We start from the raw sequence: 230299 nt of genomic DNA, 5'->3' as shown, positions 1-230299 counted from the left end.
CAAAACATCCCCCCTCCCTCCCTCTCCCCCTCCCCCCCTCCCCATGGACCGCCTTCCAGTGCAAACAGTGGAGCTTCTGGGTTTTCCTTTTGTTAAGGAAGGTGGTATTTCTTTACAGGGCAAGCATCAGGTGGAAAGGGCAAAGTGCTAACTTGAATACAACAGAGGGGGAGTAACTACCCAGGCAAATGTGGGCGAGCGCCTGGGAGGTGAGGAACTCCTTTCCTAGAGATCTTTAAAATACAAGTTGCTATCTCCATCAGTACTCAAGAGCTTTTAGAGTCAATATGCTCCCAGAAGGAGACACTAGACTTGAGTCGGTCCCACTGGCTTCAAGCCCCAAGGTGCCAAGCAGCCTATAATAGAAACAGCTGGCTTACTCATGCTGCTTTTCTGGCATAATGACTCACTGCAACCACACCTCACCCCAAACAAGAAGTGGCCAGGTCTGGCCACCACCAGATGTGCCTTGGGTGACTTAACACTTCCATTAGTGGTGAATGATCCCATTTTCAATCAACAATACATTGGCCTTTGTTTTTATCTTTAGCTAATGTCATGTCAGCCCTTTATTCAGCACTACTTCTTACTACTTAACAAAAATCCCCAAAATTATCCTTACATTAGTACTAACATCAACCAGACTCTCCTCTGTTTTTGTGTCACTGTCTATTCCATTAGCTCTGACATCACACTAAAATAAAGCAGGACTGCATGTTCCAAAACAGAAAGTGAAACAGAACAGACCTTTGAAGGTTTAGGGTTAAGAGTGTTAGAAGCCTGGTACCTGAGCTCTGAAACTTTTCAATGTGGTATGGGCTAAAACGAACTTAGCAAACTCATGAGGCTTACAGTAGGGGAGGAGCAGGAAAATATTTGTTTTAAAAAGGATGGAATACCAATCCTTAATGGACTCACCCTCTCATCAGTTTTTCATGTTCTTTGTTCTTATCTCCCTGGTACTACATAAAAAAACAACAAGCAGCAACTCAGATGATGTTTTCTGAAATGTTTTAGAAGATGGCCCAAGCCAGGATAAAAAAGTTACATCATAAAATTTTACTTGGGAAATTAAAATTAAAATTTGAAGAAAAATAGAAAATCAGATTTCAAATAGGGGCATTTAGCTGGACAAGCTTACCAAGGGCAGGAACCATCTTTCTTATTTGTGTATGCACATCCCTGGTATAGTGCCTGATACATAGCAGGGGCTTAATAAGTGCTAATTTTCAAGTTTATTCCCACTTGTTGAAGCAGGAGCAAACCCCAGTCCTGATCTTAGAATGGACTAAGCACACCAAATTTACAAAACACAGGCAGATTAGAAAACACAATTTATCTAACCTTGCCAACAAGCTTTATGAACCACCTAAAGAGGAGGAAGAGGGAAAGAGGAGGAGGAGAGAAAGAGGAGGAGGAAGGAGAGAAGTAGGAGGGAAAAGCCAGTAAAGAACTAGAAGAAAACATGGTTAAAAAAAGATTTATGACCTTGGAATGGAACCACCTTACAACAAGCAAATTACAAAAGACAAATTTGGCTACATAAAAATGTAAACTTCTGCTTAACTACTATATTTAAAGTAAAAACAAAGTATAAACTGTGACATCTGATAGAAAATTTCCTTAAACTTTCAAAAAAAGTTTAACAAGAAAAAGACCACAACCCAAAAGCAAACAAAAGCAATATACAGGTCAGTAAATACATGAAAAGGTCAGCCTTACTCATAATAAAGTGACACAAATCAAAACCATGAAATACTATTTTTCATCAATCATCTTGACAAAAACTAAATGATTAGGTAATATCTGGTGTCAATAAAGGTGTAGGCAGATAGAAGGCAATTTGGAAACTTCTAACAAGATTTCATATACTCAGTAACTAAACCAGAAACTCCAGTGCTAGTAATGAATTTGTTCTATGAATAGAATATATTAGGATGTTCACTGAAGCATTATTTGGAATATAAATAATCTGAAAACCTGAAAGTTCAACAATTAAGTATGGTTAAATAAATTGTAGGTCCACCCATAGAAGTAATTGCTATTAAGTTTTGTTTTTTAAATCTGTACTTACCAAAATAAAATAAAAAAATGTCTAAGATAGAGCTGAAAAAGACAAGATACAGCCCAAGCTGGTTTTGCTCAGTGGATAGAGTGTCGGCCTGCAGACTGACGGGTCCCAGGTTCAATTCTGGTCAAGGGCACATGCCTGGGTTGCAGGCCTGATCCCCAGTGTGTGTGTGTGTGGGGGGGGGGGGGGTGTGCAGGAGGCAGCCGATCAATGATTCTCTCATCACTGATGTTTCTCTCTCTCCCTCTCCCTTCCACTCTGAAGTCAATTTAAAAAAAAATAAAGACAAGATGCAGCATAGGATAAAATCCATGTGTATTTTTTTTAATGAAAAGAAAAATAAATACACATATGCAAAGAAAAGTTCTGAGAAGCTACTCAAAAAACCAGTTATGGTGATTACCTTTGAAGAGTTCAAATGGGAGGCAGAGAGACATGGGAAGGGAATTTTCTTGTTTTAACTATTTAAATTTTTACTATATGAAGTTTTCCCCCATACATATGTATAACTGGCAACCTGAATTCAACTAAAGAGCAGCTCAACTAAGGCACACTGATAATAAAGACACAAACTTCGAGGTAGTTTTGGGGTTTTTTTCAAACATTTACTGAACACAAACACCGATTTCTTTTTACACAGCAATTTTGTTAGTTTCAAATTAGCTGAACTATTAGGACTATAAATTGCCATGAAATTAAAAATGATTCTACATGTCAAACTCAAATAGAAAATGTCATGCAATATATAAATCACTACTAGACCTCTTGTGCAGTCAGCAAGTTTACTAAGTTTATTAAAGTCACGTAAATGGTTTGACAAAAGTGCACAATAGAATAACATCACTGGTTTTTTTATAAATCACAGTGAATTACTAGAATACAACCATTTAGTTCCTATACATTGAGGATTGCAGGATGGGATGAATATTATAAAAATGGGAACTTTCAACACATAAAGCCAGTCAGATTTTACTCCCCAACTATGTACCTCTGAAAAAATTGGTTAGCAAAGCTGAGGTTTTTTTCCCTCATGTTTTCTCCTCTACCAATTACTATGCAACAATAAAAAAGCCATGCACAAATTTCACAACACCTGATTAAAAACATACAAAACCTTGTTCACTTCATCACTTGGCAAAGCTTTTATCTTCGTTCCTTCATTGTTCTGATTGGGCCGTTCATCACGTGACTCACCCCTAAATGAAAAGCTGTTAATAGTTTAGCAATACTCACCCCTGCACACACATCAAGATACACTCCCCATAACCACCAAGTCAATGCGTCCCTTCCCTACACATTAATACAAATGAACACACCACAAACCTAGGACTAGAGACCACATTTACTTTAGTTTTAAAAAGTAATATATCTATCACCACTATCAGTGTAGTATTTATTTCAGATCCCATATTTGGGGGTGGGGATGCTATATAACCCAGCCCATCTGGAGATGTGGGCAAATCTGCCAGACATGTATGAGAAAGCCCTGCAATGTGCCATACATAGTTAGGAGCTTTCTCCTTTCCAGAGGATGTCCAGAGCAGAGCTGTGCATTTTCACAGTAGGATACACAGCTTAAAATCTTATGAACTAGTAACTTGTCAGAGAGCAAAAGACAGAGTTTGAATTTCTTTAACCCATTTTTATGTTACAGTATAGTTAGTGAGGAAAAACAGAATAGTCATCTGTACAGTGGTACATCTGACTAGCCTGAAAAGGAACATTTACGACTTTTACAGAAAATCTACCATAAAAACAAGTCGTTATACTTTTATCCATCTACTCACTAGTTTAATCACCGGCTGCTTCTAAAACCAGCAAACTGTAACCCAAGGTCAAGCAACTCATTCCTCACCCAAATGCTCTACCTGAATAATCCAAATGGTCTTATTCATCGAGGAGCTGCCTCAACTGCAGTGACAGTGTTGTTCCCTTGGGATTTCAATTTTCAAAAACACTTGCCAAATGCAGTTATTTAGGGATCCACTGCCCCCAAATCATCTTTTACTTCACACAGTGCTATCACACCTAAGTTTCTCATGATTACCACTTACTAATCAACAGTATCACGAAATAAAACCCTTCCCAGAAATAAGCAAGACCAAAGCTTGCTTTTGAATTTGTTTGAAGTTCTCACAGCAAAGAACCTTACAGTAGTGGGGCTATGCAAACAAAGTAAACTGAAAAAAAAAACGATGCTGTATCAGAATTCTGTCAAAAATGTCCCCCGTCTTTATCAATTGAGGGGATGAATTTGCTGCCCGTCTCTTGAGTTAGTTACCTAACCTCAAAAACTCAATTTTACCAACTCTACTAAAAGCACAAAACCTCGCAAGTTTCACATGGTTTGCCCAGGCACTCATCCACCTGGGCCTTTAGGTCAACCAAATTTATATGACAGTTATAAGCAAGACAAAGAAGTTTTGATTGAATTTGTAATGCTACCAAGGAAGACTTACAATCCAAAGCTTAATCCTACCAAGAAGAAACATAAAATGTCAATAGTGGCTGGAAAATGGAGACAGTCTAGAGTTCTCAGAGAGCTGAGATACAGAACTATCACCTTTCTTACCTATTTATTTTCCTTAAAAAAAAAAAATCAAAAACAAACTTAAGTTTGGGAAGGGTTTGGCTAAACATATTTTAAATTCTACCAAAAACAAATAAAAAACAGGCATGGAGATCACGTTTCAAGAATGGTTTTATACAGGTGTTTCACAAAACATATCTGATTTTACAAGACAGAATCAGGTCCTTAGCAATGTAGTACACATGTACTACTATACTATAGTAAAAAAAAAAAATCTCAGTTACCATCAGCAGAGTCCATAGTTTATTCCACTGTCTTCAAATTTTCTCCAACTTTGTCAGCATTTCAATCAGCAGTTTTACTTTCTCCAGCATTCAGTCCTCCCTTCTCAAAAACAGCATCATTAAGTTTTGATGTCTAAATATGTACACATAATCATTATCTTCATTTTACAAATAAGCAATATCTAAAAGAGTGCTGGTCCTGGGTAGCCAAAGGGATGAAATGATTTTTAAAACATGCAACATTATCTGACATTTGAATTTCTGGTGTTTAAAATCACATACATTAATAATGAAACCAAATGAATACCATGTATCACAGCCATGCCTCAGACTGTCAATAAGCAGGCCTTGAAGTCTGAAAAACGCAGGGTCTGATCTGAGCTGTAGAGAGGTGTGATTCACTCACCTTGAGGATGGGCATTTTCTCTTTCAGTCCATTAAAGTTGCCAAGAGCAAGGTACAGTATTTCCTTGACTCACACCAAGGGGATCAAGGCCAATAATTTTCAAATTAGGGTTCATTCAAATACCTCCCTTTAAACCAATCTTCCTTGTAAAAACTCAGGTTAGAAAAACAGAAATATATTACCATGACAGAATTAACCATCAAAACATTCTTAACTGAAGCAAGAAGACACACGAAGTACTAGTATAACTACAGTAGCTGTAAAAGTATCTTGCATTCTTGGGGGGAAAAGCTCTTGAAGTTCCCCCTTTCCATTCTCTCCCACCCTTCAAAGTATTTCATTTTGTGGGGTATCTCTATTTTATTTAAGGCCCTAGGTGCTGATTTTGGCTTGGTCATTATGTTTTTTACTGATCCAACTGCAACCTTTCTTATACTTCACAAAGCAATTTCCATACATAAAATGTTAATTGAAACCTTACAGGTTTTATGTCTGATGTTGCTACATCATTATAATGCTTTTCATGAAAGAAACAAAAAAGCTGTAGGTCTTCACTTACAGTACCATGCACTATGAATAGCTAAGGCATTCATTTGGCACTAGAGAGAAAAATACAGATATAGCTAATTTTACTTTATCATTTTTAACATCAATAAAAATAGGTGTGTATGCTTTGCTTGAATTTCTGTGATGCTTAAAAGATAATCACAGAACAATCTTTTAGTCTTACACTTAAAATGTTGCCATTAAAGCAAAACAAAACAAAAAAACATAAAAACCTCTGTACAACCTGTCGGAATAAGTGACATTTTGTGGTTGAAAAATGTGCAGTTCTCAAACAGAACTATCTTTCAAAGTGGCATTGCAAATTCTTTTCATCATCAAAAATATTTACTCTCCTATACCACACTAGTGATTTTTTTCTACTTCTTATCACAGACTAAAGTGGAAAACAAAATTTAAAATATCCTGGTTCCTTTCATCTGTCATACACACCTTAATAGGGAGGCACAGATAATGCCTGCTAGAAAAGTAGTTTCCAAATTTAAAAACTACCACACAGGAGGAAAGAAAGAAAAAAAAATAGAATGTGTAACTATATGTGACGATTTGTTTCATAAGAAAACACAGCATTCATAATTTTTACATGTTTGTGAGCCGAGTCAAATGCAGACTGCTGCAATTTAGATAAACTACAATAAAACAGAGACTTCAAAGAATTTTAGAATTTGAAGCCTAAAGGCAAATAGTCCATCAATATTTTCTGAAAAGTCACTTTAAGATTATTACTACTTGGTATATACCACCCAGCATAATGCAATAATTTCAATTGATTTAACTTTATAAATTTGTAACTATTATTAAGTAAGCATATTTTTCAGATTGATCTGCAGTTATATTTTTTTAAATCCTCCTGATGTTATAATGTGCTGTATCACTCCACATAATTAATGAAAGAGTGAAAACTACCTACAGCAGTTTAGCATGTGCAAAACACCTGGGTATCCCATTACTTTTAAGGTTCACTTTTAGTTGTTTTTCTTCATGAAATCCTTAAAACTGCTACAAGAATAACATGCTGACAAAGGCTTAACAGAAATACTTTTGTAGGCAATTTTTTTCAAACATTATCAACTTCAAATTAGAAATGTTCTCTGTTACATAAACAAAACATTTTATATTCATTCCTTAAAAAAAAAAAAAAAAGAAAAAGAAAAGTAGTTAAGTGACCAATATTCAAACACCTTATATTAGTTACACCTAAACAATGTGGCTTTGTTTAAAGTGTATTTGAAATCAACTACCATATGAGGCAAGAAGACCAAATACAGAACTAAGAAAGGATGGGTAGGGAGAAAGGGTAATGGAAAGAAAAGTAGAATTTATGAACACATAATTCTATTGTCTGTGATTAAAGTTCTTTACTTTTTAGCACCACATTAAACAATTTTACATATCCAGTCACTTAATGATATCCAACAAATTCTTCAAGAGTTCTGGGGATCTGGTCTTGGTAGTTAATGTCATTAGCCCGAACTGCTCGGGCAGCCAGGCACTTGAGACTCATCTTCATTTGAGTTTTAAGTAGTATTTCAGATACCCCAGTTGTACTTTTGTCTAGTGGAGTCTTATTCTGTTTATTTGTCATGTCAGTGTGAGCGCCAGCTTCAACTAGGCTAATGATGATAGAGTGCAAGGTCAAAAAATCACTGATGGGCCTGTTGTATTGAACGATAATATGAAGGGCACTGTTCCCTTCGTTGTCCACAGCATTCACCTCAGCACCACAATCTAGCAGAAGCTTGGTGACAAGTGCATTTGGAAAGCTGCAAACGTCGTTGGTGTGGAAATCATCAACTGGGGTATTCGAATTGACAGCTAGATGCAGCAAGGTGAAACCTTCCCGAGTTCTGGGATCAAGGTGAATCAGGTTGTAGATCTGCTTGTTAATTTTGCACTGATCTTCTTCACTGCACTGTGTTTTGGTGGAGATGCACACTAAATACAGAAAGGTGTAGAGATTACATTCATAATTGTCCATAGCACTGTGGACATCAGCATCTGAAATATTTCTTACTCTGTTCATACTTTGTTCTATTTCCAAAACACTGCATCTCAAAACGCATTCTATATCTGGTGCTTTCACAGTTTCATTCAAATGTATCATCTGTGAGAAAACTTGAGCAAATCGAAGAAGATCCTTGTGGGTATTCCTGTTACCTTTCTGTCTGAGGTGCAGGGCATGAAGCCACAACTTGATACACTGTTCGAATTCCATATTATCTGCATAGACAGCTCCCCTATAAATGATGGGATGGGAAACATCAATATTGTCAGCACCTAAAATCCGTTCCCGAACTATAAGGCCTTCCATATGAAGAGCATCTCTGTCTTGTCGAATGGATTCCAGTTCCTGAGGATTTCTACATTCAGTTCTGTTCCCATAAGCATGGATTGGTGGGAGAACCTCTTTCTCAAGAATGTTATCACCATCTTGAAATCTTTCCAACATGGCTAAATATAAATAGTGGTATGTCTTCATGATGTCATAGTTCTCACGGTCATTTGCAAAGGAGGCACCCAAGAGTTCCAAAGCTTCAATCCGACTTCTTCGGTCACAATCAGCGTGAGAGAGCAACAGTTCGACGACATCAGCTTTACAGCTTTCGGCAGCCACTTTTAATGGTGTCATCCCATGGCCATTCACTACTATAGCAGCACGCCATTTTATCAGCTCTTTCACAATATCTATGTGCCCAGCTTCAGCTGCAAAGTGCAATGCTGTGGCTCCACAATGTGCTTTAGCATTGGGATCAGCACGTTGTTCTAAAAGGTATCTGACCACATCAGTGTGTCCCTTATATGCTGCAATCATTAGGCAGGTGTTGTCATACTTGTTGGCAATACTGATGTTGGCATTATTTTCAACCAAGTATTTCACAATGTCCAGTCTGCCATCAAAGCAAGCTGCCCGCAGAGGGGTCGAGTTAGTTACTGTAGTATGGTTCACGTTGGCTCCATGACTGACTAGAAGTTTAACAACTTCAAAATGTCCTGCTCCTGCTGCACACCATAGTGCAGTGGCACCATCAATGACATACCTATTATTAATGAAAAGAACAACAGTCAGAAAATGGAGGCCACATAAATTTAAAGATAAATTTAAAGAATGGATTCATTTCTACTGACCAAAACTTCAATCTACAGAATATTTAAAAAAACATTATTTTTGGTGAAAATAAAACCAGGTAATTTAAGTAAAGCACTATGCATAGAATCTGTAACTAGTATGACCTCAATAAACATGAGTTATTAGTTTACTACTAAAGCATATACACTTTTCAAAACATCACCAACTTTCTACTAGCTAAAGTAAATAAATTTCAGATAGAGGAAATGAATGGAGATATGTAACTTCTTTACTACCACACTGATACACTAGCTCATATATACATATATATATATAGATATATATATATTTAATTAGGGCAAAAGGTTAAGCCATCTCTATGGTTAAGCCGTGCTCTTTTTCCCCCTCTGGAGCTCTAGGCTGCTTAAAAGCCCTCTTGAACCGCGCCTTCCAAACCCAGTGGCCTCAGCTACATGCTGGGGTAAATCCTGATAACACTAGCTCTTATATAAAACTAGAAGCCCGTTGCACAAAGTTTCGTGCAAAAGACCTTCCTTCACCTGGCTGCTGGCACCAGTTTTCTGCCAGCACCAGTTTTCCTCTGGCCACCCGCTGATCGGAGCGCCGTTTCCTCTGGCCTCCAGCGCGATCAGCCACCCCGAGTTCCTCCAGTGCCATTTCCTCTGGCCACCCGCCCATCGGAGCGCCTCCCGGATCGGCCACCCTGAGTTCCTCCAGTGCCATTTCCTCTGGCCACCCGCCCATCGGAGCGCCTCCCGGATCGGCCCCCTGAGTTCCTCCAGCGCTGCTGGTGGAGAAACTCTGGGTGGCCAATCGCGCTGGCGGGAGGCACTCCAATCGGCGGGTGGCCAGAGGAAAACTGGTGCTGGCGGAAAACTGGTGTGGGCAGCCACACAATCAGCCACCCCGAGTCCCGCCCCCAGCCACCCAACGGCCCAATCGTGGGCATAGCGGAGTGATGGTAATTTCCATATTACCATTTTATTAGGTATGATTAGCTTGCTCAGTGGTTGAGTGTTGACCTATGACCTAGGAGGTCATGGTTTGATTCTCAGTCACACCATAAGCCCGGGTTGCAGGCTCGATCCCCAGGCCATGTGCATGTTCCTCCTTCCCAGTAACCCCCAGGTACCAGCTTCTCTCAGTAAGTCAGTAAGAAAGCAACCCAATCTCAAAGGTTTCACTGTGTTAGAAACTGCTTTAGAGAGAAAAGTATTTAAGCAGATAACTTTGCCCTAAGATTATCTAAGCTAACCAAATATTATACATACCTACTCTAATATAGAAAAGAGAATGAAACAATTACTGCTCCCACAACAAAATGGATGGATCACATAAACATGATGCTGAGCATAAGCAGTCAATAGAACATAGTACATACTATATTATTACATTTACATATCTATCTGTAGTGTCATTAGTCAGGATACTGGTTACCTTTAGGAAGAGGAAGTGAATGACAGGAAGCACAAAGGGGACTTTGTAAATATGTACTTTTATGTATCTGTCTCTCTTATGTTATACTCCAATTTAAAAGTTTAAAAAATATATACTAGTATGTATACCCTGGCCGATGTGGCTTAGTTGGTTGCGTGTCCACCCGTGCATCGAAATGTTGACGGTTTGATTCCCAATCAGGGCACATGCCTGAGTTGCCAGCTCAATCCCCAGTAAAAGTCATACAGGAGGCAGCTGATTTTACGCTCTACCTTCCTCTCTCTCTAAAAATCAATAACAACTATTAAAAAATTGTGTGTGTGTGTGTGTGTGTGCACGCACACGCACATATTGTGCCTCTATGTGTGTTCCTCAACTAAGCCACTGGGGGAAAAAACACTAATAGCAGGAAACGACTATCAGTAGTACTATTCGAAAACCAAGTAGGCATCTTCCCTGACCTTCAGTTTATGATTGCACGGTGTGGCTTCACAGTCACCACTTAATTACTGAGTGTTTAATATGTGCCAGATTCATTACTTATATAAAACTGGAGGGGGTTGTCCCTCAGTCAAGCCTGTACCCTATCCAATCTGGGACACACTATAAGCCCGGGTTGCAGGCTCGATCCCCAGTGTGGGGTACACAAGAAGCAGCCAATCAATGATTCTCTCTCATCACTGATGTTTCTATCTCTTCTCCCTCTCCCTTCCTCTCTGAAATCAATAAAAATATATTTAATAAATAAATAAATAAAATTAGCTTGCTAGGAAGCCAATCTTTCCCACTTTTTCATTTCAATTTTTCCCCAACTTTTCATCATATTACTATCAACCCTAAAAGTAGATATTTGCTGGAGATAGTTAAATCTACTATGCTACAATCACTAAATATACCTATTTGAAAGTTAAAGAAAAAGGTCAATCAAAAGCAATATTCTCTAGAGCAATTAATTACCAAACACCTAACTGCTGAGTTTCTCACCATACAACCTTATAACTCAGCTCAACCTATACTTCCCATGAAGTAAAAGAGTACAATCCTCCTGGTATAAATGTCATAGATTAACCCCAATTAACAATACCCAAAAAAACAACACTATCTATTATTTCTGCTGAATATAAAAAACCCACTGATAATTCAAAAGCAATCACTTTTCAAATAATGACACAAAATGTTTATAAGCAAAGCCTTCTCGCCCTAGCTGGTTTGGCTCAGTGGATAGAGCGTCGGCCTGGGGACTGAAGGGTCCCAGGTTCGATTCCAGTCAAGGCACATGCTCGGGTTGTGGGCTCGATCCCCAGAGTGGGGCGTGCAGGAGGCAGCCGATCAATGATTCTCTTTCATCATTGATGTTTTTCTCTCTCTCTCTCTCCCTTTTTCTTCCTCTCTAAAATCAATAAAAATATATTTTTAAAAAAAAAGTAAAGCCTATGAGGAAGGATGTAGGACTGACTGGGAAGAGGCTTAAAGCTACTGAAAATATCCTATATCATGATCTAGATAGTAGCTACATGGGTAGATAGGAAAAAAACTCACCTAACTGCACACTTAAGATCTGTGCATTTTAAATATTGAGATAAATCTCAAAAAAATTTAGAAGCCCTCTCAAACTTTTTATTTTTTAAGTGCCACATAATTTTTTAAACTAAAGAATGAATAACAAAATAAGACATTACATACATATGTTTTAGTGGTTTCCAACTGTACTTCTGCAAACAATTAAAATTCATTTATTACATTTTTATTGTCATTGTTAACACAAACTTCAAAAAGTTTGTCTTTCACTGTCAAAAAAAAAAAAAAATACCAGACACCAGAAAATATCTAGTAATAAATCTAATGAAAAAAATGTGTAAGACCTTTACATGAAAACTACAAAACATTCAGGATAAATTAAAGACCTAAATAAATGGAGAAATAGTCCATGTTCATGGTTTAGAAGACTCAAAAGTGCTAAGATATCAATTCTCCCTCAAAATGACCTATAGATCTGATGCAATCAAAATCTTAGCAGATGCATCCACATGTGTAGAAATTGAGAAGCCATTTTAAAGCTTAAAAAGAGAAAAAAATGATTAAAATATTTTCTGCCCTCAAATTTCAAGAATTATGTAAGAGAAAAAATTAAATTATAAGTATATACTTCACTTGGTTTTTGCAATATTTTAATACTTTTCCTGGTATAGCCTAATAATTTCCATTTTTCTATATTTTTTGTAGCACGCTACCTCAAAAAAATTTCCATGACCTATTTTCACTGAGGCAATTACAATTCCTTAAATAGTTTATCACCAAAACAAATTCACTGCAATCTATAATAATAAAAGCGCAATATGCAAATTGACCGAACGGCTATCCTGAAGGCCATCAGGACGAAGCCGGGGCTACAGCCCTGGAATCAAGGCAGACAATGCGGTTGCAAGGGATTGAGTGAGGGATCGAGACAGCCTCCACGGCTGTGAAGGCCTACTCTTACATGAATTTTGTGCATTGGGCCTCTGGTATATTATAAAATGACTAGTCCTCCAGAAACATTAGCCATAGTAAAATTTTAATTTCTACATATAAACAAAAATATTAAAGATATTAAAAAGAATTATAATCCTAACATCTATGACATTCCTTTTTCCATCAAATTCAGCTAAAATTATAAGCATACACTGCCTCAAACAAAATACTAAACACATTTATAACAGAAAATAATAAAATTAATGCAATACTTACTTAGTGCCTATAGGCGAAGCACTCTATAAAACCATGACCTTTCTAAACTCAGTCCAAAACTGCAACGCAACTTTCTATTATTTCATATTAAAAATCAAGAAACTATAATCTAATATTCACTTTTTTACACAAAATGTATACATCAGATGATGGAAACACTTCACAATAAAAAATAACATTTCTGTTCACAAAATTAAGCTTAACTATTTTCTGGTTCAATTTGAAATAAAAAAATGTCTGGTTCAAGCATTTGAAATGGAAATAAAAACTCATTAAATGTAAATAATCAGCACTTTATTCTAACCAAAGTCCTTAAAATCATTTATTAGATCAAACACAGCTCCTGGAAATATATACTGGCAATGACTTCTTAATGAAGTCAAATGATGTGACTCTCATGCCTTTCCTCTAACTGGACATTCATTAAAAATATTAGTAGTAGCACTGTCTTGTTTTGTTGTTTTTTTCTGTTTGTTTGTGTTTTGTTTTTTTTGCATTCATCTCATTTAGTTTCTTCTCCTAGGATATCTTATTCCTCACTCCTTTGCTATATTTTTTTTTAATCCTCACCTGAGGATATTTTTCCATTGATTTTTAGAGAGTGAAAGGGAAAGGGAGAGACTAAGAGAAACATCAATGTCAGAGAAACACATCAATTGGTTGCCTCCCGCATGCTTTCCGACCCCCCCCCCCCCCGCCCGCCCCTTCACCACCACCACCACCACCACCAGGGCCAGGAGCTTGCAACCAAGGTATGTGTCCTTGACCGGAATCGAACTTGGGACCCTTTGGTCCACAGGCTGATAGATGCTCTATCCACTGAGCCAAACTGGCTAGGGTAGTAGCACTGTCTTTAAAAGTAAAAGCACTCAACAAAAAGCCTCAGAATTCCCAGAGGTCCTGCTCTCCTTCCCATCTATGTCAGCAAACCTCTCCTAGTTATAGGGTTCCTATAAATTCTAGCACAGAGCAGTCAGGCCCTGAGCACTCAAGTCAACACAATATTGTGTGATCACATGACACCTAGCCTTTGTTCTGTTTCCATTTCGGTAACATTCTTAACATCTTCCCATTCTCCAACTAAAGGTTCTTTCATTCCCACTCATAACTTTTCTTCTTATCCAGTCATCTGTGTCCATTTTATCCTTCACATAGTAAGACATAAGTAAAACTATTTCAAATGTTACTCCCAAATATATGAATAACGACTCAAGTATCATCATGGAACTTAATCTGGGAGGGTAATCCCTTCCCTGTTGAAGTTCTATGATGAATCTACTTTTGTTTCCTAAGGTATTATAGAAGTTTTTAGGCAAAACATAGACCTTTTCTTTACATTTTTAATGTTTTTATTCTCTCTCTCTCCTCTCTCTCTCTTTCTCTCTCTCTCTCTCTCTCTCTCTCTCTCTCTCACACACACACACACACACACACACACAACATACCATGTCAAGCCCATAATTATACTGATACTGTTGCTTAGGATAAAGCTAAGAAGTGAGACTGTGTTTTGTTTTGTTTTTAATATTAGGCAAATAACAGAAGAGGTGGTAAACAATTTGGCAAAAAAATTATGAAGACGATACATAAGTAACTAAAAGTTGGGAAAGACTATTTGTTCCCCCTGGCCATGGGTCTCAAATGTCAATGGACTATAAAGATGGGGGTTTGGCTTAATCCATTCACCTTTTTCACTCAAACCCCAAAACACAACCATCTCCCCCCGCCCCTCCCTCCCGCCACACACACACACACACACACACACACAGCTGTAAGTCTGTTACTTGTCTCTGAGTCTGTTTCTGTTTTGTTTGCTAGTTTATTTTGTTCATTAGATTCCACACATAAGTGAAATCATATGGTACTTGTCTTTTTCTAAATGGCTTATTTCACTTAGCACAGTGGTCGGCAAACTGCGGCTCGTGAGCCACATGCGGCTCGCGAGCCTCGGTTTGCCGCTCTGTTGACTAATGAGTTTGCCGACCACTGCAAAAGGCATTACCCTTTCCCAGAAGTTTTGACTTCAGGTTAAAGACATTAGTACATTATTAAACTGTTTTTTAAGTGTTTTTCCCTAGCAGTGGTCGGCAAATCTTTAGTCAACAGAGCGGCAAACCACGGCTTGTGAACCGCATGTGGCTCACGAGCCACAATTTGCCGACCACTGACTTAGCATAATACTCCTCAGGTCCATCCATGTTGTCACAAAGGGTAAGATTTCCTTTTTCACGGCCGAGTAGTATTTCGTTGTATAAATGTACCACAGGTGAAAAAGGTGAAGGGATTAAGAAAAAACACTTCATAGACACAGGCAACGGTATGGTAATTACCACAGGGAAAGGGGATAGGGGAAGACAGAAGAGGCTAAAGAGAAGATAAATGGAGATGGAAGGAGACTTGATTTGAGGTGGTGACCACTCAACAATAACAGATGATGTATTATAGAATTGTACACCTGAAACCTATACAATTTTATTAACCAACTAGAGGCCCAGTGCACGAAATTCATGCACGGGGAGTGGGGTGGGGGGGTCCTCAGCCCGACCTGCACCCTTTCCATCCAGGAGCCCTCAGGGGATGTCCTACTGACAACTTAGGCCCATTCCCCATGGTTCTCTGCTCTCTGCGGGGTCTGCCTGCTCCACACCACAGCAATGGACAAGCAGGCCCTGCTGGGTGCTGCCTGCGGGCCGCGCTTGCCTACTGGGCTCACGTTGCTAGGGCAAAGCCATCAGCGTCCCGCCTCGGCCGCTATGGGCGCGGCCATCTTTGTCACAGAATGACGGTTAATTTGCATATCACTCTTTTATTAGATAGGCTGTCACACCAATAAATTCAATTAAAAAAATAAAATAGGGCCCTGGCCAGTTTGGCTCGATGGACAGAGCGTCGTCGGCCTGCAGACTGAGGGGTGCCAGGTTCGATTCCAGTCAAGGGCACATGCCCGGGTTGCGGGCTCAATCCCCAGTGGGGTGCATGCAGGAGGCAGCCAATCAATGATTCTCTCATCACTGATGTTTCTATCTCCCTCTTCCTTCCTCTCTGAGATCAATAAAAATATATTTAAAAATAAAAAAAAAATTGCCCTAGCTGGTTTGGCTCAATGGATACAGCTTCAGCCTTCGGACTGAAGGGTCCCGGGTTCGATTCCAGCCAAGGGCACATGCCCAGGTTGTGGGCTCAATCCCCAGTAGGGAGCGTGCAGGAGGCAGCCAATCAATGAATCTCTCTCATCATTGATGTTTCTATCTCTCTCCCTCTCCCTTCCTCTCTAAAATCAATAAAATATTTTTAAATAAATAGGCAAAAATAAATAAAAATGGGAGTCTAACTAAGTACCTCAAAAGCCAGCCCCTAAGGGATGAGTGAGCTTCATACTGTGAACACCTCAGGCTAACATTTTCACAATGTCTGGAATGAGCGCAAAGTGAAATCATCACATTTACTATAACACTCTATCTAGTTCTGAAATGCTACAATGACTGGGATAAACTGCACAATAATCTCAGAGTCCTGTGAGTGGGCAGAAAAGTGGCCATAAACTTCAATTCTCCTTTGTTAATTAGTCAAAAGTAGGAACTTTACATTTTTTCTGAATCTTCCACAGAATGTGGCACAGGGCTAGGCCCATCATAGGCATTTAATAAATAAAATAAATACTAAACTATTTTATCATAGCCATCAATAAATTCATAACTGTAATAATCCATAAACAAAAAAGCTTCAAGAAGGCTCAGAGGAAATCATGAATGATAGAAATGTTTGTGACTTGAGTCTCACCAGTCTGACTCTTGATACTTTACACAAGGATCATCAAAATCTGGCCTCCACCCCTCTTGTCTCCCACAATCTCAGTCTTAATTTCCCTGGCTTGAATCCCTTCCTGCAACTGCACTAAAACACTTGTCACTGCAACTACATTATGCTGCTGACCCTCTTCTTCACTTCCTACAATCCTTTTAAGACTCAGCTCAAGCATCGCCTGGCTATGAAGCCTTCCCTGGTTCCCCCAAAGCTGAGCACTTCCTCTTCCTGTGCTCCTCAGTAGTCCAAAAGATTTCTAAATGGCACAGCATCTGCAATTACTCATTGATATATCTATCTCTCCCCCGCCTAACTAGACTGTCTTCCTACACAGTGGGAACAGTGTGTTAATCATCTCTGCCTACCCAATTAATACCACAGAGCCTGGCACACAGTAGGTGTTCAGTAAATGTTTGCTCACTGAACCCCTTAATTTCACAGGCCAGTGCAGATTACTGGGCAAGGTAAGCCACAAAACAGGCTGGATTTCTAATCATTTCAAGGTCTTTTAATTGCCATCTCAAAATAATTTTCTCTTTGATGGTTAAGAAAGACAGTGGTAAAAGCAAAGCTTTTCCAAATGCTTTAGAAAACTATGTTTTCTCCCCACTATTCTTCCCTCATCCAAATAGGCCTTAACAAGTTCATTAGCAGCACTGTTCCCAAGGACTGTTTTGCAGAGATTCTTATCTCAGTGGATGCATGTGCCTATACAACTGGAATGGTGCAGGAAGTTCAGGGGTCTATCTGCTTCACTCCTCTGGATACAGGCAAGGCTTTGGGAATACAGGGAGCTACAGAAGCCAGTACGGGAAAGCAAACATGAATCAGGGTGCCATCTTTGGTTAACATGAAAAAAATCATTTCCTTAATGTCTAGAGAGGTAGTAGCAAAGATTAACCACCACCCATGGGCTATCATTTCATTAAAATGTAATACTCTAAAATATCTTCTTCTCATCTAAAACAGAAGGAAAGGCCTTTATTATTCAAACCTAAAAAAGAATCAATCAAAATTCAACAATGCCCTAGTTATCTTCAAGAAGTGATTTTTTTAATCATGTTTTAACCAAGCAGTTTTCTATCACCAAAACTAGAAATACGTTATCTTTATGCTTGGACTACACCTACCTCAAAAGAAAATATTAAAACAGCTTAAGTTCTGGCACAAGTCAACAAAAACAAATGCAATCAATGAAGCAAAATCCTTACGCAGTTGTAATCTGTAAAACACTTTATAATCATCCAGCACAGAAAAGAGAATAATGTCAAACCTTACAATTCTGTGTTCAACATTAGCATACCCCCCAAAATGTACAATTAAACCCAAAGGGCAAGTTTTAACTTTGACAATATGAATTTTTGAACTCCCCACCATGAAAAACAGTAAATTATAAAGCTTCCCCACAATATCACCAGATAACATGTAATCTAACCATGGTTCAGTGCCATTTTTACGGCCAATATATCTAGCCCCTGCAATGTGGAATGTCAGTCCTGTCTGGGGATGTCTGACTGCGTGACCAATCCCTCAGGAAGCGGTGCTGCTGCTGGCCCTAGGGGCTTGTTTTGACACTAAGGCCCCAGCAAAGCCACTGAGGGCTTCACAGGCCCACTAACTTGAAGGGGTAAAAACTGGTTGGACAAATAACTCATGAGAGGTCTTCAATGTTAACTGCTGACCTCGTTAATTTCTGATGTCGGTGACAACCTCTGTACTGATCAAGGCAAAACCTGAAAAGGCAGCCACCTCCTTCATACTGCTTGCTCACAGACTATCTAGAGAAGAATAAACTATCAGACATCAAAACAGAGGGTGTGGCTATTTACCTACAGAGGAAATAAGATGTTGGGGCCGATGAGGGTGAGCAGCAAAACATGGGATGGAGTATTAGCCCCGGAAGATGAAGTGGGCATGAATGGGGCAGGAAGAGGTACAAAAAGGGACAAGGGATACCTCCATGAAAGAGTGGGGGAGGGGAGGGACCAAGAATCGGTCGGTCCGCGCGCCTAGGAGGGGAGGCCGGAGCTGGGAAGTACCTACCCGTCGAAGCGGACGGTGCCAGTCTGCTGAGTCTGCACCCGGTAATGTTCTAACAGCAAGCGCACCACCTTGGCGTGGCCATTGCGGGCTGCGATGATAAGGGGCGTAGAGCGCTGCCCTCCTTGCTGGCTGACATAGCCCAGCAGATAGCGGATGTCGCTTTCAGACCGGTTGAGAAGCAAGGCGGCTAGGGTCAGCACCTTGCCCTCGCTGGCCGCCTTGTATACATAGCCAGCCAGGCCCTCCATGGCCGCCGCCAACTCCAACACCCGTTTGGTCGCCACCGCTGCTGTTGCCTTGCGCCCCCGGAGGCCGCGTTCGCCAGCGCTACAAACCTGGGCCCTCACAGCCCATTCAACAGGGCGCCGCCGCCGCCGCCGCGCCCAGGCAGCAGCGCGGCCCGGGGAGGGCGGAGAGGCAGAGGTGGCGGGCGGCCGCGGGGGGCACGTCCGCGACCCGGCCCCGGCAGGGAGGAGGGCGGTCAGGGCCGCCCCCAAGGCTCCTGGCGCGGGCCCTGGGCCGAGGTGATCTCCATAGCGGCCGTCGCCCCAGGCCTCAGACTGGACCCCTCCTTCCTGCGGCCTGCGACAAGCGCGTGTCCGAACTACGGGTCGCCGGGGAGGTCCCAAGAGGACCGCGCGCGCCCGGTTAGGCGAAGGATGGGCGCGTCTCACTGGACCCGGTCCGCCGGGCCTAAGGCCTGAAACTGCCTCCGCCTCTGTTCTCCGGCCTCCCCAGCTGGAGGGAGCGCGCGGGCCCTCGCCCACCGCAGCTCAGAAGTGCCAGAAGCTGTCGGTGGCTTCGGAGCTCCGCGCCTGGGGGCCCCCGGAGCGATGCGGAACGCGCCCGCGGCAGCAGCCCCGACCCGCGGGCGGAGAGAAAGGCGAGCCTCTGCAGACTGGGCCGGGAGGGGGGAGGGTGCGAGCGCGAGGGACGGTTAAGTGCGGTGTCTCTTCCAAAGCGGGCCGGCCGGGAAACCAGGCCTTGGTGAAGAAAGGTTCTGCTGCGCGAAATTCGCCCATCCCCATCCGGGCCTCCATGTCCTCATTGTCCTTGATGCCTGGCGCCTGCCTCTCGCCCCCACATTGGCCTGGGGGGTCCCTAGCCAGAGACGAGGAACGGAGGGAGGGCACTGAACCGTTACTACCGGTGGACCGGGGGGGCCCGCCCCATTTTTACCATAGACACCCCCAGATGTCCCCCATACTCTGCCCCTGATTGCAGGCTCAGAGAGGGGGTTCGGGCACCAGGCAGGGTCCATATTTGGAAAAGGGCGGCTTCTTTGAGCCCCCGAAATGTGGGACGACTTTGAGGGCCGCCGCACCGGGCTCTGAGAGGTTCTGGAAGCCCTCCCCGTCCTCCCTGGAGAGGGGCATTGGGTGTGCAGAAAGGTCGGGAGCTGCTCCCAGTGGCCTGGCGCGTCCTGGGAAGGAAGGCGACCGCTGTGTTCAGACAGAACAGAGCTCTGGTCCTGAGCCTGAAGTCCCTTTTGCACATATGTCACAAGATTTAGGATTTTAAAAGATCATTTATCCAACAACTGCTAGGGATCTATGTGCCAGGCTCTGCTTAGCACTAGAGATTCCGTGGTGGACCAGATAGATACAGTGCCCTCCCTTCAGGGCTGTGTGGTGGGAAAACAGACAATAAGCAAGTACACAAATGACAGACAAGACTGATTGAGCATCATTACCATTTGCTATGAAGCCAATGGAATGAAGGGATGTGGCGGGGCTAATTTCGTGTAGGTGGTGAGTCAGGACCTCCGTGACAGGTAACTAGAACAGAGGGAATTCCAGGCAGAGGGAATAGCCAGTGCAAAAGCCCTGAGGCCCAACAACAGTCTTGATGAGCTTAGAAACAAAGGTCAGTGCAACTGCAGCAGAGGGGGCCATAGGCGATAAAGTCAGCAGAGTCCATCTTGTTAGGGCCTAGTAACCTATAGTAAAGTATTTAACTTCTACTCTTAAAAGTGTGATGGGGACCCGGCCGGCGTGGCTCAGTGGTTAAGTGTGGACTTATGAACCAGGAGGTCACAGTTTGATTCCCAGTCGGGGCACATGCCGGGTTGTGAGCTCAATCCCCAGTGTGGGGTGAGCAGGAGGCAACTGATCAATGATTCTCTCTCATCATTGATTTTCTATCTCTCTCTCCCTTTCCCTTCTTCTCTGAAATCAATAAAAATATATTTTTTAAAGTGTGATGGGGACATTTGAAGAGTTTTAAACAGGAGAGTGCCAAAATCAACCAAAGGACTTGTATGCATGCATATAAGCACAACAAATGGACACAAGACACTGGGAGGGGGGAGGGGGAGTGGTGAGGGTATACGACAGGGGTAGGGGAGGCTGGGGAAGGTCAATGGGGAAACAAAAGGAGATATATGTACTACTACATGTAATACTTTAAACAATAAAAAAAATTTTAAATTTTTAAAAAATGCAATTTATCCTATATAATAAAGAGATAATATGCAAATTGACCCTCAGCCCTCACAAGATGGCTGCCTACAACCAGGCCGGCAGGGGGGTTAATGAGGGACAATCAAACGACTGAACAAGCAGGCTGCATGGGGCGACCAGGCCAGCAGGGAGGTTAGTGAGGGACGACCAAACGACTGAACAAGCAGACTGTGTGGGGTGACCAGGCTTGCAGGGCAGTTGGGGGCGACCAGGCCTGCAGGAGGGACAGTTGGGGGCGACTAGGCCAGCAGGGGGGGCAGTAAGAGGCGACTAGGCTGGCGGGGTGGGAGGCAGTTTGGGGTGACCAGGCTGGCAGGGGAGGCAGTAAGGGGTGACCAGGCTGGCGGGGCGGGGGAGGCAGTTAGGAGCAACCAGGCCAGCAGGGGGAGTGCAGCTGGGGGTGACCAGGCCAGCAGAGGGGGTAGTTGGGGGAGATTAGGCTGGCAGGGGGGCAGTGAGGAGCGACTAGGCTGGCGAGGGGGGTAGTTGGGGGCGACCAGGCTGGCAGGGGGGACAGTTGGGAGCAACCAGGGAGGCAGTTGGGGGCCACCAGGCCAGCAGGGGGGGCAGTTAGGAGCGACCAGGCCAGCAGCAGGGGGCAGTTAGGGGCAGGCAGGTGAGCAATTAGGAGCCAGCAGTCCAGGATTGTGAGAGGGATGTCCCAGATTGGAGAGAATGCAGGCTGGGCTGAGGGGACCTCCCCCCACAGCACGAATTTCGTGCACTGGGTCTCTAACATTTTTATAAAGATCACTGTGGCTGCTGTGTGGAGAGTCAACTCTGGGAGGCAAGGGTAGAAGCAGGAAGTCCATTGAGGAGAAAAGGTCTTGAACTAAGATGGTTAGGAGTGGTCGTGGTGATGCTCCTGGGGCAGTCACAAAAAGTACATGTTCGCCCTAACCGGTTTGGCTCAGTGGATAAAGCGTTGGCCTGCGACTGAAGGGTCCCAGGTTCGATTCCGGTCAAGGGCATGTACCTTGGTTGCGGGCACATCCCCAGTGGGGGGTGTGCAGGAGGCAGCTGGTCGAAGATTCTAATTCTCTATCCCTCTCCCTTCCTCTCTGTGAAAAATCAACAAAATATATTTTTTTAAAAAAAGTACATGTTCAATATAGAAGTTACTTCCTTCCCCCCCCCCGCCCCCAACACCCTCACCTCCTTCATCCCCAAGCCAAGGACATTATCTACCACAGAGAAAGAACAAATGTATTTATTTGGTCCCAAGGGACAGGGCTAGGCTCAACAAGTTTACATACATTATTTTATTTGAACCCCACCAGTCCAGTCCTAGTTGGTAAAAGCCTCACCTCAGTTGCAGAGCTATTGGTGGGAGTTTGGGCCACTTCTCAAATTCTTTCCTCCGTTCTGCAACGTGACTTTACCTATTTGCCATTCCCGACACAAACATTGTCCCCTCACCCCTTACCATATTAAACAAAAATAATGTTGGAAATGAGGGCAGAATATGAGATGGGAGTCTCTGAAATGCTGGTGGAAAAGAGGTGGGAGGCCGAGACCGGTTTGGCTCAGTGGATAGAGCGTCAGCCTGTGGACTGAAGGGTCCTGGGTTCGATTCCGGTCGAGGGCATGTGCCTTGGTTGTGGGCACATCCCCAGTGGGGGGTGTGCAGGAGACAGCTGATCGATGTTTCTCTCTCATTGATGTTTCTAGCTCTCTCTCCCTCTCCCTTCCTCTCTGTAAAAAATCAATAAAATATATTTAAAAAAAAAAAAAAAAGAGGTGGGAGGTGGGTGGTTCCATTCTGGGGCTTCAGGATTAGAAGATCCAGTTCTGGACAGGCTGACCCAGGCTTTTTGGCCTCTGGAGACTTGGCAGCGACACATTCAGATGAGTGATCCGAGAGCTGTCTTCCTTGGCTCTGAGAGCAACCAGGCCTCCTCTTCCCTCACTTACCTCTCCCTCTCCCTCAGCCTTCATTAACCTCTTCCTCTACTTCCTCACTCCGTCTCTCTTTCTCCACCCCCACCCACCCCGCTCCTACACACACACACACACACACACACACACACACACACACACAGCCTTTTGCCCTGCATCATCAGTCTTTTTTCACCTGACTCTTTGAAGAAGGTGATCCAAACATGGGCACCTTTTTCCCTTCAGTTTTATTTTCTGAAGAATACCCGGTTCATCCAGCTCTTCAATGCTGAATAAGAGACTTCCTTCTTCCTCCTCTCACCCTTGTAAGATAAATTAGAGTTCGTCCTGGTGCTGACACCTCAATTCAGGGTGTAGCTGGGTAGGTGCTAGGAGGGGTAACTAGACCCAGAGTCATGCTAGAGAAGGGCTCAGAGCTTGCACTGCATGGCCTCCTCCACCAGGTAGGAATACACTTCTGCTCCACAGTCCAAGGCCAGGAGCCTTGAGTTGCTCTTCTATGGTTATCACAGTTGTCTAGTACAGTATAGGGTTCTGGGATCCTTTGGTTGTTCAGTAGCATTGGCTGACTGGAGAGTACTTGGCTGCCTGTATTTACCTGGGCTTGGCAGGCAACATATCTGTGGTCAGATTGTGCAAATCTGAAGAGAATGTGTAAACAGGATAAGGCTGCTTTCCAAAGGCCAAAGCCCAGAAATAGTTCCTTGTGCTTCTGACCTAGTCCCCTCCCCCTTGACAGAAAGCTCCTGAGCAAATGAGCAATAGTGAACTATAACTGCTGGAGGTTGATTGGCAGATGGCAAAAACTGCAGCCTTCCACCTGCACCAAAGACAGAACCAACCTCCAGTGCTTTGCTTCCTGGGAATTGGGAGGTCCAGCAGAATTAGTTGGACCCTCCATGGAATATTCCTTTTTCCAAGCCAGGTAGACCCAGCCTTACAGCTCTGAGTCAATGGAGTTTCCCAGATGTAATGCAAAGTGCATGCAACATATCATATTTGAGCACCAGAAAGATACTTGTTTTAGTCCTATAACCCTCCCACATATTTTAATGGAAGAGAATGACCCCTGGTGTTGAACATTTGGGGGTTGAACTCCCTTTTCTATGGGCTATCTGTGGCCTTGAGCAAGTTTCTTCCTCTGTACAATGGAATTAATAACTACATTTCTTGCAGGGCTGATATAATGGCAACATGCAAGCTCCTCCACCCAGCCTGCTCCTGGGAAGGAGGCATCCTTCTGTTGCAACATTAACCTGCAGGGACGTGTCTGCCTCTGAGAATGGAGATTAAATCTACAGTATGCAATGGGCTCAGGAGGCTAACCAACAAGAACTCAGAAATTACAACAGAGCTACAGAAGGAAGATGTCAGAAAGCAATGAGTGTTGTGGAGAGCGGCCACAGCGTTTGGACAGGTTCAAGCCTCGGACTAATGAGAGGGCACAGTCCTCTCATGGCAAAGCTACGTGCAAGTCCTAGCTTGGAGGGCAAAGCCCTCCCAGCACAATTATAGCCAAAGGCTATAGTTGTAAGCTTGAACCTGTGGTCTGAACCTGTGGTCCCACATGGCTGAGTGATGTTGGCTTGATAGAGTTCAGGTGCATGTAATCGAGTAGATTCAAAACCCACGAGAATGTTGTAAACATCTTGACCACGCCCTTACTTTGCCTCATGGAATCTGGCTATAAAATAAAGACACGGCTTGTAGTCTGGGGCGCTGTCGCTAGCTCTCCATCAGAGAGGACAAAGTCCCACCCAGACCCAGCTTTTTTCTCTTGTCTGTCTTTTCTCAATCCTTCACCACCCCCTCTCAGGCTCACAGAACCTTGCTGAATGGGCTCAGCACATATGGCACCCAACGTGGGGCTGAGTATGCCATGGCCGTGCCAGCTCGGCACAGAGTGTAACAACCAAGACACCACTGATGACCAGTCTCTACTAGCCCAGTTTCAGAGGACTGGTGGCCCACTGGCCTTATTTCCTTCCCCTTCCTCCCAATCCTCACCTCTCCCTGAAAAGCAGATCTAATGATTGTCAAAAACAAAACCTAAGGTGTAGGAGGGGGGCAGAAAGTCAGTGTTGTCTAATTTCTTCTCAACCCACTCCTCCCTGAATCTTGGTACAGTCAAGTACCCTGGGATGATAACAGAATAACAATAGCTGGCTCTTACTGAGTGCTTACTGTATGCCAGGCATGGTAGTAAACACCATACACAGATTAGCATGTGAAATTTGCACAAGCCTCTGAACAACATACCAGCATTAGCAATCCCCATTCTTCAGATGAGAAAACTGAGTGTAGATGTTGTATGGTTTGCTCATGGCCTGGGAACTAGAGTATGGAAGAGCACCAGGATTTGGATCAGGCTGTCTGACCCCCACCAGGTCACTCTTTATCCCCTTTTAAACAAAAAACTTAACTTCCACACCTAAAACCCTCTTTATTTTATTTTATTTTTATTTTGAGATTTTTCACTTGAAGGTAAATCTTAATGTCATTGAAGTCACAAAAAATACCCTAATTTAAATACAACTTCTATTTATCTAAAATAGTGATTAGCAATCTTATTTACTTATTAACTCACAAGGAAACACCTTCAAAACTGCATTTTGTTAAAGTTTCTGTACTAAAATGTAGAAAAAGTGAACTACACAAATATTGAAAAGTTAAAAATTCCTCAATTTTTTTATTCCTGGTATCACTACCACAATTTACAGGGCAGTATACCTGATGTAATGAAAAGGAAAAGAAAGGCTACCACAGAAAAAAGACCTCAGGGATGTACATCTAATTGACACGACATTGCATTAATCAATAGCTGCACATTCCGCAAACTGTGGCTCTGGCAGTCCTGAACAAGAAGGGTTTCCTGTTTAAGCTGCAGTCACTTTTCTGGCTGTGGATCATCGTTCCTCCTCTGGCAGATTCTTACAGTTCCTCTAGAGCAGTGATCGGCAAACTCATTAGTCAACAGAACCAAATATCAACAGTACAACGATTGAAATTTCTTTTGAGAGCCAAATTTTTTAAACTTAAACTTCTTCTAACACCACTTCTTCAAAATAGACTCGCCCAGGCCGTGGTATTGTGTGGAAGAGCCACACTCAAGGGGCCAAAGAGCTGCATGTGGCTTTCGAGCCACAGTTTGCTGACCACGGCTCTAGTGCATTTGAGACGACTGTCTCAAAGTAACCTGCAGCTTTCCTGACGGCTCCTCGCTCGCTCTCTTGCTAAGAACTGTGGCCCCTTTTCTGCTGAGTTTTTAGAACCTTCTGCTACCATATCTACCACTTGCACCACCAGATCCATAACCACCACCACAGGGGCTGCCAGAGCTTCTTCCACCAAAACTGTTCCCCTTCATGTTGTCCACTGTAATTTCCAAAATCATTTAGCTACCACCACCACCACCGTAGTTACCGCCAAGATCTCCCCCTTCATTGTAACCATCATATGTATCCTCCACCACTGCCACCATATCCACTGCCTTGGTTTCCATATCCTGGTCTACCACCACCACCATAGCCTCCTCTACTGCTACAACCAGGACCACCACCATGGTTGCCACCATCACCTCCAAATCCATTATATCCACCGTCACCTCCTCCATAACCACCTCTGCTGCCACCTCCATAGCCTCTTCCACCAAAGTTTCCTCCATGACCTATGAAGTCGCCAGACCCACCTCCACGGCCTCTTTGCGATCCATCCAGCAGACTCCATTTCTTGTTTAGAAAGAGCCTTGTTCACTTCACAGTTATGTCCATTAATAGTGTGGTGTTTCTGAACAATTTTATCAATTGTATCATGATAACAAAAGTTACAAAAGCAAATCCTCTTTTTTTGCCCACTCTGCCAGTCTTCCATAACTTCTGTGTTTTCAATCTTGCCATACTTTTCAAAGTAGTCTCTCAAATTTTATTCTTCTGTATGTAATGTTAACGTAAAAACCATTCAAAACTGTAAAGAATTTTGTGAGCTTATTTGAGCCAATCTGTCGACAATTGCAGGGAAGCAGAATCTCAATGATTTGGGATAATGCTCCGGAGAATGGCCAGTTCATACCTTGTTTTTATAAATTACCATCAAAAGGAAAATACGTAAGTGGGTTACATGAAATTCACTGGTAATAGATTAGGGAGGTGGGAGAAAGCAAAGCGGGGAAACCTCTGGGATAGGATAAAAGTGAAATGGTGGACATAAGCTTCTTTTACATAGATGAATACAGGAGAGTTAACATAGTTAACAGCTGATGATTAGCATGATAACAGTAACAAGGAGGGAATGCAGTGGTGCCATTTGTTGTGACCTGAGGGGTCCGGAAAAAGGGAAGTTACAAGTTACCCAGACATTTCACAGGTTTGTTATCTTAGCTGCAAAAAGACAATAGGCTCAGTAAAGATGAAGTTGATCTTTGTCAGAGAAAATACTGGCCTGGGACATGACTACCCACTATAACCTGCTTGTACTTAAATATTTCATCTCCAGACCGTCCTTTGTGGTTATTTTAGGTCTTTGAGTTTGCACAACTGCCATGCGGGCCTTCCCTGAACTAGTCGGGTTAGCATGTGGCCCCTTTCGTCCACACTTCTTTAGTGCCAACAACAAAAACGTTCTTCACTGTTAGATGGGCACCAGGCTGGACAGAATCTTCTCTAGAAACAGCTCTCTTGGTTCCACTACTCGCCCATCAACCTTGTGTGGCTGGGCACACATTGCTGCATCCACCTCTTCAACACAGGAGTAAGTCACAAAACCGAAGCCCCGGAATGTTTTGTTTGGGGGTGTCTCAACACCACACAACCTGTGAGTGTGCCCCATTTCTCAAAATGTTCTCTGAAACTGTCCTCCGTAGTTTCAAAGCTCAGAGCACCAATAAACAGTTTCCTCAACTGCTCTGGTTCTTTATAATCATGGCCCTCCCTCCCTTACCCCCTCCCCTCCACCCCTCTCCCAGTGGCCTCTGCCACAGCTGGAATCAGGCTGGGGCCTACAAGCCTTTTTAAAAGAAAGGGTTTATTGGGCCATAAAAAGGACCATTTCCTGGGGCATGAAGCCTGAACCACCCACAGCAGCGCTAGGTGGAAAAGGCAACATGCCCGCTGTCCTGGAGCTGGCCATGCTTGTTTGGGGGAAGAATGATGTTGTTTGAAAGAATTTCCATTGGCTACAGGTGAGGCGAGCTAGTTCCAGGATCGATGAAGAGTCCTAAGGAAGAAGGATTTGCTTCTTAGTATTGGTCATGGGCAATAGTCTAGAAAATGCAGGTGTAAGTAAGTGAAGGCTCCTGAGGTTCAGTGGCACCTGGCCATTGTCTTGTGGGTAATGGAAGTTAATCCAACGTTCCAACAAATACTCAGAAGTGTGGGCAGTCTTTTGTCAGCCGGTTCCCAACCATTAACTGGCTGACTGCCCTCTTTCTCTCCCTCTCCAGCCTCCTGTCGTGTAATGTAGAACATCTCAGAATTTTTTTCTTATCACCCAACCTGCTTTCTGTAGTTGGGTTCTTGTCTGGAGGTCCCCTGCTTTCTATGGTCCTGGTCACTTCACCTAGACCACGGTGCCAATGAGCTCATCTGACCAGCCATCCTGTGCTAATGGGGAAGGGCTAGAGGAAACCCTTCCCCACCCCTCCCCCTCACACACCCCAGACATTCCTCACTCCTATGCAGGAATGCAGGTCCAAATCCAAAGCAAATGCCACCTCATCCTAGAGGCCTTCCTTGATTCTGCCCTGAGCTCTACACCACTTTACACTTCTCGTGGGACCCTCACCTCCTTCAGGTAATAACTCGGGTCTATACAGCACTTTAAAGTCTACAAAGCACTTTCTGACGCCTATTCCAGCCTCCTCCTCCTCCTCCTCCTCCTTCTCCTCTCCCTCCTTGGCTTCTTAACCACCTTCTACACCTGGGAAGACAGAGCGTGGTGGGTCAGCACCTGAGCTCTGGGATCCCTCTGCCAGCATCTGCTCCACCGCTTGCTTGCTAGCTGCACAACTCAGGACAGTTGTTTATTTAAGTTCTCCACCTCTATCTCCTCATCTGTGAAGTGGGGATAATAATAGTGCCTCTCCTACCTGGTTGTTGTGAGGGTTGAATGAGACACACACACACACACACACACACACACACACACACACACAGCAAGCAACTCAGTAAGTGTTGGTTATTGTTATTATCTCACTAGGTCATACGCCAAACCCTACGGGAATAAAGAAAGCAAATCAGTTCTGTCATCCGATGTAAAAATGAGTTTAAACCCGATAATCTCTACGCTCTCTTCCAGCACCATTAAGTGATGATTCTACCATGAGTCACAGTTATCTATGGACACATCTTAGCTCTTCTAGGCTGTAGCAATCTCCTCAAGGCCCAACCCTCAACAGGGGGACAGGGGACTGTCCTGCCAGGTCCATGTTAACATGTAATCATCGCCCAGGCCTCATCCAGGCATCAGGATGAACAAACGAGAAATTCCTGTATAGCATTTAGCACAGTGCAAAGTAAGCTCCTAATAAAATAGTTAATGTTGTTGTCCCATCTTACAGTGAGGCTCTCTAACATGATTGTTATAAACAGAGACTCTGGAGCCATACTGCCTGGGTTCATCTTAGTGCTGACCCTGTGAGCAAGTGAATTATCCACTCTGGGCCTCAGTTTCCTCATCTGTAAGATGGACATGATGCTAACAGCACATGCTTAATGAGGATGCTGTGTGATTCAAATGACTTAATCTGAGAAAGACACTTAGAACTGTGCTTGTCAAACGCTTGGCGTACACAAGTGCTTTTGGTCATCATTTACAGGTGAGGAGACCCAAGCAGTAGTGGAGTTGGGATGCAAATCTAACTACCATAGGTGCCTGGACTATCCCAGAGCCTCAGTCCTAATATTAGGCTACGTTCCTGCCCCAGGTGGTCCATGTGCATTTGAACAGGAGCCTTCTCTAATGGTGGAGACCCCAGGAGTGGAGGAGCGTGAGTTAGCACCAGAGATCCCTGGAGTGAGCAAGACCACAGGATGCCGTCAAATCATACCAAAGAAGTGACCTTTTCCTCACCTGTGTCTGGCCCCATGGCTTTAGCATTTCATGAGGGCCACAGCCCAGAAGCCCATAAACTTGGCACCACCCACACCTGCCCTCTAACCTGGAATCTGCAGCGAAACCCTCATTATGGACATTGATGTAACATCAAAGCTGGGCCTCAGCTTTCCAACACAGGCCCTGGCCTTGAGGCGTTTTCCATTTCTGAGGCGTGATTCAGCCCAGGAGACAAGACCCGACTGGCACAGCACATATCAGAGGAGGGCGGGCTGGGTGGTGAATGGAGGGGAAGAAAAACAGATGGGTTAGTGCTGAGTGGGTCTCACAGCTGCTGAGCTGCGGGGGAGAGGGGAGCAGGAGCAAGCAGACGGAGCATGCCCGCTGCAGGAGCTGCACGGAACACAGCTGCCCACAGCTGCCCACTGACCAATTGATCTTCCTTGCAGTCAAATTTCTTGATTTACACATGAATCCAACTATGCTTCTAAAGCCCCAGGGAAAGAACACTAGTAACAGTTCACATTTGTGCAGCACAATATGATTTTAAAAGCCCTTTCACGCCAATAGCCTTAATCTCGAGTTGCTTTTTTAAATAATTTGATTCTCTTGTTACAAAGTAGCCTGTGGTTATTGGGGAATACTGGGAAATTTTTTCAATGTAAATTAAAAATTTTCAAATATACCACCAGCAATAACGTTTTCAGTAAATTTCCAACTAGTCTTTTTTCTAAGTCCACATACATATATAGTTCATTAAACAAAAGTGGAGGCTTACGACATCAAGAGTTTTATCTTTTCTTGATCACTTGACATAAAATCATGAGCATTTTCCAATGTTATCAGTCATTCTACTGTAATAATTCAAAAAGTCAGCTTTTTTGCCCAACCGGCGTGGCTTGGTGGTTGAGCATGGACCTGTCAACTAGGAGGTCTGGATTTGATTCCCAGTCAGGGCACATGCCCCCTTTGTGGGCCTGGTCACCAGTAAAGGGTGTGCAAGAGGTAGCCAATCAATGATTCTCTCTCATCATTGATGTTTCTATCTCTCCCTCTCCCTTCCTCTCAGAAATCAGTAAACATATTTTTCTTAAAGTCTGCTTTTATTAGCATAGGTTGCCACAATTTCTGTAGCCATGCCCTGATTGTTGGACATTCAAGAGGTTGCAAACATGTTACTATTACAAATAACACTGCCACGGACATCTTTTTACTTATATTTTTGTCTCTATATCTAATTATGGTCTAATGATAAATTTCTGGTCATTGAATTACTAGCTTGAAGGATTTGAATTTTTTTGAGTACAGATAGCTGAATTACTCTCCAAAAAATATATTCATTAACACTTCCCCCACACACACACCCCAGAATGTACCTCTTACTCTGTTTTGAACCTGTGAGCCAGTGAGTTAGGTAACAGGTGTCTCACGTTGCAGAGGAGGAAAGTGGGAACGAAGAGTTTAACTAGCTGGGTTCACACAACTGAGACTCAAGCTCTAGCCTCCTGGACCTGCTGCCAGGGCCCGACCCACTCTGCTTCCCAGACAAGGAGCGCTCTGAAAAGGTTTTCCTGAGAAATGGAGCTGTGTAAAGTTCTCTTTTTGTATCCATACTTGTTGGTGACGCCCTAGCTGGTTTGGCTCAGTGGAGAGAGCCAGCCCAGGTTCAATTCCAGTCAAGGGCACATGCCCAGGTTGCAGGCTCGATCCCCAGTAGAGGGTGTGCAGGACACAGTAGAACAATGATTCTCTCTCATCACTAATGTTCCTGTCTCTCTCCCCCTCTCCCTTCCTCTCTGAAATCAATAAACATCTATTAAAAAAATACTTGTTGACAATATTTTTTTAAATCTTCAGCTTGTTGACCTTATTTGTGCCATGGTCCCCTTTGGCAGCCTGAGTAAGCAGCCTACCAACCCTCTCTCAGAATAAGGTATTTATATGTACGTAATAAAATACATAGAATTATAAAAGAAGCCAGTCATATTAAAATATAAAAACAAAATGATGATATGGTAAAACATCTGCTCCTTTATTAATGCATTAGTAACAAAATCTAGCACTACATGTTGACGGGGCAGGGTCCTGAACACCCCTGGACATTCTTGCTGAGTGTGCCAGACTACAAGGCTTATCCATCACGTGACACTGAGCAGTTTCGGTATCTCGTCACTTAGGCAACCAGGCCAGCCTATTTGCTGCTTGCTTCATTTACTGCTTAAAAAGCACTGGGCCCTTGGCCCTAAATTCCTCTCTTGTAACATAATCCACTGCATGTGCTCCTACCACCTGGCCCTTTGAGTTGGCCTGTGGGAATTAGAGATCAGGGAAACAGCACAGATACACTGACACTGGCTACCACTTTTGCTGTAATGAAGTCTTTCATCTAAGATCCAGAAGTTTCATGCCTTCTGTCAGCAGCCATGAAACTGTGGCAAGCTGTCTGTCTGGTTAGCTTGCAAGTAGGGCAAAATCTCAGAGCCTTCACAGCCCTACCGCCACAGTCATTTCGAAGTGGTGGTGGGCAGAAATGCCATTTTGAGAATATGCAACAGCTCTAATGCAGACTGAAAAGACCTGTATTTTTACGGGTGAAAAAGCCACTGGGGTTTGTTCATAGTTGAAGGAAATGCTAAGTTTCAGTTAAAGGGTTATGAAAGTGTCAGTTGCTTTTTCATTCAAGTCCACAGATTTTGTGAGAACTCTTGTCTACTGCCAACTCCCCAAAAGAACACCAGAAAAACCTGTTGATCAAGCAAAGTCAGTCCAAGTCTGTTACATGTGTACTGCAGTGAGGGAGAACACCAACCCAACCGAGACTTGCTACTATGTCAGAAGGGAGATTTCAAGAAGGGCTATTTATAGGACTTTGGGATCTGAGCTCAAGTGGTTTAAGGTGGTTTTTCAAAGCAAAAAAAAAAAAAAAAACACACACACACACAAAAAAAAACAAATGGGATTGGACACAGTTTGTGACATTTAAGACAGTTTAGGATTTGTAGACACACAGAAGTGAGGGTCTTGAAGAAAATCTTGATAAATAAACTTTGTCACATAAATGAGCTCATTGCCTATGTGAGCAGTCTGTGGTTCTGATAGGGGAGCAGTCTGTCCTGTCCCCGATGACCAAACTCGGAAAAATTAATTTCTTGAAGCACACAATTAATCTATTTCTCTTCCTGGGCAAGAATTTCCAGGAAGAGTGTGTCATGTTGATATGGGTGGTCTCGGTTCTTACTCAACAAGACCAGCTTAGCCAGAATCTCCTTTTCCACAAAAGTGGAGGCCTGCCTGTTTCGGCCCCTTTTTGCTGTCTGTCCTTTCCATACTGTGAGTTTACCGTGGGCAGGGCCTCAACCTTATACTCCTAGGTGTGAGGTTTGTTTTCTATATATTTGTAGTCAAAATGTGTAATATACACTACTTATAATGTTTGATTTTATTTCCTGGTTTTGAAAAAATTAATATTGTGTCATAAACATTTTCCCATCATATTATACAATCTTTATAAAAGCCATTTCAGCCCTAGCTGGTTTGGCTCCGTGGATAGAACATAAGGAAGGGAGAGGGAGAGAGGGAAACATCGATGTGAGAGCAGAACATGGATCAACTGCTTCCTGCACACCCCCTAACGGGATTAAAACCTGAAACCTGGGCATGTGCCCTGACCAGGAATCAAACCAGCAACCTTTCCATGCACTAGACAATGCCCAACCAACTGAGCCACACCAGCCAAAGCTGTACCTTTTTAATTGTGTGAATGTCCTACCTATCCAAAAATACAGTTTAAAATAATCTTTCTTTAGTCCTGGCTATGTGGCTCAGCAGTTAGTGTTGGCCCTCACACTGAAGGATTTCAGGTTCTATTCTTGGTCAAGGGCATGTACCTGGGTTGCAGGTTCATCCCCAGCCCTGGTTAGGGCATATGCAAAGGCAACCAATGAATGTATCTCTCTCACATCGATGTTTCTCTCTCTCTCTCTCTCTCTCTCTCTCTCTCTCTCTCTCTCTCTCTCTCTCTCTCCTCTCTCTGTCTCTCCATTTCTCTTTCTCCTTTCCACTCTCTCTAAAAATCAATGGGGAAAATATCCTCAGGTGAGGATTAACAAATAAAAAATCTTTCTTTGAATATTAAAAAGTAAATTAAGTGGTAGTATACAAATTTATGACTGCCTAGAGAAGAATGAGGGGTCACAGAGGGCAGAGAGATGGGTGTTGCTGGAATTTACTCTTATCAGCTGAGAATGATGAGGGAGACCAGGGAGTTCAGGGTGTATTCCCAGGAGTGACTTGGACAGTGGACAATGACATTGAAACTGGGTAAAGAAGGAAGGCGGAAGGGAGGGAGGGAAGGACAGAGAAAAGGTGGTAAGATCAATCAATTGTAGGTCCCACTGGAACCAGTCATTGGACTTGTGGTGCTGGGGGGACGAGCTGGGCAACTAGAAGGAGTGATTAGAGTCTAGGATGCTTGAAATTGAGATTATGGAAGCGGATGGACTACATCATTTGTGGGCTCAGTTCAAAATTAAAATGCAGGGCCCCTTGTTCAAAAAGCTTTTTCCTTTCTTCCAATGATTCCTCTTGTCTTGTTGTGGTCTTTCTGTTTGCTACTCAATGTCTAAATAAAGTAAAATTAAAGTTTTTAAATTATTAGCATGAATTTTTGAAATTTTATTCATTTCTTGATTTGAGAGACAGAGGAAGAGCAAGAGCCGGAGCAAGAGAGAGAGAGAGAGAAACATCAATTTGTTTGTTCCCGTTATTTATGCATTCATTGGCTGACTCTTGTATGTGTACTGACCAGGATCCAACCACAACCTTGGTACATCCGGGCAATAATCCAACCAACTGAGCTACTGGGGCAGGGCTAGCATGAATTTCATCATTCATCGTTATATTGTGCAGTCCCAGTTTTAAATGCAGATATCACGGTATTTAACGCGCATGTGGATTTACATTTATTGTGTATTATGGCTTGTCCCCAGAGGGTGCTTTGAGCTGTCCAGAAAAGACAAACACAGGAAAGACTGAGGACGTTTAGAAGGAGAAATAGAAGTTCCGCCGCACCCCTGCCCCAAGCTTGCAGCAGGACTATGCTCCCCTGGGCACGTGGACACTCTCAGGGTGAGTGGTGCCCCTTCCCAGGGGTCCCTCCACACGGGGTGCGGGTGCACGCGAGCGCCCTGGCGGGGTGCGATCTAGAGAAGTCAAGCCAGGTGTCCCTCCTGCCCAAAGGTCGCTGCCCAAACCAGGACAGACAGGCAACCCCCGCTGGTATTGCCAGCTTGTCCACTCCGCACCTGGATCTGGGTAGTCAAGAGTCACCACCGCAGCCCTCTCCTTGACCGCGCCCGCCCCCTGCCGGCGACTGAAGGTAGTAGCAGTGGAGGGGGGAGGGCAGGGCCTTAGGAGCCATCCCTGGAAGGCGGGACAGCGCATGAGCCGACACGCGTGCTCCAGTGTCCCATGAGACTTCACCTCTAAAACTCAAATTCAAGGATGAAAAATTTAAATGTCAAGGCAATGACAGCAGAGCACGGGGCCCTGTGAGACTGCACTGGCCACACATCCCTGAAGCCAGCCCATAAGTAGGTATCGTATCCCAATTATTGGTGATAACATCTAGGGAGCAATGCTGTCCAATAGAAGTAAAATATGGGCCATGCATGTGAGCCACGCGTATCCTTTTAAATTTTCTAGTAAAAAAAAAAAAAAAGAGTGAAAAGAAGCAGATGAAGTTAGGTTTAACTTATACTAAAACACTATCATTATAGCATGTCATCAATATTAACAATTATTAAGACATTTTTACCCTTTTTTTTTCATACTAAGACTTCAAAATCCAGTGTGTAGTTTACACTTACAGCACATCCATTCCAATTCCTTCGCCACATGTGGCTAGTGGCTAATGTAGTGGACAGGGCAGGTCTGGAGGAGGAAAAAGGAAGTGTGTGGCTGCAGCCCTGTGTGTGCTGTTGCCACTCAGTGATGAACACTGGCGGCTAAAACAGAAATATGACCCACATTTGTCAATCACATTACGTTAACAAGCAACTTGGCATCAGAATTTCTGTGAGTGGTTTTGATGACTAGTGTGTGGCTATTTTAACATAAATGTTATTAGATTTAAAATATTCCTTTATATAACAGTGTCATCCAGACATTCATTAAACACGGGTTCTAATGCTAATGCTGAAAAACATAGCCCCAAATCCATGAACATAGAAGGCAAAGTTTGATGTGTCCCTTGCCATGAGGGAGGCCAAGTAACCAACTTCATGCTCCATGTTGTTAATTTAAGGAATGAAGACCTTGGTAGATATTGGAAAATTCTGAGAAATAAAAATCAACATTCAAGCAGATACACTTTTGTTTAATCTATATGTTTTTATTGTGAACAGTATTACAGATGTCCCCTCATTCCCCCCCCCCCCGTGCCCCTCTCCACCTAGCCCCTACCCCCCCCCCCCCCCCCGCAGGCCTTCACCACACTATTGTCTGTGTCCATGAGCTATGCATATAAATATAAAACACTTGCAAGTTTATAAAATCGTTACATAACCAGGCAGAAAGGAAAAAACCCGGCCACATGGATTCAAGATCCACACCAGAGTAATGTGCACTGAGCTGGCCTGGTTAAGCAGGTAAACTCTCTAAGAACACAAAGCCCTGTTTTATGTGTTCCTATGGGAGACAGTGAATGCTTCTAGGATGCTGCCACAAGGTACATTTCCTTTGTCATCAGCCTTTTCCTTCCAGGAGTCACTTTACTGCTGGACTAGCCTGCCATGTAGTGGTGAAAGAGGGAAACTACAGGCTACTTTAAAAATACTTCATGCCTGGTGTTTGATACATCAAAAGAAAAAATGTGACATAAAATAAATTCCTGTAAACCCACCATCCAACTTAAGAACGATAACGTTACCTATTAATGCATCCACCTGTATACCTCTTTTCCTATCTTATTCTGCCGTCTCACCAGAGGTAACATTAACTTGAATTTTATGTTGAGCCATTTCTTGATTTTCGAAAATACATAGTTTTATCGCGTGTTTATGCTCCCCTAAACAAAATATTTAGCGTACTTATTTGATTGAGCTTTATAAAAGTGATATCATAATTTTCTGTAGTTTCCCACAGCTTTCCTTTTCTATATGTTACTAGAGGCCTGGTGCACGAAATTCGTGCATGGGTAGGATCCCTAGGCCTGGCCAGCAATCAGAGCCGATCAGGGCCTTCCGGCTCCCAGCCGAAGCCTTCCTTCTGGCTGCTGGCCGGGGCCTTCCTGCGTTCTGCGCCACCCCCTGGTGGTCAGCGCACGTCATAGCAAGCAATCGAACTCCCAGTCTCCCGGTTGAGCTCCCAAGGGGACACTTTGCATATTAGCCTTTTATATGTATAGATATTTGACCAGATAAAAGTATGTGTGTCCCTGTAGTGCATTCACTGCCTGAACAGCTATTTATTTATCCATTCTCCTATCAATGGACATTTAGGAGCTTCCAATTTTTTGTTATTGTAATGGTACTGCAATGAATATTCTTATGCATGTGCAAGAAGTTCTCTGTAGCATATCTAGTTTAATTCTACAAAATATTGCCAAAGTGTCTTTCATACTTGTACCAATTTACAGTCCACATGTGGTATATAAAAGGTTCCACTGATCCTCAGCCCCACCAGCACTTGGTGTTACTAATTTAATTTTTTATTTTATTTTTGCCAATGGAGTTGGTGGAAAATGGTATCTTATTGTGCCATTGATATATATTTACCCGGTTGTCAATGAGGTTGAGTGTGTTTTTATTTTTAGTTGGCAAATTGTTTCCTTTTTTTGTGCCTATTAATGTCTTTTGACCATTATTCTACTAGTTTGTCTTCTTAAGATTAACATCTTGATCTTAATTTTTTGTCAGTTATATATGTCACATATACTTTCACCTAGTTTTCATTTTTAGCAACCTTGCTGGACTCTCTTATGAATTCTAGTAATTTGTCGATTTTTGGGGGGCTTTTAAATGTATACAATTATATTAGCTGCAAATAATGACAGTGTTGTTTCCCGCTTTCTCCTTATGTCTGTCTTATCTTTGCCTCATTGAACAGAAGAGGTGATAACAAACACCTTTGTCTTGTTTTGTGCTTAAAGGAACAATGTTTTCAATGATTGCCATTAAGAGTGATTGCTACTAGAGGCTTTTTAAAAAATTCTTTTAACATTAGCAAGTTTTATTTTATTCCTGCTTTTGTCATTAATGGATATTGCTTTTACTGAAGGACTTCACTACATCTATTGAGATAATCATATACCTTCTCCTTTAACCCATTAATGGGATGAATTAAAGCTACAGGTACTCACCCTAGCTGGTTTGGCTCAGTGGATAGAGCATCAGCCTGGGGACTGAAGGGTTCCAGGTTCAATTCGGTCATAGAGCACATGCCGGGTTGTGGGCTGGATCCCCAGTGGGGGGCATGCAAGAGGCAGCCGATCAATGATTCTCTCTCATTATTGATGTTTCTCTCTCTCTCCCTCTCCCTTCCTCTCTCTGAAATCAATAATAAAATATATGTTTAAAAAAATAATAAAATAAAATAAATAAAGCGACAGGTCCTTAATGTTAAATCATTCTAATATTATTGGGATAAATCCAGCTTAGTCATGATGAATTGTCTTTATTATACACTGTTGAATTTGATTTGCTAGTATGTTGTTTATAATATCTCCATCTATGTTCATGAAGGATTCTGTTCTTCTCTTTCTCATACAGTCCTTGATTGATTCTATTTCAAGGTTATACTAACCTCATATAATGAGTTGGGGAGTATTACTTTTGTTGATAGTCTTTGTAAGAATTTGTATAAAATCAGAATAATTTGTTCTATGAAAATCTGCTAGGAATTGCCTTAACCAGCTACACTTGATTTTAAAAAACAAAACACTGATTCCATTTCTTTACCACTATTGTAAAAATCAGGCTTTCTTGATACAGCTTTGATAAGTTATAGTTTTCTAGAAGTGTTTCCCTTCTAATAAGTTTTTTAATTAATTGGTATAATGTTATTCTAGATATACTCATGTTACCTTTTTAATCTCTTCTGTATTTGCAGCTTGCTTCTGTTATTTCTGTTATTATTTGGGCATGCTGCTACCCGCCCCACCCCACCTCCCTTTAAAATGAATCTTGCCACCTGGCCTGGTAACTCAATTGGATGGAGCATCGTCCCAATATGCCAAGATTGCAGGCTTGATCCCTGGTGAGGGCATACAAGAAGCAACCAATGAGGGCATAAATAAGTGATCAGTGGAACAACAAATCTCTCTCTCTTCTCTCAAATCAATCAATAAATTAAAATCTTTCAAAAAATGAATCTTGCCGGTGGGTGACTCAGTTGGTTGGAGCGTTGTTCTGTACACCAAAAGTTTGCTAGTTCAATTCCAAGTCAGGGCACATACCTAGGTTGTGGGTTCAATCCCTGGTCTGGGATGCAACCAATCGATGTTTCTCTCTCACATCAATGTTTCTCTCTCTCTCTCTCTCCCACTCTCTAAAAGAAATTTTTAAAAATCATGTCCTTGGATAAGGATTTTTTAAAAAGAATCTTGCCAAAGGTTTGTCTATTTTATCTGGCTTTGGTTTGTTGGTCACCTCTGTTGCATGTTTGTTTTTCATTAATTTTGGCTCATCTTTATCTTTTTCCATATACATATTTTATTTGGGTTTATTCCATTATTTTCTTTTCCTCTTAGAGTGAAATATAGCCTATTCATTTCAGTCTTTTTTCTTTGTAATGTAAGCATCTAAAGATAAAAATTGCCTTATAATTATCATTTTTTCTACATCCACCAGTCTTGATACGTAGAATTTTTAATTTTTTTTTTTAAATATATTTTATTGATCCCCCACAGAGAGGAAGAGAGAGGGATAGAGAGCCAGAAACATCGATCAGCTGCCTCCTGCACACCCCCCACCGGGGATGCGCCCACAACCAAGGCACATGCCCCCGACCGGAATCGAACCTGGGACCCCTGAGTCTGCAGGCCGACGCTCTATCCACTGAGCCAAACTGGCCTCGGCGATACGTAGAATTTTTAAAAGAAATATTTTTATTAATTTTTAAAGAGAGAGAAACATCTTTGAGAGAGAACCCCCACTGGGGATTGAGCCCTCAATCCAGGCATATGCCCTGGCTGGGAAGCTGGCGACCTTTGGGTGTTCAGAAGGACACTCACCACCTGAGCCACATCAGCCAAGGCTGGCGTTTTATCACATAGCCTAGAGTTTTGTCTACGAAACTTCTGATTTCTTTTATGGTTTCTTACTTGACTCATAAATTATTTAGAAGTGTACTTTCTAATTTCAAAATCTCAGGGTGTGTGTCATTTATCTTTCTGTTACAGACTTCTAACTGAATTGCATAAGTTAGATCTATGATCATAGACCATAAAATGTGGCATATGTGAATCAGATTCTTTGAAATTAGTTAAAACTGGTTTTATAGCCTTTTATATGATCAATTTGGGGGAATGTTCCACATGCACTTGAAAATAATGTATATTACTTGATTGTTTGATGTAATTTATAAATGTCCACTAAATCAAGCTGGTTAATTGTGCTAATCAAATCTTTCTTGAGTCATCAATAATTTAGAGCAGTGTATTGAAATCTCCCACTATGTTAGTAGGCTAATTAATTTTTTCCATAGTTCTATCATTTTTATTCTATGTATTTAGAAGCTATTTTAGTAGGTACCCACAACTTTAGAATTATTATATCTTTATGATCATGATAGAAGGTCCTAATAATACTTATTTCCTTATAGTATTTTTTCTAATATCACTAGACAAAACATAATTATACCAACTTTCATTTAATTAGTATTTGCCTGGTATATCTTTTTTATCATTTTACTTTTATCCTGTGTCCCTCTGTTTTAGGTATATCGAGATTTTTTTAAATCGAGGTCTGAGAACCTGTCCTTTAATTGATTGTTTAGCCCATTTATACTTATTATGGTTACTGATAATATTTAGATTCCTACCATGTTACCTTTTACTTTCTATTTGTGCCTTTGCTTCTGCTGGGTGCCAGGATGCCTACTGACCTAGGGCTACGTTAGCCTCTATCATCAGAGTCTCACTGGGAAAGTGGAAGCCAAATCCTCTGTGTTACAAGTATATTCACCTGTGTGGACGTAAAGAGAACAGTCAGCTGCCCCTGGGTGCAGCTCACCTGTGCCCCAGAAGGTTGCTTCTTGCCTTTCCAGAGACTCAGGACAGGCAATCAGGAGACAGATTTTAAAAGGGAATGTTTAATATGAGGAATTATTAAGCTATGATAAAAGAATAGAACGATAGGGCTAGAAGACAGGCTTTGAAGGGGGGCTCCCACCCCTAAGCTGGGGTTCAGACGGCACTGGAGAAGATGTGGTTGCATCCCACTGGATGGCAGAGAAATTTTCAAGGTGGCTAGGGGGTAGAGCATAGTGGAACCCCATGATGCAGAGGATTCTGGGAAATGTAGTTTCCACTTCTCCTCTAAATGTAGTTTCCACTTCTCCTGTAGTTTCCTAAGGGTTCCAAAGGCAGAGGAACCCTTAGAAAGGGAGGGGTGCAGTGACAATACATAGTCCCTCAGAAACCTGAGCTAAGATGGAGTCTTCAGTCTGACCCCCACGTTGTCATTGGTCCAAGGGCAGGCTTCCCTGTAGCAGCTGAAATGAGCATTGGCCTCGTGACCACCCAACCTTTCCTTTGCTTCCAACCAGGGCTCCCCACTCCAGTCTCAAGTCTATGATTTATTTTTTTGTTTGTTTGATTTTAATGGTTTGGAGATTTCCCCTACTTCCTGCAACCCAACAATACATTAAAAATATTTTTCCCCAGGATCCTGTTGTTTTATGTAGAGAATCTAGTCCATCACACTGTCAAAAGCAGAAGATCCAGGCTACTTTGAAAAAGAATGATTCCCAATCTGAACACTCCTCAAAACTCAATGGAATAATTGTAATGTCACTGCTTGCAACAGAGAAAAAAAAAAAAAAAAACCTAAGAAATAAGTGATTCAAACTTGTGGCTGTATCACAGAGGTATGTGAGGATCTGATGAAAGCCATGCATTCCAGAAAAATAATATCCTAAAAACGTGCTGCATACAAGTTCAGGTGGTTCAAAGGTCCCTGTGATGCCTGTTTGTGGACCCTGTCCATGGAGAGTAAGAACCTGGTCCAGCGCTCTGCCTGTGTGGCTCAGTGGTTGAGCGTCGACCTATGAACCAGGAAGTCAGGGTTCAATTCTTGGTCAGGGCACATGCCTGGGTTGCGTGCTCGATCGCCAGTGTGGGGTGTGCAGGAGGCAGCCAATCAATGATTCTCTCTCATCATTGATGTTTCTATGTCTCTCTCTCCCTCTCCCTTCCTCTCTGAAATCAATAAAAATATTTTTTTTACAAAAAGAGCCTGGTCCAAGAGAAATAAGGTCACATATAAAATCTCAGCCCAGCATTCATAAAGAGGCCAAAGCCATCAGAACTTTTCTCCCAATGCTTTTCTTTTTTTAAAAATATATTTTATTGATTTTTCACAGAGAGGAAGAGAGAGGGATAGAGAGTCAGAAACATCGATGATAGAGAAACATCGATCAGCCGCCTCTTGCACAACCCCCACTGGGGATGTGCCCGCAACCAAGGTACATGCCCTTGACCAGAATCGAACCTGGGACCCTTCAGTCCGCAGGCCAACGCTCTATCCACTGAGCCAAACCGGTTTCGGCCCAATGCTTTTCTAAACATAAATAAAAGCCTTTCTAATTAAATGTTCACCATTTACCACTTCCAGCATTTTAGTTTTGTATTATATTAAAAAATTTAAAAACATAGTAGTTTTTTGGTTTTTCGAGTTGCATAAAAAAATTTGCAGTGGAATAGGCCCCTTGTGTAATTAATATCTATAATACCTTCATGCCTGTTTCATAAAGACCAAGCAAAATTTTACTAATAAGTTATTATAAAGGTTTATATTTATAATAACTTTCCTCGTATAAGATTTTCATGACTTCATTTATGTCAAGACCTTCATCAGGAACACAGTCGGAACTCAAACAATGTTCTTATAGGAAAACAGAGTTTTATGCAATGGTCAATTTTTTCAACTGTTTTCAGGAATGCCCTGAGTGAAAAACTAGATTGTCTTATGCATGTTAATCTAGGCCCCTCAGCTGCCCTGCATGTTCCCCAGGGAAGGACTGGCATAGCAGGAAGAACTCCGAGTCCATCCTGGCCTCTGCCGGGTAGCCTTGGGCAGGTTAGTTTACATCTCCAAGTTTCCGTTTAATCATCTATCAAGGACCAATGACAATATCCACGTAACGGTGGGGCAAGGACAATAAGGCTGCAAGAAATACTGGTTTCGTGGTGCAGCCCAACAAATGCTTACTGACTGATTGGGTAACTGAGAAGTGGCTCTGGTTTATTGTCTAGCTAGGAAAAGGGATCCAGCTTGGTCTGCTGGGCCCATTTATAATTATGACTTGCCCATTGTTTGATGGAGGATCCTATAGCCAAACAAATAAATAGTTAATTTAAAGTCAAGCAACAAGGGCTCTTTACTTTGGCTGGAAATTTAATTCCCAGACAATCATACATTATGTAAAGGCTGCCTTGACCTGCGCCCAGTACAGGAAGATCACGGAAGCACAGGGGAAGATCAGAGATGGGGGGGAGGTGAATGCCATGGTTTAGAGTAGGGGTCCTCAAACTTTTTAAACAGGGGGCCAGTTCACTGTCCCTCAGACCGTTGGAGGGCCGAACTATAGTTTAAAAAAAACTATGAATGAATTCCTATGCACACTGCACATATCTTATTTTGAAGTAAAAAAACAAAACGGCAAAAACACCTGCATGTGGCCCGCGGGCCATAGTTTGAGGACGCCTGGTTTAGAGCTTCCCTCTCACATTGCACGGATAAGGAACCTCCCTAGGGGTTAACTCAGCATCAGGGTGATATTGATGTGGTTATATCTGCTGTCGTCCAGAAGTTTTTAAGATGAAAGAGCAGTTGAAATGGTCCAGCTACTTTGGAAGACAGTCTGCAGTTCTTATAAAGTTATATGTATACTTACCAGGACCTAGCAATCCCATTTACTTAAGAGGTACTAGTATTTACTGAACAGAAATGAAACATCTGTCCACACAAAGATTTGTACATGAACATTCCTAGAACTTCATCACAATCACTCAAACTGGAAACAACTCAAATGTCCTCCCACTGGTGCAGGATGTGGTCCTTCCAGACAACAGAATTCTACTCAGCAATGAAGACTGGACTCTTGATACATGCAACAACACAAGTGATTGCAAAAGCATGGTCTTAAGTGAAGAAACCCAGAAAGAAAAAGCTAGATGATTCCACTTATATGAAATGTAAGAAAAGACAAAACTACAACGACATAAAGAAGACCAGTGGTTGACAGGGACGGGGGGTGATAGAAGTGACTACAAAGGGACCCGGGGAAATTTTTTTTTAATATATTTTTATTGATTTCAGAGAGGAAGGGAGAGGGAGAGAGAGATAGAAACATCAATGATGAGAGAGAATCATCAATTGGCTGCCTCCTGCATGTCCCCCCACTGGAGATCGAGCCGCAACCGGGGGATGTGCCCTTGACTGGAATCGAACCTGGGACCCTTCAATCCGCAGGCTGACGCTCTATCCACTGAGCCAAGCCAGCTAAGCCAGATGGTGGTTTTAGAGACTTCTCATGGGATGGGAAAGAGAGGGACTCACACCCCACCAGGTTGGGGATAGTTTTCATGGTGTTTTTTGAGAAAGGCCTGGCCCCCCTGCCAGCCTGGACTCCCTTCTACTCAAGCGCCAGCTGCCGGCTCCAGACAGGACACAGATTTGTTGGTATTTAAGGGATTGGAGGATTAAATGGGCCAGAGAGGCCCCTCCACACAGCCTCATCCTCTAATGCTGGGAGCCAGCCCTGGGTGTTATTAAATCTGTGGTTACATCACAGGCGCCTCAAGCCCCTTCCTTTGGAGCCCAGCAGGCTTTCAAAGCCAACAGGAAGTGAGGAGATTGGGGTCAGCGCAGGGAGCCTCAGTCCTTCTCTGGTGTATACATAGATCAGTCTGCAGATGGAAGATCAGATTCACCAAAATTAAACCTGGGATACAGTATGAGCATTGTCATTGGCTGACCTTGGGTACAGTACTTCAGCTCAGGACATTGATCTTCTCTGCTTCAAAACAGGGACATTGCCCGGCCGGTGTGGCTCAGTGGTTGAGAGTCGACCTATGAACCAGGAGGTCACTGGTTCAATTCCTGGTCACGACATAGGCCCAGGTTTCAGGCTCAGTCCCTGGTGGGGGGTGTGCTGGAGGCAGCCAATCAGTGATTCTCTTTCATCATTGATGTTTCTATCTCTCCCTCTCCCTTCCTCTCTGAAGTCAATAAAAATACAAATTTTTAAAATCCAATACAAGATCCCAAGAGAAGACAGGGAAGAAAATAAAATGCAAATAGGCATAGCTCAAACCCCTTACATCATGGAGGGAACATCAGGTCCCGGAGACTATCTATATATATAAAAAGCCAGTGTCCATGACAACTGTGATGACCAAATAACCGGTCACCCTGGCCCACGAGCAGGGCTGGGCAGGACTGGGGACTGGCAAGCGGGCTGAACGGCTGACCTCTTGGTCCCTGCCCCCAGCCTGCAGGCTCCGATGGATCTGCGATTGTGAACGGGGGAATTGGGTTGGGTGGTGGGAGGAACGGGCTGGCTGTCAGGCCATTGGGATCACCAGCTCATCCCCGGCTGCTCAGGGGCTCAGGCCTGCGGGAAAGCAGGCACTGGCAACTTCATCTCCATATGCGTGCACCAGGCCGGCCGCTGATGGAACACTGCTGCCTGCTCCGGGCGGCCGCCGCTGCTGCTGCTGCTGGGGCTTGAGACACTGACAGAAGCTGTGGGGCGCGCCTACAACCTACCTGCCCCGGCATGAGTGGCCTGAGCGGGCAGCACGTTCCACCAGCAGCCAGCCCAGCGGATGTGCATGGAGGTGAAGTTGCTGGCGCCTGCTTTCCCACAGGCCTGAAGCGCTCCCCGCCCCCCACCCCAGCAGCCAGGGATGAGCTGGTGATCCCAACGGCCTGACAGCCGGGCAGCAGAGGCAGCCTTTGGCCTGGGGACTGGCAAATGGGCAGAAGATGGCCCTGATCACAGGAGGCTAGGCCCTAGGGACCCTACCCACACAATTTTGTGTGCTGGGCCTCTAGTTATAAGTAACAAATCACCAGGGCCAAACTCTGTGCTAAGGGTTTCATGTGTATCATTACCCCATTTAATCACCACAACCCTAAAGCAGTGGATGCCACAGGCTTCTCCTTGCTGAGTAACTGAGGCTGAGAGGGATTGAGCAATTTGCCTAAGTGTCCCAGCTAGTTAGGAACAACACCAGGATTGAAACTCAGGCACTCTGCCTCCGAGTGTTGTCAAGCTTTGCCATTTGTCTCTCTTCTCACAGGGACGCTGTCTCCCCAGGCAGCCTCTTGGGTTCTGATTGAGGCACAAGTCATTCCTCCCAGCTCCCAGGTCTGGCCTACGCTTTAGGTCCACAGGTGCAACAGCCTTCTTGACCCGCCTCCAGATTCATGCGGGCAAAGATGCATTCTCATGTACCCCAAACCTGCTTTCCACCTTCCCAACCCTGACATTCAAGTCACAGCTAAGGTACTCCCCACACAACTCATGTCAACGCTCACCTTCCCGCTGTCACTAGGACAACTGCACCCCTCAAGCTCCACCTCCCAGGCTCCCGTCTGCCTCCTCTGACCGTCCCCACGCAGCGGCAGCGGCGGGAAGGGTCTAAATGCCCTGTGACGGTGCCACGCCTCTGCCCCTGAACTCCTTCCCACTGCTCCCGGGCTAAAGGCAGGGTCCCCTCCCTCGGTCTGGTCTGTTCCTCTTCCGCCAGCATCTGCCGCTCTCCCTGCACTTGTTTCTGTTCCTCCAAACACCAGCGTTAGCCTTTCCGCGGGTCCCTACCCAACTCCAGGCCAATATGCCGGCCTCCGCCCGCCCAGGCAAAGCTTCCCGCCCCCGCAAGACAGGCGACCCCCGCAAATCCCAGCCGCGAAGGGCCCCCGCCCCCGCCCCTCAAGGGAGACGCCAGGATCGCGGCGTCCCGTCCGCCCGGTTGGAGGTCGCCCCGCCTTCCCAGCTCCCTGGGTCCCTCCCGGCCCCGCCCGCCCGCCCTCTAACCCCCGCTGCCAGCCCCGCCCCTGGGTGCCCGGCTCCCGCCCGCGCCTGGGGGCCCCGTGCTCTCCCGCCGGCCCGCCCCGGCCCGCCCCCGCGCGGCATGCCCTGCCGCCGCCTGCGGAGCCTTCTCTCCCGCTCTGACCGGGACGCAGAGCCGAGGGGGCGGCGGCGGCGGCAGGGCAGCCATGGAGGCGACGGCGCGGAGGCGGCAGCACCCGGGAGCGGCGGGCGTGCAGCCGGGCGCCTCCTTCCTGCAGGCCAGGTGGGCGTCCCCGCCACGGGACGGGCGCGGGCGGCCGGGGAGGAGCGGAGCCCGGGGTGGGTCGGAGGCTGCCTGCGGGTCGGGCTCCCGCGCCTGAGCCCCGCCTCCCGTTCCGTTCTCTGCCTGGGGGCGCCCCGAGCCGCGCCCCCGGGCGGCGCTGGAATCGCAGCTCAGCTGGGAAGACCTCTCCAGGCGCCTGAGAACCCCGGGAGGGGGCGGCGGGCCCAGAGGACACCCCCGCGCACTCGGGCCTCCTACGCACCTGCAAGCCCGGGGGCCACCCCCAGTTCTCGGGGTCCTTCCAGCCCTGACTAGGACTTGGATTCTGGTGTGGTCGGGAGGCTCACGCCTTGCCCCGGGGAACCCTAGTGTGAGAATGGAAATGAACCGCAGAGCAGTGTGGACGGTCCTCTCCAGAGAAAGAATGAGGAAGGGCTGTCCTCACGTGGTCGCCGGCCCTCCCGCCGCCCCGGGGAAGACGTTACGGGTTGATGTGTTCGGGACCAGGCAGGGCCGAGGGAGAGGCACGGAAGCCGCCTTCTAACCTTTCCCTCCATTCTGCTAGAAACAGTGTGTTCAGCGGGCATTCATTCAGCATCGCTAGTGTGCCCAGCGCTGTGCCAGGCACTCCGGGGGTGGGCAAGGTGAAGCCGGGAGGGGCTCACAGTACGGAAGGATCCGGGAGGCCTTCGTGGAGGAAGTGGCACTTGAGCTGAGTCTCAAAGGACTAAGTGGGTGACAGGGAAGAAAGACTGCTTCCGAGAGGGCGTGAGTTTGGGGAAAGGCAAAGAGTGTGATGGTCCTGGCGCTTTCCAGAGGTTCAGTGTCAGGAGGATACAGACTGGTTGTGAGGGACCTTTAATGGCAGCAGGGCTGGGACTAGAGGGAAACATTTAAGGAGACGCTCTCTGGACAGGGTACAACCCTGAGAGTGAGTGCCTACTTAGCTGGGCCCTAGCCCAGCCAGCGTGGTTGAGTGTCAACCTATGAACCAGGTCAGGGTTCCATTCCCGGTCAGGGCGCATGCCCAGGTTGCAGGCTCCATCACCAGTGTGGGGCGTGCAGGAGGCAGCCAGCGACCAATGCTTCTTTCTCACCATTGATGTTTCAGTCTCTCTCTCCCTCTCCCTTCCTCTCTGAAGTCAATAAAAATATATGTTATTAAAACAGAAAGGAGTTGGGCCCTGTGTGCCTCACCGTAGTTCCTGCTCTGACTGGCAGGTTAAGGATGCAGCCTTTATTCTGTAGGTACGGGCGAGCCATGGAAGGCACTTAGGCACTAGTGTGTGCTCAGAGTAGATTCTAGGAGGTTTGTGCTATGATTTGGGATGAGGGGAGAAGTCTGAGAGGCTTGGCTGAGGGTAGCTCTTTCTCCTGCCACTGAGGGACGTCTCTGATCAGGATCCCTTTCAAGGTGGGAGTCTGTCTGACTGCCCTGAACTGTGCAAGCGCAGTCTGTGGGCATCAGATATGGTCCCCACTTCATCTCATGTGCGGGATCCCATGTGCAGTATCTTAAGTCTTTTTGTATTTTGCATATGGGGAAACTAAGGCCCAGAGAGTTTACATCATTTGCTGGTAAGAACCAGGGCCTAGCCCTAGCCAGTTTGCCTCAGTGGATAGAGTGTTGGCCTGCGGACCAAAGGGTCCTGGGTTTGATTCCGGTCAAGGGCACGTACCTTGGTTGCAGGCTCCTCCCTGGCCCAGGCCCTGGTCAGGGCATGTACAGAAGGCAACCAATCGATGTGTTTCTCTCACATCAGTATTTCTGTCTGTCTTCCCCTCTTCTGCTCCCCCTGAAAATCAATGGAAAAATATCCTCGGGTGAAGATTAACAACAACAGCAAAAAAGAACCAGGGCCTAAACCCAGGGCTTCTGACTTCTGGTTTCTGCTCTATTTCTCCACGTTGGTTGCTAACAAGTGACGTCCCTCCTTACTCCTGCATGAGCTTCCCATCAGCTAGGATGCTCCCTAGGACTGGGAGAGGGGGTTGCTCTCTCTCAGGGTGTCTCTGTCACCCTCACTGGGTGCCTCTGGGCCCATTCTGACTATCATTGCTGCTCTTGATAGTAGGTGGAATCACCCTGTCTAATTCCTAGGATGCTTGGATTTCCTCAGCTGCATCCTTACATGCTTCTAATGACAAGGTGCTCATTACCTCGCAAGGCATTCCTGCTCTGTTGACAGTGTTTTTGTATTGTAATAAAAGCAATATATGCCCATGATTAAATAAAATAGCACAGAGGGCTTAGTGTGAAAAGCAACAGTCTCCTGTTCTACCTCTTTCTGGCACCAGAAACAACCATGTTAGCTTCTTTTAGCTGTTTCTATCTGTTAAATTAATATTTCTAAACTAGAGGCCCGATGCACGAAATTCGTGCAAGGGGCTCGGCCCTCATGGCTGCCTTGGTCCCTTGCAGCCCCAGCTTCATCTGGAAGGTCGTCCGGAAGGTCGTTTGGCCGTCCGGTCTAATGAGCATATTACGCCTTTATTATTATAGATAATAATAGGGAACGATGTAGCAGTTTCTGTGGACCAGACCCTGCTCTACGTTTTTGCACATATTAATCCAACCATAACTCTTGACACAGGATCTACTATTATCCCCTATGTTACAGATGAGAACATTGAGGTCCAGGAGGTAAGTAACTTGCTCAAGACCTGGTTAGTGGCAGACCTGGGATGTGAACTTAGGTGGTCTCCAAAGTCCACACTCTTTTTGGTTTTTGTTTGTCTGTTAATCCTCTCTCAAAGATATTTTTCCATTGATTTTAGAGTAGAAGGGAGGGAGGGGGGAGAAAGAAAGAAACACTGATGTGACAGAGACATCGACTGGTTGCCTCCTGCGCACCCCAACTGTGACAGGGTGGGAATCGAACCTGCAACCCTTCAGTGTGTGGGCCGACACTTTAACCACTGAGCAACACTGGACAGGGCCAGAGTCCACACTCTTAAAAGCTATGTTCAGCTTCTATGTATCGGTTTATCAATTTTACCCTCTAAGCTAATGTTTACCAACTGACTTTTCCCTCCTATGATTTGGCTCACTTATACCTCCTCATCTTCAACAGGTGGTGTTTTTGTCACTATTTTTAGTTTTTCTCTTTGTTACCTTTGTAGCCTTAGGGAATTGCATATACCTTTATTTCTTTTTTGGTCAACTGTAGGCCGTATCCCTTGATTACTTTTTAAAAGAAGACTATTAATCCCCTGCTTACTCTAGCCTTCAGCTGTCTTGACCCTTTCCTCCAACTCCTGTCATATATAGGTTTACTCTATGTTGTCAAAGTTGGCAACATTTACCTGCTATTTTTTAACCATATTGCCTTCGGTATTTTATCTGTGGGTTGATTCTAAACTTTGAAAATCAATATGCACTATTTTCATTAGTTAAGCCATGTAAATAGTGTTCTCCACAAAACCAAGTAATAGTTAGCAGTTACATGTGCTTTCTTCTATTGCTTTTGTTTTTCCTGGAGTTTCTAATTGCCTTTGTTTTTCCCCTCTTATTATTTCCCTTTATTTCCTCATTTTTTGTTCAAACTTTGCATCCTGTCAGGGATTTCACCATTCTTTATATAGAACCAAAATCAGTCTGTCGACAGTCCCTATGCATGGTCCCTGCTTGACTCCACCATGGCCAAGACCCCCTCCTTTTCTGCTAGGCAGTCTTGCAGATGCTGCTGACTGCTTTGACTATGTCAGCTGTAAGGTATGCACGCCCCAGTGCTATGGTATCAGTGTCCCCACATGGTAGCCTCGTAAAGCTGTGGAGGAGAGAAAAGGCCAGCCTTGCTTCAGGTTACCTGCCACTGTGCTTTCACCATTGCTCTCAGCAGTAGTTCCTGGTGATCGAGAACTAGAGCTGATGTAGGCTGGGGTGGGGGGCAGTGTGTGAAGTCTGTGGAGTCAGCAACTTGGGAAAAGCTTAAGGTTGTTCATCCCCAGGACAGGGGATGGGGGAGAGGATGACTTCACCCTCCATGATCTGCCTTCCATGGTCAGTGATCCAACAACAACAAAAAACAGTTAGATGCTGGACAGTGATTCCCAAGCTGGGTGTCTGCCCTGCTAAGCCGGGTTGGACTAATGGCAGGGATCCCCATTGACTGAGGCACTTCCTGAGGAGGAGGAGGAGGAGGAAATAATTACTGAGCCTCTAATATGGTTACACCTATGTGCTTTCCCAGGCTTTCAAAAAGCCTTTATTCCCTGTACCAAACATCCTTCTCCTTGCCCAGCTTGGAAGTTTCTGGAACAGAACACTGAGGACTCTTATCCTCCTTCTCCATACAAGTTCTTCGGGCCTGGTGGTTATCACTGTCTGCTTTTTGAGGCCTTGCGCTGATGGTCACTAAGGGGCAGGGGCAGGGTGGGGCCTCAGTCACTGGGCTCACAACGCTGAGCAGTCCTTGCAGTTAGTTTCTGAGCATCTACCCAATCTGAAGGCCCAGCCAGTCCCTCCCTTCTCTTCTCCACCATAAGCCAGGCATCTCAACTCCATGCAGTGCTCACGTCCACCTCCAGACCTTGGATCCTGCTCTCCTGCCGCTTTCCTGCCTGGTTAAATCCACCCACCCATGCTTTGAGGCTCCCTTCCTTCTGTACTCTGTGCACTGCTCCAGGCTGCTCTGACCCCTCTCTAAGTTCATCTCCTAGTATGCTGCAGAGCTTATTCTAATGAACAAAAACAGAATAGCACGCGATTAAGAGCGCAGGTCTTAAATCCATGCAGACCCAGTTTTGAATTCTGTGCTATTCAGGACTCTTGGGTTGCAAGTGACAGAAAGCCAGTGTGAACGGTAGCATCATAGCAAAAGGAATGTATTGGCTCATGTGGTCAAATCACTGGCCCTCGGAATGCCTGAAACTGGGACTGTGAACACTCTCAGGACTTCTTCTCCCCTTTTTCCTGGTAAAAAGGTGGACCTTGGCTAAGCAGGAGTGACCTTGGCTAAGCACTTAATGCCTGCAAGCGGCGGTCTCCTTATCTGTAAAACAGGAGAGTAAACACCCTGCTTCCTGGAACTGCTGTGAGGATGAGATGAGACGGTGCAGGTGAAGCTCTTGGCATAGCACACAGTCAGACTCTGTCAGCGGTGGGGCACTGCGTAGGAGGCGCAGAAAGACCGAGCTAACCTGGGATAAAGGCCCACTCCACCTGTGTTGCCTGCGACCAGAGGATGATAAGATTCCCCCCAGCAGCTTGCCTTCCCGGTCTCACGGTTACTTTACCAGTGGGGCCTTTCTTGGAAGTGACTGAAAAGGATCCTGGAAAGGCATGGGAGCAATAGCAACCTTGACAGGAAAACCTTTCTGGTGCCTTTAAGCGAATGCTTGCCACTGAAAAGAAGGAGTAACTGGTCACTGAGATGGTTTCAAATCAGCCAGTAATCACTGAGCCTAAACCAGGCACTGAGCTGAGAACTCTGGAGAAGGCAAATCCAGGTCACATCGTTTTTGTTCTTGGCACAAATGGGACAATAAAACTCACACCTCAGTCATCTTAGGAAGTAGTGAGCTGCCTGTCACTGGAGGTGTGCAAGTAGTAGCAGGGATGCTGTGAAGAGGATTTGGACTCTGATGGGGAGGTGGGTGAATTGAGAGAAACGTAAAGGTCACTCCTCTTCTTGAGGGTCTAGATAAGAGAGGCAAACTCCGGCCCTGTGATGTCATGGCCAGGCTGCAAGTCAGAGACGAAGCAGTCCCTGTAGTGGAGCTTTGGGGAAAGCTTCATCAGGGAAGCCTTTCTGGAGGAGGTGGCCCTGGAAGTTCAGCTCGTCCGTGAAGAGCCGAGGCTAACTGCCTTTCAGGAGGGACAGGCATCCAAAGATGTATTAGCAGATGGTGCTCCGCTTCTCACCATGGCTCTCACATCAACTTGTCCGCTGGCATCCTTCTCAGGTTTCCCTGTGGACTGGTGAGAAGGGGCATCCCAGCAGTCCCATCATACTTTCTCGTGGTTAGGAACCAAGGGGAGGGAGACCCTGCTCATCCTACTCTACAATCTCTGAGGCAGATTTCACTAGAGGGCTCTGATTGGTCCAACTCAAGTCACATGCCCATCCCACAGACCAATCACTATAGACACTAATGGGCTGGAGGTAAAAAATAAAAGCTCTAAAGGCTAATCATTTAGGTTCACATATTTAGCAATGTTAACTGGGCAAGTTACATAATACCTTGGGCCTCCATTTTTTCACTCTAAAATAGGGGTAATAGACCAATCTCAAAAGATTTCTGTGAAGATTGAAACAGGTAAATGAGGTAATACATGTAAACAGCTATAATGTAAATAGTGCCCAGAATATAGAATAAGTGTTCAGTAAAGGTTAGCCACTATCATCCATCGTTATGTTTCATGTTTTTCAGCTGCATGTGCATTCTTTCCCCTTTTTGATTTCCTCATCATTTTATAGGTGAGAAAACCCGACAGTTATTACGCCTGTTTGGCAGCTTTCTTCCCGAGTCACAGAGAAGCTGAAGTCAGGGCAGCTGGAGTTCATTTTTAGGACACCTTCCCCTTGGCCACAGGCCCAGGCCCAGACCCCAGTATTTCCTGCAAAATTCTTTTCCTAGAACTTAATTATGTGTGTTTCCTCCTGCCCCCAAATTCCTTTCTGTGGCTCACTGTGTGTGTGTGGGGGGGGGGGGGGGGGGGGTTTGGGGATGGAGTTGAGGAGGTTCCCGTGGGAGGGAGAAGCACTGACCCTTCTGGTCTGGTTCCTTCCCAGGCACAGCTCCATCAAGGCTGAGGAGGCCGCCGGCACGGCTCCCTTTCACCTTGACCTCTGGTTCTACTTCACCCTGCAGAACTGGGTTCTGGACTTTGGCCGCCCCATCGCCATGGTGAGTGTGAAGCTGTGGACAGAGCCCCAGCCAGCAGTGAGGAAACGGTGTGACTTGAATTAGCTCGGTGACCTTTGACAAGACATTTCCCCTACTGGTAAACTGTGAGGATAGGCCTGGATGACTTCATGTCCTTTGACCCTGTCACTGCGGCCAGTGAGGCAACTACCAGCAAGTAGGGGAGGGGGTCTGGGGCCTGAACAGTCATACTGTGCCCGACTCCCATATTGGAAATGGTGGCTCTGAAGTCAGACGGTGCCACCCACCGTGTCTCACCTCCAGATCAAGCTAGAGGAGTGTGGGAAAGAAAGCAGAGCCTCCCCACTGGCTCCCGTAGCCTTGGAATAGTATTATTTTTCTGGAGGTGAAGAGTATAGGCTGATTTTGCATGTTACATATGACTCTGACCTTCAGGTAATTTGTGCCATCGGGTGAAACTGTCCCCTCCCCTCCAAGGCCACTTCATGCATCAGCGTGCGGTGGTGGCCTCACAGAGGAGGTTAATACTGGAAGAGCACCAAAGCCCTCCCTGGTGATGGATGGATGGATGGATGGATGGATGGATGGATGGATGGATGGATGGATGGACGGACGGACGGACGGACGGACGGACAGACAGCCAGCCAGACAGATAGATAGATAGATAGATAACAATGTGAAAAATATTGAAGGAGGTACCACCATGTACCAAATTGTTCATTTTCATGTGGGGGTGATAAAAATAACAATATCCACTGCTGAAACTTTGTTTTTTTCACTGCTGAAACCTTTTATTTGCTAGTGATAGTGCGAATTATCAAAGCCTTCTTGGAAAGCAGTTTGTCAGGGTGATAAATAGTACCTAGAATAGTGCCTGGCATGATAAGTGCTCAATATACTTAATGAATATGAATAAGAGTAAGGTAGACATAGCAGCTAACATACATTAAGTTCTTACCCTGTTCTAAGCTCTTTCCGTGGTTAAACTTACTTAGTTCTCACATCAACACTATCATTAATCTCACCTTTACACAGGAGAAGATTTGAGGATAGAGAGGGTAACTGGCTCAAGCTCACCCAACCAGCAAGTGGAGGAGCCAGCATGTGCACCCCTTCCCATCATATATATCTCCAGAACCTGCTGTGTTCATCCCTCCTTTTTAAAAAAGAAATTTTATTATTATTATTATTATTATTGATTTCAGAGCAGAACGGAGATGGAGAGAGAGAGAGATAGAAACATCAATGATGAGAGAGAATCACTGATTGGCTGCCTCCTGCTGGGGATCGAGCCTGCAACCTGGGCCTGACCAGAATTGAACCTGTGACCTCCTGGTTCATAGGTCGATGCTCTACCACTGAGCCAAGGCAGCCAGGCTGTTCATCCCTTCTGACCTAGTAAAATCCTTCCAAGAATCTGCCCTGAAGACATAATCAGCCAGAGGCAACAGCCTTTATGCCCAAAGATGTTTGTTGCAGCTTTGCTTACAATAGCCCAAACTTGCACGTGTTTTCAGTGTGCAGCAGCAGGGACTGAGTCGATCAACTTAGCTGTATCCAGTGCAGAATCACCTGGCCATTAAGCAAGAACTATGGATCCCATAGAGCAACCTGGAATGTTTAAGGAGAAAAGAGGTGCCTAAGTGACAGACATACTGACTGGTTACAAGTCAGCAACAACCCTAACGGTCTTGTATTCATGACTCCAAGACGAAAGGGGTGAAGCACAGCTTTCCTGGTGGTGTGTCAGGGAAGAGCTACGGTGGATGCTGGTTCTCCTTTCTGAAAATATGTCGTTATTGTTTTTAATGTAGGAGAAAGGAAAGGGACTGAGCCAAGAGTCAGGATGCCTGGCCAGGTTTTGGGTGACATGGGCAAGTCACTGTCATTGGGGCTTCAGTTCCCTCATCGGTAAGAAGACTTGCGAACTAGCTGCTCTGAGCCCCCTTCCAACATGAAGGTTCCACATATTGGAGGACACAGGAGCTGCCCATCAGACTGGTGCCTGCTCCTGGCTCTCCTCACGCAGCAGGACTCAGTCTCATCCTGCCCAGAGTCGCTATGGCCACTCTAACCCCAAGTGGGCTTGTGGGGAGACGATGCATTTGAAAAGTTCGTGTATACACTGGGGCTTTTCAAATATATGCATGTTAATAACTACCAAATAAAACCTTTGACCAGTTATAAGAGTAATATGTAGTAGCTATAACAAGTCAGTTCATACCCAGGTGTATAGAGAAGTGAGAGTCCCATCCCTGACAGTTTGGGGCACATCCTTCCACTCCTTTCTCTACTGGTACAGCATACATACACATCTTTTTTCTTTTCCTAACCAAAGTGAGATTTTACTTTATATCTTATTCTACAACGTGCTTGTTTTATTTTTTTTTAAATATATATTTCCTTTATTGATTTCAGAGAGGAAGGGAGGAGAGAGAGATAGAAACATCAATGATGAGAGAGAATCATTGATTGGCTGCCTCCTGCACACCCCCTACTGGGGATCAAGCCCAAAACCCAGGCATGTGCCCTTGGCTGGAATCGAACCTGGGACCCTTCAGTCCGAAGACTGACGCTCTATCCACTGAGCCAAGCTGGCTAGGGCAACAACGTGCTTGTTTTACTTTATCATGGAGAACTTTCAGTGTCGGTACAAATAAGATATCATTTCTGTTAATGGCTACTGAACCTTCTATTGTAAATATGTACTATAGTATATCCAACTAGTCATATTTGGTTGAAGAGTTGGCCTATTTCTGGCATTTTGCTATCATAAAGAATAATTCAGCCACCATGTATATCTTGCTATAGATATAGAGGTATACACATATGACTAAGAACAAGAAAGAGAGAGAGTGAGATTTCTGTATCCCAGGAGTTTCTACAGATTAGTTTGATCCAATGTGGCATTTTTGAATTAAAAGAGATAAAAATTTTAATGAAACATTTTGGTCATTGCACCTGTTCTCAATCAACAGATACTGGAAGTTTAGTTTGGTGGTGGTGGTGGTTTGTGTGCACGTGTAATGTTTTGACCGCGAATAAGGGTTTTCACACTGACCCCCACGAGGCCAGGACTCCCTGGGGTAGACCAGTAGGAAGAACTGCCCCTGGCCTGCCTCCTCTCTCAGGGAAGGTGGAAAGGAAGAACTGAGGCTACTTTGAAGAACTCATTTTCTCCTTTGTTTCCTAATGTATACCCTTCACCTGATTTGGAAGCAGTCCATCTGCTCAGTACAGAGGGCATTTTCCACCCCGGGCCTCCTGACCAGAAGAGCTTGTATTCATCATAGGACTTAGTGTGCCGGGTCCCTACGAGTCCATGTGGACCCCCTGGGCCACATTTCTTGTGTTACAGATGGGGAAACCCTAGAGAGGGGAAGGACTTGCCCAGGGTCACCAGGAAAGTTGGTGGCACCACTGAGTCCCACAGGAACCTCCATCTACCAGGCCAGTACCCAGGAACATTTATTTGGTGCCCACTGGGAGAGGGACACAGGACAAGGCCAGGCCTGGATTTGCATCTACCGTGTGCCTGGGGACAAGTCTACCTTCTCTGGGACTGTTTCTCTGTCTGGAAACACCTTTGCCTCGGGGCTGCCCAGAGGATCCCAAGAAACCCCGGAAAGAATTAAGAGTGTGTGAGGAGGTGGGGCTGACCTCTGAGCCTCGTGGGGCCGTGCCTGGTGAACACTCCTCCCCTTGCTCCCCAGCTGGTGTTCCCTCTCGAATGGTTCCCGCTCAACAAGCCCAGCGTGGGGGACTACTTCCACATGGCCTACAACATCATCACGCCCTTTCTCCTGCTCAAGGTACAGTCCCAGCCTCCTTGCCCTCCCCCCACCACCCCCCAACCCCCCATCATTGCCGCCTCCAGCCGGCAGGGAGTGCCAGCCCTGAGGGTGCCCTGAATCAGGCTTCCCCTGCCTGATCCAGAGCGAGGGGCCCAGGGGAGGCAGGGCTGCCCCTGGCTGGGAGGGATGAAGAAGGCCTCCTCCAGGAGAGTGTCTGATTTGGGCCTCAGCCTGCTGTGCGGGGTGACGTGGGAGAGGCATTTAGGCAGAAGGACCTGAAGACAAGGCCATGCTTGGGAAACCAGCGTACATTTTGGGAGGCTGAGGCAGGAGTGGCTGGGTTGCCCCGGAAGAGGTGAGAGACCATTTGGGAAGGCAAGTCAGGGCCAGGTGACAGGACTCGCAGCAACGGAGGGAGAACCGGATCCTCTGGCTTGGAGGTCCCTGACTTTGAGATGCCACTGGGAGCAGAGCTAGCCAGGGCTGCCGGCTTCGCATTTTGCCACCCAAGGGGTCTTAACCTTTTGCACTCGGATGTCGAGTGTGACTCGACACGGTTAGCATCAGTAGCAGGAATCGAGAAAAAAGCAAGCGAGTGCAAAGGGTTAAACTATGTCACCATCTACTGTCCCCATCATTTTGTTTTTAGAAAGATATTTCAAATCTCCAAAAGTTATAAATCTATAATCACAAAATTCAGAGGAGTCCTCAGTTAAATAATTTAATTTCTGAAGCACCTGCTCCATCCCAGTCATTTTTTTGTGTTTGCCATGGATCAGTCGCTCAGAAATCTGAGGGTCTCTTCAATAGACCCGCCCAGCCTGGGCGGTAGGAGGCCTGAACCCGGTGCCCCAGCGCCTGTGGTGAAGGCCTGGCCGTCACAGCCAGTCGGTGGCTGGTGTGTAACCTTGGACAATGAGCTGGCCCCTCTGTTTCCTCTCTGGCGAAAGGGGGTGCTGTCCCCTTGGCCCTGCTGGGTTCCAGGGATGGTGCGGGAGTCTGGAGGCTGGGCTGGCCCACGAAAGGGACCCACCAATTGGTGAGAGGCGCTCCCGCTGGCGGCATCCATCCCACCCCAGATGCGAGGGAGGAGGGGTGCACACAGGGTGTCTCCTGTTGGGATGGAGGCCGGGTCCTACTGCTGGGCCTCCCTCTGCCCTCAGCTCATCGAGCGCTCGCCTCGCACCTTGCCTCGCTCCATAATCTACATCAGCATCATCACCTTCATCATGGGCGCCAGCATCCACCTGGTGGGCGACTCGGTGAACCACCGCCTGCTCTTCAGTGGCTACCAGCACCACCTGTCGGTCCGCGAGAACCCCATCATCAAGAACCTGAAGCCGGAGACGCTGGTGAGGCCGCCTCCCCCACCGCGTGTGACCCCTGCGTGTGTGACCCCTGCGCTAGGTCTGCCCTGGAGGCCAAAGGGATGCCACGCCCATCTCTGTGCAGGGCCTTTGCTGAAGGCGATCTGGTGTCCTTAGGGAGTGCACACTGACCTCCACGGGGCCCCCTCCTACGGGAGGGCCGGGAGTGAGGACAGTCGGGGGGAGGCCTGGGCGTGGGGGAGGGGTGGGAACCAGGGGGCTGTGTGGCCAGCGCCCACCCGAAGCACCTCCCTCTAACCCTGTCCCCCTGCGCCCTCAGATCGACTCCTTCGAGCTGCTTTACTACTATGATGAGTACCTGGGCCACTGCATGTGGTGAGTGATGGGGCCAGTCTGTCTCCGCAGGGCCCTGCCCCCCACTCCGTCCCCTCCCCCCATCCCCCCACCCCCAGCTCTGCCACCAGCCCTGGGGACACTGGGCAAGACTCTGGGCCTGGGGCTTCCAGGTGTCCAGCGCAGCGGCTGGAATGTGTTCTCTTCCCCGGGAGGGGCGGGTTGCCGTGAGCTCCGCAGAGACGCGGACCCTGGCTTCCCTCCGCCTCCTCTGGGCCGGGCGGTGCCCGCGGCGGCCACTAGAGGGCAGCGAGCGGCCGTCTCGCCCTCGCCCGGCCGGAGAGCCTGAAACCCCTGGAGAAAGAGGTCATCCTGCTGATAAACACACACACACACCCCCGCCCCCCACCATGTCAGGCCGCAGTCTTGGGGGATGGAGGAGGAGAGAGGCACAGAGGCCTGAAATAGGAGAGGACATGGGAGTGTAGGGGCACCTGTTGGGGGGCATGAGGAGGGTGGGGAAGGAGGCAAGATGGGATGTGAGAAGAGGGGGCATGTGGGCAAAGCAGCCTGTGTGCGGGGAGGAGGGCGGGGGTCCTTTCCGGGGAGATGTGTGCGTGGAAGCGGGTGAGGCTGTGGGCTGGGTGTGAGTGAAGGGGCTCACAGAGCTCCTTGGAGGCCCCCAGCAGGTGCTGTTCTTTTTGTTTACCTGGACCTCAGGCCTCTCCCTGCGACACACCTGTGTCCAGGCCAGTGAGAGGCTGGGCTACTGTGGGCTCTGCCTGAGGCGGAGGCACCCCTCACCCAGAGTGAAGGAGGCGGCCAGAGCCGTGTGGAAGGAGCAGCCCCATCCCGGCAGCCTGTGGCCTCTGGTTTGCATGTGGGCCTCATGGCCACTTCCTTCCTACCCCAGCTGGACCCCAGCACTGGAAAGGCTGCAGGGACTATGAGCGTGCTCCCCAAAGCAGCGTTTTGTAAATCATGCCCTGGCACTCCATGGGACCGGGGTCCTCAAACTTTAAACAGGGGGCCAGTTCACTGTCCCTCAGACCGTTGGAGGGCCGGACTATAGTTTAAAAAAAAAACTATGAACAAATTCCTATGCACACTGCGCATACCTTATTTTGAAGTAAAAAAACAAAACGGCAAAAACACCCGCATGTGGCCTGCGGGCCGTAGTTTGAGGACGCCTGCCATGGGATGTTGCAAGAAACCAGCACAGGGATCCATGGGGAGGGAGGCGTCTGGGAGGGGCGGCTGGGCAGGCCCCTGAGGCATTGGCTTCCCTGTTGCAGGTACATCCCCTTCTTCCTCATCCTCTTCATGTACTTCAGCGGCTGTTTCACTCCCACCAAAGCCGAGAGCTCAATGCCAGGGGCGGCCCTCCTCCTGGTGGTGCCCAGTGGCCTGTACTACTGGTGAGTGGACATGGGACCTGGGTTGGGGGGTGCAGGACGCACTCAGTGAGCCAGGCGGTAAAAATGTGCTCTGGACCACAGAGCTGCTGTGTGAGCCCAGGTGCGACCTCCCCATTGGAGCCCCGCTTCCTCTTCTAGGGGGGACTGTGACCGTGGCATGTGGGGGCCTGTCTGTTCCCAGGAAGCCAGGCCTGAGTTTGCCCTTTCCATCCGCATGTCCCTCTACCCTGTGCCCCGCCGCCCAGAACCCCAGTGCGACTTTGGGGCAATAAGCTCCATCTCTAACACCAAGCCCTGTAGAGCCCCGTGGGTCTCGGTTTCCTTCCCTGTGAAATGGGGGAAACGCCTGCTTGTCTCCCTCTCAGGATGGTGAGGATGCAGGGGAGAGGAAAGGGCTTTACTGACTGGAAGGTGGTGACAGAATTCCATGGCCTCAGGAGCTCCCCACCTGTCTTCCCTCCAGCTCTGCCTTCCCATTACAGAGGAGCAAGCTCTACCCCTCCTGTCACTTCTGGCCTGAAGGCAGGCTCCGGTGGTGGGCAGCTGGCAGGGGGGCGGGGGGGGGGGCGGGCTGTGGGTGTCACAGGAAGGACTGGCCCTTCTCTAATGGAAAGCCTTCATCAAATGGAAAGGACCTCCTCCCCTGGGCCAGCTGCAGCCCCCCTCCAGGGTCTGTCCCCTGACTGGCTGAGAGGGTCCGCCAGGGTGAGCCTGTATGCCCCCTGAAGAGGGATTAAAAGAAATGGGTGTCAACTACAGCAAGAGGGAAGAGGTCCGACATGGGAAAGAGCTTCCTGCCCAATGCGTAGCCACAGCGTGTTAGTGCTGTGATGGCCACCGTAGTACCAGCCTCCAAGCGCAGTACACAGCTCTTGTTAGCAACCTTGAGAGATAGGGCCGCTTATGCCCCCTGTATGAATGAGTAAGAAACCAGGCTTCCAGATGTCATGTAAATCCCCCAAGGTCACAGCTGCAGAGCTATGGTTCCTGAATGGGTCAGCATTGGGGTTCTCTCTAGAGGCAGGGAATTGGACCAGATAACCTCTCCGAAGCCCTCCAACAAGTGTCCCTGAGTTCCTGGCCATGTGCTAGGTGCTGCCTTCGGAGCTGCAAGGAACCCTGGGAGATCTGAGACTGTGTCCCAGCCTTCAAGGAGGCAGTAACGACAACCCCCATAAATTGCAGTTGCATTCCCAAGTTCAAATGCCTATAGGAACCAACTTAGTGTATCAAGCAGACATCAAGTGAGGCAACAGGGAATGGTGGGGACTGTGGCAAACTGTAGAATAATGCTCTAATGGGGGCCGCTGCTTTCCCCCCTAATCCGTTATTGTAATGTGAGAATGCAAGTCTAATGCGACCAGACAAACCAGAAATTCACATTTTCAGGCACTCTGATATTTAAATATTGGCAACACACTCAGCATTTTAAAAAATAGTAACTATTCAAGCCAAATGGTTTCCTGAGCGCCCTTATTAGATGAGCTGCTCTGACTGGGAGCAGCTTGGTGCCCGGGTGGCGGGAAGGGTGCCACGCAGGGCTGTCCTAGCACCCGCCTCACCTCACTGGCCTCTTCAGGTACCTGGTCACCGAGGGCCAGATCTTCATCCTCTTCATCTTCACCTTCTTCGCCATGCTGGCCCTCGTCCTGCACCAGAAGCGCAAGCGCCTCTTCCTGGACAGCAACGGCCTCTTCCTCTTCCACTCCTTCGCCCTCACTCTCCTGCTGGTGGCGCTCTGGGTCGCCTGGCTGTGGAACGACCCTGTGCTCAGGAAGAAGTACCCAGGCGTCATCTACGTCCCTGAGCCCTGGGCCTTCTACACCCTCCACGTCAGCAGCCGACACTGAGTCCCTGGCATCCGCCCTGGTGCTCTCTCGGGCAGGAGACGGGCCATAGAGGGTGTCTGAGCACAGGGTGTGTGTGTACGTGTGCGTGTGTGTGCGTGCCCATGGGTATGTGTGTGTGCGTGTATGTCCGCCCACGTGTGTAACCGCACCTGAGAACATGAGTCCACATTGTGCGCACGGATGGGTGTGTTTGTGTGTGCCTGTGCTCGTGCGTGGAGTACATCACCAGGAAACCCCATTGTTCTGGTCAAGTTTCTGTTTGGTTTGGATCTTTTCAAGATGAGATTTTGTTTTAGGCCAAGGTGTGGGCACTGCCTTCCCTCTCGCTCTCACTGCTCAGGGCTGACCGCTTCTTCCTCGGACGTTCTCTGAGACCCGTACAGGAGAGGCCTGGGGAGGGCATTTGGCGTGTCACCCACCGTCTGGCCCACTCCTCAGGCCCACCCTGACCCCGGCAGCCAGATTACATAGGTTACGAGGACTTTCTGTGCATTGCTGAGTAAGCACGCCCCTTCTCTGGGCTTCATTGGCACTAGATGGGCCAAGGGTTCCAAAGTGGGTCGGGGGCTAGGTGCAGTCTCCTCTCGGGCAGCCTGGGGATAGAGTAGTTCTATCCTGTCACTGTCCTCGAACCCTAAAAGGGATATGTGCACCCCGGGCCCTCATCCCACCTCAGGTTGCCTGGGGTGCTGAGCCACCCAACCCTGAGGGTCCGCAGGCCAGCCTACTCCCCTAACCACCAGCCAGATTGCTGGTCTGGCAGTGATCGCCCAGCCAGCTGTGCCTCCCTCCTTTGCCTCCAGGAGAATTGTGGCCCCACAGCAGCAGCCTGACTGCGGGCTCTGAGCTGCAGCTGAGGCCGAGCTCGCACACTGGCCACACTGGCGCTGTTCTCTGAACTCCTGCAGGGGGTGGGGGCGGGGTTGAGCTTTCTCCAGGCAGCCTTGTCTGGGTCTGAATCTCAGCCTTCTGCCTGGGCCCTTCTCCCAGAAAAGGGAGGCCTCGTTCCCAGCAGGTGCCCCGCTTCTCCCAGGCACTGCCAACGTCACACAGCGGCAGGCCTCACAGCCTCATCTCCAGCCAGCACTGGCCCACATGTACCTGTGGGTCTCGAGGGGGCCTGCCTTGCTTTCCCCAGACCTGCCTCCTCTCCTGTGTTCTCAGGGAGCCCCGTGCCTCACATTCTCCTTTCATGTTGGGGTCCCTCTGAAGCCCCCTCAGAGGTCCCCCGGCCTCTGGTCAGTCCCTGTCTGCCGGCAGCATCAGGTGGTGAGAGGTGTGAATAAAGGCAGTGTGGAAGCCAAGCCTGGCTGGGGCTGCTGCTTTGTGAACTGGGGAAGCAGGAGGGAGGGAGGTCCCCAGGGCAAGGGAGAGAGTGGCTGTCTGGGGCCCAGGCACGAGCACTGGGCAGACCCCAAGGGCCCACTGAGCCCCATCTGGCCAGGAGCATGTGCTGCCATTGCCCCCCTCTCCCCCCCTCCCCCGTGCCACTTTGTAGGATCCCTGGGTTGGGGAGAGGGGGCGGTGAGAAGGGCCGAGGTCCATCCCAGCCCTCTTCAGAGGAGCATGGGGGTACGGGGGCCAGGATAGGGCATCTCCAGACCTGCCCTCAGAGATGGCACGAGGAGCCTCCCAGCTGTGCTGCCAGCCTGGTTCAGAGGCCGGAGCAGAGAGGGTCCCCTTCGGGGCAAGGGAGGGAGCTGGTCTGTTCTTCTGTTGGAGGTCAGTACTCAGCCTTGGGCCAATCACTTGATCTCTCCGGGCCTCAGCTCTTGATCTTCAAAGGTCTTGCCTCTTCCCCCAGGCGGTCATCTGGAACTTCTGGGCTACTATTACCATTCAACAGGAGGGGGCTGGGCAGGAGACTGCATCATTAAGCCCTGGTGCCCCCACCTGCCCAGCAGCCTCTTTGGATTCCTTCCCTATCTCCAGGACATGGCCCCTCCAAACCCTCGGGCCTAGTCACAGAGCGACTTAATAGACATCTGATCAGGCACAGGCCTGGTTGTGTGGGGCCTGACCCGAATACAATTTGAAGGGCCCTTAGTAAGAAAACAGTAAAAAAATTAGGGATGAAAGTGAATACAGTTGGCCCTTGAGCAGCATGGGGGTTAGGGATACTGACCCCCTACAGAGTCAAAATTCTGCATATAACTTTTGACTCCCCAAAAACTTAGCTACAGGTCCTTTATATTCTTGGATTTCATATCCATGGATCCAAACAGTGTTTTTCCTTTTTTGTTTGTAATATTTTGGCAAACTTTCTCTCCCCCCCCCCCCCCCCCCCCCCCAGAGAGAGAGAGAGGAAGGGAGGAAAAGAGAAACATCGATCAATTGCCTCCTGGGATCAAACCCTGAACCTGGTTATGTGACCAGGAATCCAACCCACCGCCTTTTTGGTGTGTGGGGCGATGCTTCCACCAACTGAGCTACCCAGCCAGGGCCCAAATACTTTCAATCTGTGACTAAAAACCCACAGATGTGGGAGGCTGACTATTGTAATAGCCTATGGTTGACCAGAAACCCAAATGACAACATAGTTGCTTAATACATATTTTTTATTAATAAAGTAAAGCTAGAGAAAAGAAAATGTTATTAAGAAAAGCAAAAGGCCCAACCAGAGTTGCTCAGTGGTTGAGCATCAACCTATGAACCAGGAGGTCATGGTTCAATTCCCAGCCAGGGCACATGCCAGATTTCGGGCTCGATCCCCAATGGGGGGTGTGCAGGAGGCAGCCAATCAATGATTCTCATCGTTGATGTTTCTGTCTCTCCCTCTCCTTACTCTCTGAAATCAATAAAAACATTTTTTTAAAAAGAAAAGAAAAATGAAGGGGAATACATTTACTGAAAAAAATCCACATAGGAAGTAGACCTATGCAGTTCAAGCCCATGTTCAAGAGTCAACATATTTAGAATGAAAAAGAAATCCCAGCAAATTATTAGAGGCTTAGAGATTTAATGTCCCTTTAAAAAATATATATACATACATGTATGTATACACATACACACACACACACACACACACACACACACACACACACACACACTAGAGGCCCAGTGCATGAAAATTCATAATTCATGCACCGGAGGGGGGGGTCCCTCAGCCCAGCCTGCCCCCTCTCACAGCCCGGGAGCCCTCAGGGCAGGAGGCAACCTGGTGATCAGGGGAAGGCGATGCCCCATCACACCTCTGCAGTTGCCACTGCCGGCAGCACAAGCCTCGGCCAGCCCCAGTTACCTGAGCCTCGGGCGGCCCTGGGCAGCTGGGAAGCCGCCATCTGAGGCTTGCCTGCACCTCAGGCGGCCCTGGGCGGCTGGGGGGCTGAGAGGACCGGGGGACTTGGGAGGCAGGCACACAGAGTGGCCGGGCCTGCCTGAGGGCGGGATTGGCCTTGCCGTGTGCCTGCCACCCCAGCAGGGCTAAGGGGACTGGGTGCCACCATCTTGTGGCTGTGGGCGCCGCCATCTTTGAGGGCAGGGCAGTCAATTAGCATATTCCCTCCTTATTGGCAGTGGGCGCTGCCATCTTTGCTATGGCATGAGGGTTAATTAGTATATTCCCTCTTTATTAGATAGGATTGATTTCAGAGAGGGAGAGAGAACCATTGATTGGTTGCCTCCTGCACACCTCCTACTAGGGATTGAGCCCACAATCCGCATGTGCCCTTGACCAGAATCAAACCTGGGACCCTTCAGTCCACAAGCCAATGCTCTATCTACTGAGCCAAACCAGCTAGGCGCAGTGGTCAGCAAACTCATTAGTCAACAGAGCCAAATATCAACAGTACAGCGATTGAAATTTCTTTTGAGAGCCAAATTTTTTAAACTTAAACTTCTTCTAACGCCACTTCTTCAAAATAGACTTGCCCAGGCCGTGGTATTTTGTGGAAGAGCCACATTCAAGGGGCCAAAGAGCCGCATGTGGCTCGTGAGCCAGTTTGCCGACCACTGAGCTAGGGCTTAATGTTTCTTTTGACAGAGCTCTCTGGGCACCGTCACTGGAAATGTTTCCCTAGAAATACTTAAAAAAATTTTTTTTCTTCTTGATTTCAGAGAGGAAATGGAGATAGAGATAGAAACATCAATGATAAAAGAGAATCATTGATTGGCTGCCTCCTGTACACTCCTACTGGGGATGGAGCCTGCAACTCAGGCTTGTGTCCTGACCCGGAATTGAACTGTGACCTCCTGGCTCATAGGTCGACGCTCAACCACTGAGCCACTCCTGCTGGGCTAGAAATACTTCTTAGTTGCCACCTGGCTTCACTCCACTGGAAAGCTAGGCCAGTGGTTCTCAAAGTGTGGTCCCAACTGGCAGCATCAGGATAGCTGCAAATTCTCGCCCCACTCCACCTGCTGAATCAGAAACCTGGTGATGGGGCCCTTCAGGTGAACATCTCAGCCCCCCACGTCCCGAGGGGTATGGAGGGGGTTCTGTTTTTTCCTGTTGAGTTGAAGTGTAGCATACACACAACAGGACAGCAGGCAGCCAGATGAACTTTTGCATAGTGAACCCTCATGTAGCCACCACCCTCGTGCAGGTGTTTCCATCATATGAGAGACACATAAAAGCCTAAGGAAGGAGGTGACAAGGGTATGCCAGTGGGGACACAGCCCTAAACCCCGGCACATACTGACTTACACGAAGGAAATGCCTATCTCCTCCCACGTGCCCCTTCCCAAATGCAGGGCGATTCTGAGCATGCGCTTGGCCTGCCCCCCCCCCCCCCCAGACTTCCCCACAAGGCTCAGCCCTACCCCCTGCCCTTCCCAGACCCCACCTGGCTTTCCTTCCCCTCTCCCCCCACACAGCTGTTAGTGAGAAGTTCCCCTTCTCCTGCACCCTACTAGCTCCTCTTCTCAGCCCCAACAGGAAGGAGTCAGAATCCCCCAGCTGACACTGGGTCTAGAAACAGGTGTGAAGAGGTGACTCAACCCACAGTTTGGGGGGAAAGAGAACCTTCCACATGGAGGTGGTCGGGCAAGGAGGGCCCCACGTGTCCATGTGCTTGTGCACATTAGCCAGATTCCCTCTTCCTCTGGGCAGCGCAGCCTCGCTGGGGCCCACTCACCCCCTGGGCCAGGACCCCTTGTACAGGCACAACCCATGTGGCCGAACCCTGGAGCTGGAGCCCACAGACAGGGCAGCCACCAGCTGTGGACAAGGAGCTGGGAGGCGAGAACCCAGCTGTGCCCAGCTCAGCAGCTCTAGGGACCGCCCCACACTGCCCTCACTTCCTCAGTGTGAGTGTGTGTGTGTGTGTGTGTGTGTGTGTGTGTGTGTGTGTGTGTGTGTGCGCGCGCGCGCGCAGTGGGGGTGGGGAGCAGCACAAACCACTGAGGAAATGGGGAGTCAGCAGCTTCTGCCGGAAGGAGTGGGGGCTGCGGAGGGGAGAGAAGGGAAAGGAAGAAAAGGAGGAGCTTCCTGGCCGGGGAAGTCACCTAAGAGGCCTCCCTCTGAGCCCCTGGGGAGCCCGCTGTGGGGCCCGGACCCCAGAGCTGGGGAACTGGCCGGAGGAGATCGGGCTGTGCGCTCGCCATCTGAATGCACACAGTCCCATGTGAGGCCCCTCGGGGAAACAGGCGCAGAGCAGTGCGGGGACAGGCCAGGCGCACGCCGCCAAGGGCACGCGGGTAAGGAACCGGATCCGACCCGAGGCACCGAGGCCCGCGTCCCTGCTCCGAGGCCTGGCCAGTGGCAGCGGCCATCGCTGGGCTGAGCCATCAGGTAGGGCCTCCTCCCCGCCTGCGAGCGGGTAGGTGGTGCCTCTTAAATAAGACAGTGTGCTAAGCACCCGGCACCTGCCAGCCCCCTGCTTAGTCCCAGGAGAGAAAGAAAAGACACCCCCCACCCAGGGCAGGGCCCAGGACACCCCATCCGGGCCCCGCTTTCGGTGTGTCACTGACCCCTTCTCCGTGTCCAGGGAGGGCCCCCAGGAAGGAACGTCTGTCCAGAGCTTCAGCTTCCTGGGGCAGGACCGAGCCCCGGGGAGCCCTCCTGCAGCCCTGTTCTCTCAGAACCCACCTGCTGCTCTGCCCAGGCCTTGCTGGGCATCAGCTGTGCGGGGAAGCGGGAATCCGACCCCTGGCGCTGGGCCTGGTCTCCATGGCAGCGGCGGGTTTATTACAGGGGCCTCCGCCCAGCTTGGCGGACTTAGGACTTGAAGCCGGGAGGAAGGAAACCAAGAAGGCAGTCCTGGGAGCAGGGAGCTCAGGGGTGCCAGGAGTGCAGCGGAGGCCCCGAGATGGTAAGCGAGGGTCTGTGTCACCTGCCGGGCTTGGGGCGGGGGTTTAGCGGGGGTGGGGAGGGGAGGGCGGGGAGAGAGTTCACGGAGCCCCTTCTGACTGTTTCCTCTGTCTGCTGCAGGCCAAGTTTCTTTCCCAGGACCAAATTAATGGTAGGTTGGGTTTGCTCTTTAATTAGCAACTCACAGCGAAATATGGGTCTCATTAAGCAATTTGCTCTGCTCAGTTTTTGTTGGTGGGAAAAAGGTGCCAGGGGTGGGGGGCGGGGTGGGGATGTGGGCCCACCCACAGGCAAGAGGCCAGGAGGCCGCTGCTGGGTGGGGGTGGGGTGGGCTCGCAGGTAGAAAGGTTGGTGCTATGTCTGTCAGTGTGAGTTACAAGGCGGGGAGGGGAGGAGAGGGGCTGGAGAGAGAAACACAGCTAAGTGGCTGGGGCCGAGGGGGGGGGCCGGACAAGAGGAGGGCTTTGTACTTGGCCGAGGCAGAGCAAAGAGACCAGGTCTGCACCCCCACACAGCACCCTTCTCTCTGGGCCTCAGTCTCCCCACCTATAAGGTGGGAGGTCAGCCTAGGTGGTCTCTGAGGTCCCCTCCACCCTGACATCAAGCCTAGTTTGGGTGTGTGGAGCACTTTATTCCTGAGTCCCCGAGCAGGCTTCAGTCTCCACAAGGCCAAGGGAAGGAGTTGGGTTACACAGAGCGCAGGGCCCACACCTAGACCAGGGAGGCCCAGCATAGCTGAGGTTGGGTCCTGTGGGCCCTGGGTAGGGATTCCAGAGCTCTGAGTACCCACCCAGAGCTTGGTCTAGAAGGAAGAGTGGGTGGGTAAATGGGTTTCAGGCTCCAGGTGGGCACCTCCCCATAGACCTCCTCACAGTCTCACCCCAAGAGGAGGGCCAGATCAAGGAGTTCTAAAACACAAGTCCCAGGGCAGGGCCTCTCATGCCCAGGTCTCAAGGCAAGACTGAGTGGAGTCTCGCTCAGCCTATGTCCCCCACCCACCTCTGGTTCTGAGGCTCACGGACCCTCCCTCGGGGGCCTCCGAAGTTCCAGAAGGAGAGGCAAACTTCCCTTTGTATCCCAGTGTCTGACACCAAGAAAGTGGCCACTAATGGTAAATGAATGAATGACAGACTGGACAGAGGCAGCCTGCTGCAGTGGGAAGACCAGGAACCTTGCAGGCCTGGGCTCCTACCATCTCTGAGCCTCAGTTTTCTCACCTGTGAAGTGGGGATAATGACACCACACCAGGCTGCTGTGAGCGACAGAGAGGATAGTGTCAGGCATGCGCCTGACACTGGGCCTGGTGCAGCCTGGGTGGGGCCAGCTTGCGGTAGCCAGCATGAGCTTTAGAAATTGTGTGAGCTTATTGTTAAAATCAGCCATTATTAAATAATGTAAGATCAAACAATGTTCCAACCCCTGCATTTGTGACAACAAAACAAAGCCTTAAAAGATGGCCCTATTGCAGTCAGTAGTGCTGAAGATTTGAAAGAGGTTTGAGTTTAATGAGTGTCATGTGTACAGGGTAGGAACTAGTGCAATAGTAGATCACTCATCAGACTGAATAATAACACATTCATTGGGAAGAGTTGCATCACTGGCATGCACCTCACTTGTCACGTCACAGTCCCTACCCCCACCCCTACCCCATCCCCCAGGCAGAGGCTCCACCGATGGCAGTCCCACCCCCAGTTCTGGAGTCAGAATCCCTGTGGGAGGGCCCAGGGTGTTCCTCCAGAGCTGGGAGCCGGGGCAGAGAGGCAGGTGGGGCCCTGCTCTGCTGGGCTGTGAGACTGGGCTCCCGAGGCCTCAGCTCCTGGGGCCATTTCGTCTCCATTAAGGGAGAAAGGGTTGGAAGAGAGCTGCCAGCCGGTTCTAGTCAGAGCTGAGAAAACATCCTGGGCCCCTCCCCCAAGTCTCTAAGAGCAGACCCAGGGCTGGGGTCAGAGGGCAGCTTGAGAGTTCAGCCTGGAGGCGGGGTCTGGAGCAGTGGACTCAGAAGTGCCCATCATTGTAATAATTGTCACCCCAGCTGAGAGGCACTGTCTGCCAGGACTTCCCAGGGGGGTTTCTGGTCATCTCAGTAACCCAGAGGCATCATCATTCCCCTTTCCCACATAAGTTGTCTTTGCAAAGGTCCCCTGGGTGTCTGGATGCCCTGCTGTGGGCTCCTTCTCTCCCTGGACTGGCCCTGGAGGGCGGGACAGCTTCCCAGTGGTTTGAGTCAGTTGTGGGAGGGAGAAAAGGGGGAGCAGAGGAAGGGGAAGGAAGGGAGAGGAAGGGGGTAGGAAAGGAGAGAAAGGGAGCAGGAGGAAGGGTAGAGGGAGGGGACAGAATTGCCAGATAAAATACAGGACACTCAGCTAAATGTGAATGTCAGAGAAACAACAAATACTTTTTATTTCATTATTTATTTATTTATTTATTTAAAAGACATTCTTATATATATATTTTAATTTATTTTAGAGAGGAAAGAAGGATAGAGAGATAGAAATATATATGAAAAAGAACATCAATCAGCTGTCTCCTGCAGGCCCCCTACTGAGGATCGAGCCCACAACCCAGGCATGTGCCCTGACCAGAAATGGAACCAGTGACCTCTTGGTTTATAGGTTGATGCTCAACCACTGAGCAACACCAGCTAGGCAACAAATATTTTTTAGTATAAGTGTATCCCGTGCAAAAATTTGAGACGTATTTATACTAAAAACTAGTGGCCCAGTGCACATTGAAAGGAAATTAATTAGAAAAAACACTTTAATATCACTATTTGCCCTTTCTCTCTAATGGAAGTCTCACCCAAATTCACAATCAACTATGACAGATCAAAACACATGTGTGTGATAGGCGCCAGCGAAAGCTTTATAGATATAAACTTGCTTAATTAGACCTGCTTTCTGATTTAGCTAAACTTTTTCCAGCCCAGTGAAGCACCCCAACTTCTCTATCAGGTAATTGTCAGCAACACAGCAGTAAATATCAACACGAAGCAGATTATTATTGTAGATCACGCAGGGAGAACAAAGGGTGAAATATTTAACTGTTTGTGGGTGCCAGGTCGTGGTGCCATTTCCCTGTAAATGGCCAGTGTGTGTCATGGCAGCTCCTGCATTGAGCGTCTGTCCCCTGGTGGTCAGTGTGTGTCACAGCAACCAGTTGGATGGTCGGACACTTAGCACATTAGCCTTTTATATATTTACCGTATTTTCCGGCATATAAGACGACTGGGTGTATAAGATTTTCCTGGGTTAAAAACTTGTCTTATACGCCAGAAAATACGGTACACACACACACACACACACACACACACACACTTACCATATTTTCTGGCATATAAGACTACTGGGCGTATAAGATTTTCCTGGGTTAAAAACTTGTCTTATACGCCGGAAAATACGGTATACACACACACACACACACACACACACACACACACACACACACACACATATATACACCGTATTTTCCAGCGTATAAGACAACTTTTTAACCCAGGGAAATCTTATACACTCAGTCGTCTTATATGCCGGAAAATACGGTACTAGTATATGTGTTCATTATTTATTGGAAGTTCAATTGAACTTGGCAGTCCTGTATTTTTATTTGTGATGGGAAGGGGGACAGAGGGGGTGGGCACAAGGAGGGAGAGGGGAAAGGAAAGGGAGGAGGGTGTGTGCGTTGCGGGGGAGGGAGGGTGAAGGAATGCTCCTGATTCTCCCTCCTGGCTGTGCACAGAGTACAAGGAATGCTTCTCCCTGTATGACAAGCAGCAGCGGGGGAAGATAAAAGCCACGGACCTCATAGTGGTGATGAGGTGCCTGGGGGCCAGCCCGACACCAGGGGAGGTGCAGCGGCACCTGCAGACTCACAAGATAGGTGAGTGGGCTGGGCCCGGCTGGGGAAGAAGTGGGCTGGCCTGGTGGGTGGGCCTTGAGCCCTGCAGCTGTGGTCCTTGGGAAGAGCCCACAGTGGGTACAGATGGTGGATGTGAGAACAGGTCAGAGGTTAGGCATGCTGGTGGTAGTCAGAGGTCTCCAGCCGGGAGCTGTGGAGGCATTTGGCCAGGTTCCTTGAGTCCTCACAGCAGTGGTGACACCTCATTTCACAGAGCGCCCTGGGACCAAGGTTCCAAACTCTGCAGTCAAGAAAGTGTGGCAGTGATCCCCAAATGGCTTCGTCAGAACAGTTTCCCTTTCTGAGTACGTGTCACGTGCTTAGCGCAAACCACCCAGAGGAGAAGGCGCTGTTTTACAGGTAAAGACCAGGGTTCGGAGCCATGGGGGCACTTGCCCGAGTGCTCAGGCCAATGGCAGAATCAGAGTGGGAGCCAATTCTTCTGATTTCCGACTGACCTTCTTTTATATATATATTTTATTGATTTTTTACAGAGAGGAAGGGAGAGGGATAGAGAGTTAGAAATATTGATGAGAGAGAAACATCGATCAGCTGCCTCCTGCACTCCTCCTACTGGGGATGTGCCTGCAACCAAGGCACATGCCCCTGACCGGAATCGAACCTGGGACCCTTCAGTCCAAAGGCCGACGCTCTCCCCACTGAGCTACACCAGTTAGGTCCCGACTGACCTTCTAAAAACTATACAACACTGGGAGGAGAAAAGGTGGAAGAAAACCCAGCCAAGTGGTTCTCTAGGCGCTGGGATTATGGATGATTTTCATCCGCTTTATTGTTGTTTCCTGTATTTTTGACAAGGGGAGCATATAGGACTTTTTTAACCAGAAACTAGCAAGTTGGGTGTTCGTTTTTTTTAAGAAACAAGAGGGTGTCAGAGGCTGGGGTGGCTGCTTGCCTCGGTAGCTGGACACTCAGGAAGGAGAGACTGGCCCAGAGACAGGGAGTGGCCTGGAAAGACCACTCGATCCGGAGCCACCTGAACCTCGGTTTCCTCATCTCTCAGGGGGGTCCCCACCATCTGCTGGGGTTACCCCCAGGTCCCATCAGAGCGTGGCTACAGCCGCGCTGGGCGGCCAGGCTGGGCCCGGGGCGGCCTCTGGAGGCCGAGAGCCCAGGGACAGGCGCTCAGTGACGGCGGTCTGTTTCCCCCGCCAAGGGGTGGCCGTTTCCTTCGGTTGCTGTCTCCAAACAGGAAGTTGTGGCCAGGGGAAGTTCCAATTTCCTGCAGTTGTACCCCGGCCGGGCCAGGGCCGAGGCCCCCACACATGCTCGGAGGAGGGGCCCGGGCTGGGGAACTGGGGTGGTTGCAGTGAGGGGAAAGGCAAGCAGCCAGCCCAGGTGGGACTGGGCCTGAGGCCCCGGTGGGGTCACCGTCCATCTTTGTGGGTGTGCCGGGGTGGCTGCTGAAGGGGGTGGACGAAGATGGATGCCCTCCAGTTCAGGGCACCGGGGCAGCACCGGAAGGGAGCAGAGGAGGTGCGCTCCATCCTGGTCCTGCCACTGCTCTGGGAGGCACTGCCCACTCACTGTCTTCTTGGCAAAATGGGGAGATGACACCCACTGGCCCTGAGCAATGTTGGGAGGGATCACGGAGGCATATCCGAGGTGGGACCTCAGGAGAGGGGCGCATCCTCCTCACCGCCACCACTGCCACCATCAGGGCCCTTCCTGAGTCCCGTGGCCCTGGAGCCGGCCATGAGGGCTTGGGCAGGAGGCAGGTGGGGAGCCTTTACCTCCCTGCTCACTCTGCTGTGTTTGGGGGATTCCTAGACAGAAATGGAGAGCTGGATTTCTCCACTTTCCTGACCATTATGCACATGCAAATAAAACAAGAGGACCCGAAGAAAGAAATTCTCTTGGCCATGTTGATGGCGGACAAGGAGAAGAAAGGCTACATCATGGCGTCGGAGCTGCGGTCAAAACTCATGAAACTGGGGGAGAAGCTCACCCACAAGGAAGGTAACGGCCTGTTCCCTCTTTCCCTACAGCAGGAGAGGACTGGGGAGTTGGGGGGAGGACACCAAAGCCCAATCCATGGCCCCAGGATGGTGCGGACACTGCGTTTCATGCATGCCCCAGGAGGCTGTGACTAGATGGCAAGAAGGGTGAGCTCTGGACTGGAGTCCAAGGAAGAGCTAGGGGACCTGGGGGTAGCGGGAGCAATCTAACAGGGCGAAGAGGTGGCCTGGGAAACGGAGGTGAGAGCTACTTGGGCCTCACCCTGAATTTAAGCTTTCACTGTGGGTCTTTATTTAGAGCTCTGACACCCTGGGAACACTAGTGACCCTCATGACAAAGACACAGGTGAACTGAGTGGCTTGCGGTAGCAGAGCTGGGAGTTGCACGTAGGTCACAGACACTCCTCCTCCCTCTCCTACTGCCCCCTCCCCACCCTCCCCCACCTCCCCACCCTCTGCCCATCTCCCCACCCTCTGCCCGTCTCAGGCTCTTCTTTCGCACAGCTGTTTTCTGAAGTTGCTGCTCTTGCCAGGTGTCCAAACTGAGGTGCTACTTTAAAAAATTTATATAGCCAAAACCGGTTTGGCTCAGTGGATAGAGCGTCGGCCTGCGGACTGAAAGGTCCCAGGTTCGATTCTGGTCAAGGGCATGTACCTTGGTTGTGGGCACATCCCCAGTAGGGGGTGTGCAAGAGGCAGCTGATCCATGATTCTCTCTCATCGATGTTTCTAACTCTCTATCCCTCTCTCTTCCTCTCTGTAAAAAATCAATAAAATATTTTTTAAAAAAGAAAAAAATATATATATATACTTTTTTATTTTATTTTATTTTAATTTCAGAGAGAGGAAGGGAGAGGGAGAGGGAGAGAAAGACAGAAACATCAATGATGGCCCTAAATGGTTTGGCTCAGTGGATTAGAGTGTCTGCGGACTGAAAGGTCCTAGGTTCGATTCCTCTCTCTCTCTCCCTCTACCTTCCTCTCTGAAATCAATAAAAATATTTTTAAAAAAAGAATGAAAGAAAGGAAGAAAGATAGATCAATGATGAGAGCGAATCATTGATTGGCTGCCTCCTGCATGCCCCACACAAGGGGTCAAGCCTGCAACCTAGGCATGTGCCCTGACCAGGAATCGAACTGTGACCTCCTGGTTCATAGGTTGATGCTCAACCACTGAGCCACGCTGGCTGGGCCTGAGATGCTGCTTTGTTCCCTCTCCTCATGACTCTACCAGCTCTAACAGCTCTTCCCAAGGGGTGTCCATGGTGGCCTTTGCTGGGACTGCTGGCCACAGGACCCATAAGAGACCTTTGCCTTGGACCTCCCAGCAGCCCAGCGTGCCTTCCTGCCTCAGAGCAGGGCAAGGGGCCCGGGTCTTCTGGGAAAGCCCTTCGCATGTGGTTAAGGGCGACCCCAGTGCTGGGCCATTTGCCAGTGCTCTTCCTGTCTGCCCGCTAGCCCCTGGGTCCGGCCACAGCTGCCATTTAGAGTCACCACCAGAGTCCACACCACCAGCCCCAGAGGCTGGGATTCCTACTCATGCTGCTGGGACACAGGGGGTGGAGGAAATAGGCCTCAATAATGTGGGGCCTTAGGTGAAATCACAACAAACCAGAAGGGGTTGCAAGGTTGTGGTTGGAATTAGATTTGAATCCTGGCTCCTCCTCATCCTGGAGGACCTCAGATGCGTTTCTTTCCTTAAAAAAAAACAAAAAACGTTTTATTGATTTCAGAGAGGAAGGGAGAGGGAGAGAGAGAGAAATATCAATGATGAAAGAGAATAATTGATCGCTGCCTCCGGCATGTCCCCCCACTGGGGATCGAGCCTGCAATCCAGGCATATCCCCTGACCAGGACTCAAACCATGACCTCCTAGTTCATAGGTCAAACATCAACCTCTGAGCCACACCGGCCGGGCCTCCGACAGGTTTCTTAACCTCACTCACCCTCCTCAGTTTCATTGTTGGGAAATGAGGTTACAATAGACAACCCCTCAGGTCCCCCAAGTGCTAACATTCTATAACGCGGACCGCTTCGATTTCACCTGCAGTCACAAAGGCTCAGCACTCGGCATTTAAACACAGTGCTGCAGGAGGCAGACTCCTTCAGCTGGCGCTGTCCGACCCGTCTTTCACCGTGGCCGTTCTAACGCCTAACGCGAGCAGGGGGAACAGGGGCCCGCCCTCCCTCCCAGGCTCGCAGGACTCCGCTCGGCCTTTGATGTGCCAGGTGGAGTGCTAGCAGAGAGGGCCAGCTGGGCTTCATTCTTATGGTTCACGATCCCTGTCTCAAGTAATACCCTGGGTCCCAAACTCGTCCACGTTTCTCATTCGTTTAACCAGTCAAGAAACATTTCAAAAAAAATGGCAGTGTGTTCCCGACAAGCTGAGAGACCGATTTCCCTTCCTTCGGCTCAGGGAGACAGGAAAAATGATACTAGAAGTAGGAACCTTGAACTCTGGGTGACTGAAAGGAAACCCATTTTACCAAGAAGCATCCTTGGAGCAGCTGAAGGCTGGCAGGGAGGGCTCCTTTGTAAGGCCTGGGATGGGCCGGCATCCTGGTTCTTTCTGGGTTCACCGTGAATGGCATACCACCCAGCAGGCAGACCCAGCACCTGGCTATCGGCTGTGGGCCCTTCTCTGGACCGGAGGAGGCTCAGTGGTTGGCTCTGAGCTGGTGTTGGACCTGTCCGCTGGGATGGTTGGAACCATGAAGATAACTTAGTGTTCTTCACATTCTAAAAATACTCGGCACCACGGGCGGCTCCGGCGCGGAGCACAGTAATTACATTTTGGAGGAGGCTGCTAAGCAGAGAATCACAGGGTGTTTTCTAACTGTCCAGCATTACTGTCGGGATGTCTAGGGCTGAGGAAGCTGACACAGGGGAGGGGACAGTTTTTGCAAGAGGGTCAGGATTTTTCAAAGAGCCAACGGTAGATTGGCTCTGAGAGGCCTCTGTGGAGACATATAAGCTGAAATGGCCCTTCTTCTTCTTTTTTAAATATGGAACGCTGCACGAATTTGCGTGTCATCCTTGCGCAGGGGCCATGCTAATCTTCTCTGCATCGTTCCAATTTTAGTACATGTGCTGCCGAAGCGAGTACCGAAATGGTCCTTCTTGCTGAGATCTGGGACAAACTAGTATTTTGTGCAAGGAATCCAGAACGAGAAGAAACAAGTAAACGAAGCGATATTTTTGGAGCAGCGTCATGGAGAGCAATGGCAGTTTTGTACCCTTTCAGCTTTAGACACGGTTGAATTTATTTTCTCTCAAAGTATCCCTATCCCCAACACACAAACTTTTAAAAAAAGAGGTGATGGTGGCAGACACCACTTGTCACCAGGTCCTCTCTTGGGGTGGGGCATGCCAACCTGGCAGGGAAGGCAGGCAGGCCAGGGCAGGCCAAAGCCCGGGCCACGGTGGCCCAGGATGGAGCTGCCGAGGGGGCCTGATCAGCTGGGAAGCTGGAGGGTGAGCTGTGGGAGGTAAAACCCATGCCAAAGATTCCTGGAACTATAGGTACCAGAAATATAGGGCATTTTCTTTCCAAACTAACAAAAAACACAAGGTGGCTTGGCTTCAGTGAAACCCGATGAACTCAGAGTTGTATCAGTGGTCTCCAAGTTGGGGGGTGGGCTTGTCCTGGTCTGTTCGCTGTCTGATTTCCTGGTCTCTGTGAATAGTCAACTGGACACTCAGGGAACACCTCTGGGGAGCCCCAGCCCCCAACAACTCGATGTCCTGTAACATAGCAGTAAAGCTGAACTGAAAAATTAATGTGATTTATTGCAGTGGATGATCTTTTCAGAGAAGCAAATATTGAAGCAAATGGCAAAGTGAAGTATGATGAATTTATCCAGAAGATCGCCATTCCTGTGCCCGACTACTGAATGGAGAGAATGCAAGAGAGCCTCCCCTGGGCCTGAAAATCAGACGGATTAATTTTTAACAAGAAAAGTGTTCCTTTCACTCTAGGGAGACAGCACAGCGGCATGACGCTCCCTGACTGTAGCAGAGGATAACGTAGCAATGAAAATAAATGATTTCGGCCATGGTATTAGCATGTCCTTAATAAAAGATTTTTATTAATTTCAGTAACTGCCATTAGTCTATAGTCCAGAAAGAGCCTCTGGTTTGGAGATGGGCCTGGGTTCCAGTCCTGACTCTGCCATTTCCCAGCTGTCTGACTTTGGGCCAATCATTTCACCGCTCAGAGCCTCAGGATCTTCACTAACGTTAAGATTCCTTTTTTTCCTTTTAATATATTTTTATTGATTTCAGAGAGGAAGGGAGAGGGAGGGAGAGATAGAAACATCAATGACGAGAGAGAATCATTGATCGGCTGCCTCCTGCACATCCCCTACTGGGGATCAATCCCACAACCCGGGCATGTGCCCTGACCAGGAATTGAACCATGACCTCCTGATTCATAGGTCGATGCTCAACCACTGAGTCATGCCAGCCAAGCAGATTCCTCATTTTTACCTCATGGAGCCTGCTAAGGATGGTCTGAGTCCATGACTTGAAAACGTCTTTGCAAACTGAAGAGCTCTGTGCAATCCTGAGTTTCCACGGTAGTGCTTCTTCGAAGAAGGGCAACCGACCAAAAGGCTGCATTCTCTATTTGGGTGCTGGAACCATCTTCCACATTTCTAAGACAAAGCCAGTGCTGGCTGAGAAATAGCAACAAGCAGAGCTAAAACAAACAAACAAAAACTATGGCAACATTTCTTGCAGCACCACAGGGCCACTTACAAATTCTCATTCCCATCTCAACACACAGTGACACCATTCAGATTCATTCATAAACACAGAATCCAGGGTGAGAAAGGGTAAAGCAAGGCAGCCTCAGCTAAACAGTGGGCAGAGGGATCTGACTTTACAGCCCGCACCAGAGGAAACCAATGTGACCCAGGCCTCGCAGAACTGGGAAAGCCCTTTCTTTTTTTTCTTTTAAATATATGTGCTAAAGATGTTGCTTTTTTAAAAATGTATTTTTATTTATTTCACAGAGGAAGGGAGAGGGAGAGAGAGAAACATCAATGATGAGACTCATTGATCGGCTGCCTCCTGCGTGCCCCCTACTGGGGATCGAGCCCACAACCTGGGCATGTGCCCTTGACCGGAATCGAACCCGGGACCCTTCACTCCACGGGCTGACGCTCTATCCACTGAGCCAAAACAGCTATGGTGGAAAGCCCTTTCTGATGCTCCTGTCAGAATGTCCAGCTCCCCCAGCCTGTGATCAGAGAGGTTCACAAGAATGGGATGGGTCTGCTCAAGTGGGTCAAATTGATCATGGCTTCAAGCCATTTCCCATGACTAATGGAAAGTAATAAGGGGATGTAACAGGCCATGGCCATGATACAGCAAGAGTCCTGGCAAACAGTAGTAGGGGTACTGGCCCTGCCGGGTCAAGTAGCCGAGTTTTGTAGCCAGGAGGTGCCGGCTGGTGCCGTGTGTTCATCAAATTTGTGGATCCATTGGTAGTGTCAGCCCTGCCCTAAAAAGGGTTGGAGTCACACACTGGCATGTTGGGGGGTGGAGGGGCAGAGTTCTAAGTACAGAGATGTTCGTCCTTATATGTATCAAAATTGGGCTCTCTGGGCTGTGGCTTTGTCTAATGGTGCTTAGTGGCAAAAGCAAAAGAAAACCAAACCGAGGGAGATGTCTTTTGGGAGGCTATTCAAGACACAAACACAAGGGCCAGCCACCGGGGAAACGGCAGGGGACCAGTTTTAGTGCAATGATCTCACAACAGTGACTGCCAAAGAGAGTAGAAATTCCTAGAAGCTGTAGAGGGTTCTGTGGAGGGCGGCAATAAGTGGCCCAGACAACCAAGTAGGTGACGTTGTGCTTGTCTAGCTGGGGAGCGTAGGCTCACACTGTGCAGGAGCAGAACCAGGTTTTGTGGGGTCTCAGGTTGTATGATTTGGCAGCCTTCTTTAAGAATATAAAAATAGAAAGAGACTTGGTAGCCCTGCTCCCAGGGCCCAGTGAGGGCCAGGTGCAGAAACTTCATTACCATCGTGGTAAATCCCCGAGGGCTGGTTAGGTGTTGCTAACCAGCAACGTAGAGAACTGCTTTATTTTACTTTCAGCCACGGATCAAGGGTCTTAGCCCACATCTCCTTTGAACTCATCACGGACGTTAGGAAGCAAATCCTGCACAGCCTATCTGGGATACCAAGGATTAGACAGTAGACACCTTAGATTTAGATGGGACCAGGCAAGAAAGTTCTGTGTTATAATAAATGAGGGTACTTCACCTTAAAGCCTTTTTGTCTGGTCAACGGAATGGCCCCAGTATGTTGGTGTTTTTTTTAATTTAAAGAGAAACATCTATCAGTTACCTCCCCTACACGCTCTTGATCAGGGATCCAACCCTCAACGTAGGTATGTGCCCTGACCAGAATTCGAACCCACCACCTTTTGATGTACGGGATGACACTTTCATCAACTGAGCAACCCAGCCAGGGCCCAAGTATGGCTTTAAAGTAACTTTTAATCTGATTTGCCTAACAGGAATCTCTGAAGTATAGCTTCCCCAAAACACACTAAGTGGTGTGAAATGCTCATTAGAACCTGGGCTCATCTCCACTGACCCAGTGCCCCTAATTAAGGGTCTTCAGTGGCTGGGGTCCTAAAGTCCTGTGAGGCCTCTGATCTAAACCTCCATCCCAGAAACGGATTTTACACCACCCCATGTCCAGGCTTTATGCTCATTCCTGGAATTTCAGTTGGTTTACCTAGCACCTAGTATTGTCTACAAAAAAAGGCAACAGTGCTTTTAGCTCTCAAATTGCAGATTATTAAACAGGTTTAAAACGAAACAGATGCTGCGGTTCATTACAAAGCCAACCATATTTCAGTAAGGGGAATGATGACTGTACATTCATTACTTACCTCAAAGCATGTTGCAAAAGAATTACTCGTCATGCTTTGAAATCTCTGGATGAAAGGTGCTTTGGAAGCACAAAGCATATGGCCTTTCTCTTAGACTGTCCCCTTGCACACCCAGCAGTGTATTTTACAGAAGACAAATTAACTGAAGGCTTTTCTTTTATTACATCTAAAGAGCTCTACATAAACAGGTAACATTCAATAGGTAAACAATTTTTTTCCAATGCATGTAATAAATATCTTCACTTGGTACTTTTATACAAACTGACATTGGTTTACTATACATTTTTAAAAGCCATTTTACTGGTTTGGCATGCGGTATGGAAATTCTAAGAGAGAAAGTCTTAAGGCAATGAATCACAGATTTAAGTTTATGGAATTTATGATAACTTTTATATGTTTATATACATTTCCCCTTTGTTAATTAAACAATTAACAGCAGCACACTCTGAGACCACCAGCTATTCTCCCTCCCTCTTGCTGAAATCTAAGCTTTGTGGTTTTGTGTTGGTTTATTTTTAATTATAAAACAAAATTCAACATATATTGATAAAACAAAACTCTTACTAAAATAATTTCAAATGTGCTCTAAAGTCCTGAAGATCTTGAAGTGTTTTATGTACTAAAAACGAATTGTTTAAAAATAATGTTCAATAATTAGAAATTAAAATTGGGATATATTTTCATTCAGCTTCAAACATTTGACTCAAAGGAAAATTTGCCAAGGTATCCCATTTTTCAGAAGCTTAAGTGAATCTTTCCTAAGTTGCTAATGATACAGAATTGTGATAATGTCTAAATTAATATAGAAAAAACTTAATGTTCAAAATAAATTAGTCAACCAAGTGTGGCATGGTTAAACTTCAGATTGCTTTAAAAAGGTGTCCAATAATGCCCACAAAATAACTAAAAAGCCACTTCAACCCTGTTAGTCAAACAGCTATTTTACCAAATATGTGTGATACACACACATACAATACTATACAGAAACACAAACATATGCACACCTATTATGAAAGACCAAGGCAAGGGAGATGGTGACAACTTGCCTAAAGATTTTGAGAATCACTAATTCTCCGTGCATGGAGGAGTGAGTGGGCTAAGGAATAAAGAGATGAAATGACTATATACTTTAAAAAAACAAACTTAGAAGATGCAGTGCATGGCTCTACTAATAATTACTACAGATCATGAAAGTCTAATAATATTGGCCATGAGACCAACAGAGTAATAGCTACTACTAATACCAACATTTTGAAAAGTCAGCAACTGAAGGGAACAAACTCCTTAGAGTACAATAAACTAAAATAAAGAGACAATGAATGGTTTCTCCTGTGGAGACATGACCAAAGCCACTAACTAGACAGACATTTACTTCTCCTTATCACCCATTCTTCCCGTGGGTTGGTTAAATGCAGGACACTAAGGGGAAATCAACCCTCTCTAAAACTGGCTGAAGAAAGTCAAGGGACAGGTTTCCAACTGGATCATTCAAAGAGTTTGTAATTCAGCATCAGACACAAAGTAACTGATCAGAATTTTGAGACCACTAACACCAATGACAGAAAAAAAACAAAAACGTAGAAAACTATTCATTTTACCTTATGTAGTTGAATTATTAGAAATGTTTCCTATTGCAATGTGAAAAAGCAACTCCCCATAATTTAAGTAATTTGTATCCCAATCTGAATTTAGACAAATTATACTATTAGATATTAGCCTAAGTTAATATGGTAATAAGAGTTCTTAAGTATTTACTCACCATCAGATTCATTTTAAAACTTAACTACTTCCTGCTTTAACCAACAATAAATCTTTTTTTTTTTTTATTGCAAATTGTTTAGTGACTAACTCAGCCATGTATGTGTGGAATACACATGCCTTGGGGAAGACTATATTTGTCACTCACACACACTTGTCTATAAATACATATATACACACACACATATACATATCAACATCAACTTGTTTTTCAAAATTCAAGTCAACAATTTAGTGGCAGAGAGATGCTGTAAGAAACATATTATTTTTAGATGCCACATAGTCATGTGAGCCGTAATTTTATCATACAACCAAAGATAACAGCCATCTTGAAGTCTACCTGGATTACAGGAGGCCGTTTTGCAAGGTTTAAAACAACAATGTCACACACAAAGGTGGCCGGTCCTTCATCAGCTCTGAGAACAGTAACAGTTGTGATACAAAACCCAGTTTGGAAAACTGGTCATCATGATGCCCCTTCTTGATCTGTTCTATTTAACCTGCTAAACCTCTCAATCAGCTAAAAAATCTTCCCCAGACTCGCAGTCATCACCTGGAAAACGGCATCACCTCCTCTGAGGAGGATGGTGGAACACAAGTAGAACTTCTCCTTCCCTCCAGCTCTCACTCATCTCCTGAAAACAGCTTTCGCTATTTACATGTTGCATTATTAATAAGAATAGATCAGACTGATCCATGAATTCTAAAAACAAAAACACATACCTGACTTTCCTATGTCATGTTTGTCTTTTAAAAGGTGGAAAATAAAACAAGATAGCTAAGCAAATAAGCACACTCAGAGCCAAAGAATAAAATGACTAAGAATCAAGCCCATTTTGAATTTCAGCTGTTGATCAGATAGCAGGTTTCTACAGACTGACACGTATGGTGCATTGTATTGTCTGAAGAGAATATACTTTTAGGATAATTGACTTTCTTCTTTTTCTGGGGGGAGGTGATGCAACCTTCTCTCTCTCTGTCAGCTGCACAAGACACACAACAGGGCTTTCTAAGCTATTTTTACTTCCTACTTTGGTATGCAGATCTTACGAGAAGTCTTGTTACCCTGTGGCTAAAAAAGTAGGCGTTCACAGACTTTGTTTAAGTGCATAATACTGGCAATCCAAATTTAGAGTAAAGAGCTAGACTAAAGCGTATTATTCACAGGTCTGCTAAGCCTACCCCTTACCCAGACAGCTTTACTCCAATCTCTAAAAACATATTCTCAGGGGTATCTAGCAAATAAGGGGGAATCTGTGATGGAGAACATGCAATTGGAATAGTCAATAAAGATGCTCCTACGTGAGTTCAAGAACTTCAAAGCACTTTGAAAGAAGCAGGCAACTGATTATCAACTGAATGCAAACTCGGGAAGAGCAGGAACGGTAATGACAGAAAAACGCAGACACACACACACTGGAAACACACATTCATGAGCTATGTCCTGAAAATACACAGGGAATGCAGTGGGACAGATGAGATTTATAAGTTAAGGCTGGATAAAATGTGCACACACAAACAAAACTCAAGTCTGTCATTTTTAGAAAATGGAAATTAAAACTATGCCCCCAGCTCCCTCCCCACAACAAAGAAAAGCCCACAATTTAAAACTTCATACATGCAATTCCGTTTGTTATTGCAAATAAAATAATGCCATTGAAGTAAAATAACACCAAAACCATAGGACAAATGATGAAAAAAAAAAAATCTTCAGAATCCAGAAAATTGAACTGAAGGTGTTTTGTGGGTACTTGTTATTTTTTTCTTTTTTTCCTTTTCTTTCCTTTTTTTGGTTTATTTTTACAAGTGTTATATCAGACAGGCAGTCTTAGATTTATATATACAAAAGTAAAACTGAAAATATAGTTTTGTTCTCTGTACATTTCTTTTAATTTTTTTCCCTAAAAAAAGGAAAAAAACACACGCTTGTGTACTTTTCTAAACAGAATAAGGTAAAACATAGCACAAAGTTCTCTTCTTTCTGCCAAGTTCACTTAATCTGGGGTGGGGATGAGAGCAGCAGGGGCAAGGAACTCAGTCCAATGAAATAATGTCTGGTATGATGCCAAAGATGGACGCCGTGTCCGTGCTGCTCCTGTTTGTGACCGTGTGGCTATGGCTCTCCCTCAGGCTGTTGGAGGACACGAGGCTGCTGTTACTGCCACTACTGCTTCCATTGGTGGTTGGCAGAGAAGTACTGCCTCCTGCACTCAAATGATCAAGAAACATCTGGGAGGAGGTATATGGAAAAAACCGAGAAGAATGTAAGAGGTCTTGATCATCCGAAACTGCTGCTGCTGCAGCGGCCAGGAGGGAGGTGTTATAATGCTAGGGAGGGGAAAAAAAGACAAAAAAAATGTTAATTATACTTATAAATTCATAAGCTTTCTCTCAGCAGAACAAAGTCCTAACTTTAATATATTCTGAGTATCTATTTTTTTTGAAATATTAAAACATTTTGCAAAATCACACTGGGGCAGTGGGGGCTTGCCCAGGGTGGGAATGGCTGGGGGAGGGAGGGTGTCAATTGGGGAAAAAGGAGACATATGTAAAACTGTAGACAAAAACAAAAACCATTTTGTAAAATCAAATGGCCTTATGAAATGATCAGATCATTGACCCTGAGACATTTTTGTATCTGAAACAGAAAAACAATTGTTTTTGTTTTAATTTGTATTGAAAGCAATTTTCAAAATTATATTTCCAAACTGGCACACGCTCAGAAGTAGCAGAAAAGAAGAGAGTCTACCCTATTTTTCTTATGGAGATATTTGGCCAGTAAAGCCCAGGCTGGGTGGCTTAATCGGCTGGAGCGTGGTCCTGTACACCAAAAGGTTACCGGTTCAAATCTAGGTCAGGACTCATACCTTGGTTGTGGGTCTGGTGCCTGCTCTAGGCATGTAGGAGTCAAACAATCAATGTTTCTCTGTCACATCGTTGTTTCGCTCTCTCTCTCTCAAATCAATAAACATGTCCTCAGGTGAGGATTAAAAAAAAAAAAAAGTATTAATCAATACGAATCACTCCCGTTTGATTCTGTCCTTTCTACATACTCAGGCACAGCTGACAATGGGTTCTGATTTAAATTCTTAATTAAAACCTTAACAATACAGTAATAGGTATGACTACCCTGAATTTTCTAAGAAAATTTATTTTCTTCCTCTTGGCTACATATTATACTTTTCAATGTTAAAATATAGCATTTTTTTTCATATTACATACCTGATTGTCTGATAAGAAAGGAAATAAATCTAATCCTGTGAGAGAAAAAAAAAATTATTTTAATTTTTTTGGGAAAAAAAGTCTCCCAAATGCCCCAAAATAAACACAAGTTTTAAATGCTAATTCTAATTTATTTAGAATTTAATTTAAACATGAAGAGTTGAGCTAAATGTTTTACATCCCTCCCTTCTCTAGATTACTGAGCCTGAAGTCCAATTTAGGAATGATGTGCCCTCCCAGTGACTCCACTTGTGGGACTTGGACCACTGCTGCCCGGTCAGACCTCGTACTGAACTGACATAGCACTTTCCACCAAATGCTCTCAGACTCCTCTTCGGTAACTTTTCAAGCTCCTCTAATTGACTCCTCACAAGCACCTCATAAGATATGTAATTATTGTTGCCCTCATGTTTGTGAATGATAAAGTTTGAAGTTAAAAAAGTTAAGCAAGTTGTAGCACACATTTTCTTTCTCTTTCTTAAGTTTGCTCAGTTGCTACTATCGAGAGGGAAACTCCGAGGGCGGACCGATTATCGAGGTGGTAGCTATTACAGAGGATCAGCTCTGATCCCTGGCTGCCACCCCTTGCAATTTGCATTCTTGTCTCTATTGCCCAGTGTGTAATGCAAAGAAGAGCAAGTAAACCACTGTGAGTAAAATGCCTTGTATGACATCTAACTTGGGGAAAAGTGCAAGCAAAGATAGATACAAATATGACTACACTAGAATGGATTATAACATGAAGACCTGCAGTGGGCTAAGTGAAAAATAGGGCTGCAATGTCCAAGAGAATAGCAGCTAATAACATGATATGGCTATTTAAATTTACTAATATTAAGTAAAATAAAAAATTCAGTTCTTTAGTCACACTAGCATTCCAAATGCTCAACAACCATGTGGCTAGTAGCTACTATGTTAGCTGGCAGATTACAACATTTCCCTCATTGCAGGAAGTTCTATTGGATGGAGCTGAAATAGGTGGTTTTTTTTCCATTACAGTTACTAAGAAGCCAATCAACTACCTCAGCTCCCAAGAATCCTTGCCAGTGGCCTGAGATTTCTGCTGGGGAGGTGTGGAGGGAAACTTCCACTTTGCATTTTGTGGTAAATTTTCTACAATGAGCCTATATGTCTTTTTGTAATAAAAAAGAAAAATGTTCTTAGATTATATGGATAATATACAAGTTATTAAATTATGAAGATATGTGAGAATAATAATAATTCTTTTTGGTAATGTAAGGATCATTAACTCAAAATACATTATACAAACAGTATAATGACATTTCAAAATACTTTAAAAAAGAAGAATCCACTCTGATTCTTCTCAGGGATAGAGCATCGGCCCAAGGACTGAATGGCCCTGGGTTCGATTCCAGTCAAGGTCATGTACCTCGGTTAAAGGCTAGATTCCTGGCTCTGGTCGGGGTGTGTGCAGGAGGCAACCAATTGATGTCTCTCTCTCACATCGATGTGTCTCTCCTCCTCCCTTCCACTCTCTTAAAAATCAATGGAAAAATAGCCTCAGGTGAGGATTAATAAAAAAAATAAAGAATCAGTTTCACTGGAACAAAAATTAAAAGCTTGTAATATTTCAATTCTGCATTATCTAAAAGATAATACAAAATAGTTACCCACAATGCCTCTTGCATCATAACTGGATTCAGGGAACAAAAAGTAATATTCTAAGTATCAAAATTCAAATCAGCATATAAGAAATCACCCCAAAACAACTTGTAGACTATTTTGAAGTTCACAAAACATAGAGATCATTGCATTAGTGTTATCACTGGTAGCAAAACACTGGCTATTGATGAAAGTACAAATAAGAAACTGGATTTGTATTTATTTATGACCAGTTCCATAGGCCCAATCCCATTTTCCCAATCTTTCAATTCTTCCTCAGATTCACCCAGAAGAAGACTATATAAATCAAAGTCATCCATAGTGCTATGTGACAATACAGAACAATCGGTGACTCACCTTGTAAGTCATAAGGCATGGGTGTCATGTGGAAAGAGTGCCTGTAGTCTTGGATAAGAGGAGTGTTAATATAGCTTGTGTCTACAGCAGGGAGGCTTGGGGTTCGGGACACTGGAGATGCTTGATGTGGAAGACTTAATATGCTAGAAGAAAAAAAGGTTTACACAATTTTCATGAGTCATATCAACTTTTAAGTTTAACAGACAAAGGGGTTGCATCTCATGAGTCCTAACTTTTGTGCTAAAAATAAAAAGAAAAGGGAGATACAATTTAGACTATTATAATCACAGTTGTTCCTTGATATCCACAAGGGATTGGTTCCAGGAACCCTCACAGATTGGATGCACAAGTTGTTTAGTTGGTCCTCCCTATCAGCATGTTCTACATCCGTGAATTTCAACCAACTGTAGACTGTGGATGCGGAACTTGCTGATACAGAGGGCTGACTTTATTAGGAAATGATCTGTATACTTAATAGCTGCAGAGGCTATTGGGAGAAATGGATGGATGCAATGGTATCTAATATTCATAAATCATATGCTGTCTTAGGATCACCGTCATCTATACTTTCAGAATGCAGGGGGAAGGCATGGCTGAGCTACGTCAATGGGATATGAGTGAAGTGTATCTATATAGTGGACGAGATTCTGAAACGTTTTAAAAATAAGCACTGGAATGTCAGCTAGTAAAAAGCTTAAGTAAATCCTTGCAAAGAAAACACATATAGACAAGAATGGGGGAATGTAGCAATCTGAGCAGTGAAGTGAACAGCTGGCCCCAAGATTTGTAAGCTTTATGAGAACAAAAACTAGGTACTGTTTATCTTGGTATATCCATTGCCTGGCACTGTTTGCATAAAAGGCCTGCTGAATGAACAATGACAGCAAGACAAGGAGAAGAGATGCTCCATAATGAACAGGTATGGAGTTTTTAAAGGGAGAATGGTATAACTGGGGGTGGGGAGGGGGGGGTGGGGGGGGAACATAACACAAAAAGTGGGATTTTGGAATAGAGTGAAATGTTTAAGTAGTTGAGTAGTCAAATAATTTTTCTTTACCAAAAATTAGGCAAGAAGCAAAAAGGAGGAGGAAAGGAAAAAGAAAGAATTGAAATGATTTTAAAAATAAAATAAAATAATTCTAATAGTCCTAAGTGCAAAGACAAGGATCATATGGTATTCCAACCATTAGGAGGCTAATAGGTATGTATATAAATTATAGAAAATAAAAGAAAAAAGGCATAAAGAGGCTATCGTTTGCTTTTAAAACTTCATGTAAAGTACACGGGGTGTGGAGATGCAATTTCCATGGTATAGAACAGTGGTCGGCAAACTCATTAGTCAACAGAGCCAAATATCAACAGTACAACGACTGAAATTTCTTTTGAGAGCCAAATTTTTTAAACTTAAACTTCTTCTAACGCCACTTCTTCAAAATAGACTCACCCAGGCCATGGTATTTTGTGGAAGAGCCACACTCAAGGGGCCAAAGAGCTGCATGTGGCTCGGGAGCCGCAGTTTGCCGTCCACGGGTATAGAATATTTAAAAAGATGCCAAGGTTGGCCCTAGCTGGTTTGGCTTAGTGGATAGAGCATTGGCCTGCAAACTGAAGGGTCCCCGGTTTGATTCTGGTCAAGGGCACATGGCTGGGTTGTGGGCTCAATCCCCGGTGGGGGGTGTGCAGGAGGCAGACAATCGATGATTCTCTCTCATCATTGATGTTTCTATCTCTCTGTCCCTCTCCCTTCCTCTCTGAAATCAATAAGAATGTATTTTTAAAAAAATGCCAAGGTTGGATTTCCAGGAATGGAGCTCCAGTTAGGACCATCTACCACATTTTATGAATGGGATACGAAGCATAAAATACACTCTCATCCACTTCATAAAAATGTTTCATCTAATCGAAACAATTAAACCTCTTCCATCTATAAAAACTAGCATTTTCCATTAGCTGTCTCCTCTGACAATGCCCAAGGGATTACAAGAGAGAAGAAGGCAGTTGAAATGCTAGTCTTTGAAAACATCTTGGTATACCAAACAGCAAGGGAAATGTCTGGATGAATACTAAACACTCAGTGGCTGAAGACTTACATTTACTGATCTTTTTTCCTCTTTTTAATTCCTGCCTGGCTCCTTTTCTTTCAATTTTGTGATAATATTCTGAAATACATTTCCTCCTTTACAACACACAATAACAAATGTAATATGCTGCCTTTAGGCTTCTATTTATTGGCTAGTCGTTATTGTAAAATGGCCACTAGTATTGAACATGGCATTATTCTTCTCAGAATGTCATAAAATCCAGGTTGCTTGTTTTATCTGAATACAGAGAAAGATCTGGCATTTGCAAATACTATGCCTGGGTTCAGTTAAGCATTGGGAAGCTCAGGAAGTAGTTAATGCACTTAATGTAATTTTCCAAATATAATAAACAAAGCTATTTTTGGAGGAACAAAGTAAACATCCAAAGAAGAAACATTACATTTCTAAACACTTAAAAAAGTTTCCTTTAAGGAAAAAATGTATATTCAGACAGTAAAATTATTATACAGTTTACATATAATCAGAGGTAAAATGTTCATAAAGTAGGATTTGAGGTAGAATTAGTGTTTAAATATTCATTTTGTTTAGAATAATGCTTTTAATTGTTTTTATTTCTGTCTGTATGCTGAGATAAGCTACTCTAGAGTGGAAATACCATCTTGTGTTATGTTTGATTATACCACAAAGATTCCTGAAATACTCAAAGTACTCTAACAAGTGAGGAGCTACATTTATGACAATTATGCATTTACTGTTGCAACTTAATCTTTCAAGTAACTATCTATATATATAAAAAGCCAGAGACCGGAATGCCAGTTGCTATGACGCCCACTGCGGCCAGTGAACCAGCCCTATGAAGGGCCACCCCCCCCCCCCCGCCCCGGCCGCCAACCTCCCACAGCCCCTCACCCTGGCCAGCTCCTCTCCCGATGGGCCCCCACCACCCCGATCAGGGTCAGGGCCGACCAGCCAACTGCCTGTGGCCCCCTCCCCCAGCCAGATCCGCCCCCAATCGTCCCCCCCCCCCCCCCACCAATCAGGGGTAGGTTTGGCCGGCCAAACTCCCATAGCCCCTCCCCCAGCTGCTGACCCAATTGGCCCCCCCACTCCATTTGGGAGCGGGACATGCCAGCCAATTGCCCGAAGCGCCTCCCCCCAGCCGGCCCAGCCCTGATCGGGGCAGGCTGGCCAGCCAACCTCTTGCTGTCTCCACCTCTCGCTATCTCCTCCTCCCGACAGGTCCGGCCCCAATCTGTCCCATTGGGGTCAGGCTGGCCGGACCCCACCCGTGCATGAATTCGTGCACTGGGCCTCTAGTAAATATGTTAAAATAGAAGATCGTTTTATCTCATCAAATAATAGCAAACCTGAAAGTAATGTGTCTCCAAGCACAAAATGCCTCCTGTTCTTGGCCTGGTGTTGACTTTCTTTCCTGAACCCTGAAATCTGTAACAAAGCCTCCTGTGGACTTTCCTTCTTTCACTTACATTCTTTCTCCAGGCACTACCATTTGTTGGAAGGAGAGTTTTAAAAACAGCTCTTATTCAGTTACAACAGGCAGTGTAATTCTGATAAATACCTATTTCTAATTTATTTTTTTTAGTAAACTATGCATGTTATTTTATTTGCAACCCCATGTGTTAAGATGGGACACTGTTAAATTAACAATCACTTAAAAAGCAACAACCAACAAACCAGTATTTAATTTGGTACTTAAAATTAATTAAAAATCAAATGGAAGCAATGTCTAAAATAACTAAGATAATTCACAATAAAAACCATAATTCAGGCTCTGCTTATAGAAATATGATAATTCCAAATCAGCTAACCTAAAATGTACCTTTAGAGATAGAATGAGGGATAAGTTAGCAAAGTGTTAAATAAGATTTCAGGGAGCCACTAAAATTACTTTTAAGTATGTCAGAACTGATTATATATAAAAAATACTAACTTAAGTTTAAGTTCATTCATACATGACCTTATTTGAAGCAGTGTACTTGCACTCACTAATAAAATTCAAGTCACTAAGATTTTTGAAGTACTTTATTTCCCAGATATTTCATTTCTTTGAATTCGTTGTTCAGTGACTAGTCTGAATTTCTATGAAGACCTAGTGAAGATGTGTTTCTGGAAAGAAGGCAATTTTCTACAATCTGAAAACAAATGACTAGAAAACAAATCTTTGGTTTTTAGGTAAAGTGGCAAGGAAGGATTTTGCAAAAAGAAATACCCAAGAACCAAAGCAATGAAAAGGCTCTTAATAAGCAATGGGAAACTCCAAACCCCATCAAGTTCAATAGAGTACCTAAGGCACCTCAGGTTCGGATGATACAATCATCTTTGCTTAAAGTTCTAATAATCTATGCACAGGATTGTACCATCTTAAGAATGTGAAGCTAAAAATAAAAATAATGTGAAGCTGAAAAGGTAATGGCCAACCATTATAATTGTGAAGAAGAAGAGAATCATAAGAGTTGATAAAAGTGAGTGACATTGGAGATCATCTGTTCTACGTCCATATTTATAGATGAGGAAACTGAGGCCCATTCATGAAACAGGTGATAACAGAACTGTGTTTCCAGATTCCTAAGTCTGTTTCTCTTAGGGTAGGACAAATTCTAGATTTTAACTTTCATTGGCTAGTAAAACAAAACCAAGTGTGAAGAATTCCAGAGATGTGAGTTTGAGAAAAAAAAATTCCTATCAAATCCCCAAAGACAAGTTGGAAATGCATAATACTTTACTGTCTTAATTCCTTTAAGACAACTTAGATAATATACTAATTGATTTATACAATTCCTTTCAGTTCTATCTAAAACCAGCAAACCAAAAGTAAATGAGAACATTACATGAGATTCCTTTTAAGCATACATGAGGCCATGGTACTTAATGTGAACTACCACTTCGTGGGAGAAAGAAGACACGCACTGTCCAGTTCTGAGAGAAAGCTCCTGACTAGTTACCCAGTAGACTCTCCACTCTTCAATGTGCAAGATGATGCTGTTTTTAAAAATTCTCTACAAAGCTCACAGACAAGCCAGTGCATCCTCGATTTGTGACTGATATGAGTATTTAAGGCTGTCGTTTTCAAGTATAAAAGTTTAATGTTCCATTAACCAATCTATGCAATAGACATAGCTATAAGCTCAAGTCATGGAAATTAACAGGAGCCTACCAAAGACATAAAATCACTAGAGGCCCGGTGCACGAAATTCGTGCACGGGGGGGGGGGGAGGGGGTGTCCCTCAGCCCAGCCTGCACCCTCTCCAATCTCGGACATCCCTCTCACAATCCAGGACTGCTGGCTCCCAACTGCTTGCCTGCCTGCCTTCCTGATTGCCCCTAAATTGCTTCTGCCTGCCAGCCTGATCACCCCCTAACCACTCCCATGCCAGCCTGATTGATGTCTAACTACTCCCCTGCCAGCCTGTTTGCCCCCAACTTCACTCCTCTGCCGGCCTCGTCACCCGTGCCATCCCCTGCAGGGTTGATTGCCTCCAACTGCCCTCCCTTGCAGGCCTGGTGCTTCCCAACTGCCCTCCCCTGCTGGCCATCTTGTGGTGGCCATCTTGTGTCCACATGGGGGTAGGATCTTGGACCACATGGGGGCAGCCATATTGTGTGTTGGAGTAATGGTCAATCTGCATATTACTTTTTTATTAGATAGGATAGAGGCCTGGTGCATGGGTGGGGGCCAGCTGGTTTGCCCTGAAGGGTGTCCTGGATCAGGGTGGGGGTTCCCCTGGGGCGTGGGGTGGCCTGGGTGAGGGGCCTGTGGTGGTTTGCAGGCCAGCCAAGCCCCTGGCGACCAAGCAGAGGCCCTGATATCTGGAATTTATTTTCCTTCTACAATTGAAACTTTGTAGCCTGGAGTGGAGCCAAGCCTCCTGCTGGATCCGTGGCTGCCGCTTGGATTTGTTTACCTTCTATAATTGAAACTTTGTATCCTTGAGTGGAGGCCTGGGCCCGCCAGAGTGTGTGGAAAGCTTGGCTTCTTCTATTGCCGGGGAAACCCAATGGTAGCCATCTTGGCTGGGGTTAATTTGCATACTCACCCTGATTGGCTGGTGGGCGTAGCTTGTGTAGCAGAGTGATGGTTAATTTGCATATTACCCTTTTATTAGAGAGGATAATTTAGGCATCAGCAAGTTTAAATGTAGAAAAGGCTGGGGGGAAATGCATGGATGAGATTATGCCTTTCTGAACTGCATTGGTTTGTTCACACTGAAACTCTGTCTAACTCTGTTGTCTGTTGCATGGTATGTGGAATAAGGCAGATCCACAGCAGAAACTTAATAAGCTTCACAGATAACATGAAGTTTTTAAAAACAGGGCCTTTCACCTAGGGACCAACATGCACTGTTTGTAGATGGAATAAATGAACATTATTTACTTCTGGCTTGGTGTAATATTGTGAAATGTAATGTGGCTGGAACAGAATGGGTTCTGGAAGCCGGTATTTTGTTTAACTTATACTCTGGGCGTTGGACTTAAGTTGTAGTTATGTAACTTCTACTAGGGTTCCAATATCTACCTGAAAGGTAACATTAGTTTTATAATGGAAGCAAGTGCTTTGTTATAAATTGCATGTAACATGCTTGAATTCTAGGTCATTTCTCCTTAACACAATTTAAAGTTTCGTATGATCTGGTCATCATACACACTTCTCATTTCATTTGATATACAAGCCAATTTGGAAATTCACAAACAAAATTACCAACTTCAGAGAGCTAAATCGAGTCCAAAATTATGGCAAAGTCTGACCCAAAATTTTAATTTGTAAATTTAGCATGTGTCTCATGCAGTTTGGGAGGATCAAACTAAATCTACAGTGGCCAAAAGCCTTGTTACAGTTAATGTACATTAACTAAAACATGTACATTTTTTAGTGTTTCTGATAAATGCAGTTATGACCTTATTACACTTTTGGCATTCTTTAAGAAAGCACATTAAGCTTTAATATAGAAATATTTAGGTTACACTTAACTTGTGCTCAAGTAATAATAAAACATTTGTTCTCTTTTGATCTCATACATTCTCTCCTCAGGTGTGGCCCATCTCCTGCACACTTGGAGCGACCTTTGGCTATGTGGCTGGCCTTGTTATTTCACCACTCTGGATATACTGGAATAGAAAGCAACTTACATACAAGAACAATTAATTGGAACAAAGGAAGATTTTGTGTGTGTGTAGATTCCATAAAGACTGTGCAGAAATGTATATGGTCTAAGCCAGGCAGTCCCATTTATAGCAGTTTTTTTATGTAGTTACATGATGTGATTGTAGCTTTTTAAACTATGAAACCCGAGAGATTGTACTTTCTAGTTGAAATAAAGTATTTATAATAGACTAGAGGCCTGGTGCACGAAATTTGTGCATTGGTGGTGGTGGTTGGGGGGGTTGTACCTCAGCCCAGCCCGCACCCTCTCCAATCTGGGACATCCCTCTCACAATCCAGGACTGCTGGCTCCCAACAGCTCGCCAGCCTGCCTGCCTGATTACCCGCTAACCACTCCCCTGCCAGCTCTGATCGATGCCTAACTGCTCCCCAGCCAGCCCGATTGCCTCTAACTGCCCTCCCCTGCAGGCCTGGACACCCCTAACTGCCCTCCCCTGCTGGCCTGGGTCCCTCCCCCGTAATTGTCCTCCTTTGCAGGCCTGGTCTCCCCCCAACTTCCCTCCTCTGACGGCCTGGTCCCTCCCAACTGCCCCCCCCCCCGCAGACCTGGTCTCCCCCAACCGCCCTCCTCTGCCAGCCCAGTCACCCCTAACAGCCCTCCCCTGCAGGCCATCTTGTGTCCACATGGGGGCAGCCATCTTTGACCATATGGGGTGGCCATCTTGTGTTGGAGTGATGGTTAATTTGCATATTACTCTTTTATTAGATAGGAGAATTGTGGCTTCAAATGCTGTTTGCTGCTTCTTGGACCTTTAAGAAACATTCTTAATGAACTTTATAGAATTCTGAGGACAGGGTTGTTTTCCATTCAAGTTTTAATCTGCTTCAGTATTTATAAGAGGTCTGGGTATAGCTGTAGCATTTCATATGCTTTCTTAGAGAGAAATGGACAGTTTCATTGGCCACTGAAGATGTTTCTCATGTAATCAAACAACAGTTTATACATCTTGATACTATTCTTTTTTTTTTTTTTACTGTGTGTTTCTTTGGAGTTAAAATGGCTATGATAGCCTCATCAAAAACAGTCTTCAATCCCTTCTGGGTTAAAGCTGAACATTCCACATAGCAGCACACTCCTATCTCTTTTGCTAGTTTTCTGTCCTTGTTCCACACATATAGGCTTTTCTTTCATATCATTCAGTCTTGCTAAAGTTTTGGGGTCATCGTGGAGATCAATCTGAGTTCCTATTAATAAGAAGGGTACATTTGGTGCGTATTCCTTAAGTTCTGGTACTCATTCCTCTTTCACATTTTGAAATGAGGCTGGATTCACCACAGAGAAGCATATAAGGAAGACATCAGTCATTGGATAAGATAAAGGCCTCAGGCGATCATAGTCCTCCTGTTCGGCCGTGTCATAGAGTCCCAAGAGGTACTGCTTGCCCCCTATGGTGACGCTGACTGCATAGTGGTCGAAGATGGTGGGCACGTACTCCTCTGGGAAGGCATCGTTGGCATAGCTCATGAGCAGGCATGTCTTGCCCAAGGCCCCGTTGATGACCACCACACACTTGAGCATCAGTGCGCCGGGCCCATGAGCCATGCTGCGGCTGGCCGGCCTCCGGGCATGGTTCCCCCCGAGTCCGTGCCCTGGTCCCCGGCTCAACCCCAGCCCGCCTGGGGGGTCCACCGCCGCTGGTCCGTGCAGCTGGGCCGTTCCCCCAGCCCCATGCAGCAGCTCCCCCCGCCCAAGGGGAGGGGGCGGCGGGCCCAGGGCGCAGCCGCCGCCTCGGTCGCTGTCCGGATCCCTGCCCGGGCGCCAGTTTCCGCTGCCCCAGCTGCTCGGCACCCGCTCCCTGACCTGGCCTCCCCAGGAGGATCCGCTGGATCATAAGACTGTCCAGCCCCGGGGGAGACCGCAACTTTGGGGAGGGCAGAGAGGGGAGGGACCAGGCAGCTGTCCCCGCCCCACGTGAGCCCAGGCCCCCTCCCCGCTGGGCCCGGAGGAGGGCGGTCCCAAGTGCCTCCCCCGAGTGAGGGGCGCCTGCCACCGGCTCCTGCATCCCGCCCGCAGCTGCGGCCGCCACAGGCCCCACCAGCTTGCTCTAGCTGGACTCCCCACAAGGGCTTATTTCTAATCTTTTGTGGGCTACTATTGTGCTTCACAGCAAAGCATGAAGTCTTTTTGCTGAGAATCCCCACTGTGTCTAGGAGACTAACAGTCTGTTTAAGAGTACAACTAGAGTTAGCTTCTTATTTTATCATCTTCTACAATGTGTTCAACCCTTCAAGGTTAAGACTGTATATACCAATTTTATTTTCACCCGTGTTTATTTAGCATGGAATATCTTATATAAAATAGGTAACAGTGTTTCATGAACTGAACTGAAGCATAACCAAGGTACATTATTATTGATACTAGAGGCCCGGTGCACAAAAATTCGTGCACTCGGGGAAGGGGGGGGTCCCGCAGCCTGGCCTGTGCCCTCTCACAGTCTGGGAGCCCTCAGAAGATGTCTGACTGATGGCTTAGGCCTGCTCCCTAGGGGGAGCAGGCCTAAGCTGCAGTCTGGCCTCCCTCTGTGGAAGGCGACCGGACAGACCGATCTGGGGATGGCGCCAGCCGGCCTCACCCCCTGCCGCCGCTGCCACAGCCACCGGTAGCCTCCCTCTGTGGGAGGTGACTGGGCAGGCCGATCAGGGGATGGTGCCGGCTCCCCGATCGCTGTCCCGTCCCTCTGCCCGCTGGTGGCATGTGCCCTGGCTGGCCTGGCCCCACCTGCTCGCCAGTCCCACCCCCTGGTTGTTCCACTGTTCGGTTGATTTACATATTATGCTTTTATTATATAGGATGAGACTTATTGGGAAATGAGTCTGCAAAATAGAAAGCATTAGCCTGCCTGGCGTGGCTCAGTGGTTGAGTGTCAACCTATGAACCAGGAGGTCATGGTTCGATTCTCGGTCAGGGCACATGCCCGTGTTGTGGGCTTGATACCCAGTGTGGGGCATACAAGAGGCAGCCAGCCAATCAACGATTCTCTCGTATCATTGATGTTTTTATCTCTGTCTCCCTCTCCCTTCATCTCTGAAACCAATACAAATATATTTTCCTTTTTCTCTTTTTCTTTTCTTTATTGATTAAGGTATTACATATGTGTCCTTATCCTTCCATTGCTCCCCCACCCCCCACTCATGCCCTCACCCCTCTGGTATCTGTATCCAGTGGTAAGGCTTATATGCATGCATACAAGTTATATGCATGCATACAAGATCTCTCCCCCTTACCCCTAACCTCCCCTACCTTCCCTCTCAGGTTTGGTCTGATCAGTGCTTCTCTGTCTCTGGATCTGTTTTTGTTCATCAGTTTATGTTGTTCATTATATTCCACAAATGAGTGAGATCATGTGATATTTATCTTTCTCTGACTGGCTTATTTCGCTTAGCATAATGCTCTCCAGTTCCATCCATGCTGTTGCAAATGGTAAGAATTCCCTCTTTTACAAATATATTTTTAAAAAAGAGAGCATTAAGTGTACTGCAACTTAAGTCTTAGACTTCTTTCATTGCCAGCCTTACACATTGAGGCAGGTTTGAAAGTATTTATCTGGTCTTCCTCTGCTTTCTACCTTAAACATCCTAATTAGGGTTAATTTTACGGCATATACTTTCCAAATTGAGTAAATGTTCTAAATCCTATGAGCACTGGACCACTTGGGAAGTTACTTAGAAATATAAAAATTTTCAGTCCTTATTCCTAAATCAGACACGTGATGGGTAAGGAAGCAATGTATGTTTTAATAAGGCCTCTGAGTGATTCTGATGTACACCAAAATTTGAGAACCACTGTACTAAAACCATATTTTGGTTTGATGAATTCTATATCTAATTTAATGCATTATCCAAACCCCTCAAGAATATCACACACTAGGGGAAAAAATTCAACTTATTAATTGATTGCTAAGTAAGTCTTATAATCATTCATAATCTTATAATCATACATAATCATTTTATTTGGAAGATCCTATTTGCAAAATTAACTTTCATGATGACTCTTTTTTTAAGGTCTCAGCACTTACCCTTTATTATTTAGTGGTGATGTGGGAGATAAGGAAGGACAGGCCCTCTTGGCAGGTGGCTCTTCCTCCTCTTCATCAGAAGAACTGTCTATGGTTAGGTCAATCACTTCTACTTTCTTATTTTTATTTGAGGACTGGTGGTGAGAAGTCACCTGATGTTCCAGTGTAGAGCTCAAGCATCCTGTGTGGGAATGATTAAAACACAAGGCAAAAAGACCTATGACACCTCTCTTTTTTTTTTCAGTGTGCTCATGAGTTAATTTGTCAGTTATAGTTTACACTTACAATATTGCTGGGGTCAGAGAGTAGAAAACCAACAGTGGTTCTGTTTGCCTAAGTTTAAAACTACTATTTAGTATTGGCTGCTAAAAAATTTTTTTTGAAAAATAATTCTGAATCAAGACAATCAAAATGTATGTCCACTTCAGAATAAAAGCAGTTTGAGCGCAAAGCCTATGTATTACGTGTGTTTATCTGTACAGTACCTGATATACTTAAGTAATGCTGTGGTAACATGTTTAAAAAGTCATTTAGCCTCTCTCCAGCAAAAACATACTAAAAGCCAGGAAAAGAAAAAAAGTAAAAGAATATTTACGAATCTGTACCAATCTGCTAAAAATTTAAAAGGATACCATTTCAAAATCATGATTTTATAAAGACTTACTATATTACTTTGGAATCTTATACCACAACATTTTAAAAGCTGGCAAAAGTGAGTTTAAAAGGAGCTTTACAACTTCTGAACATGTAATTAATAATTTAATAGGAGTTATTGAGCTGAGTGTTTGTTTTTTTTTAATAAAATTTGAGCATTTTAAGAGCAGGAAGATTGCCCACCCTTTAAAAAAAAATCAACACTCACCATCAACTCCATTGTAAGAGGAAGAAACTTCTTGTACTTCCTTTTTTGATCTCATAGGTGCCCAAGAGCCATCTTCCTTAAACTGTATTTCATCACAATCTGTACAGTACTTTAGGATTTCCATAAACAAGCTATAAAACACAATTTGCCTTTTGAATATTACATTTTAAATGAAGATAGATTAGAATTATTACTGTTAAAAAAACATTCAGATCCTTCATGTTTTATACAAGTATAAATGAGAAAGAAGAAAGTGGACCAGATTAAGTTATACTTGTTCTAAAAATCTAGAGCTAAACAGAAAGTAGTTACTTATATTATGGTACCTTTATGCAAGGAAACATTACGTAACCATGAAAAACGAGATTTCTAAACATTTGTTAGTATGGGAAAATGGTCACAGAAAGTAGGAAGAGGCCAAGAAAAGAAAACCTTACACTTAAATAAAATTCTGTGTGTACATGGTACAGAAATAGCACTTATCTCTGAGTGTGACACTTATTTTTCTTCATACCTTTTTTCACATAGTCCAAATTGCCTCTAATAAGCATATCTTGTTTGATAAACTGAAGCAATAAATACAAGACATATATTGAATGTTAAGCCTCCTGATAAATATCATGGAGATATTAAAAAATGAGACTTGCAAAAAATGTGTAAAACTAATGGTCAAATTCTTAGGTTATAATGTTAAATGAAATCGGATAAAAAATATTAATACTGTGCAATCACAATTGTGAAAATAACACACCACAAAAGCTTTTTAATTTTCCTATGTTTTTCAATTCTTCATTAAGTGTATGGGTGTATATATATGTATGCATACATGACTTTTAGAATAACAAATCTCAATTGATGGGGGATCTAAAGCAATATAATATACAATTGGTAAAATATTATTCAATTGAGATTAGTGATCATTGCTATCTATCTAAAATTAAACATAAAACATTAAATTACATGTTTACTTTCCCCACTACTGATTAGTCTAACATCTTTCAAGCTCTGGGATACCCTTGTATTGCTAAATGTATTCCATTCCTCATGTTACACCTTCAGACTCCTATGTTTTCTCAAATACTACAGATAAATTGCCTTGAGTGTTTTGTTAGAGAGTACAGGAAGTATCAAGAAGATCCTTTTTTTCAGTTTCTTTTTGTTCAGTGGCAAAAAAGGGGGTGGGGGAAGGAAGCTAGAGAATAGGGTAAAATTTAGAGGAACATTCCAAGATGTTTGGTAGGGTAGATAAAACATGAATGTTAAAAATATAGATTGTCAGCATAAACCTGCTTTGAACTATTAGTGCTTAAATGGTAAAGTCAGGAGGCACTGACAGTAAAGCATGCATTTTCCAAATAAGAGGACATCAAGTTAAGAAGAGAAAATGTTCATAATATTATGTAGTTTGAAAAATACTATTTGTAGAATCATGAAAATCCTAAAAGTATGTTACTCAGAAAACCTGACCTGATAATTAACAAACCCAGATAACACCAATACAAGGAAAAACTTTAAAGTGACATACCCATCAATAATAAGGTGCTCATACGGAGCCTTTTTATCACAGACAGGACAAACCCAGGTTGGCTTTTTCTCATTCATTTGAATATAAAGAGTTGCATCAAAACACTGCAGATGAGAACAGGTAAGGGCCCGACATGGAATTGTCAGCCGCATTTTACCAAGCTTTAAAAAAGGGAGACAAAAGTAAATATTAGACAACTGTTATTCAAATGTAAGTTTTGATAAATATTTCCTGATGCACAATGTATATATGTGTTCTGATTTAAAGCATTCTGTGTTTACTTTTTGTCAATATGGAAGAACATTAAACACATTTTCTGTAAAACAACTATTAAAAAATTACAGAATTTCTTTAGATATCAAACACAGTGGCTATGGAAAGTCTACAGCAAGGGTTATTTACCCTCACTCTACAGCTCACAGATAGGCTTTTGTGGGGAGGAAGGGACATGAACTCCTTGAAATATGTAAAATTTTGGCCTGGTCTGCCTGGCTCAGTGGTTGAGTGTCGACCTATGAACCAGGAGGCATAGTTCAAATCCCCAGGTTGCGGCCTCAATCCTGAGTGGGGGGCCTGCAGGAGGTAGCCCACTGATGATTCTCATCATTTATGTTCCTCTCTCTCCCTCTCTGAAATCAATAAATCAATATATAAAATAAATATGTAAAAATTTTAAAGTATGTGCATTTTCCCGGAGAGAGTGCTTCCACTAAATTCTTAAAATAATCCCTGATCCAAAACAATTAGAACCATTTTTACTAGCAATTTGGGAAAGGAAAAAAGAATGTCTTATTAAATATTGCAGTACAGTATACAGATATAATGACATTACTATCAACCTGATACCTGAATGAGAGTAGTACCCAGGTCAAAATGAAATGAATGACAAGCATTCCCCACAATGTTTTTGGTTTTTTAAAATATTTTTATTGATTTCAAAGAGGAGGGGAGGAGTGATAATATCAACGATGAGAGAGAATCATTGACTGGCCGCTTCCTGCACACCCTCTACTGGGGATCGAGCCCACAACCCGGGTACGTGCCCTTGACCGGAATTGAACCCTTCAGTCCACAGGTCGATGCTCTAGCCGCTGAGCCAAACCAGGTACGGCTTCCCCACAATGTTTGACTTAATTACCGAATGACGGCTCTGAGAAGGCAGGCAAGCGTGTGCCTTTCAGTATGCCCTCCCTCACTGGGCACCATCACAAGCAATTCAGCAAACACCCCTGGATTTCTAGCACCTCCATCATGTTGTGCGATTTTATCTTCCTGCCCTGCAAATGTTGCTTAAGCTGACACAGGCTGAGTCTGTCCTTTGTACAATAAAATCTGCTTCTTCTGGTCCCTGAGCTGGTAGCTTTGGCCCAAGGCAGAGAAGCCATCCATCGATCTTCCCACAGGGAGCTGCCATATCACCATGCCCTTTCCCTGAAGAACACTGTGTACAGTGCAGCTGATTTCCACTGTGGGGTCCAGAGAGACCACACTGGCCATATCTGGGCATACCTCGTTTTAGTGCACCTTGCTTTATAGAGTTTCACAGATGTGCGTTTTTTCACAAATTAAAGACAAGACCCTCCACTGGAAATAGATTACGACTCGCTATACTGTGATGGTTTAGAACTGAATTCGCAGTATCTCTGAGGTATGCCTTCAGTATAGAAGTTATCTATTTTCAATAACCACATTATTTGCTGAATACCAGAAAAAGATTTTCTACACATTTGCAAGCTTAGAAAATATAAAAAACTTGAAAAAGATCATGAATTAAATGAGGGAAAAAAGGAGGAAAAGATTCTTGGCTTAGAATAATTTCAGGGAAATGTGCAATTTCCTAGTCTACTAAGGAAATTTACTGTCATTTGGGGCCCTTAATTATTGTTCTGGTGCCAATTATTTACTGTGCCTCTAGGAAAGGCCCTTACCCTTTCTGGGCTTTTCTATCTCTAAAGTAACACCGTTTCCTCCTGACTTCAACAGGATGCAGTGATGAAGAATAAAAAAAGGACACAGATGTGCTATAAACTTATGAGAAGGAAGTAATGTCAGTTTACAGTATGAGAAGTATGAACAGGAGGGGCACAGAGAAAACGGACAGCTCTCTTCTCTATGCTTCCAACTCTACCATGCATATGATCATACTATTCATTTATGTGCGTGTCCCCTCCTACTAGAAGCACATTGGCTTAATCTCCTTGTCCTTGGCACTTGGAAATGTGCCTGCTATACAGCAGGAAGGCGGTCTGGTGTACTGATAAGGCTTCAGCTGTGCAGAGTGAGGAGTCTTAGGAGGCACCGTTCATGCAGTGTGCACAGGCTGTATGCACCACTTCCCGAGGCAGCCCCGAGTAGGAGTCTGGAGTTAGGCTACCTAGGTTTGAATCCTGGCCTCACTACTTATTTGTGAATCCTGGATGTTACTGAGTCTCTCTGAGCCTCAGTTTTATAAAATGTACTGCCTAACTAGTAGGCTACTTCTGATAGTTTATGAAGACAATGGATAAGATGATAAGGTCTTCATCTCACATAGCTTCATTCCTATAATCCCCAGCTATTAGTTCATCATTTTGATCAGAGAGCAACTCCTAAGGCTTCATGAGCAGCCACACTGACAAATTTACCTACAGAGTTTTTAAGGAACACTGCTACATGAACAGCACAGGAAGAACATTTATAAATAGGTACAGGAAAGGAAAAGTTCACTTTCAAATATCTTGTTTATTAGCTGTCACACAAATGCCTTGCTTCAAAGAATCACAAAGTTTGCTAATCCTCATCATGTACCTGATTTTTAAAAACAATCACTAAATTCCACACTTATCTACAAATGGATACTGGTTTCTTTTACCTGGTATCAGACAGAAACTGAGCTTTGAATATCTTCATTTTATAATTACAAATTCCCCTTTTCCCTTTAGAGGATGTGGTGGATATATGCATCATTTGCAAATAAACACTGAGAAAACAACTCCCAAGTGAGTTTTCTAATGCCACTAATCTTACTATAACACTAGAGGCCTGGTGCACAACATTTGTGCACTGGGGATGGGGGGGCAGTGTCCCTTAGCCCAGCCAGCACCCTCTTGCAGTCCGAGACCCCTTGAGGAATGTGCAACTGCTAGCACGGGGAGCGGGCCTAAGCCAGCAGTTGGACAGCCCCCTCGGGTTCCTTAGCCACCCGCCACCACTGCTGCGCTCACCAGCTGTGAGCCTGGCTTCTGCATTGAGCGTCTGCCCCCTGGTGGTCAGTGCGCATCATAGCAACTGGTCGTTCTGTGTTCGGTTGATTTGCATATTAGCCTTTTATTATATAGGATAATCGTGCTATATTAGTAACTAACTGATGAAGGTGCAAGAGAAAATACCTAAGCTAGGTATGTTTAAACCAGTTTATATCAAAAGGAGCCTAAAAAGCCAATAAAATATGTATTTTCCTTATAAAAAGAATAATTTCACAACTTTTTCTTCATCATCATAAATATTTCATAAATAAATTTCCAAGGAGTTTATTTATTTTTCTTCTATCAATGGCAAGTCACTTGTATTTGAATTTACAGGTCTGAGGAGTATCTCACAAAGCAAGTTCTCAGACATTTTTCTAGCTCTATTTTTAATAAATCAGAATGAAAAAAATCCCAAAGAACAAAAACAGTTTCAATTATTTTCATTGCCTTTAGCTAAATAGCACACAAACAGATACTCATTTATTTTGAGCTGTGTATTATCACAACAAGGGCAATTGAAATGCACTGTCAGATATCATATTTACATATTTCAAAGGGGACAAATCTTTTATTTTATAAATTTGATATATAGATGAGTTGTGATTACTAAGTTTTACTTTTTAGAATAAAAAAATACCTAAAACATACTGCCTTTCCATTTCAGAATTATAAAGGGATTGTCCCTTTAGCCATATAAAAATCCATAAAATTACTGTAATTATGCTTTACATATAGTTTTTTCTATAACCTGAATTTTGAAAGCAGGTGTCAGTTTAAAAAAAAATGTTGAAACTAAAAATGGAGGAGCTGGGGAATATGGAAAGAAAAATTAAAAGCTGGCCCACTAAATTAATAGGTTCAAGAAGCAAAATGTGATTAACATTTTCTAATAATACTAGAGGCCTGGTGCACGAATTTGTGCACCAGTGGGGTCCCTTGGCCTAGCCTGAGGGATTGGGCTGAAACCGGCTCTCTGACATCCCCTAGGGGTCCTGGATTGCGAGAGGGCACAGGCCAGGCCGAGGGACCCCACCGGTGCAAGATCAGGCAGGGGAGGGACGCGGGAGTTTGGCCAGCCGGGGAAGGACCACTGGGAGAGCTCTAGGACGTGTCTGGCCCTTCATGCTCAGTCCCCATCAGCTGGACCCCAGCAGCAAGCTAACCTACCTGTCGGAGCGTCTACCCCCTGGTGGTTAGTGCATGTCATAGCAAGAGGTTGAGTGCCCTTAGTGTATCATTAGCACATTATGCTTTGATTGGCTGAATGGCCGACTGGTCAACCAGACACTTAGCATATTAGGCTTTTATTATATAGGATAGCAAAGATCACCTGATTTATAAAATTCAAAACTAGTTATATAAATAAAAATGTCAACATTTATACTGCAGTGTTTATTTATGTGAATAAATGCTTCATCTACATATCAAATGACATCATATATATTAGCACAACTGTAAACTGTGCCGTGTCAGCACAGCCAAGGTTTCAGCAAGCCTGAGGGAGGGCGGCGAAGGATGTAGAAAAGACAAAGAGAATAAGCTGGGTCTAGGTGGTTCTCCTGTGCCTGGCTGAGGCCACAGAGAAAAGATCCAGATGGCAAGCTGAGCCTTTATTTTTTTTTATTTTTATTTTTTTTAAATATATTTTATTGATTTTTCACAGAGAGGAAGGAAGAGGGATAGAGAGCTAGAAACATCGATGAGAGAGAAATATCGACCAGCTGCCTCCTGCACGCCCCCCACCGGGGATGTGCCCGCAACCAATGTACATGCCCTTGACTGGAATCGAACCTGGGACCCTCCAATCCGCAGACTGACGCTCTATCCACTTAGCCAAACCGGTTTCGGCTGAGCCTTTATTTTATAGTCAGAGGTAAACAAGGTAGTGGTCACCACAGTTACAATGTTCTTGTGAGTTTCACTTGTTTTGGCAGCACTTGCTGCACCTCCCACAGCCCATTAGCTACCTAGGAAGGATCTAGGGCAGTGATGGCGAACCTATGACACACGTGTCAGCACTGACACGCGTAGCCATTTCTGATGACACACGGCCGCATGCCGAGGATGAAACATTTGCTGCTCCTGAGGATGAAACATTTGTGACTAGAGTCTTGGAGTTAGTTTTTTCCTCAAAGTGACACACTACCCGAGTTATGCTCAGTTTTTTGGCGAAGTTTGACACACCAAGCTCAAAAGGTTGCCCATCACTGATCTAGGGAGTGTCATAAAGTCAAGCTTAATTATGCTAAGAAGGTTGTGCCCCCTAAGCTGGGACTTGTTTGTGGCTTTGCCAACAGGTCAGTCCAGGCTTAACCCTATAGCTGCTCTTTACAGTAAACACTTTTAAAAATTAATTAATTAATTAAATCTTCCCTTGAGGATATTTTTCCACTGATTTTTAGGGAGAGTGGAAGAGAGAGGGAAAAGACAGAGAGAAACATCGAAGTGAGAGAAACACTTCGATTGGTTGCCTCCTGCATGAGCCCTGACCAGGATCTGGGCCGGGGAGAAGCCTGCAACCAAGGTACATGCCTAACTCCAGACCCTTTGTTCAGCAGGCCAACGCTCTAACCAGTGAGCAAACCAGCTAAGGCACAACTGTAAAGACCTTTAAAATGATATTGCAGAAAAAATAAGACTTCTTCCAGTTATTTAAATGGAAGTTGAAGCATATACACTTTTCTAAATTTCTCATATTCTCTGTACTGGTGTTTTATAATGGAATGGGTGGCAAGAAATTACATGGAGGGGGGAAGGTAGATAAATTAGGATTTGGGGGACAGAGGATTAGTATATATCTTTATCTTTAAAACAAAAAAAATCTTTGTCTTCTTCCCATCCTCCATTTACCTGGTCTGTGAACCATTTTTCTGAATGTTAAAAAATACCAGATTCTTGCCCTGGTTGGTGTTGCTCAGTGATTAGAGCATTGGCCTGCACACTGAAGAGCTGCGGATTCAATTCTCCGTCAAGGGCACATACCTGGATTGCAGGTTTGATCCCCGGCCCCAGTTGGGGCATGTGCAGGAGGCAACCAATCGATGTGTCTCTCTCCCACTGATGTTTCTCTCTTTCCCCACCTCCCCTCCCTTCCACTCTCTCTTAAGAAAAACAAAAAAAATCAATGGAAAATATATCCTTGGGTGAGGATTAAACAACAACATATATCAGATTCTTTTTACACCAGTCTGTTATAACATTTATCTAGTTACTTAGGAACCCACCCCACACAGCCCCAGCCAGTATTTTTTACTGTGGTAAAAAAAATGTATTAAATTTACAATTTTAACCATTTTAAGTTACAGCTCAATAGTGTTAAGTATATTCACGTTGTATGAAACAGATCTATACCCACAACACTAATTTCCTCTAGCCCCAGTCCTTGGTAACTACCTATATTCTGTTTCTATGATTTTTGACAACTTTATATGTTTCAAATGAGTAGAATCATACAGTATTTTTGCTTTTGTTGCCTATGCTTTGGTGTCATAGCCAAGTTGTCACTGCTAAATTCAATTGAAGCTTTACCCCTATGTTTTCTTCTAAGAGTTTGTTTAATGTCTTATGTTGTAGGTCTTTAATCCATTGATTAATTTTTTTTATATATTGCAAATTAAGGGTTCAAATTCATTACATTGCATGTGAACACAGTTTTCCTAACACCATTTATTGTGTAGATGCTCTTTTCCCCACTGTATAGTCCTGGTACCCTTGTTCAGTCGTTTGGACATAAATGCAAGAGTTTGTTTCTAGACTCTCTATTTTGTTCCAATGGTTTACATTATCTATCTTTATGTCAGTACCAAACCATCTTAATTGCTGTTGCTTTGTACTTTGTTTTGAAATCAGGGAGTGTGAGGCCTCAAATTTTGTTCTCATTAAGATTGTTTTGGTGCCCTAGCCAGTTTGGCTCAATGGATAGAGCATTGGCCTGTGGACTGAAGAGTCCTAGTTTGATTCCAGTCAAGACTACATGCCCAGGTTGTGGGCTCGATCCCCAGTTGGGGGGGCATGCAGAAGGTAGCTGATCAGTGATTCTCTCTCATCATTGATGTTTCTATCTCTCTCTCGTTTTCCCTTCCTCTCTGAAATCAATAAAAATATATTTTAAAAAAAACTTTAACTTAAAAGAAAAAGAAATAAAAAGAATGTTTTAGCTATTTGGAGTCCTTTGAGATTCAATAGAAATTATAGAATTCCTCCCACCCACCCCCATTTTTGCAAAAAATGCCATGGGATTTTGATAGAGATTGCACTGAATCCGTAGATCACTTTGACCAGACAATAAGTCTTTCAAACCCATGATATGGGATGTCTTTCCATTCATTTGTACTTTATTTGAATTTATTTAGTAATGCTTTGTAGTTTTCAATGTCTAAGTCTTTCATCTCTTTGGTTAAGTTTATTCCTAAATAATCTTTTTTGATGCTATGGTAAATGGGATTGTTTTCTGAATTTCCTTTTCAGATTGGGCATTGTTATTATACAGAAATGTAACAAATTTTTGACTGTGGATTTGTAACCTATAACTTTTCTAAATTTGTTTATTGATTCCAACAGTTTTTCTGGCATATTTAGGGTTTCCTATAATAAAAAAATCACGTCATCTGTGAACAGATCACTTTACTTCTTCCTTTCCAATTTGTATGTCTTAATCCTTTCCTTGTCTATTGTCCTGATTATAACTTCCAGGTGAGAGTGCGTATCCTTGCGTTAATCCTTTAGAGGAAGAGATTTCAGTCTTTCCACATTGACTATGATGTTCATTGTGGACTTTGCATATATGGCTATTATGTTCAGGAAGCTTCCTTCTAGTCTAGTTTGTTGAGCATGTTAATCAGGAAAGGATGCTGAATTTTGTCAAATGTTTTTTCTACATCAATTGAGATGATCATGTGTGCTTTGTCCTTCATTTTGTTAATGTAGTATATGACATTAATTTTTGTTATGTTCCAGCCATAAATCCCACTTGGTCATTGTGTATAATACGTTTGATGTGCTGGTGAATTCAGTTTGCTAGTATTTTGTTAGGGGTTTTTGTATCAATATTCATCAGGGATGTTGGTACGCAGTTTTTTCCCCCGGGCTTGTCTTTGTCTGATTTGGGGATCAGGGTAATACTGGCCTCATAAACTGAGTTTAGGAGTATTCCTTCCTCTTCAATTCTTTGGAACAATGGGGAAAAACTGATATTAATTCTTCTTTAAATGGTTAGTATGATTCTGCAGTGAAGCCATGGGGTCTTGAGCTTTTCTTTGTTGGGAGGTTTTTGATCCCTAATTTAGAAAAGTTTTGTTCAGATTTCTTATTTCTTCATGATTCAATCTTAGTGGGTTATATGTTTGTAGAAAGTTATCCAATTTGTTAGCAATACAATTGTTCATAAGTAGTCTCTTATAATCCTTATTTCTGTTTCTAATTTCAGCTACTTGAGTCTTTCCTCTTTTTTCTTAGTCTAGTTTTTGCCAATCTTTAAAAAAACAACAATTTTTTGTCTCATTAATTTTTTTCTATTATTTTTCTATTCTCTTTATCTTTGCTCTAATCTGTTATTCCTGTCCTTTTGCTGACTTTGAGTTTAGTTTATTTTTATAGTTTCTTTTTAAAAAAAAATATTTTTATTGACTTCAGAGAGGAAGGGAGAGGGAAAGAGAGATGAAACATCAATGATCACTGACCGGCTGGCTGCCTCTTGCACAACTCCCACTGGGGATTGAGCTCACAACCCGGATGTGTCTTGACTGGGAATAGAACTGTGACCTCCTGGTTCACAGGTCGATGCTCAACCACAGAGCCACACAGGCAGGGCTATTTTTCTAGTTTCTTAAGGTAAGTTAGAGTGTTGATTTGAGAACTCTCTTCTTTTTTAATGTAAGCATTTAGTACTATAAACTTCCCTCCTCCTACTGCTTTTGCTGTATCCCATAAGTTTTGGTATATTGGGTTTTGTTTTAATTTGTTCTCCAAATATTTTCTACATTCCCATGTGGAATTTCTTCTTTAACCCATTGGTTGTTTAGCCTAGCTGGTATGGCTCAGTGGTTGAGCATCAATCCATGAACCAGGAGTCACGACTCTCATCACTGATGTTTCTATCTCCCTCTCCCTGAAATAAAAACATACCAAAAAAAAAGAAAAGAATGTGTTGTTTAATTTCTACGTATTTGTGATTTGTGCATTTCCCTGTTTACTTTCTGCTATTGATTTCTAGCTTCATCCCTCTGTGTTCAGAGAAGATACTTTGTATGACTTTATTTTTAAATTGGTTAAGAGTTGTTTTGTGGCCCTAGCTGGTTTGGCTCAGTGGATAGAGCATTGGCCTGCGGACCAAAGGGTCCCAGGTTCGATTCCGGTCAAGGGCGCATGCCTGGGGTTGCGGGCTTGATCCCCAGTAGGGGACATGCAGGAGGCAGCCAATCAATGATTCTCATCCTTGATGTTTCTCTCTCTCTTCCTTCCTCTATGAAATCAATAAAAATATATTGGGAAAAAAAAAGTTGTTTTGTGGCCGAACATGTGGTCTATCTTGGAGAATGTTCCATATATAGTTGAGAAAAACGTGTAATCTGCTGTCGTTAGGTAGAATAGTCTAGGTAAGTTTTTTAGGTCCAATTGACATGTAGTGTTTGTTTGTTAATCCTTACCCAAGGGTATTTTTTCCACTGATTTTTAGAGATAGTGGAAGGGAGGGGGTGAGACAAAGAGAGAAACATCATGCAAGAGAGACACATGGATTGGTTGCCTCTTGCAGGGCCCGACCAGGGCTGGGGATCGAGCTTGCAACCGAGGTATGTGCCCTTAACTAGAATCAAACCTGGGACTCTCCAGTCCACAGACACTCTATCTTCTGAGCCAAACTGGCTAGGGCTGATATATAATGTATTTTTAAATCCTCTGTTTCCTTAATGACCTTCTCTCTAGTTATGTTTAGAACTGAAAGTGAGGTATCAAAATCTACTACTATTTTTTGTGTTGCTGTCTATTTTCCCCTCAGTTTTGATCAATGATTGCATTATATATTTGGCAAAGTATTTGTAATCTACATATATAAAAGCCTAAGCAGCCCTAACTGGTTTGGCTCAGTGGGTAGAGCGTCGGCCTGTGGACTGAAGGGTCCCAGGTTTGATTCTGGTCAAGGGCATGTACCTTGGTTGCGGGCACTGCCCCAGTAGGGGGTGTGTAGGAGGCAGCTGATCCATGTTTCTCTCTCATTGATGTTTATCCCTCTCCCTTCCTCTCTGTAAAAAAAAAAAAAAAAAAAAAGCCTAAGCAATCAGCCAACTGACCAGTAGCTATGATGTGCACTGACCACCAGGGGGCATATGCTCAACCCAGGAGTGGAAACCACAGGCATGGGAACATGGAACAGACTGATGAATCTCAGAGGGAAGGGTAAGAAGAGTTTAATCAAAGATCTTATATGCATATTAAGAGGCCCAGTGCATGAATTCGTGCACGGGTGAGGTCCCTCGGCCTAGCCTGGCCTGGCCTGCGGGGATTGGGCTGAAACTGGCTCTCTGACATCCCCCGAGGTGTCCCGAATTGTGAAGAGGGCGCAGCCAGGCCGAGGGACCACACCGGTGCACGAATCCATGCACCGGGCCTCTAGTAATAATATAACGAGCCTAGAGTCAAAATATTTTCCCTAAGCAATGGCTATGGTAAGGAATAAAAAGATAGAAGGATATATATACAACATGATAGGATTTTGGTGGTTTTTATCAATTTAACTATATTTTTCTATAATTTATAAAAGTTTAATAAACAAAAAGTTTTTTAAAAGGTCTATGTACAGTATTATAAACTAATTCACAAGCTACTGAATTTTCATATTGTATCTGAGGTTTTATAAAGACTAAGATATAGAACAAATAGCATTTAATCTCTATTTAAATTCTTTGTCTCTTCATCTTAGATTAGTAGGATTTCAATGTTAAAAACTTTCCATATCAGGCCTGCCTGAACAATCCAGGCAAATCAGGAAACAGCTGTGTCCTCTTTATACTTTCTCCCCAACTTATATATAATTAATTTGATTATAATTATACAACAAAAGATAATAAGAATGTCAAAGTAATTTACTCTTAGCTGTTCACATATTTTTGTATAAAACACATATTCATCACATCAAACAAGTTACAAATAAACCTTAGCACACATTTTTTGGGAAACTTTTTCACAAGTTTAATTATTTTGTATGTCTTGGGGCTTATATCTACTTTGCACAAATGATTGATTTTGACCTCATTTTCTGGTTTAAAATATATCAAAGTTATTTTATATGCATAATCAATTCAATTATTCAAGCTAAATAAAATAGTTTTTTAAGTGGTAGATTCTTATAATGCAGTCACTGTTGGCAAAATGGTTAAATTGGTAATCAGGGCCAGATTTTCTTCAAAAGGAAGGATATGATACTATTTTTGAAAATAAAATCTTAGCCCTTGCTTGTTTGGCTCAGTGGATAGAGCATCGGCCTGCGGACTGAAGGGTCCCGGGTTCGATTCCAGTCAAGGGCACATGCCTGGGTTGCGGGCTTGGTCCCCAGTAGGGGGCTTGCAGGAGGCAGCCGATCAATGATTCTTTCTCATCATTGATGTTTCTATCTTTCTCTCCCTCTCCCTTCCTCTCTGAAACCAATAAAAATATAAAAAACAAAACAAAAATAAAATCTTATAAATACACTGAGATAAACATTCTTTATTTGGAGATTTTACACTTGAGTCTAAGAGACAATTTTTTATTTTTTTTAAGTTTTTAAAGCTGACCATCTGGCCATGTTTATCATCATGATAATACAAATAATAATAAAGAACTATGTGCTTTACACGTGTTAAATCCTTCTTTTTTTAATATACCTTTGGTTTTTTATTACTTATTTATTTATTGTCTCAAGTTTTACATATGTCTCATTTTTCCCCGCTTGACCACTCCCCACCAGCCATTCCCACCCCAGGCAAGCCCCTATCACCCTAGTGTCTGTGTTTATTGATTATACTAATATGCATGCATACAAGTCCTTTGGTTGCTCTCTAACCTCCTCCCTCCTCCCCCATCCCCTGCCATTTGACTCTGGATCTATTCTTGTTCATCAAATTATGTTGATCATTGTATCCCATATATGAGTGAGATCATGTGATATTTATCTTTCTCTGACTGGCTTATTTCACTTAGCATAATGCTCTCCAGTTCCACCCATGCTGTTGCAAATGGTAAAAGTTCCTTCTTTCTTATAGTGGCATAGTATTCCATTGTGTAGATGTACCACAGTTTTCTGATCCAGTCATCTGCTGATAGGAACTTAAGTTGTTTCCAAATCTTAGCTATTATAAATTGTGCTGCTATGAACATAGGGGTGCATATATCCTTTCTGATTGGTGTTTCTGGTTTCTTGGGATATAGTCCTAGAAGTGGGATTACTGGGTCAAATGGGAGTTCCATTTTTAACTTTTTGAAGACACTCCATACTGTCTTCCACAATGGCTGCACCAGTCTGCATTCCCACCAGCAGTGCAGGAGGGTTCCTTTTTCTCCATATCCTCGCCAGCAATTGTCGTTTGTTGATGAGACAATTATTAATCACAAGCGATATCTAAATGTTTTACTAAGAGTAGAAAATTTTTATAGACCTATAAATTTGTTTAGATTCCAAATCCCATATACTAATTTTGTCTTTCCACCTTCATAAACTGTAACAAAGGTAGACACATTTCAAAAGTAAAGAAAATTTCTCAAATACTGAAGATACATAATAAAAGAGAATATGTATGTTAAATCTTATGTAAAACAAATATTAGTTAACACTTACTGGACATAGTAGAGAAACCCTTAGGCTGGTTGTAGCTATTTCACTGTCTGGATCCGCAGTCAATTTCTCTTTAACTGGCATTCATTGAAGAGAAAACAAACACAACAAGTTTATGAAAGATACATCACTAATGCAATGTAAGAAAAAGAATTTAAAACGAGAAAACTTAAAAAAAAATAAAAAAGGAACTAGCCCTGGCCGTTGTGGCTCAGTTGATTGAGCGCTGTCCCTTGTGAAAGGTTGGGCTCCTGGTCAGGGCACATACACCCAGGGTTCCGGTTTGATCCCCAGTCGGGGTGCATGCAGGAGGCAACCGATTGATGTTTCTCTGTCATAATGACCTCTCTCTCTCTCTCTCTCTCTCTCTCTCAATAAAAAACATATTTTTTTAAAAAAGGAACTAAAAAAATCTGTTCAATTAATTTCCAATCAACTGAATGAAAATATAAAAAGTATATGGTTTATAATTTCTACAATGAACAAAGGAAGGAAAACAATTGTGTATCTATAGACTGACTGCATTTCCTGTAAGTTTCCTATTTCTCATCTACAGAGCAAAAACTGCATTGCAGTTAGAACATAAAGGAAATTCTATAGAAGGTCGACATATTCAACTGGTGGCAGGCCCTTTTTATTTTATAACTTTTTTCTTTTAAATTATGATCAATATTATTTTAAAATAAAGTAATAGCTACTACAAAATTAACATTTATAAGTTTTTCCAAAGCTCAGATAACACAATATTGTTTACAAACATCATTCCGAGGATTGATGCTCTAACTACTGAGCAACACCTGTCAGGGCAGTAATTTTGCTTTTAATGGCTATTCTGTTTTAAGTCTAATATAACAAGGTCTTTAATACTTCTCATTTGGAAACCTGAGGCATATGTTACTTCTAAAAGCCACAACTTAGAACTTCAATTAAACTTTAACACAGAAGTGAGACTAGAAATGCCTCAAGTGTAACATTCCAATAACTTTAGAACGATTCCACAATAATTTTAAAGTCTTTGGGTAGAAAGGGGTGGCCCACATGGAGTGGCTGTGTACATAGCCAATCACAGAATTTCAGAGCTGTGGTACAACTAAGTGTGTCCAGGTAGTTAACATATAATAAAGAAAATGGGGAGAGGAAAAGTACTCAGATAAAGAAGAATGACTTCAGAGTAGTTATCTGTGTGCTGAAAACTATTTATGGGAATTAAGAATCCTGCCTTTATTAAACACAGTGATCACAAAGGCTGGATTTTTTTTTAAGATGGTCCAAATCTTAGATATTCCATCCAACTGTCACCATAAATCATTGGATCTCAGCTAAGATGTACATCAGAACTACCTATAGAGCTTTGTAACTTATAATTTCCCACTGAATCAAAATGGGGAAGAGAGACACCAACGGAGAGTTTTTAAAAAGCTGCAGATGTAATTCTGATGTCAGACTAAAAAGTCATTTCATGGCCTGGAAATTCCAAATTTTTAAATCTATATAACTCATTGCCTGCCTCATAGCAGAAAGGTAATAAAATCCTTAGGTTTTAGTTTGTAAAATATGGCTGTCACATCATTTGTGCTAATATCATACGTAAATTATAAAAAGTATGACTTTCCTATTATAGACCCAATCTTAGTCAACTCTTTCTTATAAAGGTATATTTAACAAATAGTATCTTTTTAAGGATAGCAAATAACTGTCACAAAATAAACATGCAAATGGAGTTCTAATGTGATCACTAACCATTCTGTATGCCTTCACTAAACATCCCTTCAGCACCCACCATACACACGGCAATGGGAACAGTAACTGACTTTGGATTTTGTCTATTTAAACTTCCATTTAAATGAAGAAATAGTATAGATCATAATATCAGCTTTATGCTAAACAAAGTTCAGTGTTTAGCAATTTGAAAAGAACTGAAACAGGAGAGGCAACCTGAGGTAGTGGTAAAGCCAACATCTAAAGCCAGCCTAGGTTAGAATTCAAGCCTTAGTCAAGTCATTCAATCTCTCTGCCTCAGTTTCATCATCTTGTAAATATGAATAATAACAGTCCCTCATAACACTATTTTAAGGATTAAATGAGTTAACATACATAAAAATGCTTTAAAATAATCTAACATCATAATAAATATTAGGTATTGTTACTTAAAACAAAATGTGATTTGCATGTTCACTTTCTATCAGAGGTGGGATAATTTCCTGAAATTATTTTAGAATCAGGTTGTCAATTTTATTTTAAAATTAAAAAAAAAAAAAGCTTTGTCTTTCACCTTTGCCATTATAAACTCAATCTAAGCCAATCCTTTCATGTGAAGATACTTTTAAAGATTTTACTACGATCTTGATTAAATTTAACCTACAGATCACTTTGGAGAGAACTGACATCTCCCCAATAACAATGAGTACTCTGATCCACTAACATGGTACACATCTATATATTATTCAGGTCTTATTTTATCTTATTGATTTGTAGAGAGAGAGGAAAGGAGAGGGAAAGAGAGAAGAGAAACATCGATGTGAGGGAGAAACAGCAATGTGAAACATCGATTGGCTGCCTCCCACACACCCCCTATGGAGGATTGAGCCTGAAACCTGGGCATGTGCCCTGACCAGGAATCAAATCACCAAACTTTCAGTGCATGGGATGATACCCAACCAACTGAGGCACACAGGCCAGGGCTATTCAGGTCTTATTTTAATTTCAGCAACATTTTGTAGTATTCAGCATACAAATTGTACACATATTTTGTGCAATGTATCCGAAGTATTTCATATTTTTGGATGTTACAGTAAATTCTTGTTTTTGAATTTCAATTTCCAATTGTTTACTGCTAGAGAAGTACAATTTATTTTTATAAATCCATCATATACTCTGCAACTTTGCTAAATTCACATATTAGTTCTGGCCGATTTTTATTGATTCTTTAGGATTTTTTTCTACATAGACAATGAAGTCATTTTCAAGTAAGAAAAAGTTATTTATTAATTTCTAATCTGAATTCTTCTCTTGTCTATTGTGCTAGCTAGAATCTCGTGGGTAATGCTGAAGAGAGGTATTAAGATCAGATATCCTTGCCTTGTTTCCATTAGAGGTAAAGCATTCAAGTTTTTCACTATTAACTATGATATTAGTTAAAGGCTTTTTATAAATAGTCTTTATTACACAGAAACAATTCCCTTTTCTTTCTATTTTGCTGAGATTTTTATAATGAATGTATACTGATTTTGACCAAATGCCTTTCCTGCATCTATTAATTAAGATGATCATATGATCTTTTTCTTTTTTAGTTTGTTGAGAAGGTGAATTATACTGACTGATTTTATTTTATCATTTCTGTGACTGATTTTAGAATGTTGTATCAACCTACTATTCCTGGAATAAGCTCTATTTGGTCACTATGTATTATTTTTTCTATATTGGACTAAGGCTAATTAAATGGAGGAAAAGATAAATCTTTTTAACAAATGTTGAAACAACTATATGGGGAGAAATGAACCTTACCCTGGATCATATACAAACATTAACTTAAAAAGTACAAACTATAAAAAGAAATGGAGCCGAAACCGGTTTGGCTCAATGGATAGAGCGTCGGTCTGCGGACTGAAAGGTCCCGGGTTCGATTCCGGTCAAGGGCATGTACGTTGGATGCGGGCACATCCCTGGTGGGGGGTGTGCAGGAGGCAGCTGGTCGATGATTCTCTCTCATCGATGTTTCTAGCTCTCTATCCCTCTCCTCTCCCTTCCTCTCTGTAAAAAATCAATAAAATATATTAAAAAAAAAAAAAAAGAAATGGAGAAAAGATTTGCATAGACATTTCATGCAAATGAACTGTCTAAAAGATGGCAAATGAACACATGAACAGATGTTTAACATCATTAATCATTAGGAAAATGCAAATTCAAATTCAAATGAGATACCAACTACACACTGACCAGAATGGCTAAAATCAACGCAGTCTGACAATATAAAGTGCTAGTGAGGATTGGGAACAACTCAAAAATCTCATATATCATTGGTGGGAATGCAAAAATAGTATATACACTTTGTAAGAAGCTGCTAATCTGTTTTCCATATACTTATCATATGACTCAGAAATCCCAGACCTAAATATTTACCCAAGAGAAATGAAAATGTATATCTACAAAACTGGGATATCCATATTCAAAATATAAGTGTTTTAGCAGCCTTTATTCATGACAGTGCAAAACTGGAAATAATCTAAATGTAAATCAACTGATAAATGGATGAACACATTATGGTACACATAAAGAGGAAAAACTACATGGATGAACTTCAAAAGCATTACACTAAGTGAAATAAGCCAGACAAAAAAGGGTACATGCTGTAGCATTTCAAATATTTGACATTCTGTAGAAGATAATACTACAGACACAGAAATCACATCACTGGTTATGGGAACCAGAGATAAGGGAATGAGATGGACTGCAAAGAGCCACAGGGGAGGAGCTTTCTGTGGTGTAGGATGTTCTATATTTTGATTGTGACAGTGGTTCATGATAGCATACATCTGTCAAATTCATCAAACTGTCCACTTAAAAAGGTGAATTTTTACTATTTATAAACTATACTTCAATAAACATAACTGAAAGAAAGGGGGGAAATTACTACGTTAAATTTAATCACAGTATGGAGGAAAAATAAAGTAAGTATTGTTATTCTTTGTGGGCAAGGGAATAAAAAATAAAAACAAGACATAATATTCATCCTGCTATATCAACCAAAACGTGAGCAGCCTCTGGAAGTTTTCTCGTATCACTGTGAATTTCAGTGGTAACAGTATTTCATTATATGAGCTATATACTAAAGTTACAGCTAGACACATTTAAAATTAATCTTTTACAAATTCCTGTTATCACAAGCTATGATAGTTAGCTACTAGTCACAAGTGGCTATTTTTAAATTTAAATTTAATAAAATTTAAAACTCAGTTCCTCTGTTGCACTAGCCACATTTCAAGTGTGCAATAGCCACATGCTGCTGGTGGCTACCATATGGGACAGTACAAATGTAGAACATTTCCAGCATCACAGATTGTTCTATTAGGCAGTGCTGTACTAGGCTTGTTTTCTAAAAGTAATTTCTATCCTTCCTTAATATTAGATTATTTTATATTCATCCTTTTAGAATTTTAAGGCTGGAAACAACTGAACATATTAATCCAATATTTCATTTTATAGGCAAAGAAACAGAGGTTACAGAGACCTGATTTTTACTGTAGATCCCTTTTTACAGTTTACGTCAACAAAAATCTGAGGATCTACTATGTGCCCGGCACTGTGCGAAGCACTAGGAATTCAAAGAAAAATAAGATTAAATTCCTGCTGAAAGGAACTCATGGTCTAGTAGGGAGTAGAGATGCTGATGGAAATATGTTCAGAAAGCCAGCTAAAAGTCAACTCATCTCCTTTGGGGGTCCTGAGAACCTTGTGGAAGAAGTGAAGCATCACGGATAACTGAAATTAGGCAAAAGAGGCAACAGGGAAGTTTTGAAACATAGAGAACAATACTCGCAAAGCAGTGAGGAAAAAGAAAAGAACTCAGTATTTTTAAATATAAAGTACAAAAGGAAAGTGAACACAGATGACATTGGAAAGTACTAAGTAGGTGCCACACCCGGAAAGCTTGCACTGTCAGGCTAACGAAGTCGGACTTTTTATTCCAGTGGCGTTAAGAAGAAACGAACTGTAACGGAGTAATGGTAGGGTTGGATCTGTATTAACCACTCAGGTTACTACCAGAGGAGGGATGAAGAGGAGCCAAGAAAGGAGAGGAATGTGTGACTTAAGGAAAGGTATTTATTTATTTTTAATAATGACAGTTTATGTGCCTTTTTCTTTTCTTCTTTTCCATATATTTTTATTGATTTCAGAGAGGAAGGGGAAATGAGAGATAGAAACATCGATGAGAGAGAATCATTAATCGGCTGCCTCCTGCACGCCCCCACTGGGCATCGACCCCCACAACCTGGGCATGTGCCCTTGTCCAGAATCGAACCTGGGACCCTTCAGTCCACAGGCCAACTCTCTATCCACTGAGCCATACTGGCTAGGGCTAAGAAAAGGTTTTTAAAATAAAAGCAGAATATGAGAGCTTAAAAGACAACTGAGAGAGAGAAAAGACAGATTTGAGAAACATTTAGGGTATAAAGTTTGAGAGAACTTGCTGAGTTCAGTTTTAAATACTTGAAATTGAAGAACCAATAGAATGTTTCTGTGAAGGCAGTTAGTTATACATATCTATATTTGAAATTCAGGGGAAGGTCTGGGGTGAAGATATGTATTTGGGAACTGGTGCTAGTTTTAACCATAAGAGTGGATGATATAATTATCTCTAGGGAAAGTATGTACAAAAGTTGACCAAGAATGAAATCCCAGAGAAAACAAACATTTAGCATGCTTCCCTTAAGAGAATCTACTGAAGACATGTATTGAGAAGTAACACTCAGAGAAGAGAATTCCAAGCAGAAAGTGGTTGATATGAAACACACAAAAAAATCCAAGAAATAAAAAGATAAAATGTAAAATTTAGCAATCAGATTGGTGGTTTGTGATATCTACCAGAGCTGTTTCAGTGGAAGGATGAGAGTTAAAAGATCACAATGGGTTGCCCTGGCCAGTGTGACTCAGTTGGAGCATTGTCCTGTACTCTCAATCAAAAGTTTCGGGTTTGATTCCTGGTCAGGGCACATACCTGGATTGTGAGTTCGATCCCCAGTTAATATGGGTGCAGGCAACCAATCAATGTTTCTCTCTCCCTTCCCCTCTCTCTAAAATCAATAAAAGATAACAATGTCTTACAGTGAGGAGGTAGAAAGAGCAAGTACATACTACTCATTGAAGAAACTAGGATGAGAATAGAGGGAACCCAGAGCTCTAAAGAATAGCTTGTTTTTGTATGTTTTAAAGGATGAAAAGAACTTGACAGGGAAGGTTGACAGGAAGAGCCTATAGAGAGGGAGGAACTGAAAAAAGCACAGGACAGAGAGCAGTTAAATGAGGGAGCCAGATCTCTTAATACGGTTTCTGAGCATCTCCTTCTGGATGTCTCATGGACATCTCAATACCAAAAGTCTAAGAATGCTCTCTCACCTTTTCCCTGCAACCTGAGCATTGCAGCACTGTATTCCATATCAGTAAATGGCACCCCATGTGATGTGGTGCTTATGAAGCCTAGAAATCCTCCTTGACCTCTCCTTTTTCTTCACTCCTCACATGCAATCCACCATTTCTACCCTTCAACATTTCTCAAACTGTCAACTTTTCTCTACTTCCACCATCAGTACCTTTTTAAGAAACTATCATCTCTTATCTGTGCAACAGGTTCCTAACTGGCCTCACTGTATCAGCCTTGTTCCTCTTCAATTCAGTCATCAAAGTGATCTTTTTATTGCCCAAATCTGATCATGTCACTCTGCTTAAAAACCCTTTAAGGGTTTTCTATCATCTATCTTTCTACCACCTATATCACTTCACCCCATGGCTATCTCTCTGGCCACTCTCCTCCTCTGTTCTCTCCACTCCAGCTCCACTGGCCTTGTCTCTTGGCATATCCCCCTCCCACCTTGGAGCTTAATTCCTCACCATCCTTATAATCTTGCATTAAACATCACAGCACCAGAAAGGACTATGTTCTTCTGTTGTTACCTCCAGAGTTCCCTGTCTTTCTTCTTTAAGGCACATGTCACAACTATTAATTCATTAATAACTTACGCAATCATTTAATTTGGTCTTTCCCACCAGACTAACTTCTGGGGGATGCAGAAGCTGTGTGTGTCTTGCTTAATGCTATATTCTCTGGTGCCTGGAACATAGTAAACTCTTAATATAACTTCTTAAATGAGAAGAATAAATTAATAAAAATTAACTTTGAGCCCAGCTGGCATGGCTCAGTGGTTGAGCGTTGACCTATGAATCAGGAGGTTACAGTTCTATTCCCAGTCAGCACATATGCCCGGGTTGCGGGCTCGATCCCTAGTGTGGGGCGTACAGGAGGCAGCCGATCAATGATTCTTTCTCATCATCAATGTTTCTATCTCTCTTTCATTCTCCTTTCCTCTCTGAGATCAAGAAAAATATATTTAAAAAAATTAACTTTGAGCAGGAAAAGGGACATTTCCTCTTGAGACTGAAGAAAATAAAGTAAGGTTGGCTACAGGTACAAATACGCTGAAAAGTAGTTATGGTGGCACTAAGTAAGGAAGAAATGGGTAGTTCAGAGAATTCTAAACATTTTGCAGTTCCAATTTTTTTGCATTGGCAGGTGCTGAGATGAGAGGAAGAACAGTGTTTGAGTCAAGTGTGGTCAAGGTATAAAGTGACTGCTGAAAGGAAGTGAGAGAGGAAATTGGAACTTGACTAAGAATTAGTAAATGACTGTTTATGTGATAGTTGTTTCCACAAAGGTGGAAACCACAATACAAAAATTTGCTAAATCTACTGAATGAAGGATGGATTTCTCTGTGAAAGGTCTAAATACTATCAACTTTATTCTTTCAAGAACATAATAGTGTCTGATTTGACTGTTAAAACTTTGCCAGTAGAGTTTATTGATAAAATTAAGAGTGACCTGCCAGCTGGTGTGGCTCAGTGGTTGAGTGTGGACCCACGAACCAGGAGGTCACTGATTAGATTCCATGTCAGGGCACATGCTTAGGTTTGTGGGCTCGATCCCCAGTAGGGGGGCATGCAGGAGGCAGCCGATCGATGGTCACTTAACTTTTTGTGTTTCTACCTCCCTTTCCCTCTCCCTTCCTTTCTCTCTAAAAATCAATAAAAACATATTTTTAAAAAGAGTGACTCATATTTATAAGTAACTTGATTCTTCAAAAATATCTGAGAAACCTGCCAACATTTTCTTCTGTCAAATTCTTTTACGTAATCTTTTAATTGCACAATTAATTTGTTTGGAAAGTTATAAAGGCAAACAATTTGTTCTCTGGTTTCTTAAAATAAATGTCTTATTGGTGGGATCCAAATGAATGTTTTTTTGGTTCCCTAGGCCAGTAAGGTAAGATATGAACTGCCACAAAAATCCTACCCAATCTGCAAGTACCCTTCACCCCCCCTCTTCAGTACTGTATCAGAGATTAAATAAATAGCCTTTGAATTAAGTAGCTTTTGCTGCTAATGGCCACTTCCAGAAAATAAGGTAATTCTGAGCTCACCTTCCCTCCAGGTGGTGCTCCAGCTCCAAGTTGAGAGCTTGAGCAGAGACAGCTCGCCTTATAATTATTAAATATAACAACTTCGTCTGCCTTATTTCTTGGTATTACCTTTTCCACACAGCTCACCTAATTCCAGAATACTTTCTGACAGATGAAATTCTAGCACTATGTGGCCAATACAAAGATTCTCTGTAGAATGACCAGGAATGGACTTCAGCAAGAGTGTAAAAAAAAAAAAAACTTCTTCTCTTGCTCTCTTTCAAAATAGAGGTGTCTGATCCTTCTCTTCTTTGAGGATCCCCCACTATCTCCTTGTCCCTGACAAATGGTGGCTTCCACTCCCATGCCACTGCTGTCATTCCAGTTCTCCACTGCCTGTTAAGGAATGCCTCCTGAGGCATTAGCAGAAGTGTGCTTCTCTTAACTCAGGATTATTTGTCTTTTTATTTATTGATTTTAAATATTTTTTTATTGATTTTTAGAGAGGGAGAGGGATAGAGAGGTAGTAACATCAATGAGAAACATCACTGATTGGCTGCCTCCTGTAGGCCCTCTCTAATGGGGATGGAGCCCACAATGGGGGCATGTGCCCTGACTGGGAATGAAATCAGTGACCTCTTGGTTCATGGGTCAACCAACACTCAATCATTGAGCCACACCAGCTGGGCTATTTGCCTTTTTTAAAAGCCCCTTTAATACAGAAAAATTCTTCAATGAACTATTGTAGATATACTGATATTCAGAGGAACTGGGACCTTTACTCTGGCATAGAAACAGGTTAGCAAGAAAACATAAAAGCTATGTATGCCACAAAGGGAAATGAGAGGAAAGATAGCCTTAACTACTTTACTTTTTTCCACCAGAGTGTTCCTAACTACAATCTGATAGTGGGCTTCATTAATCAATTCACATCAAGAATCCTTAAAGGGTAATAATCTAACTCCTGTCTGCAAAAGGTTTGCTCCTTAAGTACCCAGCACCACTCCCAAATCCATCCATGAAAACTCTATCTTTCACAAAGAAGATAATAAAGGAAGATCTTCATTCACCTCTTTGGAAAGGCTGCCAAACTCTGGTCTTAACCCTTAAAAATTGAGGCCAGAACAGTCAATTTGCAGACCTTACTGTATCTCAAATTCAACATGACAAAATGAACCATCTCATTATTCATACCTATGAGCCCACACTTTGAAGGGGTTTTTGGAACCATGTGGTACAAACCTCTTACTATACACTAGTGGCCCAGTGCAGGAAATTCATGCATCGGAGGGCGGGGGGGAATGTTCCTCAGCCCGGCCTGCACCCTATCCAATCTGGGACATCCCTCTCGCAATCCGGGACCGCTGGCTCCTAACTGCCCACCTGCCTGCCTGCCTGATCACCCCTAACCACTCTGCCTGCCGGCCTGCTCCGCCCCCAACTCCCCCCCCCCCTCCCGGCCTTCTCGTCCCCAATTGCCCCCCTTGCCGGCCTGCTCACCCTCAACTGACCCCCCTGCTGGCCCAATCGCCCCCAACTGCCCTCCCCTCCTGGCCTGATTGCCCCTAACCACCTCTGCCTCGGCCCTGCCACCATGGCTTTGTCCGGAAGGACGTCCAGAAGGTCTCCCGATCTAATTAGCATATTACCCTTTTATTAGTATAGAAAATGAGGAATATGAAACTCACAGCAGAACCTATTTCATTATCATTTCTATGACCCACTGACTCTCTTTTCACTTTGTTAATGCAGGGATGTGATTACTAGATATCCCTGCACATTATTCCTGGGTAAACCTTAAATATAAAATAATTTTCATGAAATATATGCAAAGATTTCCTTCACATCAGCTATAATTCCTTAAACATTTACTTAGGAAAATATTCTTTCATGTACTGATTTTACAAAGTTAATTTTAAGATCAGTAAAATACAGAAAAATATAGATCATGACAAAGATACTAAATTATTCAAGTCTGGATTTATGCTAGCTCACAAAACAAGGTTTTCAGTATTTTTAATATTCTATGATAAGCTCTAATAAAAAAAACAGACCCCAAAATTTCTTGAGTTGAGAATATACTACTCTAATCTTTATCAAAATAGTTCAGCTGCACAAATGAAATAAGTTTATTATACGTACTTAAAGCTCTAGAATGATCCGGATTCCTTATTCCCTTTGCTCGTAACCTCTGAAGAAGAACTGTTGAGGACAACTGTTTTACAAGATAGACTGCCATGGAATAGTTCTGGAAAAAAAAAAAGATGTAGAACACAAACAACATATGTAAGTAAATAGTACATGTATTTTAATCCCACAGTGATAGGGAAAGAAAACTAATTCTTGTTAAAACACCTACTGTGTGTCATACACTATCTTAGATGTTTTCATGAACACTAATTCATTTAATCCTAACCAAAAAGCTGCTGAGGTGGTCATAAAACTACTCTGATGGATGAGGAAAGTGAAGCGTAGAGAAGTAAAAGAACTTGCCCTAATTTTGCAACTTTCAAGTGATAAAGCCAGGTCTCTCAGGCTTCTATATTAACTGACTACTTATGCTTGAAGCTAATCAATTTAAAGCATGTATATAAACCAACACCAACCCTGGCTGGTGTGGCTCAGCGGTTGAGCATCAACCCAGGAACCAAGAGGTCACCGGTTCGATTCCGAGTCAAGGCACATGCCTGGGTTGTGGGCTCAATCCCTGGTGGGGGCTGTGCAGGAGGCAGCCAATCGATGACTTCCTCTCTCATTGATGTTTCTATCTCTCTATTCTTCTCCCTTCCTCTCTCTCTAAAAATCAATAAAAATATATTAAAGGTAAAATAAACCAACACCAATATGGTGTGTCAAAGTCATCATGAACCGGAAGGTAATAGATCTATGTAAAATAGTTCTTATTTTAAAAATTACAAATTAGATTGGCTTCCTAACCTAAGTCTACTTAAACTCTCTCCACGCCTTTAACTATTCTTCAAAAGATCCTACTTGGTTCATTATCACAACAAGCAGAGGGAATATTAAATATTTTCAACAAGTAGCTGCTAGTTTGGGAAATGAACAGATGAATATCCATTACCCGCAGATGGACCACCCAGATATGGAAGAAGGAAAGGGGGACAAAGAAAATAGTTAATCAACAAGCCAAGGCAGAGTGAAGGGCATGTGATTAAGAGGAAGAAAAAAGGGTGGAGGCTTATGAAGGGTAAGAAAGATAAATGAGAAGGCCCACTTCCCATTTGATGTTGGAATCAAGAGTAAGATCAAGAGACTTGGAAAGAAGCAAAAGAAAAAATAGTTACTGCCATCTTCTATCTTACACTTACAGTTTTCAAAGCACTAAACATATACTATCTACTTCATTTAAACCTTGCAGAAGGACTATAAGAAATTAGTAAGATAAGTATATTTCTAAATGAAGGGTTGAAACAAAGGCACCAAAAAGTAAGTGATCTGCTCATGCTCATGCTCATGCATCTGCCTGGTGATAGAGCCGGCACTAGAAACCAAGAGGAAAGACTAGGGATGTCAGGAGAATGGACTTAATAGCCAAGGCCAGTATACTTCTCCGCAGTTCTTGCTTTCACAAACCCTGCTTGCTTTGACTCTCTTAACCTAGTCCAAAGTACATTTCAACTTTCAGTTACTTCCACAGTTTTAAAAATGTTTTCCCTAACTCTTTTGGCAACAATTAGAGCTCAGAAACCTATACATGTTCACATGTACTGGGGGGAAAGATGAAGTGTCAAAGCTAACTTACTTTCATTAATAAATTTAAAAAATTAGCCCTAGCTGGTTTGGCTCAGTGTACAGAGCGTCGGCCTGTGGACTCAAGGGTCCTGGGTTCGATTCCCAACAAGGGCACATGCCTGGGTTTCGGGCTCGGTCCCCAGCAGGGGGCGTGAAGGAGGCAGCCAATCAATGATTCCCTCTCATCATTGATATTTCTATCTCTCTCTTCCGCTCCCTTCCTCTCTGAAATCAATAAAAATATAAATAAATAAATAAATAAATAAATAAATAAATTTAAAAATTAATGAGGAACAGGTAACCTTAAAATTTACCTAAATTTTAAGCATACAACGTACCAATCTAATATTAAACTGAAAGTCTTCTTTTAGAGGAAAAAAATCCTTATTCACCTTTATTATTTATTTGATTAATGTTTCAAGTATGATAAAAACTAGAGAAATACTAATTAACACTGAAATTATGTACTGACAGCTTGAATCTTCAGAACTAGGGATTACCCTAAGGCTTTATATAAAGTTTTAGAGAAAGATCAAGTAGAAACCACAACTACAAGTTCAGTGAAAAGGTATGCTCACTCTAGTTGAAACATGTACCCAAATAAGAAAAAAAAAACAGGGCAGCAATAGCAAAAATAACATCAGGTATTAACAAATGCCACTTGCACTGATAATATGGAATTAAAACTTATACCACATGAAAGAAATTCAGTAGTAAACCCCCCAAAACTTAATGGTGGTACAGTATCTCTTCTAGGTAGATTATTCCCACTAACCCTTCAAAGTACTACCTAACTCCAACTATTAATATATATATTGCATTACACTGAAATTTTTGTCAAATGCTTTTCAAAAGTCTTCAAAACTGTCTATCAAGTTCATAGGATATTTTCGCCATCTATAATAATAAAAGCATAATATGCTAATTAGACCAGACCTCCTTCCAGATGACCTTCCGGACAAAGCCGGGGATGCCAGGGAAGCCGGTGCCGGCAGCCAGAAGGGAGGCCTACTCTTGCACAAATTTCATGCATCGGGCCTCTAATAATTAACATATAATCTACTCCATTAAGTGCTCTTTATACCAGTATCTAAGTAACTTCTCTACAATAAGCATTTAATAAATGCTAAATGCAGTGACTACCTGAGGTAGGATAAGAAGTTACAATACAGTATCTTTATAAGTTGAATTAAAACTAGTGACTGAAAAACAATCTAAATTATCTTTTGGGCTTTCACCATTTTACTTCAAAACAAAGATCTCCAGCATGTAGATGGGGGTCTACACAAGGTCTTACCTTGCCTGGTACACCTTCAAATCACTGAAAATACTGTCTACTATCTGAGTATGGAAGGCTCAGAGGTATCTTATCCCCCCTCTCTTCTAGTGTTACACATCAGCAACCACATTTCTCTTCTCTCCCACAGTGTCAGCCTTGTGTATAGTTCACTCTAAACCCCTGGTGTTTACTACACTTCCCTGCTAGATTATCCTTTTCACAGAGAGACAAAAAAACAAACATTTCAATACCCTCTCCGAAAAGGGAGACAAAAAAGGGAAACCCCAGGGTACAATAGAAGTAAAATATTTAAAAATATTCAGAAAACCTAATGACATTAATTAGGCAAAGGAAACAAATATTATAACCATGACAGATGTAAAAAAAAAGATTTTGATAAAATTCAAAATCCATTTCTCACAAAGATATCCAGTAAAAGAGGAATATAGGAATACATCAGATATAATTAAACTTATCAAAAACTAAGTTATTATAATACTTAATGTTATGACACTAGTAGTACTCTCATTAACATAAGGAATAAGTGAAGAAATGTCCATTAGCACTCATGTTATTTGACATTTTTTTGAAGGTTCTAGCCAGCACAACAGAACAAGAACAAGAAAATATGGCATAAGTATTAGGATTATCATTATTTGTATAATGATGCATCTCAAACTAAAAATTACCTACTCAGAAACACCAAGAAACCAACTAAAAAGCTACTGAAAGCAATATATGAGATTCGGCATTAAGTAAATATTCAATAATAACTGGCTTTTAAATAAATCAACAATAAATAAGATTTAGGGAAGCAATGCAGGGGTACATCTCACTCTCTGCGATTACTTTTCCAACATGTCCACTCTCCTTAAAGCCTCTATTTATTTCCTCACTCTCAGCAGACTTACCTCACTTCCTATTCCACAAAGAAGTAATCAAATCAGAACTTACTCATCTCTCCAGTATCAATCATATACCTTATCCAGTCCTTTTATTTTTCATTAAATAAAGCTGTGCCTCCTAACTATCCTGTGTTACTAGGCAGTTTACTATTGATTATCCTTTCTTTCTGTTTCTCTTGTGTACTTAACTTCTTCCTCTCAAAAGGATACTTGCCATCATCTTTAAAACATGTTAAAGACTCTCCCATTAAAATAAGAAATAATTCTCATTTCCCTCCAGCCACACTTCTATAACTCACTCTCTCTACTGCCTCCCCTCCACCTGGTCGCCATCTGGCTTCTCCTCCCACCATCCACCAAAAGAGCTCCTGATAAATAAAGCTACCTTTATATTCCTAATCCAAAGGGTATTTTTTAGACTTCAATATTTTTGACTTCTTAACATCTGTTCAATACTCCTTACCATCTCCTTCCTTTTTGAAGCTCTTCCCTTAGCTTCTCATACTATACCTCTCAGGCTCATTGTGTATATTGCTCGTCCCCATTCTCTGCACTCTACCCACAGTGGCTCCCTTTCAGTTCCTTGGAAACAGCTTCGCTCACCCCTGCCACTGGGGCTGTTGTGCAGGCTGTTTCCTTTGAACCTTTTGCCTGATTCCTTTTACTCTTCTCTCAGCTCTTGGCTCTGTAACTACTTCATCACGGAAGCCCTGCCTGACCCCTCTCTCTCTAGTTCACAATACCCTTTAATGCAATCTAAAATCACCACACACCTCTCCTTTATAGTACTTATGATAAATAAGTTCACATTTTTGTGTGTGACCACCTGGCCCCTGGATTTAAGGCTCCAAAAGAGCAATACTTTTTTTTTCTTATAGAGTGCATGGCATACAGTAAGCATTCAATAAATTTCAAATGAATTAGTGAATAGATATGAGCGCATATCATAAAACTGAAATAATAAAAAACAATGAAATTGTTCCAGAAAAGAAACAATATTTTAAAAGTTCAGAAACATACTCAGGATAAATAAAAATCAAATATTCGTGACTTCTCAACTGGCATTTATTTAGTGGTATTACAACAACTGTCTGACTAAAAGGTGAAAGTAAATTTTTATTTCACACCACACATAAATTTATGATGGATTACATATTTAAGGTAAAACAAGAAATTTCAAAATTCTAAAAGAAAATATAAACAAGTATTTATGTAATCTTGAGAAGGGCCGATAGACTAAGCAAGCATTAATGGGGGCGAGGGGCAAAGACTATAAAGGAAAAAACTGGCTCCATAATAATTTAAATCTTCCACACATTAAATAACCACATAAATAAAAATAAAAGGCATACTAACTAGAAACAAATATTTGCAACATGTCAAGGAAGTGTTAAGTCTTAATATATTAAGAACTCATAAATCAATAAGAAAAACATCAATAGAAAAATATAAATATGATTTTAAAATGTAAATAATCACAAACATAAAGTAAGTTAAATGTCAGTAATAATAAAAGGAGTATTAATTAAAGCAATGTGGTGCCATTATTTACCTATTAAAATTGGTAAAGAGTTTTAAAAAGATAAAATTCATATTGACAGGGTATGAATTAATAAGCATGTGAATAAACACTGGAAGTCAGAGTACGTCCTTTTTCATAAGGCAATCTACCAATGCACACAATATTTCTTAAAATTCTGTATGCTCTTTGACTTAGTAATTCCATTTCTGGAAATTTACTCTAAGGAAATTATCATGTCCCTATGCAAAACTATAGCTACTAGTGTGGTCTTTAAAATGTTCTTTGAAATAGCAATGAACCAATCAATAAATCAAATACCTGCTCAACAATTGGGAATAGGCTAAATTACAGGATTCTCATATTAAAATATAATTTAGTCATTTAACATCATGTAGATGAATATGTAATGACATAGGACGACATTTATGATAAACTGCTGAGTAAAAGGATCAGGTTATAAACACCAGATACTTCACGATCCCATTTTTTAAGTGGGAACATGTTGAAAATTCATTATGAGACAAAAATAAGTCCCTTTGCAAATTATTTTGCAATATCATTCACATATAAGCTCAAGTAGCCATGGAGATTAACCCTTTCTTATAATAAAAAAGCCTAGTAGAAAAAAAATTAACTTACTCTTCCAATTTCTGCAGTCCAAGAAACAACAATGGTGTTTGGTACTGTTGTGGACAATCGGACAAGTGAGGTGATATTAATTGGTCGGCTGGGTCGCTTTGGTTCCACACCATTTTTAGTAGGTGGAAGATAACCCTAAGGATGAAATATAATTTATTCCTACTTATTATCTCTACAATTTCAACTTCCATTTTAAAAAAACCCTAATAAACTATGTACTAGAATATATGAATATTTCCATTAAAAAGTAGAGAAGCAAACAAACGTTTACAAGTTTCCCTAAATAACCCTGTAGTCTCATTATAGTAAGTGTGAGAAAAATACTGGTGCTAGATCTCAAAAACCTCTAAAATTAAAGAATGAGGATGAATTCATAAAGAGCTCAGGTAAGTATATAAGGAATATTCGAAAGTTGACCGTTAACAGTCCCCACTCTCTCCCTCTGTTTAAGGCATGGCATTCTTCTACTCTACCATAGGCTTCCAGATGCACATGAATACAGCTGAGGTTTTATTGAAACAATTTATTCTCCCCAAAATCCAGTACAGCACTAAAGATGCCACACCTATCTCCAAGTCCTAGATTTTGTCTCCACAGCCAATGTCACAGCTGTTAATTATACATAGTTGGTACAAGTGTTTCACTCAGTGAATATATATCCAAAATAAAGATGTTTCCTTAATGAAAAACTATAATTAACAACAGCTGTGGTAACTTAATTGATAGCTGTGTTGGCAATGCATTTTAAAAAATAGCTTTTAGGACTTACGGGAAGGCTGCAAGGTTTTGTATTCACTTTCACACAAAGGTTGGGTGGGAAATGATCTTCTTGTGGACAACTGGTTTCTGATAAACAAAACCTAAACAATAAAGAAAAGTTTAATTTCCTTTATTAAAGGATGACCTCATTATTTTTAAGTAGCTAAACTAAAAGATCACCAAACTTAATTTAAAAAACTATCAAACTAGACACTTCAAAGAATGAATAAGCATATTTAAACAGGTTTAAGAGAAATAGTTCTGTAAATGTAGAGTTTCAGTGACCATGGCTATCAACCTGTTGTTGTCTGAGTAATGTTCAAAGGTAATGGGGAAGGGGGGGTGGGAGGTTTTGTAGTTGAATAAATTGAAGTAATTCTGAATCAAAAAATGAAATTAGGTTTCCTTAATATAGAAATTCTCAGAACTAGGGTAACATGCACTATAACTTTTTAAGAGGGAAATATAATATACAATATTTCCCAACTTCATTTGCCTGTGAAACATTTCTTTTTTTTTTTTTCGGTTTTCAGTGAAATGTTGTAAGTTCATCCCAGAACTAATTCTATCCACTAATCAAGTCACTCCATTATTCCCTGAGAACTGAAGATGTTGAATAATAACATTACTTATCATATATTCACATGTATTTAGAATACTATTTTAGAAACTCATGAAAATATTTATTTCATGAAAATATTTTATTTCTAAATTAAATATATATAACCTTTTGGGAAAACTCAACGCAACTATATAACTTGTAAATTTTCACTCTATTCATTTTTATATAGATCAAGAAATAAATTATTAATTTACTATTTAACCCATCTGTTCTTAATTACTTCCTTATTCCCAATACACAGCTGAGGCTCATTCCTCTCCACCTTTCTACCTCAGACCATTTTGGTTTTTGTTCACCTATGAGACACTGTAGACTTAACCTAAGTTCCTTATCTACAGTAGTTTGCCGCTTATGCAGAAAAGGCCTTTGCTCTCATAAAACTTGGTATTTCTGAAGAGCTGGCCACTGTATTTGAACATCATTAGCTGGAGCTTCTCAACCCACTGAGGGGTAACCAAAGTGGAAATGTGGTTAGATATATAATAAATGATTTGCTATATTAAAATCTAAACTGGATAAAAATTAGGACATTTCATAACAGAAGGTTTTCCCTCACCCAAACATCTAAACCCAATATTTTCTATACATTTAAAAATTAGGCAAATTAAAAAATTTCTTTAAAGAATATTAACTTTTAAACTTTGGATATATACTGTAGTTAACACTGTACCTTAACTGGACCTGCACTGTGAAGTCACATTTGGTCCCAGAAATATCCCTAGAAAAGACAGAATAAGAACTACAATTATTTTTAAAATATGCAGATGAAACCTGATTCAAAGACACTGTTACTACTCCAGAAAGTTCTTCAAATTATCAGATACAACTGTTTAAGGGTAACTAATACTATAATAGTATTTTTAAAACTAATATTTGCATGACATTAATACCCAATTCACTTATAGACTAAACTGGATTTAAAGGCCAAGCTGCAAGTTACACTTGAAGACAACTTACATTGAACTACTGATTTGCTGCACTTGTTGTGGTGTCAATGCAAATGCAAAACAGGTTTCTCGAAAGCGTTGACTGTTGTCTGATGCTAAAGAAAAAAAAAATTATACTTTTAATTACCTTCAAATTCATCAATAAAGAATACAACAAAAATAATAAAATAAATAACAAATCACATGCCTTTAATCAACTAGGATGTACTCTAGAGTTTAGATTAACATGGCAACTAAGCACTTTTTAAAAAATATATTTTTATTGATTTCAGAGAGAAAGGGAGAGGGAGAAAGAGATAAAAACATTTATGATGAGAATCATTGATTGGCTGCCTCCCACATGCCCCACACTGGGGATCAAGACCGCAACCCAGGCATATGCCCAGACTGGAAATTGATCCATGACCTCCTGGTTTATAGGTCAGTGCTCAACCACTGAGCCATGCCAGCTGGGCACAACTAAGCACTTTTAAAAAATAAGAAATCTGACAGCTGTAATATAGCAAAAATAGGCACAAAAATGGCTAATTCCAGAAGAAATATCAGGATTCGGAAAATACATAATCAAAAAAATCCTAATAGCCCTTAGCCGGTTTGGCTCAGTGGATAGAGCGTCGGCCTGCAGAACAAAGGGTCTCGGGTTTCATTCTGGTCAGGGGCACGTACCTTGGTTGCAGGCTCCTCCCCAGCCTGGGGCCCTGGTGGGGCTCATGAAGGAGGCAACCAATCAACACATCGATGTTTCTCTCTGTCTTTCCCTCTCTCTTCTACTCTCCCTAAAAATCAATGGAAAAATATCCTCGGGTGAGGATTAACAACAACAACAAAAAATACTAGTATCTCTCTCTCTCTCTCTCTCTCTCTCTCTATCTATCTATCTATAAAAAGCAGTAACATGCAAACTAGCCAGGCGTCACAACCAGCTGAGGAGGAGGCTGCATCACGACTGCTCAGGAGGAGCTGCGCGTGCAGATGAGCGGGAGGGGACTGCGTGCTGCCCCCAGCCCCAGCGGACACACAACAGGGGTGGGGGCATGCTCCAAGCAGCCTTGGCGCAGCTCAGAGCACACCCCCGGTGGGTGGCAGTGGTGGCTGGAGCAAAGCAGCCCGGGTCCTGGGTGCCGGAGGGAAGCCGGAGCCGGAAGCCAGGGGAAGGAAGGCCTATTCTTGCACGAATCTTCGTGCATCAGGCCTCTAGTCTAATATAAATGTCTAAAAAGCACACTTGTAAATAAAACATGCTGATATTAAATTTACTTAAAATAAAACATAAACCCATTTAAAGATATAGTATATGGTTTCTGAGCTAAATAACAAACATTCTCACCTTGAGATCTGCACAGGTAAGATAACATTTAGTCTTTAAGGCAAATTAAGAATTTTATCATCTCCTAATTATATACCACTCAAGTTTTAGCCAATAAATATCATATATAATTTTTCCTATGCTTAGATGACTTAACTTCAGAATCTGCCTGTGGTCACTATCTCAAAGATGCAAAGACTTACAAGGAGAAAGGAAGGGAATAAAGAAAAGAAGGGAGGAAGAGGAAGGAAGGTGGGGAGAGAGAAAAGAGCAACAGAAGAGGTAAGCAAGCACAGGTCAGTGTAGAGCAGGGATTCCCTACAGTATGCTGTGTGAGCAACAACAGTCTCTTAGCTTTTAATACATGTTACATATGGCCGGCATGGCTCAGTGATTGACCATCAACCTATGAACCAGGAGGTCACAGTTTGATTCCCGGTCAGGGCACATACCCAGGTTGTGGTCTCAGTCCCCAGTAGGGGGGTGCAGGGGGCAGCCAATTCATAATTCTCTCTCATCATTGATGTTTTTATCTCTCCTCCCTTCCTCTCTGAAATCAATAAAAAATATATTTAGCCCTAACCGGTTTGGCTCAGTGGATAGAGCGTCGGCCTGCGGACTGAAGGGTCACAGGTTCAATTCTGGTCAAGGGCATGTACCTTGGTTGCGGGCACATCCCAAGCAGGGGGTGTGCAGGAGGCAGCCGATCGATATTTCTAACTCTCTATCCCTCTCCCTTCCTCTCTGTAAAAAATCAATAAAATACATATACATATACATATATATATATATATTTAAAATATATGTATATATATTTAAAAATAATTTTTAAAAAAATCAATGGAAAATTATCCTCCGGTGAAGATTAACAAAAAAAAAAAAAAAAAAAAAGGGAAAGAAATGCCAGATTAAACTATTTAAACTGTACTTTTCCAGGGTAATTTTCTAGAACGAAAAGATCCCTATAAGTTATTAATCAAGGAACTCCTGACCTGTGGGCCACTTAAACCTGTGCAATAAAAGTAGCTTGCTTAAACTGGGTTTGATCCTAGTTGCAAGCAACACTTCCTCCAAAACTACCATCAACTGAACTGCAGTATGTGATGCTGAAAAATCTAAATAACCGTATACCTATATGACTATGAGGAAAAAAAAATGGAAAAGAGCTTTGATGCTCTTTCATCTCAATATAGGAGTATCTTATTTATTTATTTATTTATTTACTTACTTACTTACTTACTTACTTACTTGAGGCCCCGTGCACAAAATTCGTGCACTTGGGGTGTGTGTGTGTGTGTGTGTGTGTGTGTGTGTGTGTGTGTGGTGTCCCTCAGTAGAGGCGGGAGAGGCTCCTGCCACCGACTGTGCTTGCCAGCCATGAGCCCAGGCTTCTGGCTGAGTGGCGCTCCCCCTGTGGGAGCGCACTGACCACCAGGGCCCATCTGCCCCCTGGTGGTCAGTGCGCATCATAGCGACCAGCAGTTCCACCATTTGTTCTATTTGCATATTAGGGTTTTATTATATAAGACTAGAGGCCCGGTGCACAAAATTTGTGCACAGTGTGTGTGTGTGTGTGTGTGTGTGTGTGTGTGTGTCCGTCCCTCAGCCCAGCCTGCACCCTCTCCAATCTGGGACATCCCTCTTACAATCCAGGACTGCTGGCTCCTAACTGCTCGCCTGCCTGCCTTCCTGATTGCCCCTAACCACTCCCCTGCCAGCCAAATTGATGCCTAACTGCTCCCCCGCCAGCCTGTTTCCCCCTAACTGCCCTTCCTTGCAGGCCTGGTCCCTCCCAACTGCCCTCTCCTGCTGGCCTGATCACCAACAACTGCCCTCCCTTGCAGGCCTGGTCCCTCCCAACTGCCCTCCCCTGCTGGCCATCTTGTGGCGGCCATCTTGTGTCCACATGGGGGCAGCCATCTTGTGTGTTGGAGTGATGGTCAATTTGCATATTACTCTTTTATTAGATAGGATTTTTATTGATTTCAGAGGGGAAGGGAGAAGGTGAGATGGAATCATCAATGAGGAGAGTCACTGATCGGCTGCCTCCTGCACAGCCCCTACTGGGGATCAAGTCTGCAACCCAGGCATATGCCCTTGACCGGAATCGAACCCACGATCTTTCAGTCCGCAGGTCAACGTTCTATCCACTGAGCCAAGCCAGCTTGGGCAGGAGTATCTTTTAAAGGCCAGGTTGTGTTTCTACTTTCTGTGATGTAGGAGTTTTGTGTGTTTTTTCTTTCTTAGAACAGTACTAAAGTAACTTACCAAGTACAAATATTCATATTACTCATTAGGTATAATTTCAGATTCATTTTAGAATACATGACTACAGTTAAGTTTTGGACATGGCAAATGCACATGCAGATTTAGAGAAAGAAGATATGACTAAAATAATGAGGCTGTTTCTTGTGCCATATATAGACTCTGTTTTATTACTTCATAATCCCTATTTACATTCTCTTTTACATACAAACTAGAGGCCCAGTGCATGAAATTCGTGCACGAGTGCAGTTCCTAGGCCTGGCCGGCAATCGAAGCATGAGTCTAGCGTGGAAGGGCAGGTCCCAACTGACCTCTGGGCCCTGGGCAGCACCTGGGCCCCCACACGCCCCACTCTGCCTGAATCACGGCGCCTGAGTCCCCACGCGGAGATGCGGTGAGCGAGGCCGGACGCCGCGGGCCAGGGTACAACATGGGCCTCTGGGCCACTCAGTGGCGCCACATGGAAGCCTGGCAGGCAGCGTGCTCTCTCCCTGCCGGCCTTGCAGACCAGTTCCTGCACAAATCCATGGGGAGCCTGACCGACCCCTGTGGTCCCAGCAGCTGTGAAGCGGGCTCCTCGCGGGAGTCAACAACTGAGTGTGGGGGCTTCCCTGGCACGCGAGCCCTGGCGTCCCAGGTGAGGGTAGCAGGGGGAGTGAGAGCGAGCTCGGCAGACACCCCGCATTCTCACTGCACCTCCGTCCCCATCACCCCTGCCCCCCGGTAGCTGGCGAGAGGTCGCAGCACGTCGCTGACGCCCGCTATGTTCTGCACCGCCCCCTGGTAGTCAGTGCACATGATAGCAAGCAAACTCCCAGCCGAAGGGACAATTTGCATAGTATATAGGACTAGAGGCCCAGTGCAGGAAATTTGTGCACAGGTAAGGTCCCTAGCGGCTGCTGCCTGCCGGCCTGGGCCTCCCTTCCCCCGGATGCCTGCTGCTGCTGCCGGCCAGGGTGGGGCTGGCCAGGGAGAGGGCTTGTGGGCGGTTGGCCGGCCGGTCCTGCCCCCGGTCAAACTCCCGGTTGAACTCCCAGTCTAGGGGACAACTTCCATATTAGGCTTTTATTATACAAGCAATGCTCACAGAGTTACTACTATAAATCTAGAAAAACATCTTTTTATACTATGTGGTTTTAGGCATAATTTCCACCATGAACACCAGTAAAGAATTTATAGTTTGGGTCTTAGATAACAGAGTATCTAAAAACTTTTCTAAGTGAGTTAAGCTATCATTATCCCTTTCAGAAAAATTCAGGCCAAACGGACTCTTCATACTTAAAAAGAAGTCTTAGAAGTCATCCAAAATAATGACTTCTAATGTTTGGGGCATGCACCTCAATGTGTACATAAGACAATCCATTGGGATACAGGAAAAAACTATCTACCTGTAAAACAGGAGTTTTAAAAAGTTGAGATTATACATAACATCTGAAGTCTACTATAGTAATTTACAAAAATATCTAAAATTGTATATGAAAATGTTAACTTATATGTACACTAGAGGCCCGATTCACGAAATTCGTGCAAGAGTAGGCCTTCCTTTCCCCGGCTGCCAGCACCGGTTTCCCTCTGGCACCCAGGACCAGGGCTTCCCTTGCAGACCCAGCTTTGTCCGGAAGGACATCCAGTCTAATTAGCATATTACCATAATAGATGCCAAATTATTTTGCTGAGCAGTCCAAGTAATCAAATAAGTTTGTAGAACATTGATCTAGAGTTCAACCTTACTTTCAATCCTTTCATTCATACTTTGAACCCTTTTAGAGATGGGGAAGAGTAGCCATTACAGACAGTCCTCAGGTTACGTCAGACTCAACGTACGTCATTTCATGGTTACGTCGCCATTTCCCATTTATTTAAAAAAAAAAGTTCCGTCACTTTGACGTATGTACATATGTGCTTTGTTTGTTGTTATTTATTTACCACAAGTAAAGGTCAGGAATTGTTATCTTTCTTTTAAATTTTGTTTACTGTTTCACTTCATTACTGCTGTGTATGTGCTCCATGTGAGTGACACAGGTGCTTATGTAGGTGGGTTCCGACTTACGGCAAATTTCGCGTTACGTCGTGCCGTAGGAACGGATCTCCAATGTAACCCGAGGATCTACTGTACATTGTTAGGCAGAAGGTGGGTAACTGGTGATGAACAGTTTAATTGTAAGAAAGTTTGCAGCCCTATAGAGAGCAGCAAAGTTTAGTGGAAAGCGATGAGATCACATAGACCTAGATTCCAAACTGATTTTGCCACATATTTGCCATATGACCTTAGGTATTTACTTACCCATTTTGAGTCTGTTTCCCTCATATACAAACACACATACACTTACACAAAACTCTAATAGAGTTATTTTGAAGAATATAAATGCAGTAAGGTATTTAAAACAACCAACAATTTCCTTTTCTGTCCCCTTTCCTCCTTATGCTCTTATCCTATACCAGGGCCCAGTGCAAGAATTCATGCACCTTGAAAGGAACTGTGGGCCACGAGGCTGCGGTAGGCACAGGGGTGGGTCTCGGCCCATCCTCCGTGCCCCTGCCTGGCCCCTCCGGCCACGGCCCCAAGTCCCGTCTACCAGCAGCCCCACTCCTGCCGCCACCACTGCCACTCCCATGCGCTGACGGCGCCAGCCCCACTCGCACCCGTTGAGTGATTGGGGCTGGCACCAGGAGCAGGTGCGAGCAGGGCCAGTGCCGTCAGCCTGCAGCTGGCCAGAGGGAGGGAAGCCCGGGTCCCGGGCGAGGCAGAGGCGGTTAAGGGCGATCAGGCCAGCAGGGGAGCGGTTAGGGGCGATCAGGCCAGTAGGGGCGATCAGGCAGGCAGGCAGGCAGAGGTGGTTAGGGGTGATCAGGCAGGCAGGCAGAGGGGTTAGGGGCAATTAGGCAGGCAGGCAGGCGAGCAGTTAGGAGCGAGCAGTCCGAGATTGCAAGAGGCAGTCGGACATCCCCCGAGGGTTCCCGGATTGGAAAGGGTGCAGGCCAGGCTTAGGGATTTCCCCCCCCCTCACCCCGTGCACGAATTTTGTGCACCAGGCCTCCAGTTTTGATATAAAATTGTTTAAAAAGACAGTTACTAAAGCAAAATGGCAAAAAGGGCAGAAGGGGGGAAAGGGCTGAACAACAGAAGCATGCGGAACTGTTACTAATATTTAAGGCTCAAATCAAGAAAGAATTATAGCTAAAAATTCAGAAAGAAAAGGAGGGGAAATGGTATTCTTGATACCAAGGGAAGAGAGAATTTCAAAGCAAGAGTGGACAGTGTTAAATGCTCAGAGATCAGTTAAGATATGAATTGAGAACAGGATTTAACAACCAGCAAGTCAAAGGCCATCTTAGCAGGATGTGTTTTAGTGGCATGGTAGGTAGGAGCAAAAGCCAGACTGCAATGCCATCAGGTGTGAATAGTAAAGTCATTCGTTAACACTTTTAAAAGCTTTAATTGCTTTTCTATCTGCGATAGCAAATAGCAAATTATACTAAAATCTCTTATTTGTGCATTAATTACCATACTATTTTCAATCACTGTAATCTAGCCTAAAGGTATCCAAAGTTTTATAATGTACAGAAATTTGAAATTCTGCTAGGATAGGAGTTTGAATATTGGCGCTTTGGGGATGCAGGATGAGTATCCCTCAGGTAGGTAGTACCTCAGCCTCTCAATGTGACATGAATTTTATACTTGTCAATAGCTCCCAATGAGGATAAAAACAGAAGTCACTCCAATTTTCACTTATTCTATACTCCAATTTAGAGAAATGTTCTAGTGGTGTTCATAATTAAGCATACTTAACAAAGGTCATAGTTACTTTAAAATATTCTCTTATAAATATTAAGCGCTTATGTGTTCATGAGAGAGACAATTTGACCACCACACCCCCGTAAATATTAATTATTAATGTTTCATTTGTAAGGAAGAAAAGCATTGCTCAAAATATCCAAGATTAATTGTAATTCAAAATACATAAAATATGCAGGGAAAGTTAAGGATTTTGAAATTTCCTTTTTTTTTTTACATCTAGTTCATTGTTCTACAGACATATGAACTAGATTAAAAAAAGAGCTCTAGCCAGTTTGGCCCAGTGGATAGAGCGTCCGCCTACGGACTACAGGGTCCCAGGTTCGATTCTGGTCAAGGGCACATGCCTGGGTTGTGGGCTCAATCCCCAGTAGGGGGCATGCAATAGGCAGCCAATCAATGATTCTCTCTCACCATTGATGTTTCTATCTCTCTTTCCCTCTCCCTTCCTCTCTGAAATCAATAAAGATATATATTTTTTTAAAAAGAAAGAGAAAAAGAGGAATCATGTTGCAATTTACATATATTCAAAACATTGGACTGTAAAGCCTAGATACATAAACAAAGTTGTTGAGATTCTGATGATAGAAACACTGAGCTAAATTCAGTGGCTGTACTTTCAACTGCTCTAAAAATATTTGCTATTCCACCTCACCAGCAGAAAAAGCTAAAAATAGTCATCTTTCTGTTATAGAATATTTCTTGCTGTCTTGGGGAAAGTGAAACTGAAGTACTTATTTACAACATCAGCCTTAAAATCTTTAATGAGCTCTCCAGTTTATTCATACAAACAAACAAAAACCTGGATAACTATGTAATTTTTTAAAACATGCTTGGAATAATAGTTTCATCAACTAGACTGCTAATAACCATTAAGACAGAAGGTGGCAGAAAATTTGTTTCCTCTAATACAATGCATATACTGAATTATCAACAAATTTACATTGCTTTAACTACGTACCTTATCTTTAAAAATGGTAAGTTTTAAAGGCAAACAATATTAATAACATGAGAAGTCATAAAATATTAAAGGAAAAAAGGCAAGATATAAACATAAAATATATACCATAAGTACACTTATACATATGCATTAAAAGATCAGTAAGGGGAAGCAAAACTGATTTCTTTGTAACTACTTCTTCACATTGAGCACATATTGGTTTTGTGTTTTTTTTTTACATAGCTTGTAAAAAAAACACACACTGTAATATCACACACATTAAATATACATCTGGAATGTTCTACTGGTAGATTGTGAGAATTTTCAAGGTGGTCAATATTTCACAATAAAACCTAGCTAACGTTTTTGGGGTACAACAAAAGTTACACATGCATTTTTCCACTCATACAACAAAAATGTACCAATACTAAGAAAAAGGAAACAATTGTCACATGCAATATTATTGAACTGTAGCTCTATAAAGCCCTTTGATTTAATTTTATCACACTTTAATTGCAGGTTATTAATAAACTAATTTTCAGTAAACTTGTCTATAATTTTTTCATCATCTTTTATCTTCTGGAGTTTTGTGTTGTTTTTTTAAAACATACTTTTACTGATTTCAGAGAGGGAGAGATAGAAACATCAATGAGAGAGAATCATCCAACAGCTGCCTCCTGCACATGTCCCCCTACCCGCGGGGGAACCTAGTCTGCAACTCAGGCACATGTGCCCTGATAGGGAATATAACCGTGATAGTCTGGTTCACAGGTCAACACTCAACCGCACCGGCCAGGCATATCCTCTGGAGTTTAACACTATCTGTCTTATTTAGTCTGTCTTTATATTCTGTCTAGGTTTACTGAATTAGTAGCTTGGTCTCTTGATGGATTTAATCAAATGAGCCTATAAAGACTCCTTGGCAACTTTAAAGCTACAAGTACTGTATTGTAAATACTTTATCTGGCCCATCTATTCTCTCACAGCTGGCAGGCTATCAGGCTATTTAAAGTCCAGTGGGGTTAAGAAACAGGACTGGACCCTAACCGGTTTGGTTCAGTGGATAGAGTGTCAGCCTGCGGAATGAAAGGTCCCAGGTTCAATTCCGGTCAAGGGCAGGTACCTTGGTTGCGGGTACATCCCCAGTAGGAGGTGTGCAGGAGGCAGCTGATTGATGTTTCTCTCTCATCAATGTTTCTAACTCTCTATCCTTCTCCCTTCCTCTCTGTAAAAAATTAATAAAACATATTTAAAAAAAAAAAAGAAACAGGACTGGGTCAAACCAAGCTGGCCAGCTACGAACCAAGCCCGATGATCAATGTTTAAATGCAAAAATAGAAAAAGGAAGCAGATTATAATTGGGAAGTTAGTTTTCTTTCTGTTACAAAAATGTGTTGTCTTTTTTTTTTTTTTTGGTTGCTGGTAATACAACCATTCCAAGTTAGAAAAAAAAAAATCTAAAATTCTGCTACTTGATGATAGCAAGCTAAAAAGCATTTTGATATATATTCTTCCAGGCATTTTCCTATACATACATATATCATGGGTGTAATACACACATTGTTTCCCACAAATTTGCACTGAATACTTTGTGACTTAAAAATTTGTAATAAAAAAATCTTTCCATGTCAATAGCATGTCTTTGTCATTCTATTATATAGATGTACTATAATTTAACCCATCTCCTATTGCTGGACATTTAGGTTATTTTCAATTTTTCGTTCCAGAACCAATGCCTTCCTGATCCTTTCCTCCCTCCCTGGGTGTGTGGATATGTTTTCCTATAATCTTTTATTTCCTTAGGATATCCTCTTAGAAAAGGAATGGGTGGGTCAAAAGATAAACACATCTTTTAAGCTTTTGGACAAGTTGCAAAATTGTTTCCAGAAATGTTGTTCACTTGTGTCAAGTGGTATATGAGAGTTCTAGATTTCCTTGCCAACACAGGGCAATAGATAAAAAACACCTTATTGTCCCCCTAGCCGGTTTGGCTCAGTGGATATAGAATGTCAGCCTGTGGACTGAAGGGTCGGTCCCAGGTTCAATTTCAGTCAAGTACACATGCCTCGATTGCAGGCTCAACCCTGGCCTGTGTTGGAGACAACCAATCGATATGTCTCTCTCACACTGTCACGATGTTTCTCTCATTCTGTCTTTCCCCTCCCTTCCACTCTCTCTGGAAATCAATGGAAAAATATCCTCAGGTGAGGATTTAAAACAAAACAAAAAGAACCACACATCTTATTGTTTTACATTTGTGTTTCATTGACGAGTTTTCATACCCTATTGGCTTTGTGTTGTGAATCACTCTATTCTGTTGTATTAGTCATCTCTTAATTTTTTTTCTTTTGATGCTTCAAACCTAGAAACTTTTAATGACTTTGATGAAATTAAATAACAGCAGTTTCTTTGGTACAGGGTAGGTTAAAACCTACCTGGAAGATTCATGAGAAAAAGGGAGGAAAGAAATCAGAATCAGTAAATGAAGACACCCCTGGTGAAGAACTTTGTGGTGAAGGAAAAGAAAATGGAGGTATAGCTGGAGATAAATTAAGAGAAACAAAATGTTTTTTTAAAATGTGAAAGTTTGCATGAAGTTACATATTAATGGGAATCATCTAGCAAAGATAACATAGGACAGGGAAGAATTACTAAGCAAGGTCCGTGAATAAGCAAGTGAATGGGATCTAAACACGAGTGTAAGAATTGGCCTTAGCACAAAGACCAAATAGTTCATCCAGAGTCACAGAAGAAAATGTATATAGCATATTGTCAGAGAAGTATTTAGGTACTTTTTGTGGGGTAGAGGGGAAAGAGGGTAATTGGTACTTTTCATGGTGAGAACTTTTAGAAGTTAACTTTTGATTCGTTCCACTTTCTCAGTGCATAAGAAATATGAAGCAAAGCCAACAGCAGAGTGAAGAATAGTTGTTTGTGAAAGAGAGTATGCCGTGTGAGAATAGGATAAGAAATAGTCATCTAGCAAAGACAGACAATATATGAACTAGTGTAACACTATCTGATGGCTGAGTAAGATTAAGCACTTTTATTCACACAGAGTTATTTCTAAAAGCCTTTCATACATTAAAGATATTCACATATTATAAATACTTTTCCTTGGTTTATTTTGTCATTTAATATAATAAAGTGTTTGGGGTTTTTTTTGAGTTGTCACAATGAAATTGCATTGCTTCCTTTCTTCAGGGAAAACTCCTTCCTAGCCACAATACTATTTAAATATTACTTATGCACTTTAATGCATTATTTAGACATTTATTTAAATGCAACCTATTGTTTCCTGATATTTAGTTTCACTTTAAGTGAAACTCTTTAAATAATTTTGATGTTATTCTGTTAAGTTACAAGGTAGAAATCTTACTTTTTAATGCTTTATTGGGTATTTTGGAACAATTAAATTCATGCTACTAATTAGAAATTTCACTTTTATGCTATTTACAAATTGTATTTTTACTTCATTAACTGCTTACTAAGGCACCAGTTTCACAGTTTCAATTACTATACCTTTGCCATATATAGAGATAGTATATTTTATATGTGATATTGCATACAACCTTTTCAGAATTCCTGTTCTCACTTCCTCTAGATTATACTAGACATTTTGGTCATGGCACCCACCACATCCACATTCTAGTTGAACCTTTGCAACCCACACCTCCTATCAGGGAAGTAACTTTTCTATACTGAACAGCCAAATTTCCAAGGGGTGGCCCATCCACTGACTTCTAGGCCAGTGGTCGGCAAACTCATTAGTCAACAGAGCAGCAAACCGCGGCTCGCGAGCCGCAGTTTGCCGACCACTGTTCTAGGCAATGACTAAGCATGAAAGGATCCATCCATCATTAATAATATATTAACTAAAATCAATTCAAACAACCTTCTTCCAGGATTTGGAGTGTGGAACTTTGAATATTTTGTGTTCTTTTTGCCCAGAGGTAAACAAAATAGATGCTTAGAAAAAGATACAGAGGTGCCATAGATGGAGAGAATGTACATAACCAGACAAAGTATATAATCATAGTTTCTGATTCTGATTTTAATTCTCATATTTTCTTACAATAAACTTTTCTTAGGTGACCTGGAGTATTATCTTTCCTTGCAATCAAAAAAAGCCTACAACCTTGCCCTAGCCCAGTGGTCGGCAAACTCATTAGTGAACAGAGCGGCAAACCGCAGCTCGCGAGCCGCAGTTTGCCGACCACAGTCCTAGCCGGTTTGGCTCAGTGGCTAGACATAGGCCTGCGAACCAAAGGGTTCCGGATTCGTTTCCAGTCAAGAGTAAGTAACTCTGTTGTAGACTCCTCCCCAGCCTGGGCCCTGGTTGGGGCTCCTGCAGGAGGCAACCAGTCGATGTGTTTCTCTCACATCAATATTTCTCTGTCTTTCCCTCTCTTCCACTTTCTCTAAAAATCAATGGAGAAACATCCTCGGGTGAGAATTAAAAAATAATAAAATAAATACAAAAAAGCCTACAACCTAAAGGAATTTTATAATTTGATAAAGTTTCCTTTTCTTCCCTTCACACCCCTCTCGATTAAATTGGATTTTTAATTACAACGACACTAAATTTCTTGAGAATAGACATCTTTCAAAGGACAGTGTCTTCCTATATATTTAACCCTTTGCACTCGCTTGCTTTTTTTCTCGATTCCTTTATTCTACTCGGGATTTAATTTTTTAAATACCCCAGATTTTACAAAGCGCGGCAGTAGAATAAAAAACTGGAGTTTCTTTTCATACAAACTTATTTATTTGGATTTTTTTATATTTCAAATTATTGATACATTCAAAGAGTATAAAAAGAGCTGCTACCGATGCTAACCGTGTCGAGTCACACTCGACATCCGAGTGCAAAAGGTTAAGAAATAAGTCCTGCACATTTGATGAGTACTCTTTTGTATTTTATTTATTGTTACATGAAATTTTCTTCAATTTCCTCACTAGTTCTCAGCAAACATATCATTATTTCTCATGGTGTGGGCCATTGAGAAAATATCTTGGGATAATCTGAAAGGAAAGCGTTCCATGTTCAAAGAATTTTGGGAAGTTGTTACATAAAACATCTCCCAGTTAGAGATTTATAGAGCACATTTTAAACCCTGAGGAATTCTACAATAACAAAACTTATTTAAATTTAAGTTCTCAAACTTAATGGGGCATGGTCAAAGAACACCTACTGGGTTCTCATGAAACCCGTATCTAAGGACCACATTTTGTAGAACAGTGGTATATAAGCCAGTAGGCATTCCCTGTATACTTAATTCAACAGTTTCTATTCCCCCAGTAATCATTTTTCCTTGTGGTTTTATTTCCTGTCTCAGAATGGAGCATGTGACCAAAGTCTAGGCTGAAAAGTGCATTGCAATCCTTTGCCAGGATTGATTGGTCAGGGGCTAGATATGGCATTTAAAGTAGTGCAATCATAGTGAAGCTCAGGACTTTTCCTGGAAATGTTAGGACAAAGACTTTTTCTCTTTTTGGCTAGATTTGAATCTGGAAGAATTCTGGGAACTGCTGGGAACTACATAATGTCTAAAGAAGTGGGACAAAAAAAATAAAATAAAATAAAATAAAGAAGTGGGACCAACATCAATGAAGCAAAGCCACAAAATGGAGAACATTAAATAAATTTGTTACACAGTCACTCAACAGACATTTCTTGAGCATGTATAATACATTTATAATATGTATAAGATATTATTCTAGGTGTCTGGAATACTCAATGACACAAGAGACCAAAACCTCTGTCCTTATGGCACATACATTCAATCTGGAAAGGAAAGATAAGAGACAATCCTAATATATAAAAAGCCAGGGGCCATCATGACCGAAACAACCGGATGGACGACCGAACAGCAGGCTGCGTGGGGCAACAAGGCTGGCAGGGGGGTTAGTGAGAGATGACCAAATGACTGAACAGCAGGCTGCATGAGACAACCAGGCCAGCAGGGGGGACAGTTGAGGGCAATCAAGCCGGCAAGGGAGGGGGGCAGTTGGGGGTGACCAGGCCGGCAGGGGGGGCAATGAGGGACGACCAGGCCGGTGGGGAGAGGGGGCAGTTAGGGGCAACCAGGCCAGCAGAGGGGGTCAGTTGGGGGCGACCAGGCTGGCGGGGGAGGGGGGGCAGTTAGGTGTGATCAGGCCAGCAGGCAGAGGTGGTTAGGGGTGATCAGGCTGGCGGGGGGGGGTGGGGGGGGGCAAGTTAGGGGCAATCAGGCAGGCAGGCAAACAGTTAGGAGCCAGCGGTCCTGGATTGTTAGAGGAATGTCCGACTGCCGGTTTAGGCCCGATCCCTGGGATTGGGCCTAAACCAGCAGTTGGACATCCCCTGAGGGGGTCCCGGATTGGAAAGGGTACAGGCTGGGCTGAGGGGACCCCCCCCACACCCATGCACGAATTTCATGCACCGGGCCTCTAGTCCTATATAATAAAAGGCTAATGTGCAAATAGACCAAATGGTGGAATAACCAAACAACCAGTCACTATGACATGCGCTGACCACCAGGGGGCATGCACAGAACATGATGGGCTTCAACCGCAGCAGGATGGTGGAGCAGGTGAGTGGGGGCACCAGACCAAGGTGGGGTGCCAGTTGCCGTCATTGGGGTTACTAAAAATTGTTTGCTCCCACGTGCCGCAGTCTCGCCTGGCGCTCGCACCTGCTGTTGGCACCCAGCACCGGCCCTGATCGCTTGGCGCTGTCAGCAAGTGGGAGCAGCGGCTGCCGGCCCTGATCGCCCCTCAGGGCTTCTCCACCTCCCCTACTCCTGAGGGGCAACTGGGGCCGGCAGCTGCCACTCGCACCCGCTGCCGGCGCCTAGTGCTGGTCCTGATCGCTTGGCACCATCAGCGGGTGCGAGTAGCAGCTGCTCCACCTCCCCCTGCTCCTGAGGGGTGATTGGGGCAGTAGCTGCCACTCATACTTGCTGATGGCACCGGCCCCACTCGTACCCGCTGGGAGCAGTGGCAGCGGGAGCAGGGCTGCCGGCAGACAGGGGACCAGAGGCCACAGTGGGAGGGGCAAGGCGGGGGCGCAGAGGATGGGCCAAGACCCGCCCCTGTGCCCACCACAGCCTCTCGGCCCACAGTTCCTTTCAAGGTGCACAAATTCATACACTGGGCCCCCAGTATAATAAATAATGTTAGGAAGTGATAAACACTATGGAAAAAATAGGGCAGAATAATGGGGACTTGAAAGGAAGATGAAATTTTAAATAGGGTAGTCTGGGTAAGGCTCCTAAAAAATATTGATATCTTGAGTTAAAGGAGGTGAAGGAGATAGCCATGTGAATATCTGTGGCAAGAGCATTTCAGGAAAAAACAACAACACCCATGCCAAGGCCCTAAGAACATACAGTATATTTGAGAAACAGCAAGAAAGCCAGTATGGTTACAGCCAAGTTAACAAAATGAATACTAGTAGATGGAGATAGCAGACAGGTAATGAAGAGAGGACTAGATCGTAAGAATTTTGGATTTTACTATGAGTTACAGTGGAGGCCAATGGACAGTTTAAAACAGAGAAGTAGCATGAGTAGCTTACATTTAAAAGAAATCACTCTGGCTGCTATGTTGGCTGATAATACTATAAAGGGGGACAAAGGTAGAAGCAGAAATCCACGTAATAATCCAGGTGAGAGATGATGGTGACTCAGATCAGAGTAGCAGTAGTGAAAGTTATGAGAAGTGGTCAGATTCTGGATATATTTTAAAGGTAGAGCCAACAAGATTTGCTAACTAATTAGGTTAGGCCAGGATGAGTCTAAAAATTTTAGCCTGAGCAACTAGAAAAATGAAGATACCCTTAACAAAGAAGAAGACTGTGGGTATAATTTGTTTTGGAAGAAAGAACAGATCTTTCCTTTGGACATAAGTTTGAGATAGACATCTGAATGGTGACCTTTTTAATAGGCAGTTGGATGACTCTGGAACTAATAAGAAAGATCTTGGCTAGAGATATAAATTTAGGATCATCTTAATTACTATTTAAAGCCTTGAGACTAGATAAACTCCCCAAGGAAATAAGTATAGACAGAAAAGAGATCTGGGAGAAGAAAAGGAACAAGCAAAGAAGTGTTAAGAAGAAATGACCACTGAGAAGGAAAATTGAGAGAGGAGTTTCCTGAAAGTAACATATAGGAGAACCTGGTTAACTGTGTCAAATGCAGCTAATAGATTGAGTAAGCTAGGAATTGAGAAGGGCTTTGACATCACAGATCTTTCAGTGGAGTGATGGAGCAAAAGCCCAACTGGAGTGGACTTAGAGGAGAATGGAAGGTGAGCAGTTGGAGACAGAGATTACGGAAGATTTGCTCATGGAATTTTGCCCCAATGTGGAGCAAATTAATGAGGTAGAAGCTGACAGGGAAATGCAAGGTCAAGAAAGGATCTTGGGTCCTACCCGGTTTGGCTCAGTGGATAGAGTATCCACCTGCAGACTGAAGGGTCCCAGGTTCGATTCCGGTGGTCAAGGGCACATGCCTGGGTTTCAGGCTTGATCCCCAGTGGATCAGCAGGAGGCAGCTGATCAATGATTCTCTCTCAGCATTGATGTTTCTAGCTCTCTCTCCCTTTCCCTTCTTTTATGAAATCAATTTAAAAAATACTATATATAAAAAAAGAAAAGAAAGGATCTTGGTAATGTTCATGGTTCTCAGCACCAAGCCCTTCATTCTTTGCTTACAATGGGTTAGCTTTTATGTTTATGACAGTTTAAAGTGAAATTTTCTACCATTTGCAGGTTTTTTTTGTGTTGTGTGTTTTTTAAAGCCAAACCAGGCCAATTATTTGCTCTTGTCATTTTCTTTTTTAATATATTTTACTGATTTCAGATAGGAAGGAAGAGGGACAGAGAGATAGAAACATGAATGATGAGAGAGAATCATTGATTGGCTGCCTCCTGCATGCCCCCTTATTGGGGATCCAGCCTGCAACCCAGGCATGTGCCCTTGGCCAGAATCGAACCCGGGACCCTTCATTCTGCAGGCTGACGCTCTATCCATTGAGCCAAACCAGCTAGGGCCCATTTGCAGTTTTTAAAAAGAAAACTGAGCCCAGCCAGCTTGGCTCAGTGGTTGAGCGTCAACCTATGAACCAAGAGGTCACTGGTTTGATTCCCAGCCAGGGCACATGCCCAGGTTGTTACCTCGATCCCCACCCAGTATGGGGCATATAGGAGGCAACTGATCAATGATTCTCTCTCATCATTGATTTTTCTGTCTTCTCTCTGTCTTCTCTCTCTCTCTCTCTCCTCTGAAATAAATAAAAATAATATATTTTTTAAAACCGTTTTTTAACCATTTGCACTCGCTTGCTTTTTTCTCGATTCCTTTATTCTACTCGGGATTTAATTTTTTAAATACCCCAGATTTTACAAAGCGTGGCAGTAGAATAAAAAACTGAAGTTTCTTTTCATACAAACTTATTTATTTGGATTTTTTTATATTTCAAATTATTGATACATTCAAAGAGTATAAAAAGAGCTGCTAACCGATGCTAACCGTGTCTAGTCACACTCGACATCCGAGTACAAAAGGTTAAAAATTAACTTTTAATTAAACAGTTTGTCACAGTTGATTTTCTAGTAGTTTTCTTGAACAAGAGTTCTTGCATAAAAGTAGCTGGAAGTTTCTAGCTACACTAACCACTCTAGACTAGCAAGGAAAATTATTTTACACTGAGGCCCAGTGCACGAATTTGTGCACGGGTGGGGTCTGGCAGGCCCACCCCGATGGGGGCCCATCAAGCGGGGCTGGCGGGGGGGCCGAGGGCGGTTAGCTGGCTGGCCCTGCTCCTGATCGGGGTGTTGGGGGCCAATCGGGGTCCAGGCTGGCCAGGGGCGGGGGCCAATCAGGGTCTGGATCAGGCTAGCTGGCTGCTGCAGTGTGCATCATAGCCACTGGTCATTCTGGTCGTTCCTGCCGCTGGGCTTTTATATATGTAGATAGATGGTTCACTATCTACCTAGTAGTACAGACTGAAATGAAATGAGTGTGTCCTTAGTTTTTTCTTAAATGTGTCTATTTTCTCTAGCTAAGTATAAATATTAAGGATTTGCCATCTACCTTTTTCCTGTTTATAAATGTTGGCCACTTTATCTTTCATCAAACATTACTACTACTTATATAATTGCATTTAGATATAGTTTAATAGCCTTTTCCAAATCCATTTTACACTATCCTTTCTTAAATGAAGTATAAGGATAAAACACTAAAATTTGAGTAGCAGCTTATATTCATGAACCAAAAAAAGGCTCTAAAGACTGTAATTATCTAATGTAGATATTAGGCATTTAATAACATTTACCCAAAACTGATTTTATACTTATAATAGACAAACTAGAAATTCCAGGCATGTGAATAAACACTGACCTTATACTTCTGAAATATATTGCTTTAAGAGAACCTTACAAATTATTATGTTTACTTTCCCCCAGCAAGATATGAAATTTCCTTCTGATAAGGATTAAGAGTACTCATGAGGTTGAAGGTAGTGGCAAATGAGCCCATATTCAAGAATACTTGCTAAGATCAGAGGGAAATAGCTGTAAGTTAATAGATAATCCCTGACAAACACCTAATACAAATAAGCAAACAGGTATAGTTACTACTATCCTAGATTCCTATACCTAAGTAGAGAACCTATCAGTTTCTTTTTTTATCATATTTAAAAAAAAATGTTTTTATTAATTTCAGAGAGAGAGGAAAGGAGATGGAGAGAAACATCCATCAGCTGCCTCCAGTATATACCCTAACATGGGACTGAACCCACAACCTGAGTATGTGCCCTGACCAGGAATCCAACCAGCAACCTTTCTGTGCACGGAATAATGCTTAACCAACTGAGCCACACTGGCCAGGGGAAGAACTGATCAGTTTCAAAAGTTGAAATGTTATGAATATCAAGATTAATTTAACGGAGCTGAACCAAAAGAATGCTCAAGCAGAAATGAGTTTCTTAGACTTAGCTCATTGCTCAAAGCCATCTTTCCTCTATGGCAGTGGTCGGCAAACTCATTAGTCAACAGAGCCAAATATCAACAGTACAACGATTGAAATTTCTTTTGAGAGCCTGATTTTTTAAACTTAAACTTCTTCTAACGCCACTTCTTCAAAATAGACTCGCCCAGACCGTGGTATTTTGTGGAAAAGCCACACTCAAGGGGCCAAAGAGCCGCATGTGGCTCGTGAGCCGCAGTTTGCCGACCACGGCTCTATGGTATCAAATAATCATAAAAATACCAGTTTTGCCATAGTCCCCAGGTAAGAAGAGTGTTAAGTTCCCTCAGTCAATTTCTTTGAATCCCTCCTAACAAGAACATCTTACCATGAAGAATAATGCTAGTCTTTTAAAGATCCAATAATGATTTTTTTTTAAAACCACAAAACATGCCCCTAAACATAAGCCAATTTCATCTGTATTCAGCCAAAGAAATAGCAATGCTCAAGGAAAGCTTACCGGGCTGTACATTAATTTAAACATGGCACATTACTGTAAGGTACAATTTCAGGAATTTTCAGCAATCAGACCAATATGTTGACTTTCAGAATCAACTTTCTTCACTCTATAGATCAAACTGTTTTCTTGCATTTTACAGATCATAGTAAAAATAAAATTGAGGGGTTTTGTGGGGTTTAATATAGGGATACCACCTGCAGGCTTAGAAAAAATGCCACAGTGAGGAACTAAAAACATTAGATGCCTGAAGAAGGGGGAAGTATGAGGTGGGAGAAGCATGAGTAAAGACAAATGGCAAGATGCCAAAAACAACTTTCCAGTGAAAGTTGGACTGGACCAGTTTTGAATACAGGTTAAGAGAATAATTTTGTTCCTGCTCCTAAAGCTCACCTTCATACCACAAAATTCTCTATTCAGAGAATCTAGAAAATCTAGAAGCATGCATTACTTTCTTCATGAGCATAGAAACAGGTTTACCATCATTTTTAGCCTTGATAGAGGAGAAAGGGGAGTACAAATAGTTGAATATCTCTAATATATACATGCTTATTTCTTTCTCTTCCTCTCTCTAATTCTGGGTACAAACAAATGTACTGTGTCATATACACATATTAATGTATGCCAATGTATGCATAAACAAACTAGAGTATACAAAAGCCAACTGGAAATATCACCTTTAATTAAATTAATATCTAAATTGTAGTTTGCCATATAGAAAAAGAAGCATACTTTGCAATGACCCACAGTTGAAGAACTGGATGGATTAGACTGGTAATTATCATTTATTTAAATGATAAAATGTTTAACTGTGTGAGGTGATTTCTTAGGTAACAAAAAATTCCAATTTTATATAGAAGTTAATCTATATAGGGCAATGAGAGATAAAACAAATCACTATCATTACTAACTGTAATTCCATTTTATATAAAATTAAAATACATTTCAGAAGTTACATTAAAAGCATAACAGGGTAAAACTAGAGGTGAAATGCTAGATTAGGGAGCAAAGTAAAAGTAAGCTTCAGACTTAGAAAGGCTAATATAGATTACCCATGAGGTATAAACCTCCAGCACTTTTATTCTAGTCACACTAAAGTTAAGCATAATTCTCCTCCAAATATTCTTCTGATTAGCAAATTTAGATCTTACGGTAGGAAGGTGAAAATTAACAAGAAAAACATAAATATAGTCCTGCCTTAAAGTTGACTTCAAAAGTACTCCATAATCTACACAAGCATAAGCAAATTATACACAAATATACCAACGATAAATACAAACACATGGCATGATTTGCTTTATCTAAAAATAACCACAAGATCAAATTCTACAAAAACTTCAACCTTAAGTAAAAACATAAGTTATAGTATCAAGGCTATCTGATAAACAACAATGTATTACTTCTATTAAAGAGGAAGCTAATTCACATCCTGAGTGAATTTGAAAACCTGAATTTCCTTATCTACTAGATAGATAAAACTGCAATTTGACATTTTAAATATTATAATAGCTCTATACTCTCTTGGTTGAATTTTAACTCATTTCTCATCAGACTCAGCAATTCCACTCTTACTTTCTTATCTCCACCCCACTTACCTTAAGTTAAATGACTGCTTCTTAGCTTTTGAATTCTATGAAATAGAAATTTGAAGCACTAAAGATAAATGCGTATTTCTCCATTTTACAGCAATTATTTCATAACCTTAATTAGTAAAATGTTATAGTCTTTGTGGAAAATAACTTTGCAGTTCCTTTTAAAACTAAAAATGAGCTTACTACATGGCCCAGCAAGTGAATTCTCATGCATTTATCCCTGAAAAATGAAAACTTATTTCCACATAGAAACTTGTACATGAATGGTCATAGCAACTTTACTTATAATATCCATACACTGAAAACTATCTAAATGTTTTTTCAGTGGGTAAAATGGTTAAACAAATGGTAGTATATAATATTATGTAATACTTCTCAGCAGTAAAAAGAACAAGCTACTGATATAGACAACGACTTGGATAAACCTCAAAGAATAATGCTAGCGAGAAAGCCAATCTTCAATTGATATATAAAGCATAACTCCTTTTATATAGCATTGATGAAATAACGTAATTTACAGCTAGAGAATTTATTAGTGGTTTCCAAAGACTAAGGATAGGAGAAGAGGATGAGTGAGGCTACGAAAGAGTAGCAAGAAGGGGTTTTGTGAAAGTATTAGGAAGTGACTTTTAGAGAGAAAGGGCTAGAGAGAGAGAGAAATATCCATGAGAGAGGAACATCGCCAATTGGCATGTGCCCTGACCGGGAATCAAACTGGCGACCTCTTGGTTCCTGGGTCAACACTCAACCACTGAGGCACCTTGGCCTGGCGGAAGTTAAATATCTTGATTGTGGTGGCAGTTACATGAAGCTACACATATAATAAAATTGTAGAGAACCACACACACATAAGTGAGTTTGTACATTAAAAAAATCGTAAAATTTGAATAAGCTCTGTTAATTGTACTGTCAATTTCCTGGTTTTGATATTTCACTAAAGTTAGTTAGGAAAGATGCTAACAATGGGGGAACTAGGTGAAGAGTACACAAGACATTCCTTCACATACACTTCTTCACAACTCCCTATAAATCTATAATTATTTCAATATCTAAAGTTTTAAGAAAAGAAACACAAGCTACAGACTGGAAGAAAATATTTGTAAAAAAACATCTGACTAAGGATTAGTAGTATCTAGAATATATAAAGCAACTTTCAAAATTCAGCAGTAAAAAAACAAACAAACAATACAATTAAAATATGTAAAAGATGTGCACAGATATTTCACCAAGGAGAATACAGAGATGGCAAATAAGCACATGGAAAGATGTTTAACATTATTAGCCATTAGAGAAATGCAAGAACACAATGAGATATTCCTACATACCTATGTAAACACCTAAAATAAATAAGTAACAATATGCTGGCAGGAATGCAGAAAATCTGGATCTCTCATATATTGCCAGTAGAAATGTAAAATGATACCCAAGACTTAGGAAAAGAGTTTGGTGCTTTCTCAATAAGCTACAGATACAATTATACGTATGACCCAGCAATCTCACTCCTGGGTATGAATCCATAAAAAAAGGAAACTTATGTCATTAAAACCTTGTACATTAATGCTTATAATAACACTAGAGGCCCGGTGCACGGATTCGCGCATGGGTGGGGTCCCTCAGTCTGGCCTGCACCCTCTCGCAATCCAGGACCCCTCGGGGGGGATGTTAGCCTGCCAGGTTTTGGCCCAATTATCCCGGCCCACTGTGCCTGCTGCCGCCGTCCGGTAGCACTCCCACGGAGGCAGGAGAGGCTCCTGCTGCTGCAGCCACGCTTGCCAGCCATGAGCCGGGCTTCTGGCTGAGTGGCGCGGCCACTGTGGGAGCACACTGACCACCAGTGGGCAGCTACTGGTGGTCAGTGTGCGTCATAGCGACTCGTTTGGTTGTAACGGCTGCTTAGGCTTTTATATAGATTATTTGTGATAAGACAAAAACTGGAAACAACTAAAATGCCCTTCAATAGGTGAGAAGGTAGAGAAACTGTGATACAGCCATATCGTGAAATGCTGCTTAGCAATAAAAGGAAATGAATGAGAAATTTCCAATACCAATCATAAATAAAGTCAAGATATATCACACTGGGAAAAAGTTGAAACTTATATCACAAAATGCTAAACCCCTTAATTTTATATCAGAGGAAAAAGCCCAATAATTCAATTTTTAATGGGCAAAGTTAATGAATAGTTCAAACAAACACAATTACTCAAACATATAAAATAAAGCCACACTTTGCCTGGAGGGTGTGGCTCAGTGGTTGAGTGTCGACCTATGAACCAGGAGGTCACAGTTGAATTCCTGGTCAGGACACATGCCTGGGTTGCAGGCTCGATCCCCAGAGTGGGGTGTGCAGGAGGTGGCCAATCAATGATTCTGTCTCATCATTAATGTTTCTATCTCTTTGCCCCTCTCCCTTCCTCTCTGAAATCAATAAAAATATATTTAAAAACAAAAACACTTCACCCTCACTCTTAAGAGAAATGCTAGTTAAAACTATAGTTACAAATAATCACCCATTAAATTTGAAATTATCAAAAAGATTAATAACACACAGTATTGCTGAAGGCATAGAGGGAAAACTACTCTGCATAACCAGTAGGATTAGAAATTAACTCAAACTTCTGGAGAGAAATTTGTCAACATCTATCAAAATTTTAAATGCATATTCTACTTCTAGGAATTTACCTTTTAAAATATTGGATATTTGGACATGTGTACAGTGATACATGTCACAGAACATTCTCAGTAGCACTATTTTCAACAGGAAAACACCTATATGTCAATCAATAAGAGAATATGTAACAAAGCATAGTCCAACCAATCACATACAAAGTCGATGCTAAAAAAAGAATGAGGCAAACGTTTGTATAGGCTCTCTGGAATGATGTAAAAGGAACTGAAAGTACCGCCTGTAGTTGAGATAAAGGGAGGAAAGGAACTTCCCTTTCATTATAAACGCTTTTTGTAACTTTAGATTTTTGTATCAAATGAATGTAATGTCTATTCAAAAATTTTAAGACAATAAAAAAAACCTAAATACAATAATTCCATGTTAGTGGAGAAATATACAAACAGTTAAGTGGAATAGAATAATATCCAGAAAAATATTCATTCAAAATAGTTTGGGAGGAATTAGAGCCTTACTCTCATATAAAAAAGATAATAAAATTCAGAATTGATTTTTAAGACCCCATAAATGTCAGAAATATAAATGTAGGAAGACTGTTAATTTACTCATTTTGGAGATAGGACATCAAAATTCAGGTAAAATCCAAAAGCCACTGTTTAATATATGAAAAGCAATCAATACACCATATTAAAAGAATAAAAAACAAAAACCACAGGATCATCTCAATAAATGGAGAAAATGCATTTAAATAAATTCTAAATTCCACTTTCATGACTTAAAAATTTTTGACAAAAAGGGCACCTATGAAAAAATCCACAACTAACAGCATACTCAATGGTAAAAGACTAGATGTTTTCCCTCTAAAGAGCAATATAAGAATGTCTACTCTTCAAATTCAACAGCATGAAAAGGATTATACACCATAACCAAGTAGGATTTGTGGAACACAAGGATGATTCGAAATATGAAAATTAATCAGTATTAATATACCACATTAACAGGAAGAAAGAAAAAGCATATGATCATCCAAACTGATGCAGAAAAAAATCATTTGACAAAATTTAACAAGCTTTCATTATTTAAAAACTCAATACCAAGAACTATAAGCAAACTATTTCAACATAATAAAGTATATAAAAAAACACACACACACACCACCACAGCTAACATCACACTCAATGGTAAAAGACTGAGAAACAAGCTCAGAAACAAGACAACTTTCTATCCCTCTTCCTTCCTCTCTCTAAAAATCAGTAAATTTTTTTAAAAAATAAAATACCCTGTTATCATTAAAAAACACACACAATAAACCAAGTGTAATGGAAACCTACAAAATGGCAGAAAATATTTGGAAATCACATATCTAATCAGGGGTTAATATTCAAAATCAATAAACTCCTATAATTAAATAAATAACACCTATAATTCAAGAATAACAAAACAAATAACCCAGTTAAAAAATTGGCAAAGGACTTGAAGAGACATTTCTACAGGGAAAATATACAAATAGCCAACTAGTACATGAATTAATAGATGCTCATCATGAATCATGAAAAAAATGCAAATCAAAATAAGATAACTTCAGGCCCACCATAATGGCAAACAAACAAACAAAACAAAACAAAACAAAACAAAAACAGAAAATAAGTGTTGGTGAGGATGCAGAGAAGCTGGAGCCCATGTGCATTGTTAATGGAAATGTAAAATGGTACAGCTCTGGAAAACAGCATGGTGGTTCCTCAAAAAATTAAATATAGAACTAGCATTATGACCCAGTACTCCCACTTTTGGATAAGCAGGATCTCACAACAACCAACAAACTAAACAACCCTAAATGTCAATCTACAGATGAATGGTTAACCAAATGTGGTTGATGTATACATTCAATGGAATTCAATCAGCCTTAAATGGGAAAGAAATCCTGGCATATTCTACAAATATGGACGAAGCTTGAGAGCACTGTGTTAAGTGAAGTAAGCCAGTCACAAAAAGACAAATATGATTCCACTTACATGAGGTACCTAAAATAGTCAAATCCTTGGAAAGTGCAATGGTGGTTACTAGTGGCTAGGGAGGAGGAGCAGATGGGGAGCTATTTAATGGAAAAAGTTATAGTTTTACAAGTTAAAAAAGGCCTAAGAGGTCTATTGTACATCAATATGAGTATATTTAACACTACTGAACAGCACACTTAAAAATGATTAAGAGGGTAAGTTTTTTTGCCACAATTAAAAATTCTAAAAAGAAAATTAGACACATTCATTAAAAATAATTATATTCCCCCGCTCCCCCAAAAAAGAATGAAGCACTGTTCCATGCTGTAACATGAATGAACCCTGAAAACATTATGCCAGGTGAAAGAAGACAGTCACAAAAGGCCACATGTTACATGGTTCCATTTATATAATATCCAGAATAGGCAAATCCATAGATGGAAAGATGATTGGTGGTTTTCAGGAGCTGGGGAAGGGGGAAATGAGAGGGACTGATAACCAGTAGTGTTTCTTTTGGGGAGGTGATACAATTTTTTTGAATTAAATACTGGTGATGAATGTACCACTCCATGAATATACTAAAAAACTTTGAGTTGTGCACTTTAACAAGGTGAATTTTAAAATATGGGAATTATATCTCAATGAAGCTGTTTTAAAAATGCAAACATCATAAACTCACAGATTTGAATTACAACTTGTTTTTCAACTTCTGTGTAATGGGAGATATTACAAATTACAGACCAAGATAAAAATATTTAAAACATATAATAGAGGGATGACTACGATGCATTATATACAAAGCATGAACCAACAAGGAAAAAAATAGACAAGGAAAATAAGCAAAGAATATATGAACAAGCAATTCACAGATTACAAATAGTTAATAATCATAAAAATGTTCAACTTCAGCAGATATATGAACAAGCAATTCACAGATTACAAATAGTTAATAATCATAAAAATGTTCAACTTCAGCAGAAAGCAAAAGTATATAAATTCAAACAAGATAGTTTATAAAAACTTTAAATTATTGATGAAACTGTGGGTATAAGTGCTCTCACAAAAATGTTGGTAGGAGTGTAAACTTTTGGGGGGGGTGGAGAGGATGCAATTTAATAGCAACTTAGAAGTATGGATATCCTTTGACAACAAAGTAGGAAAATTGCTTTGCATTTAAAGAATTAACTAAGTACAAAAATATATATTCTTTTTTTTTAAAAAATATATTTCTTTATTGATTTCAGAGAGGAAGGGTAGAGAGATAGAAACATCAATGATGAGAGAGAATCATCGATCGGCTGCCTCCTGCACGCCCCCCACTGGGGATCGAGCCCACAACCCGGGCACGTGCCCTTGGCCGGAATCGAACCCGGGACCCCTCAGTCCGCAGGCCCACGCTCTATCCACTGAGCCAAACCGGCCAGGGCCAAAAATATATATTCTTATACGAGGGGCCCAGTGCACAAATTCGTGCACCTTGAAAGGAACTGTGGGCCACGAGGTTGCGGTAGGCACAGGGGCGGGTCTTGGCCCATCCTCCGCGCCCCCTCCCAGCCCCTCCCGCTGCAGCCCCCGGTCCCATCTGCCGGTAGCTCCGCTCCTGCTGCTGCCATTTCCACGTGCTGAAGGCATCGGCCCCGCTCACACCTGCTGACAGCGCAGAGCAATTGCGGCTGGTGCCATCAGCACTGGCGCTGGGCACTGGCTGCAGGTGCTGGCAGCAGGTGTGAGCACCAGGTGGGACCAAGGTGCGCAAAAGCAAAGAATTTTCAGTAACCACTAGAGGCTCATCCCGATGACAGCGACCGGCACCCTGCCTCGGTCTGGCGCCCCCCACTCACCTGCTCCACCATCCCACTGCGGCCGACACCCGCCACGTTTCACGCATGCCCCCTGGTGGTCAGCACACGTCATAGCGACCGGCTGTTCAGTTGTTCTGCCATTCGGTCTATTTGCATATTAGCCTTTTATTATATAGGATATAAGAACTAGAGGCCCGGTGCATGAAATTCGTGCAAGAGTAGGTCTTCCTCCCCCTGGCTGCCGGCACCAGCTTCCCTCTGGCACCCAGGACCCAGGCTGGCTTCTCTCCAGCTGCCCACAGGCACCGGGGACCCAGGCTGGCTTCCCTCCAGCAGCCCGCAGGCACCGAGAACCCGAGTTGGCCACTCTCTGGCCCCTACTTTGTCCAGAAGGACATCCGGTCTAATTAGCATATTACCCTTTTATTATTATAGGAGAGAGAGAGAGAGAGAGAAAATTCTAGAAACTACCAAGAACAAGTAGAAGTCATATATTAAAGCTGATTCTTAAAAACAATTCAGCCATTTTATTTTTACCTACCTTAAAATAATCCTACATAATAAAATGGTAATATGTAAATTACCATCACTCCGCTACGCCCACGATTGGGCCAGCAGGAGGCGCAGGGGGCGGGACTCAGGGTGGCCGGGGTAGCTGATTGGGCCAGCAGGACGCTGAGCTCGCGGCGGCGCCAGTGGCGCCACGAGCTCAGCGTCTGTGCCATGGCTGTGCCGGAGGCTTTCGGAAGGCCTGGGGCACCGGCGGACAGCCGGCCAGGTCCCCCGCGATCAAAGGCCAAAGCGGGGGACCTGGCCGGCTGTCTGCTCCGGCGCAAGGCCTTCCGAAAGCCTCCGCAGCGCCGGAGGCTTTCGGAAGGCCTGGGGCACCGGCGGACAGCCAGCCCGCTGGTGCACCAGGTGCATGATTAAATCATGCACTGGGCCTCTAGTTTAATTATAATACTGCAATCAACATCCAGCTTCTTTTGCACTGCAATATCCCATTCTTGGAATATCTAAAGCTTATTTACATTTTAGTTTTTAAGAAACTTAGCAGCAGTAGTGTGAACAAATTAGAATGACTAATCTCAATACAAAAACTACTGGAGTCATCTGCAAGCACTGTCAGCACTGAAATAGTATAGCTACTAAAGAAAGGGAATGCCCCAGATATCTACCAACAAAATTTCTTAAAGGAAAGAAATGGATTGCCAAATTGGGTTCTCCCCCTTTGTTGTACCATGATTACCAAAACCAAGTCCTCAAGCCAGCTAGATTCAACTTGTATGGTAATTCAAATTTTGATGGGGAGACTAAACCAAAGTGGTATAGGACCCACTGGCAAATTCAGAAATGCACATCTCAAGTACTATATATACTACACATTTGATCTTTAAATTTCATCCCAATAAAAATATATGTTGGATTTCTTTGTTAAACTGTACTTACTTGCTTCTGGACCTAAATGGCTGGCTCATTAATCTCACATTTAAAAGTACAATTACACAGAAAAGCAGCCATGTAGGTTGCTTGGTGAAATAAATAATAAATAAATAAATAAAAGTACAATTACACAGAGGGGTTCTTTACTGATTTTGATTGATAATATTCCTTTCCCACCAAAGAGACTATCGTTAGTAGTTCCTGAAATAACACTCAAGAATACAGACCCCCATTTATTAAAAACACACTAGATTCCTTTAGGCTCTGGGTCACTATATACAAATAGTAATAAAATTATTAAATTCATCAGATAAAAAGAATATTATTTACAAAGGAATGTAGATTTAGAAGCTGTAGCTTGGATTTTGTTTTGAAAATCAGAAACCTGTAGCCAAAAAGTTTCTAGGGAAGAAACCCACCTACAAAAGAAATATGGCTTTTGACTCCCCAAAATTCTAGTACCGATCACAGCTTGTGTTGAATTGTTAGAAGGCAAATTTTCTAAAAGTAGAGAAGCGTGCATAAAATCTTTGAATGCCTTTTCAATAATTATTAGAGCCTGCGTCCTTGAATTTGTATCACCTGATCTCCAAGCACTGGCTATTAGGCATATGAAGGCAAATTCAATTATCAAAAATGAGAGAAGAAAACTGTGAAATATAATCCAATGCCAGAGGAGCCCTTAGCAGAAAACATTGGTAACTAATATTATTAAGATGTAGCAGACACCTTACCTACACTGCACAAAACAAGATGGATCATTTTAACTATTTAGAAATACTGAAGCATCTGGGCCTGTTTTTCCTAAGGCAAACTCATTAGTCAACAGAGTCAGCAAACTCATTAGTCAACAGAGTGGCAAACTGTGGCTCGCGGGCCGCATGTGGCTTGCGAGCCGCAGTTTGCAGACCACTGTCCTAAGGCAAAACCAAAGATAGATAGATAGATAGATAGATAGATAGATAGATAGATAGATAGATAGATAGATAGACAAACCAGCACACCTAAGTTGTTGGTCAGTTTTCCCTAGAAAATATCCATATATTATCCCACATCAAATTAGAACTACTTGTAACAGAACTCAGGAATCCAAATACTATATATATAGCCCAGACAAGAGAAATTTGTGGTGTTTTATAGAAAAGATTGTTTGACAGATAATAAAGTTAAATAGAAATCACCTTCCAAGACTTAAAAAAGAGAACTATAAAACAAGTGACCTGAAACAGATTTTAACACTGACAGGCAAAAATACACAATAAATCAAGCATTTTACTTTACAACCACCTTTAATTCATGTCCCGTTCTTCTAGTTAACTATAGACAATGAAATACATTATCTTTAATATGTGCCCCCAAAATGAAAAAAGCCTTAAAATTAAAAGTACTTTAAAATTAAAGAAGTAATAATAAAATTATTTTAAGAATGGATAAGAATTATCTAATAAAGTAGGGGATAACAAAACCACTATTTTGACTTTTTAAGAAACATGAACCATGCATAAAGACATTCAGCTTACATCAGAACATCTAAAAATCTGTTTAAATCTAGTGCTTAAGGCCAAAATAGAAGGGATACAAATGAAAAATTAAATTTAGCTGTCACATTCTGGACTTGAGTCATTATACTTCCTTATGAACTATCTGTTTCTAATATTTTAAGGGGAAACCAGATATTTAACCCATTACTAAGTTCACATTAAAAAATTCATAAAGAGCCCTGGTTGTTGCAGTTCAGTGGTTAGAGCATAAGCACACACACAAAAAGGAAGGGGATTCGATTCCCAATCAAGGGCACATAGCTGCGTAGCAGGTCCAATCCCCAGCCCTCGTTGGACCAGCAACCAATCACTGTGTCTCTCTCACATCTGTGTGTGTGTGTGTGTGTGTGTGTGTGTGTGTGTCTCCCCTCCCACTCTCTAAAAAAATACATGTGAAAAATATTCTCAGGTGAGGATTAACAAAAAACAAAACAAAAAAAAACTCATAAAGATAGATGTACCCTGAAGTATTAAACCTTTAAGATATAAATTAAGATATACTAGAGGCCCGATGCACGAAATTTGTGCAATAGTAGGCCTTCCTTCCCCCGACTGCCAGCACTGGCTTCCCTCTGGCACCCGGGACCTGGGCTTCCCTCGCAGCCCCAGCTTCGTCCGGAAGGTTGTCCAGAAGGACGTCCGGTCTAATTAGCATATTATGCTTTTATTATTATAGATTAAGTTATGGCTACATAACCATGACCTGTCCAGTCTGCACTTCTACTCTCTGAAAGAAAATTTAGATACATGTGTAAACAATATCTATTCATACTGGTACTTGTATGAAAATAAAAACAGCAAGACACATTAATCCTCTCTAATAAAATGGTAATATGCAAATTAACCATCACTCCGCTACATAAGCCACGCCCACCAGCCAATCAGGGAGAGTATGCAAATTAACCCCATCCAAGATGGCTACAGCCACAGAGAGCAAGGTTTCCCAGGTAACAGAGCAAGCCAAGCTTTCCATAGCTGTTGCAGGCCTAAGCCTCCACTCAAGCTACAAAGTTTCAATTATAGAAGGTAAACAAATTCAAACAAATGGCGGCAGAATGGAGCTTGAGAGAGCAGGCCAGGGTTGCCGGCGGCAACAGGGGAAGCAAAGCTTTCCGCACACCCTGGCCGGGCTCACCCGCTTAAGGCTACAAAGTTTCAATTGTAGAAGGTGAATTAACTGCCACAGAAATGGCTGCCGCCCCGGAGGGAGCAGCAGGCTTGGCTCCGCTCCAGGCTACAAAGTTTCAATTGTAGAAGGAAAATAAATTCCAGATACCAGGGCCTCCCCTTGGGTTGCCAGGGGGCGTGGCCGGCCTGCAAACCACCACATGCCCCTCGCTCAGGCCGCCCCACGCCCCAAGGGAACCCCACCCTGATCCGGGACACCCTTCAGGGCAAACCAGCTGGCCCCCACCCGTGCACCAGGCCTCTATCCTATCTAATAAAAGAGTAATATGCAGATTGATCATCACTGCAACACACAATATAGCTGCCCCCATGTGGTCAAAGATCCTGCCCCCATGTGGACACAAGATGGCCACTACAAGATGGCCAGCAGGAGAGGGCAGTTGGGAGGCACCCGGCCTGCAAGGGAGGGCAGTTGTGAGGGACCAGCCCTGCAAGGGAGGGCAGTTGAGAGGGACCAGGCTTGCAAGGGAGGGCAGTTGGAGGTGATCAACCCTGCAGGAGAGGGCAGTTAGGGGTGACCAGGCTGGCAGAGAAGGGAAGTTGGGGGCAAACAGGCTGGCAGGGAGCAGTTAAGCATCAACCAGGCTGGCAGCGGAGTGGTTAGGGGGTGATCAGGCTGGCAGGCAAAAGCGGTTAGGGGCAATCAGGAAGGCAGGCAGGCAAGCAGTTGGGAGCCAGCAGTCCTTGATTGTGAGAGGGATGTCCGACTGCCCGTTTAGGCCCGATCCCTGGTGGGATCGGGCCTAAACGGGCAGTCGGACATCCTTCCAGGAGTCCCAGATTGGAGAGGGTACAGGCTGGGCTGAGGAACAACCCCCCCGCCGTGCACGAATTTCGTGCACCGGGCTTCTAGTTTAGACTATAAGAAAATCTGAGAGCTAGGAATCCAATCAAATAAAAGCCACCAGCATATTTTCCTTTAAATCTCAGATGATGTTTACTACAGCATGTTTTTGGCAACAAAACGCTGAAAATATCTGTCTTTTAATAAAAGACTTTAAATCATGGAATAGTATACAATCTTTAATAAGATATGAGCTATAATATATATATACATGCGTGTGTATATATCTGGCCTTCAATTAAAAATGTAAATAAATAAATGAGACAAAGAGAGATGCCTATAAAATATATTATGGGGGGGGGGGGGAGACATCACAGAATACTATGTATAATATGATTCTTCCTTGAAAAACAAGAAACAAATTGTTTTTATATGCATACACATTAAACTGCTAATGAGGAAAGGACTTGGCATTTTCATTTTTTATAATGAACATGTGTAAGCTTCATAAGCATATAGGTTCCCAACAACTGTTAAGTTTTCTTATTATGGCTATTTTTAAAATAAAATGTGATATAAAATTCATGTTGCATGAAAATAACTCCTACAATCTTGATTTATTCAGGTAAATTCTGCAAAATATAAAAACAAACATTTCCCAGTTCAAAGAATTTCAGTAAATGTTCTCAAAATTCAACACTCAACAATCCCCAAACTGAAATGTTTAACTATTTGTAACAGGGGTTGGCAAACTTTTTCTGTGAGGGCCAGACAGTAAATATTTTAGGTTTTGCAGACATACATGGTCTCTGTTGCATATTCTTTTTTTTTTTTTTTAAAGAACTCTTTAGGAACATTTCAAAACACACACACACACAAAAAAACATTCTTAGCTCAGATCCACAAAAAACAGCCAGCAGGCCATAGTTTACCAACAACCACTGATTTATAAGAACAAACAAGCACCTGGAAATTTGATTTTAAATAAATTACACCAAAGGCATCAGAGATCACAATAACGTTTGTTTTATTCTTCATTAAATAAAGTAAGGTTGCATTATAGCAATTAAAATTACAAACTGATTGCCCAGCCAGTATGGGTAAGTGGTGGAGTGTCGACCTATGAACCAGGAGGTCATGGTTTGATCCCCAGTCTGGGCACATGCCCAGGTTTCAGTCTTGATCCCCCAGTAGGGAGCATGCAGGAGGCAGCCAATCAATGGTTCTCTCTCATCATTGATGTTTCTATCTCTCTCCCTCTCCCTTCGTCTCTGAAATCTATAAAAGTATATAAAAAGTAAAATAAAATTGCAAGTTGATTAATAAATTAAATTCTATTTAGTATTCTAGGAAAAACACAGTAAGCGAAATCTCAAGTATTTGTATTATATTGCCATGATTACGTATGTGTGCACCTTCAAAGCACATATGTCCACTTTAAAAAGTCAACTGAAACTGAAATACTACACATCAAAGCTCAAATCTCCTTTTAAAATAATTAAAACCATGAACCCATTTAAATAATCAAAACTAGCTAGTCATTTGTTTTATATGTCTTAATTTCTTGAAAATTAAAAACTGAATTGAGAGGTCAGTACTAATTATTGGGTTTTTAATTTTTAAATTTGTAAGGGTTATAATAAAATATTAATCAATAATTTAAAATATACTTCACAAGTTTATATTCTTGAAGACATTTTAATATTTACTGTGTCAGCAACCATCACTAGAAACTTGACTACACTTTTATTGTCTAAAAGATAGCTTTTATACATTTGAATCTGTCTAAAATTGGAAGATCATTATTATCATCTAGATGGTATTACCAAGTATAAATTTCATTATGAATAATCAACTGGGTCAAATTAAAACTCTAAAAGGAAAATGTATCCCCCAAAAGTAACCAAATAACCATTATAGAATAATCATCTTACCTAGACTGGTGGGTTTTATCAGTTCATCCAATAAATCATAAAATGGCAATTTTTGAAGTTTTATATCCGGATGGACTGGGTGAAGAGCTGATGTAAGGTGTGGGAGTTCCAGTTCATGTTTAGGTCCCAGAAGAGAAACAGGGAGTAATGGTGATGATGTAGGGTGACCATCATAAGTGAGCTGTGGAATGGTAGATGGAGACAAAGTTGCTGGCATAGGACCTGAATGTACGCTGGGGATGGACAAGTCCGCAGGCGTCATGATTTTCTGGGGGAACCTCCGCCTATAGAGTTCTTTAATTTTCATTTGTACAGCAGGACTGCAGCCAGCCTTTAGCAAGTGCAGGGCTTTTGTGAGAAGTTCGTGTTTGCGTCCGTGCTTGTTTCTCCCAGCGTAGCCCAATAGTACTTGAAGTTCAGAAACTCTAAGGCTCATAACCATTTGCTTAGAGACAAAACAAAATGTAAAGCATTAGTATTCCAAGAATATAATTTACAATATTAAACAATACTTTATTATAACACTTTCTCCTTATCGTTTGCTTAGAGGACAATTTATTTACAGTGAGTTCTAGTTATTTCAAACTTAGTTTAAATCATTTAACATAAGTAACCAAAGAAAATTAATATTCATAAATTCACTGACTTCTACCTAGGGTTATGAAACATTTTAAGATTAACCACATCTCACCTCATCCCACTGTTTTGATAAAACTGTGAGTTCTTTATCAAGCACTTACTCCAGAATGCTGACTGATATGTGGATGGCAAAATATAATAATGAGCTTTCAAGAACATTTGTTTTCTTAGGGAAAAATTATATAAGTATACATGAAACATTTAAGCAGCCCACTTCAAATACCAAATGTATACAGGATATAAATAACATATTATCAAGTACTACATTCTATACTAATTCTGGAATTTGTAGGACATAAGCTATACCTTTTTTGACCCATTATATATTAAATACATTTGATATTTTCATATTGGTTTTCACTAAATATTTCCAAATACACAAGGTGTTATCCTTCTTGCTTCATATATAAAGAAACTAGTTAAGAGTGTTAAATAACTTACCTAAGGCTACTGAGCCACTACGTAGCAGTCAGGATTCAAATCCAGTTATGTAAGATTCTAAAGCCCCTTCTCTTTCCACTACTAAACCATTAGGAAAAGGATGGAGCGGGAAACACTATTGAGGCACTACACTGGCAAGACCAGGCTAAAAAGTCCAGGAGTTCAATGCACATGCCCTAACGTGTAAGGCTATAGTAAAGAAATCTATTTAACTTTGTTTAACCCTGTGTTCCCAAACTGCTTTGGTCATTGTTTCTCCATTTCCAACTACTAAGAAAGAGACTGTCAACACCATCTACACCAAACATGTCAAACTCGTGGCCCACAATGAGTATTTTTGCAGCCCAGCCAAGGTAACAGTGTGAGCAGTTATTTACAACTAGAGGCCCAGTGCACGAATTCATGCACTGGTGGAATCCCTCGGCCTGGCCTGCGCCCTCTCGCAATCCCGAACCCCTCGGGGGATGTCGGACTGCCGGTTTAGGCCCAATCCCCTCAGGGGCCAGCCCATCACACCCAGTCCCGATGGGGGCCAATCGGGGCCCAGGAGGGACAGCGGGAGGGCTCCAGGGCTTGTCTAACCCGTCTCGATTCATGCACCAGGTCGATTTCGGCCCAATCCCTGCAGGTCAGGCCAAGGGACCCCACTGGTGCACGAATCTTTGCACCAGGCCTCTAGTATGCATATAAGATCTTTGGTTAATCTCTTCCCGCCCTCCCTCCTCCCCCTTCCCTCTGAGATTCATCAGCCTGCTCCATGTTTCCATGCCTGTGCATTGAGCGTCTGCCCCCTGGTGGTCAGTGCACATCATAGCAAGTGGTTGACTGAACGAATAAGCCTAAGCAACCATTATGACCGGTTGATCAGATGACCAGTCGTTACGATGCGCACTGACCACAGGGGGCAGACGCTCAACACAGGAGCTGCCCCCTGGTGGTGAGTGCACTCCCACAGCCTACCTCCTGCAGCTGGCCAACCTCCCGCGGTCCCTCCCCCAGGCCAGCCAGCTCTGATGGCCCTAATCGGGACTGGCTGAGACAGCCCCGATCGGCCCCAATTGCCGGCCAGGCCAAGGGACCCCACCCGTGCACAAATTCATGCACCAGGCCTCTAGTAGATTCTGAAAGAAAATAAGTCTCCTGTCAGATCCAGAATTACTGACATTCACCTTGGGTCAGTTTTGAAAGTAATCACTGTGAACAAGATTTCCCCTGAAGTAGGAAAGACAATAGCAAAGAAGCAATGCCATGTGTCGGGAAGAAAACATTAATTTTACCATTGCTCTTGTTCTTTTTTTTATATTATACTTTTCTAAATAAACCTACGTTTCTATGAAAATTGAAGCTTTTGGGGTTTTTTTTGCAGCCTACATAAACTTAAACCTGGTTAAATAGTATTTGGCCCATGTTAGCTTTTGAGTTTGACATGCTTGATCTGCACCAATAGTCTCATTTTAAAGTGGAGGAAAATGAACTCTATTGAAAAGAAATGACTTACCCAAAATCATACATCTATTAACAGCAAATCCTGACTTTGAGGAAACAAAGCATTTTCTAGACCAGAGAAGTAGAAGAGCTCATGTTTCTTTGATTAACCAGCTATATTGCATATAAAGCTCTTTATACACTCTTTTTTTCACTTTTGAATTTTTTTTGCAATCTGCAAAGAACTTCTAGAGGGTTGGCTAGGGGAGGCTGTCATCTCAGGGAGTGGTGGGGAATTAAGGAAGGCAGTTTAGTATGTTGTGAGGGGATAAAACAGTTGAGGAAATAGCAAATGGTAAGCTTATATATGTCTTCCATCCTAACACCTTTCTGTTAGTTTTATCCCCTCACAACATACTAAACTGCCTTCCTTAATTCCCCACCACTCCCTGAGATGACAGCCTCCCCTAGCCAATCCTCTAGAAGTTCTTTGCAGATTGCAAAAAAAAAAAAAAAAATACAAAAGTGAGAAAAAGAGTGTATAAAGAGCTTTATATGCAATATAGCTGGTTAATCAAAGAAACATGAGCTCTTCTACTTCTCTGGTCTAGAAAATGCTTTGTTTCCTCAAAGTCCAGCTTTTTTGCCCATTAGGCCTAGAAGAACTAATGACTCTCTCCTCACTACTCTTACTGGCCATTTTTCTTATCTTTATTTTAGCACTAAATCACTGTATTATAACTTTCTGTTTATATAAGTGATTCCATGTCCAGAATGAAATCCACTAAGACACAAGGCCATGCATGTTACCCTCAGAATCTAACACTGGGGCCTGACAACAGTAGAAACTCTTCAAATGCCTGGGGGGGGGGGGGGGGGCGGGAAGGAAGAGGAAATCTGTTTTAATCTCTTTCTTAAAAATATACCTCTGGCCTGGCCGGTGTCAGTAGTTGAGAGTCAACCCATGAAACCAGGAGGTCACGATTCAATTCCCAGTCAGGGCACATGCCAGGGTTTTGGACTAGATCCACAGTGGGGGTGTGCAGGAGGCAGCTGATCAATGATTATCTCTCATCATTGATGTTTCTCTCTCTCTATCTCCTTTCCTCTCTGAAATCAATAAAAATATATATTAAAACATTTAAAATGTGTGTGTGTGTGTGTGTGTGTGTGTGTGTGTGTGTGTGTGTGTGTGTACACGTGTATGTATGTATCCTGTACCTCTCCATCAGGCTCCAATTTGGACTACATGCTCTCTAGGCCTGTACACAATTATGGTCATAGCAGGATTTAACTTATCCTGGTAATCCCCTTGTCTCTCTTCCATAGTGGATCCTATTTCCTTAATCTCACTTCTTTGTTGGTTTTCTCTTTTTAGTAGGGTATTTCTACCCTTTGTACTTCCCATAACCCATTCTCCATTTTTTTTTTATTTCTTACATTGTCTAAAAATACCTTCACTTACCCATATTTAATAACCAAAATTGACTCGGTATAAAATTCTAGACAGGAAAACATGTTCCATCTGAATTTTGAAGGCCTTTCCTCAATGTCCTCTGGCTTCCAGTGTTGCTGTTAAGAAGCCTAGCACACCACCATTCTGATCCCGAATACTTCATGGTCACCTGTATATCCCTCTCAGGAAGCTTATAGAAGTTTCTCTTTATGTGCTCTGACATTTTACAATGTGTCATGTGGTTTGTGGTTGGGTTGGGGTTTTTTTGTTTGTTTTTTCAATTGTTTGAAGTGATAATTGCTGAGTCTTTTAACTTTAGAGATGTGTTCTTTAGTTCTGGCAAGTTTTCTTATCTTCCTTAGACTTTTTTCCTATCCTCTTTCTTCTCTATTATAATGCTTCAAGTGCATGCAATACACCTAACCTACTGAACATCATAGCTTAGCCAAATCTACCTTAAACATGCTCAGAATACAATATCCAAAAAACACTGACAACACAGTACACAGAAGAGGATTTGATTGTTTACCCTGGTGATGGCAGGCCTGACTGGGAGCTGTAGCTCACTGCAGTTGCCCAGGATTGAGAATGTACCTTAACCGCATATTGCTAACCTGAGAAAAGATCAATGTATATGCCTTTAGCACCATCGTAAAGTCAAAAAATCGTAAGTCGAACCATCCTAACTCAGGAGCTCTCTGTATTTAGATACTGACCTTCTTAGATTGATTCTCTACTTCTTTTCCACTCTATTTTTTCCCTAGGATTTTATATCTCTTGTCTTTTAGCTCTATTTTCTGAAAGATCTCAACTTTATCTTCTAACTCTTCTATTAAATTTTTAACTTCCATAAGCTTTCCTGTTTGCTGCAAATTTCTTTTTAATTTTCCCTACATCTCATTATTTTCCATGAATGTATCTTCTTTTCTGAGGATATAAATTTGACATTGTTGTTGTTTTCTTCTAATCTCTGCACTGTCTCTGTAACCTGAGTTCTTTTTGCTATTTGCTTTGGTCTCTACCTTTCATGCTGACATTTCCCTCAAATGAGAATCACCCGGCTGGTGTTGCTCAGTGGTTGAGCATCAACCTATGAATCAGGAGGTCACAGTTTGATTCCCTGTCATGACAGTCAGGTCAGGGAACATACGTGGGTTGCAGGCTCGATCCCCAGTGGGGGACGTGCAGGAGGGGCCAATCAGTGATTCTCTCTCATCATTAATGTTTCTGTCGCTCTCTTTTCCTCTCTGAAGTCAATAAATATATATATTTTTTAAATCATTAAAATAAAATGAGAGAATTCTTGGATTTACATTTATATCTAACAGTATGACACTAAAAGATGATTAGAAGATCTGTGTGAGTGAGCAGACCAGGGTATTTATTCTAAAATAATCGGGCAGGAACCTGGCTATTTTGAGGATTCCTTTTGTCTGATCACTTGTGACAGAAAGGAATCCTCCAATCTCTTTTTTTGGCAGTATAAGGTTGGCTTCCAATGTTCTCAAGACAGAGTAGGTGAATGGGAAGAGAGGAGGGGAGGTGCTTATAATTCAGTAAGACATTTCACATAATCTCCTCTGCAGAAACATAAAATTTTACCAACACACACACACATATATATACTTATACACACACGTATGAGAGAGTGCTATTCCAATTAAGAGTCAAGAAACATATTCTGAGAAAGACAAATACAAGTCAATATTCAAGCAATATTAACAAGTATTAGTAGACAAAGTGCTTTTACAATTAAAAAGAAAGTGCCAGTTTTATTGTTTCATTAGCTATGACCTTACATTATTAAAGGTCATATTGAAATTGTGAATAAGAATTAGGTACTTCCTGTAAAACAACATAATTACTCTCATTCACACACCCTACTGCTGTGGTTTAAAGAATTAGTCATAAAGCAGACTCTATATTCTGAATCTTTATCTGGTATCAATTTATAACCAATTGTAAACCAAAATGAATTCTAAAGATAGACAAAATGGGCATTTAACAATGTCATAATATCTCATTTATACTTTTACTTTCTACCTACAAAAGCAAAGAAATAAAAAATGCTAAAATTGCATACAGTAAAGCCTGTACTACAGTACATCAAAAATATTTAATTCATTATTTTCAAAGCCAGATTCTTCAACCAATGAAACTGACTTGAGTAGTCCAGCCATGAAGACAGAAGAGAAGCAGTCCAGAGACGGAAGACGCTGATGTGGCCTTCCCATACTAGCAGTCAGCAGCTGTGCATCACTGCAGATTGCCCAGGACCAAACCGGACAGAGTCGGACCTGCATTACCACCATTTGTCCACCATCCAGAACTGAAATGTCAGTGCTGACATGTACACATAAGGAACGGTTGGACATTGAAATTGGGTCTCAAAAGAACTGTTGGCCCAGAAAAAAACTCACTACACACTGATTCATTTGCCTGTCGCCATAACCATTATTGCTTGTCTCATTTTCGGTTCTTATAAGTGTATTTCTAATAGCACATGATCTCACTCATCTAGGGGAAATAATGAACAACATAGACTGATGAACAAGAACAGACCCAGAAACAAGGAGGCATGGATCAGACTGTCGGGCCTCAGGGGGAGGGTAGGGAAGGGTAGGGGTAAAGGGGGAGACCAACCAAAGGACTTGCGTGCAGGCATATGAGCCTAACCAGCGGTTAAGGACAACAGGGGGGTGGGGGCATGTGTGGGGAGGGGTGTGGGATGGGAATGGGGGGACGAGGACAAATATGTGATACCTTCATCAATAAAGAAATTTAAAAAAAATAAAATAAAAAAAAATAAAAAGCTAAAAAAAAAAAAAAAGAAAAAAGAAAAAAAAAAGAAACTGACTTGACTTGTGGATCATTCTTAATCCTCTCCATTGGAAATAGTTAATAAGCAGCCGTTAGATTAGCAATTTGTCAACAATACCGAGTTCAACCAGAAAACCTAGTTAGACAGTCTCTACTAAAGCAGCAAATCAAGTTGGTTACATCTCCATAATCTTGTTCCACCCAATTTATCTTCTTTTTTCCCAATATAAGATGACTGAAAAATGACCTATAGTTCCTACTCCTCTAGCTGATCATGCTCCTCCATTCCTGGTCTATTCCATCATACTGATGGCATTTAGCTCCCACAGAATGACAAAATATGCAGATTCCATTCTCCTTCAAGCAAAGTATAAACCTAACATTCCACTGACATGGTGTACCATGGCATCAGTATTTGATAGATAATTTAATCATCCCTATTTATGTACTGCCCCATCTCATGAAACATAGATAGATCCCTTAGAAAAGCTCCTTCTAGATAACTTAACCACTAAAAAATAACCCCACTAAGAACATTTTAAAATTTTAATGAAATATTTTTTCTAATAAAAAACAAAGTTTAAATAGTTTTTTTTTAATTTCGTTTAAAATTCTAACACACTGCAAACCATATTGTCCAGAGGGAGAAAAATATGACTTTTATTTCAGTAAAAAAGCTGCTCTGCAAACAGATGTTCAATAAATGATTTTTGGATCAATGCACAGGTCCTAAATGAGTACGCAGACAGAAGGACTATAGGAATAAACAATGAACACACATAAAGATATGCTAGTCTTCAGCTAATGACTAAATCACAATCTTTCAAGGTCTATTTTCTCACTTCAGAAAATGAGAAATTAACTAGAGGTTCTCAAGTTCCTTAAAATTTCAAAATTCTATAATGCTATAACTATTAAATGAACTCATTCTTCTACTCTTCCATAATTAAAGAAATACAAACAATCCAACTAGACAGTGGAATCTTTCTATATTAGCAATGTTTTCAATAAAAGTTTTAAGCATCATTTACTTGGGTTAATAGAGTAAAAATAATGATAAACCTAATATATATTAAATGCTTACACTATGCCAATTACATAATAATGATTATCTTATTTAAACCTCACAAGAACCAGAGAGAGATCATTTTTATTTCCATTCTATGTATTAAAAAAAAAACCCAAAAACCTGACATATGGATAGGAAAAACCGAATCACTTTTCAAATAAAATCTAGAATTAAAAAATAATAAGCAGGGCTTTAATAAATTTTAAGTCCATCAAATTATAAAACTGAATATTCTTTCCTAACTGCCCCAACCAAAAACAGACAAAACAGTGTATTTACAATTAAAGTGTCAACAAGACAAGAAGCAATTAAAGAAATAGGATATTCTATGTGAAAGAAGCCCAAAAAGAAGAAGAGACAAATATTAACAAAACAAAAAGTGAGAGAGAAAATGCATTCTATGCTCAGAGGTGGGTAATCTTTTTCTGCCAAAGGCCATTTGGATATTTATAACATCATTCTCAGGCCATACAAAATTATCAACTTAAAAATCAGCCTGCTATCCTATATAATAAAAGGCTATATGCAAATTGTCCCCTTGGGAGTTCAACCGATCAGGAATTCGACTGCTCACTATGACATGCGCTGACCACCAGAGGGTGGTACAGAATGAAGAAAGGAAGGCCCCGGCCGGCAGCCAGAAGGCCCCGATTGGCCCTGATTGCTGGCCAGGCCTAAGGACCCTACTACCCATGCACGAATTTTGGGCCTCTAGTCCTATATAATAAAAGCTTAACATGCTAAATGTCTGGTCGTCCGGTCAACCAATCAAAGCGTAATATGCTAATGATATGCTAAGGCCGCTCAACCGCTCGCTATGACGTGCACTGACCACCAGGGGGCAGACAGTCGGTCGGTCAACAAGTCACTATGACGTGCACTGACCACGAGGGGGCAGTCGACCGGTAGGTTAGCTTGCTGCTGGGGTCCAACCAATCGGGACTGAGCAAGACAGGCCAGACATGCGCTGGAGCCCTCCTGCGTCTCTCCCCAGCCCCGATGGCGCACCGGTGGGGTCCCTCGGCCTGACCTGCACCCTCTTGCAATCCAGGACCCCCTCAGTGGATGTCAGAGAGCCAGTTTCGGCCTGATCCCGCAGGCCAGGCCGAGGGATCCCACTGGTGCACGAATTCTATATTTATAAAAGGCTAATATGGTACGTGTCCTTCCCTCCATCCAGGTAATGATGTTAAGTAACAACGCACGGCTTTCTCTCCCTAGTGATGACTAGCCTCCTTGCAGTTTCTTCAGCCCAGGAACACTTTAGCCAGGTGGAAACACTTTACACTGTAATCAAGTGCCTATGAAGCGTTTTCCCGTGCCTCATCTCATTTAATCCTCACAGAAGTCCTGGAGTAGGTAGATAAAGGACTCGGTGGAATCCCATTTTATTTTCATTAGCTGGAAAACGGAAATTTAGAAAGTTGAGAAACTTGACACAACTGAAAAGAAGTAAGAAATGGGTGGACTTGAAAATGACTTCAGGTTTTCTCACTGTGCAGAATAGTCAAACACTGCTGCAGTTAAATATTTTACCCTTTGTTCTCCCTGCATGATCTACAATAATAATCTGCTTCGTGTTGATATTTATTGCTGTGTTGCTGACAATTACCTGAAAGAGAAGTTGAGGTGCTTCACTGGGCAGGAAAAAATTTAGCTAAATCAGAAAGGTCTAATTAATAAGCAAGTTTGTTCTTTATAAAAGGCTAAGTTGATTCGTGCATGCGCAATACATACAAAGCTCTTGCTGTTTCGATCTGTCATTGTCAATCGTGAATTTGGTTGACATTTCTATTATAGAGAAAGGGCAAATAGTGATATTAAAATATTCTCCTAATTAATTTCCTTTCAATGCGCACAAATTCGTGCACCGGGCCACTAGTATTTTATATTTGGTCCAACATTTATTTAACTCATCTCTAATGCCTTGGCAGGGCCAAATCAAATGATTTCATGGGCCATGTAAGGGCTGGACGTTTCCCACCCCTGCTATAGCTAAACAAAGTCTTTAAATCAAAGCCTTCAATCTGGGTCCCAAAAAGAGATCAAGGAAAGCCCTAGAGAGAAAGTATCAAGAAAACTATTTCAGAGTAACAGGTGTAACCTACTCAAGGTTACAGAGCTAGACTCAAGTCAGATGCCAAAGTGCACGCAATGCTGCAGAGTACTAATAATGACACACACTATTAGATACTTTGAAAATTATAATTAGATAATTTGATGTCTTTGGGGAATGGTAGGATCATAATATAAAACAGAACTTTAGAAATCTTGTCCAACTCTCCATCTGTAACCTCCTTAATTGATGGTATCTCGGCTGCTGCTGAAACACTTCTAAGAGTTCACAGCCTAACTTTATAGTAGCCTACATTACTGAAAAGTCTGTGAATCAAAATTTCCTCTAACTTTTACCCAATGATTCTAAAAGGTTATCCTATTTGTGTACCACAGAGTCTGTCTTTAAAATGTGTTAAGAGGGCTCTTTTCCTTCAATTGACTTGGTTTCTAGACCCCCTTCCACCATAATCACTGTTCTCTGAGCATTCTGCAGTCCATGGGATGGTCCATCCTACTCAGAGTGAATTAAGTAATCCAGATAGTGGTCTGTCTAATCTTGAATACAGCAGTATTACTCCCTTATTATGAACACAGTATCTCTACCTATGTAACCGAAGAAGGCATTCACATTTTAGGCTGATTGGTTTGTTTTACTTGGGCAAGGGGAAGGATGCAATATGTTTCAGCAGGGAATGGGAGTAGCAACTGTTGTTCAATCATACTGTTGCTCATAAAATACTTGTAGTTAACTAAAAGCTTTACTTTTTTTTCCACATGAACTGCTATTAAGTTAAACCTCCTCATTCTTGAATATAATTTTTTAAAATTTTAAAGTAGAACTTCATATTTAGTACTGTTAAACATTTTTTTCTAGTTCATCATTTACTTGAGTTATCATCATTTACTACACCCTCTATTACAGCACTTAATCATCTGGTGTTGTAAATTGTTGATTTTTCTAGTCTACCTCCTTCCCCCACTTTGAGCTCTTCAAGGGCAAGTACTTATCTCTGTATCACCTAAGCTAAATATAGTACATGGCACCTAGTAAATGACCAAGAGATGATGATGATGAATTAACTCCCCTTGATTCTGTTATCTAACATATTTTTCCCAGTTTTGTACCATCTACAAAACCTAAGAGTTTTACCTCTTAAATATTCATACAAGTCATCCTTAAAACTTTGAATATAACAAGGTCAAGATAATACAGCCCTGTGGCACATCATAAGAGATTTCCCTCCACTTAACAATAAAGCTTAAGGTTATAAAAAAGATTGTTTAACTACTTAAGATTCAGATGACTCCTTTTCCCCAGGATTCCCCAATCATTTTTTTTTTTTAGAGAGAACTTAAATTTTTTTTAAATTAACCTTTTGCACTCGGATGTCGAGTGTGACTCGACATGGTTAGCATTAGAATAAAGGAATCGAGAAAAAAGCAAGCGAGTGCAAAGGGTTAATCCTCACCCGACAATATATTTCCATTGATTTTTACAGAGTTAAAGAGAGAGGGGAAGACAAAGAGAAACATCAATATGAGAGAAACATATTGATTGGTTGCCTCCCCCACCCGGGCTAAAGAGGAGCCTGCAACCAAGGTGTGCATGCCCTTGACAGGTATTGAACCAGGGACCCTTCACTCAGTAGGTTGACGCTCTATCCACTGAGCCAAATCAGCTATGACAAGATTCCCCAATCTTAAAAACTGTCTAGAGTGCACCAGAAAAATAACTAAGTTGATCATATTTCAGTCTTAATTTATAGATTTCAGAGAAAAACAAGTTTAGAAAAAGATTTACACAATGCTCTAAAAAGCCCTAGGAATGATTCTTCACAAACTACAAAAAAATATTAAAAAGAAAAAAACAGGTTTCAGGAAAAAGTTGTTGAAGTCTTGGCAATGACAGATTGCCTAAGTATTCTTTCAAATTCCATCAGAAACCTATTAATATTTCTTCCATTTCTACACAGAATAGAACTCTTGTACCCAGTTATATTATCTATATATATAAAAGCCCAGCAACAGAACAACTGGTCGACCAGTTACTATGATGCGCACTGACCACCAGGGGGCAGACGCTCAACGCAGGAGTTGCCCCCCGTGGTCAGTGCACTCCCACAGTGGGAGCGCCGCTGCTCGGCTGCTCGGCTGACCGGGATGAGCAGCACTCCCACAGCAGGAGCAGCCACTCAGAGGGTGGGTCCACAGCTGCTTGGCTGACCAGGATGAGCGGCGCTCCCACAGCTGGCAATCCCCGCAGGCCACACACCCCACCAGTGCACAAATCCGTGCACCGGGCCTCTAGTTAATCATAAATAAGAGAAACAACTTCACAACAAAAAATGCCTTATTCTACATAAGGTAAAATTGCTAAACTACTATAAAACTTACACAGATCATAATCATCAAAACAGCATTATGATTAATATTTACATGCAAAGTTTTTATAGTGAAATCAAGTTTAAGAAAATGCCCATATTCTCTTTAGAAAAATTTCACTAGTGTACATAAAAAATACATTTCAAGATGAGAAGCATAAAAACATACTACACAATCTTCCTGAAATTTATGGAAAGGGAAGATGAACTATTCACAAACTTCTGGCACCAAAAACTCTAACAGCATACATTTTAACACCCCCCCCCCCCAAAATATTAACAAAAAAGAAAGGAAGGAAGGAAGGAAAAAAGATAAGGCGCAATGCCAAAGTTACTGACAAAGAGTAATTTTTTTAAAAAGCACAAAAATAGAAGATATGTTTAACTGTGATGTCTAAAGGATAATTTGTAAATTAGCCAACAGAAAGAAATGTACTATGGTTATCTTAAGAGTATTTTAGCTTTTCTTGCCATTAAAAAGTGAAATGAAAAATGAGCTTATCATAATCAATCAAAAAGGCCAAACTTTTTTTCAATGTCTTTCCTTAAACATAGAACTAATCAAATTCCACATCATTTCTCCAAAAACTCAAAAGCAGCCAATGTTCTTAAAAGTAGAAATTCAATTCTTTATTTCCTAAATCTAGAAGGCATAATTTCCCATTTGAGGATAAAAAATGTAGAGATAGGTTCTGTGACAGAGAAACAATACCTATCCCTGAATCCTAAGTTTAAAATGCTAAAAAGAAACAAATGCAAGCATACTTGCCTAGTATGGCAGAAATACCACAAAAAGGCCTTTTTAAAATCTGTTCAATCAACTCCTATTCAATTCCCAAAGTTCCCTTAGTAACAAAACTGCAGTATTTTTCTTTTTATAAAACTGATTAATTTGAGAGAGAGAAACATCAATTTGCTACTCCATTTATTTATGCATTCATTAGCTTCTTGTATGTGCTTTGACCAGGAATCAAACCAATAATATCCTTGGCACATGGGAATGACGCTCTAACCAACTAAGAACCCAGAGCCAGGGCCCAACTGCAGTATTTTTCCAGAAAATATAATTGAGGTTATATTTTTTAAACTTCAAATTTTACTTATTTTAACATAGTTACCTGCCTAGACATCACCAATCAAAATCCCAAAATAAAACTTACTACTAAGAAGCAATCTGACAGAGCTTCACATGAAAGAGCTCCAATTTATATGATAGAATACCCTAAATCAGCATTTTCCAAATTAGGTTCATAATGCTAATAGATATTCAGAGAAATAGGGTTCTGTGACAAAACAAATTCAAGAAATTCAAGATCTATAACTCCCTGCCATGCCCTCCCTTCTCAAATCATATTAACATATTAAAGGTCCCAAGAAGTCCAGCAGAAAAACATTAACTTTACATCTAACATTTTGCAAATTTATTAAGCCACAAAACCCTTCTTTACTATTATCACTGTTTTCATCTCATTTCTTAGCACTTCACAAAAACAATTAGGGAAAAAATTGTAAGATCTTCAAGTTTTTCAGGAGTTCCACTTTATGCCTGTTGTTCTAGCAAAATTATTAAAAGCACTCTTCTTCCACTCTTAAAAGTGTCCCAGTTTAGATGATAAATTATATGGTTACCCTAAAATTAATACTATAGCCCAGCCGGCATGGCTCAGTCGTTGAGCACTGACCTATGAACCAGGAGGTCATATTTCAGTTCCTGTCAGGGCACATGTCCTGGTTGCGGGCTCAATCCCCAGTTTAGGGCGTGCAGGAGGCAGCCAATCAATGATTCTCTTTCATCTGATGTTTCTAACTCTCCCTCTCCCTTCTTCTCTGAAGTCAATAAAAAATAAATACATACATACATACTATAAAACTAAACACATATTATAAAACATGTGAACTACCTTTACCAAATGTTACTGTATAGAGTTAAAATGATATGTAAATGATGATTAATCATTATCTGTTTTCCCAAACTTCTGAAAGAATTTTCCACCAGCAATCCTACATATAGTTTCAAAATACTCTGGACTACTGAATTCTCACTAACTGAACTCACAAACCAAAGAGATTTTGGATAGTAAAAGATATCTGTATTTGCCTAATTTTTTAAAAGAGTATGTTATACCTAATTGTAACGTAAGGACAACTCTTGAAGACATTAAAGCAATCCATGAAAGATGTTTAAAACACATTTTTTAAAAATTATTCCAGGCCTTAATTGTGAGAGTTCCCCAGTATGCTGGACTATTTTCACTCAAGCCCAGGCTCCCTGAGTGACTTCATCCATCCCAGGGCTTCAAAATGCCATTTCTAAAGTCCTAACGGCAAATCTTTATTTCCAGCTTAGTCTTTGTCTCCTGAATTACAATTGCACTTCTACTAAACACCTCTATGTCCCAGAAGTACTCAATATATTCAAACCTAACACATCAAATTTCTCTCAAAACTTCCATCCACCTAACCAGTTGATCAAGCCAGAAACTTCACCACCACCTTCTCTTTCACTCACATCTATTTACCATGTCAAGTCAATCCTACCTCCTTGAAATGCCCAAGCCCCTACTACCACTTTAATTCAGACTATCTTGATCTCTTCCCTAGAAGTCTGGAAGGGACTCAACTGTTCTTCCTGTCTCCAATATTATCTCCTCCGAGCCAATTCTCCATACTAGTGATCTTTCTAAAATATATATCTGATCATATCACTTGCTTAATCTTTCATGATTACTCAACTGCACTCAGGATATAAAGGCAAACTTCTTAGCATGGCCTAAGACAGTGGTCGGCAAACTCATTAGTCAACAGAGTGGCAAACCGCGGCTCTCGAGCTGCATGTGGCTCGCGAGCCGCAGTTTGCTGACCACTGGCCTAAGATATACTACACGACCCAGGCTCAGCCACTGCCACTAACTCTCTTAACTAGCTTTCCATGCTCCAGGATTTTTACATACATGATGCTATTTTAGCAAGTAACTCTTCTCCTCGTTACCATCCCAACCTTTTTCTAGCTAACTCCAACTCATATAGGTCTCAGCCTAGATGTCATCACCTTTGGGAAAGCTTCCTTTGCCAACCACCCCCCCTTAGTAAATTTACTCTCTTTTGTACTCCCCAGTTTAATCCAATACAGCCCTTATGCTACTAGTATATGTGAGAGACCCTGTTTACTTGTTCTCTACCAAACTATAAGCTCTGTCTATGCTGTGTCTTGTTCACAATCAATGAATATGAGTAATAATAGTATAGCATCTCTTAATTATTATTAACCATATTAATAGGACAAACGTATTAGAAATGATACATCTTACCTTCCCAAAATAAGGACATTATATAATTCTGCCCAGTCTTCTCAGCATAAATTAAAGAATCTATACTAATAAAAGGTTAATATGCTAATTAGACCAAGTCGACCAGACATCTTCCAGAAGTCCAACTTCTTTCCAGACAGTTAGGGGGTGGCCAGTCTATCAGGAGGGTAGTTTGGGGGGCGGGGGGGACCAGGCCAGCAGGGGGCAGTTAGGGTCAACCAGGCCGGCAGGGGGGCATTTGGGGAGGGGTCAGGCTGGCAGGGGGCGACCAGGCCAGCAGGGGCGCAGTTAGGGGGGATCAGGATGACAAGCGGGCAGTTAGGGGACAACCAGGCCCGCAGGGGGGCAGTTAGGGACAACCAGGCTGGTAGGAGACCAGTTAGGGGGCGACCAGGCCCACAGGAGGGCAGTTAGGGGCCAATCAAGCTGGCAAGCAGAGGCAGTCAGTGGTGATCAGGTAGGCAGGTAGAGTGGTTAAGGGCAATCAGGCAGGCCGGCAGGGGGGGGGGGGGGGCGGCGCACTTAGGGCGTGGCCAGGCAGGCAAAGGGGCAGTTAGGGGTGACCAGGCTGGATGGAGAGTTCCAGAGGCAGGGGTGATCAGGCTGGCAGGTAGAGTGGTTAGGGGCGATCAGGCAGGTGAGCAGTTAGTAGGCAGCGGGTCCCGGATTGCGAGAGTGATGTCCGACTGGCGGTTTAAACTGCAGTCAGACATCCCCCGAGGGCTCCAGGATTGGAGGGGGTGCAGGCCCAGCTGAGGGACCCTCCCCTGCACGAATTTCGTGCACTGGGTCTCTAGTTTTATTATTAATCCAACAAAGAATGAAAAGTTACAAACTCTTTCCAAATTTCAGGAAATGTAGGGGTAGGGAAGAAACTGACATAATGAAAAAGTCAATCTGACTGAAGAGCAAATAAATTGAAAAGGGCAATTAGGATATGAGACCAATTTAGGTTGTTGGTTATAACAATATGAAACTATGAGAGTCTGAAATAAGGAGGTACTGGTAGTTGGGAAAAAAAGGAAAGCATAACATTAAGATTTGGACGTAGAGGAAGTTTGTAGTTCACCTGAAGTATGTAATTACTTGAGCACTCAAACTAGGTCAGGTCTCCTTGTTACATGTGCGTATAGGATTTTGTCCTTTTCCTTTATACAACTAAGTAGTTTCAGACTCATAATTTCACTGTTAAAAGTTTTGATAATCTGTCCCCCAACTTCCCTTAATTTGCATTACTCTCTTATACAGATCTCCACACATGGATCTACTGGGTGTTCCATATCTACTAGGTGTTCCATAAATATACTTCAGTGTTTCTCTCCTCATTACCTTTGTTCATGATGCCCCCTCTGCTTGACATAAAACCTCCTTGTAATGCGAACTTTCAAAAATCTTCTAAGGTCGTTTGAAATAAGTTTAGCCAGAAGTAACTATTTTTCCTCTTATGAATACTTTGTCCACTATTTACATGGTTACTCTTTTATAATGCTTTCTATTGTAGTTGTTCTAGACATTTCTCTCCTCCACAAAAATGAGGCATACTCCTTGAGGTTATCTATGGGACAGAAGAAGCAGAGGTATAGATGGACTGAATAGAAGGAAATACCAAGCACAAAGAACAGCAAAGAGAGAGCACCAAAGAACTCAATGAAAATAAGTCTCTCCCACAGGATTCTTATACTGGGTTCTACAGACCCCTACATATGTCTTTCCTCTTAATCCTCATATTACTTATTGGTAATATTTATATAAATCAATGCCCAAAAAAAATGTAATGTAAGCTACAAATGCGAGTCACATATGTAATTTTAAATGTCCTGCTAGCCACATTTTGGAAAGTAAAAAGAAAGAGGTAAAATCAATATTTAACTTAACCCAACATATCAAAGATATTCTCACTTCAACATATCCTCTCTAATAAAATGGTAATATGCAAATTAACCATCACTCCACTACATAAGCCACGCCCACCAGCCAAGCCACGCCCACCAGCCAATCAGGGCGAGTATGCAAATTAACCCAACCCAAGATGGCTACAGCCACAGAGAGCAAGGTTTCCCAGGTAACAGAGCAAGCCAAGCTTTCCATAGCCGTTGCAGGCCTAAGCCTCCACTCAAGCTACAAAGTTTCAATTATAGAAGGTAAACAAATTCAAACAAATGGCGGCAGAATGGAGCTTGAGAGAGCAGGCCAGGGTTGCCGGCGGCAACAGGGGAAGCAAAGCTTTCTGCACACCCTGGCCGGGCTCACCCGCTTAAGGCTACAAAGTTTCAATTGTAGAAGGTGAATTAACTGCCACAGAAATGGCTGCTGCCCCGGAGGGATCAGCAGGAGGCTTGGCTCCGCTCCAGGCTACAAAGTTTCAATTGTAGAAGGAAAATAAATTCCAGATACCAGGGCCTCCCCTTGGGTTGCCAGGGGGCGTGGCCGGCCTGCAAACCACCACAGGCCCCTCGCTCAGGCCGCCCCACGCCCAAAGGGAACCCCACCCTGATCCGGGACACCCTTCAGGGCAAACCAGCTGGCCCCCACCCATGCACCAGTCCTCTATCTTATCTAATAAAAGAGTAATATACAGATTGATCATCACTGCAACACACAATATAGCTGCCCCCATGTGGTCAAAGATCCTGCCCCCATGTGGACACAAGATGGCCACTACAAGATGGCCAGCAGGGGAGGGCAGTTAGGAGGCACCCGGCCTGCAAAGGAGGGCAGTTGAGAGGGACCAGGCTTGCAAGGGAGGGCAGTTGGAGGTGATCAACCCTGCAGGAGAGGGCAGTTAGGGGTGACCAGGCCGGCAGAGGAGGGAAGTTGGGGGCAAACAGGCTGGCAGCAGAGTGGTTAGGGGGTGATCAGGCTGGCAGGCAGAAGCAGTTAGGGGCAATCAGGAAGGCAGGCAGGCAAGCAGTTGGGAGCCAGCAGTCCTGGATTGTGAGAGGGATGTCCGACTGCCCGTTTAGGCCCGATCCCACCAGGATCGGGCCTAAACGGGCAGTCGGACATCCCTCCAGGAGTCCCAGATTGGAGAGGGTACAGGCTGGGCTGAGGGACAACCCCCCGCCGTGCACGAATTTCGTGCACCGGGCTTCTAGTAATCAATATAAAACAATTATTTATGAGGTATTTTAATTCTTTTTTTCATACTATGCTTTTGAAATCCAGTGTCGCGACCCAGAGGTTGAGAACCACTGCTGTAGAGCCTAAGACCATCGGAAAACACAGGTATTTACATTACGATTCATTAACAGTAGAAAATTACAGTTATGAGTTAGCAACGAAAATAATTTTATGGTTGGGGTCACCACAACATGAGGAACTGTATTAAAGGGTCGCGGCATTAGAAAGGTTGAGAACCACTGCACTAAAGGTTTTAGAACCTGCTTCAACTATCCAGACTCCAACCCAATAACTCTGGACTACCTTTTTTCTTTTTTTTCTTTTTAGCCACACCCGAAGATATGTTTTTATTGATGTTTTTGGGGATAAGGGGGAGGTGAAAGGGGGGAAGAGAGAGAGGAGAAAGGGAGAAGAGAGAGGGAGGAGGGGAGTAGTGGGGAGGAGAGACTGGTTGCCTCCCATACATGTTGGGACCAGCAGATCCAGAAACCTTTTGGGGAACGGACAATGCTCCAACCAACAACCACTCAGCCAGGGCCCTGGGCTGTATTTCTTAACTCATTATTACTCTCCATCCTCAGCCACTCACTCCTATGGCCATACCTTGGACCTTATGGCCACACCTTGGACCTTTCCAAAATAATTCATGCCCTCCATTCTCAACTTCATGAATATCTCAGATTCATTAATACTATCACTCTCTATCCATCAGCCTCCAAGTTCAGTTTAGTAAGATTCCATGGTACATCATTAAACATTCCTTTGCAAAATTCTTTCCCCCGCTATGCCTGGCACATTCAAATGGTTCCAACTTTACAGCATGGACAGACAGAAAAATAAATGCACACATGCAAACAGATGTTACTATACATCCATAATCATTCATCTCAATGGGCATAGGCATCCACTAGATTTTCCAATAAGCCAGCAATCAAAATTCCCACAATTGTAATTTCAGGTATTTTCCTTGCTCTTCCCACACCTCCTTGCTCCAAAAACTACATTTAAAAAGCATCCATCAGCCCTAACCCATCTTATATTACAGGATACATACATGTAAAACTAAGCCCTTTTCAAGACTTAACCAAGGATTTAACAAAGTGTGGATCACTACGGTAATTAAGTTCCTTCTTCTTCCCCAAATATTAGGCATAATTGATAGATTCTATGGGCATGTACATTTGCTGCAGTTACACATATTTTCAAAATTAAGGCCTCCATCAATACTTTCCCCTCTCCACCTCTACCTATGAAATCCCCCTCTTTAAATAATGCGTATCAAATTTGGTAATTTATTAACACTATGATATAGTTAAATGGTTTAATTAGAATGGCTTAAAAACAACCTTACAAGTAAATAATATACAAAACTAATACTTCACTACTAGTTTCCACTTTTAAAAGTAACTTATTAATACAAGTTACCTGAGAGGAAGTGGGGAAGAAACACATGAGGGTGCACAAATATAGGCCTCAAAGTTTTGGAATACTCTATTAAGTTTGATGTTTATTAGTCTTCCATAAGTTATACAGTCTTCTACAGTTATATTATTTTGCATATACTGTACATTTATTTTTTTTAAAGCAACCTAAGTTTTGTCTCAGAACAAAATTTCTATTATCGTTCAATGTAAATATTTTTTAAATCACAAATAGGATTTTTTACTTGTCACCATTAAATGTCTGGATTTTAAACAGATTCTTGGATTGGGGACTCATATCCATCAGCTCATTTAACTTTAGCACCTGTCTCATCCCCAGTTGCTTTTCCAGAACTGCTTCCTTCACCATGAAGCTCCATGAGTTTCCCCAATTCAAACTTGGGCTTCTTGTATTTTGTCTTTTCTAACAAAGACATCACGGAGCAGATATATTGATTAGCAAGCCTTTTCTATGTCTTTTCCAATGCTATCTGAAATCAATATATTGACCACTTCCTTCAAGTCATTTGTCTGTACCTCTCGGGCCATGATTTCAATCATCTTCCAGATCTGGCAAACCTGTTGCTGCTGAGTCTAAAAAGACTTCCAAATCTGATGGTTGTGTTTTATTAGTAAAACCAACACAGAATAGATAAAGCAAATAATCACTGGTAGTCTGGACATCAACATGAGCTTCAATCATGGTAGGCCTTTTTTTTTTTTTTTTTTACCATGAAGCACATTTTGTCATAGGTTTCATGCCACAGAAATATGTCCAGCAGTTTTTGCCATGAACATCCTCAGTAATTAGCTTGAATTTACTAAATAAAAATTCATTCTGCAGATCAGCTAGGCTCACTTCAAAAACAAAACCCCTGAGACCCTCAGATGCAATTTGGTTTCTTGAATTCTCATGACTAGTTTTTCCAATATTTCTTATATTGAACATTGCTGGTGCATTCACAACACTACAATCTTTTTTAGAAAATGAATCAACCAACCACTTCTTTCTTGGCTCCCTTTGGTAAGGAGCTTGTTCGGCCAACCACCATGGTGCTACTCAGAGAGCCAAAATGGTGCAATATAAATCTTATTTCAATATTGGCAGGTATTTACGAATGGTTAACATATTATTAAAAGTTTGTATTATGAGCTTCACAGAGTACAATGTGCACCAGTTAAATACAAACTGACCATACACAGACATCTACCATATTCCCTCTCTAAAAAGAAACAAAGACAGTAAAGGAAGAAAAATTAATTCGCAAAAACAAGCGAAAGACAATAACTGACTAATTAAAAAAGAAATAGTAAAGGCAGAGATCCAGTCCTCTAACAAGATAAAATGGAGAAAATCACTAACAGATTAATATAGAAACATTTCCTAGAAATAAAGGATGTGTCTCCACACTGGGCCAAGTACCTTAGCACAACGACTGAAAAATACCTACACCAAAGTATGTCATCATGAAGTTTGAGCACACCAGGAATAAAGATCCTGAAACTCCCAGACAGGTCACATGTAAAGATTCAATAACTGAAGTGGCACTCTATACCCTGTACAATGTGGACATCACCTTTAGTTTGTTATTTAAAAAAAAGGAGTAAAAAAAAAAAAAAAAAGGAGTAAAGAAAAGAAAATGTCTGTTCTGTTAAAAATTATACCATACTTCAAATTGTCTAGAGCAGTGGTCGGCAAACTCATTAGTCAAGAGCAACAAACCGCGGCTCACAATCCGCATGTGGCTCGTAAGCCGCAGTTTGCCGACCACTGGTCTAGAGTTTCATTCAAGAGATAAAACTAGTCTTTAGAAAAATTTTTCTAAAAACTAAAATCTACCAAAAACTGAACAGTTAGCCCAGTGGGCGTTGGCTCAGTGACTGAGCATTAACCTATGCACCAGAGTCAGGGAAAGTGCCAGGTTGCAGGCTGGGTCCCCAGTGTGGGGAGTGCAAGAGGCAGCCGATGGATGTTCTCTTTCATCATGGATGTTTCTCTCTCCCTCTACCTTCCTCTCTGAAATCAATTAAGAATATATTTTTAAAAAACTGAATAGTTAGACTAACTTTGAGTAAGGTAATTATTGAAGTTCAATGTTAACTTTATTTAAACTCCTTTTGCTCCTAATAGATTTGGGTTATTTTAATTTAGCTTGGCAAAATAACTAACCTAAAATGAGTGATACTTTTTAAAAATCATGGGGCATGAAGCGGATGAGGGGTTAGGTAGCTGGACAGAAGAGACACAGGAATCTCAGAACAAAAGACTTTATATAAGATTTTAAAAAGATTAAAATATGGTAATTAATTTTTCCCCATCAATCTAAACCATTCATATGTGAAAACTGAGGAGAAACAGTTAACTTTTAAAAATATAATTCAGAAATGTAGAGATACAAAGATAAGCAAAAAGTACTTATCAACTACACACATTATTGCTCTGAAGCAGGTAATTATGATAGATTATGTCTAATCTGTCTACCAGACTGAATTTCTCATAACTATGTTTTAATTATCTTTATACACTGATGACTAGCATAGTACCAGGCACACAGCATACACTCAAATATTTACTAAATAAAATAAATGAGTACTATGAAAAGGCCTACCATGAAGTTAAAAAGGTTCTATTCAATACCTAGTTTTTAATGACCTAAAACTATAAAAAGGAAAATATTAAAAAGTCAATTTTTAAATCAAATGAAATTATTTCATATTATCAAGGTTATTATTTACTTCTTCAAATACCCTAAACCCACGGCTAATAATAAGACCTTAAATTTAACTATTTGCACTTTACATCAATATCATGTTTTCCCTTGGTTAACTTTATTTGTAGAATTATCTTGGATGGAGGACAAACCCTATGGGTTCAATAGCATTCACAGAATTCTCACCATGCCCCCAAAACCAGCCCACCAAACATACCATCACCTGCCCCAAACATACCATCACCTTCAGACCCCATTTCCTCAAGTGGATTATGCAGTTAAGATGACAGATGGCTGAACAACAAAAAAAGGACCACTTTTACTAAAGCTACAAATAAAATTGAAATCTACTTGCAAAACAAAACATTCACTATCATGCTCCACAATCAGTAGAATCAACTGTTAGATTATTAGCAGATTCCACAAAACTAATAACTCAGTGGAGTACAAAGTGTTTACCTACAAGTAAATATGTCCTAAACAATTATCAACCAACTTGTAAGTAGCAAAGTTAAACCTACTCAACAGAACAAACTATCCAATACTTATAAGCACATTTTGTTTATGTACAAATGCTGATTACAAATTAGCCTTCTCTAATATCCTTTCTATTAGGCATAGCAGGGTTAACACTTGGAAGAACTTTTTAAAATAGTTGCCACATATAACAAAAAGTAACTTTTAAAAAAATAGTCTGAAATTAAGGGTTGTTCATTTTCACTGTTTATCCTTAGTCTGAATTATTCCTGGGATTACTATCTAAATTCAGGAGTGAAAATTAATGGCAATCCTAAAATTCATGTTCTTTTTCCTAATTATGATTCTATTAGACACCATACTTTAAATATATATATCTTTCATGCTTAAAAAGCTACTTTATTTTAAAATCACATTTTAGAATAACTTTTGCAATAAAAATCCTTTTTTTCCAGTCTTACTTTAATACTCTGAGGAAAAATGCTTAAAAAATACAGAAGCTGCCCTGCCCTAGCTGGTTTGGCTCAGTGGATATAGCATTGGCCTGTGTACTAAAGGGTATAGGGTTCAATTCTGGTCAAGGGCACATGCCCAGGTTGTGGGCTCAATCCCAGTAGGGGGTATACTGGAGGCAGCTATTCAATGATTCTCTCTCATCATCCATGTTTCTCTCTCTCTCTCTCTCTCTCTCTCTCTCTCTCTCTCTCTCTCTCTCTCTCTCTCCCCCTCAATAAAAAATAAAATAAAATCAATAAAAAAAATTTTTTTTAAATATACTAGCTGCCCAGCCAAGGTGGCTATGAACCAGGTCATGGTTCAATTCCCAGTCAGGGCACATGCCCAGGTTGTGGGCTCGATCCCCAGTGGGGGACATGCAGAAGCATGCAGAAGGTAGCTGACCAATGATTCTCTCTCATCATTGATGATTCTAATTCTCTCTCTCTCCTTTCCTTACAGAAATACATATATACATATATATTAAAAAGCATATATATGCATATATATTTAAAAAGTATATATGTACACTTTTTAAAAAAGAAATACAGAAGTTGAAGTTTTCAAACAAATCTAAAGAAAGGTAGAAAGAAACTAAGACACACTCAGAGTTTTATTATCTCTAGATTCATAATCTGTATGTCCCATGTTAATCCCACAAGAGGAAAAGGAAGAAAACAAAATAGAATGAAAAAAATAACAAAACAAAAAAATAGGCTGAATACAAATCCATCATCTTAAAATATTTGGTAAGAGCTAATAAAATCTGAAGAAATTATTGGCTAAAATTAGGTTATGGAACACACCTGTATGGATTTTTTATTCACCCAAACTATTTCTACCCCCTACTATGGGGGATGGGTGGGAGGAGGGCAATCAAAGATTGAGACATAACCTTGACAAAATAAAAAGTTATACAACTCCCACACCATTATTAATTTAAAGTATTTGGAGCTCATTCTTCAATGCAAGTCATTACTGTTTAGCATTTTTACTACAGAGATGCAAGATACAATTAAGCACCTTCTCTTAGCAAACTTGCCTTGTAAATGGATCACTATCATCTATAAGTAAACTATTTTTTCTTTTAAATTATAAGAAATACCATGGGTAAGAAAGTAAAAGCGATATTCCCATTTTAAACTACTGACTCCTGGTCCTGACTTGGGCCTCGGTTGGTTGGAGCATTGTCCACCAGAAGGTGGGGGCTGGGGTCCATTCCTCATCAGGGCACATACCTAGGTTGTGGGTTCAGGTTTGATCCCTGGTCAATTTCCATTCCTAGTTGAGCACATGCAGGAGGCAACTGATGGATGATGTTTCTCTCTCACATCATGGATGTGTTTCTTTCTCTCTCTCTTTCTCAAATTAAAGTAAATAAATCAACCACAGACTCCTGTACCTGCACTGTGAATCTTATATTAAAGAAGTGTTCAGCCCTAACCGGTTGCTCAGTGGTTAGAGCATCAGCCTGCAGACTGAACTGTCGCAGGTTCAATTCCAGTCAAGAACACATACCTGGGTTGCAGGTTCGATCCTTGGCCTGGGTCTGGATGTGTGCAGGAGGCAACCAATCAAAGTGTCTCACTCACATCAATGTTCCTCTCCCTCTCTCTCTCTCCCCCTCCCTTCTACTCTCTCTAAAAATCAATGAAAAAAATATCCTCAGATGAGGGTTACAAAAAAAAAGTGTTCAGATTCTCAAAGGTTTTGCTCTCTGGACTCTTCTAGTTTTGAACAAAAAACATTGATTAAATTTAGATTTGCTGTGATAGAAATTAAAATTGAAAAAATTTTAAATGTTCATTATCATTTAAAAATAATAATAAACTCATTACTTGTTAACATAAACCACATACTAACTTTGAAAAAACTATATTCCAAAACAACAAAAAAATTGCTGGAAGGTTGTCACTGTTTTACATTTTTGCAAATCTCTTTAATGTCTGATTCTCATATCCACTTTTGCAATCAATCTGCAGCATTAGATTTTTAAAAATTTATCTTTATTTATTTTATATTTTTATTGATTTCAGAGAGGAAGGGAGAGGGAGAAATAGAAACATCAATGATAACAAAGTATCATTGATAGGCTGCCTCCTGCACGTCCCCCACGGGGGATGGAGCCTGACCTCCTTATTCATAGGTCGACACTCAACCACTGAGTCACACTGGCAGGGCTGCATTAGATTTTGATCGAAATACTGAATGAAAAAAACCTCAGCCTCCTACAAAGAACTGTGGCTATTCTTTGATCCTTCACTAAAACTCAACAAGTGGGAGTTTCTTAAAGGCTGTTACAATAGCAATATGGAATCTAAAACCCTATCTATGAACATTTCCTACTCTGATATATTGAAATCCACAGGTCTATCTTCCATTTCCAATGGCTCTTTTTAACCCATGCGTAATTTTGTGACACCGTGCACTGGTTATTTAGAAAATACTGGTTCACTGAATTAAATGGTCCTTTAAAATGTTGACACTTTCAACACAACTTCACCGTATCACATTCATTACTACCACCATTGATTTTATATTAAAAAAAAAAAAAAAAAGGCCTAGTACTGGGAAGCTGTCAAACTCATAGTAGCAACAAATATAGTCAGTTGTTTTTCTTGCAGGGACACAAGCTCACCCTAGTTTTGAGGAAATGTCTGCTGAGTACCAAAGTCCCAATAACTACACTCTGTCAGTTTTGAGTTCTTTCAAGTAACAATGGTGTTTCAGAAAAATAAAACAGGGAATTCAGTTTGCAACTTAAAACAACTGCACAGATGCTTCTCCTCGAAATAATCATTGTTTTTCAGTATTTAACAGAAATGCTTTACTCATACTTTACATTTCATCATTAAGCACAGTATCAAAAAGACATGTATTCAAGGGTCAAGATTTAATAAAATTAACACTTTTATTGCTTCATGGAAGCCATTCTACGTGAAGCTGGATTTTTTTTTAACTTGAGAGTGCATAGTGGTAAAGAACACAATGACTACCAATAAGTACAATTTGGTGCCACTAACTTATTAACTCATGCTAATGTGCCAGGCAGCTTTACTCCTCATTGCTTTCGCACCACCAGTACAAATGTCAATCTAGGGGCAACTGCTAATAATATCTTGGTATTATTATGAAAATTGTTTTTGAAAGACCCCTTAGGATAGTCTTGTGGATCAACAGGGGTCCACAAACCATATTTTGTTAACAGCTAGACTAGAGGAAAGAAATTCAGAAAACAGTAAGATAAGTCATAACTCAAAGGCTGATGGCCTAGAGGAGGGAATAAGGGGTAACTACAAGAAAAACAGGAAAAGAGAGTCCCTAGAAGGGACTGTAGAAGATCCTAGGGTTGGCAGGCAGATTTCAAAACTGAGGTTTCCTCGGGAGGCGCCACAGTACAGCTCTCGAGATAGGCCTGTAAATATCCCAGCCTTGTCCACATAGTGGCCCCAGGCAGCCGGCAGGCAACCTGTTCCTACAACCAGTCTATAAAGAGAACTAATTATAGGGGGGGAAAATGAGATTGTGGTTATCTTAAGCAATGATGTACCCAGCATATTTGACTCTGGAGCAGATACTTTTTTTTTTTTAACTGATTTAGATTTACAGACATTGAGAGTTCCCACATACCCCACACCCAATTTCCCCAATTAACATGAACCAATACTGATACATTATGAAAGTCTACTTTATTCCTATTTCCTTTTTTATTTTACTTTTTTCTGTTCTAAGATCCCATCCAAGATGTCACATTGCATTTAGTTGTCATGTCTCCTTAGGCTCCTCTAAACTGTGGCAGTTCTGATCATTTTAACATTCCTCTATATGACAATTCTTCTCAATAATAATTAAATAAAACAAATGGCCAGAAAAAAAAAGGCAGTCAGTAAGAACTTTCTTTTATTGAGCTTCATATATACAGTCATGTCAAGTAAAATTGGTATTCCATTAAAAAAAAGCAGCTAGTTCAGCCCAGCTGGCATGGCTCAGTGGTTCAGCGTCAACCTATGAACCAAGAGGTTATAGTTCCATTCCCGGTCACAGCACATGCTGGATTGCAGGCTCGATCCCCATCATGCAGGAGGCAGCCAATCAATGATTCTTTCTCATCAATGATGTTTCTATCTTTCTCTGCCTCTCCCTTCCTCTCTGAAATCAATAACTTTTTTTTTAAGCAACTAGTTCAGCATGCAACTCCTACAATTGCACAGCTTCTTTTCCTTGAGTTAACCATAAGATTTGGTATTTAGTAAAAGTGCTTTACACGTACTTTCCATTTCATCACAAAAAATATTTTCTCAAGTGTAATCAAGTATTGAGACATTATAAAATTAGTGTTATTGGTTCATTAAGAAATTAAAATGTAACTGGCATTTACATTTTAATTCCAAGTGCAAGGTGATATACTAAACTTGTACAGTTTGGTGCCACTACCTTAATTCCTGCTAAGACACCAGCAATTTTACCCACTGTTGAGATTGCAAATGTCAATACAGTAAATAATGCTTTATTATATTAGGAAAATAGTTCTGACCTAGAGGACTCCCAGAAAGAGTCTGGAGAACCACCAGGGGACCAGAAAATAGACTGTGAGAACCACTGTAATAGCTGATACATTACTTGTATGCTTAAAAAAAGATGTTTGCCCGACCAGCGTGGCTCAGTAGTTGAGCACCGACCCATGAACCAGGAGGTCACAGTTCAATTCCCTGCACAGGTTATGGGCTCGATCTCCCTCCCTCTCTGAAATCAATAAAAAAAAAATATTTTTTTTTAAAGAAGGTAATGTTTTAATAAATATTCCCTCAAACAAGTGTTTAAATAAATACACACATATACTTGGAGATACACTCAACATATAACGAATGATAGTATAATAAATACATCACAAGTAAATAACAAATAATTACCAAGTACCTATCATAAGGTAGGCCCTGAGCTAGGTGCCTTCTACATTAGCTTTCTTGGGTAACTTACAGAAGCCCATAGACCAGAATAATTATTTTAAAATGAAAAAATTATTCATCCTGAAATCTCCCAGATTTTTTTAAAAATTAGGCCTACATGACTACAAAAAAAGTCTTAAAATGCTCCAAAGCACAAGATAGCATGTTAAATTCTATTTTAAGCACTATGCCATGAAGCTAAAACAGGCAAGCTCACATTCAGAAACCCAAATACAAAATGAACTTATTTGGCTGTGTCCTGCCAGAAACCCCATAAAAAGCCTACATTCCATCTCTCCTCAACCCAAACAACCTTTACCTGTAACAGTTTTCATTCCTATTTTTAAGTAAAACTCCAGTATTAAGACTATAGAGGTTATATTAAATGCAGCAACTATTTTTTTAATTGTTATAACAAACCATCAAAACAAGTTAAGAATTTTTAGACGTACATTGGTAAGTTCAAGAAGTAAACCTCTATAAACATACACATGAAATATTTACACTGTTGTAAAGAGTAAGACCAGCTCTCTAGCTCGGCCATATGGCTCAATGGTTGAGCATCAGCCCATGAACCAAAAGGTCAGGGGTTCAATTCCTGGTCAGGGCACATGCCTGGATTGCAGGCTCGATACCCAATACGGAGTGTGCAGGAGGCAGCCGATTGATGTTTCTCTCTTTCCCTCTCCCGTCCCTTCTCTCTCTAAAAAATCAATAAAAACATATTTGAAAAGAAAAAGACCAGTGCTCTCTTTGACAGAACATAAAATTGGAATGGTACAGAGATTACCATGGCCCCTGCACAAGGATGACACACAAATTCATGAAGCATTCCATATATTCTTCATCCACTATCAATAATAAGTATATTTCTCATAAAAAAAAAAAAAGGAATAAGACCATCTCATTTGGGAGATGTCATGGAAAGATCTTCAGTATATGTTAGTAAGTGAAAAAAGCTATATATAGTATGATCCCATTTATGTTTTCAGGAAATGTTTATGTACAAGTACACTCATTTAATAAATACTGAGTTCCCTCTATACACTTAGTCTGTTATGGATCTAGACATATACACACAATAAGTTATAAATATTATACAGATATACATAATTAAATGCCCACAAAGAAAAATGAGTAGCTCAGATACAAAAGACTATATATTACACTAGGGGCCCAGCGCACGCATTTGTGCACCTTGAAAAGAACTGTGGGCCATGAGGCTGCAGTGGGCACAGGGGTGGGTCTCAGCCTATTCTCCATGCCCCCCCCCCCCCCGCCCAGCCACTACCACCTCGGCCACCAGTCCCATCTGCTGGCAGCCCTGCTCCCGCAGCTACCACTCCCACACGCCCCGCAGGAGCAGGGGGAGGTGGAGAAGCCCTCAGGGGCAATCGGGGCCGGCAGCCACTGCTCACACCCACTGATGGCACCAAGCAATCAGGACCAGCGCCAGCAGTGGGTGAGAGCAGTGGCGCTGGCAGTGGTGTGAGTGGTGGCTCTGGCACCGGCAGTGGGTGCGAGTGGGGCTGATGCCGGCAGCAGGTGCCAGCCCAGGCAGGACCGCAGCATGGGGGAGCAAAGAATTTTCAGTAACCACCAGAGGCTTGCCCTGATGACAGCGACCGGTGCCCTGCCTTGGTCTGGTGCCCCCACTCGCCTGCTCCACCATCCCCGCCACGCGCCATGTCCCACACACACCCCCTGGTGGTCAGCGCACGTCATAGCGACCAGTTGTTCAGTTGGTTCACCATTCGGTCTATTTGCATATTAACCTTTTATTATATAGGAGGATGTCTCTATTTATAAGAACTTTCTGAATTAGGTAAATCTACAGAGACAGAATGTAATAGCTGTCTGAAGGTGAGTTGAGTTGTGGGAAATAGGAGTGAAAGCTAAAGGGTGCAGGATTTATTTGGGGGTTAAGAAAAATATTCTAAAATTGATTGTGATGATGGTTGCACAACTTGTAAATATATTAAAAACCATTTGGGGGGGAGAGATCAACCAAAGGACTTGTATGTATGAATATAAGCATAACCAATGGACACAGACACCAGGGAGGTGAGGGCATGAGGGGGGGGTGGTGGTTCAGGGGGCAATGAGGAGATAAGGACACATATGTAATACCTTAATCAATAAAGAAAAAAAAAGTGATGCAACAAAAAAAGTCAATCAAAAGGGCCACATCCACTTGAAGTTACCCTCAAATAAACCCAGGAGCCTAGGGAAAAAAAACAAAAAAACATTTGGCCCTAGCCAGTTTGGCTCAGTGGATAGAGCGTCAGCCTATGGACCAAAGGGTCCTGGGTTCGACTGCAGTCAAGGGCACGTACCTCGGTTGCAGGCTCCTCTCGGGCTGGGCTCTGGTCAGGGCACGTGCAGAAGGCAACCAATCGTGTTTCTGTCACATCGATATCTCTCTGTCTTTCCCTCTCTCTTCCACTCTCTCTAAAAATGAAAAGATATCCTCGGGTAAGGATTGAAAAAACAAAACAAAAAAAACACCATTTGCCCGGTGAGTGTGGCTGAGTGATTGGGCATTGACCTATGAACCAGGAGGTCACAGTCTGATTCCAGGGTTGTGGGCTCGATCCCCAGTAAGGGGCGTGCAGGAAGCACCCGATCAATGATTCTTTCTCATCATTGATGTTTCTCTCTCTTTCTCATCCTTACTTTCTGAAATCAATAAAAACATACTTTTTTAAAATTAACGCTATTTACTGCTATATCACTGCAATGAGAAATATATTCATTTATTATTTATATAAGGTAAAGATATATAAATAAATCTAAAATAGTCTTTCATAAAGTATTGTGGATTTAATGTTATGCATGTTCATCTAAGAAGCAGGCATAAAAAAAGTGTGAAGATATATAACCCTATCTCAGAACTTTTACAATTTAGACTGACAAATAGACATGTGCATTGGCCCTCTCACTAACAAATATCTTGAATATAATTTGTTCATTTGACAAATATATCTTAAGCACCTACTGTGTCCACAGGAAAGGGGGTAACAGATGGGTGAGAATGGAACAGTATAGAAAACAGAATACTGTTCAACAAAAAGAAGCAAACTAACAGCTCTGGCTTTAAATTAAGGCCTTTGCTATACAGTGAGGGAGACAAAACATACAAAGTAGACTGGGGTCAGTCTATAGAAAATCTTTAATACCAAAATGAGAGCTAAAACTTTAATCCTGTTTTTGATGGAAAGCCACTGGAGTGACAGGATGAAAGGAGTGTTTTGGAAAAATTAACCTGGCAAGTGGGGAATTGAAAGCGGAGAATAGCAGAAAGGGTAAGAAAGAGATGAAGTTTTTAAAAATAAGAGCATTTGTTAACAGTCCTGTGTTAGTGATATTTCAAACTTACTAATTAATGTTCAAAGTGTTTTGTTTGCTTGACCTAAGGTTAAGAAGAAAAGGAAAAAAGGTGGTTTCTTAACTTTGATGAATTTTAGAAGTTCATAGCAAAGAATGAAGTTTATCAGAAAATTCTAAGGGGAGAAGGGATTTGGGGAGCTATCTTTTCATGTGATGTCATTGAAACCAAGAGTAGAGAGAAATAAAAAACAATGGGAGTTCCATAATTTTTAACATGGAAAGGGAAGTACAGTAACAAATATTTTGTAGCGAGAGTAGCAAAAAGTGCATGGCAATTAGTACTACTATAAAACTAACTAGAGGCCCAGTGCACAAAATTTGTGCACTGGAGGGGGTTCCCTCAGCCCCGCCTGCACCCTCTCGCAATCCAGGACCACCGGCTCTTAACTGCTCTCCTGCCTGCCTGATCGCCCCTAACCATTCTGCCTGCCTGCCTCATCACTTCTAACTGCTCGCATGCCTGCCTGATTGCTCCTAACTGCCTCTGCCTCGGCCCCTACCACCGCGGCTTCGTACGGAAGGACATCTGGAATGAAGTCCGAAAGGGGGTTCGGCTGTCTGGTCTAATTAGCATATTACGCTATTATTATAGACGAGAGGCCCGATGCATGAAATTCATGCAAGGGGCTCAGCCCTTGCAGACCCAGCTTTGTCTGGAAGATCGTTGGGCTGTCTGGTCTAATTAGCATATTATGCTTTTATTATTATAGAAAGTAAAGGAAAACTAAGCACTTTTACATTTATCACCTATTTTTTTAAAATCCTAATGATAAAATTTGTTACATAAATTTAGGTTTAGGTGGGGACCAAATTTGACATCAAATTTAGAGTATGTTCAATTTCACACCCTTAATTTCACCAACTGTTCCTTCTACAGTGCTGTATTTTTCAGATGTTGCACAAATAATCTTAATTCACGTATACATTTATTAATTGCTTTAACCCATAAAGGTCCCTTCGTAAAATAGAAAAATGTTTTCATTGCCTATAACCTTTCTCTAAAGTAGGTACCTCCTAGAAATAATGGTACCTACCAATCTAATACTGTAGCAACACTTCTCTGAGATTAAAAATGTGAGTAAGGCAAATTCTCATTTCTACTTTCTCTAGATTAATGTTCAGCAATGCTTTTTTAAATGCCACTTAAAAACAGATGAGCATCTAAAAACAAGGCACAAAATCTTGCAATATCTGATTATTGAGATATAATTTCCCAAAATCAAACATACTTGAAATAAGTTATACATACTATTTCATAATCCATTTCGTACTTTATTGAATGTTCTGATTCAGAAAAAATGTTTGCTTACATTTTATAAAATATCTGCCATCATTTAATAATCTTACTGATAGATTTATAGAAACAAAAATAAAGGTATAGACAATGAACAAGAAATTACTTATTTCACTCGCACTTCATCTACTCAAAATTCCATCTGCACTGCTCCCTAAAGCACCAAAAGGTCTGTCATATTAATATACTGAGTTAGAATAAAACATTTGCAAACTTTTATATCAGGCTATTTGTCAAGACATTGTTTAAAATAGCAAGAAAGTGGAAATAATTTAATTGTCCAAAGATAAGAGACTAGCTGAATAAAATAGAAAGATAGGCATGAAAACAGCAGATTAGAAAACAAGAGTAGTGTGTTATTATTTGTGATGAATATACAAACACATATGCTCACAGAGAGAAAAAATAACTGGATAACCCAGATGTTGACCATGATATTTCTAAGTGCTGGAATTACAGATGTTGTTTATTTTTCTGCCTACTTTTTTCACTATTCCCTGAAATTTTCCCAAGCAAAATGGTATTTCTAAGAATTAATATTTATGATTCCAATTAACAAACTCCAAAATCTTCCTTGCAAAAAAAAAACAAAAAAACAAAAACAAAATTGCATCCCAAAATACCCTGGGCAAAGAGCAAGAGGGAAAAGTATCAGCCACAACATAACTAGAATTCTTAGTAAGCAAGGCACCAGGACTAATATGGCACCTCTAAGGCAGTCTACAGTACATTTTGAAATCACAAGACCTAGGTTCAAGTTCCTGCCACTTTTATTTGTATGACCTTGGGCTAGTCACTTACCCTTTCTGGGCTCACTTTATCGATGAAAGAGAGATATTACCTGCCTTTCCTACCTCAAAGAACTGTTAGAAAGATCAAATGAGATAATGTGATACATTATGACCTGCAAAGCACTACATAAGATTATTCAAACATATATTATAAAAACCACAAGGTGCTTAATGCCAGAGCAGAATACTTCAAAAAACACTACAACCAATTATATGAAGTAATGAGCCAGTGGTTTTGTTTTGTTGATAAAGGCCACATCTCAAAAAAAAAAAAAAAAGCTACATCTCATCATAAACACACCAGTTTTTCAGGAACTTAAATATTTCTTCCCAGTTCCCACTACAATCATGAGCCTTTTTTTTTTTTTTTTTTTTTAATCCCTAGCTACCAGCAGAAAAGGGGTACGAATTACACTGAACTCAAAAGCCTCAGCAAGAACCATGGAGCAGCATGTTGATGGAGTTCACTAGGAGAAACCCAAGGTTAATCAGCTATGGACTCACCACTAAACACCACAGCAATCAACAGGGATTACAAGAGACTCTTTGAAGAGAAATACAATACAATCACCCAGGAGGAAACGGTGGAAGAAAAGACAGTATTTCAAAAACAATTATATTAAATACTTAAAAACTAAAGTGTTCTATAAATTGTTCTTAAGTAATGTTCATAAAAATGGTGACCTAAAACAAAAGCCATCTAAATGTGGCTCTTGACAAAAGCAAGTTATGGAGATTCAAATCAAATACATGAATAAATTGTCAGATTTACTTGCTCCTATCTGAAATAAAAGCAGGCAAATTACACCACAAAATATCAAAATTAAGTGGCTATCTCTTGAAAATGAAGAGGCAAAATATGACAACAGAATTTACTGTCATGCTTATAATACTTTTTAAAATATGGTTTTAAATGTATGGTTTGTCTTCCCATTGAATTCCACCATTTACTCCACTAAAATGATAATGAATTTCTTCCTTACCACTATTCCTATGAGCTAAAATGGCAATATAACTTGACATGAATTTTCATGCAAAAAACATTTGTAATTTTTTTTAAAAGTACTTTAAGAAGGGATACATGAAGCTGTAAGATTAACTTCCAATATCAGCTAGCCATCACACCCTCCTGCTTTTATGTTCTTAAAGATAATAAAATGCTCACTCTCTACATTCTCACAAAAGTCATTTATGGGTATTCCCCTTAAACCTTTCACAAATGTGCAGAGAACTCTTTTTGATATGCAGGACTCACAATCCAATTTTTATTTGCAGTATCTGTAAGTGTTGCCGCTTGCACCAGATCTACAGGGGATACAGATCTATCCATTTTTAACATCTGATCTTTGCAGATTTGTTATAAATCTAAAAGGACTCATAAAAATGGGCCACGAAGAAAATAATTATTAAATACAAATCCAGAGCAAAATGAAATGTGGGCTATAAATTAAGATTAAAAAGTTACTTCATTTACTCAAAGCTTCACAGATGGAAATCCATTGGAAGTACTGTATTTCACATAAAACTTTGAAAAATCTGGGTTTTTCTTAATTCTTACTCTAACTTTTCCTACCTTATTAGAAGTAAATACTATTTACCTCCAAAAATCAGAAAAAGCAATTTCCAAAAGGAGTATCACTGCACAAAACATTATATAAATAAACGCATTCTAAAATAACTATGATAGGCGTTCCTAAGGTCATCTCCCCCCGCCCCTGCAAAAATAAGAATAGCAAATATAACCACAATCATGTATTAAGAAGATTAATACAGCTATCACAGCAAAGCAATTAATCACAGCTCCTCAAAGTATTGGGCACACGCAATGACAGACCAGTATGTCAAAAACAGTTATAACTTGAAAAAAAAAATTGTACAAGAGGACCATAAAAGTAGAAAACAACTCCTCTGAAAAAATCTCAAGTAGATTTTGGAGAGAGCAAGAAAATGAGATCAATTTTAGAAAAATGTTTTCCCCCCCAAGTGTTTTTGCGTTTATCTGATACAGGCTCGTTTTTTGTAAAGAGAAACTTCACCTAACAAGACTCACACTAGGGATCTGATCTATCTATCCCCAAAGGCACTTTCTTAAAATGAGAAAGAACAAAGGAGGAAATCTCCCAGCATGTGCTTTCCATACCAGTTTCTTTGGACAGCATCAAGAGTGACAATATAGCAGCACAAGCTTTTCAGCTTGCCTCTGTGGTCCATGTACAACAGAACTGATTAGCTACATTCAAAAGGGCTTCTAACAGAACAAGTACTAGAAAGCAAAGATCACATAGTGACTATATTTTAAGAGTAAAACTATAGAAAACATGAACTAAAAGTTTTGTACTCTTTAGTTCAAGAGTTAATTACCTCCAAATCTTCAAATTCCTGAGGCATTTTCATTTTCAGTCAAATAGTTTCAAACTGGGGAAAAACGAAACTAACCCTTATAGACCTGCTGTCTCTTCATGTGCCATTTAGAAGCATACTTCAAAAGAACTGCCACTCAAAGGCAGTGCCTGAATATACAAATTTGGGAATGTTAACATTGCAAAATTATTGGGGAAAACCATCTTTCAATCTTTCAGCGGAGCTTTCTGCAGAAAAACTCTCCAGAGGCTAACCTAGCATTTGGCTGTTCTGGAAGTTGTGGTTTCATGATAACGCAGGGGGAAAAAATTATTTTAATGATCTTTATTACTTATAAAGAGAAGACCCTCCCCCCCAAAAAAAAGATTTACAACTGTACATCCCAATCTCCACTGGCAGAGATGTCAGCTCTCTGGGTCAGGAGAGAACCAGCTGCTTGGTCCGCAGAGAGGGGGATGGATATCGCGCTCGGAGCCTCGACCGAACACGCGTTAGTTAAAAACTGCTCGCTGCCAAACCAAAATGATTCAAGCGGAGCCCCATTTGTCACAATCCAATCGTAAGGGTTCCACCCCCCTCCCCCAACGGCTGGTGTGGTGGTCTCTTTGCTTGGGTAGAGAAGCCATCATCAGGTGAGGAAGGCTGGGGTGGAAGAAAAAGCGGGGGGGGGGGCAAGAGGGCCCCCTTTCCTCCCATTTCGCGAGGCGTGAGAGTCCTCGGTACAGTTGGGAGGAACGGAGGGGCGTTCTATTTATCGGGGGTTGAAGTACGACAAGGGGAGAATTTCGTGCAAATCAACATGGCCAGCAAGATGTCCCTACAAACAAAAGGCAACAGGGGGATATAAACACGAACCATTCACCTCCGTCAGCTCTAGCATCGCCATCATGGTGCGTGCAGAGATCCCCCCCCCCCCCAAAGGCTCCTCGCACCCTCCACACCCGCCGAAGGAAGAGAAGGAAAGGGGGAGAGAGAGGTGCTCCCCACCACCGCTTCCCAATAGGAGGCTTCTCCCCCTCCGGCTGCCCAGCATCAGAAGAGTAACGTCCCGCCCCGGCAGACGCCCCCGCGGCCCCTCGGCCGAATCCCGACGCCGAGCCGGGGTTTTACTAAACTTTACGGGAGCTGCTCCCCGCACCCCCACCCCCTGCCCCAGACCGCGCCGCCCGCGAGCAGGGCGCCCGGCAGCCTCCTGACAGGCCGGCGGCCGGGGAGAGCCGAGTGGGGCGGGGGCGGCAGGGAGCCGCGGAGGGGCGGGGCGGCCGGAGCCAAGTTCCCGGGGGTCTGAGGAGAGCGCCTGACAGGAGCCCGGACGGCAAAGAAGGAAGAGGAAGCGGCCGCGGGGAGCTCTTCCAGTCCCCCTGCGCGGACACCCTGCCCCAGCCCCCGCACCCCCGGGAGGGCGGGGAGGCTGACCGGACCGGGAGAAGACCCAGCCTCGGGGGGTAGCCGCCGCCCGCACCTCCGACTCCCGATCTCTTCCCCCGCCACCCCCGCCAGGGGCGCCCACAACAATAACACGCCGGCGACGACCCGTCAGCGCCCCCGAGGCACCCGGGGCCCGCGGCCCGCCGCTGCCGGGCCCCCTCCGCTGGGGCCGGGCACGCCTCTCCTCCCCACAACTCCAGACCCCGGCGGAGGCCGGCCCGAGCGGCCCCCCAGGGTCAGACCCATCCCCCCGGACAGCAGCGGCGCCGTCTCCGCAGCCCAATATTAGAAGTGAATTCGAGCTGCGCTTTACCTTTAGTTCCGCACTGTCCGCCATCTTGCGTCTGTCAGCGCAAGCGCACTGAACCTCGCCGGGGGCCGGGGCTAAACCCGCCCTCCCAGCCAGCCTGGCCCCGCCCCGGCCCGGCCCCACTCGCCCCTCCACCTCCCCCGCCCGCCCCCGGCCCCCGCCCCGCTCCGGGAGCTCGGAGCCCCGCCCCGAGCACGCACAGCTACGAAAGGGCCACGTACCATTTAAATAATGGCGCCAAGCGGGGAGGTTTGACAGTTACTCCCCCGCCGGCCTCCCCGCCCCGGCCGCCCCCCGGCCAGCGCCTCCAGGGACCGACCACCGCTAGAGGGCTGCTGGCCTGGGCCCGCCCCTCCGAGGCCTGCGGAACCCTCTGCAAAGCTTCCACAGCTACAGTCCCAGGAAACAATCGTGCCCTCCTCCCCTAATCTGCACCTGCTACCTGCGAGGGTACCCGTGGGCTTAAAAATAACAATCCCTTCCGTTTAGACATCACTCACTTGATGGAACATTTCCAGGTTTATTAGCTCAGATCCTCCTCTTGACAACCCAGTGAGGTAGGCGGAGAGGAGATTACAGTTCCCATGGTATATGCGTATGTATTCAAAAATGAAGCTCAGAGAGGAAGTGTCTAGCCAGTGGTTCCCAAGGTGCGGGACACGCCCCACGGGGGGGGGGGCAATTTGATTTTAAGGGGGGCAATTCGAGAATGAGTTAACAGTGAATTTTTTACATTTTTTTTTACCAACTTCTTAGTGATTTCTTCCGCAGTATTTCAACTATCCTTTTGTTCTTTTATTTTTCTCTTTCATGGATGCCATATGTCTTTAGAAGCTTCTTTAGACCAAGTTAATGGCCTTTAAGGCTTCCTCCACGTGAATAAGCATTCACTTTTTGAATAGTAAAAATTATATGTCGGGGGAGAGGGAAAAAGGGCATCAGGATTTTAGTGCTGCTTAGGTGAGGAGGCATGGCCAAAAAAAGGCTGGGAACCACTGGTCTAGCCCAAACAAGCACTTAAGAGGGGTGGATGGGTTAAGACTAAATTCTGAAGACATTCACTAACTACTACTTTGTTTCATCAGGAATTACTTATCTGTGCAGGCCCCATTTCTCAGGGTTCTGTATACATTGGGAAATTACAACAAAGTCCCTGCCCAACTGTAGGTTTCTAACGGGGGGGGGGGGGGGGGGGGGGGCGGGGGAGCAGGCGAGTGAACCAATAAAGATACTACAACTGGTGATCAGTCCCAGAAAAGAGCAAATGGGCCAGTGAGAGAAAAAGGGGGCCATGTATTTCATCCTGGGAGGGCTTTCTCCACTAAATTAACATTTAAGTAGACGATAAAAGAATTATTTCACACCTTTTCCTCTTCTAAATGCCCCTATACCACCTCCCCAGCCTCTACTTTTTGCTTCTCAACTTTGCCTCATACCTCATGCAAAAAAAAACAAAACAAGACTCCCTTCTCGCTATCAAAACTACTCATATACCATAGAAATTTGAGGTTACTATGAACTGCCCTATTTCTCTGCTATTTTCACTGCGTAAATTCTCGAAAGGTTTTTCAAGCTCTCTCTACAGTGCTTGTTCCCACTTCCTCACTTCACATTCACTCCTGGGCCCCCTCTGATCCAGTTTTGACTTCCCTCATCAAGATCACTTATGGAGATTACTGAGGATCTCCATGTTTCCAAAGCCAATTGCCAATTCTCAATTCTTATCTAATTGACCCCGAAGCAGAACTACAAACAAGCTTCCTTTTAAAACGCTTTTGCCCCTGAACTTCCCTCAATGTCTCACTGTTGGGATTTTCCTATTCCCTCACTGGGTGTGTTATAGAATAGTAAGAAGCTAGGGAAATTCCAGGACAAGTGAGATAAGGAAACTGAGATAGATGGTTTAAACAGCAATGTGCAGCCACCTAGTAAATCCTGTATCTTCCCTTAACCAAGGGCACATGAATAAATGGTTTGCACTTATCTCCTACCAGAGAGTAAATAGATTAAAATCACCTTACTCAGGCAGGCAGGTAACAGAAATCCAATCAAGTGCCATTTGCCAACCATACCCAAGGACAGACAAATTAAGAAAATAAATCTCATTATGGTACATCAGCATAAAGCTAACCCTAACCTTAACCCCCTCCCCACCATGCACATATCCCCTCACCTTTAAGGGACCCCATGAGACTTGCAACCAGGGAAGCAATGGGCAGTGGCAGCTTATCCTGGGCTAACCCCCTGAACCTGGCTCCAAGGCCCCATTTTCCCCCTTTTCTCTGACTTCCCAGTGAGCCAACACAGCCCAGCCTAGGCTATCCTGCTGCTGCTTCTATGTCCTTCCTAGTTTCACTGCCCTAAGTATGTTTTTGCTGCAGTCAATAAATTCTTGCTTGCTTTTCTACACCTGGTCTCTTGATGGAAATCTTGCCCTCAAGAAGACAAAAACCGAGGTCTCCTCTGTGTCCTGGTAACACCTCAACTGGCTCACTCCTCACTCTGAGTGTATCTTCAATAAATCCCACTTTGCTTTACTTTCATTTTCATTGACCTTAAAATTTTTTCTACATCCATGAGAATCAAGATCCCAGCCAGTAACCTGAATCGTTAACAGGTCTTCTGTTCAAAATCCCTGATTTCTCTCCTTTGACTCAATCTTTAAATGTTGCTGTGTTCCAAGGCTCAGTCCTCACTTTCTTCTTTTCTCTGTTTTACTCTCAGGTGATGTCATCCAAACTCCTTGACATTTAAGTCTCTAAACTGATGCTTTTCACATTTCTGTCCAGCATAGACATCTTCACCAAAATCCAGGTTCACAAATCCAATTAGCTGCTTAATCTCTCTACTTTATGACTCACCGTCATCTCATACTCTAGTCAAAGAGAGCCTTGAGCCAGGCCGGCGTGGCTCAATGGTGGAGCATTGACCTTACGAATTAGGAAATCATGGTTCGATTCCTGGTCAGGGCAAATGCTCGGGGTTTCGGGCTCGATCCCCAGTGGGGGCCTGCAGGAGGCAGCCAATCAATGGGTTCTCTCTCATCATTGATGTTTCTATCCCTTTCTCCCTCTCCTTTTCTCTCTGAAATCAATAAAAAATATCTTAGAGAGAAAGCCTTGATTTTACCCCCAGTCCTGCTCCTTTCCCAGTGTTCTCAGTGGACGGCACCATCATCCATCCAGTTGTTCAAATCAAAAATCTGGAAATCACCGTTGGTTCCTTTCTTTCATTCACCTCCCACATCCAATCCATCAACCAGTCCAGTTGAGTCAGCCTCTAAAACATACACCAAGCCTGCCCCATTTCACTGGATCTCCACTACCTTCGGGCTACTCAACTGATAACTTCTGTGGCCTTAGGCACTTTTGTTTTCTAGAAACTGTGGTATAACAAAAAAATTATCCACTTTGTTCCTGGTTCCCAGCACAGAGCTCCTAACACCTTTGGAATTTCCTAATAGGATTGTCTTTCTTATTCATGGCTTCTTTCCAACACACCTGAGTATAATGCTAATGAGATGATTCAGGGTGGGGCTTCCTGATGGGAGCTGTCACTGGGAAGACCAAACGTGATGAGAGGGAGGTTAGTGAATATATGGAAGTACTGGAAGGCAGGGTGCCGGGAGAGAGAATGGAAGCTCTGCACCTCCTTTCCCCAAACCTTGCCCTCCGCATCTCTTCCATTCGGCTGTTCCAGAGTTGTTTCCTTTATGTAAACTGGTAAACATTAAGTGAAGTGTTTTTCCTGAATTCCAGTGAATTATCAAACCTGAGGAGGGGGGTTTAGGAATCCTCAAATTTGGTCAGTCAGAAGTACCACTGGCCCATGGGATTGGTGACTGGTATCTGAGGTAGGGGCAGTCTTGTGGGACTGAGCCCGTAACCTGTGGGGTCTGAGCTTACTCCTGAAGTTAGTGCCAATTTGAATTCTTGGTATGCCCAGTTGGTCCAGGAGAAGTGGTGTGAAAAGACACCACATATTTGGTGTCAGAAAGAAACTCAGAGGCCCCTGCTTCCTTAAAAAAAAATTAAAGATTATGTATTTTACAACTGCATTGGTATAAAAGACTAATGCAATCCAAATATACTTGTTTTTTCTTCTAATTTTTAAAGATTTAAAACATTTTTGTGGGACCCTAAAACTACTGTGCTCCCCACCCAACACATAAAAATTAACTTAAAGTGAATAATAGACCTAAATAGTAGTTAAAACTATAAAACTCGTAGAAGAAAACTCAGGATTTGGATTACACCTAGTTTTTAAATATTTAATTTTTATTTATTGATTTTTATTTTTATTTTTTAATATATTTTATTGATTTTTTTACAGAGAGGAAAGGAGAGGGATAGAGAGTTAGAAACATCGATGAGAGAGAGACATCGATCAGCTGCCTCCTGCACACCTCCCACTGGGGATGTGCCCGCAACCAAGGTACATGGCCCTCGACCGGAATCGAACCTGGGGACCCTTCAGTCCACAGGCCGACGCTCTATCCACTGAGCCAAACCGGTTTCGGTTATTTGTTAATTTTTAGAGAGAGAGAGGAAAAAGAGAGAGAAACATCATTTGTTGTCCCACCCATTTCTGCATTCATTGGTTAATTCTTTTATATGCCCTGACTAGGGATCAAACCCGAAACCTTGACATATCAGCACGATGCTCTAGCCAACTGAGTTACCTAGCCATGGCATAGCCATAGCTTTTTTAGATATGCAGCACATGTACATTGTTGGTAGGAATGGTATAGCCACTTTGGAAAATAGTTTTTGAGTTCCTTTGAAAAAAATATGTACTTACCACACAACCAACAACTGCATCCTTGAGCATTTATCCCAGAGAAATGAACACTTATTTTTCTTTCAGGAAGTTGTACAAGAATGTCCATAGCAGCTTTATAACTTCCCAAACTGGAAACCTATCCAAATCTCCTTTAATGGGTACATGGCTAAACTATGACATCTATACCATGGAAAACCACTGAGCAGTTTTGAAAACAAAGAACCAAACTATTGATACACACAACTTGGATAAGCCTCTTGGAAGTTATGCTGAGTGAAAAAAGAAAAGATCCCAAAAGGATGTTTATTACCATAATTCCATTATGCAACATTAATGAAATAACATACTTATAGAAGTAAAAAACACATTAGTGGTTGCCAGGGAGTTAGGGGTGGAGGGAAGAGAGAATGAATGGTTCTTATCAATGTCGACTACGTGGTTTTAATATTGTACTATAGTTCCATATGATGTTAACTTTAAGGGCGCCTATGGGAACAATGCATGTGACTTCCCTATATATTTCTTTGCAATCTCTTATGAATCTACAATTCAAATAAAAGTACATATTCTATATAATAAAGATGTAATATGCAAATGGTCGTTACACCATGAAGCAGAACGACCGACCATGTAATGACTGGATCACGGATCAGCAGGAGGGTGGGCAGCGAGCTACAAATGGGCAGCGGAGAGCTACAGGATGGGGCGTGGCAGCAAGCTAGGAGGGGTGTTGCGGGGAGGGGAAGGGAGGCAAGAGGGAGGAGGAAGGGAGGCAAACTACAGGAGGGCGGGGCAGCGGGCAGAGAGCTAAAGAGGGCGGGGCAGCGAGCTACTGGCGCACGGATTCGTGAATATATATACGTCTGAAGAGTGCATGTGTATAAGATGCAATTTATCAAAGTTTGTGGAAAGCGGGACATAGCAAAATATCACAGTAAGCCGCTCCAAACCCCCAACCTCCACAGAAACACTGAGATAAACAACCTGAACTGTCAAACCAACTTTGTCCAAACTTTAGAAAAAGTCAAAGATTTACAGCAACCAAGCGAATCTTTAAAATGGTACGAAAACTTAAAAAGAAAAATAAATAGTAAGAAAACTTAATGACATTTTTACTTGCCCCTGCCCTACTTTCTATCTTGAAGACAGCAGAACACCTTCCCAAGGTAGACACCTGGTCCCTGGCAATCCTAGTGTTTGTTCTAATGCGTCTGGGGCTAGTTGAAGGACTAATTCCAGGCATTCGTCTGTTTTTCCTAACCTAAACCCACAACAAAAAAGTGGGCATTGCTTGAAAACATGGTAAGATGAACAACCAACCTCCAAATGCCTGAGACCAAAGATTACAGTGGGTACATATGATAGAGCATCTAAAGCCTTGGAGTAAATCTGGGGAGAGAAATTCACTGGGAAATTAGGGCCTTCAAATTCAAAAAATGTTCATGAACACAGGGCCATTTAGAAAACCACCACGTGCCTGAGACAAAATACATGCTCGGAAAGACCTGAGAAGATCCTAAGATTCCACCACTGGCTGGTATACATACTGAGTGCAACCAGGAAGAGAAGGCCGAGGAAGAATTTCAAATGGCCTGGCTAAGTGTTTAAGAAATACTTCCACACAGAGCCAAACTACAAAGATTGGGAAAGGTTTTGGATTGATTGATTGACTTTTAGAGAGAGAGGAAGGGGGGGAGAGAGAGAGAGAGAGAGAAACAGACATCGATTTTTTTTATTCCACTTACTTATGCAATTATTGGTTGTTTCTTGTGCCCTACCCTAGGGAATCGAACCCGAAACATTGGCATATGAGGACAGTGAGCTACCCAGCCAGGGCTGGAAAGGTTTATTATTATTATTATCATTTATTTTGTTTGTTAATCCTCACCCAAGGATATTTTTTTCATTGAATTTTAGAGAGAGTGGAAGGGAGGGAGAGAGAGAGACATCAATTTGATCTGAGAGATACATTGATTAGTTGACTCCCACATACCCTCAGACTAAGCCTGGGGATCAAACCTTTAACCCAGGTGCATGCCCCCACTGTGAATCGAACCTGAGACCCTTCTGTTCACACCAGTGCTCTAACCATTGAGCATACTGCCCAGGGCTTATTTATATTTTTTCATTTTTTTTTTAAGTTCCCAGTGTTCAAGGAAATATCAGTAAAAACACTGGCTGAACATAGGTTGAGGCTTCAGCAATTAAAAACAGCAAACCCTGAGGAAGGGAGAGAATTTGATTTCCAGTGGGGTCCCTCTCACTGGTGCACAATCGGGGCCAGGGAGGGACCACAGGAGAGCTCCAGGGCATGTCCTGCCTACCTTGCCCAGTCCCAATTGGCCAGACCCCAACAGCAAGCTAACCTACTGGTTGGAGTGTCTGCCCCGGTGGTCAGTGCGCGTCATAGCGACTGGTCGAATGGTCGAACAATTGGTCAGACACTTAGCATATTAGGCATTTATTATATACTAGAGGCCCGGTGCCCGACATTCGTGCACTGGGAGGGGGGTCCCTCAGCCCGGCCTGCACCCTCTCACAGTCTAGGACGCCTTGCTCCTCACCGCCCACCTGCAGCAGAGGAGGGAGAGGCTCCCGCCACCACCGCTGGGCTTGCCAGTCTGTCTGGCCTCTGGCTGATTGGTGCGCCCCCAGGGGCCAGCTCCTGGGTTGAGCATCTGCCCCCTGGTGGTCCATGCATGTCATGACTAGTGGTTCCACTGTTCGCTTGCTTTGCATGTTAGGGTTTTATTATATAGGATGATGTCAGTTTTTTACAACAATAAGTAAATTACAGGCCCTAGCCAGATAGCTCAGTTGGTTGGAGCATCATCCCAATATGCCAAGGTTGTGGGTTCAATCTCTAGTCAGGGAACATACAAGAAGCAACTAATGAATATATAAATAAATGGAACAAAAAATTGATGTTTCTCTCAAATCAATCAATAAATTTTAAAATTTTTTAATGAAAAACAAAATAAAATGAATGAGTATAAAATATACAAACAGGAAAATATGGTCAATTCAATGAAAAAAAAAAAAAAAGACAGAAATTATCCCCAAGAAAGCTCAGACACTAGGCTTATATAAAGATTTTAAAGCCACTGTCTTAAATATTCTCAAAGAGCTAAAAAAAAAAAAGGAAAAAAAATGTATAAACAAAATGAGAATATCAATAGAGAGAAGTTATTAAAAGAAACCAAGTAGAAATTTTGAAGCTGAAAACATGATAACTAAAATGAAAATTTTACTACAGAGGGGTTCAAGAGCAGATCTGAGCAGTCAGAAGAAAAAAATCAATTAACTTGAAAATAAGGCAATTGGCCCTGGCGGTGGTTGCTCTGTGGTTAGAGCGTTGGCCCAAGCAGCAAAGGGCCTCAGGTTCAATTTCTGGATAAGGGCATGTTCCTGGGTTGCAGGTTCGATCCCTGGCCTCCATCAGGGTGTGGGTGGGAGGAAACTGGTTGATGTTTCTTTCTCTCCTATCTCATCTCACTTTCTCCCCTACCCTGCCTCCCTTCCACTTTCTAAAAACAATGGAAAAAATATCCTCTGGTGAGGATTAACAAAAACAAAACAAAAGACAATTGAAATTATCCAATCTGAGAAGCAGAAAGAATAAAAAGGAATAAAAAAAGTGAAGAGATACTAAGGGGTATCATCAAATGGACCAACATACACATTATGGGAATTCCAGAAGGAAAAGAGAATATCTGAAGAAATAATGGGCAGAAGCTTTCCAAATGTGATGAAATATACAAATATACACATTCAAGGAGCTCAGTAAACTCCAAGTAGGATAAACTTAAATTGATCCATGAGCCACATTATAGTCAAATTGTCAAAAGTCAAAGACAGAGAGAATCTTGAAAGCATCCAGTGAAAACAATTTATCACCTACAAGTATCCTTATTCAGACTAACCTTCTCATCAGAAAACACAGAGACTAGAAAGCAATGGAATAACATATTTAAAGGTCTGAAAGACAAAACTGCCAAGTAAGAATTCTATATCCAGCAAAATTAGCCTTCAGAAATAAAGAATATAAGACATTCCAAGATAAATAAAAGCTAATAATTTAAAATTTTACTAATTAACCTGCTCTAGAAGAAAAGCTAAAGGAAATCCTTTAGGCTGAAATAAAAGGACAGAAATAGTAACTCGAAGCCATGGAAAGAAACAAAGAACACTGGTAAAAGAAGCTATATAGGTAAATATAAAAGTCAATATTGCCCAGCCAGCATGGCTCAGAAGTTGAGCATCGACTTATGAACCAGGAGGTTACAGTCTGATTCCCAGTCAGGACATATGCCCGGGTTGCAGGCTCAATCCTCAGTGTGGGGCCTGCAGGAGGCAGTCAATCAATGATTCCCTCTCATTGTTGAAGTTTCTATCTCTCTCTCCCTCTCCCTTCCTGTCTGAAATCAATAAAAACATATTAAAAATAAAAAAATAGAAGTATTATTATACTTTGGGTTTGTAACTCTGATTTTTTATTTAAGACAAATGCACAAAACAATAAGTCTAGAATAGACACATATGTATAAGGATGCAATCTGTGACAATGATATGAAGGAGGAGGGGCAGATTTATGAGAGCAGAGTGTCTGTATATTATTAAAATTTAGTTGGCACTATTCAAATTGGGTTGGAGAATAACTAAAATTTGTACAGAGAAGTAAACAAGGGAAGGAATCAAAAGAGAATTTTACACACTGCTGGTGTAGCTCAGCTCAGTGCTTGAGTGTCAACTCATGAGCCAAGAGGGTCACAGTTTGATTCCTGCTAAGGGCACAGGCCCGGGTTGTGGGTTTGATTTCCAGTAGGGGGAGTGCAGGAGGCAGCCATTCAATGTTTCTCTCTCATCATTGATGTTTCTATCTCTCTCTCCCTCTTTTTTCCTCTCTCTGAAATCAATAAAAACATTTTTTTAAGAGAACACTACAAAATAATCAACCAGACACCAAAAAAAGGTAGTAGTGGAGGAATTAAAGAACAAAAAGTATGTAAACCATAAAGAAAAAAACTAGTTAAATGGCAGAAGTCCTTTCTCATCATTAATTACTTTAAATGCAAAGAGATTATACTTTTCAATTAAAGAATAGACATGTCAGGACCTGAACAGTTTGGCTCAGTGGTTGGAGCATAGGGCTTCGGACCAATGGGTTGGGGGTTGGATTCCCTGCAAAGGGCATGCACCTCAGTTGCAGGTTTGATACCTGGCCCCATTTGGGGCAGGTGCGGGAGGCATCCAGTTGATGTGTGTCTCTCACATTGGTGTTTCTCTCTCTCTCTCTCTCTCTCTCTCTCACAATCAATGGAGGAAATAACCTCAGGTGAGGATTAAAAAAAAAAAAGACATGTCAGAATGGGTTTTTTTGTTTTGTTTGTTTTTAATTGATTTGAGAGAGAGAAACACTGATTTGTTGATCCACTTACTTATGCATTCATTCATTGGTTGATTTTTATATGTGCCCTGGCTGGGATCAAACGTGCTACCTTGGTGTATCCAGTTGACACTAACCAACTGAGCTATCTGGCCAGGGCCTGTCAAAATGGATTACAAAACCATGATCCATTTGTAACTTATATACAAGAGACACTCTTTAGTAAGAAGACACAAAGAGATTGAAAGTAAAAAGGAGGGGCCTGGCTGGTGTGGCTCAGTGGTTGAGCATCAACCTATGAACCAAGAGGTTACGGTTGGATTCCTGGTCAGGACACATGCCCGGTTGCAGGGGCGTGCAGGATTCTCTCTCATCATTGAGGTATATATATATATTAATAATATATTTTTATTAATTTCATAGAGGAAGGGATATATATATCCCTTTATTATATTTACATATAATAAAATTAATATGTATATATACATATATACACACACACACATATACACACACACACACACACATATATATATATATATATATCCCTTCCTCTATGAAATTAATAAAAATATATTACACCAAACAAAAGTGAAAGAGGAAGGAATATATTCCATTTAAATAGCAACCAAAAGAGAGCTGGGTTGGTTAGATCATTATCAGACAAAAAATATTTTAAAACAAAAAGAGACAAAAAGGGACATCATATATTGATAAAAAGTTTTTAAAATCCATTCTGCAACCTCTGTCATTTAATTGGAAAGTTCAACTCATTTACATTTATATTGATAAAAGGTTTAAGCCATGAAGAAGACAACATATACAAACATATATGTACCTAATGACAGAGCCCCAAAATATATGAAGCAAGTACACATGAAACATTTTCCAGGATAGATTATATGTTAGGCCATAAAACAAGTCTTAATAAATTCAAAAATATTGAAATCATTCAAGATAACTTTTTCAACCATAAAGGAATGAAACTAGAAATCAATAACAGAAAGAAGAGTGGAAAATGCACAAATATGTGGAAATTAAATAATACATTCATAAAAACAGCCAACAGATCACAGAAGAAATCACAAGAGAAATTAGAAAATAGCTTGTGACAAGCATAAACAAAACACAACGTACCAAACTTAGAGTACAATGAAAGCAATGCTCATAGGAAATTTATCATTGTAAAAAAGAAAAAAATTTTCAAATCAATAATCTAATTGTATACCTTAAGGAATTAGAAAAAGAAGTGCAAACTAAACCCAAAGATGGATGAAGGAAGGAAATAATGAAGATTAGAGTGGAGGTAAATGAAAGAGCAAGTAGAAAAACAATAGAGAAAAATCAACAAATCACAGTAAGCAGCTCCAAACTCCCAACCAAAAGGAGAGAAGACTCAAATTACTAAAATCAGAAATGAAAGAGTGCACATTACAATCAAGTTCACAGAAAAAAAAAGAATTATGGGAGTAATATTAAAAACTGAACTCTAACAAATGGTATAACCTAGATGAAATGGACAAATTCCTATAAACACGAAAATCTACCAAATTGACTCATGGATTTAGAAAATCTGAATAGACCTGTAACAAGTAGGGAGGTTGAATCAGTAAAAAAAAAAAAAAAAAATCCTCTTAACAAAGAAATCCTAGGACCAGATGACTTCGCTGGTGACTTGTAGCAAACATTTAAAGAAGAATTAACACCAATCCTTATCAAACACTTCCAAAAAATATTTCCTAACTCATTCTACAAGACGGGCACTAGCCTGATACTGAAGCCAGACAAAAATAGTCAAGAAAAGAAAACTACAGACCAATATCCCTTATGAATCCCTTGGTTAAATTTATTCCTAAGAAATTTATTCTTTTTGATACTACTGCAAATGAAAGTACGTTCTTTTCAAAATGTTAACTGCTAGTGTATAAAAATACAACTAATTTTGGGGTATTGATTTTGTATTTCACATCCTTGCTGAATTTGTTTAACTCTTAAGCAGGGGTGGTAAATGTCTGGCCCGCAGGCCATATAAGGCTAATGAAATCATTCGGTCTGGCCCTGCCAAGGTGTTAGGGGTAAGTTAATTAAATGTTTGACCAAATACAGCAGCCTAATTTTCAAGTTGATAATTTTGTATGGCCCTCGAATGATGTTATAGATATCCAGAAAAAAGGTTCCCTACCCCTGCAGTCTTAAGTGGCAGCTTTTGTATTATATCATTTACCATAATAAAAGTAAACAAATAGAGGGAAATGTATAGCTACATATGCCTAAATCAGAATATTAAAAGGTTGCCGAAACCGGTTTGGCTCAGTGGATAGAGCGTCGGCCTGCGGACTGAAAGGTCCCAGGTTCGATTCCGGTCAAGGGCATGTACCTTGGTTGCGGGCACATCCCCAGTGGGGGGTGCGCAGGAGGCAGCTGGTCGATGTTTCTCTCTCATCGATGTTTCTAACTCTCTATCCCTCTCCCTTCCTCTCTGTAAAAAATCAATAAAATATATTAAAAAAAAAAAAAAGAATATTAAAAGGTTGAAGAAAATCAGTTTTATAAGTTTTCATCTCAGAAAGATTAGGAAAATAGCAAATCCAACTCAAGCTAGCAGTAAGCAAATAATAAAAATGAGAGCAAGAATAAAATTTGAAACAAATAAAAATAGAGAATATCAATAAAGCCAAAAGTTGGCATTTTGAAGATTTTAATAAAATTGGTTACCCCATAATAAGACTGATCAAGAAAAAGAGAAATTATCATTCTCATGAATAAACAAAGGATCACCTGAGATCTTTTGTTCACTAAAACAGATAAGATCCTATGAACAGCCTGATTCCAAAACAGCTGATGATTTACATGAAATGAACAAATTCCATAAATCATGTAATTTACCAAAACTGATTCAAGAAGAACTAGAAAATGGAATCCTGTATCTATTAAAGAAATTGAATTCATTATGTAAAATTTTGTTATGACAAAAACTCTAAACACAGATGATTTCACTTGTGAATTTTTCAGACAATTTAGGAAGAAATAATAACCAATCTTACACAAAGTTTTCCCAAGAGTAGAAAAAGATATAGCACACTCAACTCTTTCTGAGGCCAGGACTTTGAAAACAAAACCTGACAAGGATATTACAAGAAAGAAATAAAGTATAGACATTCTCTCTCATTCCCATGGAGGCAAAAATCTTAGCGAAATATTAGCAAATTGAATTCAGCAACATATAAGTATAATAGACTATAACCAAGAGCACTTATTCTAAGAAGACAAAATGTTATTTATTGTTTAAAAACTTTTTTAATTCACCACATTAACAGAAACAAACAAAAAAAAATCATACGGTCATGTTGATAAGCGCCAAAAAGCCGTTAATAAAAAGTAACACCTGTATATGATACTAACTTTAGTGGACTAATAATAAAATGAAACTCTATTGTATAAGTACAAGTATCTACCAAAAACTTACAGAAAACAGTTAATGGTAAAATATTGAAAACATTCCTTTCGATAATGAGAATGAGCCAAAGATGCTAAGGTAAATAGAAGAAAATATCAGATAAAACTTATTCACAGTGAACATGACTTTGCATGGATAAAATCGAAAATAATTCTCAGAAAAATTATTAGGTATTAGAATTAATAATTGAATTAATCAAGTTCACTGCATGTAAGGTAGGCTAACAAAAATCAATTATGTTTCTAGATTATCGGCAATAAACAATAGAAAATGGAATTCAGAAAAAGATGACAATTTCACTTACATTTTTTAAGTAACAAAAAATATCTTGGAACACATTTTTTTAAAAAGGGACCTCTACACTGAAGATTAAACTTTTGCTAAAATTAAAGAAGCCCTAAATAAGTAGAGAAGATTATACTCTTTTCATAGATTTGAATATTCAATATTATAAAGATGTCAGTTCTCCCCAAACTGATATATATTTAGTTGGAATATAATTCAATATAATTGCATTCAAAATCCTGGTATGTTTGTTGTAGATACTAATAAACTGATTCTAATATTTATAGAAATGCAATGATTCAGGAAACCTAAGTGGAGGATTCACAATATCAGTTATCAAGACATTATAAACCGACAGTGATTAAATCACTGTAATATTGGCACAAGGATAGATAAATAGAACAGAAGAAATATTTTAGAGACAGTTGAGGAAAGTATGGGTCTTTTTATTAACATATATAGATGAATTAGATACCATTTAGCAAAAAAAAAAAAAAAGAATCTTGATTCCTTCCTCAAATCATATATAGAAATTCCAGATAGATCATAAATCTAAATATGAAATGTAAAGTAAATAGATCTTTTATAAGTTAACACAGAAGTACATTTTCATGACCTTAAGGTAGGCAGAGATCTCTTAAATGGAACACAAAAAGTGCCATCCACAAAGAAAAGCAGTAAGTTGGAGTATGTTAAAATGTAAAACATCTCTTCATCACATGACACCATTAAGAGAGAGAAAAGGCAAGCCAATGGTGGAAGAAGATTTTTGAAATACATGTATCCAGCACAAGAGGGGATCATTTGGAATATTATGCCAGAAGTTTATTAAACTCCTTCAAATCAGCTTAATGAAAGAAGAAGCAGACAACCCAACAGAGCAAATGGACAAGAGACTGGGACTGGCCCTTCACTAAAGAGCATATTCCAGTCCTGGCCAGGTAGCTCAGTTGGTTATAGCAGTGTCCCCATAAACCAAGGTTGCAGGTTTGATCTCCAGTAAGGGCACATACAAGAAGCAACCAATGAATGCCTAACTAAGTGGAACAAGAAATCAATGTTTCTCTCTCTTCTCTCTCTCTCTCCTTTTCTCCCTCTCACTCTAAGAAAAAGGAAAAAAAAGCGTATTGCACATGACCAATAGATATTAGAGATGCTCAAATTCATCAGCCATCAAGGAAACATTTATTAAAACTATAAGGTGGCAAATTTAGGAGAAAGAAAGGAACCAGGCTTGGCTCAGCTTAAATGTTACTTTCTCTGAGACGCCTTCTTATCTAAAGGCAGTACCTGGTGGAATTTATTTCACCTATAGTCAACATTTGCCCTATTTTGACTGACCCACGTCTAAGTCACCTGCATTGTAATAGACCTCACAGGAGAAATTTCTCATTGTGGGAGTTTTGGTGGGAGGGGAGTTTCACATCTGTCTTGTTTTCCACCGTATCCCCTGCACTTAGAACAAGGCCTGACATATAACAGGTTCTCAATAAATGCTAGATGAACGAATGAATGAGTGAGAGAATGCCTCCTTTGCTTACTGCTCTGCTGTCTTGTCTGTTTCTTCACAGACAAGGGGTTTTCACAACAGCCATCTTCACTTAAATGTTTAAGTCTAGATATTTTGTTGTCAGGGCATTTTAAACCCATGATTAAGAAGTCTGCATTTAGTGAGCCCAGCTTCAAGATAGGCCTAGGATCTAATTTCAGGATGAAAGGTTAGAAAGCTGCCTCATGTTGCTACTTCTCAGATATGCCTAGATATTTATATAACCTTTTAGTTGCTAAAAAAAAAAAATCAATTTTCTTTCTCACTAACATTCTATCATTCAGCCAAGTAGGTAACCCTAATTTTAAGAATTTCCCTTATTTTAGTAAACTAAATTAAGCCATTTCTTACTTTGAATAAAAATTACAAACTTTTATTTTTAATATAAACAAACATTAACAATTTTTCTGACTTGATCCTCTTGCAAAAACACATTATTAACTGTGGTTTTCAGACTAATAGAATTGCAAAATGAAATATCAGGTAAGTAAGGGAGAGTAAGAAAATATTCCAATTATAATATATTTTGACTTCGTGGAAAGAACTCAGTCTCAAGGATTTGGTATTTTTAATCAGCTTTAAAGCAAAATTAAATTTTATTTGAAGGTGGGTCGGAATATAGTGATCTATCCTTAGAACCATAAAAATAAGAGTAGCAGAAGCTCTACTTGGAGTTAAAACATGAGACCCAGGGATATGGATAATGAAAGGTTGTTATTATTACCTACAGTCTATCTCACTGCAATAAACCCTAAAAACAAAACAAAACAAAACAAAACAAAACACCCGTGATAGTCATTCAATACCTAGGGGTTCCTTTTCTGTGAACCTAATAACGTGAACACTTTCCCAGACCTTTCTAGGTTAGGTATGCTCATGTGATTTGCTTTGAATACAAAAGTGTTAGGAGAGGGAAGTTGTGTAACTTCTAGGCATTTGTGCCAGGTCCCCCTTGGCCTTGCTGTGATGACTGTGGAAGCATTTGTTGAAGTGGAGCTCCCATCAACCAAGGTTCTTTTTGTTGTTGTTGTTGATCCTCACCTGAGTATATATTTTTTTAAATATATTTTATTGATTTTTTACAGAGAGGAAGGGAGAGGGATAGAGAGATAGAAACATCGATGAGAAAGAAATATTGATCAGCTGCCTCCTGTACATCCCTACTGGGTATGTGCCTGCAACCAAGGTACATGCCCTTGACCAGAATCGAACCTGGGACCCCGAGTCCACAGGCCGATGGTCTATCCACTGAGCCAAACCGGTTAGGGCTGAGTATATATATATATATATATATATATATATATATATATATATATATATATTTTTTTTTTTTTTTTTTGAGAAAGTGGAATGGAGGGAGGAAAGAAACAACAATGTGTTTCATTGATTGGTTGCCTCCTGCACGCTCCCCAACTGGGGCTGGGGGTCAAACCTGCTGCAACCCAGATACATACCCTTCCCCAGGAATCAAACCAGCTCCTTTTCGGTGGGAGGGCCACCCCTCTAACCACTTAGCAACACCAGCCAAGGCTCAGCCAAAGTTCTTGAGTGACTACAATGAACAGCCTAGAAAGTAGATTATGTGAGTATTATGCCAAGCAAAATAAGCCAGTCAGAGAAAGACAGGTATCACTTGTTCTCACTCAGATGGGAAATCTAATGAGCAAAATAATTTCATGATAAAATAAATCCAGAGAAATAGAAGAATGGAAGACTGACGAATCTCAGAGGGAAGGTATGTGGGTAGGGAGTGGGAAGAGATTAACCAAATAATTTATATGCATATACATATAACCCATGGACACACACAGTAGTGCAGTAAAGGCCTGGGAGGGGGAGGGGGAAGAGTACAGGGGAGGTCAATGTGGGGGGAGGGGGGAGGAGTGGACATCTGTAATACTTCCAACAATAAAGATAAGTTTAAAAAAAGAAAGATTATGTGCCCAATGAACTTGGCAGCTCTAGAAGAAGCAGTAAGGAAACATACTGTTGGTTGTATTTGATAAGATATTAGAGAGACAGAGATGGAGATAAAGATAAAGACGAGAGAAATAGAGAACAGAGAGAGAGAAAAGAACTGGCAAATAGGAATGAAAAGCAAAAGAAAAGGTCCAGATATTTAGAGACTCGCCAAGTGGGAAGACAGACTCCTTCTCAATACAAATTAAAAAAAAGATAAAATGATGTAAACTCTGCCTTACCTCAAGGATGTGATTAAGGCTTTGCTTTTGCATCCATGTTTGAAACCTTTTAAAATGGATTAAGGTCCTGGCAAGGCAGTTTCACACACAGCAAATAAGAGAGACCAAACCGCTGCCTCCCATTGGTTATATATGCTATTTGGTCAATTACATGTTGATTTCATCCTTGCAGTTGGCTACTTTCTTTTGGTTGCCTCCTGTCAGCTCATCCTGTTTACAACCACATCTACAAAATATACGTTACATTTTAACATTTAACAAGACATACCATTTAGAACTGCCCAGATCTTGAGACCCTGGTTCTATGTTACAAACAGTGTCAGAATTAATGGCCCAACTAGAATGGGACTTTGGGGTTAACTTCTTTGACAAAGTGTGAGTGAGGGAACTTTGTGGGAAAGGCATTTGGTGACCAGAAATGCGGACGGTGGTAGCCCTTATGGCTGTTCCCAAATACCTTGGTTCTTGTCTCCTGAGCACATGGTATGATTGTTCTTCCCCATTCCGTTTGAAATTAATCCTGACCATGTGACTGAATTTGGCCTAAAAAGGTGAAAGGAAATCAGGTGCATGTGTCACTTTTGGAAAGAAGCTTTAAGAGCCAGTGCTTACTCATTATTTCCTCTTCCTCTTCTTCCCTGTCTTGGTGACGGCAGAGGCTCATCTTGATACACAGCGTCCATCAGCCTGGCTTCCTGAGTGACTACAAATTGAACAGCCTCTGCCAACCTATACCCCCTTTCCCCCCACTGCTGTTCCTTCATCCTGGAATGGTCATCCTCATGTATCTGTATAGGTCACTCCTTGACCTCCTTAACTGTGTCTTGGCTCAAATGTCACCTTCCTAGGGAGGACTACCTAGACCACCTAGTTAATATTCAAGCACCCTCTGTGCCTCCTTAATGTGGGCACTTCTGATCCACCTATTCTATTCTTTTCTATAGTAATTGTCATCATCTAACACTCCTCTGAATTTCTTCTTTTTTTAAAATATATTTTTATTGATTTCAGAGAGGAAGGGAGAGGAAGAGATAAATAGAAACATCAATATGATGAGAGAGAATCATTGATTGGCTACCCCCTGCACACCTACCACTGGGGATCGAACCTGCAACCCAGGCTTGGGCCCTTGACCGGAATCAAACCTGGGACCCTTCAGTCCACAGGTCGACTTTTATCCGTTGAACCAAACCGGCTAGGCACTCCTCTTAATTTACTTATTTATTATATCTATGTGCCTGCCTTTCTCGCCTGACTGAAATCTCCTCCAGGGTAGGGATTTTTGTCCCCTTATGTTTCCCAGCACTCCCAACTAGTAAATGCTAAAACAAATGTGTTGAGTGAGTGAATAAAATAAAACATTGTTACAAAGCATTAAGCACAGTGTCTAGCCCACAGTACTGCACTTATTATTAGTATTGAATGTTAGTATTATGCAAGTGCCTAATACAAAACAAACACTTAATAAATTTTAATCTTCCTTCCCTTCCCTTTATATCTTTACGGCACTTAAGACAGTGCCTTATAGGTATTAAACAGTCACCACTCACCTTTGTGACCTCCCTTAAAAGTCTCTAGGAGTAAGTAATGTTTACAATGGCGAGCCAAATACTGGGCCTCTGATCCTCCAACAGTCAGCTCTGGAGGCTCTGTGATCAGAGGAGAATGTGCATGTGATTAAAGTGATGTTAGTAGCCATACCTTACCCATCTACCTGCACTGCCAAGAGCTGTGGGGCTCTGTAGAAAACTAGCTCAGGCACTAATCTAGGAAAAACTATTCAAATGCAAAACTTTTAGGCGGTAAGGAGGCTTGGCCCTAAGATAATATTGTCACAAAGTCTCCAGGGATTGGAAAAAACCTGGCTGTGTAATCACCATGGCTAGGCTTTGTTTAAATAAGAATGTTCAAGGAATGTGTTCAAGACTATTTAAAGTCAGACCATTTACATTCTAAAAAAATTCAAAAAATAAGAGTAAACACTTAAATGATTTTAAAGATTAGCAAGGTAGGAGACTACGTAATTATATAGCCTCTACCCCTGGTTCTAATAATCAAGTCATCTTGCATGGCATAATATTTAGGTGCTAACTAAATATTTACCAATTCACTAAGCTGGGGCCAATAACTTGCTTAAAATGAGTAAATTGCGGAGTTAGAACTCTTCCTTAGCCCTCTCAGCTAGCAATCCTCCCACCTTCTGTGTGCAGCCTCAACTCCACGCAAGTTCTAGGCCAATGTTGACCAGGGTAGAGAGAGGATCAGCAGCCACAGATCCTTCAAGCAGGTGGATTTGGGATTAAGTGAACTTCTGCAACCTCGATGAGGCATCGGGGCACTAGTGCACATTTCCCCAACACTTAAAATATATATATATATATTTCAGAGAGGAAGGGAGAGGGAGAAAGATAGAAACATCAATGATGAGAGAATCATTGATTGTTTGCCTCCTGCATGCCCCCTACTGGGGATGGAGCCTGCAACCCAGGCATGTGCTCTGACTGGGAATCCAACTGTAACCTCCTGGTTCATAGGTCGACACTCAGCCACTGAGCCACGCCGGCTGGGCCCCAACACTTTTCTCACCAGGAGAATGTGACAGCATTTTTACAGGGCCTTCTGAGAAAGCTGCCTTGCTCTGAGTCAAGTAGCTCTGCAACCTACCCCACAATGGATTAGACAGAGGACCAGGCCCAAGTCAGTGGTGGCCATCTTTATAGATTGGAAATGAGGAAGTCTATGCAGTGCCAGGCATGAGAATACTGACAAACAGGCATCTTCTCTACTGCAGAGTGACCGGTGGACCCACCAGAACTACTCTAGAGGACAGTCAGACAGAGGTGTAGGGGATGCGGTGATTGATGTGCCACCACACCCCTCCTCAGGATGGAGGTGCTCATTCACCCTGCTCTGGCATTATTGGCAGTCTTTTTCCTAGGGAAGCCATTCTAAGACACAAGGAAGCAGACAGCGGAGAGAAGCCTAGAGAAGACAGCGAACAAAGGGCAGAGGTAGCAGACACCGTGGTCTCAGAGAAACCATTCAGAAGTCAGGAGCCACAGTTAAAAAGAGAGAAGGAAAGTAGAGATGTCAAATGGTTTTCTCAATGCATTCTTATTTATTGATTTTTAGAGAGGGAGAGAGAGAGAAAAATACCAATTTGTTGTTCCACTTATTTATGCATTCCTTGGTTGGGTCTTTTTTTTTTTTTTTTTTTTTAATCCTCACCCAAGGATATTTTTCCATTGATTTTAGAGAGAGTAGAAGAGAGAGGGAAAGACAGAGAGAAATATATCGATGTGAGAGAAACACATTGATTGGTTGCTTCCTGCATGCACCCTGACAAGGACCCGGGCAGGGGAGGAGCCTGCAACCGAGGTACATGCCCTTGTACCATAGAATCCGAGACCCTTCGGTCCACAGGCTGACACTCTATCCATTGAGCCAAACCAGCTAGGGCCTTCATTGATTCTTGTATGTGCCCTGACTGAGGATCGAACTGAAACCTTGGTGTTTCGGGACATCTCCAACCAATTGAGCCACATGGCCAGGGCTCAATGCATTCTTAAAATCACTTGAAGTAATCTGAGTTGTCTGCCCTTCTTCCAATCAGAAAGAGCCTCAGGACTACTCCTAGTTGGGTGTCTGCCTTGTGTCCTTAAGTTTCTTCGCACTTCCTGCCTTCACCCTGGGACCACATGATTGGGACACTGCCAACATTTGTCAGCCTGGTCAGAGTCCTCTAAACCCTCAACTTCTGGCTACAGTCTTATTATGAATTAGGTGGTGACCCCAAATAAAGGTGCTGCAGCTTGCCCTGGCCCGGCTGCTCAGTTGCTTAGAGCGTCATCCCTATACACCAAGGTTCGATCCCCGGTCAGAGAACATACAAGAATCAACGAGTGAATGCATAAGTAAGTGGAACAGCAAGTTAATGTTT

At 42.3% G+C, this 230299-nt stretch overlaps 4 protein-coding genes and 3 pseudogenes across 8 annotated transcripts; 2 read left to right on the top strand and 5 right to left on the bottom strand.

Moving 5' to 3' along the window:
• Window positions 1-2847: 2847 nt before the first annotated feature.
• FEM1B (fem-1 homolog B) lies at window positions 2848-19855 on the bottom strand. The gene is made up of 2 exons (XM_079768088.1): window positions 18955-19855; window positions 2848-8893 (listed from the first exon to the last, which is right to left on the bottom strand). The coding sequence occupies exons 1-2, from the start codon at window positions 19200-19202 to the stop codon at window positions 7258-7260; spliced, it is 1884 nt and encodes a 627-aa protein (XP_079624214.1). The 5' UTR covers window positions 19203-19855; the 3' UTR covers window positions 2848-7257.
• A 6725-nt stretch (window positions 19856-26580) lies between these two features.
• Window positions 26581-27230, bottom strand: LOC307097608 (annotated as a pseudogene). The gene has a single exon. The product of its transcript is annotated as an uncharacterized misc_RNA (transcript).
• A 20434-nt stretch (window positions 27231-47664) lies between these two features.
• Window positions 47665-64330, top strand: CLN6 (CLN6 transmembrane ER protein). The gene is made up of 7 exons (XM_079768444.1): window positions 47665-47886; window positions 54624-54738; window positions 58431-58529; window positions 59675-59863; window positions 60159-60214; window positions 61468-61590; window positions 63170-64330. The coding sequence occupies exons 1-7, from the start codon at window positions 47810-47812 to the stop codon at window positions 63438-63440; spliced, it is 930 nt and encodes a 309-aa protein (XP_079624570.1). The 5' UTR covers window positions 47665-47809; the 3' UTR covers window positions 63441-64330.
• Window positions 64331-69543: 5213 nt separating this feature from the next.
• On the top strand, window positions 69544-79657 carry CALML4 (calmodulin like 4). Its single transcript, XM_079768445.1, is given in 6 exon segments — window positions 69544-69671; window positions 69673-69691; window positions 69811-69841; window positions 73426-73566; window positions 75373-75561; window positions 79356-79657. Coding segments are annotated over 6 exon segments (600 nt in total). The 5' UTR covers window positions 69544-69549; the 3' UTR covers window positions 79454-79657.
• A 1164-nt stretch (window positions 79658-80821) lies between these two features.
• PIAS1 (protein inhibitor of activated STAT 1) lies at window positions 80822-209313 on the bottom strand. Of its 2 annotated transcripts, none has more exons than XM_079768443.1 (14): window positions 209200-209313; window positions 170359-170803; window positions 135689-135773; window positions 135402-135449; window positions 134120-134210; window positions 133351-133485; window positions 127395-127500; window positions 116089-116162; window positions 103054-103214; window positions 101529-101659; window positions 100667-100847; window positions 89430-89572; window positions 87450-87484; window positions 80822-86555 (listed from the first exon to the last, which is right to left on the bottom strand). In XM_079768443.1, the coding sequence occupies exons 1-14, from the start codon at window positions 209209-209211 to the stop codon at window positions 86262-86264; spliced, it is 1941 nt and encodes a 646-aa protein (XP_079624569.1). In that variant the 5' UTR covers window positions 209212-209313; the 3' UTR covers window positions 80822-86261. The 2 variants fall into 2 exon arrangements, with proteins under 2 accessions (XP_079624569.1, XP_079624568.1); XM_079768442.1 differs by lacking the exon at window positions 209200-209313 and adding an exon at window positions 208703-208744 and having other exon boundaries at window positions 80823-86555.
• Window positions 97253-98387, bottom strand: LOC307098858 (rho-related GTP-binding protein RhoQ-like; annotated as a pseudogene). Its single transcript has one exon. The product of its transcript is annotated as a rho-related GTP-binding protein RhoQ-like (transcript).
• LOC307097561 (small ribosomal subunit protein eS1-like) lies at window positions 189087-193464 on the bottom strand (annotated as a pseudogene). The gene is made up of 2 exons: window positions 193446-193464; window positions 189087-191552 (listed from the first exon to the last, which is right to left on the bottom strand). The product of its transcript is annotated as a small ribosomal subunit protein eS1-like (transcript).
• Window positions 209314-230299: the final 20986 nt, after the last annotated feature.

The sequence above is a fragment of the Cnephaeus nilssonii genome (assembly GCF_951640355.1).
Source record: "Cnephaeus nilssonii genome assembly, chromosome: 4".
Classification (NCBI taxonomy): Eukaryota; Metazoa; Chordata; class Mammalia; order Chiroptera; family Vespertilionidae; genus Cnephaeus; species Cnephaeus nilssonii.
This window is presented reverse-complemented; position numbering and strand designations above follow the sequence as displayed.

Coding starts and splice junctions, on each gene's coding strand:
- FEM1B (XM_079768088.1), bottom strand. CDS start 19,202: ATGGAGGGCCTGGCTGGCTATGTATACAAGGCGGCCAGCGAGGGCAAG. Junction 8,894..18,954: donor GGCACCGTCCGCTTCGACGG/GTAGGTACTTCC, acceptor CATTAATAATAG/GTATGTCATTGATGGTGCCA.
- CLN6 (XM_079768444.1), top strand. CDS start 47,810: ATGGAGGCGACGGCGCGGAGGCGGCAGCACCCGGGAGCGGCGGGCGTG. Junction 58,530..59,674: donor CGCCCTTTCTCCTGCTCAAG/GTACAGTCCCAG, acceptor CTCTGCCCTCAG/CTCATCGAGCGCTCGCCTCG. Junction 61,591..63,169: donor CCCAGTGGCCTGTACTACTG/GTGAGTGGACAT, acceptor TGGCCTCTTCAG/GTACCTGGTCACCGAGGGCC.
- PIAS1 (XM_079768442.1), bottom strand. CDS start 208,726: ATGGCGGACAGTGCGGAACTAAAG. Junction 127,501..133,350: donor GGACTGCAGAAATTGGAAGA/GTAAGTTAATTT, acceptor TTTTTTTTCCAG/AACTATTCCATGGCAGTCTA. Junction 100,848..101,528: donor CTCTTACAATGGAGTTGATG/GTGAGTGTTGAT, acceptor ATTCCCACACAG/GATGCTTGAGCTCTACACTG.